This window comes from Xenia sp. Carnegie-2017, unplaced genomic scaffold (assembly GCF_021976095.1).
Source record: "Xenia sp. Carnegie-2017 unplaced genomic scaffold, XeniaSp_v1 HiC_scaffold_24, whole genome shotgun sequence".
Classification (NCBI taxonomy): Eukaryota; Metazoa; Cnidaria; class Anthozoa; order Malacalcyonacea; family Xeniidae; genus Xenia; species Xenia sp. Carnegie-2017.
The window spans coordinates 6,810,467-7,073,320 of NW_025813487.1; the positions used below are offsets into that span (position 1 = coordinate 6,810,467).

The following is a 262,854-nucleotide window of genomic DNA, read 5'->3' on the forward strand; positions in this document are numbered from 1 at the left end:
AAAATGTAAAAGTTCATATCTTTCACTTTTGACAACTGATGACATTTCAATGAACACGTGACCTGGTTGACGATACAAAGTACAACAATAAATCCACAGAGAACTATGGTACATAAATTTGTCATTTCTTTCATAACGTCACTTCCTGAAACAAAGCTTCTCCTTCTTGTATTATGGTTTGAATTAAGAGTAGACGTTGGAATTTTATAGCCAAGCCATAAACATATCAAACTTTGGCAAAGTAACTAGTATGTCTACTGATGTTTGAGTTGATGTTGTTAAAAAAATATTTCCATAAAGTATCGATTCACAAAGTAAAAGTGTTCAAACTTTAAGAATGCTTGATATTGATTTTTCATTAAAAGTTAAAAACTTGTCATTAAACATCCTTCCATATGAGAGATTGTCGTTTGTCTTCCGTCTCTCTATATTGCAAAACTTTCTTTCACTTTTGTTAACTTTTCCTGTTCATACGGTTTGGAGTTTTTCAATGGTTCAAATGTTTATCACAATGATGAACGTAAATCATAAGTCATTTTCTTGTGGAGTTTACGATCTACTTTTTAACAGTCAGTGAGAAAGACAGCCAAATTTTTAGATTTTATTGAAAATATTAGCAAAGGTACCATTGTTTTATTAAATAATTACGTCTTTCAAATTGATTAAGATGAAAATATTCACATAACCGAAGTAACAATTGGGCTGTCTTTGTCTCTCTTAACAACTTAACACATAAATACTTTGTATATTAAAATGCAATAATTAAAAAGAATTAAGAAATTATTTCAGTGCAAGATAGTATTGATTTAATTAGTAAAAACTTGTTTTTGGTGTAAAAGAGTATCGAAAAAGATGCAATATCAAAACCATCCTACACTGAATACATTTGCCTAAAAGTTATATGTTTATATGGTGTAGATATAACCAAAATATAGCCAATGGTACAAAAACTAACAATAGTTTGCATTTTATATGTTTGTGTGATAAGATAAAAGTCAATAAAATTTTCTTGTGCAAGGAAAATTATTTTCTTTGACACGAAATCATTTGTGTTTATGGTTTGTCTTTATTGCCATTGAATTTTCATCTTTAATTAACTTCAGCTTTTATACATGATCTCTCTAAATGTTGACATTATCGTACACTGCGGTGTTTGTACAGAACAATCAAACTTAGACAAATGTCGTTTTATGAAATCATACGTAAACAGACATTAATTGAAATGTCAACAATGATAGGGATCATGCATAAAAACTGAACAAGATTGTCATTATCCAAAATGGTGAGAAATTTTATCATCAAAGATTAAATTTATTCTCGTGGCAAGATGATTTTTAAGCATTGTAGCGGACCTTAAAGGAAAAAGTTAAAGCAAGTTTGCGTTTACGACAGTTTAAATAAGTTGTTATACTAACATCCACAGGGGGGTAAATTAATTTTACCATCTTAAAATATTTCAAATCAATCAAATTTAATATATCACTAATTATATACCTATCATCAACAAACAAAAACTTAGCCCCAAAAAGACACTTAGTATAACTATAAATAATTTGTATGTTTTTAACGTCAAATACTTTAACATACTTACGCATGTTACTTATTAATAATTTATCTGCTGAAGGTGAAAAATCTGCGTAAGTTATACAGGGAGTCATATCACGCTCATACTCTCCAATGACTTTGTCGGCGATTAAATTGGCGATTTCCTCCTTAATTACGTCATTCCAACCATTAACAAGTTTGTCTTCATGCCACATACAGTAAATTATCTGATCCTGAAATTTAACTGTAGCAAACACGTGATACTTAGAGCTACATGCAAATACGAACACATTTCGATAATTTTCAAAATTCAATGATATTTCTAGGGATCATGCATAAAAACTGAACAAGATTTTCTTAAAGATAATAAAGTCCTTATCTAAAATGGTGAGAAATTTTATCATGAAAGATCAAATTTATTCACGTGGCAAGATGATTTTTACGCATTGTACCGGGGTCTTTAAGGAAGAATAAATTAAAGCAAGTTTGCGTTTACGACAGTAATAAAAGGTATCTGGAGGTATAATCACACGCGGGCGAAATAATTTAACAATCTTAGAATATTTCAAATCAATCAAATCACAAAATTGATCACTAATTATATACCTATCATCAACAAAGAAAAACTTTGGCTGAAAAAGAACCTTAGTACAACTATAAATTATTTGTTTGCTTTTAACATCAAATACTTCCACATGCTCACGCTTGTAAGTTATTAATAATTTTTCTGCTGAAGGTGAAAAAGCAGCGGAAGTATTATAACGGAAGTCATTTCCATAGTATTTGGCGATTTCCTCCTTAATTACATCATCCCAACCATTAATAAGTTTGTCTTCATGCCACATACAGTAAATTATCTGATCCTGAAATTTAACTGTAGCAAACACGTGATACTTAGAGCTACATGCAAATACGAACACATTTCGATAATTTTCAAAATTCAATGATATTTCTTTTCGCTTGTTTTCAACATTGCAAAACACAAAAGAATCTGTTTTTCGACAAGCAAATGATACATCACTCACCTCAAAAATTTTTTTTGTACCTTTTAGTTCATCGAAACTATAAACAAGTTTTGTCAAATCATTATTCCAAAGCTCAGGAATATTTTTTGCCGTAAGCAAAATAACTCCATTTTCTACAGCAACTATGTCACTAACAAAACATTCCTTGACATCAAAGTCAAATGTGTTGAGATCGTATATAATTACACTTGATTTTTCTTTATTGCTCAGATACAGAAATTTTCCATTTGAGCAAAATTTCTCGTTATGAAAACTGTAACTGTTAGTTAAACATGCACGCGGTATTATATAAAGATAATGCTTACGTCCGTATTCAAACAAAAGAACATTTTCGTTATTCAAATTTAAAAAATACGTTATTGTTCCCAGAGTAGGAAAGCTAGAGCTGCTCACATCGAAAGGATCAAGAGATAAAAACGAAATTTGAGAATGAGGACCTAAGTAAGGAAGTTTCACTAGTGAAATTTACAATGAAATGCTCACTCCTACGAAAACGATGGCAACAACGCCAAGAATAAGGACCAACACTGAACAAAACTCCATCCTCACTTAATTCTTTAGACGGTAAATGAACGTCGTAAACAAATATTTCATAATTATTCGCTACATCAAATATTTGAACCACTCCTTCTTTCGTAATAACACACAAATATCTTCCAGAATTAGAAAAACACAGTGAGGTCACCACATTATTACATCTAATACTGCGTTTCTTCTTACCTTTCTCAACGTCCCATACTGTCAAAGTATAATGATAACTAGTGACCATTTCGTACTTATCCTTAGAAAAACATTTGTTGGTAAAGAACTTAGAAGTATAATCATCACATTGGAACGGACTGGAGGAAATTTTACCATTAATATCTAGTACCTTATCAAGCTGGGAAGCAAAAATCAAATCCTTGAATGGATGAAAGACAACGGAAAATTTTTTCACTACAACCCAACGGATTATCTCTTCATATTGGTTAAACTGACCAGCAATATTTTTTATCCATAAACATCTGTTTGTTCTCAATGAAAAAAGTTGCACGACGAATCCATAATAACCACAGACGACGTAATCATGATTTCGTGAAACATCAACAGACTTCAAATATTGATTTAAACGTAATAATCGAGCCTTTACAAAACCCGTGTCTCTGAGCTCTAGGTATGGTGAATCTTTGAAACGTGTTTGAAGCACTGTGGTGGCTTGAGACGAAAGATCTTTGACTTCGTCGGCAACGAGTTGCAAAAAATCTACTTCATTGTCAAAAGGCATAGAGTACGTCATTACAGAATAAACTTCATTAAATAACAATCGAATGTCCTCAGAAATAAGAAAGTACACATCATGTGCGTTAAATAACTCAAAATTTTCGAAAGTACGACGACAATCAACCAACAAAAGAGCAACTAAAACTTCCAAGTCAAGAAAATATTTACCAACATTTTCAACGATATAATCATTATTAGAAATATCAAGTAAATGAAGCAACCAATACTTGACTGAATATCTCACTGACGCATGTTTAATGACGTCATAGTTTACACCTTCAGCTTTGAGATTATCCAATGTTTTTAAGCAAAAATCTAAAAGAAGTCGATTACCGTAAAAAATATTTACTGAGTAATCATGCTTATGATTAGAAACCAGCCAATCGTTTAAGGATTTGTGAAAAAACGACACACATTTTTCTTCATTGATAACAAACAGGCATGAGATAATTTTTTCAACCCTATATGAGGTGCGTTTTAAACAAAGTACATCAAAAATCATTTCCCAAGGAACAGGTTCCTTAACAACAACTAAAGCATCCAAAAATGACAGAAATTTTTCGTCATTGATACCAAAAGGCTTTAATTCATTACCCAATCTTTTTAAGCAAGTTTCATAATACTCATTAATATCCTTTGGCCAGGATCCAATCAATAGTTCCTGATTTTTGACTTCGCTGGTAAGAAGCGATGCAAGCAACATATGTCCGTCAGCTTTTTTTGCCAAAATAGAAGAAAGGCTGTTAGTAGAGCCAATTCTTTCTTTAATCAAAAATTTAATATCCTTTAAATTGCGATCATCGCTACAATTAATGAACAGTGGATTTAATTCTTCGAACTTATTCAAAGCGACTTCGTTAGGTCTCGTGGTAATTACAAAGCGAAAACAAGACGGAAGTTTGTGCAAGTGATTAGCAATCAACTTAGCAAGGTCATCTCTTTCTGGATAACCACATTCATCAAGAGCATCCAACACCACTAGAATTCGCTTAGGAAACTCCGAAATTGTAACAAACAACTCAGTAAAAAGAAGGGAAAATAATCCTTCCACATTCATGTTATTCAAAGGCTCACACAGTTGACCCGAAAGTTTTGTCACAAGAAGTTGTTTGTAAGCAGGAAAATTACGACTAACTTGCATCGCTAAAGATTGAAGAAGTACATTGGCTTTATTGTAACGACTGTTGTTGTGTTGAAAGAAATGAACTGCAGTCAAGTAGTGCGAATAACGTTTACATAAAGTAGCTGCAATTACAGATTTACCCATGCCAGCAACAGCAGAAATAATAAATGCACGATTTTGAGAACTGTCGTCTTCGAACCAAGCCAAAAACTCATCAAAAACCCATTCCCGAGTTCCCTCTAGAAATTTTTCATTATGATGTCTAATTTCAATTTCAAAGTTACAACTTACTAGGTGACGTTTCATTTCTTCCTGATGACTTATCATTTCTTCCTGTTTACTTTCAATTACAAACAAACGATTATGTACATCAAATTTGAATTTGTCCCATTCTTTCACAATTCTTTCACGTTCTTCATTACCAAACAACTCATTTTTCAATCTATCTATTTCTTCCTGACTTATTCCTAAACGAACTAATGGTTCGCTTATTTCCACCCAATGATTTTCAAATTCATCAAAGCTTACTGAAGTGTTAGGTAAGTGAGCAAAACGTTCATTACGAAATAACCTGATACGGGTAATATCTGCTTCAGTTGAATGATCATTTGGGTCATTTACTGACGTCCATATTGGATCACGAGGTGGTTTTAAATCGCAAATATTACGCAGGAGTATACAAAGTAAAGTAATGTCAAACTTATTTTCATTTGGTAATATTGAAGGATCTGGATACAGTAGATCCCATTGATGTGAATGGATTAGTCTACTGAGTAGTTGCGCATTTTCGGGATCATTTAAAACATAAAATAAATCAGTACCTGACAGTTGTTTCCTCAATGTTATTCTCAAAGCTTCTCCACCAACATCAACAATCAACCTCATCAACTTAAAACCATTAGTTCTCATCTCTGAGCTCAAGACAGACATAATGTTGCTCCCTGTAGAAAAAAAGTAGGTAAAATTTCCATGGTACAAATTTATTGTAATTATAAAGTAAAACCTGCGGCCAGTTACATCAAGGCAGAATAGTTTTATCCATTAGATGACAAATTGTTTTGAATTTTTACAAAATCTCTTAAAAGGGAATTATATGTGATTTGTACTAAGCAATCATTGAAATATTGCTTCTAAGATTACAAAATTTCTTTCCCCTAAGGAAAATATAAACACCTTTTTCTACAAGGTTGAAAAATTTACTATCCGACGAATGATGCTATCCAGGCTTCGTGCAACCGTCCCCAGATGTACAAGGTACATAAAAAATAGGTACGTGTGTGTACATGTGGGTAGCCTTGACCTGAGTTACAGTACATGGAACAAACAGTAGTCAGTAGTCCAACTGCTTAGTGTTGTATTTTTCATTAAAGTAAAGTCCCAAGGCCATTCACAAAATCAAGTCCAAAGGTCATTTCGTAATAATAACATATGTGAAATAACAAAAAGCATTTTCTTATCAAAATGCCACAAAATGAAATCATTCCTTCCTTTGGCACTTCTTTTTGGTACAAAACGTTCTCTGTGGTCAATATTTAATAAAAATGCTCAGTAATTATCATTATCGTTCTTTTTTACTGCTCTCCTACTCTCAGAGCATGTTATGTGTGCTAGTGTTCACGTTTTAATATTGTGCAAAGGAAGCATGCAGAAAAAAATATAGTTGCCATGTCCTTATTAATCTCATAAATCTTATAAATCTCTTCAGCTGAAGATATCACGACGGACAGACAGACACTGCCTCACTCAGACACGTTTTCAGTTTGTTCCAGCAAAATTTTCTCTGCAATATGAAATTTGTCAATGATTTTAAGTCTTTCTGAGAAAAATTTTTTAGAAATTTTGTTAAATCAACATGCTTTTTTGGCATCTTGAAGTTGCGCATTTTTTGCCCACGCCGAAAATGGCACTAGAAGATATTTTGACGTGATCCAATATAGTCAGCATTCGGGCATATTTAACTTATGTTAAACATATACGTTCTTTCACGATGTTTAATTATAATATTTGAGAAAATTATGTCTTGCAAAGAAAGCGATGAATCAAAATCAGAATTGAATGTTCAGTCAGATAATTCTGACAAAACTTTATTACGGGATAAGTGACAGAAACCTCGGAAAGCAATAAAATTTGAGCGATAATGATTCGGATTTTGACTCCAAAGCATGGATGGACGGAAAGACACAAATTCTAATCTCATCTTTTAAGCCCTGGAAAATTAGCGTTCTTTTTATTCGGCAAACTAATAAACTGACGCTCCAAATCCTTGGGTTTTAACCGAGATGAACAAAATTGAAGCACAATAAGGCTCAAATACAATGAAAGCAATAAAATGGTCAACAAAACATTGTAACAAGAAAATTAATGGAAAATTAGTTGGCATAATTTTATTACAGTTGACTCAAAATTGTGTAAAAGATGTAAGAATCTGTACGCGTATGACCAAAATTATTTTTTATTGGTTAGATTATTATTCTAAAAAAAATAGGCAAACTACATAAAATAGCTAGCAACTGAAGAATAAAAACATATTATATACATAAATCAATATGAGCCCCCACCCAGCAATTAATGATCTTCCTGTACATGAATGAATCCAAGTAAATAGATAAATCTTGTAACAAAAATATATTAAGCAACCACACATTGTCCACAATCATTGATCTGTTATAAAAGTTGAAGAACACTTATAAAATATTGACTTTAGTATGTTATTTCAGTAGCAAATCAACACATATCAACAAAACAAGTTTTATCATATCAAAAGTTCAAAATATGTTGATGTACGTAACTAAGTGATGAAAACCCTCCACAACGATCATTTTAAGATTAAACGATGACAAAAATAACTTTTGAACAAGAACAAATCATGTTAAACACAGTGATTTAATGTTCTGCTTCAATTATATTCATTTCCTTCCCTAAACAATGTTTGAAATCTAACTTGAATATCTTGTTTATGTTTGTTGTATTTTATGGTTTGCCAATAACCATGTTTAAATGCTTATCAAGAATAACAAAGCAAGCTAATTTTAATATCGAATCATACCTACATTAGTCAAAGTCTTTTAAATGAAAAACTGTCTTTGTTCTACTTAGATAGATACGTAAAGTAAAATTAATTCGAGTCACGATCTAAGGATGTAAAATCTTTTCTTACCGTTTTATTAGATGGAAGGAATATTTCTTGATATCATAATCATTTATCACCCGAAAAATATCTTCAACTTACTTTGACGTGAATGAAATTTGACAACATAAAGAATTTTAAATATTTCTCACAGCATGCTGTAGCCTCCTTACTTATGCGCAATGTGTGTTAGGCGCACGATCTCGCGTGACTTCCACGTATGTATGGTCAAAGGTTTTATATTTTCACAAGGTAGACAACTCTCACCACAATATGACCAAACGTTAACTCAAACACTTTCACCAAACCGTTCATTAAAATACCTCATATGTAAATAGTAAAACACGAAAAAAATAGGACGCAATAATAACGAAAGACTTCACTACCATTTTACAATGCATATGAAAAACGAGAATGTTTTTAGGCTTTGTCATAGCAAATGTTTTTCAGTACCTGTGCCGGCCTTTCAATACCTAAGCTAGGTTTTTCGAGACCTATGTTGGACTCGTTTTATCCACCAAATTCTTCGATTGTTAATTTTCTTTGTTGTCAATGGACCACTCTTTCTTTGTCCTTGTTTCTAATGTTCTGGATAAATCTTAAAATCCATCCATAAATTCTTAAGGTTTCCAGAGATCGTATTTGTTCAGCAATTCTTTGAACTTTTATGTAGCAGGTTTGCAGTTTCAAATATTTGTGTTACAGGTTTTGTTTCCGCCAGACTTTCGTCCGTTGCTATAGTTGTCATCTTCTCTAATCAATTGTCTTTCGTTGTCGACCAATTTGGACCCATTCACCACCGATCGTTTCCTTTAGTCACTTTACGACCTCTTCTCGCTAGGTCTGCAGGATTATCTTGTTCAGAATTGTGTCTCCACTGGATGTAGTTCTTTTCCTGTATCTTTCTTACCCGTTTCCTTAGGAATTGCTTTAGATCCTCACATTCACCACTCCGTATCTAATGGAGAGCTACTGTGCTGTCCAGCCATCGAAAAACATTGCCAATCGGGAATCCGTTGAACTGGTGGTAGGTTGGTTCTCATAGGAATTTTCGCAAATATAATTATGATGCCTTTGCTTGTAATAGCGCAGTTGGATTTGCTACAACACTCGAAAGCCTGATGTCCTCCTCAGAGCAATTAAAGCAAGACAATTAGCCATCGATATCTTATATACACTAGATAGTGCATCCCACCCTGTCAGCAGGCAAAAATTCAAGAATGATCGCAGTCGCGGCTTACGTGTGGCGTCCATATTGGTCGTTCCCACGAAGCGTGTTATTTAATACAATTTCTATTGTGAATGTGGAGAAAATTGGCAATACAGCGTGCTATATTTTCACCAGATTTTAATCATTCAGTATTTTTAGTTCTGGCAGTACAAATTAAAATAGCACTTTGATTCCAAATTATTGGCTTCAAAATGCGATTTAACGAAAGAAACAGCACCAATCAACGTTTTTCTTGTAAAATTTCCAGTAACTTGTAACAATTTCAAAGTAGTCGCATCCAAACTGTATTTTCAATGCAAAAATGTACTAAAATTTAGCGTTTATCATAGTATTTCATAAACGAGTGGGAACGACCAATATGGCTACGGTCTTTTCTCAAGGAGAAAACTTTTGGCTTCAATTTTTGTTATGCAGATGCGCTATCTAGCGTATATAAAATATTTATGCGATTAGCGCTGAGAAATTTCTTACGTTCTGCTGACGTAGGAACTTTACCATTGCAATAAAAACATCGTTTTGTTTAACTTCGTGTTGGCGCGTTTGCAATGCACTAAATCGGGGATGTCTTGGCATAATGTTCTTAACGTCATGCTTATCATGAATTTTGATGGGATTTCTCTCCGTCCATTTCCTATGTGCGTCAGTAAGTTGGATAAAATCCCATTGCTTATGATTATCATCCATGCGCACTAAATCACTCCGAACTCCCTCTAATTTATTAAGGCACATACGAGCATACCCGTTTACCTTTTTTTAGTTTTTCGCAGTTTCAAGTGATTGAACGGTAAAGAAAAGTTTATCGTAAAATGCGTGGATCTTACTGCAGTGTGTTCCCAGTAGGTTAGGTAAATCCATGATGTTCTGCACATATAGGCGCTGACTTTTTTCACTGGTATCTTTAAACTTCGATTTTAGGATGTTCTTTGTTTGATGATATCCTTTGACAGAAAAGGCTAAACCTTTTATGCACGATTTAATCTTAAGAGCAGCAGGGATCAAGAGGTAGTCATAGCCAGCAGCAGTGAGTGAAATAAATTAAAGCTGCTTAATTTAAACTGAAAGTACTTTAAGAAAAGCACTATTGGTGTAGAATTTCTAAAGAATATAATTTCACCAATTAATTGTGACTAACACTAGATCCGCCAATGCTTGGGAGACAGTATTTTTTCAAGTGAGAAAACTTTGTCTCCGAAGGGCCATCCGCTTAATCAATATCAACTTCAAATTGATTCCAAAATGGCATCTAATCTGTTGCTCTACTATCAAATTTTGTGACCACATGTGCTTGGGTAACTTTGGTTTGGTGTTCTTCGCTTTCTCCTGATCTTTTCGCAAGGATTCCATTTTTAACTCATATTTCAACCGTGGTTCTTGTTGCAACTTTTCGCGCTTCAATTTTTCTTAGAGTATGTCATGACGTAGTATTGTTGCTCTCTTTTCTTCTAGCAATTCTTGTTCTTTTTGTTCTTCTTCCTCCCAAGCTCCGTTGGTCTGCTTTACACTGATCGTCAATTTTTCACAGTCAAATCCCTCCAACTCGAAGTTGATTTCATTTACCCATTTTTCGATTTTGTCATCCTTATCACCTCTCTCAATTCGAAGCTCTTGAAGTCTGAGTTTCAGTTGATCAAATTCTGAAATTAGTTTGCCAACTGTAGTTTTCTGCAGCTATTAATGGCTCAATCTGAAAACAGCTCGCAAATTCATAGTGATCTTTTTAGTTTAGAGATAACGCTTTATACCTGTATATAAGTTACATCTATATTTCAACCACGTGGAATTATAATCATATTCCTTAGTTCCACGAAAAATAATTCATACGGTTCAATAACTTCTAAAGCTGCTCGTGACTAAACGGATCCAGTGTCAACTGACTTCATCAAAAATTTCTATACTATTGACAACTTCAAAAAGCAAAGTGCTTCTCCAATAGAAACAAAATTGTATTTCACAATGCCATAGAGAATGATCCTCAGGCAAATTTAACTTCAACATTAAGGGCCTTGCCCATCTCCTTTTCTTGAGGCGATTTATATACGTCTCAAAAAGCCTCAGCTAAATTCTGCACTAAAGGCTTCTAAAGAACTTGTTGTTTTTTAATTCCATTGATGTAATTCTAGACTGTAACACCTCCTTTCACCGCCTTTTTTTCTTTACATTGCTTACGTCATTTCTTTGTAACAACTATTTAAGATTACGCATTCTTGTAAAGAATGACTAAGCTTGATAATGACTTTGAACTAAAGTCGAAATATTGCTTTGAATCTTGTCTCTTGCTTCTATTACTCGAATCTTGAGTTTACACGATGGTGTTTTGGAGTGTGTTTTTCCTTTAATGTATTGTATGTTTACACTCATACAAAATGAACAATAAGATATGTTCAAAGAATGTAAAATGTACTGCCATGTTTCATATTTACTAATATAATTCACTCGCATGCTTATTTTATTGACAATGACAAGAGAGAAGAAGCATTTATGTATTTCAACTTTAATGAAATCGATGTTATTGTTTCTTACTTGAAAACGATTAAATTCGATGCAACTGTTAGTTTATTACATAGTTTTCTGACAAATTTTCGGATTTTAGAAACGGATCCTGTGAACACAAAAAAGTGAGTCTGATTCGTCCATCTACAAAATTGTATGAAAATAGAGCTTGTTCCAGTTTCATCAAACAAGATCAAAGAAAACTGATTAGTCAAATTACATAGATTTGAGAAAGACAAGTAAACAAAAATAAAATACGAAAAATATATCGATAAATGTTCTGGATAACACAAATATAAATATCTCAACGAACATAAATATCAACAAATTATCCGACATTCTGAGAAGAAAACCAAATTAAAGTCGGAGCTGAAACAATCAGATACGACAGATCGGATCGTGTGAACGGGCCTATGTGCATAACAAACGCAAGCCATGAATTTTCAGCGCTAAGATTATATTTTAGTGTTAACAGCACAGAACGTTGATTCCAAGAGAACATACTGCACATTCAAGTGTGCATGTACAGAAATGAGCAATCCCCGAGAATTTAACATAAACTTTTTCTACGAGCATTTACTTCTAAAAGTGCAATTCTACTTCATTTTACCCGCTACATTTAACCTGCAACTTGAGACATAGGGTCACTTTTTCAGACAGAAAAACAATGTATAGATAATGTCTTTAGCAGAGAGCTTATATGCTAACTATATTCACATGTAAAATAAACTTTTGCGAAGCAATTTTTGATTGATGTTTTAAAACATTTTGGTTTTACTTTCCTACAATTTGGCACATGGAACAATTTCATGATAATTTTGCTAAACACAACCAAATAAAAAGAAGTAAAATTTTAAGAAGATCCGTGTTTAATCCCCTTATCCGTGCTTTATCCCTACATCCGTCTTTTATCTCAACACGAATTAGACTATATACCACACAGACAGTGCATCCTATTAAGTACAAGTTGCTAGTACCGGTCGCAGGAGGGGATAAAATTGATATTTGTGATCGCTTGCGTTAATATGTGTGAGCTAAGAAAGATTAATACGTGACGTCCGAGTTACAATTTTCTTAACCTTTTAAAGTTAGTAAAGATAAATTCTTTGATTAAGTATACAGTCTTAAATTAATTCGAGAAAGCATTGTCCAAATGAGCTTTAAAGGTTTGGAAAGATGTAAATAAACGTGTCATTAAACTGAGGTCGAATTTATCATAATTATAATACCAAAATGTACCTAAATGTAGCTCAGTAAAACCTTTCACTGCTTTCTATTGTATTAAAAAAAGGAAGTATATAAAATAAAGAAGTAAAGTATGCGATTTTTGTGATCGAGCAACTATGAAGGCTTTATTGTTATTCATTCGTTTCTTTGTTGCAATTCTAAATGTCATCATGGCATGAACAAAGTAAGCACAACGGTTGTATGCATGAAAAAATCATATGAATGAGTCAAATATCTAAACATGAAGCTAGTATATTTATTAGTAAAAGCAAATCACATAACAATGCCCCTATGTCTTATCAGACGAGTGTAAACAGCTAACAAAATTATGTGATAGTCATTGCCTTAACCATGTCAATAAACTTATTGGCAGTGTTGGTATATAACTCATCATGAATATCCCACATGATTCAGATATCATTCCTTTTGTAAATTGTTTTGTTTACCCATTTAATACAATGTTCCTGTAGCTTGGTTAGCAGTTAGATCATTTTAATGTATAATTCTTAATATAAAATGCTTGATTTTAAATTACCTGTGTGTTTTGTAATGGTGAAGGATGAATGTGTATGGGTGAAAGTTGAATGTGTATAAATGCTCATCTTTGCTAAATTAAGTGTCCTGCTACATATATATATAGCACATTATACTGAAAATTACTGAAATAAATTGAATTAGTACATGACTACATACATATCAGTTTAAAAATCATAATCATAATTCATACTTTAATGTTACATCAATCTTTTATCCATGTAACTTTTGTTACATAAACATATTTAAATAGCGAACGAAAATGAAGAGTGAATCAGGATCTCCTTCAACAAATAGTCTAATAAAACATTAATGACATCTCTGTAGAACATTCTAGTAATATTACTAAGTATACATCACTGACTAAAAACAATTGTTACAGAAATAAAAATACATAAATAAACATCTCATGCAGAGTACATAATAACATTGAGATTAGTCAAATTCCAAAGGACTAATGCTAAATCTTGTAAAGTTTCACAAGTTTTAACTCGGGAATAGAGAATCACCTATCTAAGACGGGTTCGAATGCCAATGGTTAAGACACGATTATCGAAACTGTAAAGGGATTTTTTCCCCTCATTAATCAAGAATTGCATACATGTATATTCTTGCACAAGTCAGTTCGTATTATAAAGAACCTTTGTTAATGAATAAACCATTGTAAATTATGAATACGAGGCAAACATCAACTGCACGCAATTATATTTACGTATGATCAATGAAGACACTGTAGATACAACAGTAAAGGTTGCAATGAAAGTAAACCTTTAAGCTGTTAAACAAACATCATCACAAGTATAATTTTAGAAGTTCACAGTATTGCATGAATCAACATTTCACAAAAATAGATTCGGTGGCGTTCTTTCTTTGTGTAAATACATTCTTCCTATGTTTAAAATTTGCTCATTTTACAAATGTTCTTACTTTTAAAATGAATGGTTTGTTCAATACAATTAACAACATTTTGTTAGACACACAGGGATTAGTCAAAAGTGGTGTTGGTATAAAACGGAGGTGATGCATGATTGGACATGCTACCCCCTACATAAATTTTCACAGATTCCCATTTTTTCCATAGACAAGTATGCTATTTCACCTCTCCCATACCTTTGAACAGGTTTTGCTTTCATTTACCATTCAGCTTATTGTCAATAGTTAGAAAGTTGGTATATCATTTTCGATATGATTGCTCATGCATGTTTAGTCATACTTTATCGAGATGTGCTTTAGCTAATTTGTTATGTCGGTAATGTAGTTCTAAAATATCGCTTAATTTTTCTAAAATTACCATCGTTTTTGAAGTAAGACGACCGAGTGAACAAAATTATGCCTGCTTAAGATCTTTACATGTCACATAATCAACAAACGGATGAGAGATTTAATATAAACAACGCGACCACATACATATTACTTAAAAAATGGTGATCATTATTCATACCTTATTGTTACATCAATCTTTCATCCATGTGAGTTTTGTTACATAAACACATTTAAATAGCGAACGAAAATGAAGAGTGAGTCAGAGCCTCCTTTAACAAACAGTGTAATAAAACATTGATGACATCTATGTAGAACATTCTAGTTATATAACTAAGTATACATCACTGACTAAAAACAATAGTTATAGAAATAAAAATACATAAATAAGAACCTCATGCAGAGTACATAATAACATAGAGATTAGTCAAATTTTAAAGGACTAATGCTAAATCTTAGAAAGTTTCACAAGTTTTAACTCAGGAATAGAGAATCACCTATCTAAGATGGGATTTAAATACCAATGATTAAGACACGCTTTTCAAAACTGTGAATGGATTTTTTCCCTTCATTAATCCAAAATTCCATACTTGTATATTCTTGCATAAGTCAGTTCATATTATAAAAAACCTTTGTTATTGAATAAACCATTGTAAACTATGAATACATGGCAAACATCAACTGCACGCAATTTTAATCACTTACGATCAATAAAGACACTGTAGATACAACGCTTGATACGGTTACAATGCTTGATTATTCCCAATGGTTATTGAATTTGTTACTTTTTGAATTCTTAATGAATTTCTCGGCTAACCTTGACAATTCCAATAACTTATTGACAACAAAAAATTTATTTGGTTACAACAGATAGAGTGCCTCTCCTTACTTGACAAGAAATTATTAGATACAAAAAACATGAAGTTCTTTTTCCCCATAATATCTCTAACCTGTATGTACTTTCCTATTAATGACTTTGGCATTATATTGGACGTGACGATATTTGAACCTTAATTAACTTACTTGAGTAAGTCTACATTTTACTACCGACTAATGATAAAAATGTTCTATTTATGCTCTAATTTACTCTGTCTATTTCATAACAGAGGCGAAGCAAACTCGTTGATGAGGAAGTGGGGAGGGTTCAAATTTACGAATGCATGTTTTAATCTATAGAAAACAATGGATTTCAAAAAGAATTTAATTCTGCAGCACTTGCATGTATGAATACGTTCTCCCCCAATTATTGAGATTGCTAAACAATTGCATATGGATGTAATATTTATGATCATTTTAACAAATTCAATGGTTGTAAAAAGACAAATTGTATTTCGACATGCCATAACAAATATTAGTCATCAAAGTTTCGAAGGAACCGACATAAAATCAAGATGACAGTCCTTATTCTGCCTGCTGTCCTCAAAGAGATTGCTGACTTCAAGGTCTATTGATTCAAGTCTATTTAGTTCATCTTCATTTGTTTCCTGGAGTGAATTGGTATCATCAACTTGATTGGATTCCTCTATCAGAAATTATAGAAATTAGTAAAAAGGTTTTTTGTTTGTTTGAAAATGTAGTCGAGAACGGTATGTAGTGAGAGACAGCCAATCTATTGGCTCGTGAAAGTGATAGTGGAATACATCGTAAGCAAGCTTAAAGAAAAATGACAGAATCAAGAACAACCAGATTTGTCAAATGGATCACTTTAGGGCAGGCCTGTGAACTGTGAGTAGGGCTGTACCTAGAAAGTTAATGGAGGGGGGGGGCTTATTCACATATTTAATTGCGCTCAACTGATTTCTTTTGAAAACAATTTACTGAAAGTGCCATTGCAACGAAAATTTTGTAAGTTAAATTATGTTTGCAATGACTAGAACCTTTGAAATTACACTGTACTTTCTAAAACAGTAAATGTATATTCTCGTGATTTTGACGTTTTTGTTATTTCCAATTTATTTAACTTGTGACGTCATACTGCATAATGAGTTCTCACAATGTTTCAAATACTCTTCAGTTTCCTGACAACTTCAGGTTGATACTAGTAGCCACCATTTTTTACTATTAACCCCGTCACAACGAATAGAACTCTGTCGTTGTGAAGTAAAATAAAAGTAAATATACCTAATAATTTTAGTTCTCATTATGCAATGTGACGTCACAAGTTAGATATATCGGACATAGCAAGAACCTCAATATCTTAAGAATTAAAAGCGATGTGCATAAACTGGTTTAGAATGTCCTTTGTCATTTTAAAATATCTCTTCAATAAAGTATTACTCAGATAACAAAATTTTCGTTTCATAGGCGCTTTAAGAAATTAAACAACTCGTTTTCAAAAAATCAGTCAGGTACAATTAAATATATGAATAACACACCCTCCCCCGCCAATCAACGTTTACCAGGTGGCCGTGACTGTGAGATGTATGTGCGGGGTATCAAAAAAATAGTCAGTGACGAAAAACTTTGCTAAATTGATCAGCGCGCAATATTTGCAAAAATTTTAAGTGGAAATAGGCAGTTGGACTTCCAATGGTTCATCTAATAGTTAAGTAAAATTGTTTCAAATAATAACCTTTTTAGAGAGAGGAATGTGTTACAGAGAAGTGCTTTTGAAGTAGCTCACGCACAAAAATGACAAAGCAAAAAGCAATTGAAACACATAGGATTAAAATATGTCACACTTTGTTCAAGCAAATGAAGTTTTAGGGAATTTGGCAAAAGCGTACACGAAAAATTAGCTTCCAAATCACAGATTATTTTGTTTTCGTTTTTGAATACCTTTTTATAGCTCTCTTCAATTATGTATAAATTTCAGTTTCCAAAAAACCTGAATCATTATAAACCGAAAAATTGACAACGATTTAAGTAAAATGTCATCAAAACGAAAAAACACAAATTAATCTACGATTCGGAAGACGAACGTTCGCGTAAGAATCGTCCAAATTTCCTGACACTTTATTTGTTTGAACAACATATGTCTTATTTTAGCCTTATGCGTTCCAATTTCAATCTATTGGTGTCATTTTTGGCGAAAGCTATTTTAAATTAGTTTCTCGGTTACAAATTTTTTACTCTAACAACGATTATGATTTGCGAAAATTTAACTGTAATAACGTAAATAATTGTAATAACTTAAATATAAATACCATTTAAGTGACCTTTACTGAACAGTCCACGTACATTAAGTAGACATGGTCACCTTTTCCAAGATTCAAATTTCATTTTTCATTGTTCAAAACTGTATTAAATGGTCGGGTGCATTAAAAACCCAAAACATATAACAATTAGGCATTTAAAATAAACGACAACTTTTTTATTATAAACATCAACTTACATTAAGTCAACTTCAGTGGACTGGAAAGTCGAAACATAATTATAATAAAAAATTTTGTGATTTATTTTAAATCCACAATTAATCTGGTGCTTGGGAGTTCATATATACATACATATAACAATTTATAAAACCAACACATACAGTGTTATGTGAAGAAGCAAAAAATACCATGTTCCAACAGATATTTTAGATTTCAAGATTAGTAAGATATGTTGTGTGACTGGTAACTTTATAATAAGTCTCAAAGTATTTCAAAGTTTGGAAAAATATAATTGTATTGGGCATTAATTTGATTAAATCCAAACTGAGGTTGTTGCTTTTGTTTAAATATTTTGCTACCATTATATTCAAAGATGTGTTGTCTCATTTAACACATAAACGAATGCAGCATTGATAAAGTAAAATTTAAAATAAAATGAATAAAAAAAACAAATGTGCTGCCTTATAGGTCCTTCTCAACTAAACCTCAATAACAATGACAACATTCTATAGCATAATTCATAAAATGTTCAAAATTACTGTTTCATTTATGACCAAATATAAAATAAAATGCACTCGCCAGATAATTTGTTCAAAATCTATGTTATAAATAATTAAAAAACTTTACTTACCATTGTACGTTTTACAGACATTAATGACGATGTGTTTACGGAATCATGAAGCCTGCGACATTTAAAAATTGTATCGCTCGCGAGCACATTTTGACGATTTCTTTTCTCTTTCATTTCATAAATTTCATACACACATATAATTTTTCATAGCTCATATAACCAAACAACTACATAAACGATGACAAAAACACAAGATTAATAAAGAAAGTTAAATCACGTTTTTGTACGACTACTTCCGCTGGCATGAGCACCAAGACTATTGCGTTGTAAGGGGAGGGAGGTGGAGGTGAAATGTTGCAAATGTTTTGGCCTGATGATATTCTTTATCAGTTGATGGTTGCATGTGAAAAGAGCGAAATTTTTCGATGTGCATTTTTTGCTAATAACTCATACAATACAGATCCTATAACAAAAGAAAAGGTATGGTCATTTTTTAACCTCATGGTTTGCCACAGACCAGAGGTACTAGGGCTTCTTGATTTGAAAATTGGTGCTACATTTGCTGAAATTAATGGAAAAGATTTGTTTAGTTTGTAACACGCTCTCCATTAATTTATCTCTTTTCCTCATTATTCTTATAACTTATTATTTTAATTAATTCAAGACACAATAAGAAAAATCACATGGTGTTCAGTATGGTTATCAAAAAATATAAATGTTACTTCTCCTTCAAGATTGAAGTGTTTTTGTGATATCTTTTAATTTCAATCTAAGGCCCGTTTTAAACGTCGAACTTTACATGCACCGAACGCATCAAAGATAAAAGAAAATGAGATGAGTTTCCTTATTGTCTTTTGTTTTAAATGCGTTCGGTTAATGCAAAGTTCGAATTTTGAACAAGTTTTAAGTAACATCAAACACTTTTAAGTTCTACGTACATTCTCTTGTTGTTTTCTCACAACTTTTATCCCTAATTATAGCTCCAGTCAACATGTCCGATTCTTAAATGAAGATATGATCTTCGCACTTTGCTGGACAATTTAAGCAACTGTCTCATGAACCTGAAAAATTAAGGTGACTCAACGGGATTCGAACCCATGACCTTTGCGGTGCCGGTGCAGTGCACTAAATTGACCTGCTCCCCACTGTGTGATTTCATAGCTCAGTTTGTCAGAGCACTGCACCGGCACCGAAGAGGTCATGGGATCGAATCCCGTTGAGTCATCTTTATTTTTCAGGTTCTTGAGACAATTGCTTAAATTGTCCAGCATAGTGCGAAGATCATATCTTCATTTAATTTCAAACACTGCACTGCATATAACATTCTTTCGTATGACATTCCTTTCTCCAGAAAACATGAGCCTAACTAAATTGACCTGCTCCCCACTGTGTGATTTCAAAGCTCAGTTAGTCAGAGCACTGCATGGCAAATTTAAGAAACATCCAATTTGTTACATTTCATATAAACTCAATGTTATGACTGTATATCAAATACTAACTGCTAACGGCTATCCCATAATGAAATGAAGCAAAATTTGAAAGAAGACGCTTCTCCTTGACACCCAAACATTCCACGATGAGAAAATCAGGTAGAAACCAGTGTATGGTGCTATAGTCAAAATACCGTTTAAGAGTTTGTATTCATTTCATTTACCGGAAGTAATATCAACTGTTTTTGGGTAAAATGACCATGACGAACAACGTGGCATAAGTGCCATTTCCTCAAACCGGTACTAAAGTACTGAAATCCAGACCAACAATACAATTTTAATTAATTATAGACACAATAACAAAAATCACATGGTGTTCATAATGCTTATCAAAAAATATAAGTGTTACTTCTCCTTCAAGATTGAAGTGGTTTTGTGATATCTTTTAATTTCAATCTAAGGCCTGTTTTAAACGTCGAACTTTACATGCACCGAACGCATTAAAAATAAAAGAAAATGAGATGAGTTTCCTTATTATCTTTTGTTTTAAATGCGTTCGGTTTATGTAAAGTTCGACGTTTAAACTAGGCCTAAGTAACATCAAACATATTTAAGTTCTACGTACGTTCTTTTGTTGTTTTCTCACAACTTTTATCCCTAATTATAGCTCCTGTCAACATGTCTGAATCTTATTAATTATAATTACATATTAAATTATTAAGTCATTAGTATTAAAGTATCTGTTTGCTACAACTTTAATGTAACAAAATTGACAAGATTCTACGTGTAAAACATGTAATTGTAGCTGATGATCTCACCTTGTGAACCTTTCTTTACTTACTTATATACATTATACGGGGTGTTCCCAAAAAGGAACAAATACGGGATGTATCAAAAAACAGTATTATAAAATTCAGATTATTCTAAAAATTTAATTCCTGATCACCATGCCCCACTGATGCATTTTTCTGAACTAAATTCTAGGAGACTAACGATGTGCATGAAAGTCGTTTGATTTAGATATGGAATCCTGCAAACCATTCAAATCGGCAAATCAACTTTCGAATTATGTCTATTTATAAATATAGTTGTATTGTTTTATAGGTGCTGTGTATAGTAATTGCGGTTGGTTCATTATTAGTCACATAACTTGAAATAAATGCTCGATTTCCTGCCAGTAAAACAAGTGAAAAGGGGTTGCCCGCTCACTTTACTATCATAACGAATAAAACAGCCACCAAACCGAAAACTAAAAAACTTTTCTCGAGCTTATTAAGCGAAGAAAATTAACTATTAATGAAAAAGAATTAAGAAAACACTCGGAAGTCTACCTAAAATGCTGTGGTCAATCATAGCATTTTGCAACGAAATTTTGCCGGCCAATTTCCCACCACCCCGAAAGACATTGATTTTATTGAAGAGTTGTCGAAAGTTATGGTTTTTTCCCTATATAACAAAACACTTAATGTACTCTCCCTCGGGAAATAGTTAGCCTAATTTCCCGAGAGTCCCAATATAGGTTTGGTGTAGTGGACAAATGTGAAAATTATTTAAGACATTAAATATAGATCAACACACATATATTGTAACAATTTTGTAGAAAACATATTTATACAACGATTATTTCCTACATTAACATACTAATATAATAAAACTACGTCAATATGTGTTAAAAAACAAAGTTCCAAAAAACATTGCGCAAAAAGAAAGTTTCTCTCAAAATAATTTTTTATAAGTGCTAAATAAATGAATCCCAACCAGTCTTTAAAATGGCAACTGCAATTGTTCTGTTTTGATAAAATGTGGGTATTTTCATTCTTTACAAGATGACAGTTACCAACAAATAATGTTGCTGAATGTGAGTGAAAGTTATTATACAACTATTGAATGCTAATTTTAAAAATTTTGATTTCACAGCATTTAATTTTACATGGCAGTTGGCAAATTACTATTATCTATTGGTTTACATGAAATCTAGAAACGTAAAGATGCAGTAATGAAAAGTCTGCATACAGTCAAGCTACTCGTAAACATCGAGACCACGACCTATGTCTGCTTACGGTAGATGTCCGTTTATGAATAAATATATATGTATAAATAAATTTAATGATCTAAAATTGTTCACTACATAAAAATAAACACAGTGGATTTAGAAATATGACATCTTGAAAAGAAAGACGTTGAAATTTTTCCATATTTTTCATTCTCATAACTTGATGTAGTTCTTAGATGTTGAAGTTACTTTTGTTGTGAAATTTGTTGACCATTTATATGAACTAAACTGATCACTTTTATTCTACAACCATCCATAGTTGATGTTTGGTTTGAATTTTCATGACATGTTGCTTTTGAGATCTTAAATCATATCACAAATGTTATAGTATCACTCAAGTAATATATATATTTCAGAGCATGCGCAAAGGCAATCAAGTGTCATAATATTCACAATGACAGTGTGTTTGTATCAAGAAGCAGCTTCAATTATAGATGCAGCAAAAATCCTTTAGCCATCTCCAATAGCCACAATGTAATAAAATCAAATTCTTTTTTATTCACTCTCATGATTACTTATGCGTTATGTTCACATCAAAACGTCCACAAGAGATGATAATTTTCACGCTTCAGTTTTATAAAAAAGGAACAAAGTGAACAGCATGCTTCACCATTTTAAATATGTAAAAGTTCATATCTTCCAATTTTGACAACAGATGACATTTCTATGAACACGTGACCTAGGTGACGTTACAAAGTACAACAATAAATCCACAGAGAACCATGGTACATAAATTTGTCATTTCTTTCATTACGTCACTTCCTGAAATAAAGCTTCTCCTTCTTGTATTATCGTTTGAATTAAGAGTAGACGATGGAATTTTATAGGCAAGCCATAAACATATCAAACTTTGGCAAAGTAACTTGCAGTATGTCCACTGATATTTGAGTTGATGTTGTTAAAAAATAATTCCATAAAGTATCGATTCACAAAGTAAAGTGTTCAAACTTTAACAATGCTTGATATCGATTTTTCATTAAAAGTTAAAACTTGTCATTAAACATCCTTCCATATGCAACATTGTCGTTTGTTTTCTTCTCTCTATATTGCAAAACTTTCTTTGACTTTTGTTAACTTTTCCTGTTTGTACAATAACACATGGTTTGGAGTTTTCAGTCACAATGGTTAAATTGTTTATCACGATGATAAACAACAATCATAAGTCATTTTCTTGTGGAGTTTACGATTTACTTTTTAACAGTCAATGACAAAGACAGCCAAATTTGTAGTTTTTCTTGAAAAAATTAGCAAAGGTACCATTGTTTTATTATAAATTTACGTTTTTCAAATTGATAACGATGAAAATATTCATATAACCGATAACCGAAGTAACAATTGGGCTGTCTTTGTCTCTCTTAACAACTTAACAAATAGATATTTTTTATATCAAAATGCAATGATTAAAAAGTATTAAGAAATTATTTCAGTGCAAGATAGTATTGATTTAATTAGCAACAACTTGTTTTTGGTGTAAAAGATTATCGAAAAACGTGCAATATTAAAACCATCCTACACTGAATACATTTGCATGAAAATTATATGTTTACATGGTGTAGATATAAACAAAATATAACCTATGGTACAATAACTAACAATAGTTTGTATTTTATATGTTTGTGTGATAAGATAAAAGTCAATAAAATTACTTTCGTGTGCAAGAAAAATTATTATCTTAGACACGAAATCATTTGTGTTTATAATTTGTCTTTATTGTCATTGAATTTTCGTCTTTAATCGATTAACTTCAGCTTTTATACATGATCTCTCTCAATGTTGACATTATCGTACACTGCGGTCTTTGTACAGAACAATGAAACTTAGACAAAGGTCGTTTCATGAAATCATACGTAAATAGACATTAATTCAAATGTCAACAATGATAGGGATCATGCATGAAAACTGAACAAGATTTTTTTAAAGATAATACAGTCATTATCCAAAATGGTGAGAAATTTTATCATCAAAGAACAAATTTATCCTCGTGGCAAAATGATTTTTAAGCATTGTACAGGGACCTTAAAGGAAGAAAAAATTAAAGCAAGTTTGCGTTTACGACAGTAATAAAAAGTTCTTGAAAATATACTCACACGCGGGAGAACATAATTTACAATCTTAAAATGTTTCAAATCAATCAAATGTAAGTGATCACAAATTATATACCTTTCATCAACAAAGAAAGACTTTGACCAAAAAATTCCCTCATAATAACTATAAATTATTTCTATGTTTTTAACGTCAAATACTTTCACATACATGCGCATGTAACTTATCAATAATTTATCTGCTGAAGGTGAAAAAGCAGCGTAAGTTATACAGCGAGTAATATCACGGAAGTTATTTCCAATGTCTTTGGCGATTTTCTCCTTAATTACGTCATCCCAACCATTAACAAGTTTGTCTTCATGCCACACACAGTATATTCTCTGACCTTTAAATTCAACTTTAGCAAACACGTGATACATAGAGCTACATGCAAACACGTGCACATTTCGATAATTTTCAAAATTCACTGATATTTCTTTTCGCTTGTTTTCAACATTGAAAAACACAAAAGAATCAGTTTTTTGACAAGCAAATGATACATCATTCACCTCAAAAATTTTGTTTGTACCTTTTAGTTCATCGAAACTATAATCAAGTTTTGTCAAATCATTATTCCAAAGCTCAGGAATATTTTTTGCCGTAAGCAAAATAACTCCATTTTCTACAGCAACCATGTGATTAAAAAAACATTCCTGGACATCAAAGTCAAATGTGTTGAGATTGTATAGACATATCCTTGAATTTTCTTCATTGCTCCGATACAGAAATATTCCATTTGAGCAAAATTTCTCGTTGAGAAAACTGTAACTGTTAATTAAACATGCACGCGGTATTGAATAAAGATAATAGTCATATCCGTATAGAAACAAAAGAACATTGTCGTTATTCAAAATAAAGTAATACGTATCTCCTCCATCAAAGGAAAAGCTAGATCTGTTGTCATCGAAAGGATCGAGAGGATTCAAAAAGTGCAGATCAGGATTCAAGTGAGAAAGTGTCTCACCAGTGGGATTTACAATGAAATGTTTACTCCTAAAAAAAGAATGGCAACAATACCAAGAATGAAGACCAACAGTGAACAACGCACTTAAAAAACCAGACGGTAAATGATCGTCGTAAACGAATGTTTCATAATTATTCGCTACATCAAATATTTGAACCACTTTCTTTCTCAATAACACACAAATATCTTCCAGAATTAGAAAAACACAGTGAGGTCACATTATTACATCTAATACTGCGTTTCTTCTCACCTTTCTCAACGTCCCATACTATCAAAGTATCTTTGTAACTAGTGACCATTGTGTACTTATCCTTAGAAAAACATTTGTTGGTAAAGAACTTAGAAGTAGAATCATCACAATGGAACGGACTGGAGGAAATTTTACCATTAATATCTAGTATCTTATTAAGCTGGGAAGCAAAAATCAAATCTTTGAATGGATGAAAGACAACGCAAAATTCTCTCTCTTTAAATTGCTTAAACTGACCAGCAATATTTTTTATCCATAAACATCTGTTTGTTCTCAATGAAAAAAGTTGCACGACGAATTCATAACCACAGACGACGTAATCATGATTTCGTGAAACATCAACAGACTTCAACCAATATTCATTTAAACGTAATAATCGAGCCTTTACAAAACCCGTGTCTCTGTACTCTAGATATGGTGAGTCTTTGAAAAGTGTTTGAAGCATTGTGGTAGCTTGAGACGACAGATCTTTGACTTCGTTGGCAACGTATTGCAAAAAATTTACTTCATTGTTAACGAACATGGAGTACGTCATTACAGAATAAACTTCATTAAATAACAATCGAATGTCCTCAGAAATACGAAAGTACACACCATGTGCGTTGAATAATTTAAAATTTTCAAAAGTCCGACGACAATCAACCAACACAGAAGCAATTAAAACTTCCAAGTCAACAAGATATTTACCAACATTTTCAACGATACATTCATTATCAGAAATATCAAGTAAATGAAGCAACCAATACTTGACTGAATACCTCACTGACGCATGTTTAATGATGTCATAGTTTACACCTTCAGCTTTGAGGGTATCCAAAGATTTTAAACAAAATTCTAAAACAAGTCGATGACCACAAGAAGTTTTTACTGAGTAAATATGTTTTCGATCATCCAACAACCAATCATTTAAGGATTTGTGAAAAAACGAAACACATCCTTCTTCATTGCTAACAAACAGAAAAGAGATAATCTTTCTAACCCCAAGTGATATGCGATTCGAATTCAAACAAATAACGTCATCGATCATTTTCCAAGGAAGAGGTTCTTTAGCAACAGCCAAAGTGTTTAAAATTGACTGAAATTTTTCGTTACTGACATGAAACGAATCTAATTCCTTACTTAATCTTGTTAAGCAAATTTCGTAATATTCATTGAGATCTTTTGGTATGAAACCTTTCAACAAATCCTGATTTTTGACTTCACTGGTAAGAAGCGATGCAAGCAACATAAGTCCGTCAGCTTTTTCAACCAAAATATTTTTAAAATCAAGAAGGCTGTCAGAAGCGCCAATTCTTTGTTCAATCAAAAATTTAATATCCCCTAAATTGCGATCATCGCTACAATTAATGAGCAGTGGATTTAATTTTTCGAACTTATTTAAAGCAACTTCGTTAGGTCTTGTTGTAACTACAAAGCGAAAACAAGGCGGAAGTTTGTGTAAGTGATTAGCAATCAAATTAGCAAGGTCATCTCTTTCTGGATAACCACATTCATCAAGAGCATCAAGCACAACTAACATTCGCTTGGGAACTTCTGAGATATTATAAAACAACTCAGTAAAAGAAGGAAAATAATCCTTCAACATTCATGTTATTCAAAGGCTCAGAGAGTTGACCTGAAAGTTTTTCACAAGAAGTTGTTTGTAAGCAGGAAAATTACGACTAATTTGCATCGCTAAAGATTGAAGAAGTACATTGGCTTTATTGTAACGACTGTTGTTGTGTTGAAAGAAATGAACTGCAGTCAAATATTGTGGATAACGTTTACATAAAGTAGCTGCAATTACAGACTTACCCATACCAGCAACAGCAGAAATAATAAATGCACGATTTTGAGAACTGTCGTCTTCGAACCAAGCTAAAACTCATCAAAACCCATTCCCGTGTTCCTCTAAAATTTTTCATAATGATGTCTAATTTCACTTTCAAAGTTACAGCTACAAGTTTTTGTCAAAATATCTTCTACTGGACGTGAGTGAATTTGACGTTTTATTTCTTCCTGATTGCTTCTCATTTCTTCCTGATTACTTTCAATCACACACAAACGATTCTCTACCTGTTGTAAATCTTTCTCTATACCCTCCACTGTTCTCTTAATACCTCTCTGATCAGTTTTAATATCAGTTATATCGCTCTTTAATCTATCCCATTCTCTTAAAATTCTTTCACATTCTCCAGTATGAAACTCATTTTTCAATCTATCTATTTCTTTCTGACTTATTCCTAAACGAACTAATGGTTCGCTTATTTCCAGCCAAAAAATTTCAAAGTCATCAAAGCTTACTGAGGTGTTAGGTAAGTGAGCAAAACGATCATTACGAATTAACCTGATACGGGTAATATCTGCTTCAGTTGAATGATCAGTGGGGTCATTTACTGACGTCCATATTGGATCACGAGGTGGTTTTAAACCACAAATATTACGCAGGAGAATACAAAGTAAAGTAATGTCAAACTTATTTTCATTTGGTAATATTGGAGAAGGAGGATACAGTAGATCACATTGATGTTGCTTTATTTGCTTATCTTTTAGCAACAAAAGCTTATTATAATTTTCTGTGTCATTTAAAACATCAAATAAATCAGTACCTGACAGTTGTTTCCTCAATGTTATTCTCAAAGCTTCTCCACCAACATCAACAATTAATCTCATCAACTTAAAACCATTAGTTTTTTTGTCTGAGCTCCAGACAGACGCCATGTTGCTACCTTTAGTAAAAAAGTACGTAAGACTTCCATAGTACAAATTTATTGTAATTATAAAAGAAAACCTGTGGCCGGTTACATGAAGACAGAATAGTTTTTCTATTAGATGGCAAATTGCTTTAAATTTTTACAAAATCAATTAAAAAGGGAATAATATGTGATTTGAACTGAGCAATCGTTGAAATAAAATATTGCTTCTGAGACTACAAAATTTCTTTCATAAAAAGAAAATATAAACACCTTTTTCTACAAGTTTGAAAATTTTACTATCCGACGAATAATGCTATCCAGGCTTCGTGCAACTGTCTCCAGATGTACAAGGTACATAAAAATAGCTACGAGTGTGTACATGTGGGTAGCCTTGAACAGAGTTACAGTACATTGAACAAACAGTAGTCAGTAGTCCAACTGCTTAGTGTTGTATTTTTTATTAAATTAAGTGAAGTCCCAAGGCCATTCGCAAGGTCAAGTCTAAAGGTCATTCCGTAATAATAACATATGAGAAATAACAAAAAATATTTTCGTGTCAAAATGCCACAAAATGAAATCATACTTTCCTTTGCCACTTCTCTTTGGTACAAAACGTTCTCTGTGCTCAATGTTCAATAAAAATGCGCAGTAATTATCAGTATCTTTCCTTTTTATTGCTCAGTGCATGTTATGTGTGCTGGTGTTCACGTGGTAACATCGTGAAAAGGAAGCTTGCAAAAAACAATATAATTGCCATGTCCTTATAAATCTCATAAATTTCAATGACACAACGATAAGTTCTTTGCCATTTTGAACTAAAACGATTGTTTTAAATGAATATTATATCTTATTTGTTTAACAATGGTGTGGTGAAAAAATATATGAAATCGGTTTGTTGTGTTGTACGAATATTTGCTTATTGATAGACTATGTTGCCGATGATTCAGTTCCAATTTAAATTTTTATGTTTATTGTTAAAATGAGGAGGCATTGCACATGGTACATATATCATTGCTCATGTAGTTATTTTCCATAGAGCCATAATATATTTAAATTCTTCGTCATTTTTGACGATCTGTCAAATCTAAATCTTCGTCATTAGTAATTGAAATAAATATAAAGAAAACTATATCCTGTCTGCTTTACATTTTCTTCACTAAAAACAGAACACAGGGTGAGAGATAAACAACGTGATATACAAATAAAATACAGAACAAAATACAAGCACGAATTGCCCAGTGTAGCTATCAAGTTTCAAGCATTGACTATACTAGACAAAATAATGCTATTCGTTATCGTTCACATTTGCGACTATGAACGACGACACAGCCGAGGATATCACTCAGACACTTTTTCAGTATTGCCACCAAAATTTTTTTAGCAATATGAAATATGTCGATAATTTTAAGCCTTTTTGAGGCAAAATTTCATAAATTTGGTCAAATCAACAAGCTTTTATGGAATCTTGAAGTTGTGCATTTTTGGTCCAATGCCGTCGTTCTCTATAATACAATAGAAACTGGCACTAGAAACTAATTTGACGTTATCCAATATAGTCAGCATTCGGCATATTTAGCTTATATTAAACATATACGTTCTTTCACGATGTTTAATTATAATATTCGAGAAAAAATGTCCTCCAAAGAAAGCGATAAATCAAAATCAGAATTGAGAGTTCAAACAGATAATTCTGACAAAAACTTTATTTCGGGATACGTGGCAGAAAACTCGGAAAGCAATGAAACTTGAGCGATAATGATTCGGATTTTGACTCCAAAGCATGGATTGACGGAAAGACACAAATTCTAATCTCATCTTTATTAAGTCCTGGAAAATTGGCGTTTTTTGATTCAGCAAGCTAATAAACTAACGCTCCAAATCCTCTGGTTTTAATCGAGCCGAACTAAGTGTTTAAGCACTGAAAGGCTTAAATACGCGCTTTGCTTTAAAACCCAGATATTTCATCTTCGCTTGGCCTTGCGCCCTTTATCATCATAAGGCATAGTGTGAAGACTCATACGAGAGCAAAGGCTTGACTCATTCGTACAATTGGCTGTAACGCAACTATTTACCTTTTTTCTGATTTTACTAGTGCAAAGGTAATGCTTTTAGGCGCTTATAAACTTAAGTTGTGCCTCAGCCAGCATTGACTTGATAGCAATTGAATACACGACTCGTGTAACACGACTACCTTGGATGACGTCAGGAAAATTAGCTAGTTTCAGGCTCCTCATTATAACGGACATGGTTCACAAGAATATACGATTTTAGTGAACTTAACGCTTTTACAAAAATCAAACGATTTAAACCAAATTCAAAATGTTTCCCTCAACGAGGCTTAAAATCATCGACAGATTTGATATTGCTAAAAAATTTTTTTTGGTGGAAGGGACAGTTTAAGACTCACAAGATAAAATGCCTATTATTTTCACAGTAAAAGAATATAAAAACGTACATAGAAGGACTAAACATTTTATCACTCTGGCTACACCATTGAAAATTTTATTCTTTAAAAATTCATAACCATTATCATTGTTTAGGAGGTATTATGATAAAAAAAATTAGCAGGTGTAATTTATTTGGACTAATACTTCATTCACGACTTAGGACCTAAGGAAGACATAATGTAATTGGGACACAGTTATAGGAACATATAGTATAATTTTATAGAGAACTTACAGTAGATTGCATTGAATATTTTTGTGTCATGCATATCTTATTCCACAAGTGATTACCATAGTGGCAGTCATACACTACATTATTTTGACCAATAGGTGCACTGAGCTGGCAAACTACACCCAGTAATATAATTATATACACAGCAGTAAGTTGCACAGAAAGTGGTCCTACTGTATATTCTCTATACTGTGGTTGGGGTGACAAAAACATTTGGATGTAATGATCCCTAGACAACAATGGTTTTCAAAGGAACTTAACACATGTAGCCTAAATTATGCATACATAATATGATCTCCAAATTAACAATCATCCTACAGTCCTGCCACAGTTTTTCTTGCTAAAAAAGGGAGTGTGTCAAGAAGTCAACAAAAGTGTTGAAAGCAATAACAATGGTCAACAAAACATTGTAATAAGAAAACCAATGAAAAATTGTTGGGCATAATTTTCATGAGAGTTGACCCAAAATTGTGTAAAAGATGTAAAAATCTGTACGTCAATGACCAAAACCATTTTTCATTGGTTAGATTATTATTCTAAAAAAAATATAGGCAAACTACATCAAATAGCTAGCAACTGAAGAATAAAAACATATCATATACATAAATTAATATGAGCTCCCACCCAACAATTATTGATCTTCCTGTACATGAATGAATGTAAGTAAATTGATAAATCTTGTAACAAAAATATATTTAGCGACCACACATTGTCCACAATCATTGATCAGTTATAAAAGATGAAGAACACATATAAAATATTGACTTTAGTATGTTATTTCAGTAGCAAATCAACACATATCAACAAACAAGTTTTATCATATCAAAAGTTCAAAATATGTTGATGTACGTAACTAAGTGATGAAAACCCTCTACAACGATCATTTTAAGATTAAACGATGACAAAAATAACTTTCGAACAAGAACAAATCATGTTAAACACAGTGATTTAATGTTCTGCTTCACTTATATTCATTTCCTGTACAATGTTTGAAATCTAACTTGAATATCTTGTTTATGTTTGTTGTATTTTATGGTTTGACAATAACCATGTTTAAATGCTTATCAAGAATAACAAAGCAAACCAGTTTTAAGGTCGAATCATACCTACATTAGTCAAAGTCTTACGTAAATTTTAAATGAAAAACTGTCTTTGTTCTACTTAGATAGATACGTCAATTAAAATTAATTCGAGTCGCCATCTGAGGATGCAAAATCTTTATCTTACCGTTTTATTAGATGGAAGGAATATTTCTTGATATCATGATCATATATCGCCAGAAAAATACTCCAACTTATGTTGACGTGGGATATTTGATAACATAAAAATTTTAAATATTTCTCACAGCAGGCTGCAGCTTAAATATTACGCGCGTGACTCGTATATTCAAAATCTTTCCGGGCAATTTCAACAATATGACATCAAACAACTTTTCAACAAACCATTCATTAAAATATCTCATATGTAAATAGTAAAACATAAAAAATAATGCAATAAGAACTTATTTTACAAAACATTATAAATGTAAAATTTGTTTCATACAAAGGCAGATATTTTTGCAACTTTAATGTCACTGTCCTATGTCAACCTCCTATTTGTGAGTATATGAGTGGTTTCCAAAATTCATAACATTCTATACATGAGAGAAAACTTCAGAATGTTAACATAACGAAAACAAAAATACAAACGCATTTTTTGGATTGATGAACTTTCTACAACATTTGGTGTTTTCAGCAATTCAATTAAATTTCAAGTTTACAGTTCAAGCAAATTTTTAGATATTCAAATCTTTGAAAAAATTTTAAAATGAATAAATGAGACGTTGTTTTATTTACTGACACCTGTTTACAAACTAACTTTGGAAATTTATTATGTTGATAATTTCAATGCCTATTTCAATTCTAATCTGTGAGCACATAAAATATTGTCAATACATGCTTTTATTTAAATTTTTTTTTTACGATACTTTATCCACTGCTCCATTCAATTTTGTTCTAACGGTATCTAGGTAGATTTCCTGAGAATGGGCTTGGGTAGGGAATAAATTTTTACATCCGTGACAACGCTAAATGATTCGTTTCACAATTTGTCTTAATTTTGGAACCCAGTAACTATTTTACGTACTTTCCTAGAGGAAAAATGATAAAACATAGAATGTTGAACAATTTTTTTTTTAAACACATCACTTTTGAGCAAGTAAATCAGTTCATCTCCTTGGATTTGTCCATAACACTTTACGCCTCGTATGATCCTTACAAAATTTACTTCAAGCCTCTCCTGATACAGCTTCTCCGGATCTTTAAAAAATTTTGCAGTGTACATGTCTAAATTTTGGGCTTGAGTCTGTCACTATCCACATTGATTCTGGCTTTGTTGTTTGATTGGTTTTCTTCCTTTGAAGTTCTTATCAATTTGCTGACCAATTTGACACTGTCCACTTGCATATGAATTTTCATTCATCACTTTCAGTAGAGAAAAATATATTGGTTTCTAACTTTACCATAAGAGCATTGTGTGAACTTGACCCTTAAAATGGGTTGCAGCTTCATTTGCATTCATACCCTTAGCATGGCTCCCATTTACCACCTGCTGCTCTCAGGATCCAAGCAAAACTTGCAGTTATGGTAATTAAATGTCAAACTTTGACAGCAGGGGTCTCTACTTGAAGACCTCCTTTTATTTCTAGAGCTACTTTGCTGTTTCAAAGTTTAAACCGTCCATTTTGCTTATAAAATGATTTGTTGCCATTGTGAAGTTTTAATGCTAGTTTAGCTAGTGTAGATTTAGCAAGACGAGATTTGCATATATCATACCTTTCCACTTCTTATGGACAAACCATACTATTCAGTACATGAACATTAACCAGTAGAACCATGATGAGATATAAAGTGAATACATGAACATTAACCAGTAGAACCGATGAGACACACAGGAATACATAAACACTGAACCAATAGAACCATGATAAGATGACCTGGGAGTACATAAACTTTAACCAAGAGACAAATGGTAAAATTCACAGTGAACAAATCAAAATAAACCAAATAGTGCCATCAGATACAGTGTAACAGTGAGTACACATTCACACAATTTCAGCCAGAAAGTCCCTGAAATGAGAAATGAGAACAGTAGTAAAAACAAATTAAATATTTATGAAATATTAATAGTTAATGATCATAAACTATATATTTTAACAGTGCTATATATGTATAATAATATTTCAACAAAGTAAAGTATCACAACACTATAACTAGTTATATCCTGAGAAGTTCGCATCTCTAAGGACAAAATAGAGAATATCGAGAATACCAACATCCAAGAAAGACAATAATTAACCAATGCTCGCAAGCTAATAACATCAAAATATTTGAGACCTCCACTAATAATTCCGATACGGATGACGACTCATCTCAAGAAGCCGAAGCACAAAGAAACCTTTGTACTATCTTCGATTCTTGGTACAAATAACCTGTTTACATTGAAACTAGTAATCATGCCGAGATTAACACGTTTACTCCTTACATTAAATATTCCCAAGGAAATTATGACGAGTCATTCCCTACGTTTAGAAAGATCCCACGCCACCTATCCGAATAATTTCGTACACGGATTCAACGCTTTTTTCATCTGTATTTGGGTGAAATCACAATACAATAATTATACACCAAAAAATGTGCAGTTTAAAAGAATGTACTGCAACTTTTTTACTCAAAAGTTAAACTTTTAGAATCTATAACAATGTGCAATTCGCACGTTTTTCGAAGAGCCAAAATTGTATTGTTTAATGAAAATAAAATACATCAACGAGAAATATCCATTAGACAATGAAGTGCTACGAAATGTAGGTGGCAATTTTTATTGTATAATCGTTTTATAAAAATTAAACGTATTATTTAAACATTGGTCGTTCACATTTCATTTCCTTGATGAACACTTTCAGCAACAAACAATGGTTTAAACATGTTAAATTATCAAAATTACCTAACAAACTGCTTTGCAGTAACACAGTGTTGGACTTCCATCTCCCACCTATCGTCTTCCAAACACGAGAACACGCCATAGAACACAATCATAAGTCCATAACCACAAGAGACACAAGTACTGTTCATTCTTTACGATGCTTGGTTGATTTCAGGAGTCATAATTACTGGACAGAATGTAGCAAAAACATGAGACGGAAATATGACAATAATATGCAATACACGAAATTGAACACTAATCCAATCTCTAACTAATATCTCGATACAGCCCAGGAATATACCACGCCATATACAAGCGTATATCTAAATTAAACAAAACTTAGCGAAGGTTGAGGTTTGATTTGGATGCTACAAGTCATCAGTCAGGAACGAAGAGTCGCGTAAGAACCCTTAGGCATGCGTATTTAGTCTTCGTAATCTGGTCGGTATGCATCGTAAAACGGGATGTAATTGGTTTGACACTGGTTTAACTGTCTCAAGCAGTGGACTCATAATCGGCTACAAAATATTTGCTGCCAGGAATGTGAGAATCACTTATCCATACGTGCTATTCGCCATTTCCAAATTCCTCCTGAGCTAAGCTCGGAAGCTTATTTTATTTATGTTCATTGCTAACGTAATGTCCACTTAATCGAATGTGAACATGTAACTTGTTCTGACCAAATATTTTAGGCCTGCGTCTCTCAATAGTCCTCAGTCCTTTTGTCATTGTATGTCCCATACATTAGCTTGATGTGATATGTCTGTTGTAATGAAAATGTGACCTCATTCTTACATGTTACATTTTGTAAGTTGCGACGTTGTTCCACTCCAAGAATTCTTTGTGAGCGAATTGCCATTCAAATTCCTCCTGAGCTAGCTTGAAGCTATTTTATTTATGTTCATTGCTAACGTAATGTCCACTCTTAATCGAATGTGAACATGTAACTTGTTCTGACCAAATATTTTTAGGCCTGCGTCCTCTCGGTAGTCCTTTTGTCATTGTATGTCCCATACATTAGCTTGATGTGATATGCGTCTGTTGTAATGAAAAATGTGACCTCATTCTTACATGTTACATTTTTGTAAGTTGCGACGTTGTTCCACTCTCCAAGTTAATTTTTTGTGAGCAAGATAGGGAAAGTATTGTCGTTTCGTTAAACTTTATCTTTTCCTTCTTTGAAGCAAGTGTTTCAAACTGATCATTGTTTTGTAGTAAAGCAGGCCAGACATAACCCCAGTTCCCAAGATAATCAGAGACTAACTTCCCAATGACTCTAGCTTATCTACGAATTGTGATCGACTGCGTGTGCAACACTTCAGAGCAAAGCTTCTTGATCGTAAGAGCTTTGGTGATTTTATCAGTCATTGTTATTAAGTTCAACACAAATCCTACAATGAATATTTTTGTTTGAGGGATAAATGCTGATTTGGCACGGTGAATGATGAATCAAGCTCTGTTAATAACACCATTGTGGTAGTTGAGTTCTCCACGCACTCAGGAGCGTGGAGAAGTGGAGAGTGAAGTATGTTTTTAGGGGCTACAGCGTCAAATTTGCCAACAAATGGGCGTGGCATAGTCTTGGTTTGAGCGTAGTTACTGAAAATATATTGAAATTTAAAAAAATTTACAGTAGATGATCAATTTTGCGACAGAACGATTAAGTATTGGGTTAAGTATGAGTCCGATTCGAGATTACGTTTAAAAAACATTGGTGAGATTTGCCGGTTGTATTCAATTGACATATCCATAATATAAGAAATGATAGTGGTATTTTTTGCCATACAGAAAAAATGGACAGATTTCCCTACTGAAAGTTTTCCACTCTTCTTTGTGAATATTTTATGTGAGCTTGGCACTATATAAGAACCAAAATTTTTACATTTTGCTTTATTTCTTTCCGCTGTCTGATTATTTCCTGTTTCTCGTTGTCCCCAAGTGAAAGTTTTTTTTCCTTGAAAATACGCCCTGATTATAGTTGTTTTAACAGAGAACCTGGAAGAATATGATCTTTTTCCAGCTATATAAGGGCTAGCAAACATCAAATTAAGTTTGCTTGTTTCTTTAGAATCTCGCATTCTATATCGTCTCCAAAAAGCAAATTGCTTGTGTTTTCAGTGTTATTACATGTGTTTGTCTAATAAGCTTTCGAAATTGGCTTTATACTGGTGCGCCGTACGCAAGATATAGCATTATACACATAGTCTAAAGGCGACAGAATCTACACAATTCATGAGAAGAAGTTTGGTTTATGGTTCGTCTATTTTCAGCCTTTATTTTTAATTTTCAGGTTTACAAAAACAACATTTCACAAGATTTGTTGATTATTTGCCAAAGTAAGATCCACTTTCTGTGATGTTTTTTAAGTGATGACTATAAATCACAATTTACAGTGATTGGGGCTATATTTAGAGCAGTTTGCTGGATGTTTTGTACAAAGTGTTCTGGTCCAAGACTTTTCCTTATCCAACGTTAGTTTGCCATTTTGCAAGTTGTCGTTGGTTTGCAGTACTAAGGCTGTTGTCTTGCTTAAAAGATTTTTGATAATTCTAATCTCTAGAAGCAGCTTCTGACAGTAAGATAAGACGTACGTTGTCCAAATTATATGATTGCTTGTTGAGCAGATAATTTATATCGTATACAGTATTTTGTGCATATAAACTTTATCTATCTTTCTTTTAAATTTCAAGTAACCGTCATTTTTAACTTCGATTTCTTCGCTGTCTGAGAAATCGGACCCATCAATATCTTGTTTTTCTGGTGAGAATTCTCTGCAATTTTGGCGGTGTTTATGGGTCCACGTGATCTTTTAAATTTGTCCTTTTAGACTGTTATATTATTTTGTTCAAATTAATCCTAAATTTTTATGAGATGACCAGCCTTTTTGCTCGTGTTCTAGCTTTTTCTAATGCCATTTGGAGCGAGTTCTAAACACTGGAAGTATTTGCTGTGATAGTGAATCTTTATTTGGCTGAAACATGAGTGTCGAATGTCGAGAATGTAGATAGGTCATCCATTTTTTTAGCGAATTTACTCTCTCTAATTTGTTTCGTGAAGTCCAAGTTTTCCTGTATTGCCCTGTAAAAAAGCCCAGTTTCTGCCTATCTTGTCTGATGTGATAAAGTATTTCTCATGTGATGGTTAGGGATGCATTTCACATATTTGCTGAACACAAATTATTATTATATTGTAAAAGCTAATTTCTATTTACGTGAAACAATGAACACTAGAAAAGTGAAAACCAATTCTTGCAAAACAGTGAGGAGGAGAAAACAAAGTTTCGTCTTGTCACTAATAACTCAAAATTGTGATAAATCAGTGTCCTTAATGAAGCAAAAAGTTTTACGCAAAATATATTTGATGAGCAGATCAGCGTGAATTAATAATTAATCTTGACGCGGTCGAGGGATAAGGGAACCCAATTAGTACATTGTAATTGGTTCGTTTTATAATCAAACACACATGCACGAGTTGTATTTTACAAAATTGTTATATAATGTCAATTGCACATTGACATTCTGACATTTCAAAAGAATACCCCGGCTTAAAGAGGACATAAACACTTAGCAAGTAAAACTAAAAACAGACAGGACAAATAAAATTGCGGCATTATAAGTAGGCCTTGACTTTGAGTTTATTTTTACAAACCCATCACCTCTGAAGGTGCACATGGCTAAATCAAAACAAAACAAAACAATAAAATAGTCGTTCACAATTAGGTAGTTTTTGTTGAGATATTCTTTATTTCTATACTTTAAATATGTCGTTATGCTCATATTTTCTTAACCTTAAGTACTTAAACTTTCTTTAGGTGAAACATGAACGTAGATTCACACCAGGAGGTACAAACCATTCATCTCACAACCCACACAAAATTCTCTAATTGCAAATCATCAGACGATGAATCATCTGATAGAGTATTGTCCACTAGCAAATCATCAGATAGAGAATCCTCTTCTGGTAAAACATCTAATGGCGAATCTTCCACTGACCAATCACTAGATGGGGAATTCTCCATTGAGGAATCATCAGATGGGGAATTCTCATATGGTGAATCATCAGATGTCAAATCCTCGGATGGGAGATTATCTGATTGTGAATCATCAGATGGTCAATCATTTGATTGTGAATTATTAGATGGTGAATCATCATATTGTAAATCATCAAATGGCAAAACATCAGATGGGGAAACATCAGATGGCGAATCATCCAATGGCGAATCATCAGATGGTGAATCCTTCATTGAGGAATCATCAGATGGAGAATTCTCATATGGTGAATCATCAGATGGCGAATCCTCAGATGGTGGATCATGTGATTGTGAATCATCAAATGGTGAATCATCATATTGGGAATCATCAAATGGTGAAACATTAGATTGCGAATCATCAGGTGGCGAATCATCAGATGGTGAATTATCAGATGGCGAATCATCAAATGGAGAATTCTCAGATGGCGAATTATCAGATGATGAATCCTCTTCTAGTAAATCATCAGATAGTGAATTCTCAGATGGAAAATTATCAGATAGTAAATCCTCCATCATCGAATCATCTTATTATGAATATTCCTCCAGCGAATCTTACGATGGAGAGTATTCGGGCTGCGAATCATCTGATGTGGCATCCTGTGAAAGCGAATCACCTTATGGTGAATTTTCTAACCAAGAATCATCAAATAGTGTTTTCTCCGCAGCAAATCATCAGCCAATGAAATCTCCATCATCAAATCATGTAACGACGAATCTTACGACAGCGAATCAACTAATGGTGAATTTTCCCGCAGCAAATCATATAATGAGCAGTCCTCCTCCTACAATGAGTCATCTGATGGTGAATCCTCTTACAGCGAATTATCAGATTGTGAATCCTCTGCAAGTGAATCGATTGATTTCTACTCCGACCTCCTATTCAGGAGACTGGGAAGAGGGTGATGATTTGTTGGTGGGCTGTACCGATGCAAAGGAGGGAATACCTAATGAACTGTAAAATAAACTGAAATCAAGGTCCTTATTTGGTCATGCAATGTAAACTTTTCTGGGTTCACTTACTGTAAGAACAAAAGATTTTTACAAAATTAATAATAATTATGTTTTTCATTTTACATGACACACGTGCACGTGCTTTTGAGCACCGTCCAGTAAAAATTGATGGATTATTTAAGTCTTTTATTTCTTCAAGAAATCATTATGCTCTTTTGAATATAGTTGTATGCAAATATTTGTCTATTCTATCCATATAATTTTTCGAAAGGAGTGTTTGCGTGTGACGTCAAAGCACCATGTTGGTGGAGTGCATCATCGTGCCGATGTTCAACAAGCGATAAAATTAACATAAATTCTTTTCATTAGATGTGATTTTCCCCCAACGGGGCGATTGATGAAAACACTCTAATCTGATGATTTATCTTAAGTATTTTTGTATGTTTAGATTTATCTTAACTATTTTTCTATGAATATTGTTTTCCGATTTTCTCAGGAGTAACAGCGAAATAAAAATTGTTAAAAGAAAAAAAATAAATATAAGCTTTTAAAATTTGTCATGACTTTGTATATTCATTTTACGCCACCTTTATGGTATGTTTTTAAAATGAATTTTTTGCTCCGTTTTTGTTAGCTTTGTAAAATATTGGCTTTTTAGAAGAAATTTGTTGTACAAATGACTTTCGTCCTTAGAGTAGAAATTAACTAAATTTTCTTCTAAACTTTTGATAAGCAACTTAGCTAAGACATACGACTGAACAACTACTAGTTTGGCGAAAACTCCGCTGACAGAAAATTATCCGAGTCTTTTCGGCTCAATCATCGGGTTCTGAATCAAATTACTTTACTTGTTCTGAGTAATCGATCAGTTTATGTTTTAGAGATAACAATATTACTGATGATTCAAATAGTGCAACACTGAACCTCGTAAACTCCTATCGTCAATGAAAACTCTTTTTAAGCAGACTGAAAATATCCCAAAAAACAAAGCAGTTGAGAAACATGATGAGAGAGCGGCAGTTCATCATAGCCTGTTCTACTTCGATTGCCTAACCAAGTGACTTGAAAAAATGACGGATTTCTTTTAATTTGGTCTATTTTTGTGATGAATCGGGTTCACTACTATGTAAAGACACAAATAAATACCTACAAACTTATTTTAAAAGTTTCAAACGTTTTTTTAAAAGTATACAAAATAAGCGAATATTCTCACATGCAAAATGCTTGCTCCATACACAGGCTGTGGCTATTTCGCTTGCAAGTGAAGATCACCACTTTTCCCAAAAAATAAGCTGAAGATCAACGAGTCTGTACTTAAAATCTCAAGTCAGTTTTGTGATTTGTCTTACAGAAGCAAAATTTAGATGAAGATTGTAATTTTGAAAGGCTTGAAATGACTTCAATGAAGATGCGCTTGAAAAATTACCGAGCAAAGTAAAGCAGTCTTTCTCTTGGTGTTTTTTATGGATGATTTTCATCCATTAAAGACAGACCTTGATTTAGATCAAGAAACTTTGGGTAACTTCTGCATATGATATACAATGATCAAAAATCTTTTTTTCGTCTTTAGTTCTTAGTCTCACTGTGTGTCGTCTCTTTACTTCAGGAACGATTTACAAAGATGTAAGTAAAACAGAATGCATTTCTAAATCCTCTTTGATGTTTTTATTTTTGAGAGAACGGATGTTTTGAAAAGTCAATTCAAAGAACTTTGTCTTTAGGCTCTAATCACGAGAGGTCAAATCCGTTTATTTTATAACATTAATGTTCATTCACAGGGCATCACGTTTCTTACTTTGTCATCGATGTATTCAATAATGGTATTAGAACAATTACAAGAATATTATCAAAGATACCATAAAATATGTGCATAAAAATTACATAATAAAAAGTTAATGTTCATTTATCAAAATCAGCTAAATTACATGGGTTTCGTTTAGATTAAGTCTTAATACGAAACATTTGTAAGTTATTTAAATCATATAAACGAGGTTATAGCATATATGAAAGCAGAATCTTCCTACTAATTTGAAGGTTGAGTTGCCCAGTATTTACGTAGAGAAAGGTCGTCTGAACTCTGAAGTGAAAGCTTGTAAGGACCACTTATTCCATAAAACTTTCCATAAACGTTTCCGAATATCGATTAATTTTGTGTTTATGCTGCACATTTAGCGATGTTGCTGCTTTTCGATTTTATTGGTAAAGATAAATATACGTTGGCTATAATTTATCAAATTAAAGGGAGATAATAAAATAGCAAAAAAGGTGGGTAAGGACGAAGAAGACTAGCAATACAGCTTTGTATAGACATATTGACCATGATCGAATCTTCTGGTCACAAAAAATATCAAGCACATTTATCTTGGCAACTATTTCGTCCAGAATTTGAGTGAATTTGCAATTGTGTGGACACAGAGGAATTAAGTGTGTGAAATACATAAGCATTACAAATATACTTGCGTGATCAGTAAGAATATTTCACTTCTTCTTTGAAACATCATAATTTGACGAAATAATTCTAAAGTTTTAAAAGATATTTCTCTCCAACTTCTGTCACTAGCACACAATTTATCGCAGAAATAGGAAGCGAATCTCATTCTGCTAGATTGCTGGGGCTAACACATCTTTGTGAGCTGGTACGGTTGTTTTTTGGGCTTACATATCGCACGCAATACTGAATAACGTTCAATAAACCAAAAGACTGGCAAAAGTGCCCACTTCCAAGCAACATAATTAGCTGTTCACATTTGTCAGTGTGAGGTCAAGCATCCTTAAGTGCCTACAATTAAGCTGTCACGTTAAGGTTGGGCAATACGAAGAAAAGACACCCGAAACGTCTGTGTGCAAAAAAGTCCAACATAATACTTTAAATAGAGCCAGAAGTCTTTGATATAATTGAAAGGTTTCTTAAGATGTAAGTTTAAGAGATAAAAGGTTTTTATAGAAATAAAAGGTTCTTTATTGATAACGTTCGTTCTTTAAATTAAGTCATCTTCCGATACAATAACAAGTACTTACACGAGGCTTCAAATACAAGCAGTTAGTTTATAGGATGCTAAATTACAAATAGCTTAAGATATTAAGAATTAAGTTTAGTTGACAAGACAAAAAGCTGGCGAGTCCATTTAGAAAATAAATGAAGAGGCAACATTCTGAAAGAGGCTAAGAGGAACAAAACTAGCTTGGGTGTTAAGAGAAGGTTTAAGCATAGATATGAGAAGGCTTTCCTCAATCACGAGCTCTTAATTGTCATAGGAAGAGAAAGTTGCAAAGTCATTAAAAACCGCAAAGTGGGATGTGTTTCTTCGAGAAAGAATAGCAGATGGTGGTAGACAAAAAAGGATGTCTTACTTCGAAGAAGAAACGTCATTAATTAAAAAACCTTTTAACTCTATTTACTTTCGTAATAGCTCTTTTTTAAAGTTATATGTTGGGCTAGAATATTCATAACTGTAAAATTCACCTTTCGTCTGGCAAATCTCTGGTCACGATTTTAAACATGCGATGTTGATTACTTTTGATGACTACACTGAAATTTCTTTTTAACAGAATACAGTACAAGCACGTCATTTACAAAGCGAAATGAGCCCCGACTCTGAAATCAATTTTAGAAACAGCTTTACACCTTCAAATAGTTCTCCATACTTACATGTGATAAACATTAAAGAATTAATGGAATATTTCAACCTGCAGTTGAAATTAGAGTTGAAATTTCCATACTCGAAATCATGGCCCAAGATTTACGGGCGGAACGCAAATTGTTATTATTAATATAATATAGTCGAAAACATGCAAAACTTTAAAAAAGAGCTATTACGACAATAAATTAGAGATAAACGATTTTTTAATGAAGGCGTTTCGTCTTTAGACATCTTCCAGACTCAAAATTTTTTCAGATACAATGACAATTATCTTCACGCGGGTTCAAATATATGCAGAGGCGTCATCAATAAGAAAAACTTTTGTGTCTAATTTATAATCGTGATGGCTCTATTTTTAAAAGTCTTATGTTAAGCTAACAGCCTATCACATTCACAATGTATAATTCTTTATTTTCAGTAATATTATATATTCATATCGCTGTCATTCGTTATCGTGAAGCATTTGCAGATTTTAGTGTGTTGAGTGCAAAATTAGTAATCAACGTTAAATTGTAAATTAATTAACACTATTTATTTGATAATTTTAAGCGACGAAGTTTTGCTTATTCCGATCATAATTCCAAACTAGATTCCGAGCTTTATTCGCACCTGTATATTTCGTAAATCTCGTGTAGAAATATGGTTTCTTTAGTCAAATATGATATGATGTTCCCCTTATAATCTACATCAAGTCTAACTCTTATCAATTAAGCTTTTCACTTTTGACTTTCTTGACTTGACTTATAAAGAAACTCAAAGGAAACAAGAAAGTAAAAATCACCATTGAAATAATTGCAAAAAGCAAAACTTTGTGTTCTTGTTTGACTCTTCGCAGCTAAAATGTTTATTATGCATCCCGCATAAGCTCCAAATCAGCCATGGTCAATTCAACAGCATTTTGGCATTTTCTAGCATAAATTCCATAAAAAGGCGTTTTCTTATTTTGGCACTTTGAGAAGAAATACTATAAAAACTTTTTAACTTTAAAACATAAGAAACCTCTCCCTCAACTATCTCTTTCTAGAAAGAAATACTTTCATGGAGAAAAAAACATTAGCGTGTGCTTTAATTGTTCTCAACAGAGGCAAAAAGCTGTCTGATTGCGAAAAAATAACTACAAAAAGAAGTTTTTGCTGACTTGAAGGCACAGAGGCAGATGAAAAGACTATAAATAACAACTTTATTCCAAAGCCATCATCAGAGTATATACATACTATATTAATCCTAACACGGTTTTTAATATGCACATGAAAAACATGTGACTTGGACGAGATTTGAACTCGCACCTTCGGGTATTAGTCGCGGACCAGTACCAACATTCACGGGGAGAAAATTCAGTTTAAGAGAAGCAAAGCAAGAAGTAATTCTGAGAAGGTTTGCAGAACAAGCACTTCAATTAACAATTGAATTTCGAAGGCAAAAGTTTTTAATTCGTTGGTTTGATGTGAAACATCGACGATCGCATGCAAACTAAATTGTTGTTGGAAATGTATGTATCTAGCTAGCCAGAAAAAATGTCTGTCAATTTTATCGAACATTTTAGTTCTTTATTTTCTCGTATCGGTCATTCACACTGTTAACAATTGCTACTTGTTCTTGAAATATAGTGTCACCATGCATTTCAAAATCTTAACAATCACTTTGGCATTCTTCATATCCTTGTCATCTGCAGGTACGTTGCAAAAACTCACATAGCTAAATTTCCTTAAGTTTACGCTTTAAAAAATCTTTCTTGAAAAAAGATCTCATAACACACTTAGTTCGATGTTGTTTATTATACGTATCAAAGATAGTATAGGTAAATGTTGACTTGTTTCGTATGAGTAATTTTGATCTTTATGTCTCCTGTAAACATTCCATCTCAAAGGCCACACGCGTAGTTTGTATAGTTGGTCAATATGTTAACATCGTATACGAATTGTATTCAGTTTATTATTGGAACGCTTCTCAGGTTGGATATTTCAGAAGAAATCTTGCTTAAAATAGAAAAAATCCTACTTGACCAGAATGTTAAGTTTTCGCAACAACAAATCACCAGAGTACAATTATTTCCATCTTTTTCAGAAAAATTTGAAAAAAATTGAATAGGAATAAAAATAGAAAAAAAATAGGAATAAAAATAGGAATAAAAATAGGAATAAAAATAGAAAGAGATGAAGTTCGTACTTGTGTCTTTGAGAAAGAAGCTAAAGTGAAGGCCGAATAAGTCTGTGACGTCATAGCCTCCATCATGTAATATTCATAAAGTAACTCGATGATAATAAAAATAACAATATGTCAATGCTGACTTGTGTATATTGATTTAGGGCTCTCTTCTCATTGGCCTTTCCCCACGATGTTGCATCAGACTTAAACTGTGAACCATAACAAACATCTTTGACCAGGCTTAGTGATGGTGTTTCAGGATTTTGCTGACAAGCCCTGTGGAAGTTGCTGGCAGTTATTCTCTCCATTAGCATTTTATGCACATATCATGATTGACTTGCTTCGATTTCGAAGTTACTTCATACAAGCAAGCTTGTTGAGAACATTCAATTAACTTCGGGCTCTCTTTGGACACAAATTGGTTAAACTGGTCTGGAAGGCCAGGTTCTTTGTGCATTAGATTTTTATTTTCTGTATTTTATTTTCCTTTAGATTGTTTTTCTTTAAATTGTGTCAGATCGGTGTTTTACACATCTGATATGTTCATCGGTTTACGTTTAGATGAACTAACTCACACTTGTTCATTGATATGTTCACTGACTTTTTATTACAAGTCTCAAACTATCGTAATTTTGATACAATTCATTAGTGCATTTACCAACAGGGAATGTTATAAAGACCCAGTTTTAATACACCCCCATCTTTACAGTAATATTGGAATGTATACAGGCAGCCGAATGATTTCCATCATGAATATTTACACAAAATTTTTTCATACTGATTGTGACAATGATTGTAAAAACACGTTTAAGTAATAATTATACTAACCTTTATGATTAAAATCTTGATGTTAGTACTTGCTTTACCGACATACAAATAACCTCACACCCATCCAGCAACAAAATACTGGTATGATTCTAAGCTTTTGTAAGCTTTCAGTTGCTCCTGGTATACTCTTGTTGAAAACAACAGGTAGTGTCACAATGTCAGGGAACTCAACATTGGGCCATAACCATCGCGTCAGAAAAATTTGTGATAACATTGTAAGGATCGATACCACAAATTAACTTTAACTTCTCTTCGTATTTAACACGATCTTCAACACTTAAAGTTTCACGATATTTAGGAAGGCATGGCACTCGTTCGTATTGACTTGACGCCATGTGCGTTTTGCATGCCCCCTATCATGGCGCCATAGTTACGGTTGCTAATCAACAAGTTGTAAGTCACGAGTTCATGCAAAGCCTCTATTGCTGTATCGCTTGCTGTGTGCAGTGTACATCGAAAATCATACAGATGTAAACTAGAATACGGCAGCACTTCCTTGTTCTTTTAAGAGAATTATCATTCTGTAGATTTGTCCTCATACTGGCGATTCACAAGAAGAATTTCTGCCATGCGACGACATAGTCGAGGGCCTCGAGGCTGTTGTATACCGTAGCAACTAAAAGCAAGTGGCATGATTGCTAGCATCAGTCGAAGAATTGTCGTGTAGAAAGACATTGTCGCGCAGGAGAAAGAACTTGTAAACGCTTTATAGAGTCAATTAGATTGTTGCTTTCGTTCTGTTCTGAAATGGTCTTAGTGAAAGTATTTATCATGTTTGTAATTTCCATTACTTGCATCAATATGAAACTCAACTGCATACTTCGTTCAAGTGGGAGTGAGTCCAGTAAGAAGATTGATCAATACCGTATATATTATAGACTATTATGGCTTTCACAACGTTTCCTCGAACAAATGAGTGCTTGATACTGAAAGCCCAGAGCAAAGTAAGCAATGTTTTAATGTATTATTTATGTGATGACAGGAGGCCTCATTGTTTATACAATATATGGAAGCTCCATTATTTCAGATTTTTGCAAGCAGTTTCGTAATTGGTAATTTACTGTCGGTTCTTAACATCCTCGGTTTTACATTTTCCTTCTACCACTGAAATGTTAGGCTGTCAGGATGTATTGGATGACACATGCAAAGCAATATTAAAAATTTCAATAGATATGTTATTGATATTTTGTTAGGCTACACCTGCAAAGCATTCCAGCTGATAAGAATAATGAATCATCTTTGGAGCAAAATATTAAAAACTGAAAGGCATCTTTCTTAACACCTTTTTTGTTTTGTAGAAGATAATTGTTTAACCAATTGTTTGTGTCCTCTTGTGCTTCTATTAGCTTTTTATATGCAATACAACCTAACTTAAAGAAAAAAAATACTTCATTGCAGTTACCTAATAAAGTTGTAGAAATGTAAGCTGCATATTACCCCTAGTGAGCCAAATCCATGCCTTGAGATTTTTACCGATATTGTATTAGCATCAGATAATCTTTGGTAAATCCTTTACTTTTAACTTTGCATACTATACAGTTTACAAAGGGAAGCCTGCAACTGTTGAAGAATTTGTTAAAGGAACATTTTGTAAAGATGTTAACAACAATGGAAAAGTGTGCAGACCTGAGGCTAGTTGTTTTGATGTAAATTAGTCAGTTTTGTATTCATAGTTAACATGTTGTTTGGTGAAGTAAAACAAAAACACTGATGCTATACTAACAAATAGTCAAATACTTTGAATTGATCTATGTGCTTAATAATGTAATGACGATGAAATGCACCTTTTGATAAAAAGCAAACAATTTGTTTATTGTTGCTAGGTAGTGTGAATACCGATATGGCGCTTCTAGTCATGTTTATTGTGGAATATGCCAAACCTTTTTGGCTTTTTCGTGGAGCTCAGTCAAGTATATTAAAATTGCTATCACAGATGGATCTAACAGGGTGGCCCAGGAATTCCCAAAGAGCGGCTAAGGTCCTCGACGGGGGCTGACTTAGCTACTAGGCTGATGTGACAATGCGCTTCCATGCAAATCTTAAGTTGCTCAAATAAGTTTTTTATGTGAAGTATTTAATCTTTTTTATTTACCAAAATGATTAACACTTTGCTAAATCTCGGCTACCAGGCTCATGTAATTGGCCCTTAGAGGCTGACCAAGCTTCATTGATTTAGCGCTGGTAAAATTTGGATCTATAGATGGGATTTTCTTTCTGTGTTGTGTTGATGAAACAACAAATCAAGGAAAACTATAGCGACACTTTCCTTTATGTATACCAGTATGATTCTACTAAAACAATTAGATTACTCGCTCTCAAATGCCATGATGCGATAGTTGATTTTGGCTTTGTACTCATCAACTATCATTTTGTAGATGAGAGCTCGTAATCTAAATGTTGAATTACTACAGCAAACTATGGTGGAAAAAGGTTTGTTTTAAAGATGACGCTTTGTCTTCTATTTAAGACATCATCAGCTGATACGTAGTTATTTCCCTGAGATATATTTACTGAGTAAAAAAACTTTTTTGCAAACCTCTACTTTGTGTTTAAAATGGAACGATATTTGGAGTGAAACATTACATTCTGTTCTATATTGTTGATAAATGTAGTCGTCCATCCGTGACATCTAAGTGTTTGTGTCACACAATCAGTCGTGACTCTTTCATTGCAACATCAAAATTCAGAGAATATGCCGCAAAATGGGTCTTAATCATAAGAGCGAGTGATAGATCACGCGTTTGTACCAAAAATTTCATCTAGGAAACAAGATAAAAACGTAAGGTAAGTCATTTTATAATTCAGTTCGCACGCGATAAGAGCTCTATTCACCCTTAGCTATATTGGAAGAAAATGATACTCAAAACCGTCAAAATGTGCACTTCAAGCTATTTGTACTGTCAAGTCAACGATTTTTAAGTACATTTGATTTTCAGGGCAATAAATTCCTGTCGGCTGGTAATTCGTCGAGGTTTTAGCAATTTTCGGAAATCGAAACATGTTTAAATGTTGTTCGTCGAACTGTCAAGTACAAATACACCACAGGTTTCCTTTAACAAAAGACTAGGTAATCTTCAATAGCAACCATTCTGTTAGGATTTTCTAAACAATGTATCTCGCTCGCGCACGTCGGCTGGTGCTTACAGTAACATTGATAAAATATTCTTTGATACACACCGAGAACGAAAATAATTTACCACGAAATTAAAAGTCCGGTTGACCTGATAGATTTCAAGGTGTAATTTAATTATTCTGTAGTCTTAACTAATAATTACAGTATCTTTAAGCAGTGTTTACAAAGACGAAATGAACCATTAATTTAATAAGATATTCGTTACTTTCGTAAGTTTTGCTCCACATTCAAAATTCACAAAAACGACTAACCACATTCAATATTGCCGTACTTCATACAAACAAATTGTCGTAAATTTTAAAGTCGTGCGAGGCCATAACGAAAGAGTAAAATATAACCTTTAATATTTCTGACAAATGGAGTAATTTTGTGTTACTTTCATTTCTTTGTTTGGTCAATAAATGTTTATTCATAGAATGAAGACAATTACACAATGGTCATAAACTTTATGCTTGGTGGGTATGTACATAACAGTATTAAATAAGGTTTGAATATCTGAGTTAAACATTAATAAATATTGGGGGAGTTGGGAGAAGATACCTCTTCAGAAAATCCTCAAATGACTTACAACTGTTAATAGATAATGTGTTGTATGCCAGGTGAATTTTATACAGAGCAACCAATTTAAATGTCCAACTTACAATAAGGGCAAATGGTCAGAAAAGTTAAGTTACACCAATGAATGTATGTATTGTTGGCAAATAAAACTTGAATGATATGCTGAGATAGTCTATGGCACTCTAAAGCAATATTTAAAGATGAACAACTGAGGATCATATACACACTACACTGACTTAATTTGAAAAAAATTGAAATACAAATCAACACCATCAGAATAATTTTCTAGATACAAGTCTCTTGAGCAAAAATGGTGGCAAAGTTCACTTAAGTTGAAATAGTTCTTTTTGAGGAAGCCAATTAACAGTTTAAAACACATACGTACCACATGGCATTTTGAAGCGCTTCATCTTTTATACTTTTTGTGAGAAAAACAGTGAGCAGATTAACATTAACAAAGTAGAGCCATTAAAATTATGATAGCAAATTTCAATCCACTGAACTTTGAAAGCAAGTCTCTAAATAAGAAAAAGTATGGTGGTAAATATATGTCATATAATTTCATGTAATAACCATGAAACACTTGTGCTATTTGGACAATGGCTGAGTTTTTATTAGCCTGTGAAACTGATGTGACCTCAATCAATTATGTCAATCAAAGAGAATTTGCAAAATAATCATCAATACATGTTAACAAGAAAATTAAAACATTTCTTTAAAATTTCTTTGTTTCTATTTCTTATTTTAAAAAATAAAAGATGTTTTTCATGTTAGCACTGGCTTATGCAAGCTTTGGAGACATTTGTGAAACTCGTGAGCAGGTGCAAACTTTGAAGTCAGGCTTGCACTCATTCTCTCTCAGCTTCTCCCAAACATCTCCCTTGTTTACATAAGCCTGTGGAAATACAGTAAATATCTTTTATTTCTTATTACCACAACAACTAAAATGATTACTCCTTGACAAGATATTAAAATCCTTTCCAAGCAGACAATTTCAGAAATATAAGATGAAACATACTTTGATGAACAAAGACATCTTGTAAACTCAAGTTATGAGTTGTATTAAAAAACAAGATGATATTTGACTCTATTTTACAATCATTGATATTCCAGAACAGTCTTGTTTGTAACATAACTCATATCTTGTGTTGGCAAGCTGTCTGTCTTGGGATGCTCAACCTGCCTAACTTTGGGAATAAGAGGCCTGAGCTTCCCTAAAAATATTACTTGAATCTTGATAGTAATCTCAATGTTATTTACTTAAAGAAAACAAAAATACAAACTCATCCCTAAGGATAATGACTAATAACAACTCATCCCTCAGGCTGGCAGCAGTCAAGCTTGAAATTGTAATGTAATGCTTCTATGGTGGCAGAGCAAAACTTTTTAATATTCTATCATTGGAAAGAAAAATATATTACAACAGACTAAATGAGACCATTATTTGTATTTATACAGGGTGTATAAAAAATAACTTTGGAAATTCATGTATGTTATAATTTCAATGCCTATTACAATACTAAGTCTGCAAGCACATAAAATATTGTCAGATACATGCTCATATTATAAATCTTTGTTATTAGCACAAAAGCTCCTTTCTGCTCCTGGGATTTTGTTCATAACGGTATTTGGTGTACTGAAATGTCTACTATCAATAAATATTTTACAAAATAAGAATAAAAGTAATCGGCAACAATTACTCTAAATGAATGCAGTACTATTTTTATTTGCTTTACAGAGGAAAAAATCCTAAAACACAGAGTTTGAAAATTCAGAGACTTCTTTCGGTAAGTAAATTTTTAAAATGAGCACACAAAGGCCTGGTCACATGATGCACATATGAAACTCAAATGGTTGACTCAGTTCACATGATGTGTTCATGTCAGAGTTTTATTCCAGATTGGTGTTGAGTCTGCACTATGCCACATTGATTCTGGCTTTGTGTTTGATTGGTTTTCTTATTTGAAGTCTTATCAATTTGCTGACCAAGTTTAACACTGTTGCACTTGCATATGAATTTTTACATTCATCACTTTCAGTAGAGAAAAATATATTGGCTTTCTAACTTTACCATAAGAGCATTGTGTGAACTTGACCCTTAAAATGGGTGCAGCTTCATTTGCATGTCATACCCTTAGCATGGCTCCCATTTGACTGCTGCACTCAGGATCCAAGCAAAAACAGGCAGTTATGGTAATTAAATGTCAAACTTTGACAGCAGGGGGTCTCTACTTGAAGACAAGCCTTTTTATTTCTTAGAGACTTTGATGTTTCAAAGTTTAAACCCAATTTTGCTTAAAAATGTTTAAAGCTATTCTGAAGTTTTAATGCTAGTTTAGCTAGTGTAGATTTACATGATGTATATGCATATATCATACCTTTCAGTTCTTATGAGAAACATACAGTCAGTACATGAACATTAACCAGTAGAACCATGATGAGATATAAAGTGAATACATGAACATTAACCAGTAGAACCATGATGAGACACACAGGGAATACATAAACACTGAACCAATAGAACCATGATAAGATGACCTGGGAGTACATAAACTTTAACCAAGAGACAAATGGTAAAATTCACAGTGAACAAATCAAAATAAACCAAATAGTGCCATCAGATACAGTGTAACAGTGAGTACACATTCACACAATTTCAGCCAGAAGTCCCTGAAATGAGAAATGAGAACAGTAGTAAAACAAATTAAATATTTATGAAATATTAATAGTTAATGATCATAAACTATATATTTTAACAGTGCTATATATGTATAATAATATTTCAACAAAGTAAAGTATCACAACACTATAACTAGTTATATCCTGAGAAGTTCGCATCTCTAAGCACAAAATAGAGAATATCGAGAATACCAACATCCAAGAAAGACAATAATTAACCAATGCTCGCAAGCTAATAACATCAAAATATTTGAGACCTCCACTAATAATTCCGATACGGATGACGAATTCTTCTCAAAAGCCGAAGCACAAAGAAACCTTTGTACTATCCTCGATTCTTGGTACAAATAACCTGTTTACATTGAAACTAGTAATCATGCCGAGATTAACACGTTTACTCCTTACATTAAATATTCCCAAGGAAATTATGACGAGTCATTCCCTACGTTTAGAAAGATCCCACGCCACCTATCCGAATAATTTCGTACACGGATTCAACGCTTTTTTCATCTGTATTTGGGTGAAATCACAATACAATAATTATACACCAAAAAATGTGCAGTTTAAAAGAATGTACTGCAACTTTTTTACTCAAAAGTTAAACTTTTAGAATCTATAACAATGTGCAATTCGCACGTTTTCGAAGAGCCTAAATTGTATTGTTTAATGTAAAAATAAAATACATCAACGAGAAATATCCATTAGACAATGAAGTGCTACGAAATGTAGGTGGCAATTTTTATTGTATAATCGTTTTATAAACATTAAACGTATTATTTAAACATTGGTCGTTCACATTTCATTTCCTTGATGAACACTTTCAGCAACAAACAATGGTTTAAACATGTTAAATTATCAAAATTACCTAACAAACTGCTTTGCAGTAACACAGTGTTGGACTTCCATCTCCCACCTATCGTCTTCCAAACACGAGAACACGCCATAGAACACAATCATAAGTCCATAACCACAAGAGACACAAGTACTGTTCATTCTTTACGATGCTTGGTTGATTTCAGGAGTCATAATTACTGGACAGAATGTAGCAAAAACATGAGACGGAAATATGACAATAATATGCAATACACGAAATTGAACACTAATCCAATCTCTAACTAATATCTCGATACAGCCCAGGAATATACCACGCCATATACAAGCGTATATCTAAATTAAACAAAACTTAGCGAAGGTTGAGGTTTGATTTGGATGCTACAAGTCATCAGTCAGGAACGAAGAGTCGCGTAAGAACCCTTAGGCATGCGTATTTAGTCTTCGTAATCTGGTCGGTATGCATCGTAAAACGGGATGTAATTGGTTTGACACTGGTTTAACTGTCTCAAGCAGTGGACTCATAATCGGCTACAAAATATTTGCTGCCAGGAATATGAGAATCACTTATCCATACGTGTGCTATTCGCCATTTCCAAATTCCTCCTGAGCTAAGCTCGGAAGCTTATTTTATTTATGTTCATTGCTAACGTAATGTCCACTCTTAATCGAATGTGAACATGTAACTTGTTCTGACCAAATATTTTAGGCCTGAGTATTTCTAGATAGTTGATGTGCATCCTCGGTAGTCCTTTTGTCATTGTATGTCCCATACATTAGCTTGATGTGATATGCGTCTGTTGTAATGAAAATGTGACCTCATTCTTACATGTTACATTTTTGTAAGTTGCGACGTTGCTCCACTCTCCAAGTTAATTCTTTGTGAGCAAGATAGGGAAAGTATTGTCGTTTCGTTAAACTTTATCTTTTCCTTCTTTGAAGCAAGTGTTTCAAACTGATCATTGTTTTTGAAGTAAAGCAGGCCAGACATAACCCCAGTTCTTAAGATAATCGGAGACTAACTTCCCAACGACTCTAGCTAATCTACAAATTGTGATCGACTGCGTGTGCAACACTTCAGAGCAAAGCTTCTTGATCGTAAGAGCTTTCTCTTTGGTGATTTTATCAGTCATTGTTATTAAATTCAACACAAATCCTAGAATAACTATTTCTGTTTGAGGGATAAATGATGATTTCGCACGGTGAATGATGAATCCAAGCTCTGTTAATAACACTGTTGTGGTAGTTGAGTTCTCCACGCACTTAGGAGCGTGAAGAAGTGGAGAGTGAAGTCTGTGTTTTTTTGAGGGGTAGGGGGGTCAGAGCGTCAAATTTGCCACACAAAGTGGGCGTGGCATAATCTTGGTTTGGGCGTAGTTACTGAAAATATATTGAAATTTAGAAATTTGCCAGTAGATGACCAATTTTTGCGACAGAACGATTAAGTATTGGGTTAAGTATAAGTCCGATTCGAGATTACGTTTAAAAACATTGGTAAGATTTGTCGGCTGTATTCAATTGACATACCCATAATATAAGAAATGATAGTGGTATTTTTTGCCATACAGAAAAAATGGACAGATTTCCCTACTGAAAGTTTTCCACACTTCTTTGTGAATATTTTATGTGAGCTTGGCACTATATAAGAACCAAAAATTTTACATTTTGCTTTATTTCTGTCCGCTCTCTGATTATTTCCTGTTTCTCGGTTGTCCTCCAAGTGAAAGTGTTTTTTTTCCTTGAAAATACGCCCTGATTATAGTTGTTTTTAACAGAGAACATGGAAGAATATGATCTTTTCCCAGCTATATAAGGGCTAGCAAACATCGAATTAAGTTTGCTTGTTTCTTTAGAATCTCGCATTTTATATCGTCTCTAAAAAGCAAATTGCTTGTGTTTTCAGTATTATTACATGTGTTTGTCTAATAAGCTTTCAAAAATGGCTTCATCCTGGTGTGCCGTACGCAAGATATAGCATTATACACATAGTCTAAAAGGCGACAGAATCTACACAATTCATAAGAAGAAGTTTGGTTTACGGTTCGTCTATTTTCAGCATTTATTTTTAATTTTCGGTTTGCAAAAACAACATTTCATAAGATTTGTTGATTATTTGCCAAAGTAAGATTAGCTTTTTGATGTTTTTTCAGTGATGACTATATATCAGAATTTACAGTGATTGGGGCTATATTTAGAGCAGTTTGCTGGAAATATACATAGTGTAAGCAAAACAAATACACTATGTAATAGCATGTGCAAAATCTGAGCTCAACCAATCAAATCAATTAATAATTCCAAGAAAATGTGCAAAATCAAATTCCTTTAGTAGGAACGGTAATAAGTTCGGATCATAACAACAACGACGATAATAATTTTGAGAAGAAAAGCCATAAAATGATTTAAATAAAATTGTTATCCCTGCCTTTCACACTTCTTATGTGGAAAACATGTTTTGTACTTGTTGTTCAACAAAAGGCTCTGTTATTATTATAAACTATAATTTATTTATTTAAGCATAGGCATACTCTTAACAAACTTGTGCATTCACTTTCTCTTCTTTTATTTTACTGACATAGGATAACCCTGAAATGAACATTATGATCTTATATGAAGATACAATATTCCTTAAACATTATTTGGATGCACAAATCTTTGTAATAAATTTTACTGTACCCGAGTAATCAATTAGAGATGTTGTTTGAAGGAGTGAAGTCTACATATTATGATAACTGGCCCAGATCAGAGAGTGGTTTGAAAAGCAAAATCGAAAATCAATGTTCTTAATTTATTTTATATAAAAAATATTTACGAACTGAATATAACAGTTTTGCCAGAAAGAAAAATTTGAAACTGAAAAGATGCACAAGACAAAATAACATAAAATCTGTTCATGTATGATTCGAACATTTAAATTGCAAAAGTATGTACAATTTTAAAGTGTCAGTTTATCGTTTGTATTGACGTAATGTCCATCTCAGCTCATATCCTGCTGTCTCCGTAAGCAAAACAAAGAAATTGTTATAATGATGTCATGTCATTTTAGTGATTTCAAGTAAATAACGATATAAGTAATCGCAGCTTACTCTCATGAAATTACATAATTTTTTAATCAAACCTTACATACTCTTTCTTTAAGAATGCTTTTGCTCATTACAAAGTGTACCGACGACATTAATTTTCTTTTTGACTTTATATATTTGTTGCAACAGCCAATCACATTGCAGGAAAGACGGGGATTCCGTATGCTACTGATTTGTGAAACAGTTAACACCATGTATTGCAGCTGACTGATTGTAGGGAGGGGGGGCGGGGTGTGATATTAAAATGTTGAAATTTAAGAACGTTATTTTATAAATCATGTTGAATTTTGTCAAATCATTAGAGTTTGCTAAAGATTTTGTCAATTATATAGTTTGTGAAGAAAAATTCGGCAAGAAAAAAGAAAAACCTCAGCAATACAGCAAAAGTGCAACAATACAGTTAGCTCGGACAGTGGGTTTTCTGAGTCTCAACAGCCCCAGTCGTCCAATTTGGTATCATCTAATAACGACAACGAGTTTTCCCAAATTCACTCATCAAGCAGTTTTTTCCACTCACGAGTCATCGTCCAATTATTGCAGTGCTGACATAAACAATCACAACACAGAGCCATACACTCTACGATCGGTGGACACTCAATACTACGAAATGATTAATTTCACAGACCTTAACCCTAACCCTAACCCTAACCCTAACCCTAACCCTAACCCTAACCCTAACCCTAACCCTAAACCTAACCCTCACCCCAACCACAAACATAACCCTAACCCTCACCCCAACCATAACCCTAACCTAACCTAACCATAACCCTAACCTAACCCTAACCTAACCTAACCTAACCCTAACCCTAACCCTCACCCCAACCATAACCCTAACCCTAACCCTAACCCTAACCCTAACCCTAACCCTAACCCTAACCTTAACCCTGACCCTAATTGGGAAATTAATTGGTCGTCTGATGATGACGTGACACCTCGTGAATTGTGACAATTAATGTAACTATTGTCTTATAAGACATTTAAAATAGACGTGAAAAGAAACGAAGTAGTTTTTGTTGTGGTTTTGGGCCTGTAGTTCGTTAAAGGACGCACGCAACATAAAATTTAGATTGTTATTTTGTGCTTTACATAAAGGTATAGCTCCAAGTAATAGTTCACCAAAGTTTGAGACTCAAACGATAAATATTTTAGAAGATATGGAGGTTTAAAGTTGAAGCTTTACTGATAACGTATTGAAAATGCCCGACGAGCTAACGACGGCTACCGATTGGAAAAAGGTCGTTGTGACGTAATAGTTGACATTAGTTAAACTCGGTCAATTGCGCGCTTCGTTCAAAATATATTGGTAACTTCTTTGCCTGCATTAAGAACACGACAATTTAGCATTGAAAATATGGTTTATTGCGCCGCATTTAATTGTAAAAACGGTTCTTCTAAGAACCACCAAACGCAGCAAAAGGTTTCTTTTTTTCGTTTTCAGAAAACAAGCGAATGCGAGATGTTTGGATTGAAAAAACTTAAAAATTTGAAGCCAACAAAGAGCTCAAAATTGTGCTCGCAACATTTAGAGAATTTGTGCTTAGTGCAAATATTAACGTGAATAACGAACGTGAATAGCGAATGTTGGTATGTAGTTAAGCCAACTCAAACTTGTATTTCATATAAAACGAATTACAATCGTTTTCATGTAAACAAATATAAAAGTAGGTACGCTAAGTGTACTTGTGGGTAGCTCTAAATCAGAGTAAAATGATAAATTTATTAGTGCAATCGCAAACTTCTTTCGGCAAAGTGAAATAGAAATCATCAAGTTTCCAAAAACTACGAGAGGTTACCAGTATTTCATCAGTTGTCTAAGAGCTCATCGTATAATTGCAGCAACTTAAGGAGTCATTTAAATTAACATTTAACTTGGTTAAAAACTGATGAAGATAAGTTTATGAACTGTCTTTACATTATGAACATTGCTCTTTAGACTTTTTAATGAGCTGTCTTTGTAGTGTACGACTTATGAGCTATGGTGTATGAATAGCACTTGAACCGACTTCGTAGTTTAATTGCTTCCAAATAGAGTAACGTCATGATGGCTGTAGACACGTTACTCTTCTCACATAGTAGTCTACTGCGCAACTCCAAACTATAAAAGGGAGCTAACTTTGCCTCTTATCCGATAAAATAAAATTATACTAACAATTCGTAACATTAACACCAAATGCGCTTATATTAGAGAGATTTAGCAAACAGGACGTATCGCCTAAGACGTCGTGAAAATGACGTAAAGCGAGTAAATATTATTATTGCATGTAAAGCACAACAACAAAAGAACTCAATATCAAAATTAAAATCAAAGAACTTTTTCAAATTAATGTTGTCTTTCCATTTGACGTGAGCCGCCATGTTGGTTGATTAAAATGTTAACTTTACAAACAAAAAGTAAACTAGTCACAGAAATTTGACCAAAATACTTAAAATTCAAGATATTTCAAGCACCATTTTATAAATTAATGACTTTTCATGAACATTGAAGTGTTGTACAAACCTTGTTGAGCTAAGAATTAAAACAACTTCATGAATTCAGCCTTGTTTATACACAACAGCTCGCATTTCTCTAAAATTACATACATGAATGTACTAGCGTAATACGAACATGAGATGATTTTTTAAGAAATAATTCATGAACCATTCAACCCTTACCTGAACAAGAAGTCAAGTGTATACAATATTTTGCCATCGCTCGCCCTCAACCATAAACCATGCACATGTTCGTTAAAAATTCGATAAATTACTTTAGTAAAACATATCATCCAGATTTGTTAAACGACGTATTTTAATTCAACCGACATAAGTAAAGTTTTCCCGTAAATTAATCTTTACACAAATACTTATGGGAAGATGTCGTTTGTATTTGAGAAAAAACCCCAGCATAAAGTAAACATGAAGTACTGCCTGAGGCAGTGTTGCCATTCCTATTTTTTACATTTCACTATTTTGAGGAATGGTGAATACGTTTTACTAGTTTGCTTTCCATTTCAGTACGATGTTTGTACGGTTTGTTTAACATTGACCTGACGTGGGTTGCTAAATGTCAACTTCAAAGATAAACTGTTCATTCTTTATAAATAAAAAAATGAATACCAAAAAACAGTGTTGGATTAAACCCATGCAAGACAAGGGTTTCCACAGTTTTGAAACTAATGTCTTTGGGCTAGATAGCACGCGCTAACATGCCCGATTCATTTACACATAATTACATGCGCACTAAAATAATATTTTCATATAAGTGTCCTGTAGAGTACAATAAGATGTCTAAATTTCATTCATGGGGTTTTCTACCTAGTTAAAAAGACTATAATCTTTTCAGAAAGTCGTTTGACAATAATTTCTGTTTTAAGTATTGGAAAATGGGAAAGCTTTATAGAGGGATAAATACTTATGCACATCTCCAGCCCAGATGTGCATAAAGCATTTGCCATGGCGAAACCTTTTCGAAAGATTGCTAATACGATAATGAAGATGACCTTTTTCATGGCAGAAATTCATATGGTAGCATGTTCCAAATACAGCATTATGTCATCAACACATTGATATATATAAGGTCAGTCTGTGGTTTATGTCACGTAAATTTTCATTTCATCAACATTCAGGTATCAAGGCAAAAAAGTGGCCGCAACTGCGGCGTTTATTTTGTTAAGGGTTGCATAATTGTCGTGTAGAGATTGGCTATTGTTAAATATGTAAATAATGTAAACCAAGAAACACCAGTATGTGAAATTGTTAATACAACATCTAATTTTGTTGTATTTTAAGAATAAAAATACGTAAATGAAGATAGAAAACGTTAACAGTTTTTTAAAGAGCTTCTTTAACAGTCTGTCCCCAAATACCTAACTGTTAGTGGTGGGTATTAGGGAATTTTATCTAAAATAGAAAGTTTGTCTTTAGAACCAATGAAAAATGAAGCAAAATTGGGCAAATGGCAATGGCATACCCAGCTCAAAATTTGGGAGGGCTAACCATTTGCAAAAATTTATTCAGGCCCACTCTCATTTTAGCTCCCTCTTCTAATTAGCAAAATACAATAAACCTTGTAGAGGGCTAAATGGTTGAAATACAGTATTTGATAAATAGTTTATTAAGTTCTACAATACCTGATGGCAATATGATAGATGATTCCTAATGTATAGAGCGCAATTTCTATGATTATTTCCAGCAATACTCCATAGCTGCACTTGCAATTTTGGTTTGATACAATAACATGACACACATACTTCTGGCACTAACACACTGGAATTGAACAAAATAAGTCGATGGATAAGTCAACAAGTTAAGTTAATTAAACTAGTTAAGTCAGTGGATAATGTTCCAATCATCCAATCCACTAAAGCCACTATTTTAGACCGTCAGGTATACATTAATTCATCCCACACCATCATTAGCAATACCTCTAAAATCAAGCCCCTTCCTCATGAAACTACGATTTCCCGTGAAGCAAAACTACAATTACTACTACGTAAATTAAAGAAGAAAAACTCTATTAGCGAAAGATTCTTTCAAGAAATGTTTTCCAGTGGTTCGCAACCAGCTTGATTATATGGTCTTTCTAAACTCCATAAACTACTTAACCTTAATGACACACCTCCCATAAGACCCATATAGTATCTTCAATTAACTCATATAACTACAATCTTGATAAAGACCTCAGTTCACTACTCCTACCCCTCATAACTAACTACCATTCTGCTAAAGATTCTTTCGCCTTTGTTGATTATTTTTTATTCTTTAACACAAACTCTCCACATAAATCTAAGTTTTTTTTATTTCTTATGAAGTTGAAAGCCTTTTTACGAGCATACCACTCAACGAAACCAAAGATATTCTATTAGTATAGACTTAATCTTTACTAACAACCCCACATTGAAAATGAACAAAACAGAACTGAAAAAACATTTTGACGTCACTACCGCCCAGACTAATTTCTTATTTGAAGGCAAATACTATAACCAAATTGACGGCGTAAACCTTAGCGCCCATATTAGCTGACATTTTTATTGGTTTTCAAAAACGAAACTGGTTAATTAAATTACTACAACAACAAGCATGGGCGTCGTGTTGGATAAACTTTTTCAAAGAACTGGTTGCTATTGGGATTTTGGACACAAGCAAAAAAATGCAAGTCGAATGTCTTAGGTTTTTACTTATTAATGTAATGAAACAAATTCTTAATGACATTAAAAGTCGTGGAACAGTGATTACGCTCGTAGGTCACGGTACCATACAGCCCACGGTATACCCAACCAGCTGTTCTTTTTGCCCAAGTCTTTCTATGCATCCGATTACAAAAAGATTTATCTTCATCAGGACATTCTAGAGGTTGAGCACCATATTAACCTACCAAATGACGAAGAATCACGCACATATCAAGAATACTTTGGCTATATATTTTTGAATAACTCGGCTATACTAGAACTGGAGGATCCACAGAACTAGAGAGAAAGCCTGGTAGTAATTCAGAGATTAATAAGGAGCTGAGTAGCTATTGAACTTTTTTTGTTGGAACATGAACTAAAATATTACAGAACAAAAACTTTTTGTCTCACGTTGCATACAATGTATGTTGAATCTTTTTTCAAGGAGGAGTAAAAAAAATTAACAACATGATTTCCTATGCAGACGTCACAGTGGATTGGAACTCCCCACAATACTAAGGCTTGGCTTACATTGAAAAAATATTTGATTCATAAACAAATGCTACGATCTTTTGAGAACTATCAATGAGTTTATATTGCTTAATAATTATAGATATTCTTGAGATCAATGATTTTATATTGCTAAATGTTTATAGATGGTTAGTAGAGTCCTGAGAAAGTCAACTTGAATTTAAAGGTGACGACTGCTAAGGAAGTCAAAACGTCAGTAAATATCAATAACTGTAATAACGTTAATGGTTTAAGCCCGGACGTATCGTTATATGTTTCTAGATGTAGATCGTCATGGTTAGTAGAGTCCTGAGAAAGTTAAGTTGACAAAAAAGATGAAGACTGCTAAAGAAGTCCAAACGTCAGTAAACATCAGTAACTGTACTAACGTAAATGGTTTGAGCCCGGGCGTACCGTTACATGTTGTTAGATGTAGATCGTTATGCTTAGTAGAGTCCTGATTCGATTTCGCAGGTTAAAGACGTGTTTGGCAGGTTGTTAGTATAGATGCAAAACAGTAATGGTAAAAGGATGGCTCCTTGGGGGACTCCGTGACTGATGGTTAGCGGGTCAGACAAGGTAGAACCAATGCGAAGGGTTTGGGTGTGGTGTGAAAGATAGCTTTCAAACCACTTAACGGTGGCAGGTGATGCGCCAACGGATGTTAATTTCTTTAATAATCGTTGGTGGTTTATACTATCAAATGCTTTTGAGCGATCTAACAAAATCAGAACAGTAATCTTTTTGTTGTTCATCACCTTTCTTTAAGAGAGGGATAACTTCGGCTGCCTTTTAAGCATCGGGGAATGTGCAGGTCACAAGGGAACAATTTATTATTTCTGTGAGTGGAGACATGTCTTTCTTTTCCTTTAGATGACATTGTACGATTTATAATTTTCCAGAGGGATCGTGGGTTATTCTTATTTTCTTGTACCTCTTGGAAGGTGTAACTTCTCTCTGCTTCAGTAGGAACCCGTTTGACGATGTTTCGTGAGGCTTTATATTTTTCCCAATCCAGCGCGTCACGTGTCTGGAGGAATCGACGATGGAGGCTGTTTCTGCTATCCATGAGTTGTTTAATATCTCTGAAAACGAAAAGACAAGGGCGGTTGCGTGCCCTAATTGTTCTTACGGGTGCATGGGGACCAGGGTTAATTGCAATACGTCGTTGAAGATATTGAGTTGAGCATTCACATCTGTAGTGTCAAATATTGACAATAAGCGGGTGGAGTTTGTTGCCAGATCACCAGAAAACATAGTCGGGCTATAGTTTTTATAACTACGTACTGATATATAGTATGGAGGAGGAATTGGGGCTTTCACTTTGAGTTCGACGAATACAGCCATGTGGTCACTGATTGAAAGATTTATGATGCCGTTTTTAAGCACGAGAGAGGTCGAAGAAACAAGAATAACGTCTGGTGCAGTTTCTGTAGTGGCAGTGATCCTTGTAGGCGATTTAATGAGTTGTCGAAGGTTCATTTCTGATGCAAAGTTATTTAGTGCTTTAAATTCGAGGCGGCTCTTTTTAAAAACATCACAGTTGAGGTCGCCAAGAATAACGATAGGTTTATTGAGGGCGATAGATTGAAGGTAAGTTGGTTTCAGGTCATCCTTGAAGCAGTTTAGTGGGCAATCTTGAGGTCTATACGTCACACATACCACGATCGATTTCAATTTCTTAAGTTGTGCTCTCAGCCATAGCTGGTGAAAATTGCTGTCGGAAATATAGGGGTAATCTTTCAGAACTTTCGTTTTAAGTTCCGTACGGACATAGGCACATACACCTCCTCCACGTTTGTGTAAACGGTCTAGTCTGAAGACTTTGTAGTCGTCTAGTTTTATTTCCCCAGAGGTCACGCTGGTATTTAATCATGTCCCTGATATGGTGACAATGTCATATTTCTCGCTTTTTACTAGTTCCCGAAGTTTGATTAAATGAGCACTATTGCGGAGCAATTGAATATTCAGGTGAAAAATTGTCAGTCTGGGGCATGTTGAAATGCTTCCGTCCAGATTTCTTGAAGTTGAGATTGATTTTGGTTTCCTTTCTGTTTGTTTACATTGTTCCGTTCAAGTGATCGAAGGTTATGCAAATTTGTGGATCTCTGTTGTTTATATAGCATCAGGTTTCGGCTTTGTAATACTGTAGAAATTCTGAAGATTTTGTTACGGTTTGATAGTCCAAAACGTCCTCCTCTGCTGCGTATGATATTTTGGTTTTTGAGAACACTATGAAGATAATCGGAGATCGGATATTTTGACCTCAGGTTTAACAACTCGTTTCTTGAATATCTTATTCTTCCAGTCGCATGGGAATTTCAATCCAAACATGGAATTTCTGTTTTCCTGGGTTTTTTTGGGTTTCAGGGCATGGATTCACCTTGATATCTATATGTGCCGTTAGGTCAACTAAGAAAGTACGTTCTAGGAGGGCTAGGGTAACATAGCCATGTATCGTTGACTTTGAAATCGGAGATGGAAGGTTCGTGCTGGATTCTCCTTTTAAATGCTTGATTGCTGTCTTGAAAGTCGTAGCATAATTTTGAGTAAAATATCTCCTTTGGCGTTGTGTTTGTTGAGGAAGACCAGTTTTGTTGTACCCAAAGGAGTCTTGATAGTAGTTAAAAATCATTATAAATCCACATTAAGTTTATAAAATAGCATTCGAATAAAATTTTGTAGAGCCACTTTGTGTGATAAGCTACCATCATGGCGCATGCATTCCAATTTTAACCAATTTAGGCCAACTGTTCCTTTTTCAGTCCCAGACACACTCGCCTCCACACACCTGTCCTTTGCATCACCTTTCCTAACATACAGACTGTCATGTTGCAATCTAATGGAATAAAAATAAATTACACCAACAGTAACTAAGATGACGCTCGCTGAGCGTTTCCTCGCTTTTCTGTGAGATCTTTGCAGATGCTCGATGCGTTCCTTAAAGAGTGAGTGTCAACCATCATGCATAGCGCACGTAAGCAGCCATTTTCGAAGCACATTAGCTAGATATTTTTCAATGCAGTTTCACCTCTTACTGTTTGTTTTGAATGATGTTACACCTTTAACGCGTTGCTAGGAAACAATATTCCTGTTTGCAACAACGCTTTCCAACAGGTTCACCCACTTTACAACAACCTATATTAATGTAGGTTGTAGGAAAAAGCACGATTCGCACAAATATAAGGTACATTTTTGAAAAATCCCCTTGTCGTTTGTAGAGGCGATAGAAACACCGCGAAATTTTTGTTTACACTCAATAACAAGCTTGGTAACTAGCTGACATGCATTAATCTGCACATTATTATTGTTACAGACTTCTAATTGCATCAAGTGTCGGCGATAAATATGAAAGACGTCAAATGTTCTTTTTATTTTGCTTTCGTTTCTTTATCTTGTTCAAATTCTTTGTTCGCACAAATATTGTTAGAATTTGAAGAATTGCTAAAGAGAAATGCTAATGAAGAGTTTCATAAACGTTTGAGTTAATGTTTACAATCTTAAAATAGTGTTAACTGTGCTATTATATAGAACAATTTGAAACTTTGGAAATCAGTTCTTCTACCAGGTATCTTAAGTAGAAGCAGTTTCGTTCATCTTTCTATTTGGGAACGAGTATTTAGATACGATGGCAGATGCGCATAAAAGTGGCGGTGATAATGATAAAATAGAACATAAAGCTATCTTGTTGTATTTAAAAGACGCTAAAATAAATTTACGTTATCATTCGCTAAAGGCCCTTATCGACAGTATCGACTTCCTTGAACGAGGATTTGTTGAACTTCTTAAATGCAATGACGAAGTGACAAATTCTGAGTCGAGAGAACTTATGAAAACAAATCTCAGTGGCATGGAGCATAAAGTTTGGAGTGCAATGGAAAAGTTAATTAATACATTCGAAAGTTTAAAAACTGGCTCAAAAAGCTTCGACGTTGCAAAGGAACAATTTCAAAAAGCCCGTGAAAAAGCAACTGAAGCCTTCAGCAGCATAGGCTCAAAATTGTGTGACAGAATATTTGCTGTAACAATCATGGTCGTGGCGCAAATTTTGGAAAGCTTTTATTACCCAGAGAAAGCCGACGACTTGTGTTTATTTTACGTGAAAAGGCTGCATGAAATGAATGACGTTCGTGAAATATTCTCTGCTCACATTAATGGAGGCTTTCGATCGAAATTCACAAAATTCAGACGAATTGAGAACATAAAATCAGTGATGTCTCTTAACTGTAAATTGTATCAGTTCATAGTAAAGATCAGAGGCAACCATTATCATACAGACAATTGGCCAACAATTCAACTTCGACAAGGAAAAGTGTTCAATCCAATTTTTCATAAAATTTTTACTACAACTTCTTCTGATAAAGAATTGACTTTTCACAAGAATTCAAAGTTCAGTGTAAACAGAGATGGTGACTTCGTTTTATGTAGCAGTCACAAAGATACGAAGACAAATGCTGAAACGGCTATCGCCAATTCATTTTATAAACAGAGGGAAAAAGCCGTTAAAGTTTCACTGGATGAGCCTGTTTCAGTGAGTGTGAATGAAGAACGTTCAATACACGTTCCAATGAGCGTTCCACCTTCGTTGGATTATTCTTTTTGTTAAAACGGAAAGAGTATACAGAGTATGTTCCGCGTAAACAAAGTACAGACAGTATTGAAAATTTGACAAGACTATAAAACTCTATAATATTCAGTGAGCATATTATAGAAAGTGTATAAACATGTGTCCTTCAGGCTATCACCATGATAAAATGGTGACTTCTGCACTTGGAACACAGGATCTACGGTACATATATATATATATATATTCGCTATTCTGCACGCTATTCTGCTACAAAGTTGAAATCAATATTAGCTTATTGTTACACATTCCTTGTTAACTCTATTCAATCTTTCACAATTGTAAATCAAGTTAAGTTAAAGTCATTCACAGGTATTCCTATTTGCCAGATGTACTAATAATAGATTATTCACCATATAGTAAAGTATAGTTCAGCCGTTCATGGTGTTTTCACTGTTATAAAGCGAATCATTTACTATACTTAAACATTGTACGCTATATAATTATACTGTCCATTTTCTTCATATCGCATGCAAAGAACGGCAGGACCACTTGGATGAGCTTTAAGTTCAAGGTGTCTTTCAGGAATTGAAAATATCAATGTTTTCTGCTTTTTAGTGTCATCATAAGTCCAAAAATCCCCTGATATACCCATAATTAGAAGTTTGTCAATACCAAAGTGAAATGTAAGATCGAAAATATCTATTTCAAGAAGTACAGATGAATTCAGAGAACCTTTCATTGAGTAAACGTATATTGACTTATTTCCAGCCAGTATGATTTTTTCTTTGCTAGTAAGACTCATTGCGTGAACTTCGGATTCTGGAATAAATTCCTTCTTTAATCTTCCGTTGCTGTTGAGAACAAAAACCTTTGATTTAGACTTTCGCAATACCACTAAATGATTGTTTACATTTTTCACACAGCAGTGAAAATCATTCTCTTCATAACAATTCCTAATTTGAACTTCATGTTTCATTACGAAGTCTTTGTCAAAAACTTGTAGAGAAACCAGTTGATAATCACTATTTTTCCGTATTATGTACAGTTTATCTTTTTTATTGAGCGAACAAGCCACGATTTTTTCAATACGTCCAGGAAAAATATGGTCGACTTCTTGACGATCTTTTTTTACAATCTTGGCGCTTTCATCTTTAAGAAATAAAAGCTCCCCATGACTGTTAACTTCCCACAATTCATAAGAAAACCAAGATTGTGGCATTAATTCATTAGGAGAAGGCAATGAATTTTCTCCCCATATATTTTCCGTGAAACTGATTCTGCCAACATATCCTACAAATTGATAAAGAAATCCATCATGCTCAGACGATGTCGGTGGACTAGAGATCTTATGCCACTCCAATATTGGATTGAACATTTTTCCGTTCTCAAGTTTGATGCATGGCCATGTCAAAGCATGATGATGACTTTTTCTAACAAATACAATAAATTGATACAAGACACAGTTGAGAAGCATCACTGACTTTATATTTTCCACTCGTCTGGATTTTGCAAATATTGTTCGCAAGCCATTAGAGACGTGAACAGAAAATATTGCGCAAACGTTTTGCCATTGATGCATTCTTTTTAAAAATGTTAAACATAAATCAACGGGTTTTTCTAGGTCATCAATGCATTCCAAAATTTGCGATACCACAGCAACCTTAACTGATGATACTCTGTCCTCCAGGCTTAAACCTTCGTTGGATAAAGCTTCCGTTGCTTTTTCACGGGATATCTTGAAACGATCTTTTGCGTCAACTAAGTAGTGCGACTCAGTCGGTGATTTTTGTAAAGTTTGAGTTAAATGCTTTATTGCCCACAATTTGTCATCTCCAGAGGACCAAGTAACGGAAGACACGTTATTAACTGTCTTTTCAAGGCATTTTTCGAGCAGTACCATTCCATGCTCCAAAAAGCAGCAACTAGTGTTAAGAGCTGTTTGTGAAAAATATTTGAGATTTCTTCTGATTTCATTTATATCTCTATCGATTATTCTTTTAAACATATCATCAGATACATCACCGTTTTCAAGATTGTCTGATATCTTGTCTCGAACAATATTCATTATGAAGCTGACGAATGAAATTGCTGTGTTTTTGTAAGCCATACTTGTAGATTGACAACTTACAGTAGTAGAATTTTCCATCTTACCTTTTAGTTTATCTTAAGTTTGATTTTTCTATTTATAAAAAAATATATTATATTTTCTTTGCACTTTGAACCGAGCATTGAAATAGACAATATAGTAACGCTTTTTTGCTTCACAGCACGCAAATTTGAAATATGTTTGGTATTCTCACAACTGAAATAAAACGTTTTCGGTTTTAATGGCTATATATATAGAAATCAGATAGAAAGTAATAAACAACGATCGACAATCAATTTGTGTTTTATTGCTTTCGATGTGATCACTTAATACATGAATATAGAAAAAATGTTCACAATTATGCAATAGAATCTTGTGATGTGGAATGTGCCTTTAGCGCAATTCGTTTAAGCGACACAGGGAAACGACACGGGGAAGCAGGTGTTGATAATCATTGTTTTTGGTTGGAATTTTTAAGTACAGACACGTAGTTAATGACGTCATTTTATACTGACGACGAACTTCATCAAATGTTGAGCAAAATCGACACGAGTTCACGACGCACAGTCTCTGAGTGCAGTCGTGAGATGTCAATGTCGGTATCGGGGGAGTCTATCACGTGACATGTAACGTTCGTGGATCTGAACAAAGACGTAATAGTGTTGATGGCTGAATTTGATATTAAAACGGTTCTTACGGATGAATATAGTTGAAATTTTATTGATCCATATTGGGAAAATGTTCTTGTTTACGAGTTTCTGCTCTAAGCAAGCAAGTCTGCTTTTAGGATATTCAGTTTGTGGCCGGGAACGAACGAAAGGTTTGATGTAGCTAATATGTTCACATTTAAAGTTTGTACAGTGCATTTAAAAATATTTTTAATTTATTTAAAAGGTAATGACTAACTTAAAAACGTAAAATTTTGATAAAAAAAAAACATGGCGTGGATTTAACTCTTGTATTTATTTCGGAAGATTTTTATTTCTCTGAAGTCGTGATTTTTCCACATTCAACAATTTTTGCACAAAGATTTAACCATTGTGTCCTTTTAGATCTTGGGTAGTTTAAGGTGGATGGAATCTGTTATCAAAACGTTGGCGGCATAGGAGCATTTTTTTAAAACAAGTTCGTGTCTTACAAATACGGAAAATTGATCCCAAACCTTCAATTCCACCCACTTCCCTTCCATCTTTCTCTTTTTCATGACACTTTCAAACTTAGTTCTACTTAAGTTGCTTTTCTGGCCCATCATAAGTCACTTGCCTCTCCTTTTCATAAATGGCCGTTCAGCACCCCTAACAGACTAATACAAACCCTAACCTTTCATTTTATAGACGCAGGCAATGACTGAAATACGGCGTATTTGTTCAACGTGGAATTATTTATTATCAAAATTTGCAATGTGTGGTATGATGGCCGCCATATTTTTGGCAACAAACCGTATACTAATAAACTATAGTATTTTGAATGATTATAGCTCCTTAATGGTTTAGCCCGTCAAGATCACTCGTGAATGAGATTCGACAGACCGCTGAATTTAAAAAAGTTTGCTGTCTTTTACTGTTGTTTGATTCTTACTTAAAAAGCACTAAGCATTGAATCAAACTCTTTGTAAAGTTTGTGCACTGGACGGTAAAATTCTCCTTATTTGACTAGAAATTATTGGATACAAAAAATATCAAGTTGTTTTTCCCATAATATCTCTAACCTGTATGTACTTTCCTATTAATGACATTGGTATTATATTGGACGTGACGATATTTGAACCTTAATTAACTTACTTGAGTAAGTCTACATTTTACTATGGACTAATGATAAAAATGTTCTATTTATGTTCTAATTTACTCTGTCTATCCCACAACAGGAGCGTAGAAAACTCGTTGATGAGGAAGGGGGGAGGGTACAAATTTATGAATGCATGTCTTAATCTATTGAAAACAATGGATTTCAAAAAGAATTTAATTCTGCAGAACATTCATGTATGAATACGTTCTCCCCCAATTATTGAGTTTGCTAAACAATTGCATTTTGGATGTAATATTTATGATCATTGTAACAATTTCAATGGTTGTAAAAAGACAAATTGTATTTCGACATGCCATAACAAATTACAGTCATCAAAGTTCTAGAGGAGCCGACATAAAATCAAGATGACAATCCATATTCTGACTGCTGTCCTCAAAGAGATTGCTGACCTCAAGGTCTATTAATTCAAGTCCATTTAGTTCATCTTGATTTGTTTCCTGGAATAAATTGGCATCATCAACTTGATTTGATTCCTCTGTCAGAAATTATAGAAATTAGTAAAAAGGTTTTTTATTTGTTTGAAAATGTAGTCGAGAACGGTATGCAGTGAGAGACAGCCAACTCGTGAAAGTCATAGTGGAATACATCGTAAACAAGCTTAAAGAAAAATGACAGAATCAAGCACAACCAGACTTGTCAAATGGATCACTTAGGGCAGGCCCTATGAACTGTGAGTAGGCCTGTTCATAGAAAGTCGATGGGAGGAGGGGAGGGTTATTCACATATTTAGTTGCGCCCAACTGATTTCTTTTTAAAGCAATTTACTGAAAGTGCCAATGCAACGAAAATTTTGTAAGTTAAATTATGTTTGCAATGACTAGAACCTTTGAATTTACAGTGTACTTTCTAAAACTGTAAATGCATATTCTCGTGATTTTGATGTTTTTGTTATTTCTAATTTATTTAATGTCATGGTTAGTAGAGTCTTGAGAAAGTCAAATTGACTTTGGACCATCAATAACTGTAATAACGTAAATGATTTGAACCCGGACGTATCGCTACATGTTTCTAGATGTAGATCGTCATGGTTAGTAGAGTCCTGAGAAAGTCAACTTGACGTTAAAGGTGACTACTACTAAGGAAGTCAAAACATCAGTCAACATCAATAACTGTAATAACGTAAATAGTTTGAACCCGGACGTATCGTTACATGTTTCTAGATGTAGATCGTCATGATTAGTACAGTCCTGAAAAAGTCAACTTGACTTTAAAATTGACGATTGCTAAGGAAATCAAAACCTCAGTCAACATCAATAACTGTAATAACGTAAATCGTTTGAACCCGGACGTATCGTTACATGTTTCTAGATGTAGATCGCCATTATTAGTACAGTCCTGAGAAAGTCAACTTGAATTTAAAGATGACGACTGCTAAAAAAGTCTAAACGTCAGTCAACATCAATAACTGTAATAATGTAAATGGTTTGAACCTGGGCGTATCGTTACATGTTTCTAGATGTAGATCGTCATTGTTAGTAGAGTCTTGAGAAAGTCAACTTAACATTAAAAGTGACTACTGCTAAGGAAGTCAAAACGTCAGTCAACATCAATAACTGTAATAACGTAAATAGTTTGAGCCCAGACGTCTCCTTACATGTTTCTAAATGTAGATCGTCATGGTTAGTAGAGTCCTTAGAAATTCAACTTGATTTTAAGGTGACTACTACTAAGGAAGTCAAAACGTCAGTCAACATCAATAACTGTAATAACGGAAAAAGTTTGAACCCGGACGTATCGTTACATGTTTCTAGATGTAGATCGTCATGGTTAGTAGAGTCCTGAGAAAGTCAACTTGACTTTCAAGGTGACGACTGCTAAGGAAGTCAAAACGTCAGTCAACATCAATAACTGTATTAACGTAAATGGTTTGAACCTGGGCGTATCGTTACATGTTTCTAGATGTAGATCGTCATTGTTAGTAGAATCCTGAGAAAGTCAACTTAACTTTAAAGGTGACTACTGCTAAAGAAGTCAAAACGTCAGTCAACATCAATAACTGTAATAACGTAAATGGTTTGAACCCAGACGTATCGTTACATGTTTCTAGATGTAGATCGTCATGGTTAGTAGAGTCCTGAGAAAGTCAACTTGACTTTAAAGGTGACGACTGCTAAGGAAGTCAAAACGTCAGTCAACATCAATAACTGTAATAACGTAAATGGTTTGAACCTGGACGTATCGTTACATGTTTCTAGATGTAGATCGTCATTGTTAGTAGAGTCCTGAGAAAGTCAACTTGACTTTAAAGGTGACGACTGCTAAGGAAGTCAAAACGTCAGTCAACAACAACAAAAACAGTCCTTCTCATGACTCTACTAACCTGGACGATCTACATCTACAAACATGTGAAAATTTGACATTAGAAGTCAAACTACTTATTTCCACCAAAGGTTTTTGCAAACCTTGTACCTGATCGATTTAGCAACGTTCTCTCAACTGTGTTGTTTTTTCAATTTTCCCTAATCCTTTGGGTAACCATTACCTCCGTAGGATTTCTAGCTCTTCAACAGGACAGCATATTGATGTTTACTGTCTCGATTCAGAGACAAATCGTTCGTTCGTAGGGCCGTACTGCCACTGTAGGATTCCAATGGAATATGAATTTCAAGAATCGCTTGCAACTAAAAAATACGTCAAACATGTCAAATACATCGTAAATAGGAGTGGACAACAATTAATAAGAATTTATAAAATTTCAATATTCCCATTGAGGTGCCAGGTGTGAATCAAATTCTAAATATAAAGATAAGATCTCAACAGATCGTGTTTGAGAAAGCCATCGATATTTGATTTTTTCAGTATTTAGTATTTATTTAAAAAAGCAAGCGACGTTTCGTCTTGACTCAAGACATCTCAGATTAATTACATAGACTTACTACGATGCTCAAAAGTTTCTGTTTATTACTTTTACTTTGCTGTGTGCCCTATTATAGGAAGCAACTATCTAGAACTCCCTTTTTTCTCTTCAGATCTTAAAAACTCTTAAATTGATATTTGGAATAGTTGAGAGGGGGTGGTGGTGAGAATGCACGTCCCCTCAGCTCTTTTCATGGTAAATTTCCCCCCATTACTCACCCCCTCCCCCTTATATCTTGTGCAATCTTTCCTACATTTCCTTAAGATACTCAAAATCAGCTTTACACTGTAAGTACACATCCACACAAACCTCACACCTTAACTACCTAAGTAATTACATCTCATTTGAAGATGTGTTGAGTCCAGACGAAACGACAAACGTCACTTGCTTTGTTTTAATAAATATCAAAGAAATCGAACGCTTATGGTTATCTTTGAAACGACCTGTTGGACTCTAATCTTTAGGTTGATAATTTAATAAAAATTCTTTAATATTTCAAACATGTTACCTTGTTCAGTACATAAAACACTGTCTAATTCTTGTTGATCAACGTTATCAACGTCGTCGTCAGCGCTCATGATTAACTGTATAAAGGAGCATCCCCAGTTGCCAAATATCGCAGAGTGACTAAAAGTCTTTGATCTACACTTATTGGTTCTCGCATTTTCGTCTCTTTCTTTCAAATCATCGGGGCAATATACCCCAACAAGGTCTCAAAAGTGTCAGGTAGCATCCTGAAATATCTGAAAAACATTTCATGATCGTATAATCGCAAGTCTTTAACCAGCAAATTGTACTCTCCTTTCTCATTTCTTTCCTCGTACAGTTTACGCATCCAAAATCTTGGTCGTTTTCGCTTTGTTTTCATGGATCTTACTCTACATGCATGCAGCAAAATCAAATGCCTTCGAAGAAGTAAATAATGCATTAATGTTTGATTCACATCCGCCATTTTCTTAATTTCACATTGCAATTTGCAATCGTCTTTGACGATTTTGTTGACGATTTTATTTCCTACTGCGCATGTGGCGCAGCGAATTTTTAAGACGATCGTCATAAAAATCGTCTAGTGGAGATCCGCCCTAAATAAAAAAAAACGTCAAAATAGATGAATTGGTCAATTTTGACTTCAAATTATCGTTTAATTTCAATAAACATCGACTACAAATCATCAAGAGTTGCAACTACGTAATAAGTACAGTGCTTATAGCCATGCATTAAAGTCAATAACGAGCATAATTTCTGTTCAACGAGAATGATCATGACGAAGAGACTGCGAACTATACAATATCACATTTGCAAATGCGTCATTATGTCGTAATGAAACCCCATCATTCTTTGCGGACGCAGACGTGGTGCATAATAAAAGTGAAAGCCGTTAAGGAGAGTAGCCTTTTGTCATTTCTCAAATAAATATGTCGACTTATGACTCTAAGCAATAAAATAAAATGCAGTCTACTGCTGTCGACACCTTAAGAATAAAATTGAATTTCAACAGATAAATTTTCACAAACTCTTTCGCTTTTTGAAATAGAATTTGCCAATAATCATCTTGCATAGCGCGCTTTAGTTAATTTCACATCAAAACAATTGTAGAATCACATATATCAACTATTGTTACTTAAAAAACGAATATCAAAAATTCATCAAACATTGCAGTGATTAGTACAACGAAACATGTAACAATAAAGTCAAATTTGGGAAGTGTTATGTCCCAACATTTCTAGGAGCGAATGTTTATTAAATGATTTTTATCTTCTGTCGAAGACTCGAAGATATTTCGATCTTGTGATACAATTTATCAAACTTTTAGCAACATATAGATAGCGAATGTTCACGGAAATAATCTTAACAATCCGTGACAAACTGGAATTCGAATTCAGGAGTTCGTTCCCATGTACTTTACTTATGTCACTGAAATTCGAACAACAAATACTTAATACATGATATTTACCTTTTGATGAAAATGCTTTGCACAATTTTATCGAAATTTTCGTAAGGTGTCTTCTCCAATGAATACGATGACTAGAAAATGAAAGTATTGATCTCAGGAAGAATGTCATATGATCTCTGCGTGACTAGAAATACTATATGATTAAATATCATGTGTATAAACTCACGGTATTTAACTTAATTTCTTTCAGTATTTGACGAAAATTGGTCAATTTGATGAAAGAATTTTTGGTTTCACAAGAATTCTTCAACAATATACAGCATAAGACTTCGGTAGAGAAATTTTTTATTTCACAGTAAATGCTACACGCAAGAAAATACTGGAAATTAAAAGTGCTAATTTAATAGTAAATTGGTAAAGAAGTGACGAAAATAAAAGTGTAGATTTTAGAAGAGGTCTGGTAGTGCAGTCACCAAAGATATTAAAGAAAGTTGAAACATTTCCCAGAAAAACTCAGTTCATCTGTACTAAAGATTTGTTTCTCCAAAAATTGAGGGAGTTAAATGTTTCCGACAGGAATGTGCAATTTATTTTTAGGAGTTAAATCTAAAGTTTGCGCGCCCCACCCTGTACCCCTCCTCAGTAAATCTGTCCATGTTTTATAGTGGTTATCTCATTAATGGCAGGAGACATGGTAAAGCTGTAATGGAGAAAGTTCTTTTAAAATACTTTTGTTTTCTTGGATTACAGTAAATCACTCTACAAATATGAAATAAAGAGCAATTTTTCGTTGAAAGAAAACTTACATCGTCGATAGGGAAACAATTCTTATACTAATTCTTCCTAAGTTAAAATGGGAATAATAGTATATATCAATATATGAGTAATTATCTTACTTTTATTGCAAATTCGTAATAGTTAAATTTTAACGTTGCCAACAAATAGCGACACTCTTTTTTAAGCAACGTTTTTAAAGATGAAAGTTCAACGTACACCATGTCATGAAGAAATTTATATTGCATACGACTGAACGTAAGTTGTGATCTAAACATGTTTTTGCTCAATAACCACATACCCAGAACTACATACGTTGTCTGTGAATTTTAGATAGGTGTGCTAAATATACAATGAAAAATATTAGGTACATGAAAACTTTGCAAAGAACGTGAAATTAGCACGATAATTAATATCTCACTGTTGGTCATATATAAGTAGCTAACGGTTTAAGCTTGTACATAGCTACATGGTATCTCTTGCAATTGTTGGCAGTATTGAGCACATGCTCTGTTCTACAGAGAAAAAATCCCAGTCTGCCTTCAAGACATCTATCAACAGGCTTTGTTGATTTTTTAGAACTCATTTCTTTAGAAAATGTCAAACTTTCGCCGCTCGTAAGTTTGTACATTATAAATTTCTTACAAATTTGTTATTTTTACATAACATCTTCAAAATATTCACTGCCTTTGCTATAAGATTCAGCAGTCTTTAGTTCATTGCTTTCATTTCAAAATTTCATTTTAAAGAAATTTCGTCTTAAAGAGTTTCAAGCAAGAGAATCTAATGCTAAAGTACAATTGTTATACATGTGAAAGGCAATGAAAATGTAATTTCTCAAGACATTGATAATGTGACAAATATTGTATTCATTTTATTTACTAGTTAGAGCAATAATTAGAAATTAGGAAAAATAATGTGTAGTTTTGACAAACCATAGAGGAAGATGTGGTACTGGAATTTTTTTTGGCCAGTCTTTCTTAAGTGAATTATCTTATATGAAATTTTTTTTATTACTTTGTGGGTCCCTCGGTTTATAGTAATATAGTTGTTTTATGTAAAGGACTTAGGAACTGAAACACTTTTCTCTACAACTGAACGATCTTGATGCATAACAATTTAAATATGAATGAATTATGTAAGATAGCGACTTGTTTGAAAACATCTGTTTGGAGCATACATTTTTCATACAGTGGTTATTTTTGGCAATCATGTGGTAATGTCCCAAAAATTCAAAATATAAAAACTATTTAAGTGACCTATACTGAACAGTCCACCTATATTAAGTAGACATGGTCACCTTTTCCAAGATTCAATTTTAATTTTTCATTGTTCAAAATTGTATTAAATGGTCGGGTGAATTAAAAACCCACTACATATAACAATTTGCCATTTAAAATAAAGGACAACTTTTTCATTATAAACATCAATTTACATTAAGTCAACTTCAGTAGACTGAAAAGTCGAAATATGTTTATAATAAAAAATTTTGTCGTTTATTTTAAATCCATAATTAATCTGGTGCTTTTGAGATCATACATTCATACATATAACAATTTATAAAACCAACACATACAGTGTTTTGTGAAGAAGCAAAAAATGCCATGTTCCAACAGATATTTCAGAATGCAAGATTAGTAAGAGATGTTGTGTGACTGGTAACTTTATATTAAGTCTCAAAGTATTTCAAAGTTTTGAAAAATATAATTGTATTGGGCATTAATTTGATTAAATCCAAACTGAGGTTGTTGCTTTTGTTTAAATATTTTGCTACCATTATATTCAAAGATGTGTTTTCTCATTAAAAACATAAACGAATGCAGCGTTGATAAACTAAAATTTAAAATAAAATGAATAAAAAAAACCAAATGTGATGCCTTTTAGGTCCTTCTCAACTAAACCCCAATAACAATGACAATATTCTACAGCATAATTCATAAAATGTTCAAAATTACTGTTTCATTTATGCCCAAATTATAAAATAAAATGCACTCGCCAGATAATTTTGTTCAAAATCTATATTATAAATCATTAAAAAACTTTACTTACCACTGTACGTTTTACAGACATTAATGACGATGTGTTTACGGAATCATGAAGCATGCGACGTTTGAAAATTGCATCGCTCGCGCGCACATTCTGACGATTTCTGTTCTCTTTCATTTCATAAATTTCATACACACATATATTTTTTCATAGCTCATACAACCAAACAACCACATAAACGATGACAAAAACACAAGATTAATGAAGAAAAGTTAAATGACGTTTTTATACGACTACTTCCGCTTGCATAGGCACCAAGACTATTGCTTTGTAATAGGAGGAGGGAGGGAGGAGAAATGTTGCAAATGTTTTGGTCTGATGATATTCTTTATCAGTTGATTTTGCATGTGAAAGAGAGAAATTTTTCGATGTGTATTTTCTGCTAATAACTCATACAATACAGATCCTATAACAAAGAAAAGGTATAGTCATTTTTTAACCTCATGGTTTGCCACAGACCACAGGTACTAGGGCTTTTTTATTTGAAAGTTGGTGCTGCAGTTGATAAAATTAATAGAAAAGATTTGTTTAGTTTGCAACACGCTCTCCATTAATTTATCTCATTTCCTCATTCTTCTTATAACTTATCCAAATTTATATCTCTCATTGTTACTGTATCATATTGCTTTTATAAACCCTGTATTTATTTATTTATTCACTCATACTGAAGATGGCATCATGAGATGTCGAAACATGTCTATTTTCAAAAAATTAGTCGTCTATATTAAATGCCAAACAAAGCAACTGACATCATAGTCTGAAAATTCACTATAGCGGTGATTGAAATTGTTGATCGTGTTGCTTTTATCTTGGACATACCATGCAAAATGATTCAGCTTAAAGCACTTCGTGCATTTTTTCCATAAGTCTTGCATTTCCCTCGCTTGTGAGTGTAAGAATAAAATTTACATTCTTTTTGTAGGGATTTATCATAACTGAATGATTCTCTGCCAATGTTCTTTTTTGTTTCTCGTGAATTTTCTCTTCTGTATACTGTCAATATATTCTTTGCCTTTTAATTTCCGTTTGAAGTTCCTTCATATGCCTCTTCGTTTTCTCAGCAACATGTCCAATTGTACAGTTTGATGTAGTGTTCATTCTTGTTCTCTAAGAAGAAGTTCACGAAGACGGTTATCATTAAGTCCACTTATTATAATGTCACAGATGAGATCATCTCGAAGTATTTTAAACTTGCATTCTGCACTACGCTCCTTCATACTAAAGTTTGATTACGACATAGGCATTTGCTATCTGTTATAAATATGACTGCGTTAACTATTTAAGGTATAGTAGTAGTATATGAAATGTTACATATCAACTTCCAGAAACTACATCAGCTGTCCTACTTAGTTTCGGTTGGGTATACTTAGACAACATGCTGGAAAACGTGGAGATCCAATTGATTTTCCACTTGTAAATGTCATAAAAACTTTTTCCATCTTAAAAACCGACATGGAATAATTTTTGCAAATGTATATGTCTATATGTATATATATGTTAGAGCTCACAGCAAAGTAACCAAATAAAATGACAAAGTACAATCAACATGTTCGACTGTTGTGTAATTGACATACATGATAAGCAAAACACAAAACAACAACATTGGTTTACTGTGAAGTACCTTCATTGATAACCTAGTTGGTTACAACTAATATAACACCCAAGAAAAAAATTAATGCGACAGTTGAAAATTAAATGTGGTGAGTAAGATTTGTTGATTTTTATGGCTTGCCAAAAAAACATTTTAGCAACACTATAAAAAAACATAAGTTATTGTACACTCAGACTTTAGAGGAGCCTTTAAAAAACTGCCACAGGCAGACCCGAGAAGCTCACCTTCATTAACGCTCCAAAAACACACGAAAAAGCATAGGGTATTAGATATAAAAACCGAACAGGGCCACCTCCCACAGAATGGATTAAAATTGGGATCATCATCATCAAAGTTCTGCAACGCGATCCACATCACACCAAAGTTTACAGATTTAAAGAATCCCTAGAGGAGCAGAAATGTTTTCACTATTTAACATCAGTTGAAGAACAAACACAGGGAGGAAGGATTGAGCATATTCATACTGCCCTTAGTTAATAAGGAGCGTGCACTCAAAATTTATTGTTTTCTATCTTGTGTATAAAAACAAAATCTTTACACTGTTTTTGTTGGAAACATTTGATAAAGATTCATATTTCGTAAAAAAGGCTCAGTCCTATCTAGAAAAATGCCAAAAATTCGATGTCGATAAAAATAAGATCACTTTCTTCTTTATAGCACGTCTTTTGGTTTAACTGCCGATAGTGATAAATATGAAATAATTTATAGCAGCATTTTAGGTCAGAGATCACTGGAGTCACATAATTCAAACACACACAGAACACGCAATAATTTTTCAACAAAACAATTTCTTTACTACATTCTATATTACAGTGCAAAATTAATAAAAGTCATGCAAGTACTTCTTAATAAAATCACCTAAAGTTATTTCATTATATGTTTTTGCAAAATTTTTCACACACATATCAACTGCATGTTTTTGTCCAACAAAATGAACAATTCATTTCCTTCAAATGGACAGTAATATCACATACACATAGTTCCATATCACAATAAATCATTGACTAGTAATGTAAATAGCCCACTCGTGTTAGTCGTGCTATGCAAATTTTTGAGCATCATCATCATTCATTTCTTTAGAATACGTTAATTTTCAATTTTTAAATTTGCAAAACAAAACTTAATGAGTGAACTGGCTTCACTACATTTATTGAAGACACATATAAAAGCCATTGAAAATTTTGAAAATAACCAATTGAAACATCCTTAAAAAACTTAACTTCCTGAGAAAAACGTTCAAAGTGTCGTATAATTCTCATCGTTGTAGATTGACGTCACATTTACATATTAATGTTGATGTAGTCTAGACATATTATTTATATGAAACAAAGTAGACATGAAACTGTCACTCCAGGTTGAGGCATCGACAAAAATACTGAACGATAGCCCATTGGCTACAAAATCTTTGTAATCATGCGACATTCTTTTATTCTCTCTCACAAATGTTCAGTCACTTTAATTGTTTACAGTTTTTCAAGAACATTTGAAATTCCCTTGAAAACGGTTGTGTGGATGACCATTTTTTCACGTTCAGGTTTTAAAAGTGTTGTCAACAAAGTCAATAACCAATATCACAGTAAAATTACAAAGCCTTTGTCTTCCAGTTCTGCTCGCAGATGAAACTTTATGGTTTGAGAAAAATAGAAAACTATGCCACCAAGTGCTTTAGTAGATAAATTAGTCATTTCTTTAGTTTGAATTTAGACAGTGCAAATTTTCAATATGCTATAAATTAATAAATATCAAATCTCGTTGGACATCCATTTCCAGTATGCTCACTGATCTTTGAGTGAATAATGTTCTCTTAATTGTTTAACACTTTTTAATACAAATACACTTTAATTAAGTTCACGTGCTTCGCTTGTCCAACAATACTAAGTTCTCTTTTGTCGCAGCCCATAAATAATACGATTGATTCACAAAGCACATGTGTTCACAGAGCAAAAATTCTTGATTTAAAATTTCTCAGTAAAAGTCATAGATGTGTCCCCGAACATCCTTTCACATACAGCACTGTAGCTTTTGTTCTTTCTTTATATTTGCAAAACTCTTTAAAGCTTTTGTTAACTTTTCTCGTTCGTACAATAACACATAGTTTGGAGTGTGTTTGAATCAATCAACACTTGTTTAACACAAAATTGAATGTCCATTATGAAGTCGATTTCTATTGTACATTTTACTTCTTCACATGTTTCTTCACATTTAGTGGTGCACGTGGTTTGGTTTTCTATGTAACTGCTTTAACACTTCTCGTTTAAATTTACTCGAGCATTCATACTAGTGAATGTATAGTAGTAAGACAGTGTAAAGTACAGAATGAATAATAGAGTGAATTTAAAATTATTTGGACTGTAATGTCATAGATAAGAGCCTCCTTAACTATAAATTTTAACAATACAAATAACTTGCCAAACAGCATATACATGAGCTTTGCTTTCAAAAATGTTCTACCTTCTTCAAAATAAATCCAGTCAAGATCTTTACGAACCACAATACACTGCACTTCCTATGCTTATTGTTAAAATTTATAATTAATTGACCCTCTCAATTGTGCAAGAATTGAATACGTTCGTGCTGACCTTTGACAAGCTTAACCCAAAAACCTTATAACAGTAATCGAACGAAATACCAATATTTTAATAATTTATACAACATATTCTTCGACATATTCTCCTGCAAACATTTAGAGCAATTCGGGCAAAGAGTTTTTTGAAGAATATATCGAAGTTTATTTTGTTGAACTGCAATGGAGTAAGTCTTTTAATGCCTTTTTTTGTTTGTTAACAATTCTTGACTGAGACTAAAGAGAACAGTTATATCACTTTTTGAAACAAAACACACTGTGTCAAAGATTTTAATCAATTGTTTCGCTGTTTGCCAATTTTCAAACAAAAAAAAATGACAACAACGTTAACAAACGTCTCTTTTGACTAACATCATTATGTCTTCCTCACCTTATTGTCTAAGTATGTCCTCAACTAATTCCCAAGGAAGAAGTTCTTTAGCAACTGCTAATGTATTTAAAAGTGACTGAAATTTTTCTTTACTGATTTGAAATGAATCTAATTCGTCACTTATTCGTTTTATGGAAATTTCGTAATATTCATTGATATCCATTAAAGTAAAACTGTTCAAACGTTAAAAATCTCTGACATCGATTTTTCATTTAATGTTAAAAACGTGTCTTTAAATATCTTTTCGTGTGCAACATTGTCGTTTGTTTTCTTTCTCTCTATATTGCAAAACTTTCTATAACATTTGTTAACTTTTCCTGTTCGTACAGTAACACATGGTTTTATTCTTTTTCTTATGGAGGTTACGATTTAACTTTTAACAATCAGTGACAAAGACAGCCAAATTTTTAATTTTGCTAGAAAACTATACGGCAAAGGTGCCATTGCTTTATTATAAATTTACATTTCTCAAATGCATGAAGACGCAAATATTCATGTAACAAAAGTGACAATTGAGCTGTCTTTGTCTCAGTTAATAACTTAGTAACATCGATGATTTGTAAATCAAAACGCAATAATTAAAATGTATCAAAAAATGCTTTTAGTGGAAGATAGAATTGATTAAATTACTAACAACTTGCTTTAAGTGTAAAATAGTAACAAAAAACGTGCCACGTGAAGTATTAAAACCATTCTGCACCAAATAAATTTGCAAGAAAATTATGATTACATGACGTTTTAACAAAACATAATATTAGGTGCAATAACAAACACTAGTTTGCCTTTTCTATTTTTGTGTGAAAAGATAAAAGTCAATAAAATAATTTCGTTGTACAAGGAAATTTTTTGTCTGACACGAAAGTCCTTTTTGCTGTTGGTTTGCTTCATTATTGTTTTTCAATTGCCATCTTTAATTGATGAAGTTAAGTTTTCCTGCATGATTTCCAAAATTGTTGACATTGATGAAGATGACTACGGCTAAGGTTGTCGAAACGTCAGTCAACAACAAGAAAAATAGTCCATCTCAGGACTCTACTAACCTGGACGATCTACATCTACAAACATATAACAATACTCCCGAGTTCAAACCTTTTACTTTATTGTTGACATTATCGTCGAACTGCAGTCTCTTTACAGAAAAATCAAAGTTAGACAAAGGTCATTTTATAAAACCATAAGCAAACGGACTTAATTGAAATGTCAACAATGTTGGAGATCATGCATAAGAACTGAATGAAATTTTCTTTAAGATAATGTAGTTGACATGTCATGATCAAACATGGGAAGAAATTTTCCCTACAGATTAAGAAGCGAATGGAATGGAGGGCGTCAGGTAGAACAACCTGCCAATACTTAATATGTAGATTTTTAGATTTCAAGGACGTTTCAACAGCTTTCCATACAATACCGTTATGTCTTTCAACCTGACCATTTCCTGCAAGGATGTAGCTTGTTGATTGACTAGTGTCGATCCATTTCCTCTTAGGAATGCATGCAGCTTATGGCTCATGAACGATGTACCACGGTCTGAATGAACAAATGCTGGCATGCCGAACAGGGAGAATAGTGAAGTTAAGAACTTTATTACTGTAGACGTTGATATATCTGAGCATGGAAACACGAATAGGAACCTGGAGTATTCATCATCTATGTTCAGGAAAAACTTGTTTCTGTTATTGCTTGGCAATGGACCCTTGAAATCGATATTGATTCTTTCGAAGGGTTGAGTCGCTTTAATAAGTGGGACTTCCTCTGGCTTGTGATATCGAGGCTTAGATTCAGCGTACATTTAACATTGGTTTGTGACATGCTTTACCTCATCCAATGAATAAGGTAAGTTCTTGCCACGAACAAAGTGGTTAAGCCTGGTAAGGGTGGCAGAGTGCATCGTGGAAGTTATACAGGGAACCTTGAGGTGCAGAAGCACAGGTCGCTCTGAATAGTTCATTAGGGAGTACATTCTCCTTTCTTTGGCGGTATACAACGTCAAAGCTGTAACATGCTAGTTCAAGCCTCCAACGCATGATTTTGTCGTTCTTTATTTTACCTCGGTTGCGTTGATTAAACATGTATGATACAGACTTTTGGGTGGTTCTCAGAATGAAGTGTCGCCCTGTCAGGAAATGTCTCCAATGCCTGATGGCCTCAATGATAGCTTGTGCTTCTTTTTCTATGACAGCATTCTTCAGTTCGCTCCCTTGTAGTGAGCGAGAGAAGAAAGCGACAGGCCTGCCCTCTTGGCTGAGTGTGGCTGCTAGTGCTACATCAGATGCATCAGTTTCGACTTCAAATGGTATAGTTTTATCAATAGCATTAACAAAGGCTCTTTCTAAAGTTTTCTTCAAGTTGTCAAATGTATTGACAGCTTCAGGTGACAGAGGGAATGACTTTGAGCTTGTTAGTAGCTTAATGCGGTTGGAGAACTCTTGGATCCACTGAGAGTAGTAAGAGAACAGACCAAGGCACCTTTGAGTCGTTGTAACAGATGCTCTTCCTCTTTGCTGCAGTAAAAAACTTCTCAAGGTTTGTATCATGTTCTTTTTGGTCTTTACCGCAGATAGTGATGTTATCCAAGTATGGAAATACTGCGTTGAGACTGTTCTGTTCAACAAACTTTACCATCTCACGTTGAAAACAGGCAATCCCATTTGTCAAACCAAATGGGAGAAGTGTAAACTGATAGAGATTGTTGCGTGCTTCGAAGGCTGTGTTTTGCTTATCTTCCACTTTGAGGGAACCTGATGGTACGCACTTTGTAGATCAATTGTGCTGAAGACTCGATACTGTGCAATGTCATTTACCAAGTCATTTATCCTTGGTAGCGGGAAGACGTCTAGTTGTGTGAAGCGATTAATAGTTTGGGAGTAGTCGATAGCAAGTCTCTTTTTGTGATTATCATCCTTGGCCACAACGACTTGTGCTCTCCAAGGGGAGTTGCTTGGTTCTATGATCTCTTCTTTTAGCAGCCTTTCAACCTCTCCATCAATGAACTTTAAATCATCCTTACTGCAGCATCCTTACAATTGACATATGAATGATTCGTTTCATTACAGTAGACACATCGTCTTTGTTTAACTTTGTGTTGGCGCTTCTGTAATGCACTAAAGAGGGGATGTCTCCACATGATGTGGCAATCCACGGGATTTCTCTCCCTCCATTTCCTAAGTGCAAAGGTAAGTTGGATAATATCCCTATGCTTCCAATCATCCTCCATGCACACTAAATTGCACCAAATTCCCTCAAATTTATCAAGGCACATACGAGCATACCAGTTAACTTCTTTTATTTTCCCATTGTCTCAAGTGATTGAACGATAAACAAAAGTTTATCATAAAATGCGTGGATCTTACCGCAGTGTGTTCCCTGAAATTGGAAACGACGTAATGATTTTGGAGGAACAAACCTCAAAAACAGTTTAAAATCAATGATGTTACATGAAGATATTTATATATCTAATAGCATGGTTTAGAGTGCAATTTGGAAAAAACATGCACGAGTGAGTTTTTCAAAGACTATCAAAACTGCACACGTCCGAAGGACGAGCATTAGTTTGCATTATCCGAATTCAATTTCTGCTCCGCACGTCTCTTGGTACTATTTTAAAAAAAATTAAAATTTACATGGAAGTCTTTTCAACTTTTCCCTTTGTTGTAGGTGTAGTAATCTCGGGTCACCATTTCTACAATTCATATAGCAAGGTGTGAAGTACACGTGCCGCAAAATTTCTCCTTCTTTCTTCAACAAGTCGTCGAATGAGGCAGGTCTAGTTGGTAATAGTTGCACTGATTACCAATTAAATCAAATCACAAAAAATTCTAGTTCTATATACAAAACTGTATAGCACAATCAATAATTGGTGAGTCCTATTCATATATGCAAGTTCTAATTTCTAGAGAGACAGATTTTCTGAGGGTTTACAGGGGAGTGCTCCACAAAGAAACATTCAAACTTCCTCAATTTTTAGCAAAAGAAATCAATAGTACAGTTGAACGAGTTTTGCGATAGGTAATGATTCAACTTTGTACACAACCTTCAATGGCTGCATCACCAGACAGCCATAAAATCCAGATCCTTACTTTGTCTTACGTCACTTCCTTACCAGCGCAACCCCCTAAATTTTTTTAAAGATTGAGTATCAGGGTCATGCTTTGCGCGCTCCGTTGGCCATTTAAGGCAACCCCAAAATGGCGGCTGTAATATGCTTGATTTGAGACATAAGTACAGCGTATAAATACGGCACGAATATCGTAGCAGCAGTCAAACCATCAATCATAAATGCTTCCTATAAATAAATATGATGACATAAGTCAATAAACGAAACAAAGCCTGTACTGAATACGCATCGGATTGCTTAAGTGGACGAAAGTTCACGTATGAAAACATAAACATTATTTAGCCCGCAAAGCATGATCCTGATACTCATTCTTTAAACGAACCCAGTAAAAAAATATGAAAATCCATTCATGGTTGTATTGCGCGAATTCACTTTTGAGGTAGGTTTTTGTAAATCGTTACTTGAAAATTTATTATGAATTGGAAAGTTTAAGTGTTCCAGGTAGCTATACTAAAAAAATACACTTCTATGTTTACTAAATTTTGACTTTACCGATTTCCAAATCAAGTTTTTTCGTAAAGTTTGAATTTCTTTTTTATTTGAAGAAAGCGACAGATTTAGTGGTAAATTTACTGAGAGAAAAGCTGAACGGGTCAGGAGGAGCTATAACGATTGACAAAAACGGAAATTTTGTTAAGGCCTTTTCTACTCATCTAATGTCTTGGGCTAGCATCAAAGAAGATCAGTTGAAGGCTGGATTTGAGAAAGATGAAAAAGAAAAAGCGAAATTGCTGTAGAACGAAAGGGTTTGAAGTAACTAAAAAATTACCATTACTATATGTTTTAGGGTCATATTTCTTTAATGTATATATATACGTATCTTCACAATTATGCACATGTTAACTCTACTACAAGTAGGAAACATCACATTTTCCTTCATTGTTTTAAAAACTTTAACTTTTTTACTGAAAAATATAATCTTATCTATTCTTCAAGATTGTAGTATTTCTTAATGTGAGAAAATTGACAAGATTCTACGTTTATACGGTGTAGTTGATGCTGATGATATGATGATGTGAGTTATTCTTCATATTTTATTATACATTATACGTTGTGTTTCTGAAAAAGTGACTCCAAAGTGACATATTAACCTATGGTGATAATTTCGATCACAATGTTAATCCTATTGATGCATTCCTGTGCATGTTTTAATGCTGTCTTAAATTCCTTGGAGCAAAAAACAACTTTTGTGCTTTCAACGAAGATATGTATTATAGCGAAGCAAATATCTGGCAAGAATTTGTGCAAATTATCAAAGTACGCAAGAAGTCTTTATGACGATCTTCTTTTTCATTCGCCATTTGTTTTTAAAAATATGGTTTTTTCCTGAAGCCAAGTTATTATAGGACAACAGGGAAATTACAGCAACGAGGAACATGTACATTGTAAAGTAAAAAAAGAAAAGCGTCTATTGGAGAATGTGCGCAAAACACGAGTGCGTAATTGATATACCACCCTGGGCGCTTTGCGCTGTATAACATCCTTGGTTCCTTACTTACGTCCAGTAGCATACACGCCCATGACACAAGAAAAATTAACTAAGCTTTAAACATAAGGAGGAAATGAGAAAGAGATTGTCGATATTTAGCAAAACTCTCATGGCAATTTTAGACAAAGTAGAAAACCAAACACTTCTGGGAATCATCATTCTTTTGACTCAAACACTAATGAACACTTCTCTATTGTTTATGCTTTCACGTATTGCGTTTATATTATATTTACTTTCGATATACAATCAATTTTTTGCACAACTATAATCAAATAATTTCTTCGGGAAAACGTCTTCCATCGTATAAGTTAATCAACGACTTTTATAGAGCCTCGACTGTAATTGATATACCACCCTGGGCGCTTAACACTGTATAACAGCCTTGGTTCCTTACTTACGTCCAGTAGCATACACGCCCATGACACGAGAAAAATTAACTGAGCTTTAAACATACGGGGGAAATGGGAAAGACGTTGTCGATATTTAGCAAAACTCTCATGGCAAATTTAAGAATCTTCAAATTTGTTACATTTTATATAAACTCAATCTTATATCTGTATATCAAATGCTAACTGCCAACGGCTAACCCATAATGAAATTAATCGAAATTTGAAAGGAAGGCGCTTCTCCTTGACACCCAATCATTCCACGATGAGAAAATCTTATAGAAACTACAGAAATTACATGACGCCAATACTTAATAATGAATTCAAGCATATTTTGACTTAAAAAATGACTTCGGAATATTTTGAAGGTTTGGAAAAAGTCAAAAACCCTGATCCTCTGGCTGGAATAATGGCGACTACTATGCGCGGCACGACATGGGCCAGGACAAAAACAATAAAGGTTCTGACACGAGTGACTCTTCTGTATATTCTTATTCTTTGGTAAAGTGCTATAGTCGAAAACCCGTATAAGAGTTTGTATTCTCTTCATTTACCAGAAGTAATCTCTACTATTTTGGGGCAAAATGACCATGACGAACAACATGGCAAATGTGCCATTTCCTCAAACCTGTACGAAAGTCCTGAAATCAGGACTAACAAAACACTTTCAATTAATTATATACACAATAAAAAAAATCACGTGGTGTTCAGGAGGCTTATCAAAAAATATAAATGTTACTTCTCCTTTAAGATTGAAGTGTTTTTGTGATATCTTTTAATTTCAATCTAAGGCCTGTTTCAAACGTCGCAGTTTACATGCACCGAACGCATTAAAGACAAAAGAAAATGAGATGAGTTTCCTCATTATATTTTGTTTTAAATGCGTTCGGTTCATCTAAAGTTCGACGTTTGAGCTAGGCCTAAGTAACATCAAACACTTTTAAGTTCTACATACGTTCTTTTGTTGTTTTCTCACAACTTTCATCCTTAATTATAGCTCCTGTCAACATGTCCGATTCTTATTAATCATAGTTACATACAAAACTATTAAGTCATTGGTATTAAAGTATCTGTTTCCTAAAACTTTAATGTAAGAAAATTGACTTGAAAAAGATGTAATTGTAGCTGATGATCTCACCTTGTGAACCATTCTTTACGTACATATACACATTACACGGGGAGTTCCCAAAAATAAACAAATACAGGATGTACCAAAAAAGAGTATTCAAAAATTCAACTTTTTCCGAAAGTTTAATTCGTTATAACCATGTCCCACTGATGCATCTTTCTGAACTAAATTATAGGAGACTAATGATGTGCATGAAAGTCGTTTGATTTAGATTTGGAATCCTGCAAACCATTCAAATTGGCAAATCAACTTTCGAATTATGTCTATTTATACAATTAGTTGTATTGTTATGTAGGAGCTGTGTATAGTAATTGTGATTGGTTTATTGGTAGTCACATGACTTGAAATAAATGCACGACGGATTCCTGCAAGGAAAACAAGTGAAAAAATGTTGCCCGCTCATTTTAATATCATAGCGAATAAAACAGCCACCAAACCTAAAACTGAAATAACGTTTCTCGAGCTTATTAAGCGACGAAAACCAACTATTAATAAAAAAGAATTGAGAAAAAACTCGGAAGTCAACCTAAAATGCTGTGGTCAATCATAGCATTTTGCAACGAAATTTTGCAGGCCAACTCCCCCGCCGAAAAAAATTGATTTTATTGAAGAGTTGTCAAAATTTATGATTTTTTTCCCTATATAACAAAACACTTAATGTACTCTCACTCGGGAAATAGTGAGCCTAATTTCCCGAGAGTCCCAACATAGGTTTGGTGTGGTAGAAAAATGTGAAAATTATTTAAGACACTACATATAGATGAACAAACATATATTGTAACAATTTTGTAGAATACAACGATTATTTCTTCACTAACATACAAATATAATAAAATTATATTAATATGCGTTAAAAAACAAAGTTCAACAAAACGCTGCGCAAAAAGAAAGTTTCTCTCTAAATAATTTTTTATAAGTGCTTAACGAATGAATCCCAGGCAGTGTTAAAAAAGGTAACTGCATTTGTTCTGTTTTGATAAAATGTGGTTACTTTTCAACTTCCTTTACAAGATGACAGTTATTAACAAACAATGTTGCTGAATGTGAGTGAAAGTTGTTATACAACTATTGAATGTTAATTTTAAAAATCGGTATTTTTGAATTCAAGATACGACACCTTTTCTAAAGCACCAGTAATCTTCACATGGCAGTTGGCAAATTACTATTAGTCTAAAAAATGGTGTTGAGCAATGTGGGATTCATTTATTTAGCGTTTAAAATTTAAAAATCAAAAGAAAAATCTAGAAACGTAAAGAAAAAGTGCAGTAATGAAAAGTCTGCATACAGTCAAGCTAGTCGTAAACGGACATCCTTGAGACCACGACCTAATGTCTGCTTACGGTAGATGACCGTTTATGAGTTGTTATAAAAGATATCTATTCACTATACGTAGATATGTACACAATAATATAAAATAAATTTAATGATCTAAAATTGTTCACTACATAAAAAAAACACAGTGGATTGAGAAATATGACATCTTAAAAAAGAAAGACGTAGAAATTCTTCACGAATTTTCGTTCTCATAACTTGATGTAGTTCTTACATGTTGAAGTTACTTTTGTTGTGAATGATTTGTTGACCATTTATATCAACTAAGATGATCACTTTTATTCTACATTTATTCATAGTTGACGTTTGCTTTGAATTTTCATAACATGATGCTGTTAAAATCTTAATTCATTTCACAAATGTTATAGTATCATTCAAGTACATATATATTTCCGAGCATGCGCAAAGGCGATCAAGTGCCACAATGACAGTGTGTTTTTATCAATAAGCAGCTTCGATTATCGACGCAAAAAATTCCTTTAGCCATCTCCAATAGCCACAATGTAATAAAATCAAATTCTTTTTATTCACTCTTATGATTACTTATGCGTTATGTTCACATCAAAACGTCCACATGTGATGACAATTTTCATGCTTCAGTTTAGTAAAAAAGTAACAAAGTGAACAGCCAGCTTCAACATTTTAAATATGTAAAAGCTCATATCCTCCAATTTTGACAACAGATGACATTTCAATGAACACGTGACCTGGGTGACGTTACAAAGTACAACAACAAATCCACAGAGAACCATGGTACATAAATTTGTCATTTCTTTCATTACGTCACTTCCTGAAATAAAGCTTCACCTTCTTGTATTATCGTTTGAAATAAGAGTATATCAAATTTTACAGACAAGCCATAAACATATCAAACTTTGGAAAAGTAAGTTGCAGTATATCCACTGATGTTTGAGTTGACGTTGTTGAAAAATAATTCCCATAAATTATCGATTCACAAAGTAAAAGTGTTCAATCTTTAACAATGCTTGCAATATCGATTTTTCATTAAAAGTTAAAAACTTGTCATTAAACATCCTTCCATATGCAACATTTTCGTTTGTTTTCTGTCTCTCTCTATATTGGAAAACGTTCTTTGACTTTTGTTAACTTTTCCTGTTCATACTGTTTGGAGTGTTCAGTCACAATGGTTAAATTCTTTATCACGATGATGAGCGTCAATAATAAGTCATTTTCTTGTAGAGTTTATGATTTACTTTTTAACAGTCAGTGAGAAAGACAGCCAAATTTTTAGTTTTTCTTGTAAAAATTAGCAAATGTACCATTGTTTTATTATAAATTTACGTTTTTCAAATTGATAAAGATTAAAATATTCATATAACCGTAGTAACAATTGGGCTGTCTTTGTCTCTCTTAACAACTTAACACATAGATATTTTGTATATCAAAATGCAATAATAAAAAAGTATTAAGAAAGTATTTCAGATAATATTGATTTAACTAGTAACAACTTGTTTTTGGTGTAAAAGAGTATCAATAAACGTGTAATATTAACACCATCCTACACTGAATACATTTGCATAAACATTATATGTTTACATGGTGTAGATATAAACAAAATATAACCTATGGTACTATAACTAACAATAGTTTGCATTTTATATGTTTGTGTGATAAGATGAAAGTCATAAATTTACTTTCTTGTGCAAGGAACATTATTATCTTAGACACAAAATCATTTGTGTTTACGGTTTGTCTTTATTGTCATTGAATTTTCCTCTTTTGTTGATTAACTTCAGCTTTTATACATGATCTCTCTAAATGTTGACATTATCGTATACTGCGGTCTCTGTACAGAACAATCAAAATTAGACAAAGGTCGTTTCATGAAATCATACGCAAGCAGACATTAATTGAAATGTCAACAATAATAGGGATTACGCATAGAAACTAAACAAGATTTTTTTAAAGATAATATAGTCATTATGGAAAATGGTGAGAAATTTTATCATCAATGATCAAATTTATCCACGTGGCAAGATGATTTTTACGCATTGTACTGGGATCTTTAAGGAAGAAAAAATTAAAGCAAGTTTGCGTTTACGACAGTAATATAAGTTCTTGGAAATAAACTCACAAGGGGAGAAATAATTCTACAATCTTAAAATATTTCAAATCAATCAAATGTTTATATTCATTATATATATACCTATCATCAACAAAGAAAAACTTTGACCCCAAAAATGCTCAAAATTCTCTGTAGAACTATAAATAATTTGTATGTTTTAACGTCAAATACTTTCACATACTTGCGCATGTCACTTATTAATAATTTATCTGCTGAAGGTGAAAAACAGCGTAATTTTATAGCCAGTAGTATCACGCCAGTACTCTCCAATGACTTTGTCGGCGATTAAATTAACGATTTCCTCCTTAATTACGTCATCCCAACCATTAACAAGTTTGTCTTCATGCCACATACAGAAAATTATCCGACCCTTAAATTCAACTTTAGCAAACACGTGATACTTAGAGCTACATGCAAATACGTGCACATTTTGATAATTTTCAAAATTTACTGATATTTCTTTTCGCTTGGTTTCAACATTGAAAAACACAAAAGAATTAGTTTTTTGACAAGCAAATGATACATCACTTACCTCAAAAATTTTGTTTGTACCTTCTAGTTCATCAAAACTATAAACAAGTTTTGTCAATTTATAGTTCCAAAGCTCCGGAATATTTTTTGCCGTAATCAAAATAACTCCATTTTCTACAGCAACCATGTCATTAAAAATACATTCCTTGACAACAAATTCAAATGTGTTGAGATTGTATATAATTAACCTTGAATTTTCTTCATTGCTCCGATAAAGAAATTTTCCATTAGAGCAAAATTTCTCGTTACCTAAACTGTAACTGTTAGTTGAACATGCGCGCGGCATCATACAAAAAAAATGTAAGTCAACTCGAAAAAAAGAATCAGAATAAAGAACATTGCTTTTGTTCAACATAAAACCATGTAATTCTTTATAAAGATCGGAAAACATTGATCTGTCGTAATCGAAAGGATCAAGAGGATACAAAAAATAATTATGATCAAGATCTAAGTCGGGAAGTTTCTCACCAGTGGGATTTACAATGAAATTTTTATTCCCGTAATAACACCAAGAATGACGACCAACAGTCACCAAAACACCAGGCTCATATGAATTACCGGACGGTAAATGATTGTCGTAAACGAATGTTTCATAATTATTCGCTACATTAAATATTTGAACCACTCTTTCTTTTCTAATAACACACAAATACCTTCCAGATTTAGAAAAACACAGTGAGGTTACTTTATTACATCCAATACTGCGTTTCTTCTCACCTTTCTCAACGTCCCATACTGTCAAAGTATCTTTGTAACTAGTGACCATTGTGTACTTATCCTTAGAAAAACATTTGTTAGTAAAGAACTTAGAAGTAGAATCATCACAATGGAATGGACTGGACGAAATTTTACCATTAATATCTAGTATCTTATCAAGCTGGGAAGCAAATATCATATCTTCGGATGGATGAAAGACAACGCAAAATTCTTCCTCTTCATATTTCTTAAACTGACCTGCAATATTTTTTATCCATAAGCATTTGCTTGTTCTCAATGAAAAAAGTTGCACGACGAACCCAAGATAACCACACACGACGTAATCATGATTTCGTGAAACATCAACAGACTTCAAAAAATGAAATAAACGTAATAATCGAGCTTTTACAAAACCCGTGTCTCTGCACTCTAGATATGGTGAATATTTGAAACGTGTTTGAAGCATTGTGGTGGCTTGAGACGACAGATCTTTGACTTCATTGGCAACGTTTTGCAAAAAAATTACTTCACTGTCAAAGAGCATAGAGTACGTCATTACAGAATAAACTTCATTAAATAACAATCGAATGTCCTCAGAAATATGAAAGTACACATCATGTGCGTTGAATAATTTAAAATTTTCAAAAGTACGACGAGAGTCAACCAAAATAGAAGCAACTAAAACTTCCAAGTCAACAAGATATTTACCAACATTTTCAACGATATAATCATTATCAGAAATATCAAGTAAATGAAGCAACCAATACTTGACTGAATACCTCACTGTCACATGTTTAATGACGTCATAGTTTACGCCTTCAGCTTTGAGGTTATCCAAAGATTTTAAACAAAATTCCAAAACAAGTCGATTACCACAAGAAGTTTTTACTGAGTAATCATGTTTTCGATCATCCAACAACCAATCATTTAAGGATTTGTGAAAAACGAAACACATCCTTCTCATTGGTAACAAACAGACAAGAGATAATTTTTCTAACCCTAAGTGAGTCACGATTCGAATTAAAACAAAGAACGTCATCGATCATTTTCCAAGGAAGAGGTTCTTTAGCAACAGCCAAAGCATTTAAAATTGACTGAAACTTTTCGTTACTGATATGAAACGAATCTAATTCCTTACTTAATCTTGTTAAGCAAATTTCGTAATATTCACTGAGATCTTTTGGTATGGAGCCTTTCAACAAATCCTGATTTTGACTTCGCTGCTAAGAAGTGATGCAAGCAACATAAGTCCGTCAGCTTTTTCTGCCAAAATGTTTTAAAATCAGGAAGGCTGTCAGTAGAGCCAATTCTTTCTTCAATCAATAATTTAATATCCTCTAAATTGCGATCATCGCTACAGTTAATGAACAGTGGATTTAATTTTTCGAACTTATTCAAAGCAACTTCGTTAGGTCTGGTTGTAATTACAAAGCGAAAACAAGGCGGAAGTTTGTGTAAGTGATTAGCAATAAATAAGCAAGGTCATCTCTTTCTGGATAACCACATTCATCAAGAGCATCAAGCACAACTAACATTCGCTTGGGAACTTCTGAGATATTATAAAACAACTCAGTAAAAGAAGGAAAATAATCCTTCAACATTCATGTTATTCAAAGGCTCAGAGAGTTGACCTGAAAGTTTTTCACAAGAAGTTGTTTGTAAGCAGGAAACTTACCGCTAATTTGCATCGCTAAAGATTGAAGAAGTACATTGGCTTTATTGTAACGACTGTTGTTGTGTTGAAAGAAATGAACTGCAGTCAAATATTGTGGATAACGTTTACATAAAGTAGCTGCAATTACAGATTTACCCATACCAGCAACAGCAGAAATAATAAATGCACGATTTTGAGAACTGTCGTCTTCGAACCAAGCTAAAACTCATCAAAACCCATTCCGTGTTCCTCTAAAAATTTTTCAAAATGATGTTTAATTTCACTTTCAAAATTACAACTGACAAGGTTATTTGTTAAAATATCTTCTACTGGACGTGAGTGAATATGACGTTTTATTTCTTTCTGATTGCTTTTCATTTCTTCCTGTTTAATTTCAATCACACATAAACGATTCTGTACACTATCTTTAACCTGTTGTAAATCTTTCTCTACACCCTCCACTATTTTCTTAATATCTCTCTGCTCAGTTTTAATGTCAGTTAAATCGCTCTTTAATCTATCCCATTCACTTAAAATTCTTTCACATTCTTCATTACCAAACAACTCATTTTTCAATCTATCTATTTCTTTCTGACTTATTCCTAAACGAACTAATGGTTCGCTTATTTCCACCCAAAAATTTTCAAAGTCATTAGAGCTTACTGAAGTGTTAGGTAAGTGAGCAAAACGATCATTACGAAATAACCTGATACGGGTAATATCTGCTTCAGTTGAATAATCAGTGACATTAGGCATGTTTTCCCATATTGGATCACGAGGTGGTTTTAAACCACAAATATTACGCAGAAGAATACAAAGTAAAGTAATGTCAAACTTATTTTCATTTGGCAATATTGGAGGAGGAGGATACAGTAGATCCCATTGATGTTGCTTTATTTGCTTATCTTTTAGCGACAAAAGCTTATTATAATTTTTCTGTCATTTAAAACATAAAATAAATCAGTACCTGACAGTTGTTTCCTCAATGTTATTCTTAAAGCTTCTCCACCAACATCAACAATTAATCTCATCAACTTAAAACCATTAGTTTTCATGTCTGAGCTCAAGACAGACATAATGTTGCTCCCTGCAGAAAAAAGTAGGTAAGATTTCCATGGTACAAACTCATTGTGATTATAAAGGAAAACCTGGTGCTGGTTACAAGAAGGCAGAATAGTTTTATCCATTAGATGGCAAATCGTTTTGAACTTTTACAAAATCTCTTAAAAGGGAATAATATGTGATTTGAACTGAGCAATCATTGAAATAAAATATTGCTTGAAAGATTACAAATTTCTTTCACCTAAAGAAAATATAACATCTTTTTCTACAAGTTTGAAAATTTTACTATCCGACGAATAATGCTATCCAGGCTTCGTGCAATCGTCCCCAGATGTACAAGGTACATAAAAATAGGTACGAGAGTGTACATGTGGGTAGCCTTGACCAGAGTTAGAGTACATGGAACAAACAGTAGCCAGTAAACCAACTGCTTAGTGTTGTATTTTTCATTAAATTAAGTGAAGTCCCAAGGCCATTCCGTAATAATATAATGTGCAAAATAACAACAAATATTTTCATGTCAAAATGCCACAAAATGAAATCATTCCTTCCTTTGGCACTTCTTTTTGGTACAAAACGTTCTCTGTGCTCAATGTTTAATAAAATCACCAGTAATTATCATTATCTTTCCTTTTATTGCTCTCCTACGCTCAGTGCATGTTATGTGTGCTGGTGTTCGCGTGCTAATATTGTGCAAAAGAAGCTGGCAAAAAAACAATATAATTGCCATGTCGCCATCGTTATAAATCTCATAAATTTTAATGATAGAACGATAAGTTCTTTGCCATTTTGAATTAAAACGATTTTTTAAAATGAATATTATATCTTATTTGTCTAACAATGGTGTGGTGAAAAGATATATCGGTTTGTTGTGTTGTACGAATTTTGCTTATTGATAGGACTATGTTGCCGATGATTCTGTTCAATTTAAATTTTATGTTTATTGTTAAAATGAGGAGGCATTGCACATGGTACATATATCATTGCTGATGTAGTTATTTTCCATAGGGCCATAATATATTTAAATTCTTCGTCATTTTTGACGATCTGTTAAATCCAAATCGTCGTCATTACTAATTGAAGTAAATATAAAGAAAACTATATCCTGTCTGCTTTACATTTTCCTCACCAAAACACAGAACACAGGGTGAGAGATAAACAACGTGATATACGAATAAAATACAGAACAAAATACAAGCACGGACTGCACAGTGTAGCTATCAAGTTCCAAGCATTGACTATACTAGACAAAACAATACTATTCGTTATCGTTCGCATTTGCGACTATGAACATGAATACAGCCGAAGATATCACGACGGACAGACTGACACTGCCTCACTCAAACACTTTTTCAGTACTGCCACCAAAATATTTTTTAGCAATATGAAATCTGTCTATGATTTTAAGCCTTTCTAAGAAAAATTCCAGAAATTTGGTCAAATCAACAAGCTTTTATGGCATCTTGAAGTTGTGCATTTTGGCCCAACGTTTTCTATAAAGAAACTGGCACTAGAAGGTATTTTGACGTCATCCAATATAGTCAGCATTTGGACATATTTAGCTTATATTAAACATATACGTTGCTTCACGCTGTTTAATTATAAATTAAAAAGAAAATTATGTCTAGCGAAGTAAGCGATGAATCAAAATGAGAATTGAGTGTTCAGTCTGTTAATTCAGACAAAAACTTTATTCCGGGATACGTGACAAAAAACTCGGAAAGCAATGAAACTTGAGCGATAATGATTCGAATTTTGACTGAAAAGCATAGATGGTCGGAAAGACACAAATTCTAATCTCATCTTTTTTAAGACCTGAAAAATTAGCGTTCATTTGATTCCGCAAACTACTAAACTGACGCTCCAAATCCTCTGGTTTTATCGAGCCGAACAAAGTGTTGAAGCACTGGAAGGCACAAATACGCGATTTGCTTTAAAACCCAGATATTTCGTCTTCGCTTGGCCTCGGGCCTTTTATCATTATAAGGCATAGTGTGAAGACTCATACGAGAGCAAAGGCTTGACTCATTCGTACAATTGGCTGCAACGCAACAATTTACCTTTTTTCTGCTTTCACTAGTGCAAAGGCAATGCTTTTAGGCGCTTATAGAATTAAGTTGTTCCTCAGCCAGCATTGACTTGATAGCAATTGAATACACGACTCGTGTAACACGAGTACCTTGGATGACGTCAGAAAATTAGCTAGTTTCAGACTCCTCATTATCACGGACATGGCTCACAAGAATATACGATTTTAGTGAATTTAACGCTTTTACAAGAATCAAACGATTTGACCAAATTCAAAACTTTTTCTTTAACGAGGCTTAAAATCATCGACAGATTTAATATTGCTAAAAAATTTTTTCTGGTGGAAGGGACACTTTAAGACTCACAAGGTAAAATGCCTATTATTTTCACAGTAAAAGAATATAAAAACGTACATAGAAGGACTAAACGTTTTATCAGTCTGGCTACACCATTATTTTTTAAAAATTCATAACCATTATCGTTGTCTAGAAGGTATTATGATAAAAAAAATGAGCAGGTGTAATTTATTTGGACTAATGCTTTATTCACGACTTAGGACCTAAGGAAGACATAATGTAATTGGGACACAGTTATAGGAACATATAGTATAATTTTATAGAGAACTTACAGTAGATTGCATTGAATATTTTTGTGTCATGCATATCTTATTCCACAAGTGATTACCATAGTGGCAGTCATACACTACATTATTTTGACCAATAGGTGCACTGAGCTGGCAAACTACACCCAGTAATATAATTATATATACAGCAGTAAGTTGCACAGAAAGTGGTCCTACTGTATATTCTCATTACTGTGGTTGGGGTGACATAAACATTTGGATGTAATGATCCCTAGACAACAATGGTTTTCTAAGGAGCTTAACACATGTAGCCTATATTGTGCATAAATAATATGATCTTCAAATTAACAATCATCCTACAGTCCTGACACAGATTTTCTTGCTAAAAAAGGGAGTGTGTCAAGAAGCCAACAAAAGTGATGAAAGCAATAACAATGGTCAACAAAACATTGTAATAAGAAAACCAATGAAAAATTGGTGGGCATAATTTTTATGAGAGTTGACCCAAAATTGTGTAAAAGATGTAAGAATCTGTACGTCTATGACCAAAACCATTTTTTATTGGTAAGATTATTATTCTAAAAAAATTGGCAAACTACATGAAATAGCTAGCAACTGAAGAATAAAAACATATCATATACATAAATTAATATGAGCCCCACTCAACAATTATTGATCTTCCTGTACATGAATGAATCCAAGTAAATAGATAAATCTTGTAACAAAAATATATTTAGCGACCACACATTGTCCACAATCATTGATCAGTTAAAAAAGATGAAGAACACATATAAAATATTGACTTTAGTATGTTATTTCAGTAGCAAATCAACACATATCAACAAACAATTTTTATCATATCAAAAGTCCAAAATATGTTGATGTACGTAACTAAGTGATGAAAACCCTCTACAACGATCATTTTAAGATTAAACAATGACAAAAATAACTTCCGAACAAGAACAAATCATGTTAAACACGGTGATTTAATGTTCTGCTTCAATTATATTCATTTCCTATACAATGTTTGAAATCTAACTTGAATATCTCGTTTATGTTTGTTGTATTTTATGGTTTGACAATAACCATGTTTAAATGCTTATCAAGAATAACAAAGCAAACTAGTTTTAAGGTCGAATCATACCTACATTAGTCAAAGTCTTAAGTAAATATTAAATGAAAAACTGTCTTTGTTCTACTTAGATAGATACGTAAATTAAAATTAAATCGAGTCGCCATCTAAGGATGCAAAATCTTTATCCTACAGTTTTATTAGATGGAAGAAATATTTCTTGATATCATGATCATATATCGCCAGAAAAATATCTCCAACTTACGTTGACGTGGATGATATTTGACAACATAAAGATTTTAAATATTTCTCATAGCAGGCTCAGCTTCTTATTTATGTGCAAGGTGTGTTACGCGCGCGATGTCGCGTGACTTCCACGTATGTATAGTCAAAGGTCTTATAATTTGGGCAACTCTCAACACAATATGACCAACCGTTAACTCAAACACTTTCACCAAACCGTTCATTAAAATATCTCATACGTAAATAGTAAAACACAAAAAAATAGGACGCAATAAGAACGAATGACTTTACTACATTTTTGCAATGCATATGAAAAACGAGAATGTTTTTAGGGTTTGTCATAGCAAATGTTTTTCAATGTATTGATCAATTTTCAGTCATAAGCAAAACATTATAAATGCAAATTTTATTGTTTCATACAAAGACAGATATTTACGCAAAGTTTCAATTTCACTGTCCTATGTCCAAGATTAACTCACCATTTTGTAGAATATGAGTGTAGTTGGTCCAGAGTTGATAACATTCTAAACTCGAGCCTGAAAAAACTTCAGAATGTTAACATTGTGCAAGCACTAACGAAATACGTTAAAGTAAAATCGCAATTTTTTTGGATTAATAAACTTTCTACAACATTTGTTGTTTGTAGCAATTTCTTTATACTTTTGTAAGCCTTTACAGTTCACAGAAAGTTTGTGCGTGCGCATTTGGATTTTTCTTAGCACTGATAACAAATCTGTAAAAGATAGTGAAACATAAAATGTGCGTTGATGCTAGACACTCCCCAGATTGTTTATACTATTACTGACACCCCACAGGAAACTTTACACTCATTCGTCGACCTTTTCGCGCAATTAACTGTTTGAAAGTTGAGCGAAAATATAGAATGTCCTTAGACTTTATTAATTCCAGATGAAATGCTCTCGTGACTTCACATATATACACTACAATCTAGGCTTTTCCTTCAGTATTTTTTGTTTTACGATACTTTATCGGGCCGGGGTAGTTCACATGCACCAATTACTTGGAAAAGTAAACGCCAATCAGTACGGTCTCTAGGTAGATTTTCTGGGACAGTGTTTGCATAAGGAACGGCTTGAATTGTTTTAAATTCGTTACAACGCTTTATGACTCGTTTCACAATTTTTTTTAATTTTGGAACCCAGTAACTTTCACGTACCTTTGCCTATTGTTAAACTTGCTCCACCATGAAGGATGACATAATGGGAATGATGAAGAATTTTTTTTGTGAACACATCACTTTTGGGCAAGTAAATTTGTTAATCTCCTTGGATTCGTCCATAACACTTGACGCCTCTCATGATCCTTACAAAATTTTCTTCAAGCCTCTTCTGATCTTTACAAAATTTTGCAGTGTACATGTCTAGATTTCGGGCTTGGACTTCTTTTATCCACCATTTTCTCCAATTGTTGATTTCCATTTGTTGTCAATGGACACTCTTCCTTTGTCCTTGTTTTCTACTGTTCTGGATAAATCTTGACATCCATCCACAAGGTTTACCAGAGATCGTATTTGTTCAGCAATTCATCGAATTTGTCATGTAGAAAGGTTGCAGTTTTAACTATTTGTGTTACAGGTTTTGTTTCCGCCAGACTTTCGTCTGTTGCTGTAGTTGTGATGTCCTCTAGCCAATATTCTTTCGTTGTCAACCACTTTGGACCCATTCACCACCGATTGTTTCATTTACTCACTTTACCACCTCCGCTCGCTATGTCTGCAGAATTATGTTGTCCAGCAATATGTCTCCACTGGATGTAGTTCTTTTCCTGTAACTTCCTTACCCGATTCCTTACGAATCTCTTTAGATCCTCACTTCCATCATTCCGTGTCTAATGGAGAGTTACTGCGCTGTCCAGCAATGCAAAAACAATGCCAATTGGGAATCTGTCCAACTCTTCTTGACGTTTTAAAAAAGATTTGTTGCCTTATGTGAAGATATAGATTTTAAGCGTGGTATTGTCATATCCTTAGTAAGACGAGATTTGGTAGCCATCAGGCCCTTGCACGTACCACTCTCTTGATGGACAATGCCTTTCGCTATTGCCCAAACTCCATAATTGCTAGCATCAGCAGAGGTATGCAGCTCGATTTTTTGGATGATTTCCTGGAAACACACGAAACTTCGTGGAAGTTTGATAGATTGTGGAAAATAAATTTCCCAGGATGACCATATATCATTAATTTGTTGTGGTAATTCCTCGTCTCACGATAACTTGCCATCACGGCAGTCCAATGGTGGAGCTTGGCCAACAACGTGACGGAAGACACCAAACTCAGTGGGTCATAAATCTTCGCTGTCTTAGCTAACCCCTCACGCTTCGTGTTGTGAGACAAGTCCGTAGGTATCTGAACTTTGATGAGATCTTTCTTTTTGTCCATGATAGCCCAGGAACTGTTTCTTTGCCTGTCTTCACTCCCAATTGTTGCTTTGCATATGTAGTCTCATCCGTCGAAGATTCTTGCGATTGTACCGATTCCAGTTCAGGTACGTTGAAGTGCTACTTGTGCAAGGTAAACTGCTCGTCGGCGAAGATTAATTTCTTCGTTTGTAGGTACAATGGTTTCTCCCTCGCTGAATAAATCGTCAACGTATAGCTGTCTCTAATCTCTTTTAAAATGTCGGGGTTGTTCTGTTTGTAGTTGTCTAAGTGTTGTTTGATTACTCCTACCAAAAGGAACGGGAAAGGAGACACACCAAACAGAGCTTTTCTGAAACGCAGGGTTATCTTTTTTATATATATTTATACCAATAAATGCGCATCACATCCCGATTTTCTTCTCGTATTCTTACCTGGAAGAATGCCTGCATTAAGTCTCCTGTTAACGCAAATGGGTGAAATCTTCCTCTCACCATCACCTTCCACAGTTGATTCTGCAGAGGTGGACCGGCTTGTAAACATTCATTCATGGATGGTGCTTTATCATTATCACGTGCAGATCCGTCATATACGATCCATAACTTTGTTGTTTCTGCGGACTCATTAAACACTGGTTTACAAGGTAAGTAGAACTCTTTGCCGCGAGCCTCCATTTTTGCTAACTCTACTATTTCTTTTCCCCGCCCCTAACATTAAACGTACGAGGAGTTTTCCTTTGTCGTCATCATCATTCATTCTTAGGCCACTTAGATTCGTGTACTCTGAAATTAAGCTTGCATACTTTGGATTGTCAAGTATTAAAAGTTCTCTTTTTGCTTCTCGTGTTACTTCTGCTTGAATTTGAAATTCCTCTTTTACGTCAGTCATTTTTAGCTGATGAATTCCCACCAATTTTGTGTTTTGCCAAAGGTCATCTCAACAGATCGGATTTCCCTCTTATTAAGTTGTTACTTAAGAATGTCGAGGAACGTTTTGAGGAAGCGTAAGAGCTTCCCACACCCGTATCAATTAGAGCACGACATATATAACGATTCACTTTACCAGCAACAACTTGATGAACTACTGCTTTGGACTCATTAGATTTAGTATTCAGTAATTGATCATTCGTTGAACTGGTGGTAGGTTGGTTTTCACAGGAATTTTTGCAGATAGAATTATGCTGCCTTTGCTTGTAATAGCGCAGTTGGATTTGTTACAACACTCGAAAGCCCGATGTCCCTCCCCAGTGCAAGACAGCAATGAGCACTTATCTCACAACGCTACTGATTATTTAAGCTGCGATGCACGACATGTTCCATTGTTTTATCACAGTATAGGGAATACACAGTAGATCCACTTCGCTGTGCAACTTGCTGCTGTTTATTTAGATTACTGGTTGTCATTTGCCAGCTCAGTGCAACTATTAGTCAAAAAAAGCAGTTGACTGGCTGCTACTATGATAATCACATGCGCAATGAGATTCGCGTGGCACAAAAAATTGAATGGAGTTGCTCTAATGTTTGTTCTATATACTGTGGTTTTATGCTACGACAAAATTAATTACGTTGGTTCTACAGATTATAATTTATACCTGTATATTTGTTCTTTTTGTAGGTAGGCATAAAAAACTTTTAGTTAAGGGCTGTTCAGATGAGCCCGAGTAACCGGGATTTAGCGAGGCGTGAAATAATTTTTAGGAAGTGAAAGGAGTAAAAAGTTTAAGTACAAAACTTACAACCTTTTTTAAGCGTCGTAAGTCATTTCAGTTTCAATTTTCAAATAAGACTAAATTATTTCTTTTGATTTTTAAAGGTTTTGTAAATTTGCAAAGTCAGAGAATAGAGAAATTGCTCAAATAAGGTTTTTATTGTGAAGTACTTAATCTTTTTCATTTGTCAAAATGATTTAACGCTTCGCTGTATCCCGGTTACCTGGCTCATGTGAACAGCCCTTAATCCTGCTGCGTCTTAAGTCGCATTGGGAACAAGCTACGCTGATTTATTCTTATTCATTCAAACTCTGTTACTCAAGTGTTTGCATTTACTTCAAACAGATAGCGCGCTACCAAAGATTCAAATACCTGAACTTTACATACAGTAAAACCATTTAAAACAAAAGATGACGAGGAGTTTTATCTCAAATTCTTTTATTTTCAATGCATTCGGTTGATGTAAATTTCTGCGTTTGAAACTGACCTAACAACCCACTCCTTCATGAGGAAAGCTTGATCAAGTGGAGAGAGGGGGGGAGCACAATAGCACAAGAGTATACACTATTTGAAAGGACGTTGAATTTTACTCAATTCATTGCTTGATAATAGACGAAGTAATGGTATGCGCCCCCCCCCGACTCTCCTGCTCCGCGTTATCTTAGTTACAGACCAATAAATCGCTTGTTCACAGCTTAAAATACATAATTTGTGAAAACGTTTCACTTTCTACTGCTTTAGTACGGACTACGGAGTTGTTCGGAATTTGAATCTGAATTCGCAAAACTAATGCAGGAATAATAGAATTGCAAAGACTTTGGCAACTCACACTTGACTTACATTTGGACTTTTGAAATTTTGCCATAATTTATCAAAAAGTCATGAAACTTTTCAAGAACTCTTAATAAAAATAATTTTGATTCTACAATTTAGTCGTTACTAACATAGTTTCTAGACCGTTTAGTTTTGATTACTTCGTAAAAAGTGGCCACCATTTTTTCATTATAAAACTTGGTCAGTCAAGAAAAAGAATGTTGTGTTACGTACTTTCACCTGGGTCTAAAGAAGTAAGCTTTCCTCATGAGTCAAGACCACAAGACATGATTTTACAAGGTTTAAAAAAAACTTTCGCGCTTTAGCGTGCTGTCAAGTGAGAATTATGAGATACCAAGGCCTGTTTTATACATCGCATTTTACATGCGCCGAATGCATTAGAGGCAAAAGAAAATGAGATAAAATTTCTCATTATCTTTTAAATGTATTTGGCTCATGTAAAATGCGACGTATGAAACAGGCCCAAGTCTCGTCTACAGTTTTTATTTTATGCTTCGAACTTACGGCAATAGTTCACTCACCAATTTAGCAAATTACTTTCGAACGACTTAAAATTATAGCGTTCAAATCAAAATTCAAAAATATTGTTGTTGGCTTCCAAAGTCGAAACACATGGCGCATGCTGTAACCATGACGACGTACGTAAAAAAAAAATATTTTATATTATACAAATACTTTGGTGAAATGCGTCGTCAGATCTTAATGTAACTCACGACAATGACATAAGGCTACTTAGAATGTGAGAAGAAAATAATAGAACAGCAAGTTCTTCGTTTTTGAAAAAAATAAATTTCTAGTGCAAAGTCTAAAGCTACTGGCCCATTGGCAAAGCCAAAGCGAGGAGAAAAAAAGATAAAACCCCTAAGACCGACTCTATATTGACATATTTATTCCACACATTAATCATCCACGCATGTCATTGATGACGTCACGTGTCATTTTACTTTAACATCCCCTCAGGCCCTCACTTACGAAGGTTTACAATGCTCTACGAAGTTGTGATACATGATATTTTCCTTTTCCAAAAGGAATTCTTAGTTCAAGAAATATATGTTCTAGATGATTAGATGAGCAAATGATCAGAGGAGGCAAAATCATGAGAAAACTTTGAAAATTCAGATCTTTAAACGGCTGAAAATGGCCATTTTATAGATAACTTTTTAAAGTCATTATATTACTTGCTCTACGAAACAGCAACATCTTAGAATTTTTTTCAAAACATTTTTTCCAAGAATTAAAAGCCCAAAGGACCAAGGTGTTGATTACATAAGAAAGTTATCAAGGCTAGGAGAAGCAGAATGTGATTAATATATACGATGAATCTCCGATCTACTGTTCTTAGAAACAAAAAGAGAGTCAAAAAATTTCGTTGAATATAACCAATTTACACATTGCCCATTGGCCAATATGTTAAGCATACTTACGAATAAAGTTATTGTACAGTTACAATGCTTGATTATTCCCAATGGTTATTGAATTTCTTACTTTTTGAATATTTTATGAACTTCTCGGCTAACCTTGACAATTCCAATAACTTAGTGACAACATAAAAGTTATTTGGTTACAACAGATAGGGTGCCTCTCCTTATTTGACTAGAAATTATTGGATACAAAAAATATCAAGCTGTTTTTCCCCATATTTTCTCTAACCTGTATGTACTTTCCTATTAATGACATTGGCATTATATTGGACGTGACGATATTTGAACCTTAATTAACTTACTTGAGTAAGTGTACATTTTACTATGGACTAATTATAAAAATGTTCTATCTATGTTCTAATTTACTCTGTCTATTCCATAACAGGAGCGTAGCAAACTCGTTGATGAGGAAGAGGGGAGGGTTCGAATTTATGAATGCATGTCTTAATCTATAGAAAACAATGGATTTCAACTATGAGTAGGGCTGTCCATAGAAAGTTAATGGGAGGAGGGGGGGGGGGTTGAAATGAGTAAAACCTTTGAAATTACAGTGTACTTTCTAAAACAGTAAATGCATATTCTCGTGATTTTGACGTTTTTGTTACTTCTAATTTATCAAACTTGTGACGTCATATTGCATAATGAGTTCTCACAATGTTTCAAATACTCTTCAGTTTCATGACAACTTCAGGTTGATACCAGTAAGCAGCATTTTATACCATTAACACGTCACAATGAAATGAACTCTGTCGTTGTGAAGTAAAGTATCAGTTAATATACTTAATAATTTTAGTTCTCATTATGCAATGTGACGTCACAAGTGAGATATATCGGACATAGCAAGAACCTCAATAACCCAAGAATTAAAAGTGATGTGCATAAACTGGTTTAGAATGTTCATTGTCATTTTAAAATATCTCTTCAATAAAGTATTACTCAGATAGCAAAATTTTCGTTTCATAGGCACTTTAAGAAATTAAACAACTCGCTTTCAAAAAAATCAGTCAGGTACAATTGAATATATGAATAACACACCAATCAACGTTTACCAGTTGGCCGTGACTGTGAGATGTATGTGCGGGGGTGTCAAAAAAATATTCAGTGACGAAAAACTTTGCTAAATATTTGCGAAAATTTTAAGTGGAAATAGGCAGTTGGACTTCCAATGGTTCATCTGATAGTTAAGTAAAATTGTTTCAAATAATAAACTTTTTAGAGAGAGGAATGTGTTACAGAGAATTGCTTTTGAAGTAGCTCACGCACAAAAATGACAAAGCTAAATGCAATTGAAACAATTAGGATTAAAATATGTCACACTTTTTTCAGACAAATGAAGTTTCAGGGAATTTGGCAAAAGCGTACACGAACAATTAGCATCCAAATCACAGATTATTTTGTTTTCGTTTTTGAATACCTTTTTATAGCTCTCTTCAATTATGTAAAAATTTCAGTTTCCACAAAATCTGAATCATTATAAACAGAAAAATTGATGATGATTTATGTAAAATGTCATATAAACGGAAAAACACAAATTAATCTACGATTCGGAAGATGAAGGTTCGCGTAAGAATCGTCTAAATTTCCTGAAACTTTATTTGTTTGAACAACGTATGTCATATTTTAACCATATGCGTTCCAATTGCAATCTATTGGTGTCATTTTTGGCGTACGCTATTTCAAAATAGTTTCTCGGTTACAATTTTTTACTCTAACAATGATTATGATTTACAAAAATTTAACTATAATAACGTAAATGGTTTGAACACGGACGTATCGTTACATGTTTCTAGATGTAGATCGTCATGGTTAGTAGAGTCCTGATAAAGTCAACTTGACTTTAAAGATGACTACTGCTAAGGAAGTCAAACGTCAGTCAACAACAACAAAAACATTCAATCTCATGACTCTACTAACCTGGACGATCTACAGCTACAAACATGTGAAAATTTGACATTAGATAAATCATTGGAAGTCAAACTACTTATTTCCACCAAAGATTTTTGCGAACCTTGTACGCTGATCGATTTAGCAACGTTCTCTCAACTGTGTTGTTTTTTCATATGTCCCCAATCCTTTGGGGTATCCATTACCTCCGTAGGATTTCTAGAACTTCAACATGGCAGCATATTGATATTTACTGTCTCGATTCAGTGACAAATCGTTCGTAGAGCCGTACTGCCACAGTAGGATTCCAATGGAATATGAATTTCAACAATCGGTTGCAACTAAAAAATACGTCAAACATGTCAAATACATCATAAATATGAGTGGACAACAATTAATAAGAATATATAAAAATTCAATGTTGCCAGTGAGTTGCCAGGTGTGAATCGAATTCTAAATATAAAGATAAGATCCCAAAAGATCGGGTTTGAGAAAGCCATCAGCATTTGATTTTTTCAGTATCTATTTAAAAAAGCAAGCGACGTTTCGTCTTGACTCAAGACATCTCAGACTAATTACATAGACTTACAACGATACTCAAAAGTTTCAGTTTATTTTTTTTACTTTGCTGTGTGCCCTTTTGCAGGAAGCAACTATCTATAACTCCCTTTTTTCTCTTCAGATCTTAAAAACTCTTAAATTGGTCTTTCGAATAGTTGGGAGGCAGTGGCGGATCTAGAGTATGTCAAACCAGTCGCGCGACTGATGTTTGAAATTCAAAAATTACCTATTCATATTAATTAAAAATTCATTAATTATTTTTATTTTATCATCGCATTTACTTCGTGATAAAAATCCAGCTTTATTTATTAATGAAAATTAATAACTAATCCAATGAATATCTCGTTGGTAACCAGATCAATTGAATTTTAATTGACCTGGAATTACCGACTGATAAGCGGGGTGGCTCGACTGGTTCCACGGATAAAGGAGTCTAAAAACGCCAAAAACGCTTATTTTATTGGTCAATGGCCAGATAATAATAATAATAATAATAATAATAATAGCTAATATTTATTGAGGATGCCAACATCACTAAAAAGTGGTTTACAGAGGGGTCCTCCAAAAGTAACTAAATCTGATATAACTATTTAAAAATAAAAAGAAAAAGAATACAATTCGAAAATATGAAGATAAAACATACATCATTTGAAAATTAACATGCTAAAAACGAAACTAATTAAAATAGTGCTTTCTTGATACCACACTTAAATTGGCTTAAGGTGGGCACATCTCTTATGGAAAGGGGTAAGGCATTCCAAGCGTCCGCTGCAAAATTTATTGTTATCCAGTGCCCCCATCTTCTGTGTGCGAATGATTTGCGGATATTTCGCTTTGATCGTGTATTATAGTTATGATAGTTACTGTTAAAACAGCAGTGAAAAGTGTGCATAAAAAGGTTATTAACTACCTTAAACATGAAAATAGCACGATGCTCTCTCTCCGCCTTTCTAGAGGTTTCCAATGGAGCCTTGAAAGTGCATCGCTCGGAAGCAGTAGGGGAAGATCTAAAATGATTCGCGCAGCCTTATTGTGAAGGATCTGTAGCTCTGTCATAAGTGTAGTGTTGCCCCGGTCTCCCATATTATATCGCCGTAGTCAAAAAGGGGCAGAACAAAAGAATTAAAGAAAGTTATCCTAGCGCTTAGTGGGAGACACGACTTGATGCGCCGCAAAAGGCCTAGCTTCTTGTTTATCTTATTACGCATGTGTTCAAAATGATCCTCCCAAGTAAGATTCTGATTGATAATTAATCCTAAATAGGGAAACCATTCTGCTTCCTTAAGTTGCTTACCATCGGCTGAAATAACAATGGAATCGATTCTACGTAGTCTCGAGTTACTACCTATTAGCATAAATTGGGATTTCTTGATGTTAAGAGTAAGTTGATTAAGTTTCAACCAATCGCATACTTGTCTGAGAACATAAAATGTATGAAAAGCATTTTCTATAAAGTAAGAATGTCTTCCTATGTATGCAGATAAACCTTGAAATTTGATCAGTGGACAGTCTGGAATGGTCTCGACTGATAATAGGGGGGGCCGGACGTATAAGGGAGTCCAATTGCTATCTTACAATTGGTTCATTTGAATTTTTGTTTTATTGTGATTGGTTTGACGGATTTCGACTGATAGCCAACTGAACTAACATATGAATGTTTTATGCAGTGCGGTGTTTGAAATTAAATGAAGATATGATCTTCGCACTTTGTTGGACATTTAAGAGTGCACCAGGGCCTTTTCAGGCCCTTGAGACGATTGGTTAAAATTGTCCAACAAAAGATCAGATCCTATTCATTAATGAACTAACTCAAGCTCACTGTCTGAATTGAATGTTTGGATCGTTTCATAGTAATTTTATAAGCATGATAGAAACTAAACTACAATCAGATGGAATTTATGGAAATCTTTACAAATTCATATATTGAATGTGTGACCTGTGAATTTTTTCAAGAGGGCGAAAAATTTATGGATGAATTGTAAATGCTTGGCAAAGACGATCTCGCGAGCGACATTTTAGTCATTGATGTTAAAAGGCAAGCCAACATTGTTTTGAGTTTTATCAGCAGAAATTTACATCCAAAATCGTAAGTAAAGGACAAGTGAAGTGTATGCATGAATGTAATATATCAAAGTGAATTTATGCGAGTGTGTGATGCGATTTATGTCAATATGGCGTATGGTAAGCAGATTGATGCTTCTAGAATTGTTGTTGCCAAAGGACTTTAGCTATGGTTCTTTAGTGCTTGGGGAATCGTGACCGTTATATGGCAGCGAAATCCTACATTCCTGCAAATATATTTCAATGGACAAAAAATCTGTAGCCATAAGGCGCCATACTATTATTTACTTTATCATAAACAAATGTTTGGGGCTTTTCAGTTTATGATTATTGATCATTCAATCATTGGACAGTTATACTACATATTATTTACGATTGAGAAAACTAACATTGATTACATGAGAAGCTGTTTACTATAACCTGTGATTTGAGTCTTCTGATCCATGAAGCTTTTTATTTTGACAATTTGACTGGAATGGTATTAAACCTTAGTGTTTCACATACATGAAATGTTGTCCCATGTCACATATTGTTCCCTTTTCTAACTGAACACCTCATGTAGAGATGTAAAGGTATGTTAATCTACGGCTCATACCAGATTGTTTGCCATAAATTCCAAAGGGCTATTGATGTATGAAAAGCATTTTCTATAAAGTAAGAATGTCTTCCTATGTATGCAGATAAACCTTGAAATTTGGCAAAACAGCAAAGTATTTTTCATGATCACTAGGTAATTTTTCTGATCATTATAATTTCTTAACTAAATTATTTCAGATTTACATTTAAACGAGCTTTGATCATATGAAAAGATATTTATCATAACCAGTAAGCATGACACATGAAGCAATTTTAACATTCATGTAATTATATAATTAAAGACATGTTGGTTACATTCTGTTTGTATTAGATAATACAATGCTACTAGTGATTGCTATATAGCACACCTTGCAGAAGATAATAGTCAAGGAAATGCCTAATAAACATTTATGGCATTAAGCTGTCCTTAACAAATTTTCACTCTGATAATCTTGCTTAATCTTGGCAGAAAAAATTTTGATTTTTCTCAAAGGTGAATTGCTAGCACTGATGTGGAGATGGGTAAAGGGTTACAATAAACTTGCATGGTTTGAAGTCTGAGCTTTTCTATATCTATGAACTGTCACTTGTAGTACCAAATTTCTGACTTAACTCATTACATAGAGGTTTGAATGGGGGTCTCTAGGGGGGTCTATGCCTGATAACTTGGTAGAAATTTTTTAACACTATATCTGTTTTTGAATAGCATTATTGTAAAATAAATTTTACGTTCCTAGACATGCTAATGAGCCATATATTTGGCATGATAATGAGCCTAAATATTTGGCAAAACATTTAAGAATGGTTCACTTCATATTTTTTTTGAAAAAAATGTAAGCAAAATCTGTTGTTTTTACGCAAAAACGATGCCCACAAAATACATTTTGTATTGCTCTAAAACGCTGAAAATGGCATTTACAAGGCTCTGAAATTCAAAATTTCTCAGGGGAGAATGCCTCAGACCCCCCCAGGTGCGGAGCGCCTCCGACGTTTTATGACTGATGCTTGAAAAATCCTAGATCCGCCCCTGTTGGGAGGGAGGGGAGAATATGTACGTCCCCCTCAGCTCTTTTCATGGTAAATTTCCCTCCATTACTTATCCCTCCTTATATCTTGTACAATCTTTCTTACATTTCCTTACAATACTCAATATCAGCTTTACACTGTAAGTACACATCCACACAAACCTCACACCTTAACTATCTAAGTAATTACATCTCATTTGAAGATGTCTTGAGTCGAGACAAAACGACAAACGTCACTTGCTTTGTTTTAATAAGTATCAAAGAAATCGAACGCTTATGGTTATCTTAGAAACGATCTGTTGGACTCTAACCTTTAGGTTGATAATAGACCTTTTCAAGGTTATCGCAGCCATATTGCAGGGGGTGCAAAAACATTGGGCCGAGCGCGCGGTCACGCATGGCGTCCATATAAATTACTAATAAATGCGCAAAAATTACCCTTACACATATTGGCCATTTCTTTCAAATATATTTCTCAAACTCGTCTATTTTAATACTCGAATTATTATTTGCGATTTTTCATACATGTGAGTCCAATTTTGTGGTAATCTAAAAGCGGAAAGTTAAAGAAAACATTTGTTTTCTTTGAACAACTTGACCGTCGTTTGAGCGATGTTCTTGAGTTCGCAACAAAGGCACATGTCTACAGCAAAGTCAGCAAGTATCACGAGGAACTATTCTACGGCAAACTCTTATTAGTATTTCCAATTATTTGTAAAGTGACATTGCTATTTTTATTATTATGTATGGCGACTTAAGAGCCAGAAGAAGAAACAACCAAGTATTCAAATACACACTTAAAACTGTGGCCGGTGTGAAACCTTACATCATACTCTCTCGTCAACTGTTCAAATTCCAAAGGGGCAGGGAGTAAAGATGCATCAGATTTTGCTAGATTTCCATCAAAACTTGAATCAGAATCCTCGGTGTCATAGGATTGATGAGGACGCTTTGATATCGTCCTTGTTTCTCCTCTTTTACGTTTAAACGGAGTCCTCGATTGCTAGTACTCTGATAGCGTAATAACCGAAGGATAATCCGTTCCGCAGTTATTTGGGGTTCTTCTTCCCAAGGGAAAATAATTTGAGCAAACGAAAGTACCTTGTGCACCAGGCTTTGGGTTAAAGTCATCGGCTCTGCTGTTTGCAATTTGTTTTCGCCAAATTTCAGCAAGTGCTTGATCTTTGGGCCACTTATGAAAAACTAACTTTTCTACGTGAGACCTCTTAACTTGATAATCAGGACAGCGTTTATCATTATCGCAATATCCAACTGCACAACGCGCAATTTTTACCATTTCGGCTATGACTGCTCACGGCTACTCGGCTAGTTTAGGCTTTAGTTCGTTTGACTTGTCTTATGAGTTCCGCACATTTGCGAACTCAAGAACATCGCTCAAACGACGGTCAAGTTGTTTAAAGAAAACAAATGTTTTCTTTAACTTTCCGCTTTTTGAATACCACAAAATTGGACTCACATGTACGAAAAATCGCAAATAATAATTCGACTATTAAAATGGACGAGTTTGAGAAATATATTTGAAAGAAATGGCCAATATGTATAAGGGTAATTTTTGCGCATTTATTAGTAATTTATATGGACGCCATGCGTGACCGCGCGCTCGGCCCAATGTTTTTGCACCCCCTGCAATATGGCTGCGATAACCTTAAAAAGGTCTATTCAATAAAAAATTCTTTAATAATTCAAACATGTTACCTTGTTCAGTACATAAAACACTGTCTAATTCTTGTTGATCAACGTTATCAATGTCGTCGTCGGCACTCATGATTCACTGTATAAAGAAAAAAACGTCAAACTAGATGAATTGGTCAATTTTGACTTCAAAATATAATTTAATTTCAATAAACATCGACTACAAATCATCTAGAGTTGCAACTACGTAATAAGTACCGTGCTTATAGCCATGCATTAAAGTCAATAACGAGCATAATTTTTGTTCAACGAGAATGATCATGATGAAGTAAGAGATTGCGAACTGTACAATGTCATTGTGAAAATACGTCATTATGTCGTAACAAAACGTCATCATTCTTTGCGGACGCAGACGTGGTGCCTAATACAAGTGAAAGCCGTTGAGGAGAGTAGCCTTTTTTCATTTCTCAAATAAATATGTTGACTGATGACTCTAAGCGATAAAATAAAATGCAATCTACTGCTGTCGATACCATAAGAATAAAATTGAATTTCAACAGATAAATTTTCACAAAATCTTTCGACCTTTGAAATAAAATTTGCCAACAACCATCATGCATAGCGCGCGTTTGTTCATTTCACATGAAAACAATTGTAGAATCACGTATATCAACTATTGTTACTTAAAAAACAAATATCAAAAATTCATCAAACATTGCAGTGACTAGTACAACAAAACATGTAACAATAAATTCAAATTTGAGAAGTGTTATGTCCCAACATTTCTAGGAGCGAATGTTTATTTAATGATTTTTATCTTCTGTCGAAGACTCGAAGATATTTCGATCTTGTGGAAGCTGCTTTAGTTAACCTCTTAATCACAAGCAGTAACTAACGGTGATTTACACTGACTAGTCTTTGGGATCGCATGTAATTTTAGATTATTCCATATGATCCTTGTCCATGAAATAAGTGACAAAATATATACGACAAAATCAATGGCGAGTGTAATAAGTCTTGTATTTAATTCATAAACTTACACAAGTACAGGTTCTTATATACATTACACATGCATATTAAATAAGGAATTACCAACGTCATTACAGTATATAAATATAATTAGGCATGCAATGTCACATCTCTTTTTCTTCGGTTTTTTAAATAATTTCACACTATAAATGTTTTATCAACTTATTTTTATCTAATAAGAATATCTGTTAGGTTTTTTGATTAGACGTCCATACCGAGTTCTTATATTACTGTTGTTAGTACTTTCATTACCATTTTTATAAGATCTATTGTTCTCACTATAAGACTTATCTGTATCTTGACTTCTCGATTCTTCATTAGTCTTTAATAAATGATTTCTATTCCTTCTATAGTAGGTACCATCAGACGTAACCAAATAAGATCTTGGTTCAAGTAACGATTTTTCCACGATTCCTTTCTTTTGGAAGCCTTTTTCTGTTTTTATACGTACCTTATCTCCTTCTTTTAATGGTGGAAGTGTTTTTGCATTTCGATCATAAAACTCTTTTTGTTTCTTGTGATACATTTCCAATTTTTCTTGAACATTAACAGGGTTTAATGGTTGAAATTCAAGTAACTTCTCTGATATTGGTAGTAATGTCCTAGTTCTTCGTCCCATTAGTCGTTGAGATGGACTGCCAACAATTTCATCTCTAGGTGTATTTCTATAATTAAGGAGTCCTAAATAAGGATCGGTGTTATCATATTTTGCTTTCTTTATGATTGCTTTTGCTGTCTGTACAGCACGCTCTGACATGCCGTTACTTTTTTGGATATCCAGGTGAACTTGTTGTATGTTTAAATCCATACTGTAACGAGAATGCACGAAATTCTTTACTCCTGAATTGTGGACCATTATCTGTTATAAGATCTTCGAAAATTCCGTATCTCGCAATTTGAGATTTCATCTTTGTGATAACTGTCTTTGATGTTGTATTTAACAAGTAATCAATTTCAAAGAATCCACTGTAGTAGTCTACCATAAGAAGATAGCTTCTACCATTCAATTCGAACAGGTCTGCTCCAACTTTACTCCACGGTCGATGTGGTACAGTATGTGATTGTAGAGGCTCCTTTTGTTGATGACTCTTATGGGCATTGCAGATTTCACACTTTCTAACTTCTGCTTCTATTTCTAAGCTCATCTTTGGCCAATATAAACACTCTCGAGCCCTACGTTTGCATGATTCAGATCCAAAATGTCCTTGATGTATAGCTTTCAACATATCAGTTCTTAATGACTCAGGAATTATTACTCGATCTCCTTTAAACAGTAGGTCATCTTGTACTGAAAGAGTTTCTTTAAAGTCCCAGTAATTCAAAACATCCAAATCGACTTTACTGCGTAGATCTGGCCATCCATTTTCTACGTACTGTCGTAGCTTTTTCATTGCTTTATCTTTCTTTGTCTCTTCCTTTAATTGGTTCATTTTTTCTTCACTTACTGGCAAGACAACATTTATCTCAAAATCTTCTAAGTGATCATCTGATTCTTCTTGGATATACGCTCGACTTAATTGATCCGCGAGATAAAGTTCTGCTCCTTTCTTAAACGAGACTTTCAAACTGTACTTTTGAAGTTTCAGCAACATTTTCTGGAGTCTCAATGGAGATTGATGAAGGGGCTTCTTGAAAATCTGCTCTAAGGGCTTATGATCTGTTTCAACATTGACATCTCTGCCATAGATGTAATCATGAAATTTTTCACATCCAAATACAATTGCAAGTAACTCTTTTTCAATTTGCGCATATTTCTTTTGACATTCAGTTAAAGCTCTCGATGCATAAGCAACTGGTTTGCCATTTTGAAGACAAACTGCTCCTAAACCTGACATACTTGCATCTACGGACAATGTCACATCTTTTGATACATCGTAGAATTGCAATACAGGATGTTCTCCACAGGATTTCTTGATTCTGTCATATACTATTTGATGTTGATCTAACCAGCACCAATCATTTTCCTTCTTTAACATATCTCTGAGGGGACTTGCCATTTCTGAAAGATAAGGAATAAACTTGGCCAAATATTGAACCATTCCAAGAAATCTTTGAAGATCTTTCTTATCTTTAGGAATTGGCATGTTTACTATTGCTTTAATCTTTTCAGGATCGGATTGAAGACCATCTGACGTTATTTTGTGTCCCATGTAATCTACACTTGTTACTTTAACTTTTGTTTTTTCTTTCTTTAATTTGAGATTGATTTCACGAGCTCTATTCAGCACATTGATAATTCTTTCATCATGCTCTTTCTCTGTTGTTCCCCATACTAAGATATCATCCATTATAATTTCACAACCGTCTATTCTGTCAAACAGCTGGTGCATAGCTTTTTGGAACACTTCAGGTGCTGAGGATATACCAAATGGGAGACGATTGAATTTGTATCTGCCAAAAGGCGTATTGAATGTTGTAAGATAACTGGAATCTTCATCTAGAGGTATCTGCCAAAATCCAGAGGCTGCATCGAATACGGAGAAAATTTTAGCTCCAGGTAGTCTTGATACGACTTCTTCTATTGTTAAGAGAGGGTAACGTTCTCGCTGAATGGCTTCATTAAGATGTCTAGGATCAATATATATTCGTAACTTGTTTGGTTTTTCCACTGTTACCATTGACGAAACCCATTCCGTAGGTTTTCTACAGGATCGATGACACCCATCCGTTGCATTCGTTCTAACTCTTCTTTAATTTTCGTTCTCATAGCTACTGGAACGCGTCGAGGAGGATGAATTGTAGGTTTTTCATTTGGATTGACACTGATATGATGTTTAATGGGTTTGCCATCGAAGAGATCTGCATAATCATTGAGAATATCGTCCCTAGTGAAAATAGGTTTGACATCTATAATTCTTTTCACCATACCCAAACGCTCGCTATGAGGTAAACCAAGAATAGGCTTTACATCGTGTGTCGCTATATAGAAAAGAAGATTGTATCGTTTGTCTTTGTAAGAACACGTCATCACTGCTTGTCCCAAGGTTTGAACTGAATCTCCACTATACGACATTAGCTTTGTATTTGTTTTGGTAACTTGTTGCTCAGCTTCTTTGACTTTGTCGAACAATTTTTTAGAAAGCACATTACATTTTGCGCCTGTATCCACCTTCACGTTCACCAAATGTCTGCCAAATTTGAGTTCAGAATACCACTCGTCATTGCTTTTTTCTACAGCTTCAATATTCATTCGATTGTCGACTTTCGAGCTTGTGCGTTGTTGCGTAGGTTTGATTGCATTAACAGCACCAATAAACAATTCTTCATCACTAACTTCATGAACTGTTCTTTGTGACTTTTGTGTAGACGTTAGACACACCCGAGCAAAGTGGTTTTTCTTATGACATTTGTGGCAAATTTTTCCAAAAGCTGGGCATTGCTTTGGAAGATGTTTTCCTCCACAGTTTCTGCAATTGTTCTTTAATACGAATCTTTGTTCTCGATGTTGATCTTCTTTTGTTTGACTTAAGTTTGTGTAACTTCCTCTTGAGGTTTTCAAATTCTTCCTAGCCTTCAGTTCATCGACATCTTGATAATTAGTAAGATCTTTTACTTGTTGTTCCGACAATTCGTTTGCACTGCATATGTTTAGAGCCTTGTCTAAAGTTAAACTTGTTTCGCGAAGGAGAATCTTTCTTACTGCATCACTATTAATCCCACACACAATACGATCTTTAATAAGTTCGCTCTCGAGGTCACCAAACTCGCACTTTCGAGCAATGTTTTCAAATCTGTAACAAAGGAACTAATCGACTCTGACGGACTTTGCTTCCTTGTATGAAATAAATGTCTTTCGAATGTTAAATTCTTAAGCGGCATACAAATTTCTTCAAATTTCTTCACTAGAATTTCTGGATCGTCTTTGTCTTCCTCTTCGTTGTAGGTAAAAGAATTATATCTTTCAACTGCATCTTCGCCAGCTAGATTTAAGAGGATGCATGACTTTTCTTTCTTTGATTTCCGACTATGTCCTGCAGCAACAATGTATATTTCATAGTTCTGTTTGAAGCGACGCCAATTCTCAGCAACGTTGCCTTCAAACGAGAGTCGTGTTGGCCTGGAAAATCCTTCTGCCATTCGATAAGAACAAACTTTTCCTAATCGCTACCACCATGTAATAAGTCTTGTATTTAATTCATAAACTTACACAAGTACAGGTTCTTATATACATTACACATGCATATTAAATAAGGAATTACCAACGTCATTACAGTATATAAATATAATTAGGCATGCAATGTCACAGCGAGGAGATAAGACTTCTAAAAATAAAACAGTGACTATCAATATCGTCCAATTCAATAGAAATCATAAATGGTAAAGTTATCGATAGTGCATCGTTAGTCGTACTATGAACAATAATGGTCAACTCATATTCATTCAAGACAGAAACAAACAAGATCAATATTTATGATAATCGTCATGGAAAACATGGATGAGTTACTGTGTAAAGAGAAATCTCACGAACTATAAAATGTTAAACTATATATTGTTTATGAAAGCATTGCTTACAATCATTCATACAATTTATCAAACTTTTAGCAACATATAGATAGCGAAAATTCACGGAAATAATCTTAACAATCTGTGACAAACTGGAATTCGAATTCAGGAGTTCGTTCCCATGTACTTTACTTATGTCACTGAAATTCGAACAACAAATACTTAATACATGATATTTACCTTTTGATGAAAATGCTTTGCACAATTTTATCGAAATTTTCGTAAGGCATCTTCTCCAATGAATACGATGACTAGAAAATGAAAGTATTGATCTCAGGAATAATGTCATATGATCTCTGCGTGACTAGAAATACTATATGATTAAATATCATGTGTATAAACTCACGCTAGTTAACCTAATTTCTTTCAATAATTGACGAAAATTAGTCAATTTTATAAAAGAATTTTTGGTTTCACAAGAATTATTCCACAATATACAGCATAAGACTTCGGTAGAGAAATTTTTTATTTCACAGTAAATGCTACACGCAAGAAAATACTGGAAATTAAAAGTGCTAATTTAATAGTCAATTGGTAAAGAAGTGACGACAATAAAAGTGTAGATTTTAGGGGAGGTCTGGTAGTGCAGCCAGCAAAGATATTAAAGAAAGTTGAAACATTGCCCAGAAAAACTCAGTTCAACTGTACTACTGATTTGTTTTGCTAAAAATTGAGGGAGTTAAAATGTTTCCGACAGAGGTGGGCAATTTATTTTGGGGAGTTAAATCTAAAGTTTGTGAGCCCCACCCTGTAACCTGCTAAAGCACAATATTTATACATGTGAAAGACAATAAAAATGTAATTTCTCAAGACAGTGATAATGTGACCAATATTGTATTCATTTGATTTACTAGTTAGAGCAATAATTAGCAATTGGGAATAATGATGTGTAGTTTTGACAAACCATAGAGGAAGATGTGGCACTGGAATTTTTTTGGCCAGGGTTCCTTAAGTGAATTATCTTAAATGAAATTTTTTTATTACTTTGTGGGTGCTTGGTTTATAGTAATATAGTTGTTTTATATCAGGGACTTAGGAACTGAAACACTTTTCCCTACAACTGAACAATCTTGATGTATAACAATTTAAATATGAATGAATTATGTAAGAAAGCGACTTGTTTGAAAACATCTGTTTGGAGCATACATTTTTTCATACAGTGGTTAATTTTGGCAATTATACAATGAAAAATATTAGCTACATGAAAACTTTGCAAAGAATGTGAAATTAGCACGATAATTAATATCTCACTGTTGGTCATAAATAAATAGATAACAGTTTAAGCTTGTACATAGCTACGTAGTATCTCTTGTAATTGTTGACAGTATTGAGCACATGCTCTGTTCTACAGAGAAAAATCCCAGTCTGCTATCAAGACATCTATCAACGGGCTATGTTGATTTTGTAGAACCCATTTCGGTAGAAAATGTCCAACGTTCGCCACTCGTCAGTTTGTACATTATAAATTTCTTACAAATTTGTTATTTTTACATACCATCTTCAGAATATTCACTGTCTTTGCCATAAGATTCAGCAGTCTTTAGTTCATTCGTTTCATTTTAAAATTCTTAAGGAAGAAATTTTGTCTTAAAAGAGTTTCCAGCAAAGAAACATGTGCTAAGCACAATATTTATACATGTGAAAGACAATAAATGTAATTTCAAAGACAGTGATAATCATATTGTATTCATTTGATTTACTAGTTAGAGCAATAATTAGCAATAATAATGTGTAGTTTGACAAACCATAGAGGAAGTGTGGCACTGTTTAAGTCTTCAAAATTATGGAAATGAAATTATTTGTTACTTTGTTGTTGGTTTATTGTAATATAGTTGTTTTATGTCAGGGAGTTAGGAACTGAAACATTTTTCCCTACAACTGAACAATCTTGATGCATAAATATGAATGAATTATGTAAGAAAGTGACTTGTTTGAAAACATCTGTTTGGAGCATACATTTTTTCATACAGTGGTTATTTTTTGCAATTGTGTGGTAATGTACCAAAAATTCAAAATATAAATAATATTTAAGTGACCTTTACTGAACAGTCCACCTATATTAAGTAGACATTGTCACCTTTTCCAAGATTCAAATTTGATTTTTCATTGTTCAAAACTGTATTAAATGGTCGGGTGAATTAAAAACTCAACACATATAAAAATTAGGCATTTAAAATAAAGGACAACTTTTTTATTATAAACATCAACTTACATTAAGTCAACTTCAGTAGACTGGAAAGTCGAAATATGTTTATAATAAAAAATTTTGTTGTTTATTTCAAATCCATAATTAATCTGGTGCTTTTGAGATCATACATACATACATATAACAATTTATAAAACCAACACATACAGTGTTTTGTGAAGAAGCAAAAAATGCCATGTTCCAACAGATATTTCAGAATGCAAGATTAGTAAGAGATGTTGTGCGACTGGTAACTTTATAATAAGTCTCAAAGTATTTCAAAGTTTTCAAAAATATAATTGTATTGGGCATTAATTTGATTAAATCCAAACTGAGGTTGTTGCTTTTGTTTAAATATTTTGCTACCATTATATTCAAAGATGTGTTGTCTCATTTAACACATAAACGAATGCAGCATTGATAAATTAAATTTTAAAATAAAATGAATAAAAAAACAAATGTTTTGCCTTTTAGGTCCTTCTCAAATAAACCTCAATAACAATAACAACGTTCTACAGCATAATTCATAAAATGTTCAAATTTACTGTTTCATTTATGACCAAATATAAAATAAAATGCACTCGCCAGATAATTTTGTTCAAAATCTATATTATAAATCATTAAAAAACTTTACTTACCACTGTACGTTTTACAGACATTAATGACGATGTGTTTACGGAGTCATGAAGCATGCGACGTTTGAAAATTGCATCGCTCGCGTGCAAATTCTCACGATTTTAATTCCCTTGCATTTCATAAATTTCATACACACATATAATTTTTCATAGCTCATACAACCAAACAACCCCATAAACGATGAAAAAAGCGCAAGACTAATGAAGAAAAGTTAAATCACGTTTTGTACGACTACTTCCGCTTGCATGAGCACCAAGACTATTGCTTTGTATAGGGGAGGAGAGGGATGATGTGTTGCAAATGTTTTGGGCTAATGATATTCTTTATCAGTTGATGGTTGCATGTGAAAAGAGCGAAGTTTTTCGATGTGTATTTTCTGCTAATAACTCATACAATACAGATCCTATAACAAAAGAACAGGTATAGTCATTTTTTAGCCTCATGGTTTGCCACAGACCACAGGTACTAGGGCTTCTTTATTTGAAAGTTGGTGCTACAGTTGATGAAATTAATAGAAAAGATTTGTTTAGTTTTGTAACACGCTCTCCATTAATTTATCTCATTTCCTCATTATTCTTATAATGCATGAGTCAATACCACGAGTTACCACACCCCCCGGGATACCCCTAAACATTTGCCCTGGAGACCTTTCTCGGGGGTCGGGAATTTGCTCGTAAAAGAGATGCTCGGGAGTCGGGTATTTACTTCGGCTGTAATACCCCCGAAGATTTGGCACCATTTGAGTACGCGAGTCGCGACTATTGATTTCAATTAAACGCGACATTAAGTACCGATTCCCATCTCTTTGTATCCAGACGGACCATCGTGTAGTTTTTTTCCTTACCCAGTTGCTGATGCAGAGACCTTGCGGAGGGAAGATTGCGAAACATGCACGGGAGTTTGCTATGGGCATTATGTCACCGATGTGTCAGAGCTGCCAAATTTATATGCAGTTGGCAAAGCTATAAGGAGCCCGCCGCCGTCTGAAATACTGGCAGACTTTCACAAGAATTACAGTGGTGGATGGTGTAGAGGATACTGACATAAGCATGCTTGCCAAGAAATGTTTGCTGTCAACCGAGGATGTTAAATTGTGACTTCAGCACTTGACGCAAATTTCTGTGAACAGGAAAAGAGGTGCTGGAAAAGCAAAAGCAACAAGAGAAAAGCGGAGCAAGGGAAAGTAACTCAGGAACGAATTTCTTTTAGTACATTTATTTTTTGTAGGATCTCTCATATATCTTCTTTAATAAAGTATTAAAAAGTGTTCTTAATTTTCGTAATTTAAATTAAATTGGTCCGGGAGCAGGGCATTTGCCGTTCGCAGCTTGCCGGGGGCCGAGTATTTGCCTTCTTGCCTCTCCCCGGCAGCGGGGAAATTGAACTATTAAAACGAAAAAAATCAAATGCCCGGCCGAATTCCCGGGGGAGGGATGGTAACTCTTGGAATTGATTTATGCATAAATGTAGATCGTCCAGGTTGGTATAGTACCGAGAAGGACTGCTTTTGTTGTTGTTGACTGACGTTTCGACAACCTTAGCGATAGTCATCTTCAGAGTCAAAATTCTATTTAAGGCCGAAACAGAAGTCGGCCCTTCCATAGCATCCGGCAACCAAGTATGTAACACAAATTGAGCAGATTTCCCTACAGTCCCTATAGTTAATAATATACAAATCCAAATACAAGCTGAAGATGGTGATAAAGCCGGAAATAAACTACAGTAATCTACTGCCCCAAATTCTTTCCAGATTAATATAATAGCCAGCATTAATCCTATGTCTCCTATTCTATCGATTAACATTGCTTTAATTGCCGCCTTATTAGCTTGTATGCGCGTAAACCAAAAGTTGATTAATAAATAAGAACATAAACCAACACCCTCCCAACCAATGAATAATTGCACATAATTATTACTAGTAATTAAAATTAACATAAAAAAGGTAAATGAAGACCTAGGTAAGTGGGGATCTCTCATATAACTTGTAGAATACACATGAACTAACCCGCTAATTGTTGTAACTACAATTAACATTACAGCTGTTACCATATCAAATTGTAGGCCAAAGCTAGTTATTAGTAAATATGACTCTATGCATCTGCCTAACTCTATATATACTGTAGACCCATTAATCAGGATTTCATAAAATAACACAAAAGAAAGGAGACTACTGACGAGAACCCACACAGAACTTAACAAGCTAGCCACCTTTCTTCCTAAATAGCGACCCCCTAATCTGCTTCTGACTGCGCTTAGTAATGGTATTAATATAACTAGAAGATACATGGGAATAAATCTAAGATAATCAAATGTACTAATTGAAAGAATTAACTAGGACATATTATAATTGTTAACACTAAATATAAATTTGCCCCCATTAATATTGCCTTGCCTAAACTTGTTTCCTCTGGTGTTACATTGCCACATGGAGAATTTAATATATTTGTTATTACTAAAGGCGCAGACAAAGGTTGATTGAACATAATTTTTACTAATCTAATGTAATAAACTCCTGCTATCACAGAACAAACTAAAGCCAATAAAGCACTGAGATAGTAACCTTGACCAACAACTGCTAAAATTACATACCATTTAGTTAGAAACCCAATTAAAGGAGGAATTCCTGCAGTAGACAATAAACCTGTAGCTAATGCTAATGCTAACATTGGGTTTAATCTTGAAACACCACTAAATTCAATAAGCATGTTTCTTTTAGGGGATATAATTAGGACTCCAGACCAAAGTAATACTTGAGTATTATGTAAGCACCTACATATATTAAATTCGCCTGAAGACTTTTTATAGACCCAATAGCTATTCCAAGTAACACAAACCCCATATGGCCTATTATGCTACAAGCTAGTAGTCTTTTTATTCGAGTTTGATTTAAAGCTCCTATAGCTCCAACAATCAAAGAGATTAACCCAGCTATTAATAGCCCAATTTCATTTAAGCCTATTTGTACTATAATAGCTAGTATTCCTAATTTAGGTACAATAAATAATAGCGCAGCTACCCAAGTTGGAGCTCCTTCGTATACATCGGGGGCCCACATATGAAATGGGGCTGCAGACACTTTAAATAACAATGAGATAGTAATAAGACACTTACCAGCTAGTACACCATAAGATTCTAAACTCATACGAATAAATTGAAGTTCAAGTTCTCCTGTGGATACATAATTTAAAGCACAACCAAAACAGAAACAACCCCAAAGATAGTGACCCTAACACAAAGTATTTATGTCCAGCTTCTGCCGATAACAATGAGCTTTTAGTATAACCCACTAAGATAAACATACATGATGTTTGCATCTCTAATGCTAAATTTATAAAAATTAAATTTGTTGACTCTATAAGTAATAAATTACCTAAGATCACTAATAAACTCAATAAAGAGCTTGATCGATGCGATGTTTGATGGTCAAGCATACATAGTATAGCTAATCCACTTATCATCACCAACATTTTAATAGCCTGTGTCCAACATAGTAAATGGGGCTCAGTTAATAACTCAGTAGCCCCCACAACCCCCGCAAGTAGTATAGCTAATCTTAAAGTCGGGGCTTTTAATCCATATGTCAACACTATTAGTATAATGAGCCCTAGTGTTAATTCCATAATATGCCAGGGGCTATGCACCCACATGGCATATGCCTTGTTAATCCCTAAACCTTTTGTTTTCCTTCTTTGCAGCAGCCAGAAGTTGATTACGTCGATGGGGCCAATATAGTCGAGCATCGCTGAGACCATTCCTTTCGTACTAGAACTCAGAAACCGAGCTGTGTCACCACGCTCTAAACTCAAATCATGTACGGTTTTCATGGTCGAACAGACCAACCTAAGGTACCTTCTACAGCACCAAGGCACCGCAATTCAACATCGAGGTCGCAAACATTGTTCTCGATAAGAACTCTCCGACAATATTACGCTGTTATCCCTACGGTAGCTTTTATCCGCTTTCGATATTTATTTTGAACTATCATATCGCGTCATTATCGCCCACATAGGACTATGTCCTTGGCTATGCGCCAGCTAGGGGTGCCCCCCCCTCACTGTCAGGCTAATGAGATTAGCTTTTATACCAATAAGCTCGCCTTCGTTCCTTATTCAAAGGTAGTCGCCCCAACTAAACTGTCTTACCAACAAAATTACTAACTCAAAATTAGGATGCTTGTATCGTTAATTTTAATCAACGTTATTGGTATCCAGTAAAGCTCGATAAAGTCTTTTAGTCTTACAATGATTATGTAGTATCTTCACTACAACTATAATTTCATCGGCTTTCTTCTTGAGACAGTAAGACCCTCGTGGTTCCATTCATACCCGCCAACAATTAATTGGCTATTTATTGTGCTACATTATCACGGTCAGTATTACCGCGGCCATTCAGTTGGGTTTCGCTTTAGACGTTAGTCCTTAGTTTCACGATACAACCATTGGGCAGAATTCACTCTCTCTACTTCAGTAACCTTCAGCAGAGAGCTATGTTTTTTGTAAACAGTCCTGATCTCATTTTGCCGAGCTCCTTAAGAGAAATTATGCCTTGATCTAAGTCCCATAATAACATTTGAAGGTACAAAGTACCATAATATTTTCCTGAACAAGTTCAAGAATTATAATTCATCGGGCGTAATACCCTTAGAAGCTGTATATACATTTAGTTGGGAGTGAATCTTGTACTACTCATGCCTGCATTATCACTTCTGTTTGTCTCACGAAGTATGCACATATCGTGCTTAAAGAACGCTCTACTACCAAGCCAGTTGCATCCTTATGGTCTGACTTCCAGAATTTTAGTTACAGATTTAGCCGCCTTGATTTTTAGAGTTTTCTAACTCATTCAGTAAACTTTTACGTTTTCCTGTACAGATGGCTGTTTCCAAGCCTACTTCCTGTTTGTCCAAGTTGAACCCTCTTTATACACTTAATCTGTATTAGTGACTTTAATTTCTGGTTAGGGCTTACCCCTTTAGACTAGCCTTATCGCTATAGTCTTACTGCACCAGTAATTAAAGTCCCCCGGTTTTGGGGGCGAATCAACTTGGGGCACCTTACTAAGATAAGTTTCGTAGAGAACCAGCTATATCCAAGTTCGACTAGTATTTCACCGCTAACCACAGCTCATCCAACATTTTTGCCACAATCACTGGTTCGGTCAGCAAATAGCTACCTGACCATGGTTAGATCACTTGGTTTCAGGAAATTTGACTTACGAGTTTTTTTCTCTTGCTTTCACTATGCCTTCATTAATACTTAAGCTTGCCAAATTTTGTCTTGCAGGCCCATTATGCAAAAGGTAACTTTTAGAAGCAATTCTGAGTCTTTCCCTCACGGTACTTTCTCTATAGGTGTCTATTGGGGTTTAGTCTAGATGTCCAATCATCTTAATCATCTGTTTGAGACAATTCCTCCGCTATCGCTCACCGCTACGCACGGAATCTCAGTTGATGTATTCCTCATAGGCTAATAAGATGTTTCAAATAACTATTCAATTAACCCTTTTCAGTTAGGATAAACAAGTTCAAAGTCTCTCCCTTGTTATTTCGTGTTTACGTCCTTACTGATAGACCCTAGATTTTACTCAGTTCCATAGTCTAGTACTTATTAAGATAAACCCAATATAATTTCTTATGTCCTCGTGTTTTCTTCCAACCTAAAATAGAAATTTTATTTCTATGTATACTTAAATGACAGCTTGAGCAAACTGGCACTAAGTTTGACCTTCGATTTAATCTTCTACTACCTAATTTCTTAGGTTGAATGTGGTGGATAGCCTCCGCTGCAGCTCCGCATATTTCATATGAATCAATAAAAACTTGAGTATTATATTTAGAAGGGCGGAATACTGCTAAAGAGCTTGCTTCAATTCAAGATTGTGCTTTCCAGTTAATAAGTTTACGATATTTTAAAGCACTATTATAAAATTTTTTGTCATTAATTATGTGGCCCATAACTTCAATGCCATATTGAGAAGGTCCTGGGCCAAGTTTTAATTTACGTTCATAAATTAGGCCCAAATCTTCGTGGTGAATAACAGATAAATGATAGAACCGAACTGGTGAATCTATTAAAGAATAAACTTGGTGTAAATGAGTAGAAAGAGCAAAACTAGTTTGTGCAGTTGTTAATCTTTCAATTGTTGCAGCTAATATCGCTGTTTCTGAACTAACTTCTGTTCCATGACAAATTTCATCACCTAAAACTAAACTGTTCTAACTAGCTAGCTTTAATATAGTTGAAAGATCTCTTATTTCGACCTCAAAAGTACCTTGACCTAATATTACGTTGACTCTAATTACTTTAAGTAAAGTGAATTTACCTGCACCATTTACTGAGAATATTAACATTCCTTTATCTTCTAGACTTATATTATGAGCCACACATTCTTTTTGAGTGTTTAACTGTTCTACTAATGGATGTCGTAAATTAATTGCTTCAATTAGACCATTGGATTGTTGGGATTTTGTTGGTGTCAGAAAAGGTTTAGTATAATTAAACTTAATAGCCGCGATAGCTCCGCTTAATGCAATATCTATTCTAGAAATCATATTTTCTAAAGGCGAAAATAACTCAAAATGTCTAAAATATAATCTTTTAAGTTCTCGTTTATAAGTCTGTTTTTTATAAACAATAATCTGCTCTTCTAATAAATTTAATTCGATTGACACTTTGTGAATGGTGGGGCTAGTAACTATAAGGTAGTTTCTTCTTTTACCCAACACAATAATTGAATTATCAGATATAGAAGCACTAGTCATGTAATGTTCTAACTTAGTTAGATTTTTAGATAAAATAGAGAAAGCATAACCCTCTTTATTAAAATAATCAACTTTAATAGAAATTGTATCTTGAAACACAATGTTTGAAGTCTGCTCGGCCCACTTTGTGAGTTGGGCTCTTAAAGTTTGTTGTTGTGAAAGAAGCTTGGTTAGATTATCAGATGGTTGTAATACTTATTTAAAATCACCTAGAAGATTATCTACCTGGAAAATTAGACCTATTGCTTTGATTAACGATTCTAATTGGGGCTTAACTGAGGGGGTAATTGAATATTATTTATTAATTTGTTTCTTAATTGATTAGCAAATAATTAAGAATGATAAATTTGACTAAGCTTTTTAGGTGGTAATATAATATCACTTGAAGCAGATATTGCCCATTGAAGGTGTAGAGAATATAAATCTTTAATGTGTTTTAAATCGGAACTGTCAAAGATTTTCTCGCTAATTAATTGTTTAAATGTAGCAATATCTTCATAAGGAAAATATCATTCAGAGTAATCTGTAATAGGATTAAGAAGTTTGAATTTTTGTAGTCTTCCCCATTTTAGTAGAACAATAATCAATAATAATAACTCGGCTTGAGAGTATGCTTGTTGCCTACTAGGGGTGTCAGGCTCATGCCAAAGTTCATAGAACTTACCAATTTGAATAAGCTGGATGACTGATAAACCAATATTTGAACAATTCTCCTCTGCTAAGTTAAAATATTGCATAGGTATCTGATTCATTTTAATTTAGGGTTAACCTCTCAACAAATTTAAGGCTCGAACAGCAATTGTACCACGTAAACGATAATAGCTAAACCAATGGCAGATTCTGCAGCTGTAACAGTTAAAATTACAATCGCAAAAATTTGACCAAAAAGCGCATAGAGCACACGAGATTCAAATAGAAGTAAAATAGTAGAAGCCAGTAAAACTAGCTCTACAGACATTAACATAATAATTAAATTACTTCTATTAAGAATAATACCTAATATTCCGATTAATAAGATGATAATTGATAACACTAAATAATTCATGCGCCATTACTAATTAGAAGCTAGTTTTCCCACTCTAAACCTCCTTCTATCCATTCATAGATTAACCCTAAAGTTAAGATAAATAAAAATAACATAACAACCCAATATCCAAATAAAGGTAAACCCATATATATAACAGCCCAAGGAAACAAAAAAGATATCTCTAGATCAAATATTAAGAGCTACCAAGCTACCAATTAAGAAAAATCTAACGGAGAAGGGATTTCCCGGATTATCAAAAAGGTCAAATCCACATTCATAAACTGACACTTTTTCCATGTCGGGTTGTCTATATCCTAATAGATAAGATGCCCCTAAAACTACAATTGATAATGTCCCATTAATGATAAATAGTATTAGTATTCTTTTGAATTCCATGTTCCTCTCCATATTCCTAAGCGGAGACCTGCATTAGCACTAGACCAGACAGCACCTGAAGGTGTATCTGCTGATTTGTAGGAAAAGATCTTGCCTACTACGAGATGATTCCTCTTGGAAATTATATAAAAAAAGGTGAATTTGGCTGTTTACCTAATAATTTAGCCCCTATCATAGCGACTAGTAGCACCAAACTAGCAATAATTACTAATTCATAATTAGCAGTATAAAGATGACTTCCAATTGCCCCAATGTTAGTTCTTGATCCTATAACAGGATTGCTGATATATTTAGGGATATTGGTTAATGAACTATAAATTAGGAATATAAAAGATAATCGGGATCCCGTTGAGTCACCTGAATTTTTCAGGTTCATGAGGCAATTGCTTAAATTGTCCAGCAAAGTGCGAAGATCATAGCTCATTTAATTTCAATTACCGCACTGCATAAAAACATTCATACGACATTCTTTCACACGAGAACATGAGCCCAACAATATTGACCTGCTCACCACTGTGTGACTTCATAGCTCAGTTGGTCAGAGCACTGCACCGGCACCGCAGAGGTCATGGGTTCGAATCCCGTTGAGTCACCTGATTTTTTCAGGTCCTGAGACGATTGCTTAAATTGTCCAGCAAAGTGCGAAGATCATATCTTCATTTAATTTCAATTACCGCACTGCATAAAAACATTCATACGACATTCCTTTCACGAGAAAACATGAGCCCAACAATATTGACCTGCTCACCACTGTGTGACTTCATAGTTCAGTTGGTCAGAGCACTGCACCGGCACCGCAGAGGTCATGGGTTCGAATCCCGTTGAGTCACCTGATTTTTTCAGGTCCTGAGGAGATTTTCAGGTCCTACTCAATTTCGGTGGGATATAATTAAACCACGTGCTGGAAAACGTAGAGATACAATTGATTTTCTACTTGTAAATGTCCCAAAAACTTTTCCTATCTTAAAAACCGACATGGAATAATTTTTGCAAATGTATACGTATTTATGTATATACATGTTAGAGCCCACAGCAAAGTAACAAAAAATAAGGAAAAAATACAATCAACTTGTTCGACTGTAGTGTAGATGACATAGATGATAAGCAAAAACACAGAAAGAACCCTATTGGTTTACTCTAAAGTACCTTCAATGATAACCTAGTTGGTTACAACTAATATAACACCCAAGAAAAAAATTAATGCGACAGTTGAAAATTAAATGTGGGGATTAAGACCTGTTGAGTTTTATGGTTTGCCTAAAAAAATTATGAGCAACACTATAAAAAAACGTAAGTTATTGTACACTCAGACTTTAGAGGAGCCTTTAAAAAACTGCCACAAGCATACTCGAGAAGCTCACCTTCCATAAAGCTCCAAAAACACAAGAAAAGCATAGGACATTAAATATAAAAACAAAACTGGGCCACCTCCCACAGAAGGGATTAAAATTGGGATCATCATCATCAAAGTTCTGCAACGCGATCCACATCACACCAAAGTTTACAGATTTGAAGAATCACTAGAGGAGCAGAAATGTTTTCACTATTTAACATCAGTTGAAGAACAATAACCCACATGCTCTAATGCTAATGAAGTGTTCATGATAACCAAATATACACCGGATTAAACTATCTCAACCAAATCTCACTAATAGGCAGCAATCCATGGCCCCCAAAATCACTTTCCAGAAATGAAAAAAAAAACAAGGATGGCAGAGACCTTCACTACTACAGACTGCAAAAACCGTGAAAATATCTTTACCAGCGCAAACCATTACACCAGCAAAACCAAACCTGCTCAAACTAGTAACCACAAGCACAGACTACTTGATTATAAAAAGGACTACAGCAGAAGTTTTACACAATGAACAAACAACACATAGCTACCTATTATCTGCAACTGTACAATTTTACATCTTTAAAAAAGTTATGGGGGAAGGATTGAGCATATTTATATTGCCCTTAGTTAACAGGAGCGTGCACTCAAATTTTATTGTTTTCTATCTTGTGTATAAAAACAAAATCTTTATACTGCTTTTGTTGGAAACATTTGACAAAGATTTATATTTCGTAAAAAAAGGCTCAGTCCTATCTATAAAAATGCCAAAAATTCGATGTCAATAAAAATAAGATCATTTTCTTCTTTATAGCACGTGTTTTGGTTTAACTGCCGCTAGTGATAACTATGAAATAATTTATAGCAACATTTTAGGTCAGAGATCACTGGAGTCACATAATTCAAACACACACACAACACAACACGCAATAATTTTTCAACAAAACAATTTCTTTACGACTACATTCTATATTACAGTGCAAAATTAATAAAAGTCATGCAAATACTTGTTAATAAAATCAACTAAAATTATTTCATATGTTTTTGCAAAATTTTTGACACACATATCAACTGCCTGTTTTTGTCTTACAAAATGAACAATTCATTTCTTCAAATGGACAGTAATATCAAATATACATACTTCCATACAACAATAAATCATTGACTAATAATGTAACTAGCCCACTCTTGTTATTCCTGCTGTGCAAATTTTTGAGCATCATCATCATTCATTTCTTTAGAATACGTTAATTTTCAATTTTTAAATTTGCACAGTAAAACTTAATAAGTGAACTGGCTACACTACATTAAATGACGACAAATATAAAGAAACATATAAAAACCATAGAAAATTTCGAATAAAAACCAATTGAAAAATCCTTAAAAAATTAACTTCCTGAGAAAAACATTCAAAGTGTCGTATACTTCTCATCGTTGTAGATTGACGTTACTTTCACATATTGATGTTACTGTAGTCTAGACATACTATTTATATGAAACAAAGTAGACATGAAACTGTCACTCTAGGTTGAGGCATCGAAAAAAATGCTGAACGATAGCCCATTGGCTACAAAACCATTGTAATAATGGACATTCTTCTATTCTCTCTCACAAATGTTCAGTCACTTTAATTGTTTACATTTTTCAACATTCGAAATTTCCTTGAGAACGGTTGCGTGGATGAGAACAATTCATTTTTTCATTTTCAGGTTTTAAAAGTGTTGTCAACAAAGTCAATAACCAATATCACAGTAAAATCACAGAGCCTTTGTCTTCCAATTCTGCTCGCAGATGAAACTTCGTGGTTTGAGAAAAATAGAAAATTATGCCACCAAGTGCTTTAGTAGATAAATTAGTCATTCCTTTAGTTTGAATTTAGACAGTGAAAATTTTCAATAAGCTATAAATTAATACATATCAAATCTCGTTAGACATCCATTTCCAGTATGCTCACTGATCTTTGAGTGAATAATGTTCTTTTAATTGTTTAACTCTTTTTAATACAAATACACTTTAATTAAGTTCATGGGCTTTGCTTGTCCAACAATACTAAGTTTTCTTTTGTCGCAGCCAATAAGTGATACGATTGATTCACAAAGCACAGGTGTTCACAAAGCAAAAATTCTTGATTTAAAATTTCTCTGTAAAAGTCATATATGTATCCTCGAACATCCTTTCACATGCAGCACTGTAGCGTTTGTTCTTTCTTTATATTTGCAAAACTCTTTATAGCTTTTGTTAACTTTTCTCGTTTGTAAAACAACACATAGTTTGTTGCGTTTAGAATCAATGGGCACTTGTTTATCAAAAAATTGAATGTCCATTATGAAGTCGATTTCTATTGTACAGTTTACTTTTTCACATGTTTCTTCACATTTAGTGGTGCAGGTGGTTTGGTTTACTATATAATTGCTTTAATATTTCTCGTTAAAATTTACTTGAGCATTCATACTAGTCAACGTTTTGTAGTAAAAGGCAGTGTAATCTACAGAATGAACAAGAGTGAATTTAAATTTACTTAGACAGTAATGTCATGGATAAGAGCCTCTCTAACTATAATTTTTAACAATACAAACTTTCCTAACCGCATATGCATGAGCTTGGCTTTCAAAAAATGCTCTACGTTCTTCAAAATAAATCCAGTCAAGATCTTTCCAAGACACAATACACTGCGCTGCCCATGCTTATTGTTAAATTTATATATAATTGACACTCTCAATTGTGCAAGAATTGAATACGTTCGTGCTGACCTTTGCCAAACTTAGCCCAAAACCTTATAACAGTAATCGAACAAATATCACTATTTTAGTCATTTATACAACATATTCGTCGACATATTCTTTTACAAACATTTAGACCAATTCGGGCTGTGAGTTTGTTGAAGAATATATCGAAGTTTATTGTTTTGAACCTTATATGGAATAAGTCTTTTTATGGTTTTTTTCGTTTGGTAACAATTATTGACTGAGACTAAAGAGAACAGTTATATCACTTAATGATTGAGACAGAATGAAACAAAACACATTGTGTCTCATTATTTGAATCAATTAGTGTTTCGTTGTTTGCCAATTTTCAAACAAAAAAAATGACAACAACGTGAATAAACGTTTCCATTGGCTAACATCTTCATGTCCTCCTCACATTATCTTATAATTTGATCACAGTTATGTAATAAAAATGTTCAATAGTAACAATTGACTGTCATTGTGTTGCTATAGAATAAGAATTCCTTTTACATAATACAGCATATGTTAATTTTAATCAAAAATGAAAACAATCAAAAAAGCATATATAGCTATAAAATTTTGGTTGTGACATGTAGCTAATGAGATGAAATCGCAGTTATTGTAAAAAAATAGCATAATCGTTCCTAATGAAAAAAATGGCATGAAATCGTGATCACCAGAAAAAATGAAATGAAATTGCAGTAACTGAAAAAATGATGTTTGAAAAAAATTACATCCATGCATGCATGGGTTTTCTTGGCCATCATAGAAACATGTTCATGGAATAAGAACAATATTTCATCATCGATGGAAAAAACTGAAAAATATTGCGTTGAATGATCCATATTATTTTCGAGGTAAGTTGATTTTTAATCCATCAGCCAAGACGTTATTATCACGAAAGAAGAAATAAACATGTTTGCTTTTGCGGCAGAAATGTGTATACACGCTGACAAATGAAAAATCGTGACGGCAACACTCTCTCTCATTTCTAGTATCAATCAACCATAAGGTATCGGTACCTTCATGTATTATGTATCTACTATCTAGAAACGCAATGTTACCGTCAACTTTATCCCCTGTAACGATATAAATAATTTGTTTGTCTTTGACGTCATATACGTGTAGAAAATGGTAGTACCGTAACACCATCAACTTATCTGCCAATGGGGAAAATTCAGCGTAATCAACACTTCTTATTTGATGCTGAAAAATGTCTTCCCAACCATCTACAAGATTTTCTCCACACCACAAAGAGTAAGTTTTTTTATTCTCAACATAGACTTGTGCAAACACGTGAAACTTAACGCTACATGCTAATACCGACACATGAGTTTCAAAATTTAGTGCAAATTCTTCTCGCTTGTTTTCGATATTAAAAAACACAACAGAGTCAGCTGTCTGACAAGCAATTAATACATCACTCACACTCAAAATTTTCATGGTTTTTTTCAGTTCATCAAAACTGTACAGCAAATTTGTCAAGTCATTACTCCAAAGCTCTGGAATATCATATTCTCTATGCAAAATTACTGCATTTTTTACGGCTAACATGTCCTTAAGAAGGCATTTCCTTACAAAAGTGTCACCCGTATTCAGATTTTTAATGATCAAATTTGATTTTCCTTGACTTCTTTCTTCAAAGTCATTAAACTGATATAGAAAATTGCCATTCGTGCAAATTTCACTGCCATATTTAACATCAGTTGTTAAGTGTGTGCGCGTTACTAAAAATACATAACGGTAGAATTTTTTGCCAAACACGAGAACATTGTCGTCATTTAACAAACAAAAAAAATGTTTTTCGTATTTGTGGGGGAAAAAATAATTTGGAATGATGTTATCAAAAGGATCAAGAGGATACAAATAATCATACACGCTCTTACCAGAAAAATTAGTAAGTTTTTCACCATTGGGATTTACAATGAATAATTCCTTACCAGACTTACAGCACCAAGAGTTATCACCTATACTGGACATTATATAAAGACCAGCAGGCATGTTATGTGAGAAAACGAATGTCTCATAACCTTTCGATAAATCGTATATACGAAACACCACCCTCTTCTCTTCCCCCTCCTCCTCCTCCTTCTCCTCAGTAAGACCCAGAATACTTTCGGATTTGCTAAAACAGAGCGAAGTTACGTTATTGTGCAATGTGAAAGCTTGCTTCTTCTCACCTTTCTCAACGTCCCATACGGTCAAAATATCTTTGTAACTAGTGACCATTGTGTCCTTATCCTTAGAAAAACATTTGTTGGTAAAGAACTTAGAAGTAGAATCATCACAATGGAACGGACTGGGGCATATTTTCCCTTTAATATTCATTACATTGTCTAGTTGAGAAGCAAAAATTAAATTTTCAAATGGATGAAAGACTACACAACACCTGATGTTTTCTGCTTCCTTTAACTGACTTCTCATGTTTTTTATCCATAAGCACTTGTTTGTCCTCAACGAAAAAAGTTGTACAACGTTTGTGCGATACCCACAAACGACGTAATCATGTTTGCGAGAAACATCTAGCGATTCTAGTTTTCTTTCTAGTCGAAAAAGCCGAGCTTTGACAAAACCTGTCTCGAAGTTCTCGATATATGGGAGATCCTTGAAACGTTTTTTAAGCAAATTGGAAGCCTGCGACGCAAGACCATTAACATTATCGAGAACATTTTGTAAAAATTCCTCTTTGTCATCACAACTACACTGCCATGTAAGAACAACGTAAATGTCATTAAATAATGGTCGAGTTTCCTTAGGAAGATGAAAATATACGTCATGCTCATTAATTAAGAAATAATTTTCCAAAGTAAGATCTGCATCAATCCAAACAGAGGCAAATAAAATTTTTAAGTCTATGAGATACTTACAAACATTTTTAACCAAATCATTGTTATCGGAAATTTTCAGCGCGTGATGCAACCAATACTTGACTGAATACCTCACTGTCACATGCTTAATTACGTCATAGTTTACACCTTCAGCTTTGAGATTATCCAAAGTTTTTAAACAAAATTGTAAAACAAGTCGATGACCACAAAAAGTTTTTACTGAGTAATCATGTTTTCGATCATCCAACAACCAATCTTTTAAGGATTTGTGAAAAAACGAAACACATTCTTCTTCATTGGTAACAAACAGACAAGAGATAATTTTTCTAACCCCAAGTGATTCGCGACTAGAATTCAAACAAAGAACGTCATCGATCATTTCCCAAGGAAGAGGTTCTTTAGCAACAGCCAGAGCATTTAAAATTGACTGAAACTTTTTGTTACTGATATCAAACGAATAGAATAATTCCTCACTTAATCTTATTAAGCAAATTTCGTAATATTCACTGAGATCTTTTGATATGGAACCTTTCAACAAATCCAGATTTTTAACTTCGCTGCTAAGAAGTGATGCAAGCAACATAAGTCCGTCAGCTTTTTCTACCAAAATATCTTTCAAATTAGAAAGGCTGTCGGAAATCAAAAATTTAATATCCTCTAAATTGCGATCATCGCTACAATTAATGAATAGTGGATTTAATTTTTCGAACTTATTCAAAGCAACTTCGTTAGGTCTGGTTGTAATTACAAAGCGAAAACAATGCGGAAGTTTATGCAAGTGATTAGCAATCAAATTAGCAAGGTCATCCCTTTCTGGATAACCACATTCATCAAGAGCATCAAGCACAACTAACATTCGATGGGGAGCTTCTGAGATATTACAAAACAACTCAGTAAAAAGAAGGGAAAATAATCCTTCAACATTCATGTTATTCAAAGGCTGAGAGAGTTTACCTGAAAGTTTTTTCACAAGAAGTTGTTTGTAAGCAGGAAATTTACGACTAACTTGCATCGCTAAAGATTGAAGAAGTACATTGGCTTTGTTGTAACGACTGTTGTTGTGTTGAAAGAAATGAACTGCAGTCAAGTATTGTGGATAACGTTTACATAAAGTAGCTGCAATTACAGACTTACCCATACCAGCAACAGCAGAAATAACAAATGCACGATTTTGCGAAGTATCGTCTTTAAACCAATCTAAAAACTCTTTAAAAACCCATTCCCGTGTTCCAAGCAAATATTTTTCATAATGATGTTCAATTTCGCTTTCAATGTTACAGCTAACAAGGTTTTTTGTCAAAATATCTTCTTCTGGACCTAAGTGAGGGTGATGTCGTATTTCATCTACTTCGTCTTTCATTACTGTGACAAAATCTTTTACCTGTTGTAAATCTTTCTCGACACCCTCCACTGTTCTCTTAATACCTCTCTGATCATTTTTAATATCAGTTAAATCGCTCTTTAATCTATCCCATTCTCTCAAAATTCTTTCACGTTCTTCATTACCAAAGAACTCATTTTTTAATCTATCTATTTCTTCCTGTCTTATTCCTAAACGACCTAATGGTTCGCTTATTTCCAGCCATAAATTTTCAAAGTCATCACAGCTTACTGAAGTGCTAGGTAAGTGAGCAAAACGTTCATTACGAAATAACCTGATACGGGTAATATCTGCTTCAGTTGAATAATCAGTGGGGTCATTTACTGACGTCCATATTGGATCACGAGGTGGTTTTAAACCACAAATATTACGCAGGAGAATACAGAGTAAAGTAATGTCAAACTTATTTTCATTTGGTGATATTAGAGGACCAGGATACAGTTGATCCCATTGATGTTGATGGATTTGTCTATTCTTTAGATTTGAAAGTAGTTGCGCATTCTCGGGATCATTTAAAGCATCATATAAATCAATACCTGACAGTTGTTTCCTCAATGTTGTTCTTAAAGCTTTTCCACCAACATCAACAATTAATCTCATCAACTTAAAACCATTAGTTTTCTTGTCTGAGCTCAAGACAGACATAATGTTGCTCCCTGCAGAAAACAAAAGTAGGTAAGACTTTCATGGTACAAACTCATTGTGATTATAAAGGAAAACCTGCGGCATGTTACATGAAGAGAGAATAGTTTTATCCATCAGATGGCAAATTGTTTTGAACTTTTACAAAATCTCCTAAATGGTAATAATATGTCATTTGAACTAAGGAATCATTGAAATTAAATGTTGCTTCTAACAGTACACACTTTTTTTACCCTAAGGAGAATATAAACACCTTTTCTAAAGGTTAAAAATTTTACTATCGGACGAATAATGCTATCCAGGCTTCGTGCAAAAGTCCTAAGATGTAAAAGGTACATAAAAAATAAGTACGAGTGTGTACATGCGGGTAGCCTTGACCAGAGTTACAGTACATGGAACAAACAGTAGTCAGTAGTCCAACTGCTTAGTGTTGTATTTTACATGAAATTAAGTGAAGTCCCAAGGCCATTCCCAAGGTCAAGTGTAAAGGTCATTCCGTAATAATAACATATAAAAAATAACAAAAAATATTTTCATGTCAAAATGCCACAAAATGAAATCATTCTTTCCTTTGGCACTTCTCTTTGGTACAAAACGTTCTTTGTGCTCATGTATAATAAAAATGCCCAGTAATTATCATTATATTTCTTTTTTATTGCTCTCCTACGCTCAGTGCATGTTATGTGTGCTGGTGTTCACGTGCTAATATCGTGCATAGGAAGCTTGCAAAAAACAATAACTGCCATGTCCTTATAAATCTCATAAATTTCAACGATAGAACGATAAGTTCTTTACCATTTTGAATTAAAACGATTTTTTTAAATGAATATTATATCTTATTTGTCTAACAATGGTGTGGTGAAAAGATATATGAAATCGGTTTGTTGTGTTGCACGAATATTTGCTTATTGATAGGACTTATGTTGCCGATGATTCTGCTTCAATTTAAATTTTTATGTTTATTGTTAAAATGAGGAGGCATTGCACATGGTACATATATCATTGCTGATGTAGTTATTTTTTTATGGCCATAATATATTTAAATTCTTCGTCCTTTTTGACGATCTGTCAAATCTAAATAGTCGTCATTACTAATTAAAATATAAAGAGAACTATATCCTGTCTGCTTTACATTTTTCTCACCAAAAAACAGAACACAGGGTGAGAGATAAACAACGTGATATACGAATAAAATATCGAACAAAATACAAGCACAGACTGCACAGTGTAGCTATCAAGTTTCAAGCATTGACTATACTAGACAAAACAATTCTATTCGTTATCGTTCGCATTTGCGACTATGAATGAAGACAGAGCCGAAGATATCACGACAAACAGACAGACATTGCCTCACTCAGACACTTTTTCATTATTGCCACCAAAATTTTTTTAGCAATATCAAATCTTTCTATGATTTTAAGCCTTTCTGAGAAAAAATTGAGAAATTCGGTCAAATCAACAAGCTTTTATGGCATCTTGAGGTTGTGTATTATTGGCCCAACGCCGTCGTTTTCTATAATACAAAAGGAACTGGCACTAGAAGGTATTTTGACGTCATCCAATATAGTCAGCATTCGGGCATATTTAGCTTATATTAAACATATACGTTCTTTTGCGCTGTTTAATTATAACATTCGAGAAAATTATGTCTTGAGAAAAAAGCGATAAATCAAAATCAGAATTGAGTGTTCAGTCAGATAATTCTGACAAAAATTTTATTCCGGGATACGTGACAGAAATTCTAATCTTATCTTTTTGAAGCCCTGGAAAATTAGCGTTCTTTTGATTCGGAAAACTACTAAGCTGACGCTCCAAATCCTCTGATTCTAATCGAGCCGAACAAAGTGTTGAAGCACTGGAAGGCTCAAACACGCGCTTTGCTCTAAAACACAGATATTCCGTCTTCGCATGGTCTCGGGCCTTTTATTATTATAAGGCATAGTGTGAAGACTCATACGAGAGCAAAGGCTTGACTCATTCGCACAATTGGCTGCAACGCAAATATTTACCTTTTTTCTGCTTTTACTTGTGCAAAGACAATGCTTTTAGGCGCTTATAGACTTAAGTTGTGCCTCAGCCAGCATTGACTTGTTAGCAATTGAATACACGACTCGTGTAACACGTGTACCTTGGATGACGTCAGAAAATTAGCTAGTTTCAGACTCCTCATTATCACGGACATGGTTCACAAGAATATACGATTTTAGTGAATTTAACGGTTTTATAAAAATCAAATGATTTGACCAAATTCAAAATGTTTCCCTCAACGAGGCTTAAAATCATCGACAGATTTGGTATTGCTAAAAAAAATTTTTGTTGGAAGGGACACTTTACGACTAACAATGTAAAATGTCTATTATTTTTAACAGTAAAAGAATATAAAAACGTACATAGAAGGACTAAACATTTTATCAGTCTGGCTATCATTGATCCAGGGGCGGATCTAGAGTATGTCAAATCCGTCATAGAGACATCCGCGAGACTGATGTTTGAAATTCAAAAATTGCCTATTCATATTAATTAAAAATTCATTAATTATTCTTACTTTCTTATCGCATTTACTTCGTGATAAAAATCCAGCTTTATTTATTATTGAAAATTAATGACTAATCCAATGAATATCTCGTTGGTAACCAGATCAGTTGAATTTTAATTGACCTGGAATAACCGACTGATAAGCGGGGTGGCTTGACTGGTTCGACAGATAAAGGAGTCTATGAACGCCAAAACGCTTGTTTTATTGGTCAATGGCCAGATCAGTGGACAGTCTGGAATGGTCTCGACTGATAATAGGGGTGGCCGGACGTATAAGGGAGTCCAATTGCTATCTTACAATTGGTTCATTTGAGTTTTTGTTTTATTGTGATTGGTTTGACGGATTTCGACTGATAGCCAACTGAACTAACATAGTCAAGCTCACTGTCTGAATTGAATGTTTGATCGTTTCATAGTAATTTTTATAAGCATGATAGAAACTAAACTAGAATCAGATGGAATTTATCGAAATCTTTTACAAATTCATATATTGACATGAATGCTGCTGTCCAAACTGTGAATTTTTTCAAGAGGATGAAAAATTTATGGATAAATTGTAAATTCTTGGCAAAGACGATCTCGCGAGCGACATATCAGTCATTGATGTTCAAAAGAAAGCCAACATTCTTTTGAGTTTTATCAGCAGAAATTTACATCCAAAAGCGTAAGTAAAGGACAAGTGAAGTATATGCATGAATGTAATATATCAAAGTCAATTTAAGCGAGTGTGTGATGCGATTTATGTCAATATGGCGTTTGGTAAGCAGATTGATGCTTCTAAAATTGTTGTTGACGAAGGACTTTTAGCTATGATTTCTTTAGTGCTTGGGGAATCGTGGCCGCTATATAGCAGCGAAATCCTACATTCCTGCAAATATATTTCAATGGACAAAAAATCTGTAGCCATAAGGCGCATACTATTATTTACTTTATCATAAACAAATGTTTGGGGCTTTTAAGTTTATGATCATTGATCATTCAATCATTGGACAGTTATACTACATATTGTTTAAGATTTGAGAAAACTAACATTGATTACATGAGAAGCTGTTTACTATAACCTGTGATTTTGAGTCTTCTGATCCATGAAGCTTTTTATTTTGACAATTTGACTGAAATGGTATTAAACCTGAGTATTTCACATACATGAAATGTTGTCCCATGTCACATATTGTCCCCTTTTCTAACTGAACACCTCATGTAGAGATGCAAAGGTGTGTTAATCTATGGCTCATACCAGATTGTTTGCCATAAATTCCAAAAGGGCTATTGATGTATGAAAAGCATTTTCTATAAAGTAAAAATGTCTTTCTATGTACGCAGATAAACCTTGAAATTTGGCAAAACAGCAAAGTATTTTTCATGATCACTAGGTAATTTTTCTGATGATCATTATAATTTCTAAACTAAACTATTTCAGATTTACATTTAAATGAGCTTTGATCTTATGAAAAGATATTTATCATAACCAGTAAGCATGACACATGAACCAATTTTAACATTCATGTAATTATATAATTAAAGATATGTTGGTTACATTCTGTTTGTATTTGCAAATACAATGCTACTAGTGATTGCTATATAGCACACCTTGCATATACTTACAGGAGATAATAGTCTAGTGAAATGCCTAATAAACATTTATGGCATTAAGCTGTCCTTAACTGCAAATTTTCACTCTGATAATTTTTGCTTAATCTTTGGCAGAAAAAAATTTTGAGTTTTTTCTCAAAAGGTGAATTTGCTGGCACTGATGTGGAGATTTGTAAAGGGTTACAATAAACTTGCATAATTTGAAGTCTGAGCTTTTCTACTTTCAGTACCAAATTTCTAACTTAACTCATTACATAGAGGTTTGAATGGGGGTCTCTAGGGGGGTCTATGCCTGACAACTTGGTAGAAATTTTTAAAGACTATATCTGTTTTTGAATAGCATTATTGTAAAATAAATTTCACGTTCCTAGGCATGCTAATGAGCCATATATTTGGCATGATAATGAGCCTGAATATTTGGCAAAACATTCAAGTTTGTTCACTTCATTTTTTTTTGAAAAAAACGTAAGCAAAATGTGTTGCTTTTACGCATAAACGATGCCCACAAAATACATTTTGTATTTCTCTAAAACGCTGAAAATGGCATTTTCAAGGCTCTGAAATTCAAAATTTCTCAGGGGAGAATGCCTCAGACCCCCCCAGGTGCGAAGCGCCTCCGACGTTTTATGACTGATGTTTGAAAAATCCTAGATCCGCCCCTGGTCAAGAAGTCAACAAAAGTGATGAAAGCAATAAAAATTGTCAACAAAACATTGTAATAAGAAAACCAATGAAAAATTAATGGGCATAATTTTTATGAGAGCTGATCCAAAATTGTGTAAAAGTTGTAAGAATCTGTACGCCTATGACGAAAACCATTTTTCATTGGTTAGATTATTATTCTAAAAAAAATAGGCAAACTACATGAAATAGCTAACAACTGAAGAATAAAAACATATCATATACATAAATTAATATGAGCCCCCACCCAACAATTATTGATCTTCCTGTACATGAATGAATCCAAGTAAATAGATAAACCTGGTAACAAAAATATATTTAAAGTAAATGGTTTGAACCCGGGAGTATCGTTACATGTTTGCAAATGTAGATCGTCCAGGTTGGTATAGGCGATAAACTTGTAATCGCAAGCCAACACATACTGACCGACTACTAGACGAATCATCTTGCAACCCAACATCACACAAAGCCACTTCAATCAAAACATTAACAAGAGGTGTACAAATCATATGCGATTCACTAGACGATCTACACAACGAAAACAACTATCTCATAGATTTGGCAAATTACATAGATTTCAAAACGACAAGTTAACCAGAACAAAATACGAAAAATATATCGATAAATGTTCTGGATAACACAAACATAAATATCTAAACGAACATAAATATCAACAAAACTATCCGACCGTCTAAGCAATAACCAAATTAAACTCGGAACGGAAACAATCGGATCGTGTGAACGGGCCTATATGCATAACAATTGCAGTAATGAGTTTTCAGTGTTATGAATATATTTTAGTGTTAACAGCAGAGAACGTTAATACTTAGAGAACATAATGCACATTCAAGTGTGCATATACAGAAATAAAGAATCCCCGAGAATTTAACATAAACTTTTTCTACGAACATCTACTTCTAAAAGTGCAATTCTCTTTCATTTTACCCGCTACATTTAACCTGCAACTTGAGACATAGGGTCACTTTCTCAGGCAGAAAAACAATGTATAGATAATGTCTTTGCCAGCTCCGCATTTGGCAGGTTGCGCACAAACGTTTGGGAGCGTAGAGGGATCACCACTGCAACGAAACTGAAGGTCTACTCTGCCATAGTATTACCAACTCTCCTTTTTGCATGTGAATCCTGGACTGTTTACCAGAGGCATGCGAGACAGCTGAATCACTTCCACACAACCTGTCTCCGTCGGATATTGAGAATCAAGTGGCAAGACAAGGTGCCAGACACAGATGTCCTCTCTCGATCCAACCAGCCATCCATCTACACCTTGCTGATGAGAGCACAGATCCGATGGGCGGGCCACATTGCTCGCATGCCAGATGAGCGTATACCTAAGCAACTGCTATGGTGGAGAGCTCCAACGCAAAAGATCAGTCGGAGGCCAGAAGAAGCGGTTCAGGACACATTAAAGACCTCACTGAAGTCCTTTAACATCAACACCGCAACATGGGACAAACTTGCAGGGAACCGATCAACCTGGCGCGATCTCATCTTTAAGGGCTGTCAAGCATCAGAAGAAAGGCGGACTGTGGATGCCAAACAGAAACGTGAGCTGCGGAAATCAAGAGCAGCCAGTGCTTCAACATCAGATGCATCTCTGGTTTGCCCTTCGTGTTCAAGAACATTCCGTGCCTAGATTGGACTCATTAGCCACCTCAGAACTCACCGTACCCAATCTTCTAGTACTTGAGTTAACTGGTCAAGGTCATCATCGCTTGCGATGGACGAACAACATATGCTAACTATATTCACATGTAAAATAAATTCTTGAGAAGCATTTTTTGATTGATGTTTTAAAACATTTTGGTTTTACTATCCTTCAATTTGGCACATGGAACAATTTAAACAAAAGCACACCATGCAAAACATTTGCATGATAATTTTGCTAAACACAACCACATAAAAAGAAGTAAATTTTAAAGAAGATCCAGATTTAATCCCCTTATCCGTGTTTTATTCCCACATGCGTGTTTTATCCCCACATCTGTGCTTTATTCCAACCGAAATTGGACTATATACCAGACAGACAATTAATCCTATTAAGTACAGGTTGCTAGTACCGGTCGTTTGAAAGGATAAAATTGATATTTGTGATCGCTTGCGTTCAAATGTGTGAGCTAAAAAATATTTAATACGCTGCGTCCGAATTATAATTTGCCTAACCTTTTGAAGTTAGTAAAGATAAACTTTTTTATTAAGTATCTAGTAATAAATTAATATGAGAAAGCATTGTCTAAATGAGCTTTAAAGGTTCGGAAAGATGTAAATAACTGGGTCATTAAACTGAGGTCAAACTTATAAATATAATACTACCAAAATGTATCTAAATGTAGCTCAGTAAAACCTTTCACTGCTTTCTATTGTATTAAAACAAGGAAATATAAAATAATGAAGCAAAGTAGTGGATTTTTGTGATCCAGCAACTACGAAGGCTTTATTGTTATTCATTCGTTCCTTTGTTGCAATTCTAAATGTACAAAGTAAGCACAAAGGTTGTATGCATAAAAAAATCATATGACAGAGTCAAATATCTAAACATTAAGCTAGTATATTTATGGGTAAAATCAAAGTCACATAAAAATGCCCCTACTTCTTATCAGACGTGTGTAAAAAGCTAAAAAATTATGTGATAGTTATTGCCTCAATCCATGTCAGTAAACTTATTGGTAGTGTTGGTATATAATTCATCGTGAATATCCCACATGATTCAGATATCATTCCTTTTGTAAGTTGTTCTGTTTACCCATTTAATACAATGTTCCTTTTGCTTGGTTAGCAGTTAGATCATTTTAATGTATAATTCTTAATATAAAATGTCTGATTTTGAATTGCCTGTGTATTTTGTAATGGTGAAGGATAAATGTGTATGGGTGAAGGATGAAAGTGGGTAAATGCTCGTCTTTGAAAATTAAGTGTATTGCTACATATTTATGTAGCACCTTATACTGAAAATTACTGAAATCAATTGAATTAGTACAAGACCAAATACATATCAGTTTAAAAATGGCGATCATAATTCATACTTTAATGTTACATCAATCTTTCATCCATGTAAGTTTTGGTACATAAACACATTTAAATAGCGAACGAAAATGAAGAGTGAGTAAGGATCTCTTTCAACAAACAGTATAATAACACATTAATGACATCTATATAGAACATTCTAGTTATATAACTAATTACACATCATTGACTGAAAGCATTTGCCATAGAAATAAAAATACATAAATAAGTACCGCATACAGAGTGCATGATAACATCGAGATTAGTCAAATTCCAAAGGATAAATTCTAAATCTTATAAAGTATCACAAGTTTTAACTCAGGAATAGAGAACAACCTATCTAAGACAGGATTTGAATGACAATGATTAAGACCAAATTTTCGAAACAGTGAATGCATTTTTCCCTTCATTAATCAAAAATTCCATACATGTATATTCTTGCACAAATCAGTTCATATTATAAAAAACCTTTGTTATTGAATAAATCATTGTAAATTATGAGTACGTGGCAAACATTAACTGCACAAAATTATAATTACTTATGATCAATAAAAACACTGTAGATACAACAGTAAAGGATGCAATGAAAGTAAACCTTAAAACTGTTAAACAAACATGATCAAAAGTATAATTTTAAAAGCTTACTGTGTTGCACGAATCAACATTTCACAAAAATAGATTCGTTTGCGTTCTTTCTCTGTGTAAATACATTCTTCCTGTGTTCAACATTTGCTTATTTTACAAATGTTCTTATTTTTAAAATGAATGGTTTGCTTAATACAATTAACAACAATTTGTTAGACACACAGCGATTAGTCAAAAGTGGCGTCGGCAAAAAAGGGAGGTGATAAATGAATACAGCTTATTCTCAATAGTTAGAAAGTTGGTATATCAATTTAGGTGAGATTTCTCATGCATGTTTAGTCATACTTTATCGAGATGCTGCTTTAGCTAATTTGTTATGTCGGTAATGTAGCTTTATTTTTAGAAAAATTACCTTCGTTTTAGAAATAAGACAACCGTGTGAACAAAGTATGCTTCCTTTTGTTCCTTACATGTCAGATACTCAACAAACGGATGAGAGATTTAATATAAACAACGCGACCACATACATATCAGTTTAAAAATGGTGATCATAATTCATACCTTATTGTTACATCATCTTTTATCCATGTAAGTTTTGTTACATAAACACATTTAATTAGCGAACGAAAATGAAGAGTGAGTCAGGATCTCCTTCGACACACAGTATAATAAAACATTAATGACATCTATATAGAACATTCTAGTTATATAACTAAGTATACATCACTGACTAAAAACAATTGTTATAGAAATAAAAATACATAAATAAGAACCTCATGCAGATTACATAATAACATTGAGATTAGTCAAATTCCAAACGACTACTGCTAAATTTTATAAAGTTTCACAAGTTTTAACTCAGGAATAAAGAATCACCTATCTAAGACGGGATTTGAATGCCAATGGTTAACTCACGATTTTCAAAACTGTGAAGGGATTTTTTCCCTTCATTAATGAAGAATTCCATACATGTATATTCTTGCATTAGTCAGTTCATATTATAAAAAACCTTTGTTATTGAATAAAGCATTGTAAATTATGAATACGCGGCAAACATCAACTGCACGCAATTATTTTTATGTATGATAAATGAAGAGAGTGCAGATACAACAGTAAGTTGTAATTAAAGTATATATTAAAACTGTTAAACAAACATGATCAAAAGTAAAATTTTAAAAGCTCACTGTGTTACATGAATCCACATTTCATAAAAATAGATTCGGTTGTGTTCTTTCTCTGTGTAAATACATTTTTCCTAAGTTTAACATTTGCTTATTTTACAAATGTTCTAACTTTAAAAATGAATTGTTTTCTCAATACAAATAACAACATTTTGTTAGACACACAGGGATTAGTCAAAAGTGGCGTCGGCAAAAAACGGAGGTGATGCATGCTTGGACATGCTATCCCCCCCTACATAAATTTTCACAGATTCCCATTTTTTCCATGGACAAGTATGCTATTTAACCTCTCCATTACCTTTGAACAAGTTTTGCTTTCCTTTACAATGCAGCTTATTGTCAATAGTTACAAAGTAAATGGTTTGAACCCGGGAGTATCGTTGCATGTTTGTAAATGTCGATCGTCCGGGTTGGTATAGTCATGAGAAGGAATGTTTTTGCTGTTGTTGACTGACATTTCGACAACCTTAGCGGTAGTAATAAAGTAAATGGTTTGAACCCGGGAGTATCATTATATGTTTGTAAATGATGATCGTCCAGGTTAATAAAGTCCAGAGAAGGACTGTTTTTGTTGTTGTTGACTGACGTTTCAACAATCTTAGCGGTAGTCATCTTCAGAGTCAAATTCTAAGTTTATTGACTCTGAAGATGACTACCAGTTGAAACGTCATCAACAACAACAAATCAAGTAAACCTGGACGATCATCATTTACCTAAACAATAGTCATCTTCAGAGTCAAATGAGGAATAAACGTCAGGTTAGCCGTATTTATTATCTGGTTCTTACGTCACTGTATTGTGTGTACAGGAAATGTGTATTGTCGTTGTGAATTAGTGTGAAGTGAAATATTTTTATTTTTAGTTGTGATGTGTGATTTAGTTGAGATGTTTTTATTTGTAATGTGTGGTTGTCAATTGTCCACATAAAATCTACCAAAGATGTCAAAGAAAACTGAACTCTTCCTTCTCTCGACTGTTTGGTAAAACATGGCAATCAAAAACTACGAACAACAGTTTATCGCAAGCACACACATACTGACTGACTATTAGACCAATCATCTTACAACCCTACATCATACAAAGCTACCACAATCAGAACATTAAGAAGACGTGCACAAATCATATGTGATTCACCGGACGCTCTACACAACGAAAACAACTATCTCAAACGTGTTTTTGACAAAAACAACTATAACTCTGACGTTATCAAACGCAACACTTACAAACCCAACGAACCCAACGAAACGAACAACTCAGTGACAACAGCAATGATACCTGACATCAAAGGTACGTCTGAGACTATCTTGCCTATCTTACGACCATACAGAATACGTGTCGCACATAAACCAATCACAACGTTACGGCAAGTACTAACGAACACAAAGGACAAAGAGCAACACAACGAACGTCAAGGTACAGTTTACAAAATAAACTGCTCAGACTGCCACGCCTCCTATATCGGCGAAAATGGCAGGAACTTAAACATAAGACTTACTGAACACAAACGAGGTACTAAGAAACAGGACAAAACTAATCACATTGCCGAACATCACCGAATCACAAAGCACAACATTGACTGGGACTCGGCAAAATGCATTACTTACAGTACTGACTATAGACAACGGCTTACATTAGAAAGTTAGTATACCAACTTGAAACAAACCCCCCTGAACAGATCACAGCAATTACCGGCACCATACAAACGACTTATTCACAATACATACAAACGATCAACTAAAAATATTACACTTCACACTAATTCACAATGACAATACACATTTCCTGTACACACAATACAATGAGGTGGGAACCAGATAACAAATACGGCTAACCTGACGTTTACTCCTCATTTGACTCTGAAGATGACTACCGCTAAGGTTGTCGAAACGTCAGTCAACAACAACAAAAACAGTCCTTCTCAGGACTATACCAGCCTGGACGATCTACATTTACAAACATGTAACGATACTCCCGGGTTCAAACCATTTAATTTATAAAAAAAACTTTGTTATTGAATAAACCATTGTAAATTATAAATACATGGTAAACATCAACTGCACGCACTTATAATTACTTATGACCAATAAAGACACTGTAGATACAACAGTAAAGAATGCAATAAAAGTAAGTCTTAAAACTGTTAAGCAAACATAATCAAAAGTATATTTTTAGAAGCTCACTGTGTTACATGAATCAACATTTCATAAAAATAGATTCGGTTGCGTTCTTTCTCTGTGTAAATACATTCTTCCTAAGTTTAACATTTGCTTATTTTATAAATGTTCTAACTTTAAAAATGAATGGTCTTCTCAATACAATTAACAAGATTTTGTTAGACACACAGGGATTAGTCAAAAGTGGCGTCGGCAAAAAAGGGTGGTGATGCATGATTGGACATGCTATCCCCCCTACATAAATTTTCACAGATTCCCATTTTTTTCATAGACAATATACTATTTCACCTCTCCCATACTTTTGAACAGGTTTTGCTTTCCTTTACCATGCAGCTTATTGTCAATAGTTATAAAGTTGGAATATCAATTTAGATATGATTTCTCATGCATGTTTAGTCATACTTTATTGAGATGCTGCTTTAGCTAATTTGTCATGTCGGTAATGTAGTTCTAAAATATCGCTTAATTTTTCTAAAATTACCTTCGTTTTAAAAGTGTGAACTAAATTATACTTGCTTTAGTTCTTCACATGTCACATACTCAACAAACGGATGAGAGATTTAATATAAACAACGCGACCACATACATATTAGTTAAAAAATGGTGATCATAATTCATGCCTTATTGCAACATTAATTTTTTATCCATGTGAGTTTTGTTACATAAACACATTAAATAAACGAGTGAAAATGAAAAAAATGAGTCAGGATCTACTTCAAACATGAAAAATTAATGACATCTATAATAATAATAACCCTGGAATTATCTTCCTAATAATTTATTTAATTTTTGTGACAGCCCTAACGTTCGTGAGTTTAAATCAAAATTGAAGAAACACATGAATATTTATTGAATCGTCAGTTAATAATTGATATTTAGCTGTTTCTTATTTGACATTTTTTTATTTATTTATTATTTACTATTTATTTTTTTTTATTTATTATTTTTTTATTAACTAGTTCTGTAAGATTTTTTACATATATAGGAGACCCTTGATATAGGGCTAACATCTGGGTTTCCTTTTTCTTAATAATGATGTATTTACATGTTGTTCTGAAATAAAGTATTGTATGTATATATGTTACAGTATAGACACATAATAAGAATATACAGAAGAGTCACTTGGGTCGGAGCCTATGATGTTTTTTCCTCTCGCATGTCGTGGTATACGGAATTTACAGTTGGTCCACTTCCTGTGCAGCTGGCTGCTGTATATTTAATTAGATTACTGGCTGCCGTTAGCCATTTCATCATTCCTATTCGTAAGATAAAGCAATTGACTGCTGCCACTATGGTAATCACATGCGTAATAAGATATGTGTGGCACGAAAAACTTTAATAAAGTGGCTCAACTGTATGTTCTATAGTGTGTCTATATAGAACATTCTAGTTATATAACTAAGTATACATCATTGACTAAAAACAATTGTTATAGAAATAAAAATACATAAATAGGAACCTCATGCAGAGTACATAATAACATTGAGATTAGTCAAATTCCAAAGGACAAATGCTAAATCTTATAAAATTTCACTAGTTTTAACTCAGGAGTTGAAGATCACCTGTCTACGACAGGATTTGAATGTCAATGCTTAGGACACGATTTTCAAAAATGCGAGTGTTTTTTCCTTTCATTAATCAAAATTCCATATACAAATAGATTATTGCATAAGTCATTTCATATTATAAAAACCTTTGTTATTTAATAAACCATTGTAAATTATGAATAATTTTTAAGCTCCAACTACACGGAATCATAATTACTTATGATAAAAAACACTGCAGACACAAGAGTAAAGAATGTAATGATAATAAGATAATGCTTATCTCAGATGTGTAGCAACAATGAGAAACACATTGTAGTTGAGTCTCAGTAGGCAATTTAAAAGATTAGTGGTACCAGTAAGGGAAAAAACACCCACAGAGCGCATTTACGATTTCAAAAAGTGAATGCTTAAAGTGAGTTAAATCGCAGTATAGGAATATCATTGCACCACTTCGCTGTGCAAATGGCTGCTGTATATTTAATTAGTGGCTGTTCACATGAGCCCAGTAGCCGGGATTCAGCGTAGCGTTAAAACATTTTGGCAAATGGAAGATTAAATACTTCACAACAAAAATCTTATTTGAGACATTTCTCTGTAATATGACTTTGAAAATTCACAAAAACTTTAAAATGAAGACAAATAATTTCGCTTGATTTGAGAATTACGACTAAAATGACTTATGACACTTATGACACAAATGTTGTAAATTTTGCACTTAAATCTTTAACTCTTTTCAATGACTTAAAATCATTTTACGCCTCGCAGAATCCCTGTTACCGTGTTTATGTGAACAAGCTCTTAGTTTACTGGCTGCCGTTTGCCATATCGTCAATCCTATTGGTCACACAATGCAATTTACTGGCTGCCAATATGGTAATCACATGCGTAATAAGATATGCGTGGCACGAAAAAATTCAATGGAGTGGCTCAACTGTATGTTCTCTATACTGTGGTTAAATGTTCTTTTTCATCACATGTGATTTTTTCTTTAAAAATATGAAAATGCAATCTCTGCCAAGAAAATTGGTTTGTTTATGCAAACTTTACATTTGACGAGAGATGGTGCATAGTAATTTTCTCAGTAAATATTGATGTTATTCAAAGTTTTTCCTCCCGCTAAAGTGAACCTTCTAAACATGTCAAGAACCTCAGAAAATTTATTTCTTTTTGTTTTTCAAAGTTAGAACTATGTTGACATTGCCATTTTAGTGGGGTGTCGATTTTAGGATTTTCATCCCGGATTGAAGAATTGGCACATGTACCATGGTGTTTGTCGTGGTAACAATCTCGCAAATGAATTCTACAGTGTTTCTTAATGGAACACCAATTGGCTCTATGTACAATATTCAGAATGGAAACTTTAGAGCTTGTGGTCAATTGGCTACTTCTTCCATTACTCAAAGAAGTCCCCCACTATGCATTTTGGACGAAAGTGCTAACAACTTGATGCTAATCCTAATATCCTAATCTAATCCTAATCTCGACAGCAGCCTGGAAAGTCAGAACTTAGTAAGATGAAGTGATCTTTGCAGTTCTTCTTAGTCAGTCCTTCATCTATAGTATTTAATAGCAGTGATATATCATTGCAGTAGCCAGGATTTTCTGTCAAGGGGGAGGAGATAAAAGGGAAGGGGAGCCACAACCGTCGTTGTAATTAATGTAAATAAAACAATATATTTTAGAATTTTGCCAAGGGGCCTGGCTCTCTGTCTAGCTATGTCACCATTGATTGATACAAATGATTTCCTTTGTATTGGAAAAGTGATAATTCCCATGGGACAATTTTTTGAAGAAAATTTTGTTATTGGCCTGATCGTCTCAGAAAATGGAATATTTTATGCAGCCATGCCCATAAGCTTGAATAAAGCAGTATAATTTATGAAATTTCTCAAGCAGATGTGACAGTATGGCATATGCAGGAGCAAGCACCTTTAATACTGCAATTTGCATAGAGCTGTACAACAAGTATGGGCCTATGACATAGGCTAGCCGAGATTGGTGATTATTTTTTTAAAACTCTACTTTGTATATTAACATTTTGTAGGGAAAATGCTTAACAGCTTCCCTTTTCTCTATTTGTTTGCATTTCTGCATTTTTTATTTAGTAAACGCCATGGCGAACAATTCAACCTGTTAGTGGCCATTGCTTGCGCGAGATTACGAAACGAAACTTAATTGAAAAAGCATCTGGCCCCAAGAGAGTCACAACACGATGCTACACACATTTTGTGTGTCCGCCGAAAAGTTTGTCAATCTCGGGTTCTTTAACGCAGACCGCATGTAGTAGTTATACAATGATGCATTTCAATACATATGACCTTAGAGGGTTAAGTACGAGTTTCGGTTAATAGAAAATATACAACACTAACAAGGACTTGTTATGACTCACATCACCGCAGTTATTCTCAAGAAATCCCATGTCTGAAAATAGTGACATTTAAAACGGTACGAATCATAACCTGTTAGAATAGACGAACTTAGTAGCTATCATAAGAGCAACAAAAATCACTTTGGCAATACCGACAGTATATTTTTAAACGCTTTGTTAGTCATTTTATCAGACATCAGAAACCAAACAATTAAAAAAATTTGTTCTTTGTACAAATGTATCTACTTATATATGGCAAAATTCGTGTATATCAGACGTACCTGTGTCGAGAGGAGTGAAGAACTTGTTCAAATCAGAAATTTGTCAATATACCGCAAAAAGTCTTGAGAAAAGTGATGATATCTGTTTCAATGTGATTACTTTCAGAATTTGTGAAGCTCCTTATCATAGCAGACGTAGAGTCGCAGTCAAACAACGCAGGTTGCTAAGATAGAAGGAATGTTTATGAAATTGAACGAATCTTATTCGTTGGCAAATAATTAGTTATGCTACTAACAACTGTTGCTACCAAGAAAAATATTTAATTAAAAACCGTGGATTTCAGTAAATGGACAGCTGTTTTTACATTTGTAGTTCACCCTTTTGATCTAAACTCTCCGAAATTATGTCTTCTCAATTGTATTTAGCATTTCCTTGACATATAGAACTAGCATATCTTATGAAACTTAAATAATCAGCAAGTGAAGAATGTCAAGTCACGATAAAACTTTTACATACATAAACTATTCGCAATGACAGGAGCACTACATGCGGTCGTTTCCACAATAACTAACTAATGCAAGCCTGAAAATTCAACTAGGAATCTTATATTCTATAATGATAAATTACGTCAAAATGGTTTCCATCTTAGTTTTCAGTCTGTTCTCCTCGAAACACTTCTTATTCATTTCACTTTAATATAGTAGTGGAAGAAGTAAATTAAGTTCATATTCTTTTCTTCCCCGAATGACAACTGACAAATTTGCATTATATAAAATAAAAGCAATTAAACGACTGCGTTGATTGGTTGATAGCGGAGCATCATCAATTAAATCAATCAAAGAGTATTTGCTAATCAATCATGAATACATTTTAGAGGAAATATTAAAACCTTTGCTTTGAATTTCTCTTTATTACATTATTGTTATTCTATAAAAGAAATATAAAGATGTTTTGCCCTGATCTGCTTTCGATTACTCCCAAAGGTCTCCTTGGTTTTAATATTTCCACAATAAACATCTTTTATTTCTTAATTGAACATCTGCAAATCTTGCAAAGTACACCGAGCGGAAACATTTTTTTTCCTCCTTAGAAACGTACGTCAATTTGAAACCTCCACAGCAATAAACGTGCCTATGGCACTTAATAAGTTGCCACAAAATGAAAATTTTGATAATTGAATTGTGTTTTTATTGAATAGTGAACACAAAAGGTCTGTCCATAAGCTAAGAGAGGACGAAAAAGTTAGTGTGGTTAAAACCTGTGCCTTTTCTATCGAATACAAACACTAAATATGTTGGTCCTAGCTACTGCAACTCTTAAGACATAAATGACTTGAATATGGAGCCTAAGAGTTTGGACAACTATGTATATGATAAAATTGTCGAAGGAGACATATAAAACTAATTGGAACCAAAAAGTTAAAAATAAGCATAATCCGTAAAAGGGCATCTTGTAACCTCAAATAGTGTAACCTAGTGTAACTCATAATGTTACCACAAAGCTATAAAACAGACAATTACGCTGCAATGTTTCGGTTTTATTTAAAAATCAACATCAGAAAGAATGACATATTTGAAAGTTGCCGGCTAATTGCACACATATATTCAAAGTTTGTATACATATACGAGAAAATTTAGGGGCTGTTTACATGATCCCGGGTAGTCGGGATTCAGCAAAGCGTTAAAAATGATTTTGGCAAGTGGAAAAGATTCAATACTTATCATCAGATGAATGTTCTTCAGCACTTTCACAATATTCCGATTTCATAACTATACGCATAACATTTAAAATCGAACAACAAATTTGGCCTTATTTGAGAATCACAACAGGCAAAGTCGTAACTAGAACGTTAATTGGGGGGTGGGGGTGGGGGTGGATGGATGTATATTCATATGTTCAGTTGTGCCCTAGGTTAGCACTATTTTCCACCCAGCAAACCGCCCTTTGTTTTGAAATATAATATTTTACACAATATAATATTTTACACAATCTAATATTTTACACAATATAATATTTTATATAATATTTTACACAATCGTCGAAAAACGACATATTTTCCAGCCTGGATTATAAGTTTATAACTTAAGGTGGTTGCATGAAAATTTATACTGCAACATTTATCTGTAAATATTTTCATATGTTGATATTAAAAACTGTATTATAAAAATATAAAATTACTCGCCATCTCAAAACGACCTAGCACCAGTGCATGCATGGTTTCCTTTTAGCTTTTGGTTCTTTTTCATTAGCCGCCATCTTTAATTTATTTCCGATTGTGTGAAGTAAAGGGCGGTTTGTTGGGTGGAAAATAGTGCTAACCTGTGCCCTACTGATTTCTTTTGAAATTCAATTCACCTTCCCTCTGACAGTTGAAATGCCAAGGCTCTTTTATTGGAGCTACTTTGTTAAGTCTATTTATTTACCTTTCAAAAGACATGTTGTATGAATCTTTCAGTAGTGAAATGAAGGAGTATTTCTTTACAAATAAAGTTCATAAAAATCACAATTTTCTGCCAGTGGGAATTCCATTTTTTTTCTTTCAAATTTACTCCCATAAGGCTTTTAAATGCTAATCATCACTGCAGACCTAATCCAAATTTAACTTCTTGTATCGTATGCTTTACAAACGCAGTGGCTCCAATTAAGAATGGCAGAAGCCACATTTCTTGTGAAAACGTTTTTTGAAACCGGTAGCTTACAAAAAACACGCAATCAGTTCAAACAAAGATTTCCAGAACGACAAACTTTGGCCCTCAGTGTCATCTGGTACACTGGTACAGCGTGCGTAAATTTGAGCAGAATGGAACAAGCCTAGTCGTAATAAAATTATGTAAATTTTATTCGTAAACGAGTTCTTAAATGCTAAATTGCATTATCTTTCGTCTTGACGTCTCACTTCAACTTCATTAGCGGAAAAATCTTATTTTAAGCTAAAAGTTTGAACAGAAGACTGCGTGGTTGATTTTGATAGAATCGTCAGTTAAGGTGTATAAACAGAAACCTAATAGGTTATTCTTTATCACCATGTAAAAATTATTAGCTTCACTCAAGTATACTGTATTGCTTGCTTCCATGATTGTTGCTTGCTGTGCAAAGAATCAAATAAGCTAATGGTTAGCCATCACCTCTACTACCTGGTTAACACAGAACTTTAGGAACTCAATTCTTTCGACATTGAAGTTATGTTTCATCATATTAACTAGCTCCATTTAACACTTTCTAAAACTGCCAAACTCATAAGACTATGTACCATTGTTTACACTGTTCTGGTTAACACAGAACTTTGGAACATTTATTCAAAATAAATAAGTCTTAAACATGTTATTGCATTTTGTGCTATAGATTATTCAAAGACACAATGCCAGCGAAAGACTTTTACAAACTTTAAATATATACTTTGCAGTGAACAATTTTTCATCGATAACATTTCATTTGAGACAGACAAACTTTTGAGTTATTTCTATGGAAGACCAACGAACATTTTCCTAGATAAGGCGTGGAAGCCACTAGTATTTATTTCTAAGAAAACATTAAATTAATACAAATCGGTTAAAATTAGTCTTTCTGAAATGTTATCTCATTTTGAGGAATTTTAAAAAAATCTTCAGCTGCATGCATTAGTTCTTTCAACAAACCAATAAAAACATGTACATTTTTAAAACTTATATTTTTGATTAATTGTAAAAAAAATATTAATTTCATACACACATAAAAAGACTCAAGGTTTTGCAAATGCATGTCCCTTGCCCAATGCGAGCAACATTCTCTTGAATTCTTCTAGATTTACCATATGACCGACAGGAAAGGTTCTGTTCCTTCAGGATCCATTATTTTAAGCAAGTCTTGGACAATGGCTCTTGGAAGGTTCAGTCCTTCTATTTGCAGACAATGCCATACCGCTCTGTAACCCATGGAATTCTCTGGACCACTAATTCTCTTATTCTTGTCTGCACCCTCTGAAATGTATTATCGAAGTTGGGAGAATCTTTTACATGTCGACAATGAAGACCATAATCTTTCAAGCGTCTGACAAGTGTATTGTAACTCATGTTACAACTGTGGTGCTTCGATAAAAAGCCAAGGATTTCATTGTACTCATACCCACAACTAAAATAGTATTTTATAGTCGCTTCCTGATTGAATTCTTCTCTAAGTTCTTCAGTAGACGACTTACTGTTTTCAGATTGCGAATCTTAAAATATATACGACTGTTCAAGCAATATTCGAATTTCCTCTCCTATATAAATGCGGCCCAAAAACATTTTCATTTACTTGAAACTCGTGAGATGTTAACCAAGCTTTTTTTAAATTAGGACAAAAAATTTGAGAAATAAAGATTAGCATTAATTTCAAGGTACATTCAAATGTGCTTTGCATGTTTATATCAGAATTGTTTTGGCAAAAATTATGAAAAAACCCATGAAAGAGGAATGACCACCTTTAAGAGCGTAGCTATAAGCGGTACTGTAGCATCTGTGTTGTGTCAGCTGTACTCTGTGTATTCAATGTATTGATCAATTTTCAGTCATAAGCAAAACATTATAAATGTAATTTTTAATGTTTCATACGAAGGCAGATATGAGCGCAACTTTTAATTTCACTCTATAAACACATTGTACTTGTGTCTCAGTAGGCAAATTCAAAAGACTAGTGGTACAAGTAATGGAAAAAACACACACGGAGATCATTTACGATTTCAAAAAATGAAAACTTCGAGTCAGTTAAATCACAGTATAGGAATATACAGTAGGGCCACTTCGCCGTGCAACTGGCTGCTGTATCTTTAATTAGTGGTTGTTCACATGAGTCTGGTAGCCGGGATTCAGCGAAGCTTTAAAACATTTGGGCAAATGGAAAAGATTAAATACTTCACAACAAAAATCTTATTTGAACAATTTCTATGTAATAACACTTTGGAAAATCACAAAACCTTTAAAATGAAGACAAATAATTTAGCTTGAATTAAAAATTACGACTAAAATGAATTATGACGCTTAAGAAAAGGTTGTTAATTTTGCACTTAAAGCTTTAATTCTTTTTAATTCTTTTTAATTTTTTACGCCTCGCAGAATCCCTGTTACCGTGTTTATGTGAACAAGCTCTTAGTTTACTGACTGCCGTTTGCCATATTGTCAATCCTATTGGTCACACAATGCAATTTACTGGCTGCCAATATGGTAATCACATGCGTAATAAGATATGCGTGACACGAAAAATTTAATGGAGTGGGTCTACTGTATGTTCTCTAAACTGTGGTTAAATGTTCTTTTTCATTTTACCATAAGTTAACTTCTATGAGGTTCTGTTAAATACACCAAAAGTGTCGTACTTTATTAATACTTTCTCGAGCTGAGTCCTCTCTATAATACATAATTGATTGATGACATTGAATCTAACATATCAATTCCCATCTCGCAGTCGTAGAATTTGAAATCTCGTGTGACTCCGTAGTGACGTGCCTGATGACGTTATAGAATCCTTAAAGTAAACGAGACTTACTTGTAAGTTAATGTTTGATTGGAATTCTACTAGTCATCAGTTAGGAACGAAGGAGTCACATGCTCTGCACTACCCATCCCTCCCGTAACTCCTTCGACTCCTTAATTTCTGCTACTGCTCTCGTTGAAAAACTGATCAGCGTGCTTTTCATGTGACTCCTTCGTTCCTGTCTGATGACTAGCAGACTTCCAATCAAACATCAACATACAAGTAAGTCTCGTTTACTTTAAGGATTCATCGTGAATATCCCACATGATTCAGATATCATTCCTTTTGAAAAATGGTTTAGTTTACTTATCCTGTTGCTTGGTTAGCAGTTAGATCATTTTAATGTATAATTCTCAACATAAAATGTTTGATTTTGAACTACCTGTGTATTTTGTAATGGTGAAGGATGAATGTGTATGGGTGAAGGAGGAATGTGTATAAATGCTCATCTTTGCAAATAAAGTGTCCTGCTACATATATATGTAGCACATTATACTTAAAATTACTGAAATAAATTGAATAAGTACATGACTATGTGATGTGCATAAACTGGTTTAGAATGTCCATTGTCATTTTAAAATATCTCTTCAATAAAAGTATTAGTCAGATAACAAAATTTTCGTTTCATAGGCACTTTAAAAAATTAAAAAACTCGCTTTCAAAAAAATCTGTCAGGCACAATTAAATATATGAATAACACACCTCCCCCCACCAATCCCCGCACAAAAATGACAAAGCTAAATGCAATTGAAAGACATAGGATTAAAATGTGTCAGATTTTGTTCAAGAAAATGAAGTTTTAGGGAATTCGGCAAAAGCGTACACGAACATTTAGCTTCTAAATCATGGATTATTTTGTTTTCATTTTTCAATACCTTTTTATAGCTCTCTTCAATTATGTATAAATTTCAGTTTCCAAAAAACCTGAATCATTATAAACAGAAAAATTGATGATGATTTATGTAAAATGTCATATAAACGGAAAAACACAAATTAATCACGATTCGGAAAATGAACGTTCGCGTAAGAATCGTCCAAATTTCCTGAAACTTTATTTGTTTGAACAACATATGTCATATTTTAACCTTATGTGTTCCAATTGCAACCTACTGGTGTCATTTTTGGCGCAAGCTACTTTAAATTAGTTTCTTGGATACAAATTTTTTATTCTAACAACGATTATGATTTACGAAAATTTAACTGTAATAACGTAAATGGTTTGAACCCAGGCGTATCGTTACATATTTTTAGATGTAGATCGTCATTGTTAGTAGAGTCCTGAGAAAGTCAACTTGACTTTAAAGATGAATACTGCTAAGGAAGTCTAAACGTCAGTCAACAACAACAAAAACAGTCCTTCTCATGATTCTACTAACCTGGACGATCTACATCTACAAACATGTGAAAATTTGACATTAGATAAATCATTGGAAGTCAAACTACTTATTTCCACCAAAGGTTTTTGCGTACCTTGTACGTTGGTCGATTTAGCAACGTTCTCTCAACTGTGTTGTTTTTTCAATTTTCTCCAATCCTATGGGGTAACCATTACCTCCGTACGATTTCTAGCACTTCAACAGGGCAGCATATTGATATTTACCGATTCAGAGACAAATATTGATATCTCGATTCAGAGAAAAATCGTTCGTTCGTAGGGCCGTACTGCCACTGTAGGATTCCAATGGAATATGAATTTCAACAATCGGTTGCAACTAAAAAATACGTCAAACATGTCAAATACATCGTAAATATGAGTGGACAACAATTAATAAGAATTTATAAAATTTCAATGTTGCCAGTGAGGTGCCAGGTGTGAATCGAATTCTAAATATAAAGATAAGATCCCAAAAGATCGTGTTTGAGAAAGCCATCGGGCATTTGATTTTTTAAGTATTTCTTTAAAAAAGCAAGCGACGTTTCGTCTTGACTCAAGACTTCTTAGTCTAATTACATAGACTTAAGCCTAGGCCACACTATCGTCTATAATCACGAAAACGAAAACAAAACAAAAATTCGTGCATGAAATACATGCCAGACACGACGTAAAATTGCAAGCATGTTTACAAAGATCGGCTAAAACGAAAACGGCATTATTGCTTAATGTGTCTTTGTAGTAGCCGTTGCAGTAACGAAACAAGCAAAAAAAGAAAAGATGTCTTCCTCTGGCAAGAAGCTACTCCTTCTGAAGTTGAAAGCAAGCATTTAGCAAGACAATCAAAGGACGATACTAGATTCACCCAATTAATAAACGACGTTATCGACTTGGATTATTTAACAATTTGATTAACGAGTTACGAGAACCGAAAAAAGAAAACAGACTCATAAAATACATGCGAATGACGACAAATTGTTTTTTCTCGCATAGGATTTATTAAAACTCATGCCACCCCGCCACCTTTGTGTAGTTAAGTTTTAGATTATTAGCCAGTGGCTAGACTTTGCTTGGAGCCGGTCTAGAATGGAGCCGTAAGGTGCCTCCTTCTCCCCACTAGCCTTGGGTGTGCACCTTAGGCAAGTGCTAGTATACCCTTTGCCTCCCTTGCCAGGGTCACGGCTGGGCGGATGAGCTACTAGAGTGCTAACACTGGCGGTTCTGATAGTCAAATCGGCTTCAGTTTCGGCAAAATGCAACGAGCTTCTCTGTGGTCACCGGCGAGGGCGGAAGGGCTCCACGACGAGCTCAACGGCCATTATGTCCTCGTGCCTCCGAGGTAGGTTTTTGAGCCAGAGGCTAGGACAAGGACAGTCTGATGTAAAACCTACGACCCGTGGATCTCGCTGTCACCGTCCCAGCTCGCTAGGCCATGACAGATGAACCCGGGTGTAAAGGGTGGGGCCAGTACTGCGCACACTGCACTTCACTTTAAAATTTATCTGCGCAGGCTCGAAGATACGTTCACGTATGCGACGCCTTCAACTCTACCAAGCCCTGTAGCGATGGGAGAGGGGCGAAACCGGCAGGTGAAAGATGTCACTGGAAGCCGCAGTCTCAATCCTGCATGCAGGCGGTTCGGGATAATGGTCGTCTGACGTTGACCCGAGATGGCAACATCACTCGGCAGCACCCCGAACGACCAAGCAGCCCTTTTTAGGGACAGCACTGCTTGCTCCACAAGGAGAGGGGCCTAGAAAAGGTGGCCTAACCAAAGCTCATCTCTCATCCCCCAGTTGGCTTGCCGTGGTCAACGGGCATCTTTACTAGTGGTCGTCGAACAACAACAAAGAAAGGAAGGTATGCACCCACCGGTATGGGTGCAAAAGCACTGAAACTGGCATGTTGGAACATCAGAACCATGCTTGACAAAGCTGACAGCAACAGACTTGAACGTCGCTCTGCTTTGATTGCACATGAACTGTCCAGGCTAGATGTCGACATTACTGCCCTCAGCGAAGTTCGCTTCCCCGAAGAAGGCAGCCTTCAGGAGCATGGCGCCGGATATACCCTCTTCTGGTCAGGAAAACCTGCAACAGAAAGGCGTCTCGCAGGCGTCGGCTTCATGGTTACAACCTCCATCGCTTCCAAGTTGGAAAACCTGCCAACTGGTCATTCTGACCGCATCATGTCCATGCGCCTCTCTCTGAAGAACAAAAAGTATGCCACGCTCTTCAGCGTGTATGCCCCAACTCTTCAAGCTGTGCCTGCAGAAAAACACAAGTTCTACTCAGAGCTTCGCAGAGTTCTTCGAAACACCTCCGTAGACGATAAGGTGATAATCCTTGGCGACTTCAACGCCAGAGTGGGACAAGACGTTGTTGCCTGGAAAGGAGTGCTTGGTAGACATGGCGTTGGTAACTGCGACGACAACGGGCGCTTGCTGCTGGAGTTTTGCATGGAGCAGCAACTTGTCGTCACCAACACCATCTTCCAACAAAAGAGCAGTCTGAAAACAACCTGGATGCATCCTCGGTCCAAACACTGGCACCTTATCGACTACGTTCTAGTGCGCCAACGAGACTTCCAAGACGTCTTACACACCAGAGTGATGCCCAGCGCAGAATGTCACACTGACCATCGCCTCGTGCGCTGCAAACTCAGACTTCACTTCAAACCTAAACCAAGAAAGGGAGGGCCCCCAAAGAAAATGTTCAAGCTCAGTAGGCTACAATGAGCTGTAGTGAGAGTTGACTTCCAGACGTGCTTGCAGTTCAAGCTTGAAAACGAAGGCTGCTCAGTAGATCCTTCACCTGAATCACTTTGGCTTCATTTGAAAAGAGCCATACTGCAGACATCAGAAGAAGTCCTGGGGTTCACCACTAAAAAGAACAAAAACTGGTTTGACGAACACAACAAGGAGATCACGGAATTGCTGGCTTAGAAGAGATCAGCCCACCAGGCTCACCCGTCCCGTCCCGTGAGGAAAGCTGCCTTCCGTTACACTTGCAGCAACCTCCAGCGCAAGCTTCGAGAGATTAAGAACGAGTGGTGGATCAACCTCGCAGAATGAACTCAGCAATGCGCAGACGCTGGTGACTACAGAGGTTTCTACGAATCCCTTAAGGCAGTGTACGGCCCTACGCACAACGCCCAGCGTCCTTTGCGCAGTGCGGACGGCGAGGCGCTCCTCATGGACAGGGCGTCTATCCCGAGTCGCTGGTGTGAGCACTTCCACGCCCTTTTCAGCGCTGATCGAGTCATTCAGGACTCAGCAACCCTCCGCATCCCTCAGCTCCCAGTTATAGTGGAATTGGACGAACCACACTCTATGAAAGAACTCACAAAAGCCATAGACAAGATTAAAAGTGGCAAGGCAGAAGGAGTTGATGGCATCCCACCAGAGATCTGGAAAGATGGAGGCCCAGTGTTACACAGAAAGCTCCACGAATTCCTCGTCTGTTGTTGGGAACAAGGAAAGCTTCCAAGAGACCTCCGTGATGCAGTCATCGTTACCTTGTACAAAAACAAGGGGGAAAAGTCAGTCTGCTCCAACTACCGGGGATCACTCTGCTTTCGATCGCAGGAAAAATCCTTGCTCGTGTGCTCCTGAATAGGCTAATACCTACCATCGCAGAAGACCACCTCCCAGAAAACCAGTGTGGCTTCAGAGCAAACAGGGTACTACAGATATGGTCTTCGTCCTCAGGCAACTCCAAGAGAAGTGCTGGGAACAGAACAAAGGACTCTATGTAACGTTTGTGGACTTGACGAAGGCCTTGGACACAGTGAGCAGGAAGGGACTTTGGCTCATTATGGAGCGCCTTGGCTGCCCCCCAAAGTTCCTCATTATGATCATCGAGCTGCCTTAAGACCAGAGCGGCCAAGTCAGGTTGAACAGCACCCTCTCAGAACCCTTCCCCATCGTCAACGGCGTGAAACAGGGTTGTGTCTTGGCTCCGACTATGTTCAGCATCTTCTTCAGCATGATGCTTAGGCAAGCCACAGAAGACCTTGACGATGACGATGCTGTCTACATTCGCTATCGCCTTGATGGCAGCCTGTTCAACCTCAGGAGGCTGCAATCCCATACAAAGACCCATGAGCAGATGATCCGAGACCTCCTATTTGCCGACGACGCTGCCCTTGTTGCCCATACCGAAAGAGCAATAATGGTCAACTCATATTCATTCAAGACAAGTATTGATGTCAGAAAGAATGTCATATGATCTCTGCGTGACTAGAAATACTATATGATTAAATATCGTGTGTATAAACTCACGCTAGTTTACCTTGTTTCTTTTAATAATTGACGAAAATTAGTCAATTTGATAAAAGAATTTTTGGTTTCACAAGAATTATTCCACAATATACAGCAGCATAAGACTTCAGTAGAGAAATTTTTTATTTCAGAGTAAAAGCTAGAAGCAAGAAAATACTGGAATATAAAAGTGCTAATTTAATAGTCAATTTGTAAAGAAGTGACGACAATAAAAGTGTAGATTTTAGGGGAGGTCTGGTAATGCAGCCACCAAAGATATTAAAGAAAGTTGAAACATTACCCAGAAAAACTCAGTTCAACTGTACTACTAATTTTTTTTGCTAAAAATTGAGAGAGTTAAAATGTTTCCGACAGGGGTGTGCAATTTATCTTTGGAAGTTAAATCTAAAGTTTGCGTACCACACCCTGTACCCCTCCTCAGTAAATCTGTCCTTGTTTTATAGTGGTTATCTCATTAATGGCAGGAGACATGATAAAGCTGTAATGGAGAAAGTTCTTTTAAAATACTTTTTTTTTCTTGGATTACAGTAAATCACTCTACAAATATTGAATAAAGAACCATTTTTCGTTGAAAGAAAACTTACATCGTCGATAAGGAATTCTTATACTAATTCTTCCTAAGTTAAAATGGGAATAATAGTATATATCAATATATGAGTGATTATTTTACTTTTATTGCAAATTCGTTATAGTTAAATTTTAACGTTGCCAACAAATAGCGACACTCTTTTTTAAGCAACATTTTTCAAAGATAAAGGTTCAACATGCACCATGTCATGAAAGAATTTATATTGCATACGTGTGAACTTAAGTTGTGATCTAAACATGTTTTTGCTTAATAACCACATACCCAGAACTACATACGTTTTCTGTGAATTTTAGATAGGTGTGCTAAATATACAATGAAAAATATTAGCTACATGAAAACTTTGCAAAGAACGTGAAATTAGCACGATAATTAATATCTCACTGTTGGTCATATGTAAGTAACTAACGGTTTAAGCTTGTACATAGCTACATAGTATCTCTTGTAACTGTTGGCAGTATTGAGCACATGCTCTGCTCTACAGAGAAGAAATCCCAGTCTGCTTTCAAGACATCTATCAATGGGTTATGTTGATTTTGTAGAACTCATTTCTTTAGAAAAAGTCAAAAGTTCGCCACTCGTCAGTTTGTACATTATAAATTTCTTACAAATTTGTTATTTTTACATACCATCTTCAGAATATTCACTGTCTTTGCCATAAGATTCAGCAGTCTTTAGTTCATTCGTTTCATTTTAAAATTCTTGAGTAAAAAATTTTGTCTTAAAGAGTTTCCAGAAAGAGAAACATGTGCTAAAAAACAATATTTATACATGTGAAAGACAATAAAAATGTAATTTCTCAAGACAGTGATTATGTGACAAATATTGTATTCATTTGATTTACTAGTTAGAGCAATAAATAGCAAATTGGGAATAATAATTTGTACTTTTGGCATACCATAAAGGAAGATGTGGCACTGGATTTATTTTTGGCAGTCTTTCTTATATGAATTATCTTAAATGAAATTTTTTTTATTACTTTGTGGGTGCTTGGTTTATTGTAATATAGTTGTTTTATATCAGGGACTTAGGAACTGAAACATTTTTCCCTACAACTGAACGATCTTGATGCATAACAATTTAAATATGAATGAATTATGTAAGAAAGTGACTTGTTTGAAAACATCTGTTTAGAGCATACATACAGTGGTTATTTTTGGTAATTGTGTGGTAATGTCCCAAAAATTCAAAACATAAATACTATTTAAGTGTCCTTTACTGAACAGTCCACCTACATTAAGTAGACATGGTCAACTTTTCCAAGTTTCAAATTTGATTTTTCATTGTTCAAAAATGTACTAAATGGTCGGTTGAATTAAAAACCCAACACATATAACAATTAGGCATTTAAAATAAAGGACAACTTTTTTATTATAAGTATCAACTTATATTAAGTCAACTTCAGTAGACTGGAAAGTCCAAACAAGTTTATAATAACAAATTTTGTCGTTTATTTTAAATCCATAATTAATTTGTTGCTTTTGAGATCATACATACATACACATAACAATTTATAAAACCAACACATACAGTGTTTTGTGAAGAAGCAAAAAATGCCATGTTTCAACAGATATTTCAGAATGCAAGATTAGTAAGAGATGTTGTGTGACTGGTAACTTTATAATAAGTCTCAAAGTATTTCACAGTTTTGAAAAATATAATTGTATTGGACATTAATTTGATTAAATCCAAACTGAGGTTGTTGCTTTTGTTTAAATATTTTGCTACCATTATATTCACAGATGTGTTGTCTCATTTAACACATAAACGAATGCAGCAATGATAAATTAAAATTTAAAATAAAATGAATAAAAAACAAATGTGTTGCCTTTTAGGTCCTTCTCAACTAAACCCCAATAACAATGACAACATTCTACAGCATAATTCATAAAATGTTCAAAATTACTGTTTCATTTATGACCAAATATAAAATAAAATGCACTCGCCAGACAATTTTGTTCAAAATCTATATTATAAATCATTAAAAAACTTTACTTACCACTGTACGTTTTACAGACATTAATGACGATGTGTTTACGGAATCATGAAGCATGCGATGTTTGAAAATTGCATCGCTCGTGAGCACATTCTGACGATTTCTTTTCTCTTTCATTTCATAAATTTCATACACACATATAATTTTTCATAACTCATACAACCAAACAACCCCATAAACGATGACAAAAACACAAGATTAAGGAAAAAATGTTAAATCACGTATTGAAACGACTACTTCCGCTGGCATGAGCACCAAGACTCTTGCTTTGTAAGGGGGGAGGGGAGGGGAGGGGGGATGATATGTTGCAAATGTTTTTGGCTTAAGCTGATATCGACCAATCACAGGTATATTTACCAGAGCCCTCATATTTACATCTACGATTGGTATCAACGAAATCACCCAATCAAAGAGCGGCGGGAAATTTTCGCGTTCAAACAATACCTACAGCCACCTACGCGTTTCAACAAAGAGAATTATCCGAGTCTAGGAAAGAAAATCAAAAAGTTCGGATTCTTCGGAAGGTAAAATCGGAATTCAACAGAATTACACAAAATGCGCACTTCTATGAAAGTACGTTCTATTTCACACCAATAAATTTGCAATTAACGCTACATGATTATAAACAGAATGTTGGTAAATAAGCTGATTTGTTATTTTCAAAACATTGTTACTATCGCATTTTCTTCGAAGAAAACGCATTTTGGTGATTTATTACACTAACATTCTAACGAAGGTACATTTATACGTCGCTACGTTAATAGTACAACCGCACGCCAGCAATCTCCGTACTCTAGTTCGCGAAATGTACACTATGGTACGTATTAGAATATTCTTTATCAGTTGATGGTTGCATGTGAAAAGAGCGAAGTTTTTCGATGTTTATTTTCTGCTAATAACTCATGCAATACAGTTCCTATAACAAAAGAAAAGGTATAGTCATTTTTTAACCTCATGGTTTGCCACAGACCAGAGGTACTAGGGCTTCTTGATTTGAAAGTTGGTGCTACAGTTGATGAAATTAATAGAATAGATTTCTACATTCTCATGTTCAAGGTGGTGTGGATGGTAAATATTGTTTCATAGATACTATCAAATGATTTAGAAGCATGGTAGATATGCTTGGCAACTCAAGCTTGATTGAAATGCTGATATGCAATGAAATGCTCTCTAAGGTAACATTTTAAGGCAAACATCATGTTCCCAAATGCTTTCCTGCAGATGGTGGCTACCACAAATTTTAAAAGAGAAACCACACCAAAAGAAAAATTTTCAAACCAAAGTTATCTCATGCAAAAATTGTGGTCAAGTGCACGAAGGTTGAATTTAAGCATTTTGAGTAACTTAATATTGCACTTTATAATTTTTGAGCGATATGCAATGAGCACTAACCAAGTAAAGCCATGATTACAATTGTCAGTGAGTTTTAATCGGTTTTAGTCCACTCAACTTCGACTTAAGTCCTGAAATGAGAAATAATTTGAACAAATGATCACAAGCTAACAGTTATGTTTTCATCTGAATTTGCATAAAATTACAAACAGCAATTGCTTTAATGCACCAAAGAATAGACAACTTCAAGATTCTGCACCACAATAATATTTTTTAATCTTGTTTAGAACATTTTTTCATTAACTACAAATCCTAGTCGCAGCATAATAACTTGAGATATGAAATGATCATTAATGTTGACTAACCTCTCTGAAAATGTTTGAAAACACCTAAAAATATGAATAAAGTAGATTTATTTACAAGTGAAACATGTAATTTAAGGAGCGGCTAAGCCAGACGAGGGGGGGGGGGCTGTCAGGGAGCCCTCCAAAATAATGAGTTCATCTATGCTTACTTTCCCCTATTAATTTCAGACTTACATAGACCATGCTACATGTTTAGAAAATACATTTCAGTTTGACATCTCTAAGGAAAAATTTTCATATTCTTTACAGGGGTGGTGCTAAAAACTTTTTTGGGGGAGGAGTGCTGGGGAAGTGATGTAAGACAATGTAAGGGTCTATAATTTATGGTGGTCTAGTAGTGTAGCCATCAAAGGTTGTGCAGAAAGTAGAAATTTTGAGGGTTTTTTATTGACAATAGGAAGACGAGAATTGACTTGAGGAAGACGAGTTGCCTCTTTTTGAGTCCACTCAACCCCAGTCCCACTCATCATATGTGAACCCAGATGATAATGACTTGACCAACATCACTGGCGATGAGTTTACTGAGATCTATTCGGAGTCACCAATCACTCCATCTACCGACGAGATTTACGAAACAAATATGGCATTGCCCGTACAGGAGACTGGCGATGAACATGGTTTTGTTTTCGTCCACATTTTTGACATTGAAAATAGTAGATTAGGGAATGAAAAGACGCCATGTGAAGTGTGATGTTTCCCAACAGTTTTTGAAATTCATTTTTTGGAGGCAGGAGGGGCTCAAAGCGTCGAAATTTTTCGACAATTTTTGGGGGGTTTTAATCTGAATATTAGAATCGATGGAGGCAGTCATAGCTTTCTGGCAACTAACAGCACATATAAAGAAAATATATTAAAAATAATCAGGTTTATGCATGAATTGCCAAATGGAATTATTCACTCTTCACTGCTCCACCATTATTTTTATGAATTTCAGAACATTCAGTTGTTTTCAAATTTCCGACAAAATCAGCGATTTTACAAAAAATGGGGAAGCAGCTGCCCTCGCCACCACTGAGATTTGTACCCCAGGGGACATAAATTTTAGTAGTGTGTACGTCACTTTTTTGTAAAATATTATTAATACAATCATGAGCTTTTATTGTGTAAATATTAATGACGACACAGCTTCGTCGTGTTTGTATGACATGTATTTGTGTCTGAATGTAACAGAATGAATTAATTACGATTTGTTTCAAAATAATATGAATATAATATTAAATAGATAAAAGGTAGTATTATGTGTTCAAATATTTGATGATCTTTTACTTTATAAGAAGTCACAGAATAAATTATAAAGTCAACTTCCCCTGGAAAAAATGACAGTTTTACCTTTTTTTCAACAAAAGATTCACCCAGCAAGACACGAAAAACTATAGACTTCCATTGTTTTATAGGCTTTCATTGGGGCAGATGCAGGCTTGAGACACAATCTCACGCTGGACACGATCCCCCGGGAAAAATTAAAAATTGACAAAAGAAAGGTCGTAAACGCTATTTTCTGCGTTTTCACGATCAGATTACATGGTTTTGTGATTGCTTGATTGCACGTTTTTGTCAAATCATTTTGCGTTTTTGCATCACCAGTGATAAAGGACCTTCACTATATATCATAGGTAGTTCTCTGCATGAAAACACAATCACAACACGAAACTCACAACATTGAAACGTTCTTATTCATTGACAATGACGTATTAATTCTTAGAAAATTCGTAGACAATTTATAGAGCGAAATTTCATTTATGATAGATATAAAGATGATCTCGCAATAAGAAATAGGACATGTTCACAAGTTAATCAAGTAAAATTATGCAAATTTCATTAGCTTCCCATAGCAACACATTCACGTGAAATAATATTCCAAAATCTTAGACTTTTTCTCTTATATTTTGAAGCTTTACACTATAGATATCGCTTCTACATAATGTGTTTGATACAGATGTTAGTCGTGCGGTCAAGAAAAATTGCAATCAAGCTACCGCGATAAGGATGACCATAAGCACTATACACGAACACAAATAGAAGTACACGATTAAAAGCAAAAGTGCACGATTACAAGAGAAACTACACGAACACAAATAGTTTACATCATAATTGCTAGGGACTTAATACTCCGAGCTTACATTCACAAGATCGAAGAAGCAATACAATACGAATTTAGTAGGAATTATTAAAACAAAACTACAAGCACTTTTATACGTTATAATACTGTTAACGAAGTGATGACAAAATACTACATGGTTGTTGCAAAAAAAAACCCAGACTGAAAGCTATCTAAAGCAGATATTTATAGTTTCCACATACTACAAATAATGAATCAATCAGTTGGTGAAATAATTGTTTCAACAGTATATACACAAACAACAAATATAATATTGGAATATTTAGGCTGCGTTGACATGATACCGGATTCGCTGATCACGACATCTTCATTTGCTTTAAAGGGGTAACTGCTCGGAGTAAAAGCTTACTAAGCTGATAGATTTAGTCCATTTGATTGTGTTTCTGACGTTGAACAATTTCACTGCCTTTTGATATAAAGAATATTCAACCTGCTACGATAGCAATCCGGTATAGTGTAAACGGGGCCTTAGATGTGTAGATATGACTTTAACGTGCTCACTAGACAATATCGAACGTCCATGAACGTTTCTCGCGAAGAATGGATGAAGAATCTTCCACTACTTCATTTAGCACTGATAGGTGCTTGGAACTTCAAGTAAAGGACCACAAGTATGCACAACAGGCCGACGGGCTGAACCATTTAAGTCAGTGAATGTGATCTTCCACTTCATTTTTTGGCAGAAGGAAACTGGCTCCAATAGCGAACTGAAGAAATGCAATGACGTTACTTCCAAGAGACTTAATGAATTAGGTTAAGTGGTGTATCTGGTGATTGTTGTCATTTTGTGCATCAAGTATTTGAATGGCTTTCTTCGGTGTAGCCTTTTTTATCGTAAAACAAGTAAATGTTTGAGATATTCTGAAATTATGCACCTTCGAGCTTCAACGATTGCAGTATCGCATTCCAGCAGCTGCAATTGCTTGGAAGTATTGTATCGGATTCCAGAGTTAGGAAATTACTTGGTCATATAACTAAAAAGCATTTTCAAATCTTGAAAAAGTTTGACATGAATAATATTAAATATATAATTTTATTTTAACTATGTTGATTAAATCTACTCCAATCAGTAGCTATATACTTGTAGGCTAAAAACATGTACGCATTGCGTACCTATTTTCTGAAAATGTAAGCCATGTATTTAATAAACGCAGTGTTTTGGGAGATATACCCAAAGGCCATGAAATGAAGAAGAAACGTGAATATTCGTGATAGCTACAATAAATAGTGTTCTGACAAAAAGCTTTGCTTGGCCCCAAATGTGGACACTGTTTTTTTCCAAAACAAAACGATATGGAAGGGAAAACCGGCGGATCCGGTAAAAAACCCTCCAATAAAAGAAAAGATCAAAATTTAGAAAAATTTCTTTTAATTTTTGTAGTTTTAAGATGTCTCGTATTTTTGTTATTTTCAATGATCCCGATGATCTACTTTAACATGCAGCGTAATCAGATCGTACAGCGTTAAATTTTCAGAAAGACAAAAAAGTGCGCTGACTACCATATTGGCACAGCAAATATTTTGTGTTCCAACAAAAGAAACGAAAACTTTTGTAGAGAACAAAAAATGAAAAAGCGCAGAGTCTTAACACAAATTTTAATAAATAGAAGAAAAATGAAAACTATTAGTAGCTATACATAAATCATATGAAAAAATATTCAGTGCGTACGACCTGACTTTAATAACAATGAAAAATGAAATGACCAAAGTGACGTCATGACTTGCATAAAAATCATTTTTGATGTATACTAGAATTTGTTCTATTAAAAATTATTACTTTGCTTCATTAAGACCTTCATTTATAGCTGGCTTTCACTCGTGTGTTTAGTCAGAAATTTAACAATTGTGAAAATTTAGTTTTACGGAGTTTTTTAACTGTTGAATTTGAAAATGCGTTATATTGCTAAACATTATGCATAATAAAAGTCGCAAGTGTAAATCTTTCAATAAGGACGCTTGTCTCTTGGTGCTTCTGTCTGACTTGGTCGTCATTCATTGCACATTTAGTAGGCCCACAGACATAGCTACTGTATAAAAAACACGTTATAAATGTCAGCATAATGAATGAACAAAAAAAGAATTTAAACTGAAAAGAGCAAAATTTTTAATACCTGATTTCGAAGCGTTGTCCTGGTCAGTCTGATCCAGGCGACTTAGAAGGTCTCTTCCTTTTTTCACCGCGCAGTTCTTGCGTGTATATCGTTGAAATATGTTGCAATGTTTTTATCTTAGAAATTCGATGAACCCTGCTTGCAGCATTGCAATTTTCCTTATAAACGTTAAATAAAATTAGGAAAAAGTAGCAAGTGAAAGCCAGCTATTTTCTTACAGCAAGTGACATCTTTTATTGATAATCTTTTTAATTTGGGAGTTTTTCATGATTATGGTTCAAATTATAAAAATAGATCATCAGGATCCTTTTTAACGATCTCATGCAGTTTCTTATCGAAGTTAATTTTAACACTTATCTACTCAACTTACAAACCACAAGACATGGATTGTGTTTTTCCACTCGCTTGTTTTCCATCTTCGTAGAATATAGACCATTTTTATAGTCGAATCACTCCAATGTTAATGTTCATACGTACATATGCCGTTATACGATGTCCATTCAAAACGTTTGTACCATTCCATACACGAAGTTACCAACATCATTAACCAATAAAGTAGCTACCGAGATCATGAATCGCTATTTCCATAGATTACAATTGGTAACTTCAAGCAAAGGAAAAGGGATCACTTCAATACACCTTTTATATCATCACTCAAAGAATGCTTAGTGCAGAGTTCATCTTCTGTGAATATCAGCTGACCACCTTTAAGTGGGCTCATATAACAATGGGGCCCATCATCATTATATGAACAAACAACTGACATCAACAAAGAATCCAAACTACAAATGAACATTCTTGGCCATGAATCACCATGACACATGAGTAATGACACTCTAGTAAGAGTAATTGCAGTGAATGACACAGGTGGTAAAGGGATATTCACAACTCCATCCATGTGGGATCTACAATATAAGAAAATATGAATAAGATATATAGAGGATGAGCAAGTTACAATATGTTTTCCGTTTGATTATCCAAATGGTAAAACATTTACCTACATTGCACAAATAGCTTTAGTCAGTTGAGTTTGAAAATTGAACGATGCAACAAGAACTTTCAAACGATCAAAGACTTAACATCGTGGTAGAAGCATTTTACAGTGAAAGTTTTCATATTACAAAGCCAACAAATAAGACTAGTTGTTATTCCAAGTAACTCATACTTCCCTAGACAGTAAAATAGAGAGAATTTACCTTGTTTTCTAACATTAAAGTGACTAAACCGTTGTTAACACTTCATTAATATAAGTCATAAAAAAGATTTTTTATAGTGATTGTCTCCTTAGGAGCATGTCATCCATTTAAAAAGACAATAAGTAATCCTTCAGTGAAGGCTTCAGTGCTTTTAAATGAAAATAATTGATCAGAATTTTCAGATTTTTTTGCGCTTATATGTCGTTACGCAAAGTAACGGGATATGATGTTGTAGGTTGGGATTCAAGAGACGATAGTTAATGTAGAAACTAGACATTAATTTTGTCCATCTTGTAGTCATATCTTGCTAGGTTAAGGTTAGGAGAGGGTTTAAATGCGCTCTGTTTGCCCTGAGTTTTCTCGAGTACTACAAATATTGTAAGAAATTCGAGCAAAAGACAATTATGGATCTCGTTCATTGCAATTTTTCACCACAATCTGAAAAAACTGCACCTCTAGCGCTCAACCACATAGTGCATTGGAGACAGACGACAAATTTAGTGCATTTATCATTGCATCTATTCAATAACGACTAACGTGACATTGAAGAAACAAACCAAAAGTAAATAGCATCAATAAAAAAACATTGAGATTTTCAAAAGAACAATATAGAGATAAATGAAGAAGCAAATAATCATTTATCGTCAGTGTAGTCACTTACATTTAGTTTCCAGCCGTGGGATTTATTTTTATACATGATACCGAAGCAAGTACGTGGGTAAAACATTTCAAAAGGGTTTGAAGGCAACACCTTTATTTTGCTTTGCACAATCATAAATCTTTTTACTTGTCGTCTATGTGCATAGTCTTGTTCCATCTCATGTGAACAACATCTGCTTTCCACGACGCATCGTGATTTACTTGAGGCAACACTTAAAGTGAATAGTATTTTTATGCATGGTGTTAAGCATGTCATTATATGTATTTGTTCCACATGATTGTTTAACATTCATTGTTCGTACTTGAACAAATTACCGAATATCTATCAAATCTAATTTTTTAAAACAAAACGTATTGTTGCCAAACAAAAGAACTATATGTTTGTAAATGATGATCGTCTAGGTTAATAAAGTCCTGAGAAGGACTGTTTTTGTTGTTGTTGACTGACGTTTCGACAACCTTAGCGGTAGTCATCTTCAGAGTCAAATGAGGAGTAAACGTCAGGTTAGCCGTATTTGTTGTCTGGTTCTTACGTCATTGTATTGTGTGTACAGGAAATGTGCAGGAAATGTGTATTGTCATTGTGGATTAGTGTGAAGTGAAATATTTTATTTTTAGTTGTGATGTGTGATTTAGGTGTGACGTTTTTAGTTGTAGTGTGTGGGTGTCAATTGTGTATTGTCATTGTGAATTAGTTTGAAGTGTAATGTTTTTAGTTGATCGTTTGTTTGTATTGTGAATAAGTCGTTTGTAAGGTGCTGGTAATTGCTGTGATCTGTTCAGGGGGGTTTGTTCCAAGTTGGTTTACCAACTTTCTAATGTAAGCCGTTGTCTATAGTCAGTACTGTATGTAATGCATTTTGCCGAGTCCCAGTCAATGTTGTGCTTTGTGATTCGGTGATGTTCGGCAATGTGATTAGTTTTGTCTTGTTTCTTAGTAGCTCGTTTGTGCTCAGTAAGTCTTATGTTTAAGTTCCTGCCAGTTTCCCCGTTATAGGAAACTGACGTTTACTCCTCATTTGACTCTGAAGATGACTACCGCTAAGGTTGTCGAAACGTCAGTCAACAACAACAAAAACAGTCCTTCTCAGGATTTTATTAACCTGGACGATCATCATTTACAAACATATAACGATACTCCCGGGTTCAAACCATTTACTTCAAAAGAACTATGTTCTCCCTTCATTAATATACGTAAAATGCAAAAGATAATTGACCATTTTTCTGTGATATTACACAAATCCTTAATTAATTAAGTTATTCAGCCAATTAAATAACACAAATATCATCGTTTTCGGCATTAAGATGTTGGTGACGTCAACCAAAACACCCTTAAACCCTCTCCTAACCTTAACATAGCAAGATGAGATTGTAAGATTTCATAAATATTTGTACAAAATTAAAGTATAGTTTCCAAATTTAATATCGTCTCATGAATCTAAACCTACAACATCATGCATCGTTACTTTGGATAACGACATTAAAACGTAAAAAAATCTGAAAATTCAAATGACTTTTTTTTAAACGCATTGAAGTTGATTTGAACGCAAGTCTTTTTGATAGATGACATGCTCCTAAGGAGCCATTCACAATAAAAAATTTTAGTCACGACGTTAATTAAAGAAATGCTAACAACGGAAAATTAGTCACTTAAAGGGCTGTTTATATGAGCCTGGCTAACCGGAATTCAGTGAGGCGTTAAATGATTTCGACGCTATGAAAGGGGGAGGGAGGGGGGGGGGCATCTCGAGAAGATTTTTCTTATGATAAGTATAGAATCGTTTTAGAAGTGTATTAATAGAATTTTTGTCATTACTTTGTGTTGATGCTTGGTTTAGTGTAATAGTTGTTTTATGTTTGAAAAACATGTCCCAACAACTGTAGGATCAAGTTGCAAAAAATTTTATTAAGAAAAAAACTATGTAAGAAAAAAAACATGACTGAAAACATGTTTTTTGGGGAGGACATTTTGCTGCGTTGCGGTTATTGATTGATGATTGGGGGGGAGGCACTAATATTTATATACCGTATACATGTTTTACTATGTTAGTTATTTAATTTCTTTTGAAATCCATAGTGATTAAGGATTATACAGTATGAATAATGACAATAAACTAATAAAAAAAAGGTTGACTTTTTTGTGCATCTTGATTCCTACAGCAGGTAGCAAAGAGTTGAAAACCCACAACAGACATGTTCATATATTTAAAATAATGTTCCATTTTATAACTTAATTAAGGCAAAAAATCTGCAATGTATAAATTAAGTGTTTCATAATTGTGGAAAAGTGTGAATTGGTAGAATATTGTTGTAAAAATAAGGCAGGTTATAATTTCACCTATCAAAACAGAAGATAGTCAAATTGTCAAAGTTGTGATGCAGTTGATGTGAAATAAAAAACACCCCTTAATCAATGACACCAAAAAATGCACTGTTTATAGGCAAACCTTGCTTCTATAGTTTCCTCAAGGATGCGACAACTTTGGGTAATTATATTTGTCGAATGGAGATTCTCATGTTGATTCACCCCACCACTAGCTTCATCTTTAATACAAGTTTCAACTATAGCCACAAATGAATTTTCAAACAAAGGTAAGGTCTAGCTTCTTGGAGAAGTTGGTTGAAGCTATCTGAAGAAATGTAGAGAGATTAGGAAGATATAAAACAAAGTAACAAATTCCTGTAATACTCCAAGCTTGGTAAAACAAAACTCTGTAATTCAAATGTATCATTTACGTATATTAAGATGCAAGTTAGGCATAGTAAAGGGTTCAAATTGGTATTTGAGGGAAGGAAGCCCTTTGCTTAAATTTCTCTCACAAAAATCAAGGCAATCTATAGTTGATAACATTGATAGAAAGCCATCTAGATTGAAACATTCACTAATTTAGCTTCAAAACAAACTTAAACTTTTATGACATTTTGATTACCCTACTATGCTATTAAAAGATAAAAAGTGCACTATGATTCAATGTATTGACTTGAAATATATAATTTGCTTAATGCACATGATAAGGTAAAATTGTAACAGTGTTTTGTGAAGACGCAAATAATGCCATGTTCCTTGGTAATTCAGAATGCAAGATTAGTTATAATTATAAGTCAATATATATATAATTATATAGTAATTATATTAGTCAATATATAATTATAAGTCAATATCTTGGGAATAGTAAAAGTATCTTAAGTCTTAAAGTATGACTTGAAAACATCATAGTATTAAACCAAACAGAGGTTGATGCTATTGTTACTGTTACATTCTTAGGTCATTGGTGTGTAGTCTAATTTAACACATAAAACCCGTTTCCATATAATCGTCTCGATCGTCTGTCGTCTGAAAGCGTGTAGGGACGATATTGCAAGCAGTCGTTTTAATCGTCTAGATAGAACAGAGTTCCATCTTGACAATTGTAATCGCTTTGATGGCCTTGTTCGTTTCGATAGTCTTGAATATGTTTCCATAAAAACGCTCTAATCGCCCTTACACGCTTTCAGACGATTGACGATCGAGAAAATTATATGGAAACCGGGCTTGAACGAATGCGGCAATGACATTTAAAAATATAAAATAAAATGAAGAAAAAAAATGTGCTGCCTTTCGGACATTTCACTATACATCATAATTCATAAAAAATAGAAAATTTCGGTTTAGTTCAAAATCCACGATACTAAATCATCAATAAATTTAACTCACCTCTGTATATTTCATACTGTGTTGTAAACATTTATCGCAATGTCTTTACGGTTCTCGGTTTGTTTGAAATTGCATCTTTAGTGGTCACTTACTTACATTTTTTATTCTATTTTTGCTCGCACACATCTATTTCCAAACACTCATAAACAAACGGGCAAATCGTTTGTACAATGATTGTACGCGCGGAATAAGTCTGTCGGGGGGACTCGGGAGAAAGTTAAACGTAAATAGCGCAAACAATACTTTTTTTACTTCAACCAATCATTCGCACCATTGGTTCCCGCACTTGCGTAAAAAGTTTGAGGTTTAAATTTAAATTCATCCCGCTGCACGAATATCAATTCGATTTCATGCGCCACTAAAGAGAAGCTTTATATAAGGAAAAAGGTAAGTTTTAACTTATATATAGATCGGGTTTATTTAATTAGAATAACAACAAGATGGATAGGTCTAATTGAAAGTACTTTGTATTTTACAGAGATAAATTTGACGTTATTGCCACATGATAATAAACGAAATGTAACTATTTAAGCTGATTTGTTATTTTCAAATCATTGTTACATAAATAAATCGTCATGCCAAACGCATTTTGAAGGTTTAACATACTAACGATGATACCATTGTACGTATGTCACTAAGTAGTACAACTGCACGTCGGCGAAGGCCGACCGAACTCTAGTGGACAAAATATACAGTATAGCAGGCACGTTTATATGAACGGGCTAGCTACAGGGTGTATCAAAGACGACATTTAGAAACTAACCTATCGTGAAATTTCAAGACCTGATGACGATGCTAAACTCTGTGATACATTTCAGCACATGTTTTGTTGTTAGAACTTGTGTCAAATTCCCAGGATCAGAAAAGCTTTTGCGCAAGTATATGCACGTAGCTAACAATACTTTATGCAGTAGTGTGCCGAGCCTAGTCGTAGCAATTGAGAATATCACAATATGTCAATTTCTAAAGATCTTTGATACACCCTGTACATTATACACCCTGTACACAATACACCTCGTACACAATACACCCTGTACACAATACACCCTGTACACAATACACCCTGTACACAACACACCCTGTACACAATACACCTTGTGCACAATACACCCTGTACACAATACACCCTATCCCTGCACACTTTACACCACATGCACTAAACACTCTTCAAGATTCATCACTAAACATTGCTCCGAGGTATTAAAAAATTTAAACATTGAAACCATTTTAAATCAACTCAAGTTTCGACTATAAATGCATGGTTCAGCAGTAATTGTACCCCAAGGAGGCAGCTAGTGCACATATTAAATCCAACAATACAATTCCTTTTAATTGTGTTTACGCCTCCTTGTGGACAATGGAAATTCTAAAGGTCAGATGATATCTATGGATTGAAGTTTTTTAACACACCCTGTATGCTTTATATACACAATTTGTATAACAATGTACCCTACTGTGCAATGGGGGCTCAAGACTGGGGAGTAGAACAGATGGTTACACATTGTTGCTGTTTTACACTAGAGTCACCAGAGTGCTCAAACTTGTAGAAATATTCCTTCGACTTTTATGTTCTTGAGGACAATATTCATAAGACATCCCTACAACATAAGACAAGGTATAAACAGATTTTTAAACTTGTGGATTGCCAGAGGGGTGAGGGCATCTTTAAAAGAATGTGGTTATGTGGATGCCAAAGATGATTATAAAAACAGGAAAGGCATACTGTATATAATCTCAATGTTTAAAGTTGTGTGGAACACAAATATTGAAAATCAAATGGTCTGTCTGTACTGTATGCATGTTATTCAGAACTAGCTTCATTGAAATACTGAGTGATGCAATGAAATGCTCTTCAAAGTAATGTTTAATGGTGAACATTTCGTCTCCAAACGCTTTCATGCTAATCTTCTATACCCTAATATGCTTACTTTGACAAAAATTGCAAATGAGAAACCACACAATCAGCACGATGATGCAAATATAGATTATTTTAGAAAAAACAATGGAAAATTCACTTGGTAAATTAAAGCTTAATTAAGGTTTTTAAGGAAGCTTATTGAGCTTTAAATGAAATACATACCATACGCTACTTTGAACATGATCGTATATGACAGTGAGTTTCTACTCAACTTTAAAATTAAGTTCCTGAAATGAGGAAAAAATTATTTTCAGTAAAGAATCACAAGCTAATTACTTCAACTAAAATGAATACTCCTCCTTAAACAAAACATTAAGATGCATTATTAGGGGTGTTGAAAGCATACAATAAGTGGAAAACATGACACAACTGCCAAATTGGTGAAGACGATTTTAAAGATGTGCCCCCCCATTTTAGTCCTTCCAGTGCCGCTGTGCAATAATATAGGTTGCATCTGAATTTGTGCAAACTGGAAATTGATAGTTATTTGAATGCACCAGAAGAATGGCTAGCTTCAAAATATTGCACTACATTCTTTCTGCACATGATAATATAGCCATAGAGCAACTATTTTTTTTTAAATTCTCATGATTTTTTAAACTGCATCATCTTGTCTACAATAATTCCTCATTGGCATCTTGGTTGCAAAATATTAATTTGTAGAATAACAAGATGTTCATTCACAGTGACTTATCCAATGTGACAATGTATGTTTAATACATTATGAGCATCGATCTGTGTAGATTGCTTCCCCCTGTTCCATATGTTGTAATCATTTAAAGCAGGTGGGGCTGTCAAAGCTCACCAGACTGGATCTAGTAATAAAAATTACCAACTCTGATCACACTGAACTAACCTCTCCTAAAACACTTGCAAGATACAAATAAAGAGACTTGATTCTAATTATGCATTTTAAAAATTCACTCTATATTCAAGGTTAGTTGTCGAAGGACTGCACCTCAAATTTCACTAAAGACATTAAAAATTTCAGGACAACACTTTCCCAGGGCCACTGCTACAACATAGTTAGGGAAGGGTGTTATTCATCAATGCAACAGATATGAGTTGGACGCATTGAGTTCTCTGTGACCTTGAGGTCTTATACAACTCAATGGTTGGGTGCAACAGAATATATGAATTTCATAGCCCCCCTCCCCCCCTCCAGCTAAGAACCTGTCTAATTATTTAATACTTGTTTAACAAATATTTCACCTTAGCAGCTATTCTTTTCTTTGTCCTAGTGCTTTCCATGCACATTGACCAGAGAGTTTTAGAATGTTTATTCCCGTGTATCAAGTTTACCAACCTCCTTTCTGGCTGCAATTCAAACAGTCATTTCCAAATTGCAATTCGCTCAAATTTGGATTCAATACTTCTCCAGTCTGCCTCCACATACAATCAAACTTCATGATTCACTACGGCAAGAGTTCAATCATCCTATCAGTCCAAATGGGACGGCCATTCTGTTAGAAATGCGTCGAGATTTCGACTGTCATTTGCCGCCATACGGCTACTCCACATGCACCAGTTCGTGTTGCAGGGGAAATGACGTAATTGTAGAGATAAATAATGATTTTATTTTAATTTTTTTGCTTCATCGGATTGGATTCATGATTGGATTTCGATTCCGACACTGTATGAGTCCAGTATCGTGTGAATACTAATAGTATAGAATGTACATAAGCTTGCAAAGGAAATTTGGTACGAAAATAGAATTAATTTAAGTTTGTGATACAAATGCCGGAATTTTTTTCTAGATAACAACGTGTGCCATTGAAGTAAATGTGACTTAATCAATACTTTTTACCTTATGTTCTTGTAAAAAAAACCCAGAATATTTCTCGATAATAAAAACTTTAAACTCAGCAAGTCATCTTTCTAAATTGGAAAGGATGTGCTATAACTTATTGTAAGAAAACTAACCAAAAAATTTAACTTTTCTTAAATTCGGACATACCCAAGAGACATGGACATGGGCATTGTGCCATTGTGCCATGGTACGTGGGCCCTAACTAGTATATGAAAATGGACCATTTATACACATATCTATCAAATACCAATGTTACTGAAATTTAAAGAATTATTTGATTCTCGTACTTTTGCAGGTGTGACAACGAAAACAGTCAAGAAGTTTAAAGCATTTCAAAAGGTGCGCAATAAAACTCCCCGGATGTTTAAAGGCAACAAAGGTTCCAAGAATGTATAAATACTTCAGATCAGCGTCAAAGTCATTGAAAATGAAACAATTTCTTTTTTTGCCGCTGGGGTTGGTTGCAAGAAGAATGGATAGCGTTATCCACTGGATAGCAAGTTTTTCTGAACGCTCATAAAATCTCTCATAAGAGAAAAATATACGATTTGAACTGTGCAATCACTGAAATAAAATATTCTTTCGAAGATTACAAAATTTCTTTGTCGTAAGAAAAATATAAACGCCTTTTTTACAAGTTTGAAAATTTTTGCTATCCAATAGATAACGCTATCCAGGCTTCGTGCAACCGGTCCTAAGACTGTAACCTGGATAATCAAGACTACATATAACACGTAACGATACTCACGTGTTTAAATCATTCACTATATCAATAAAGCACCAATATATTGCCATTCGTGATTTAATCAATAGTTTGTACTTTATTCGAGACATCCTTTATATTACAAAACTTAACAGTACTTTTGAAACTTTCTGTATGTAGAAGTAGAATAGTTGGTTACAATAATGGATCTAATTCAGCCGATGAGTTCCACCTTATTTTGCCTATTCAAGAGACATCTGATGGTGAGTATACTGCCATGCCAAATCATGGACCAACGACTTATCAAAACATATCTAAACATGAATCCTCGTGTAGTAATTATAGAATTGCGAATCAAATGACTTTTCTTTTGACTTAGGGAGAAGTTATCTTAATGATGATCTAGATGATGACGAAATGTATTTCCCAGTGCATAAGGAGGAGTCCGTTGAAGATGATTTTCTTAGTCAGTTAGAAAACAGCAAAATAAATAGATCTTTAGATAAATAGTACTGCCCAGCAAACAATACGTAATATTTAATGAAATAGATTTAGTTGACTTATATGTAATTTTAATTTCTTAATGGGTGTATCAATGATGTTCATTAAAAAAATACAATTCTTGCCAGTGCTAAAGGAAATTTGCCGGAAAGAATGAACATCTACGTATTGCTGCGTGCGTATAATAAAAGTTTGTATCAACGCATATGCATTTATGATTAAGAAGTGAGAAAGGAGTTTATTTTGAGTAGCTACTCATATTCAGACATCATTGTGAGAGAATAAGAAAGGAACTATTCCGTAGTCAGTCTGTTAAAACATATATAACTCGGGCAAAATGAGATATATTGCTGAGCATTGCAGAAATAATTCACCTACTGCTCGTAAAAATTTTCACGTAAATGTGGAAGCTTATTCTATTGGAATATTTTAGCAAAAATCTTGCAATTGTAGAAGAAATCAGTCTGCTATTAATTAGAGAGAACACAATTAGCGTGAGAGAGCGTTTAGAATACGGGCGTTGGTCTCAAATTCTAAATAAAATTTACTAAAGCGCATTGTACGTATCTGCCGTCTGGTTTAATAGACTTCACTAGCACACCAAAACCGCTTTCTCTTTGAAAGTGGTGAAAATAAATCATAATCTTTGTGAAATTGATACACGCTACATCACCTGTTCAATTTCCATTCTCTCACCAAACTGCTTAGTAAAGTATAAAATCGTGCAAAATTGGAGCAAAGAGAACTGTGATAAATCCACTGAAATATCATAGAAGGAAGGCTACCTGTAATAGACAACAGCTAGGGCTTTCTTTGCAAAACTTTATTTGCCGAAAAGTTGTGTATGCTTAATGTTAAATTTCATTTGAAAAGTTTTGTTTGCCAAATAAAAAAGGACGTTTGTTTTGTTTTGGGAGATTTGTAAATCATACAAGTTATCTTTTCCTTCGCTTCTATCGGCCGTGCGTTTATATTGCGTTTAAAGAGTGGGCTCTACTGCCATCAAAATATCGAAAGACGTGTAGACTTCCATCTATTTTAGTTCAATAACACACTGATAACACACGATAACACACTGAACTGCTTGAAGACAGTGAACTGTATATGTAATTGACAGAAATGTTTTATTTGCTGTTACATGTAAAAGCTTGCCTGCGGGTCAATAAGAGCATGATATTTAATAAATATATATTGTCTTTATCATTTGAAAAACTAAGCCATGTATCATGCATCAATGAAAACTTTACAGCATTTGCCAGTTAGAAGAATCGCAGATGCACATCTTTCAAATCTTACCATAGGTTATTAGTATAGTCGTTTAATCGGCTTGTTTGCAAGATTTCAGCGAGTCCAATCTTTTTCCTTGCAAGTCAAGAATTTTTATGTGATGTGAAGCCGCCATGTTGGTTTGTTAATTCAAATTTCCGGCAAAAAAAGATTACATTTTTAAATTCACTGATGAAAAGGAAATTAGTCGCAAAAATTTGAAAAAAATTGAAATCCAAGATCTTTGAAGAACATCTTAATTAATACAAGGACTTTCAAGAATATTCAAGTTTCTGTGTATTGTGTACGAACTCTGTTGAACATATCAACATAGTCAACAACTTCAAGGGATTCAGCCATGTTCACCCATAACAAATCCAGATCAAAGCATGCATTTCTCTTAAGATATTTTAAAATGTGCTAATAAATATGTCACAAGAGCTAAATGAAAGTATATATTTCATGATAAATGTAAGTATTTATTATATTTTAGGAAATAGTTTATGAATCATCCAAACCTGAACGTGAAGCCAAAGTTACAGGGAAATTTGCCAACTTTCGCCATCAACCAACACTTGCTTGTTAAAATTTCAATGACTTCAAATAATAAATATTGTCGAGGTTTGTTAAGCGACGCATTTTTAATATAACTGATATACGTAAAACTTTCCCACAAAATAGTCGTATGAACAGATGCTTGATAGGAATAAAAATAGAAAGAGATGTAGTCAGGGGCGAAATTTAAGGGGGGTATGGGGGGACTAACCCCCCAAAAATGTTAACGTTGCAGGGCAACGATTGAATTTGCAGGGCTAATTACAAAACTAAACACTAGGATACGTGCGAACAGTTATCCACATAATTTGAAAATATAGTTCAGTTTTAATTTAAGCTGGATTTGCACTTCATGGGTAAGAACGGAAAACAGTAAACGGTAAACGGTACGCATCAAGGAAACTTTCCGTTTATTAATTTCCTCTTGTTTTGGCGGACATTTTAAAAGCAGATATGCATCATCATCGAAGTGTTCGTAAGTAAAATTATTGAAGTTTTTATATCTTAAGCACAGAATAGATACATACAGAAGCGCCACTCAGCGAAAAATCTGTCCCCTACTTGTACCCAGTTCTTAAGTGCGCATCTTTTGCGTCCGCCATTACTCCAGCCAGATAAACTGGCCAGAATGTATATAGATTAATATTATGAAGAGTTGTTTTTCGAAAATTTGACGAATTTAAATTCACTTATGGACAAAACTTTTAATGCCATCGGATAGGATACCAAGCATATGAGGTGAGAAACAGTTTTGTTGTAAAATACGTTCTTCAAATATAATTTTACGGGTTTTATAGTTTCTTGCCTTGAATTGTATGCGAGATCCATGTTTAGAACATCTCTTATATTGAACGGCAGTTGCCCTAAGATTTTATAATTTAGGACAAAAGTAATAAATATATTTAGTGTGATTCCATTTCTATATTTTCTAGTAAAGAGTTTCCTATTAGAATGGTCAACGGATTTGATAGAAGCGATAAAACGACCTACTGTGCGTAAAGAACGTTCTTCAGATGAAGACGTTATTGGTATAAAATTTGGACTAAACTAATTTATATTTGATTCTTGAATCGGGGCTTTTTATTTGCAATGTAGCTTGTCTGCATAATTATAATTGAAAGTTTTTATTTGTAATTGTATATTGAGTTCCTGTGGCTATCATGTCTGTCAAATTTGTATTAACTTACAAATAAAGATGTTTTTTGTTGTCTTATTTTTAATAAACAATATATGAAATTACAATTTTTAGAATGAAGTTATTGATAAATTGTTACAATTAAATTTAAAACTTTACCATTATGTCAAACATATTGTCAAGCTCCTACAGCTTACCTCTTTGGTTAAACTTCACTTGTGAGTTGTGACCAACAATTGTATGTGAAAAATGATTAGAATTATGTTTGATTCACCGCATTGATCAACCAGCAGAGAGAAATTATTGCAACAAAGGGCTCGAAAATTTAATTTTTGCTAAAATCCATAAACTTCATTCAGTAAATTAAAATTTTTTGTAAGTAATCATGTCACAAACAGAACTTATTCTGACAAAAACCAGTTATAGTTACTCTTAATGCCATTATTTAAATCGTAATACTTTACACAGTAAAATGTTTACCAAAAGGTGAAACACAGATACACCAGAAAACTTTTTTAAAACATTTGACAGGGGGAAACTGTGCCAAGCCAACACCAATCCAATTCACAAAAGCATTCAGGAAGCTTTTTTATGTTCACTTCTCACATCATCAATAAGCATCCATGTCAAATATATAAATAATCTCCTGATTGAATTTAAAAAGGCAGAAATAACAAAGTTAAGTCATGTGGACCATATGGCAGTATATGTTTTACAAATTGCTATTCAAGCACTTTATTGGTGGAGGCCAACATGCTGCTGCTTATGTTCCAACTTGCTCAAAAGTCATTCAAGTTTCACAAGTCATAACTGTGATGAATACAAAATATTTTGGCATCAGATGACTTTCATAGTGGCCATGCAGCATCTCTTCTGATAGTTTAAAACACCTGGGTAGACAATTTTGGTGATTCGAATGTTCTGCCAAACGTTATTTGCAATATATAAACTTAACTGGAGGATAATTTGATTTGTCACTTGTTTCAGCCACAACCGAGATTCCAAATGTTAGAACAAATGTCTTCAAGATTCTCTGCAGAATTCTTATATGATAAAATTAAAACTGACGACAAACCATATACCGAGTACGCATCTCGTCAGATACATATATACTTTGTAAATATTCCGAATAAACACTCATTTATCAAAACGGACGTCGAATTAATGATAAATTGTTGAGAGCTTGATGTGTTAACTGTATCCACACAAAAAAATATTAAAAAAATGGCCAATCTATAGAAATATTTGGGTTTATTTGCCAAAACCCATCCGTAGAACTATATATTATATTGCGATCTGGCTGATTTTATCTGGCTGGAAACATGGCCGCCGTGTAAAGTTGCCCGGATGCTGCGGACACGAACATCAAAGGTTCCGACATCGAGTGGCGCTTCTGTATGTACAATGATCTAGTACCCATTCTACTAGATACCTGACTCAGCCAAATTTGTATAGTAATGAGTGAGGCAAATTTCTACGCGACCGCCATTTGCAAAGGTGGCAAAAGCACAATGGCGGCATATAAAAACATTAAGTCTGTGCTGAGAGAAATCGACTTTGAGAGCGTTTTTATGATGCTGTTCTACTGAAGTTGCATTAAAAATGGTGAGTAATTTCTTTAATATTGTTAAAATGTGTAAAATTTTTAAATACTTGAGATAGAGCGGTCTTAACGTGTATTTTGCGACCATAAACTAAAGGCTGAGAGTTACATAAGTATGAACTACTAATCGTGAGTATTTATTAATTTACATCTTCTTTGCTGTTCTCTATGCTTTTTATCGTAAACCAAAAACATATTTACAGAAAAAAAGCGACAAATCGCATAACAGCTATCCAGAACTTTGATTTGAACACAACGTTTACGGTTTATATGAATTATTTTACCTGAACAACATAATTTTAGATCTATTAACAATATGACTGCATCGTTGTAAAAATGCGCTTATTTTCACTATTTACAATAAAGCACTATTAATTATTTTTTTAGGATTTACATTTCCTTGGTTGTGGTGTGGATGTTCATCGAAGTCGACTAGATTCCTTGAAATAAAACAAGCTTCGTAGATTGCTGGCGAACACCAATTTTGTTTTTGTGGAGGATATCTTTATTATATTGCTTACCATAGGTCGAAAGTCGTAAATTGATGTAGTTTTCAATGATCTGTTTGATAAGCTGTGATGAATGTAGATCTTCAGTTATTGCTTCGTGATCAACATCATGCTCGTTGAGTTCAGGAAACAAGCTCTTTTCTGCAAGCTCTTGGTTAATAAGATGAACCATTATAGTCTTCAAGTTTCTCCTGCTGGAAATTTTTTGTTTTTTTGAACGAGTTTCATGAATGAGGACTTGAAAAGCTCTTTCAGATGCAAATATTATTTTGGTCACACCATTAGAAGGAGAACAAGACCACCACGATTCTTCAAACTGATTAAAGATAAAGATGTAGTAGTTTGGAAGTGTGAATAATTATGATCATGAACTGATGATGATTTTTTGACTTAAGCAAAGAGCTCTTGCACATTCAGTACAGGTGATTCTATTGATTATCTTTTTTACAACAAACCCAGCAATATATCCAAGTATTGCTTCTTTGTATGACAGTGAACATGATTCTAATCCAGAAACTAAACTACTGACATATTGAGTGTCCTTTGGTGTCATCTCTTCTACTTCAAAGGCTGGAGCATTTCTTTTATTCCATTTTAATGAAAAAATAGAACCAGCAGATTCATTTTCGAAAGTCAAACAGTTTGCATGCTTGGAACCAATGATGGAATTTCTTAAAGAATTTTTCGTAGACTGGACTTAAATTGTACAATATCTGGATTATTGTTGAAGCCATTCTTACCACGTATGCATGCAAACAGCAGCTAAAGGTGGTCTTGGGACATTTTGTATGTCAGAATGGTATTTGAAAGGATCGTGTTCCCTTGTAAGGAACATGACTTTCCTCGAGCAAATCTATTTTAGCTTTTTTAGCGCTTGGTGATGATGTTTCTGTCTCTCTTCTAGCAGGAGGCTTTCTTTTTGACTTTTTAGATAGTAGTCTCTCCGGAAAAGCGAACACTGAAGGTATCGCGTCTAACTTTAACTTGCGTTTATAGGCATTTTCAGTGTTATAATCATCGTGCAAAAAATGATCGCTGCAAAGAAAGCTGTTTGCGTTTGGGGTAAAGTTTTTTCGTTTCATAGCAATGACCCATCTTTTACAGAGGTCCTTATTTTCAATGGGAAATTTGTGAAAAGCTATGTTACTCTCTTTCAAAAAGCAATTTGTACATCCATACGCGGCGCAAGATTTGACCATCGAAAAATCGAAAATTACGCGCTTTGCAGCTAAAATGTGCTTCTTGAACGTTGTTTTAGAGTTGAGGATGTTATACCTGTTTTTGTTTTTAAGATTGATTGCTTTCAACGTTTTTCAACCATATATTTGAGTCAGTTTGACATGTAAACTATACTACCGTATATTGCGTGTTATGTTTTTTGCCACCTTTCAAGATGGCGCCCGCGAATAAAATTTGCCTCACCGTGACAACGGCAGTTAGATATCTAGAGGATTAGGTATAAGTCATTGTGTATGTATCATTGAGTTCTATAATAACTGGAGCGGCTATCTTTACTGGGGCGAGGACGCCAAAAAAATGGCGGCCAAAGGACGTATTTCCGCTGAAATGATCGCTTTGCAGAAAAATAATATTCTCGACCTCCCCCTGGTGTCTATAGTAAATTATAAAGAATTTTTCAAAAACAAACACGATATCACAGAATATGGATATCGTTAGTTCTATATTCTGTGACGATTCCTTTTTGGCATTTCTTTTATAATGTCAACACTTCAATCGTTCATTTGTTGATGTCTTAGTTTCCACAAAAAGGAACATATCGCTTCTCACAGGTGAGGTAGTTGTTTGTTTTGTTAGTCCGTCAACGATTGAAAAGCAATTATACATGCACTTGAAAAGCCATAAAATACATATTAAAGATCGTATTTTTTAAGCTGACTTGAACGCCAAATATACTGATGTTTTCCTGTTTTTGTTTATAAAATTCTGTATACTTTTCTGTCATTTGTTAATGGATGAAATCGTAAATTTACCCACTTATTCGCAAAATAGTTTCCCTAAAGCAAAAAAGACCCTGCACACATTTTGCTCTGTGAGTAAGTATCAAAAAGAAATAATCAGCCCCAACGGTACCCATGATTTGGAGCAGAGCTTGTTTTATGTTCTATTTGCTGACAACATGCAGGGAAGATCAAGGAGTAAAGATGACTGGAAGATGTTATTGACCAGGCAGAGTCTTAAAAAATGATGATGCTGTAAAGATAATTGATTTATTGTCTGCCCTATCCAGAGTTATTTAATTTGATCGTGGTCAAATTCTATGGATGGAGACAATGGATTCACTAAGGATGCCTTGAATGCTTTGAAGTTAAAGTTCATGATCCAAAGAAAGATGGCAAGAAGGTTGTGTGTGTTTTGATGCTTAATGAAATGTCAATTACAAACATGTAAAATGGAAGGCCATAAAGTTTGTGTCTATGTAAACATTTGTACTGAGATTGATGATGACTCGATGTAGATGTGAAGCTTCAAACTGTATAAGCCATTGGGTTTTATGTAACTTAATGTTTAAATCATGTCATATCTTTATCAAAATATTTTAGTTGAGTGTTGTTTGAATGTTACTAATATCTAATGCACTATACTGAAGCATTAAAGATTCAGTGATGAAACCTTTAAAGTTACTGTACTGTATATTTCTTATATATTTCTTATATTTCTTTAAGAAAAATTTGAGCTTATTTACCTATTAGAATACAGAATGGAGATTTATCATATACATTATTGCTGCTTTTTAAAGAAAAATTTTCACTTTTCAAAGCTTTTCTACAAACTTTTTGCTTCTTATTTCTTATCATGAAATTGATGATATAGAGGTAATATAATACAATAATATTCTAATTTCTAAAAGGCTTTTAAGCTTCTAGCATAAAAGTACACTATAGTTATGTAATTCATTTGGTTTTATTGCCTTGCTATGACATATCTACTTGCACTTCATCATTCTTGTATGAACAAAACACCAGATGTGGATACTCAGAGAACAAAATGCACTTCCATCTGCTTATGAAATTTATTATTGAGGTGAAAACTGTGTTAATCATTCAAATTATAGTGCACTTTTACTGCAAATATAGGAAAAACAAAACAAAGTGAAAAAGAAAGGTAGAGGTATTAAAACTACAAATGAATTATAAACACCATTGGAAGCATAAGTGTTTTGATGATTATTTGCATTTTGCCCGATTCATATATCAATACAACAAAATCAAAATGTGCTACAACTTTACAAATATTTGATGCAGTTGCACTTCAGAACATCACAAAAAGATTACTTATAGTAATTTCTATACAATATTGTTTGTTTTCATTTACCAAACCTATGCAGACTTGAGTCTTTTTGAAATTTCATATGAAACTCAATTACAGAAAATCCGTAAATATCCAGAGATTTAATATGTACTTTTTTAAAGAAACAAGTAAAAATCCTACAATTGTGGCGAAAAAAGCCATTGCCCATTGCATGAAAAGAAGCGAAATAGCAATGATAACAAATAAGCTAACTTCTCTCTCGTGAACCGTGGCGATGAACTATGATATACTTATTTTGTATAGACTAAAGAGTTTAATCGATCAAACAAGTTTGACGCTGGTAAGAAAACGACGCACATCTGCATTCATACATGTGTAGCCGACATATCGGTCTTTCGTCGATAGTTATAAATGCATCCTCGTAGGAGCAGATAACTGACAACCACAGTTCATTCGCTGTTATGAATTTAAGGTTTTTACCTTCATTTTCATCAAAAAATTGCTTGCCGAATCCCAAATACACACATACATTTTCCTCACTCTTTCTTCAGGAGGGAGTGGGAAATTGTGAAATTTTCGGAAAAGCGGTCAATTTCGGTAAATCTCAGCGGCAAAGGACGAAATCCGCCATTTTTTTGGCCTTATCAGATATCTAAGGCCGCGCTTGAGATAGCCGCTCTAGTTATTATAGAACTCAATGGTATGTATATATTCTGTGTCTTAAGTGGAAACACCATACTATATTTTTACATCAGTAAACACAAACACTAAGATAAATTTTGTTGATTTAAATTGATTGAAGCTTTTTAGTAGTTAATGTTTGTATAGTTTATTTTAGGAAAAAGAAAAGTCAAGGATGAATGGTAAGTAATAGCAATTATTTAAACAAAAAAACCGAAACTAACAAATGTGTAAATGTGATTGGTATTTATTGTAATCGGTATTAAAGCCACCCAAACGAATTGGCGAGCATTCCGAAATAACAACAGAAACATCATTTAAAGATTTCTACCGAAAGGAAATGTACTTGGTTCTAGACTCACTTATTACCGAGTATACCGATAACATTAAAGATTGCATCGACAAAATAAAACCTCTTGGAGAGAGCTTACAGCTGCCGCTAGAAAGGCCGATGGCTGAAACAGTTAATGAAATGTGTAGTCTTTTTCCACCGGCGTTAAAAGATTTTGATGCAGAAATACTGCTGTCTGAGTTGGAAATTTTCAATATTATTGTGTCATCACAACTTAAATCAGAACGTAAATCCCTTCAAGACGTTGCGTTATTTGCTTTCAAACACAAAAACGTCTTTCCAACGGTGTGCAAGGCGTATCAACTATTGCTGACCGCTCCAGTGTCCGTGGCAAAAGATGAAAGGTGTTTCAGCAAGCTTAAGTTTGTCAAAAACTGCCTGAGATCCACAATGAAAGATACGCGATTAAATGACTTAATCGTTCTTGCATGTGAAAAAGATCTTACGGACAATGTTGACTTAAATATTATTTTAAAAAATTGAGCAACTGCAAAGATGCGAAACTGCCATTAAAGATTTAATAGTACGCTAAAGTGCGTTCTGCCACAAGAATACAACATGTATTACAAATATATATAGTGTAAGTACTGTTCCATATGATCTGCAGGGCATCTTATGTCCTTCCAGGGCAATTTCATCCCGAGCCCCTCCCCCCCATTAAAAAGGTGCTAGTTTCGCCCCTGGATGTAGTTCGTACTTATGTCTTTGAGAAAGAAGCTTAAGGGGCTGATTACATGGACCGAGTTGTCCCGGTTAGCCGAGGTGAGACAATTTTACCGATACCGCGGCCTCTTTTATAGTTACTATTAAAAACAGCATTGTGATTACATGGGAAACGAGTCAACTCGCTTTGCTGGGATATCGGTCGTTGAAAGCCGGGACAACTCGGTTATCCAGGATGAAAATTGTCTCGTTCGCTCATGTAATCACTTTTTCCCGAGTTGCCCCGGGTAAGCGAGTTGAAAGCTATTGTGTGAAGCATGCGCACTTAGTTTAAATTAGCAAAATGGCGGAAAGCTCAATAAACGATAATGCAAAGAAAAGTAAAAAATCTAAAAGATCTGCCACGATCGACATAGATAATCGCTTTCAGTGGACTTTAGAAATGGTTAAGGATTTACTGGAAGGGTTGCTCGAGTACAAATCTCAAATGGAGTATAGAAACTCAGATTTCAATGCGGACAAAGTTAAACAATATGAATCAGTTAGAATTATTTTGGCCAACAAATATCGTGACGGTTCATTGTTTGGGCCGACAGAGATTCCTGCATATACTGAAGAAGACAATGAGGAGGATTATACAAGGTCGTGTGAAAAATTCAAAGCCCAAATTCGACGAGGATATACTCGAGTTCAAGAAAAAATAAAACATCTGCGACAGAAATTTAGTAATGCTGTTACCTCAGGTACAAGATCAGGCTCAGGAAAAATGGTTATGGAGTTTTATGATGTTATGGTCAAAATATGGGGAGGATCACCTGCAACAGAACCATTGCAATTTGGTGTGCAATCAGCAGAAAAAGAAGATGAGGAAGGCTGGGAAATTAATGACTTTAATACAACTTTGTCTGATGAAATTGAAGAATCTTCTCGCATATCTGATAGTTCTCATCATGAGTCCATAGCAGAATGCGAGAATACTTTTAGTGAGAAAGAAAAGCATGAAGCAATGAGAGGCAAGCGGAAAATGAATGTGGTACCCACATTGATTGATAACAAACGTAGGCACATGGAACGTCAGTTATCAGCTTCCCAACGCGACAAAATCTTGATGCAAGAATCAAAAGATGAACAAGAATTTTGTAAAGAGATATCAAATTCCCTGAAAGAATCCAATTTATTATTTGCAGAGTCTTTGAAGGCAATTAGTGCTTCAATGACTGCTATTGCTTCTTCAATTCAAAAATCACGTGAATCGTCACAGCACATCAGGCCACCATACCCATCAGATCGAATGCAGTCCACAAATCTTATGCCGCAGTTTCACCAAGGTATTAATACCTCTAATTACATATTTCCACCTGATATGTCTGGCCAGTCTTTCTATATTCCCCGTGTAGAAAGCAATGGAGTACCCTTGCAACCACATCAACATCAATATTGACTTTTAACATTTTATTGGTTAAAAACATCATACTTGTTTTATTTTTTATGTTGAATTCTTACTGAGTAATTCTTTATGTTACATTGTTTTTGTTAGAGTGGAACAAATGTTCTTTGTTTATAAAATAAACATGTATTTGAAGAAAAAAACTGTTGCTTTGAGAATATTAAAAAGACTAGTAAAGCAAATGTGCATTAACATATTGTTTTAGTTTGTCTCTGACTAGTTCTCCTTCCCTGGTGGTACTTGAGTACACTGGATCTGGGCTGTTTTTGTGGGCTATTTCTTCATCTCTGTTCCTAGCTATTTGATTTTGGACAATCTCCTCATCCATGTCTCTATTATGCATCTCACAAAAATTATGGAGAACAAAACAAGCTAAAATAACTTTTGGTACTGCATCCAGTTTAAGGTTCATTTTTCTTGTCAAAATTGACCATCTAGCCTTTAGGCGGCCAAATGCACATTCTACTGGGTTTCTTGCGGCTCTTAGCATGTTGTTAAAAACTACCTCATCAAATGCTTAAGCATGATTGGTATTCTTTAATGCAGTTGGGTGTTAAAGGATATGCTGGGTCACCTATGAGGTAGTTAGGTATCTTGTCATGACCAGGTAAAACATGAGTGAAGGTTTGTGGTAATCTTCCCAATTTTAGTTCATTATTTATGAATGAGTTTGAAAATACTTTTGCATCATGGACGCTGCCAGGCCACCTGCAGTCAACATCCATGAATAAGCCATTTGAATCACAAACAGCTTGAACATTAATGGAGAAAAACTGTTTATAATTGAAGTAATCTTGAGAATCAACCAACGGTCTTTGAATGGGAATGTGTGTACCATCAATGCAGCCAAATGCCTGAGTCATGCCAAACCTTGTTTCAAACTCAGCAACTTTTTTCCTCATTTCCACTACCGTTTGTGGAAGGTGCAGATATATTGGACAAAGATGTATACAAATTGCATTGCAAACAGCTAAAACGATTTTAGAAACTGTACATTGATGAACACCAAAGGCATTCGCCGTCATCCAAATAGAACCAGTGTCTTTTAGGTAATATAAAGTGATAGCGAGTTTTTTTTCACGAGAGAGTGACCTATAATTTGGAGTGTTTATTCCTTCAGAAATGTAAGGTCGCAACTCCTCGCACAATTGAAAAAATCGCTCTTTCGACATTCTAAAGTTTCGCTTCCACTCATTATCTGGGGTAACTCCATCAAACATATTCTTCCACAAAAAGTCAGTTCTTCCTTTTTTGGTCCATATAGCTCGCTTTTTCCGACTAAGTTTTCTAGCTCTTATGTATCGTGCTTTTTTCTCAGCTACTGATTTTTTTGTGGCATAGTAACTATAAAAAACTCTGTGAACGTATTGCTTGTATGTTGCCCATAAGTAAATGAAACAATAAAATTGAAAAAGTAGACAGGAAACAAGAATGGAGTGGATGCGAAAAATTCATTGTTTACAAAATGTTCGCCATATTTTCCCGCAAAAAATTCGAAGTCTCTCCCGGAGCCAGGAGCCCGAGTACCCTAGAGAACTAACCCTGCCGGGACAACTCGGTCCCAGTGAACTCGACATTTGAATAACTGGAATGATAACCGAAGCCAAAAATTGAAGCCAAAAAAATATTTGTCGTCATCATTCGTCATCACAGTCTCTCGCGTGTTCATTTTAATTTTTTTAAATCATTTGTCCCTTGGTAATGGTAGAGTTCGGATCTTGATCAGAGCGTAAAAATAACGAAATTTTTGGAATGAAAAGGTTCACGGAAAGTGAATCAAAGTGATAAATCGAGAAGCAGGGTGAGGTGAACTTAGTCGATCTGCTTTTACGCTGCGGTTTTCCTTTAAAACATATCAAAGTCTTTAAGGATATTCAATTACTGATATCGAGATGACAACCATTTAGTATTTCAAGCACTATCAAAATCGATGAAAGATACAATCGCTCTGTAAAAAGTAAAATGCGAGTTATAGACTCAACATTTTTTATGAACCTTGATATTCAAGTTTCTTTTTTCTTCGGAAAAACAGATCTTTAAATCCATTGAAACGACAAAAAAGACAAACACTGTCTGACACCGTTTGAAAATTTACCTTCCGACGAAAGAAAAATTCATGCTTGAATATTTTCTCGTCATATTTTCTTATTGTATTGCCTTTTAGCATAAAGTGTAATTTTCAGTTGGCTTTTCCTCGTTACAAGTTGTAAGTTACAACGAACTCACTGTAGTAAAGTTTTAGCTGTAAAAAATAACCTTTTGCGAAGAGTTGGCCTCATGTGTTGTTTGTCGTGATGTTGTTTATATGTTTATGCTTTTGCAATTTGTATTCAAATTTATATTGGCCGTGTATGTTTGGCACTCAGGGGAATGAAACTGACGTACAAACCGCGTGAATATTCGACTTTGAAGGACTGGAACTGACGTACAAACCGCGCAAGAGACTAGGACTTTGGCTTCAACTTTTTATCTATAAAATGTATTGTCGTTATCATTCCATATATATATATATATGGAGTTCACTGCTCGGTCCATGTAATCGCTTGAAAAAAGCTAACCCGGATACCCGAGACAACTCACCTTGCCGGGACAACTCGGTCCATGTAATCGGCCCCTAAGTGAAGGCTGAATAAGTCTGTGACGTCATAGCCTCCATCATGTAATATTCATAAAGTAACTCGATGATAATGACAGTTTCAGACAATTGCTGTATCGCTTGCTGTGTGCAGTGTACATCGAAAATAATACAGATGTAATTTAGAATACGGCAGCACTTCCTGGTCCTTTTACGAGAATTATCATTCTGTACATTTGTCCTCATACTGGCGATTCACAAGCAGAATTTCTGCCATGCGACGACATTGTCGAGGGCCTCGAGGCTGTTGTTTACCGTTGCAACTAAAAGCAAGTGGCTTTATTGCTAGCAAGTGGCATCAGTCGAAGAATTGTTGTGTAGGAAGACATTGTTGCTCAGGAAAAAGAACTTGTAAACGCTTTAGAGAGTCAATTAGATTGTTGCTTTCGTTCTGTTCTGAAATGGTCTTAGTGAAAGTATTTATCCATATTTGTAATAATATCCATTACTTGCATCAATATGAAACTCAACTGCATACTTCGTTCAAGTGGGAGTGAGTCCAGTAAGAAGATGGATGAATACCGTATATATTATAGACTATTATGGCTTTCACAAAGTTTCTTTGAACAAATGAGTTCTTGATACTGAAAGCCCAGAGCAAAGTAAGCAATGTTATTATGTATTATTTATGTGTGATGACAGGAGGCCTCATTGTTTATATAATATAGGGAAGCTCCATTATTTCTGATTATTGATAGTAGTTTCGTATTTGGTAATTTACTGTAGGCTCTTAACATCCTCGGTTTTACATTTTCTTTCTACCACTGAAATGTTAGGCAGTCAGGATGTATTGGATGACACATGCAAAGCATTATCAAATATTTCAATAGATATGTTATTGATATTTTGTTAGGCTACACCTGCAAAGCATTCCAGCTGATAAGAATAATGAATCATCTTTGGAGAAAAATATTAAAAACTGAAAGGTATCTTTCTGAACGCCTTTTTTGTGTTGTAGAAGATACTTGTTTAACCAATTGTTTGTGTCCTCTTGTGCTTCTTTTAGCTTTTTATATGCAATACAACCTAACTTAAAGAAAAAAAAACTTCATTGCAGCTACCTCATAAAGTTGTATAAATGTAAACTGCATATTACCCCTAGTGAGCCAAATCCATGCCTTGAGATTTTTACCAATATTATATTAGCATCAGATAATCTTCATGTAGCAGTCCAATAAAAATAACATCCAATAGCTTTCCTCCATTTAGTGACAGCATGTAATTCCTTCCTGTACAAGGTAATTAAATAAACTTTACATTTCCCAATTATGTCATAAATCAAAGAAAGTTGGAATGGCTGTTTTTTTATATGCCATTGTATATTCAAATAAATGTTTCTCTTGTATACTTAGTGATAGTTGCATGGCTATCAGAAATAAATGTTGTTATCATACCAATGGTACAAAACCAAACAATTGCTTCATAGTGGCCAAGGTCTCCCATTTCTGTACTGTTCTGCTTAACATCTAAAGTTTGCATAAACATACAATTAAAAACATAAAGGTTAATCTTTGATTTTTATCATCTACTTCTCATGTGAATCACAACAAATGAAATAATGACTAATACTGTCATCCCTACTATCACAAACTCCTACAATACTTTTATTGTTTCTATTGTCTAGAATTTTTGTTGACAAGACTTGCAATACAGGGAAAAGAAAATTATGTTTATGATTATAAGTTGATTTGCTGTATCCTAGAGACTCATGCGTTGATAAACCTGAAAAACCACTGATGTGCCCAGAAAAATGATGGTAAAGCTCAAAAGAAGATTAATGGATATAACTAAGATAAGGTTATCTTTTCCGAATGTGATGTTCATCACAGTTGTAGCAAAATCATTTGTTATCATGGTTACTGAATGGCTTGTTTTCACCTTAAGAACTGGCGCAAAATATAAATGATGTTGCTGAAAAAGAAGGAGTTGCTATAGAACGATAATTTTCTTTGCTTTATATTTCGCACTTGTGTCTTGGCCTGTTGTCAAGAGAATGCAAGTTTGGGTGAAAATACTAAAATGTACGTCTTATCTAGTGAAAATATATAATGGGACCTACTCTTCAACGCTTACAATGTCTTTATCAGCATTTTTGTTGTATTCTTTGCTTGGACATTCAGGATGTACATCATAACTTTATATCTGCTTAAACTGTGGTGTATGTTGCATTTTTTTTCATGGTTTGTGCTGAAGTCAATGCAAGTTTGGATAAATTACCAAAGCCAAGTATTTCAGTGAAACATATGTGACCTACTCCTCAATTATCTTCATCAGCATTTTTGTTGTATTTTGTGCTTGGACTGTCTGTCTGATTCCAGTGCTGATGCTACATCCTTTATGTAACTGTTGTATTTACTTGCATATCTTCAGTATCTTTCATAAACTCTTCCACCACATCATCTACAGAACAATAATCAATAATTGTAATCTTTGACTTATAAATTAATAAGTAACAATAATGCATTGCGGTGCCTGACGCAAGCTGACGCATAACCATTTAAATGAAACTAGCTCCTAAAACAATCACTAGTAAAATGCTCCGATTATATCGTTTGACGACATTTCACATTTTCCGGAGTTAAAATTGATTTGTTTGTAGAGGATTGACTAACCTCCCCATTGTAGAAACAATCTAGCTTCATATGTTTCTTGTGTTGTTTGCTTTCCATCCTTGTTGTTCGTATGCGATTTGAAAACATGTTCAGCATTGACTACAGTTTTTCATTAATTTTTCAACTACCATTTAATCTTGTTTTGTGCTTGTTGAGGTCGACCTCATAGAGTTTTTACTTTCTGCATAAAGTGAAGCATGCTCACTTCAATAATTTTGTACTTTTCAACCTGTTTTTTAGCAAGATTGCAAATAAATGTATCTTGTAAATAAATATTTTTTAATTTCCTGATGTATTCTTTCCATTAAAGATATTTATATTTTCATTTTTTCTCTTTGTGTGACATTTCACAAATGTATAAGGCTCAGTTTAAGTAAGTATATTTTCTGTATTTTGACTTTTTTTATTTGAAGGATGCTAAGTTTTATTTAACAGTTTTGATTTAAAGGTTTTCAATCAGAAAAGAGACTAGAGCGACCAATACAGTTTCATCTTACTATATGATTATTATACGTTTGAAAATGCTATTTTTTGTTTGAGTAAATAAGCCAATTTTTGTAAAGATACATCATGTGCTTGTGGTATGGAAGTCCAGTTCTTTTCAGAACAGCTCATAATTACAACGTAGAAAAATCGTTGAAAATCGCGCGGTCCTTTTCCAACGTCCATCTATAGATACAGAATAAATACGTAATTACAATCCTTATTCTGTACTATAGATGTAAAGGTTGGTCATATTTTTGCTGGAATTTTTATTTTACAGCACATTTTAAAAATTGAACATTATTTAAACAAATATGTGCTATAGTAGATCGTAGAAAACTATGCTTTGGGGTTGAAATTTACGATTGAAAAAACGGCCATTTTTCTTTGCAAAATTTGTAAAAGGCTTGAGGTGATACCTTCCATTCCCCCCCGTAATAGAACTCCAGTGATATTCATTTTAACGTTTAGTCAAAGTTAAGGTAAAGAAAAGTTTAAAAAACCAATCGTAAAACCACTTTTCAAAGTTTTTATAAAGGTAAGCCTACGTCGAGTTTCGTATGTATCTAGTCCAAAAAATATTTTATTGTATCTTCTCTAAGACGCTAATTGTTTCGGGAAGGTATAAAATGATCTATAGCCATGTGCTTTTAAAAGAGCAGCTTTTTGTTACATATGTGTTAAGTGTATTCAATGCAATCTTATAGACAACTATGCTTGAAGATAGCTGTTTATTATACTGGCTTTGTTATGTGATCGTTTAAAGGAAGCAACTATTTTTATTGCAATTTGAAGTTTGATTCATTGCACTTTCCCCTTCATTTTTTCCATGATTTCTAACATATAAAAAGTGGTCTTTGGAAGGACTAGTCCTCTCACAATTACCTCCCTGGTGACGCCACTAATTGTGTCTACTAAATTATTGCCAACCTTTGGTGTTTTAAGAATTTTTGTTGATTTTGAGGTCTGTGCATGCACATTTATGCATTTTATCAGATGATGGTTGCATGAGAAAAAATACTAAATGCAGACAGTATTGGCTTTCCAGTCTTATTTTTAAAAATAAATTGCAAACAAAAGGCAACACACCATCTGAACAATTTTCAGGTGGAGAAATAGGTGGCATAAACAAAAACAACGGCAATGTGCACCTTTAGCTAAAAGCACACTAGGTTTTGAAGACAGGAAACCAAGCTTAAAATGAAACACATACGATATACTTTTGTACTTTTTGTGCTATAAATACCGTGCACATCAAAGAAGTCCAGACAGAGTAATAGATGACTAAAAGTACAAATGCTTTGAATTTTTGCAAAAAATGCTTGAAATGAGAAGTAAATTGCTTTGTAGTAAAAACATATAATATAAATCTTTACAAATTATTATTTTTTATAGACATCAAAATGAATGTCTTGAAAGTCCTGGAGTACTTCATCAAGTTCTTTGTTCTACATTTATTCCATTACATTCGTAATTGCTTAATGATGGTAGCACTTACATCATCAATTCTATGCTGGAATTTACGTATTTTGGTAAATTAAGTTCATAGCATTTAAATGTTTGATGTGTTTTTACTGAATTTCTATAGTTGATAAACGAATTTCAGCGTTTATGCAAAATTGATCAAATCGTTAGAATTTAATATGGTTTTACGATTATTGTTTCACGCGTAATATTTCAAGGAAATTATACTTCATGTTTTGAAAGTGCAGCATTTGCTGGCAATATTCAAATTTGTGTGAAAATATTTAAGCAGCAATAAAATCACTGGTTATTTGGTTTGGGCAGCAAATTCAAAAGGCAAATATATAAACAGTACATATTATTGAAATCCAAAAATTTGTCTTTTCAACATTGGTTTAAAAAACTACTTTATAAAGGGAATCGAAAACATTTTACTTGTTTCTATAAAGTTATAAAAACACTTGTGAAAGTTTAGGAAACTCAAAATTACTTGGAAACACTTGCACTTTGTTTGTGTGCTTGCCACGCAAGTTCCCGTTTCTCCCAAATTTTCAATCGTCTTTGTATAACCTTACAGAAAAACAGAAAATTTTATATAATTCTAAAAGGATTTCATTAAAATAAAAATCGGTCATTCATAACATATGCAAGATTATACGAGTTAAATTACAGTGAGTGTGTGACAAATTGGCTTAAAAATATCTGTTTAATCATAGCATGAAAGTTAGGAATGTAGTATATGCAAGAATACAAAACACTGATTACATTTTGCTTTCTTCGTTTGATGAAACATGTTGACTTAAAGATATGCTACTCCTTCCATCCCAATATAAATGTTCTCGTCCATCACCACTAATAGTAGCGAAAGAATCATATAGAAAGGCATTAAAACACTTTCTTTCCCTTGCAGCAGAAAAAAGTTAAGAAATTCATTAATCAGTGAATTTTCCACTTAATTGCAAAGTCATCTTTGGACAGAAAAATAAAACTTTTTCATTTTTCCTTGTTTTATTCGTCTTTCGTATTTATAAAATTTCATAGACTTTTTGAAATTTGCTTTTTACTAAACATAACACTACACAATTATATTGAATTATTTACCACTTTAATGTTGCTATCTAGCTAGCTACATACACTTTTTTTCATTTTACATTAAAATCATCTACTGGCTGCTTTGAGGTTCGAATTGATTGCTTTCCCCAGATGTATATACAAAATATATGCAGTTTTGCTGTTTGCAAATAAACAAAAATCACCCATTTTATGTAAAAGTAAAATATAGAGACACGAAATATTACCCATCACATTCAGTGCATGTCAGACTCAAAAATTGTAGGTCAGACCATTGAAGATGGCAAAGTAACTATTCATTGTTATATTTAAATAATTTCTAAAAATTTGTTAGAGATTATAATTATCTTATCATAAGGTGCTAGATTTTCATTTTAAAGACGCTTTAACTTCTTAGGAAGAAAGATAAAGGAGCCATTGAAAGAATACCAGTATTTTCCATGAACAACTTATGGGATTCTCGTCTCAACTTTGACATAAATATTTTTATTAATATATCATTTTTAGAAATGAAAACAGTTAAAATAGTAACAGTTACAAAAATATTGCAACTCAACAGATTGCATTATAATTGAGAAATCTTTTATTTTTAACATCATAATAAACATTCTTTATGTAGAATATAATTACGAGTAATAGCCCTCAAGTGGGAAATGGTTTCTTACAAGAAGATGAAGGTGAGCATCTTAATGAACAGCAACTCTTTTAGCTCACACAGAATACTCAAATCCCAAATCGTCTAATTGTAAATCCACTGACAACAAATCGTTTTATTGTGAAATCCCGGTGATGAGTCCTTAGAAGATGAGTTATCTATTGGTGGATACTCTGATGATGGGTACAGTGAGTACTCTTATGCACAATTATTGAATTGGGACTTTTTGCAATCATGGAATTCCGAAAGCAATGACTTTTTTTACTTAGGCAGTGCTGATGATCCAGAAGAAATTAATGCTTCGGCTAACGCTAATGCAGATTTTGGTGAGGCAACAGCCGCACTGTGAATTAATTTACTTTAAAGTTTGAGGTTTTACTATTTTAGTGAACAGAGTAAAAACTTATGCCATGCTTCAATCTTTTATCTATTTATATAATCAATTTTTAGTTCTATATTATTGGCACACAAAAAATGAGAAAAGTAATTTACTAGCTTATTTCCTGTTATTTTAATTGCTCGTAATGTAATAAAAGCAGCTATCAAATGATCAAAACGTATAGGAGGGGATTATCATTCACTTTATATACGCTTAGTGCAAGCTTTTAAATAGCTGGACAGTTCTAGAACTTACGGTGGCCAACAAGGGAAACGTAAATTTTATTTCATTACGCAAAGTTAAATTTATCACACCAAATTGAAATTCATCTCACCAAATTGAAATTCATCATACCAGATTCAAATTCACACTCATCATCATGACCGCGCATGCCCTTAGCGGCTTTGTTTAAGAACACTCATTAGTACGGTGGCCCACAAGGGACATGCAACTTACATAAGGCAGATGACGCCAAATTAAGTCGGTTGCTGCAAGTTAAGTCTGTTGCTGCAAAATAAGTTGGTTGCTACAAGTTAAGTCTGGTGCTGCAAGTTAAGTCTGTTGCTGCAAATTAAGTCGGTTCATGCAAAATAAATGTACTTTAGCAAATATATCATGAAGTATTACCATAACTATGTTAAAGTTGAATCATTGAATAAGTAAAGAACATCAACATCCAAAAGCGTTTTAATATTATTTGTTATACTTGTTAATGTACTGCCACATTTGTGGAGGCGTGAATCCCGAAGAGGCAAAATTTTGCTGCCATTGCGGAAAGGAGCAACAAAAGGTGAAGAAAAGTGGTAACAGTGATGGGATTTCAATTTCCAGTAACAGTGTCAGAGGACTCAGTGCACACCTTACTACGTCTACCCCGCCACAAGGCTTAAACAAAGCTAATTCGGGCGAGAAAATGGTATTGACATTTAGGAATACAAAAAGCGAAAGTGCGAGAGTAGTCTTCGTTTTTATCAAAATCAAAGAAGAGTGTGGATGAGAAACATGTCATACAAATAGGTTTAATGAAATATGATGGAAAGACAAAGAAACTCAAGCCAGCTCGTGGCCGTTTAGCGCTTGAAATCTCAGCCAGTGCTTCATCATCAATAATTTTTAATGCAGCAATTGAAAAGTATAGTGCTTTTGAGCGGTCATTTGTCAAAGATTGTGAGTATGCACTCCTTTACCCTGATGGTTCTGAAGTTGTTAATATTCCTGGAACTTCGGATCCATTTGTCTTGAGTCAGTACAAAAAGGCTTCAGGAAAATCCTACTCAAGGATAACAATGTTCATGGCGACAAGAAAGATGTTCTTTTTGATTCTTTGCCTAAAGCAGAAGACTTTACATCAGACACTGACTCTGACGATTCTTTTTTGAATGAAGGGGCTTGTAGGTATGGAAACAGTAGCACTTCATGTTTCATCAATACATCATTTGACAACAATAAAGAAACTTGTTTTATCAAAGGATTCTTTTAATCATTCTACCAATACATCTGCAATAATGAATAATCCTACATTTGATGAATCATCCAGACAAGGCTTAACTTTTCCTGCACAAATAGACAATGGATTGGCATCTACTCCTTTATTTGATGACTTTTCTAAACCTGACATAAACTTGCATGCGGAAGCAGATGATGGATTGGCATCAGCAGCTACTAGTTCAGCTATACAGTGTCCAATATGCTTCTTGCCATTTTCAGTGAAAGATATTGCTGAACATGCTGACATATGTAATAGCTGGTTACTTGATGACACTTCTCATAAGAAAGACACAGTACTTAGCAATATTGAGAGCTCTGTAAAAGATGTTTTTGAGCTATCATTATTATCAGAAAACAAGCACACAAAAGTCCAGAGGAGATAAAATCTGTGTTGAAAGAGTCTATAAAACTTATGAATAATAATATTTTGAAGCAAGACAGAGTCAGAATAAATGTTCGAAGAAAGTTTCTATGGATCGACTTTAAACAAGCACGTCTTACAAAGATCAAACCTGATGACAACTTAAAGGTTGTGTTTATTGGCGAATGTGCCATTGATGATGGAGGACCAAAAAGAGAGTTCTTCACAGGTAAACTTTATGTTTTTCATATTTAACCTCCACAATCACTGTAAAAACAGTGGTGTTTAAAATTATTTATGTTCATTAATGTTGCTTTTGTAGAATTGTTAGAAGCAGGAAAAAGGAAGTTAATGTCTCGTGGATTTCCCAATGATTCCACAATGGCACTGATGGCTAATGACTTCCGACTACTTGGTGAGGCTATGGTTATGTCTGTCATACAGGGTGGTCCAGCTCCAAATTTCTTAAATGAAAGTATATTCCAATATATTGCAAAGCAAGATTTATCTGCAGAAAATTGTCAAAATGAGGCATTTAAATCAGCAGCTATTAAGGTATGAAGTATTTTAGAAGATGACCTAACCTTATTGATCTTTTTCATTCTTATGTTTATTTTTATTGCATAAAGTTTAGTTTTATGTTCTGTATTAGAGAAAGTGAAATTGCTCTTTTTTGTATTTTAGTTATCATCCTGTATAACAGATGATGTACTTCATGAAACCATATTGGCAGATGAGATATTAGATGTTTTGCAGAATGTTGGATACACCGGTGTGCCTCAAAAAGAAAGCATCAAATCATCCAAAGACATAGTGCAGTATGTGTAATTTTTTTATTCTGCTAATATTTTTTTATCTAAAATTGCTTTTAAAATTACTTCATCTTAGTATTAATGTATCAATATACTTTCAATTGGCATCGTGTAAAAAATCAAAGTAACCTTCATTCTCACACACCCCTGGGAGTGGCTGCTGGCAAACACTCCTGCTACATAATCATAGCATGATAGTCATAACTACATCAGGACTTAAAAATGACGAATTTTTTTGCGAAATTGTTTACTCTCCACTCTTGCATAAATGGATTGCTAGCTTAGTGTGTGCTGCTCACTTAGAGGAAAATAACCCCTTTTTGTTTGCCTCTGCTCAAATGCATTAATTGCTTTTGATTTGTTCTTTTTCACTAGATCTATTTGTATAAAAGATCAAATCTCTAACAGCATAGCCCAGCTGCAACAACTTCAAGAAGGCTTGCCTAACTGTAATCTTTTTGACGCGATAAGAAAACAGCCACATGTATGGAAGGCAGTGTTTGTGCCGAGTGATATTTTCAAGTTTACTGCTGATGAGTTTCTTGACCATCTGCAACCTCAATATAGTAGCTCTCAAGCTTTGAAGATGAAGGAAGTAGATACCTTTAAATTCTTCAATGATGTAATACAAAAGTTTGAAGATGGTAAGGATACTAATATAAGCACATTAATTCTATACAATAAGGCTTACATAAACAGTGCAGGAACACAATATGTATAGTGCACATATAAATTGTATTCTAGAGTAAAAATAAGATATTCTACAGCATGTTTCATCCGTGCAGAAGTTGCTAAGCTTAAAGGATAACAAAATAAGTTTAATGGTGATGTTATAGATCCATTTCGATGTTTTGAAGACAAAAATTTACCAAATTCGGAGTGCATCGATCTACGCTTTCATTACCAAAACTCTGCAACACAACAATCAGCTCATTAACAAATAAAGTTGCACTGTTATATGTGCGGTGCAATTTTATTTCAACATCTACAGCGTGTGTTATAAGCTATGTTTTTGCCGCTGAGGTAATAATGTTAATGCATTTCAGGTTTGCAAAATTTAACTATGACAGATTTCATGCAATGGTGCAGTGGCTCCAAGGAAATACCGCCGTTAGGTTTTCATCCATGGTTGCAAAGATTGCTGCAAATGTAGACCATCTACGTCAACATGTGACTTGCTGGTGAAGTTACCTGTTCATATAGCTTCGGAATGTGAAATGGAAGAATTAATGGTTTCTGCCATTGGGGATTCGTGTGATTTTGGACTTATCTGAAAAGCAGTTCTGACAATTGAAATTAATACTTTAATCGACTTGATCATTGCGAAATCGTTTTGTTGATGTTATGGTTATTCGCTTGCACTTTAGTGTGTTATGAGAAGCGTACGTACACGTAAACAACATTTACAGCAAAAGTCAAACGTCGTGCCTGGTTTGTCCATGACGTGAAACTCGTGTTTTTTTGTCGATTTTCCCGTTAACATTTAATCCTTATCATTAGCAGCTTCTACTAAGCATTGAAATAGTGCTAATGCTTCAATTGCATTATTTGGAAGACGTAGTCCTTTTATTTCCATTACATGTTCGAAATACTCTTTGTAGTCATTTAGTCCTTCTTTCATCTCACATTCTTCCTCCATTTCGTTAATTTTGTCTGTTGGCATTTGGACAATGTAGTCAGCTCCACCAGTTAATTCGGGTAAAAAGTAAAGAAGATTTGGCACGCCAGGTATAGTATCATATCGCGAACGTCGGATATAGTGAGTGTTCCAGCGGTCAATTATATCATTGAGTTCATTTTGTAGCACAGATTGGAAACAAAACCAGAGGCACTCCATGTGAATTAAGTTTCCAAGAAGAACAACCCCATCGTTAACTAGACCTTTAAAAAAATTAATCCACCAGTTGCTTCGACTACGACGAAAATACGACCACCAATTTTCTATCCTCTGGTTTGCGTGAGAAGAACCATAGCGATGAGCATTCTCTCCTACCAAGTAATCTGTCCCATTATCTCTAAAATAACATTGCATTGAAGCTGCCAATCCATTCTCTGTGCCGCAGTCACTCCATAATAGAAGTGGACATCCGAGGTTTTCTTTTACACTTTTAAGAAAAAGATTTGCAGGCACTTTTGGGTCGTTGTTGGATTTTACCACTTCAAGCCAAATTATCCGTCGGCTGTAACCATCTATAGCCCCATGAATAGGGAATCCATAGGGCTTTAATTTGTCATAGCCTGTAACAATTAGCAATGGTGTGATTAATATGAAATAAAACATTATGTTATGTTTTATAACCAATCAAAACAGGCAAACCAAATAAATCAACGTAGCCATCTTTTGTACTTTAGTAAATTTCAATTTTTCCTACCGTCCATGTTCCAGCAAAAGTTTGGACCGTATGATCGATATACTCGTCGTTGGAGACAGTGAGTTTTCCTTTGCTGGACACCTTGTGCATCTATTTCCTTCATTATTAATGCCACTTTTTTACGTGAAACGTGTACGTGGAATCGACGACGCAGGGTATGCCAGATTGTTCGATATCCTGACAAGCTTCCATCATCATTTATTAGCTGACGAATAGTTTCTTTTAGCCTATCGTCATCAATACAATCATCATTTTTTCGTTTTTTGAAACCATATTCTCTGAGTCTTCTTTTTAAAGTTCTACAACACATTTTTACGGCATGATGGTTGTCTAGAAGTAAGACTATTTCGTTGTATTTATATCCTGAATAAAAATAATTTTCTATTAAAGTCCGTAAAGCGTTTTCGTTATCTTCAGCAGCCATTTTTATTATTTATTCAGCAGCATACGACAATGGCAAATCGCAGCCGCAGATTAATTTGCAGCAACAGAATTAACTTGCAGCAACAGACTTAACTTGCAGCAATAGACTTAACTTGCAGCAACCGACTTAATTTGCAGCAACAGACTTAACTTGCAGCAATAGACTTAACTTGCAGCAACCGACTTAATTTGCAGCAACAGACTTAACTTGCAGCAACCGATTTAATTTGCAGCAACAGACTTAACTTGCAGCAACCGACTTAATTTGCAGCAACCGTCTTAATTTGCAGCAACAGACTTAACTTGCAGCAACCGACTTAATTTGGCGTCATCTGCCTTATGTAAGTTGCATGTCCCTTGTGGGCCACCGTACATTAGTTCATGTCGCGATGCAATTTTTGATCCGAAAAACGACAACGATATAAAGTTATCGACAACGATAATTTTAAGGTCAAACAATGACAAAATAACTTTCGAGCAAGAAGAAATAAGCATGTTTAAGTCCTTATCGTTGACGAAAGTTAAAGCAATTTTCGTACTAGTTTTAGATTCCAACTGTATCAACATTAGTTAATGTCTTTGTGAAGTTTAGATGAAAAACCATCGTTGTTTTACTTAGATAGGTACGTAAATTAAAAGTAATTCCAGTCGCCATCTAAGGATGTAAAATCTTTATCTTACCGTTTTATTAGATAAAAAGAATATTTCTTGAAATCATGATCATATATCGCCAGAAAAATATTTTGAGCTTTTAATGTATACGTGGATGATAACATAAAGAATTTTAAATATTTCTCACAGCAGGCTGCAGCTTCCTTATTGCAGCGTGTCAGCTTCTTCAAATATAGGTATATATATAGGCAATCATCCAACACAACACAAAATAAGCTGCATTCGAACACTTTTCAACAGGATAAACACTCATTGTAATACGGAAGAAGCCAAAAAAACAGAACGCAACTACTTATACTCCACATTTATTAAAAAGAATTACCCTAGAAACTTCATAAACAAAACTATATACAAAATACAAAACAAAACACAAACCGACAAAAGCAACAAAAAACCGGACGAAACAGTAAAAAAATCGTCACGTTACCATGCATAAACGGAACATCAGAAATGACTGCCAGACTTCTTCGACCATTTAATATTAACGTCGCCCACAAACCTACACAAAAACTCAAATCATGTTTCACCAAACATAAAGACAAAACAACAATTCATGATACAACTGACGCGATCTACATGATACCATGTAAAGACTGTTCAAAGCAATACATAGGACAAACATCTAAGAAAACTGAAACAAGACTCACAGAACACAAAAACGCCATAAAACGACGAGATCCAAACTCACTACCGGCAGAACATACCCACGGAAACAACCACACATTCGACTGGACAGAAACTAAAGTACTCGGACGCGCACAGACTAAACACGCACGCGAATTTAAAGAAGCTTGGTACAGTAAAGAAAACGACACAATAAACAGACATATCGACATAGCCATCATATACTCACAACTAAAGAAAAAGGACATAAAAACTACAAACAACACCAAACTAAAACACTACACTCTAATATTATTAACACCAATCATATTCACAAATGCAATACACCAAAACCCATGGCAACGCATTTCACCCCGTCCAATCACATTAATCCACGCACTCATCCAATTAGACGCTCTAAACGTCTACAAGCTAAAAGCACGTGTAAATAAATATCCTCATTCTGATGAAGGCTCGAAGCAACGGGTCGAAAGCTCAATAAAAATCACTTAAAATCCGGAGAAACTTTTATCTTTTATAGGTATATATATATATACCTATACCGTACGTCCTGTGTCCCAAGTGCAGGAGTCACCATTTTAATATGGTGATAGCCGGGAGGGCACATTGTATATACACTTTTTGAGCACTGTACTTACGGAGATTCAAATAAACAAAACTTCCTATATATATATATATATATATATATATATATACATGTCAGTTAAGAATCGCGAATACTAATTAAGGCAAAAGTCATAAGTATTTTCTAAGCTGTAGAATTGCATTACGACTTTGAGCCAGGATAATAAGAAACATATTTGTAATCCTCAGAACAACATCTTTAAGACGATACTAAACACAACTATATTGCAGCGTGTTAACTTCTTCAAAAATGTACAAAGAGCATTATAGAAAGTTAAGTATAAGTTTGAAAATTTTTAATCCAGGCATTTCATATATTGAGTCGAAAGCTTAATAAAAATCACTTAAAATCCGGAGAAACTTTTATCTTTTATATAAAGTTAAGTATCTACGATGTTCTTACTATGCAGTGTGACATCACAAGTTGTGTAAAGCAGACATTTCATAAGCTATAACAATTGGATATTACTTTTAGTTTTTCAGGTTTGCAGGTGTACAATTTTACATATTTTTATTACGCTTCGTTTCGTAATACACCATGTATGAACATCATCAAAAAACTTTTCGATCTCAATTTTATTAAAAAGGCTTATATTTTTTATTTCAAAATATCTGAAATGGCAAAATATCATATACAATAAGTATCATAAAGAGATAGTTTTACCTGCTTCTAACAAACTGGAAATTTTGTGAACGTTGTTAACAATCCTATACACAGCGTATGTATGCTCTGTCAAAATTAGTTTACCTGTAACTCTTCAATCTATAATGTACAAGAAGGTTCTCAGCTCTGATTGGTTAAGAGCAGTGCAAATTATCATACCAGTAAAAAAATAGGAAACACAGTGCAAATACATTTTAAAGGCGGAAAGTTAAATTATTCTAAGCAAAGCGAATGTCTGGCGTAACTTTTTAAATAGATTTTCTTATGCGAAGCTTTTGTGCACTTCGGTACTCTTTAAAAAATTCACTCGTGCATGTTTTTCCCAAATTGCACTCTAAACCATGCTATTACCTATGCGAAACGAGCTGCCTTAATTGTAAACACTGCTGCCATCGAACTAAAATAGTCAACACGCCATTAAGTTATTAAATTCATGAAAATTGAATAAGAACACATATAACATTCGAAAAATTCTAAACGCATTTTCATATGAATACCTAGAACTCTCATCAAGAAAATAAGGGTTGCTCAATAAAACTAGCATTTATTAGTCATTTTTATGTCAGTTAGAACATTATGCGGAATTATCCACGTTACTTGTTCTCAATTCAGGAAGTTGCGTGACGTGCAACTAAATACACCTGCCAAAGTTAAATAGTCATGGCAATATTCAAATTTGTGTGATGACATGAATTGAAACAGCAATAATATCACTGGTTATTTGGTTTGGGCAGCAAATTCAACATGCAATTGTATAAACAATACATGTTATTGAAATAAAAAAATTTGTCTTTTTAACATTGTTTTTAAAAACTATTTAATAAAAGGAATAGAAAACATTTTTCTTGTTTCTATAAAGTTATAAAAACACTTGTGAAAGTTTGGGAGAAACTCAAAATTACTTGGAAACACTTGCACTTTGTGTGTGTGCTTGCCACGCAATTTCCCCTTTCCCCCAAATTTTCAATCGTCTTTGTATAACCCTACAGAAAAACAGAAAATTTTATATAATTCTAAAAGGATTTCATTAAAATAAAAATCGGTCATTCATAACATATGCAAGATTATACGAGTTAAATTACAGTGAGTGTGTGACAAATTGGCTTAAAAATATCTGTTTAATCATAGCATGGAAGTTAGGAAAGTAGTATATGCAGCAAGAATATAAAACACTGATTACATTTTGCTTTCTTCGTCTGATGAAACATGCCGACTTAAAAGATATGCTACTCCCTCCATCTCAATATAAATGTTCTTGTCCGTCACCACTAATAGTAGCAGAAGAATCATATAGAAAGGCATTAAAACACTCAAATTCCTTTACCTTACTGCAGAAAAAAGTCAAGAAATTCATTAATCAGTGAATTTTCCACTTCATTGCAAAGTCATCTTTGGACAGAAAAATAAAACTTTTTCATTCTGCCTTGATGGATTCATCTTTCGTATTTTTAAGATTTCATAGACTTTTTAAAATTTGCATTTTATTAAACATAACACTACACAATTATTTCGAATTATTTACCACTTTAATGTTGCTATCTAGCTAGCTACATACACTTTTTTTCTTTTTACATTAAAATCATCTACTGGCTGTTTTGAGGTTCGAATTGATTACTTTCCCCAGATGTATATACAAAATATATACAGTTTTGTTGTTTGCAAATAAACAAAAATCACCCATTTTATGTAAACGTAAAACATAGAGACACGAAATATTACCCATCACATTCAGTGCATGTCAGACTCAAAAATTTTAGGTCAGACCATTGAAGATGGCAAAGTAACTATTCATTGTTATATTTAAATAATTTCTAAAAAATTGTTAAAGATTATAATTATTTTATCATAAGGTGCTCGATTTTCATTTTAAAGACGCTTTAACTTCTTAGGAAAAAAGATAAAGGAGCCATTGAAAGAATACCAGTATTTTCCATGAACAACTTATAGCATTCTCGTCTTAACTTTGACATAAATATTTTTATTAATATATCAATTTTAGAAATGAAGACAGTTAAAATAGTAACAGTTACAAAAATATTGCAACTCAACAGATTGCATTATAATTGAGAAATCTTTTATTTTTATCATCACAATAAACATTCTTTATGTAGAATATAATTGCGAGTAATAGCCCTCAAGTGGGAGATGGTTTCTTACAAGAAGATGAAGGTAAGCATCTCAATGACCAGCAACTCTTTTAGCTCATACAGAATACTCAAATCCCAAATCGTCTACTTGTAAATCCACTGACAACAAATGGTTTTATTGTGAAGATTCAGGTGATGAGTCCTTAGAAGATGAGTTATCTATTGGTGGATACTCTAATGATGGGTACAGTGAGTACTCTTATGCACAATTATTGAATTGGGACTTTTTTGCAATCATGGAATTTCGAAAGCAATGACTTTTTTTACTTAGGCAGTGCTGATGATCCAGAAGAAAGTTATGCTTCGGCTAACGCTAATGCAGATTTTGGTGAGGCAACAGCCGCACTGTGAATTAATTTACTTTAAAGTTTGAGGTTTTACTATTTTAGTGAACCGTCACGTGAACAGAGTAAAAACTTATGCCATGCTTCAATCTTTTATCTATCGACATAATCAATTTTTATTTCTATATTATTGGCACACAAAAAAAGAGAAAAGTAATTTACTAGCTTATTTCCTGTTATTTTAATTGCTCGTAATATAATAAAAGCAGTTATCAAATTGTGACAACGTATAGAAGGGGATTATCATTCATTTTATATACGCTTAGTGAAAGCTTTTAAATAGCTGTACAGTTCTAAAACTTACGGTGGCCAACAAGGGAAACGTCAACTTTAAATTATTTCGCTATAGTTAAATTTCTCACACCAAATTGAATATCATCGCACCAAATTAAAATTCATCGCACCAAATTGAGTATCATCACACCAAATTCAAATTCACACCATTGAGTTCTATAATAATTAGAGCGGCTAACTTTACTGGGACGAGGTCGCCAAAAAAATGGTGGCTAACGGACGCATTTCCGCTGAAATGATCGCTTTGCAGAAAAATATTGTTTTCGACCTCCCCTGGTGTCTATAGTAAATTATAAAGAATTTTTCAAAAACAAACACAATATCACAGAATACGGATACTGTTAGTTCCTTATTCTGTGACGATATATTTTTTGGCATTTCTTTTATAATGCCAACACTTCAATCGTTCAATTGTTGGATGTCATAGTTTCCACAAAAAGGAACATATCGCTTCTCACAGGTGAGATAGTTGCTTGTTTTTTTAGTCCGTCAACGATTGAAAAGCAATTACACATGCACTTGAAAATGATCGTACTTTTTAAGACTGACTTGAACGCCAAATATACTGACGTTTTCCTGGTTTTTTTTATAAGATTCTGCATACTTTTTTGTCATTTGTTAAATCATGAAATTGTAAGTTTACCCATTTATTTGCAAAATAGTTTCCCTAAAGCAAAAAAGACCCTGCACACATTTTGCTCTGTGAGTAACTATCAGAAAGAAATGGTCAGCGCCAACAGTACCCATGATTTGGAGCAGAGCTTGTTATGTTTTATTTGCTGACAACATGCAGGGAAGACCAAGGAGTAAAGATGACTGGAAGATGTTATTGACCAGGCAGAGTCTTAAAAAAATGATAATGCTGTAAAGATAATTGATTTATTGTCTGCCCTATCCAGAGTTATTTAATTTGATTATTGTCAAATTCTGTGGATGGAGACAATGGATTCACTAAGGATGCTTTGAATACTTTGAAGTTAAAGTTCATGAACCAAAGAAAGATAGCAAGGTTGTGTGTGTTTTGATGCTTAATGAATTGTCAATTCACAAACATGTAAAATGGGAAGGCCACAAAGTTTGTGTCTATATAACTATTTGTACTGAGATGTTGATGAGTCGATGCAGATGTGAAGCTTCAAACTGTATAAGCCATTGGGTTTTATATAACTTAATATTTAAATCATGTCATATCTTTATCAAAATACTTTAGTTGAGTGTTGTTTAAATGTTACTAATATCTAATGTGAAGTCAGGTCAGGGTCTCTCTGCTACTGGTACCATGTAATCCAGTACTACCTGTCTCATGTGGGCAGATGGAGCTCACTAGCCATGGTCGGCAATTCATCTTCGGTAGTAAGCCCTGAGAAAAATCAGCTTCGGAGAGGAGATGAGCGACGCCAAAACTTTTCTAAGCCCATGGAATTGTCATGATAGGGACAAATAGACCTATCGACATGCCGGATCGGTCGAGGCCCGGATCACCAACGACAGCACTTTCTGCTGCAGTGCCGCAGGGTTAGGGGAGTGAGAAGTATGCTACTGGGGCAATACCAACTCCAGCACTAAGACTTCCACGGGACAACACCATCATTGGGACCTGGAATGTACGGACTTTGTATGCATGTGGAAAGATAAAAGAACTCACACATGAACTTTTTAGATACAAGTGGGACATCCTAGGAATAGCAAAAGTGAGATGGACAGGCTTTGGAGAAACCATCACGGATGAGGGACACAAGTTATGGTATAGTGGGGATAACAACAAGCATAGACATGGAGTTGGCTTCATTGTCAACAAGGATAGAGTGAAATCAGTGATTAGCTGCACACCAGTAAACAGCAGAATTATTTCGATTTGTATTGCAGCACAGCCAAACAACCACTCCATCATCGAAGTCAACGCCCCGACCTCTGACTATGACGACGAGACAGTAGAAGAGTTCTATGAAGAACTGGACAGGACCATCAAGTCCATTTCTAAAAAAGACCTGCTGATTGTCATGGGAGACTGGAATGCTAAAGTAGGCGAAGATGCATATGACCAATGGCCTGGTACAGTTGGACGCTTTGGATTGGGAGAGACCAATGATCTTGGACTAAGACTGCTAGAATTTTCCACGAGTTAAAAGATGACCCTAGCCAGCACACTGTTTCCACATAAAACATCCAGAATGGCAGCATGGCACTCACCTGACAACAAGACCCACAAACAGATCGATTTAATTCTCTTCTCCTGCAGATTCAAATCCAGCATTAACAAAGCCAAGACCAGAACCTTCCCTGGAGCAGACATTGGTAGTGATGACATGGTGCTACTGACTCTAAGAGTTAGACTAAAGAAGTACTACAAGCCTGACAGCGCCCGTATAAGATTCGACCTAGAAAATTACAGGATCCAACAATTGTCGCCAAGTTTAAGGCAACATTGGGAGGGAAATTTGCTGTGCTCAATCTGTTGGAAGATGACATCAACAACCTCACAGACAATGTGGAAGAAGTGCTACAAGAAACAGCAACAGAGGTACTTGGGAAGAGAAGGAAAAAGAAGAATCCTTGAGTCACAAATGACATCCTGGACCTATGTGACAACAGAAGAGAGCTCAAGAGGAAGAAGACCACAGATACATCCGCCGCTCAGAAGTATGCCAAAGTTAACAAAGACAGTAGAAACAAAATGAAGAAGGCTAAAGAGAATTGGATTGCTGAACAGTGTAACATCCTAGAAAGAGGCATGAGAAATGGTAACAGCAAGACTGCATATGACACCCTCAAGATGCTAACAGGGAAACAACAAGCAAGATCCTCGGTGATCAACTGGTCCCTTCTTACCGACGGAAACAAAAACGGCTGCCTTCTTACCGACGGAACAGCAGTCTTAAGAAGGTGGACAGAATACTGTCAGGAACTGTACAACTACAATTTGAGACCAGATACCAGCTTCCTAACCTAAACACCCAACACAAACAGGGAGAATGGAGATGCACCAATTCTTCAGCAAGAAGTCGAGGCAGCACTACATGCATTGAAAGGAGGCAAGTCACTAGGAGCAGACAATGTACCTGCAGAACATTTGAAGCATGGAGGCCCAGAACTTGTAAAGGCTCTAACCACCATCTGCCAAAGGATCTGGGAAAAGAAGCAATGGCCAAAAGAGTGGACTCTTTGATCATACCCCTACCCAAAAAAGGCAATCTCAAACAGTGCCAGAATTACAAAACAATCAGCTTGATCAGCCACCCAAGTAAAGTCATGCTTCGGGTTATACTAAATAGACTGAAGAAACAGTTTAAAGAAATACTTGCAGAAGAACAAGCAGTATTCAGACCTAATAGAAGCACAGTCGAGCAGATATTCAACATCAGAATTCTCATAGAGAAGCAGATGCAACACCAGCATGAACTGTTTCACAACTTCATCGATTTTAAGAAGGCTTTTGATCGTGTGTGGCATGATGGCTTGTGGAAAGTCCTAAAAATTACAACATCGACAACAGGCTTATTGATGTAATAAAGGCTCTTTATGATGGATCAACTAGTCCAGTTCATCTGAATAACAAGACTGGAGAATCATTCAGGACAACAGTTGGGGTTCGTCAATGATGCCTGCTCTCTCCGGTTCTGTTCAACATCTTCCTAGAAAACATCATGACAAAGACTCTATCTGAATTCCATCCATCAATAAGCATCAATAGTAGACTACTTAGCAATCTTCGATTCACTGATGATATCGACCTTATAGGAGGTAGCATAGAAGAGCTTCAAGACCTCACCACTAAACTTGAAGAAGCAGCAAAAGCCTTTGGAATGGAAATCAGTGCAGAAAAAAGTAAGGCTCTTGTCAACAGCATCAGCAAGCAAGGACCAACCAACATCACATTGAATGGATAAGCTTTAGAGGAGGTAGACAGTTTCAAATACCTTGGGTCCATCATCACTAAAGATGGCAGTTCAACAAAAGAGATCAAAACAAGACTTGGCACAGCAATGACTAGACTCGACACCACCTGGAAGAGCACAAACATCAGCCTCCCTGTTAAGATCAAGTTGTGCAAATCACTGGTGATTTCCATCCTCTTATATGGATGTGAAAGCTGGACGTTGAATGCAGAAACTGAAAGGCGGATCTAGGCATTTGAGAACAAGTGCTACAGAAAACTACTAGGCATCTATTACTCAGAGCACAAGACCAACCAGTATGTCAGGCAACAAATTGATGATGCTGCAGGCAAACAAAAACAGCTCCTAGCCATTGTAAAGCAACGGAAACTTGCATGGTTTGGCCATGTTAATCGCCACATTTCCCTGGCTAAGACCATTCTACAGGGAGCCGTAGAAGGAGGGCGTAGAAAAGGCCGTCAACGGAAAACGTGGTTCGACAATGTTAAAGAGTGGAATGGACACACACTAAGCAAATTGCTGAGAATGACAGAAGACCGAAGACAATGGAGATCCCTGACTGCAGTCTCCTTTATGACACACCTACGACATGAAAATGTCACGGGACTGACATGACATGACAATATCTAATGCACTATACTGAAGCATTAAAGATTCAGTGATGAAACCTTTAGAGTTACTGTACTATATATTTCTTCATTATCACTGAATCAATGTACTTATTATTTTCGATCTTAAAGGAATGACAACACAAGGTTCGTAAAATCCTACACAGAATTTGCAAAAATTCACAAAAAGTTCACAAATTTTTCAAGTTCATGAAAAGTTCATGAAGAGAGCAAAAAGTTCACAAATCTATGAACTTTGTTCACGATTTGGCAACATTGTCCAGCTTCGTCATTTATTTGCAATATGTGTAACGCGCGAGATCTTGCGTGACTTCCACGTATGTGGGTCAAAGGTTTTATATTTTGAGAAGATAGACAACTCTCAACACACAATGACCGAGCAATGACTCAAACACTTTCAACAAACCATTAATTAAAATATCTCATACGTCAATAGTAAAACACGAAAAAATAGGACGCAATAATAACGAATGACTTTACTACATTTCTACAATGCATATGAAAAACGAGAATTTTATTAGGGCTTTCAAACTCTGGGTTTTCGATACCTATGTCATGTGTCAGTTCCGCTATGAATATTATTACTGTAATTTTATAATGAGAATGTGAAAATTTTTATTGCCAATTGTTTCTCTTGTCAATTTCTTGGAGAAGATGGCAAAATTCATTATATTTCATGGAAATTGTGAAGAAAACCCATGAAAGGGGGATGGCCACCTTTAAGAGCATAGCTATAAATGGTATTGTAGCATCTGTGTTGTGTCAGCTGTAGTCTGTGTATTAAATGTATTGATCAATTTTCAGTCATCTGCAAAACATTATATATGCAATTGCAATGTTTCATACGAAGGCAGGTTATTGCGCAACTTCAGGCCTTTCCTGATCTTTAAAAAAATTTGCAGTGTACATGTCCAGATTTCGGGCTTGGACTCATTTTATCCACCAATTTTTCCAATTAATGATTTTCTTTGTTGTCAATGGACCAACTCTTCCTTTGTCCTTATTTTCTACTGTTCTGGATAAATCTTGAGATCCATCCACAAATTCTCAAGGTTTTCCAGAGATCGTATTTGTTCAGCAATTCGTCGAACTTGTCATGTAGCAGGGTCGCAGTTTTAAAGTTCGAGCAACTTTCAATTTTACTGTCCTATGTCCATGACCAACTCTCCAACGCGAGGTATTTAAATGTAGTTAATCCAGAATTGATAACATTCTAAGCTTCAAGCTTACAAAACTTTAGAATGTTAACATGGTGCCAGCACTAGCGAAAAGCGTTATAGTTAAAGTGGAAATTTTTCTGGATAGATGAATGTTCTACAAAATTTGGTGCTTGTAGCAATTTCATTTTACTATTGTAAGCCTTTACAGTTCGCAGGAAATTAGTGCGAGTGCATTTAGATATTTCTTAGCACTGATAACAAATCTCTAAAAAATTATGAAACATAAAATGAGCGTTGATGCTAGACACACCGGGAATGTTTACACTACGACTGACACCCCACTTGAAACTTTACACTACGACTGAAATGTACTGACTGACTTATACGAAAATTTGCAACACACCAAAATACTGTAAAGTTTCCATGGAACATTTGTACTAAAAAGTAAAAGTTATTAAAATGATAACTCTAGCAGCAGGAGAGTAAATCTATTAGACAACCAATGAAGAAAGAATAGCAGACAAAGCCTCTTTTCAATCTTGTTGTAACAATGAAGGTAGGTTAGACTGAACACTAAGTAAAAAATGCCATTAATATAATACAGCATGTCGAACATGTATTTCCGCAATTGTGTGCAGAATTTTATCTTTTCATTTGTATATACTACACAACAATGACTGTATGTACAAAATACAACATTAATCACTGACTTAATTGATTTACTTGTTACGATAAAATAACTTTAGCAATAATTTCAATCCTGAAGACTTCAAGATCAACGTTAATTTTTCTCGCGTCTCCATGTTTCTATAAAAACATATGTATCATGACTATGGATATTAAATTTATAGAAAATCCTTTTCTGGCTCCATTCCTAACATTCTTTTCCTGTAATAAAACGCATATATTTATGTGCATGGATAAAAACTAGCGATTATAAATATAATCACCTATATATATGTTATTGCACGATAAAGTCTTTTTTCTTGATGCTCCACGGGCTGTATTTAGAGTAACTGCATGCATTCACGGGATGTATTTAGATACAGCCATGTGACCCCCATGTTTCCTGCTGGCTGTATCTGAATACAATCCGGTATTGATAGGCTGTACCTGGAAACAGTCCGTTATTAGAAGCTAAGTTGATGGTCAACAAACTCACAAGTTTTGTTATGTTTTATTTAATCACTGCTTCACATCGACTAAAGGCTCAAAATTACTGCCTATCTCTATTGAATGTAGTTTGTAATATACCCTTTATTCACCTGATTTTATCCTACTAATGACTAACTATATAATTACGTAATTCAAATTGTCACAGTTCTCTACACTCTCCTCCTATTCTTTCTCCGTTGTAAACGAATATAGATACAAATCATTTACTAGAAAACTACCTTTATATCAAACAATATAAAATTATTAATATTAAGAAATGTTAATGTCCTAATGTTTAAAAGAATTTCTTCCCTTTCTTAATCTACCTGCTCTTCTTCTTCTACTTGGTCTTGTATCCGACATTCTGAAACAGCTGCGGCATTTCTGCTTCGTTTGAATTCACGGGCATCTACCTTCAGATCAGTCTGGGGTAGTTTCATGTTACCTGCTTACGTCACAAGATAACTCTATAGGATACAGTAATTGGAGGGGTTGTTCAATTATACTCTTTGCAACTCTCAGCTTTGCTCCTCGTACAACACCATCGTTTTCTGTTACCAATCGCTCCACAATTCCAACTTACCATTTGCGTCGATTCTTCTCCTCGCCCTTTATAATCGCAACGTTACCAATGATCAAGTTTCCCTTTTTCCCGTTATGCTTCATGTTATATCTCTCACGCAGTGCTCTCAAATATTCTGTCTGTTACCGGTTCCATAACACTTCCTCGCAGCGCTGTATATACTTTGCTCTGCGTCGAAGGTTGCTATTCTCGATTCGATGGACTTGCTGCTCTGGAATAATGTTTGGTTATCCAAAGTGTATGGAATTTGGAGTAAGCAAAGGGAGTTTATTGTCCTCTTTGATGCATCCAAGTTTTTTAACGTGATTTCCACATCCAAAATTACTTCCTCTAGTTCTTCCCATGTCCGATGGCCGTTGTTGATCGATTTGTAAAAGACCTGCTTGATCAGACAAATCAACTTTTTGTACTGAGTTTCCCACCATGGAGCTCAGCTAAGGCTGTATTGACTTAGGATGCCTAACTTAGCTAAATAGTCGTTGAAGCTCTTGTCGGGAAAAATTTCTTCTGATATCCTTGCTCCAGCTACAAGCGTCTTGCCATTGTCGGAGTAAACTTTGCTTTGCAGCCCTTTTCGCACAATTAACCGGTTGAAGTTCGAGAGAAAATTTTGAGTGTCCATAGACTTTGTTAATTCCAGATGTAATGCTCTCGTGACTCATCATACATATACTACAATCCAAGCCTTCCTTCAACGTTTTTCCTTTTACGGTACTTTATCAGGCTGGCGTAGTCCACATGCACCAATTATTTGGAACGGTAAACGCCACTCAGTACGGACTCTAGTTAGTACGGCTTGAAATCTTTTACATCCTTGAAAACAATTTATGACTTGTTTCACAACTTTTCTCGGAACCCAGTAATTTTCACGTAACTTCGTTTTTGTTAAACTTGCTCTCCTATGAAGGGTGACATAATGGCAATGCTGTGTCTATTGTTGATTTCCTTTGTTGTCAATGGACCACTCTTCATTTGTCTTTGTTTTCTACTGTTATGAATAAATCTTGACATCCATCCACAAGGTTTTCAAGAGATCGTATTCGTTCAGCAATTCGTCGAACTCTTCATGTAGAAGGGTTCCAGTTTTAAATATTTGTTTTAAAGGTTTTGTTTCGGCCATACTTTCTTTTGTTGCTGTAGTTGTGATGTCCTTTGGCCAAGAGTCTTTCGTTGTCAACCACTTTTGACCCTTCCACCACAGATCGTTTCCTTCTTTAACTTTACCTTCTCTACTTGCCAGATCTGCAGGATTATCTTGTTCAGGAATGTGTCTCCACTGGATGTTGTTCTTTTCCTGTATCTTCTTTACCGGATTCCCAGCGAATTGCTTTAAATTCTCACTTCAACAATTTTGTATCCAATGGAGAGCTACTGTGCTGTCCAGCCATCCAGAAACATTGCTGATTGGTAATCCGACAGCGCTTCCTTTACGTTATGAACAAGGTTTCTTGCCATCTGTGCAGATACAAGAAAAAGTAACTGATCTTTCAGCATAACGGAAAGGGGAGTTTTTTGGCAAATAAAATTTTTAATAAACAGAAACATTGAATTTCTTGTATTGCAATTAAACTCAATCTCATCTCTGCATGTAAATGCAAACTGCTAACTCATAATAAAATGAAGCAAAATTTCCAGCCAAGACGCTTCTCCTTGACACCCAAATATTTAAGGATGAGAAAATAAGAAATTAGTGTATGGTGGTATAGTCAAGCACCTGTATGTATGGAGTTCATTTACCGAAAGTAATCTCAACTGTTTTTGGGTGGAATAAACATGACAAACAACATGGCACATGCACCAATTCCTCAATCCGGTATGAAACTCCTAAAATCAAGTCTAAAAATACAATTACACATTAAAAAGAAATCACATGGTGTTCAGGCTGCTTACTACAAAATATAAAGGTAACTTTTCTTTCAAGATTGAAGTATTTTTGTGATATCTTTTAATTTCAATTTAAGTATAACATCAAACACTTTAAGTTGTACCAACGTTCTTTTGTTGTTTTGTCACTAGCTTTCATCCCTAATTATAGCTCCAGTCAACATGTCCTATTCTCGTCAATCATAATTACATATTAAACTATTAATCATTAGGGTGAAAGTATCTGTTTACTACATTTATAATGCTAGAAAATTGATAAGATTCTACGTGTAAAATCTGTAATTGTATTTGATGATTTCACCATATAAACCATTCTTTACCTACATATACATTATACTGGTTGACTACGAAAAAGGTACAAATACTGGATGTATTGAAAGAGACTTTTATAAAAGTAAACCTATTGTATATACATCACCATATCACACTAAAGTATTTTCCGAACTAATTTGCATGAGACTAATGACGTGCATGAAAGTCGTTTGATTTGTATTTGGAATTCGTCAAACCATTCAAATCAGTAAATAAACTTTCAAATTATGTCTATTTATAAACAATTAAAGGTAAATGCTATTTAGTTAATCAATCGGCATTTTTGGACGCACAACATGCTGCATTTTACTTAAATATTGTTCATTAAGCTTACTCTTTGGAATTTGTGTCTGAAGTTTACTTTACGACAGATACATATTCCTAAATCTTTATACATTCAAGTTTACATGTAAATTATTAAGAACAAAATGCAAGGGTGCTTTGCAATTAGTACATATAATTTTAACTCTTTTCCATGCAATTAACTATAGAAGTAAAGTATTTAGGTGAAGACAAATATTAATCGTCATCTTTTAAGTAAGGATGAGTATATCTACACAATTAAAGAGGCAGCCAAAGCTGGTTATTATATATAGAAGGTACATGTAGCTATGAGATATAGTGTGAAAGATCAACACAAACCCTCCTAATATTTTTGCCAGTTCTCAGCATCAATAAGTTGCATTGTTATATAGGTGCTGTGTATGTTAAGTGTGATTGGTTCATTCGTAGTGACATGACTTGAATTAAATGCAAGGTGTCCTGCTGGGGAAACAAGTGAAAAATTGTTGTTCGCTCATTTTAACATCCTAACCAATAAAACAGCCACGGATCCGAAAACTAAAAAAACGATTCTGTGGTCACATTTAGCATTTTTCAAAGACAGAATAAACAAAATGGACATTTTCAAAGTGTTTGAAGTTTCTATTCTTCTTTATTTCATTTTATACTTCATAACAAAAGTTGCGTAGACCTACTAAGCCATTTTGTTTTTCGTGTATAAATAGCTCCAAAATGAACCAGTAATGCGAGGATACTAAATGTAGGTGAGTACTAAGTGTCAAAAAGTTTCCAATAAAGTAAATGGTTTGAACCCGGGAGTATCGTTATATGTTTGTAAATGACTTATTAACCTGGACGATCATCATTTACAAACATATAACGATACTCCCGGGTTCAAACCATTTACTTTATTACGATCATTTGGACGACAGAGCGAACAGCTTGCTAACGACTACATACGTTTTGCAAGCAACGTCAGACGCATACGCCAACAACTCTGGTTCAAACACCGCTGCAAGGATTTTGGTCTCGTTCCGGCAGGACTTAGAATTAAGTCTCCGTTGAACACACAAGAGGCTATTCAGATTGTCAAATCCACCAGCAGACGACTGATACGAGCACGGATTAACGACTGTCACAGACGAATCAACTATTACATCAAACAACAAGAACAAAGACTGAACAAACTGAAGGAACTCATACCAACGACAGTAAGTGATACTTTACTTTCTACCATACAAACTATTGCAGAGAAACGAGCAAACAAGACAGAGACACAACACCAAATCAAACAACAACAAAAACTTGAACGTTTAAAACAAACTAAAACACGTGCAAGACATAAACATGACGATAACTGGGAGAGGAGTATTTCTTCCCGCCCATTAGACGAAACTGAAACGCGACTACTATCTTACGGACTAAAACATTCCATAACACCTAGACAAATCCCGACTGAGACGATAGTATCAAGTGTCGAGGCTGTCCTAGCGTATCAAAGAGACTTGTCAGAGACAACAAAAGACGAGATCAGAAGCAGGATAGCCTCCACTTTACAATCGTCCTCTATACGTGACAACAACTTGACAAAAGACGAACAACAAGCACTCAAACGACTAAAACACGACAACAACATCGTCATTTTACCAGCAGACAAAGGACGCGTGACTGTGGTCATGGACAGGAATGATTACTTTAACAAAATGGACGCACTTGTTAACGACAGACAAACGTACGAACAACTCAAACGAGACCCAACACCATCACTAGTACGCAAACTTAACAGCAAGATCTTCTCTATGAGAAAATCTAACATTATATCTGAACGTATTTACTATCGACTCAGATGTTCAGTACCACGACCACCCAGACTATACGGACTACCAAAACTTCACAAACCACAAATACCCATGCGACCAATTGTATCATTCTGTGGTTCGCCTACTTACGAACTTTCAAAGTACTTGACAAACATACTGCAACCACTTACAAACAAATCAAAACACAAGCTACAATCCACTGAAACTTTCATTAAAAAACTGTGCACTATACAAATACCAGACAACTATATACTAGTGTCTTTTGATGTGAAATCACTGTTCACCAGTATTCCACTTAATCTGGCACTTACTTGTACAAAAACCCTCATTACAAACACCACGTACGTACTGCCATTACCGACAGAAGACATTATGGAGTTACTAGAGCTCTGCCTCACATCGACTTACTTCCAATACAAAGGAACACACTACAAACAATTACATGGGACAGCAATGGGCTCGCCCGTTTCTGTTGTAGTTGCTGAAATTGTAATGCAATCTATAGAGGAACGGGCACTCATGACTTACAAACATGCACTACCTTTTTGGTTTCGCTACGTAGATGATACAATCACAGCACTACATGCAGACGAGATTGATGACTTCCATACTCTCATCAACAAACAGAACAGCCACATACAATTTACCAAAGATGTCGAAGAAAACGGAACTCTTCCTTTTCTCGACTGTTTGGTAAAACATGACAATCAAAAACTAGGAACAACAGTTTATCGCAAGCCAACACATACTGTCCGACTACTAGACCAATCATCTTACAACCCTACATCACACAAAGCCACCACAATCAGAACATTAACAAGACGTGCACAAATCATATGTGATTCACCGGACGCTCTACAAACGAAAACAACTATCTCAAACGTGTTTTTGACAAAAACAACTATAACTCTGACTTTATCAAACGCAACACTTACAAACCCAACGAACCCAACGAAACGAACAACTCAGTGACAACAGCAACGATACCTTACATCAAAGGTACGTCTGAGACTATCTCGCGTATCTTACGACCATACAACATACGTGTCGCAAATAAACCAATCACAACATTACAACAAGTACTAACGAACATAAAGGACAAAGAACAACCCAACGAACGACAAGGTGCAGTTTACAAAATAAACTGCTCCGACTGCCACGCCTCCTATATCGGGGAAACTGGCAGGAACTTAAACATAAGACTTACTGAGCACAAACGAGCTACTAAGAAACAAGACAAAACTAATCACATTGCCGAACATCACCGAATCACAAAGCACAACATTGACTGGGACTCGGCAAAATGCATCACTTACAGTACTGACTATAGACAACGGCTTACATTAGAAAGTTGGTATACCAACTTGGAACAAACCCCCCTGAACAGATCACAGCAATTACCGGCACCTTACAAACGACTTATTCACAATACAAACAAACGATCAACTAAAAACATTACACTTCAAACTAATTCACAATGACAATACACAATTGACACCCACACACTACAACTAAAAACGTCACACCTAAATCACACATCACAACTAAAAATAAAATATTTCACTTCACACTAATCCACAATGACAATACACATTTCCTGCACATTTCCTGTACACACAATACAATGACGTAAGAACCAGACAACAAATACGGCTAACCTGACGTTTACTCCTCATTTGACTCTGAAGATGACTACCGCTAAGGTTGTCGAAACGTCAGTCAACAACATCAAAAACAGTCCTTCTCAGGACTTTATTAACCTGGATGATCATCATTTACAAACATATAAAAAGTTTCCAAATTTTTTATTTTTATTTATGAGTCAGGTAACATTTTTTTCACTTTTACAATTTTTAAAACTTTTTAAAAAATACAGTAACGCATTTTTATTTATAAATATGAATCATTTTCTTTGATCTGTGATTTCAATGTTTAATTGTGTTTGATACCGTTTTACATAATGAGTAATTTTCATGTGATGGTACAAATCGTCCTGCAAATAACTTTTTACATGGTTTTCACTGTCAAAAACATCAAAATTGTCGTAAACAATATTCGCAATTGTTCGTAGCATGTCTGATTATTTACCAAACCAAATTTTATAAGAAAGTGTGATAAATACTTTTATGATCTTATTCCATCATTCGAACGATTAATGTGAAACGTATTAATAGGACACTCTTCACAAGGGATTGCTGTTAAATGAGATAAGGTTTCGTCAATTGCTTGAGAAGAGATTCTTTTGATCCCCGAAGAAATTGTTTTGATCACCGAAGAGATTTATAAAGTAAATGGTTTGAACCCGGGAGTATCGTTATATGTTTGTAAATGATGATCGTCCAGGTTAATAAAGTCCTGAGAAGGACTGTTTTTGTTGTTGTTGACTGACGTTTCGACAACCTTAGCGGTAGTCATCTTCAGAGTCAACAACAACAAAAACAGTCCTTCTCAGGACTTTATTAACCTGGACGATAATCATTTACAAACCTAGAAGATATTTATTTGGCCTGCGAAAAGGTTCTTTTGCCCCGCAAAACATGAAAGAAATTGGAAAGTAAATACCAAACACGGAAAGCACACTGTAAAACTGATTGGTTAAAGTAACCATTAAAATTGGTTACCTCAGATGCGTTTAACCGCTTTAACGAATATTTTTATAGTTACTGTTACCAATCATATGGTTACTTTAACCAATCATTTTTGCAGTGCACAATCTTGAAACACTAATGGTTACAGTAGTGAGTCTTTGCAATGGCCAAACCCAAAGACGATGGCGTTACTAAGAGCAATCGTAAACTAATCACTGATTTGATAAGTTTAAAAGACAGCGTCTCTGAATGGTTAAAAGTTACGCACAGTACGGTAGAGTAGAGTATTGGGGAGTAGAATACGGTACGCTTGCGATAACAATATATCTGCTTGGCCAACACAAAAGTCATTTAAGACACAATATAAATTAAAACACATATATTATAAAAATTCTGTAGAAAACATATTTATACAACTTCAATAAAATACAAATATAATAAAACTATGTTAAATGCTTAAAAAATAAGAGCTCAACAAAATACCGCGCAAAAAGAAAGTTCTCCCTTAGATAATTTATTATAAGTGCTAAAGGAATGAATCCCAACGAATCTTTAAGATGCCAACTGCTATTGTTGTTTCGATAAAATGAGGGTATTTTTGAAATTGCTTTACAAGATGATAGTTATCAACAAATAATGTTGCAGATTAGTGAGTTGTTACACAACTATTCAATGCTAATTTTAAAAATTGGTGTTTTTTAATTCAAGATACGATAACTTTTTTTATAGCACGAGTGATCTCATTCTTCACATGGCAGTTAGCAAATTACTCTTAGTCCAAAAATTGGTGTTGAATTATCTAGGATTCATTTATTTAGACTTTAACATTTAAAAAGAAAAAAAAAGAAAGTCTAGAAACGAAAAAACAGAGTGTAGAAATGAAAACTCTGATGTACTGTCTAACCTCTTGTAAACGGATATACTTAAGACCACGACCTAAATTCTGCTTACTGTAGATGTACGTTTATGAGTTGTTATGAAAGATATCTATTCACTATACGTAGGTATGTACACAGCAATATCAAGTATTTACAATTGCTTAAAATATAGAAAATAAAACGCCGTGGATTTATAATTGTGACATCTTGAAAAAGAAAAATGTTATAATTTTTCCATACTTCTCATTCTCGTAACTAGATGTAGTTCTTACTTGTTGTAGTCGATTTGGCTGTAAATGATTTGTTCACCAATCATGTGAGCTAAAATGATCACTTTTATTCTACAACCATCCATAGTTGAGAAGTTGAGATTGTACAACAATAAATCCACAGAGAACCATGGTACATAAATTTGTCATATCTTTCATTAAGTCACTTTCTGAAATAAAGGGGCTCCTTTTGGTACCATCGTTTTAATTAAGAGTAGACGGCTGAATTTTATAGCGAAGCCATAAACATATCAAACTTTGGCAAAGTAACTTAGTATATCCACTGATCTTCGACTAATGTTGTCAAAAAACAATTCCCATAAAATATCGATTTACAATGTAAAAGTGTTTAAAGCTTAACATCCTTGACATCGATTTTTTATTTAATTTAAAAACGTGTCATTAAAAACCATTCCAAATGTAACAATTTTGTTAGTTTTCTATCTCTCAGTAATTGCAATACTTTCTTTAACTTTTGTTAACTTTTCCTATTCGAACAGTAACACATTGCTTGCACTGCTTAATTACAATGGTTAAATCGCTTATCACGATGTTAAACGTAAATTATGAAGTCATTTTCCTAAGGAGTTTACGATTTACTTTTTAACAATCAGTAACAAAGACACCCAAATTTTTAGTTTTTCTTGAAAAATTTAGCTAGTCTAACATTGTAATATTATAAGTTTACTTTTTCAAATTGATGTAGACGAAAATATTCATATAGCAGCAGTAACAACTGGGCTGTCCTTGCCTCTCATATCAACTTAATATATATATAACTTGTAATTGAAAATGCAATAATTAAAAAGTATTAAAAAATTTATTTCAGTGCAAGATAGTATTGATTAGGTCGTTTAATGAAATCATACGCAAACATACATTAATTGAAATGTCAACAATGTTGGAGATCATGCATAAAAACTGAATGAAATTTTCTTTAAGATAATGTAGTTGACATGTCATGATCAAACATACGGAGAAATTTTATCATCAAAGATCAAACTTATTCTCGTGGCAAGATGATTTTTTCGCATTTTATTGGGACCTTTAAGGAAGAAAAAATTATAAAAAGTTTGCGTTTATGACTGAAATAAAAAGTTCTTGCAAATACACCCACAAGCGGGAAAAACGATAATTCCACATTCTTAAAACGTTTCAAATAAATAAAAACAAAGTATTTACCAACTATAAATCTTTAATCAACAAAGAAAAACTTACCCTTAGCCTGAGGTACAAGACACAAAATTTGTATGTTTTTAACGTCAAATACTTTCACAAACCGTGCAAGGTTACATATTAATAATTTATCTGCTGTAGGTGAAAAATCTACGTATATAACACCGTAAGTATAATAACGTATGTCTTTTATGAAGGTTTCTTCCAGAAATATGTCATCCCAATCATAAACTAGTTTGTATTCATGCCACATACAGTAAAATTTTTGATCATTTTATTCAACTTTAGAAAACACATGATACTTAGAGCTACATGCAAATACGTGCAGATTTTAATAATTTCAAAATTCACTGATATTTCTTTTTGCTTGTTTTCAACATTGACAAACACAAAAGAATCAGTTTTATGACAAGCAAATGATACATCACTCACCTCAATATATTGTTTTGTACCTTTTAGTTCATCGAAACTATAAACAAGTTTTGTCAAATCATTATTCCATAGCTCAGGAATTTTTTTGCCGTAAGCAAAACAACTCCATTTCCTACAGCAACCATGTCACTAACAAAACATTCCTTGACAACAAAGTCAAATGTGTTGACAATGTATATAATTACCCTTGAATTTTCTTTATTGCTCCGACACAACAGTTTTCCATTTGAGCAAAATTTCTTGCTACTAAAACTGTAAATGTTGGTTTAAGATGCACAAGCTATTAAATAAAGATGTAAGTCATATCCGTATTTAAACAAAAGAACACTGTCGCTGTTCAAAATAAAATAAAACATTTTTGCACTCTTAAAGGGAAAGCTTGATCTGTTGTCTTCAAAAGGATCAAGAGGATACAAAAAATGATGGGGATAAAAATCTAAGTGTTGAGTTCGTGTTACTCGCCATATCTCAATTTCGTATTATATTTTTCTCTTTCAGTAACAACCACGAGTGAACTTAATGATCGAACTGATTTTTATTATTTTACAAGGCAGTATTTATACTATTTATCACAAACAACAAATAATATTATTGGCAGGAGTAGTTCCTCTGTTTAAGCTATATATGGTATATAAGGAAATTTAACTAAACTACGCACATTCTATTTCCTTAACCTGTTTTTTTTTGGTTTATGAGCTTGACTCAACACTAAGTCAGGAAGTTTCTTACCAGTTTGATATACAATATTGTCAGGTTCATTCCCGAAGAAAAGATACAAACAACACCAAGAATGAAGACCAACAGTGAACAAAAAAATCATCGTCATAAGCGAATGTTTCACAATTATTTGCTACTTTATATATTCAAAACACTCTTTCTTTCTTAATGACGAACAAATATCTTTCAGAATTAAAAAAACACAGTGAGCTCACATTATTGCAACTAACGTTGCGCTTCTCTCACCTTTCTCAACGTCCCATACTGTCAAAGTGTCTTTGTAACTAGTGACCATTGTGTACTTATCCTTAGAAAAGCATTTGTTGGTAAAGAATTTAGAAGTAAAATCATCACAATGGAACGGACTGGAGGAAATTTTACCATTAATGTCTAATATCTTATCAACAGCAGAAATAATAAATGCACGATTTTGAGAAATATTGTCTTCAAATCAAGCTAAAAACTCTTTAAAAACCAATTCCCGTGTTCCTAAAAAAAATTTTTTAGAGTGATGTCTAATTTCACTTTCAAAGTCACAACTTGCAAGGTTTTTTGTCAAAATATCTTCTTCTGGACCTAAGTGAGTGTGATGTCGTATTTCATGTACTTCGTCTTTAATTACTGTGAAACTATCTTTTAGCTGTTGTAAATCTTTCTCTACACCCTCCAACGTTTTCTCAATACCTCTTTGATCAGTTTCAATATCAGCTAAATCATTCTTTAATCTATCACATGCTCTCAAAATTCTTTCACATTCTTCATTACCAAAGGACTCACTCTTTAAATTATTTATTTCCTCCTGACTTTTTCCATCCAAAAATTTTCAAATTTATCAAAGCTTACTGAAGTGTTAGGTAAGTGAGCAAAACGATCATTACGAAATAACCTGGTACGGGTAATATCTGCTTCAGTTGAATAATCAGTGACATTAGGTATGTTTTCTCATATTGGATCCCGAGGTGGTTTTAAGCCACAAATATTACGCTGGAGAACACATAGTAAATTAATGTCAAACTTATTTTTATTTGGTAATATTGGAGGATAAGGGTACAGTAGATCCTATTGATGTTTCATTTGTGTGATCATCTCTTTGAAACAAAAGCTTATCATATATTTCAGGATCATTTAATGCAAGAATCAAATCAGTACCTGATAGTTGTTTCCTTATTGTTATTCTTAAACCTTCTCCACCAATATCAACAATCAATATCAACAATTTAAAATCATTAAAACATTAATATTCTTGTCTGAGCTCCAGACAGACCTCCTGTCGCTACCTTCAGTAAAAAAGTAGGTAAGATTTCCACGGTACAAATTTATTGTGATTACAATGGAAAACCTGGGGCTGGTTGCACAAAGGACGAATAGCGTTATCCATTGGATAGCATAATGTTTTAAAGTTTTACAAAATCATTTAAATGGAAAAATATGTTATTTGAACTGAGCAATCATTGAAATAAAATATTGCTTCTAAGATTACAGATCTTTTTTTTCCTATAGAAAATATCACCACTTTTTTTACAAGCAGTGGCGTAACCAGGAAAAATAGTAACTAACGCCCACCTATGCCACCACCCACCAGGTGTGTCCGGGGCATGCTCCCCCAGAATATTTTGAAATTTAGAGGTATGGAAACAGCATTTCCCGCTATTTGGAGGGCGAATTATTTGTTGTACAATACGTTATAAAACCCCTTTTTATTAGCTGCATTCTTAATGAGGTAATTGTAAAAACTGCAACTAGTTAAAAAGGTACTAAAGGTGGCTCAGAGAAACGTTACGCAGAAGACAATTGTCGCCTAAAACATATTAAATAAAACTCATCACTGCCCCTGAATAAACAGAAGAAATTTGGATTAGCACAATAAATAATATAGTATACGACACTTCCTAAAATGCTTATAGAGAGATTATTCTTAACATTCCACTTGTTAGTTTACACTTGTTTAGATTGGGGCAGGTAGACAGAGATGGCTTCATTCTTTAAAGTTATGCTTAATTTTCTCATTGAAGTAGCATGCATTATAAGAACAAATATCAAAACGCATACAATACCCATCATTTATAAAGAAAGACCAGCCTCCTGGGTTTTTCTACAAATTTTTCAACCACCTCATTATGCAACACCTCTGGTTCTTCTTTTTGTTCAATGGTATTTTTGTAAATAGATATTCTACACAAAGAGCTAAGCCGACCTTGAACCAATCTATTCCTCAAACAGCTTTTGACCCTTTTCAAGCAAGAAAATGACCTCTCTACTGAAGCACTTGCCACTGCCAAGACACCATTCAATTCAATTTTAACAAACTTACCACTTATCACTTGACGATGTATTTAAGCATCTCATTACTGCACTTATTGTGAAAGTCCTTGTCATTGTAAATGAAGGAAAGTTGACTCTCCAAAGTTGGGATGTCAAAAAGAGGACTATACTTATCCTTGAGAAGATTGATCTTCTCCCGTGGAACTATGCCCTTCCATGTAGTATATACTTTAGTATTTACAAGATCTAAGAACTCCAACTGATTAAAATCTTGAAATCGTTCACTTAACATGCCTTTAATCGAATCAATAATCTCAAAATAAAGCTGTTTGTAATTGTATCTACCATCTGCTCCCGTTCCTGTTGGGCCAACTTTTTCTAGTGAAGTTTGATAAAACTCAGTGAAAGCTTGATCTGTGCGAAGTGATACAATAAACTTCTTGAAATAGTCAATCTTGCTTATGCCATAGTTAAAATGGGTTTCTCTAATTTGAAGAATGGAATACAAAATTTTGGACTGTTCTATAATCCTGTAAAATACACACACTAGAAAACAAAAGAGAAAGCTATCAAGATAATGCAGTAAGCCACTTATTTTACTTAATGACTCATCATCCCATCTAGCTGGTTTTTTAGGTACCTCCTCAAAATATCTAAAAGTTTTTCATAGTTTTTGTGCAATACATTGATTAATCGAGAGCGATGATACCATGTTGTTTCACCAGTGGCAGGAAACTCAAGGTTGTTTGATGTGAGAAAAGTTTTCACTTTTGAGGCATTGCTTGTAAATGTGCTGAGTCTACCTATATTAATGAAAAAGATTTTAACACGAGAAATTGATGAGGCCGACTGGCATAGGACCAGGTTCAACCTATGAGCTGCACAATGAACAAAATGAGCAAAAGGATACTCTTGTCAAACCAATGCTTGAACAACATTGATATGGCCAGAAATGATAGAAGCACCCCTATATGTTTGCAAAACCAGTTGTTCTTTTATAACAGAATACTCACCAAGTTTTCTTAGGCAACTTGTGATATTGCTGTAGCATTTCTGTTCATACTTACATCGACAAATCCTAATTGCCTCTCAATAATTTTACTTGCTTTGTCAAACCGAGCAATAGCACTTAGCTGCTCTTTGGTGAACACATCAGATGCTTCATCAACCTAAATACTCATAAATGTGCAATCATTTATTTCTTTTATGATTTCATCTTCAATAATTGAAACAAGACAGCTGATAAGATCATTTTACATTACGGGGGAGACTCCAGTAAATCTTCTGTTGCCAACTATATCAGATTGTGCTATTCTACTGTGCAGTCGACGCTTAAATACAGAATCAAACTTAGCAAAACATTCGAGCAATTCTCTATAATTATCTTTGTTCGAGCTACCTTCGGACTCCTCGTTACCTCTAAATGGCAACTCTTGCTTTGACAAATACAGCACTGCCTCAGTAACAGTTTTTAAAATTTCTCTATTTGCTATTTGTCTTACCTCCTCATTGTGACACTGAATCTCATTTCTTCTTGCAAGGGACATAAGACAATCAATTCGTTTACTAGATCCATAAGTTTTCTATGTCTTAAAAGCAGTTAAACGCAATTTAGATTTTTCATGCTTCTTAGCATCAGACATAATCCTCCACACATCCATGTAGCCATTCTTCATTTTTTCCCTTTTGAAAATTTCATGATTTAGGAAACCAAAAGATAATCTATTTAAATAACGTCTAAACTGGCTAAAGTACAGAAGCTTTGATCTGTACTCACCTAATTTTGACGAACGCATTTGCTATCTGTTATAAATATGCCTGCGTTAACTATTTAAGGTATAGTAGTAGTATATGAAATGTTATATACAAACTTCCAGAAACTACAACAGCTGTCCTACTTAGTTTCGGTAAGGTATACTTAGACCACGTGCTGGAAAACGTAGAGATCCAATTGATTTTCCATTTGTGAATGTCCTAAAAACTTTTCTTTCTTAAAAACCGACATGGAATAATTTTTGCAAATATATATGTATATATGTATATATATGTTAGAGCCCACAGCAAAGTAACCAAATAAAGTGATCAAATACAATCAACTTGTTCGACTGTAGATGACATAGATGATTAGCAAAAACACAAAAAAAACCAATATTGGTTTACCCTAAAGTACCTTGAATGATAACCTACATTAGTGTAAGTGTGTGGAGTAAGATCTGTTGCTTTTTATGGCTTGCCTAAAAAAATTATGAGCAACACTATAAAAATATTTAAGTTATTCTACACTAAATTTTAGATCAGGCTTAAAAAGCTGCCACAAGCGCACACGACAAAAACACGTGAAAAAGCATAGGATATTAGATATAAAAACTAAAAAGGGCCACCTCCAACAGAATATATTAAAAAATTGGGATCATCATCATCAAAGTTCTGCAACGCGATCCACATCGCACCAAAGTTTACAGATTTAAAGAATCACTAAAGGAGCAGAAAGGTTTTCACTATTTAACATCAGTTGTAGAACAATAACTCGTATGCACTAATGCTAATAAACTGTTCATGATGACCAAATATACACCGGATTAAACTATCTCAACCAAATATCACAAATAAGCAGCAATCCATGGCCCCCAAAACCACTTTCCAGAAACGACAAAAGAACAAGGGTCGCAGAGACCTTCACCGCTAAAGACTAATAAAACCATGAAGATATCTTTCCATCGCAAACCATTGCACCAGCAGAACCTAATCTGCTCGAGCTAGTAACCCCACGCACAGACTACTAGATTACTAAAAGAAAGGACTACAGTAGAAGCTTTACACAATGAAAGAATAACCTATTATCTGCAACTGTACAATTTTACATCTTTAAAAAAAGTTAGGAGGGAAGGATAGAGCATATTCTTATTTCCCTTAGTTAATATGGAGCGTGCACTCAAATTTTATTGCCTTTATCTGGTGTATAAAAGCAAAATTTTCATACTATTTTTGTTGGAAACATTTGATAAAGATTCATATTTCGTAAAAAAGGCTCAGTCCTATCTAGAAAAATGCCAAAAATTCAATGTCGATAAAAATAAGATCATTTTCTCTCTATAGCATGTCTTTTTGATTAACTGCAGATAGTGATAAATATGAAATAATATATAGCAATATTTTAGGTCAGGAATCACTGGAGTCACATTATTCAAACACACACACAACACGCAATAATTTTTCAACAAAACAATTTTTTTACGACTACATTCTATATTACAGTGCAAAATTAATAAAAGTCATGCAAATACTTGTTAATAAAATCGACTAAAATTATTCCATTATCTTTTTGCCAAATTTTCACACACATATCAACTGCCTGTTATTGTCCTACAAAATGAACAATTCATTTCCTTCAAATGGACAGTAATATCACATATACATAGTTCCATACAACAATAAATCATTGACTAATAATGTAACTAGCCCACTCGTGTTAGTTCTGCTATGCAAATTTTTGAGCATCATCATCATTCGTTGCTTTAGAATACGGTCACATTAATTTTCAATTTTTAAATTTGCACTGTAAAACTTAATGAGTGAACTGGTTACGCTACATTTATTGACGACGTATACAAAGAAAACATAGAAAGTTTAGAAAATAACTATTGAAAAATCCTTAAAAGACTTAATTTCTTGAGAAAAACGTTGAAAGTATCATATACTTCTCATCGTTGTAGATTGACGTTACTTTCACATATTGATGTTACTGTAGACTAGACATATTATTTATATAAAACAAAGCAGACATAAAACTGTCACTCCAGGTTGAGGCATCGACAAAAATGCTAACGATAGCCCATTTTGTACAAAAACTTTGTAATCATGCGACATTCTTCTTTTCTCTCTCACAAATGTTCAGTCACTTTAAGTGTTTACAGTTTGTGAACAACATTTGAAAGTCTCTTGAAAATGGTTGTGTGTATGAACATTTTTCACTTTCAGGTTTTGAAAGTGGTGTCAACAAAGTCAATAACCAATATCACAGTAAAATCACAGAGCTTTTGTCCTCCAGTTCTGCTCGAAGATGAAACTTCATAGTTTAAGAAAAATAGAAAACTGTGCCACAAAGTGCTTTAGTAGATAAATTAGTCATTCTTTTGGTTTAAAGTAAGACAGTGAAAATTTTCATTATGCTTTAATTTAATACATATCAAATCTCGTTGGACATCCATTTCCAGTATGCTCGCTGATCTTTGAGTGGATAAAGCTCTTTTGATTGTTGAAGAATTTTTATTACAAATACAGTTTAATTAAGTTCTTAGGCTTCGCTTGCCCAACAATACAAAGCCCCTCTTTTGTCGAAGTCTATAAATAATACGATTTATTCACAAAGCACAAGTGTTTACAGAGCAAAAATTCTTGATTTAAAATTTCTCAGTAAAAGTCATAGATGTATCCTCGAACTTCCTTTCACATGCAGTACTGTAGCTTTGGTTCTTTCTTTGTATTTGCAAAACTCTTTATAGCTTTTTTAACTTTTCTCGTTCGTACAATAACACATAGTTTGGATAGTTTAGAATCAATGGGACTTGTTTATCACAAAATTGAATGTCCATTATGAAGTTGAATTCTATTGTACAGTTTACTGCTTCACATGTTTCTTCACATTTATTGGTTCACGTGGTTTGGTTTTCTATATATTTGCTTTAATAATTCTCGTTTAAATTTACTTCAGCATTCATACTATTCAAAGTTTTGTAGTAAAAGACAGTGTAAAGTACAGAATGAAGAGTAGAGTGAATTTAAAATTATTTGGACTGTAATTTCTCTGATTAGAGCCTCTCTAACTATAAGTTTTAACAATACAAACTTGCCTAACCGCATATACATGAGCTTGGCTTTCAAAAATGTTCTACCTTCTTCAAAATAAATCCAGTCAAGATCTTTACGAACCACAATACACTGCGCTGCCCATGCTTATTGTTTAAATTTATAATTAATTGACCCTCTCAATTGTGCAAGAATTGAATACGTTCGTACTGATCTTTGCCAATTTTAACCCAAAATCCTATAACAATAATTGAACGAAATACCACTATTTTAATCATTTATAACATTATTTTCTTCGACATATTCTTCTACAAACATTTAGACCGATTCGGGCTGAGAGTTTGTTGAAGAATATGTCGAAGTTTATTGTGTTGGACTTTATATGGAACAAGTCCTTTTATGGGTTTTTTTTATTTGGTAACAATTATTGACTGAGACTAAAGAAAAAAGTTACCTCACTTATTGATTGTGACTGAATGAAACAAAAGACACTATGTCTTAAGATTTCAAACAATTAGTGTTTCGTTGTTTGCCAATTTCAAACAAAAAAATTGACAACAACGTTAATAAACGTTTCCATTGGCTAACATCTTCGTGTCCTCTTCACCTTATCATAGAATTTGATCACAGTTATGTAATAAAAATGTAATACAGTAACAATTGATTGTCATTATGTTACTATAAAAGAAGAATTCCTTTTACATAATACAGCATATGTTAACTTTAATCAAAAATGAAAAGAATCCAAAAAGCTAATGTAGCTATAAAATTTTGGTTGTGACATATGGCTAAAGACGTGAAATCGTTCCTAATAAAAAAAAATTAGACATAATAAATAGTGATCACCTGAAAAAATGAAATGAAATTACAGTCACTGAAAATATGTCGTTTGAAAAAAATGACATGCATGCATGCATGGGTTTTCTTGGCCATCATAGAAACATGGTCATGAAATAAGAACAATATGTCCTCATCGATCAAACAAACTGAAAAATATTGCGTTGAATGATCCATATTATTTTTGAGGTAATATGATTTTTAATCCTTCAGCCAAAACGTTATTATCTTCAAAGAAGGTATAAACATGTTTGCTTTTGCGGCAGAAACAAGCATACACGTTGTATATTGCATGAAAGTGCGTGAAGGAAACAATCTCTTTTATATTTTAAATCAACCAACAATAACTCAGGAGAACGTACACGTATTATGTATCTACTATCCACAAACTCAATGCTACCTTCAACTTCATCTCCTGTAACATTATAAATAATTTGTTTGTTTTTGACGTCGTATACGTGTAGAAAATCGTAGTACAGTAACACCATTAACTTATCTGCCAATGGGGAAAATTCAGCATGATCAACATCTCTTATTTGATTCTGACAAATGTCTTCCCAACCATCTACAAGATTTTCTCTACACCACAAAGAGTAAGTTTTTTTATTCCTAAAATAGACTTGCGCAAACACGTGAAACTTAACGCTACATGCTAATACCGACACATGCTTACGTCTTTCAAACTTTAGTGCAAATTCCTCTCGCTTGTTTTCGATATTAAAAAACACAACAGAGTCACCTGTCTGACATGCAATCAATACATCACTCACACTCAAAATTCTCTTGGTTTCTTTCAGTTCATCAAAACTGCACAGCAAATTTGTCAAGTCATTATTCCAAAGCTCTGGAATATCATATTCTCTATGCAAAATTACTGCGTTTTTTACTGCTAACATGTCCTTAAGAAGAAATTTCCTTACAAAAGTGTCACCCGTATTCAGATTTTTAATCATCAAATTTGATTTTCCTTTACTTCTTTCTTCAACGTCATTAAACCAGTATAGAAAATTGCCATTGGTGCAAATTTTACTGCCATATTTAACATCATTAGTAAAGTATTTTCGCGTTACTAAAAATACGTGATAATCGACTTCCTTGCCACCTAACACGAGCACATTGTCGTCATTTAACAAATAAAAAAAATTTTCTTCGTAATTTTCGGGGAAAAAAGAAATTGGAATGATGTCATCAAAAGGATCAAGAGGATACAAATAATCATGCACGCTCTTACCAGCAAAATTAGTAAGTTCTTCACCACTGGGATTTACAATGAATAATTCCTCACCAGACTTAGAGCACCAAGAGTTATTACCTATTGAATTAAGATATGGTCTTCGCACTTTGTTGGACAATTTAAGCAATCGTCTCAGGACCTGAAAAAATCAGGTGACTCAACGGGATTCGAACCCATGACCTCTGCGGTGCCGGTGCAGTGCTCTGACCTACTGAGCTATGAAGTCACACAGTAGTGAGCAGGTCAAAATTGTTGGGCTCATGTTTTCTCGTGAAAGGAATGTCGAATGAATGTTTTTATGAAGATCATATCTTAATTCAATTTCAAATACCGCACTTCATAAAAACATTCAGTTATTACCTATACTGGACATGATACGAAGACCAGTAGGCAAATTATGCGAGAAAACGAATGTCTCATAACCTTTCGATAAATCGTATATATGAAACAACACCCCCTTCTCCTCCTCCTCATCCTTCTCCTTCTCCTCACTAACACCCAAAAATCTTTCGGATTTACTAAAACAGAGCGAAGTTATGTAATTGCGCAAAGTAAAATTTTGCTTGTTTTCTTCCTTTTTGACGTCCCATACTGTCAAAGTATCTAAATAACTAGTGACCATTGTGTACTTATCCTTGGAAAAACATTGGTTCTCAAAGAACTTAGAAGTAAAATCATCACAATGGAACGGACTGGGGCATACTTTCCCTTTAATATCTATCGCCTTGTCTAGTTGAGAAGCAAAAATTAAATCTTTAAATGGATGAAAGACAACACAACAGCCGACGTTTGCCGCTTCCTTTATCTGACTTCTCATGTTTTTTATCCACATGCACCTGTTTGTGCTCAACGAAAAAAGTTGTACAAAGTCTGTGCGATACCCACAAACAACGTAATCAAGTTTCCTAGAAACATCGAACGATTTTTGCTCTTAGTCGAAAAAGCCGAGCTTTGACAAAACCTGTATCGATTTTCTCGTAATATGGGTGATCATAAAAACGTGTTTTAAACAAATCGGAAGCCTGCGACGCAAGACCATTAACTTTAGTTTTAACCTTTTGCAAAAATTCCTTTTTCTCATCACGAATACAAGGCCATGTTAGAACAACGTAAATGTCATTAAATAATGATCGAGTTTCCTCAGGAAGATCAAAATACACGTCATGCTCATTAATCAAGAAAAAATTTGCCAAAGTATGAGCTGCATCAATCCAAACAGAGGCAAGTAAGATTTCTAAGTCAATGAGATATTTACCAACATTTTGAACCAAATCATTGTTATTGGAAATTTCCAGCGCGTGATGCAACCAATACTTGACTGAATACCTCAATGTCAATTGCTTAATTACGTCATAGTTTACACCTCCAGCTTTGAGGTCATCCAAAGTTTTTAAACAAAATTCTAAAACAAGTCGATGACCACAAAAAGTTTCTACTGAATAATAATGTTTTCGATCATCCAACAACCAATCAGTTAAGGATTTGTGAAAAATGGAAGCAAATCCTTCCTCATTGGTAACAAACAGACAAGAGATAATCTCTCTAACCTGAAGTGATATGTAACTTGAATTCAAACAAAGAACGTCTTCAATCATTTCCCAAGGAAGAGGTTCTTTAGCAACAGCCAAAGTATTTAAAATTTACTGAAACTTTTCCTTACTGATATCAAACGAATCTAATTCCTTACTTAATCTTGTTAAGGAAATTTTGTAATATTCACCAAGATCTTTTGGTGTGGAAACTTTTGACGAATCCTGGTTTTTGACTTCTCTGCTAAGAAGTGATGCAAGCAACATAAGTCCGTTAGCTTTTTCTGCTAAACTGTTTTTAACATTAGAAAGGCTGTCAGTAGAGCCAATTCTTTCTTCAATCAAAAATTTAATATCCTCTAAATTGCGTTTATCGCTGCAGTTAATGAACAGTGGATTTAATTTTTCGAACTGGTTCAAAGCAACTTCGTTTGGTCTCGTGGTAATTACAAAGCGAAAACAATGCGGAAGTTTGTGTAAGTGATTAGCAATCAAATTAGCAAGGTCATCTCTTTCTGGACAACCACATTCATCAAGGGCATCTAGCACAACTAACGTTTGCTTAGGAAGTTCTGAGATATTATTAAACAACTCGACGAAAAGAATGGAAAATAATCCTTCAACATTCATGTTATTCAAAGGCTCACACAGTTTACCTGAAAGTTTTTTCACAAGAAGTTGTTTGTAAGCAGGAAACTTACGACTAACTTGCATCGCTAAAGATTGAAGAAGTACATTGGCTTTATTGTAACGAAGGTTTTTTTGCTGATAGAAATGAACTGCGGTCAAATATTGTGGATAGCGTTTACATAACGTAGCTGCAATTACAGACTTACCCATACTAGCAACAGCAGAAATAATATATGCACGTTTTTGAGAAGTGTCGTCTTTGAACCAAGCTAAAAACTCATCAAAAACCCATTCCCGTGTTCCCTCTAAAAATTTTTCATAATGATGTCCAATTTCACTTTCAAAGTTACAACTTACAAGGTTTTTTGTCAAAATATCTTCTACTGGACGTGAGTGAATTTGACGTTTTATTTCTTCCTGATTGCTTCTCAATTCTTCCAGATTGCTTCTCATTTCTTGCTGATTGCTTCTCATTTCTTCCAGATTGCTTCTCATTTCTTCCTGATTGCTTCTCATTTCTTCCTGATTTCTTCTCATTTCTTCCTGATTACTTTCATTCACACACAAACGATTCTCTACCTGTTGTAAATCTTTCTCTACACCGTCCACTGTTCTCTTAATACCTCTCTGATCAGTTTTAATATCAGTTAAATCGCTCTTCAATCTATCCCATTCTCTCAAAATTCTTTCACATTCTTCATTACCAAACAGCTCATTTTTCAATCTATCTATTTCTTTCTGCCTTATTCCTGAACGAACTAATGGTTCGCTTATTTCCACCCAAAAGTTTTCAAAGTCATCAAAGCTTACTGAAGTGCTAGGTAAGTGAGCAAAACGATCATTACGAAATAACCTGATACGGGTAATATATGCTTCAGTTGAATGATTAGAGGGGTCAATTACTGACGTCCATATTGGATCACGAGGTGGTTTTAAACCACAAATATTACGCAGGAGAATACAAAGTAAAGTAATGTCAAACTTATTTTCATTTGGTAATATTGGAGGAGGAGGATACAGTAGATCCCATTGATGTCGGCTTATCTTTTTTTGCTTATTTTTTAGCAACAAAAGCTTATTATAATTTTCTGTTTTATTTAAAACATTAAATAAATCAGTACCTGACAGTTGTTTCCTCAATGTTATTCTTAAAGCTTCTCCACCAACATCAACAATTAATCTCATCAACTTAAAACCATTAGTTTTCATGTCTGAGCTCAAGACAGACATAATGTTGCTCCCTGCAAAAAGAAAGTAGGTAAGACTTCCATGGTACAAATTCATTGTGATTATAAAGGAAAACTTGGGCTGGTTACAAGAAGGCAGAATAGTTTTATCCATTAGATGGCAAATTGTTTTGAACTTTTACAAAATCTCTTAGAAGGGAATAATATGTGATTTTCACTGAACAATCATTGAAATAAAATGTTGCTTCTAAGATTACAAAATTTCTTTCCCCAAGGGAAAATATAAACACCTTTATCTACAAGTTTGAAAATTTTACTATCCGACGAACAATGCTATCCAGGCTTCGTTCAACATTCCCCAGGTGTACAAGGTACATAAAAAATAGGTACGTGTTTGTACATGTGGGTAGCCTTGACCAGAGTTACAGAACATGGAACAAACAGTAGTCAGTAGTCCAACTGCTTAGTGTTGTATTTTTCATTGAATTAAGTGAAGTCCCAAGGCCATTCCCAAGGTCAAGTTCCAAGGCCATTCCGTAATAATAACATATGAAAAATAACAAAAAATATTTCCATGTCAAAATGCCAAAAAATAAAATCATTCCTTCCTTTGGCACTTCTCTTTGGTACAAAACGTTCTCTGTGCTCAATGTTTAATAAAAATACCCAGTAATTATCATTATCTTTCCTTTTTATTGCTCTCCTACGCTCAGTGCATGTTATGTGTGCTGGTGTTCACGTGCTAACATCGCGTGAAAAGAAAGCTTGGAAAAAACAATATAATTGCCATGTCCTTATAAATCTCATAAATTTTAATGACACAACGATAAGTTCTTTGCTATTTTGAATTAAAACGATTGTTTTAAATGAACATTATATCTTATTTGTCTAACAATGGTGTGGTAAAAAAATATATGAAATCGGTTTGTTGTGTTGTATGAATATTAGCTTATTGATAGACTATGTTGCCGATGATTCCGTTCCAATTTAAATTTTTATGTTTATTGTTAAAATGAGGAGGCATTGCACATGGTACATATATCATTGCTCATGCAGTTATTTTCCATAGGGCCATAATATATTTAAATTCTTCGTCATTTTTGACGATGTGTCAAATCTAAATCGTCGTCATTAATAATTGAAATAAATATAAAGAAAACTATATCCTGTCTGCTTTACATTTTCCTCGCCAATAAACAGAACACAGGGTGAGAGATAAACAACGTGATATACGAATAAAATAAAGAAGACAATACAAGCACGGACTGCACAGTGTATCTATCAAGTTCTAAGCATTGACTATACTAGGCAAAATAATACTATTCGTTATTGTTCGCATTTGCGACTATGAACGAGGACACAGCGGAAGATATCACGACGGACAGTCCGACACTTCCTCACTCCGACACTTTTTCAATATTGCCAGCAAAATTTTCTTTAGCAACATGTAATCAGTCTATGATTTTAAGCCTTTCTGAGAATAAAATTTCAGAAATTTGGTGAAATCAACAAGCTTTTATGGCATCTTGATGTTGTGCATTTTTGGCCCAACGCCGTCGTTTTCTATAATACAAAAGAAACTGGCACTAGAAGGTATTTTGACGTCATCCAATAGAGTCAGCATTCGGGCATATTTAGCTTATATTAAACATATACGTTCTTTCACGATGTTTAATTATAATATTCGAGTAAATTATGTCTTGCGAAGAAAGCGATAAATTAAAATCAGAATTGAGTGTTCAGTCATATAATTCTGACAAAAACTTTATTCCGGGATACGTGACAAAAAACTCGGAAAGCAATGAAACTTGAGCGATAATGATTTGGATTTTAACTCCAAAGTATGGATGGTCGGAAAAACACAAATTATAATCTTTTTTAAGCCCTGGAAAATTAGCGTTCTTTTGATTCGACAAACTAGTAAACTGACTCTCCAAATCCTATGGTTTTAATCGAGCCGAACAATGTGTTGAAGCACTGGAAGGCTCAAATACGCGCTTTGCTTTAAAACCCAGATATTCCGTCTTCGCTTCGCCTCGGGCCTTTTATCATTATAAGGTGTAGTGTGAAGACTCATACGAGAATAGAGGCTTGACTCATTCGTACAATTGGCTGCAACGCAACTATTTACCTTTTTTCTGCTTTACTAGTGCAAAGGCAATGCTTTTGGGCGCTTATAGACTTAAGCTGTGCCTCAGCCAGCACTGACTTGATAGCAATAGACCATATTTCCTTATTAATTTTTAATGAAAATGCGCGCTGTTGCATTCTGGTCTTAGTAGTCACGCTAATACGGTAAAAATCAACATGGCCACTGCGGATAGTGTGTGTGTAGCTGTTCTTTGTCGTCTTTCAGAGATAACTCAAACGAATAAAAATCCTAGTTATTTTCAGAACTCTTGCACGGGTATTCAGGAGTTTGTTACATCTGAAGCTTATGGCAAGGAAATCCCAGAAACGTCGAGGAAGGCGAAGATAGTTGGTGTAAATTCTAATACCGTTGCAAGTCCAGATGAAGAACTCGCTACATTTGGTCGCTTAGATTGGACAAAGTCTTTGGCTAATGGGGAGGTTGTATTTGTTGTAAAGGCGCGTGTTGGTGCATCTATGAAAAGTGTGAGCTACTCTGTATTTCTTCATTTAAATCAGAGAACTGCTGCAGTGGAGTATAGTATTTGTAACTGTAAAGCAGGACAAGGTAGGCTACATCCAAGCCATGGCCATTTCGGGCTAATAACCAGGCCACGATGGCTTAAGTGTGTATTTTCTTCCAGTAAAGATTTAGCTTTGTATTTTTCAAGAGCAATCTTCTCATTATCTATATCACACTTTAGTGGTTGAGGTATATTTTTGAAAAATTTTATACTTTTGGTGATTGTTTAAGCAACGATGAAGGGTGTATAGTTTTTCTTCGATTTATAACTTTTCCAAAAATAGAAGCAGTTAGTCTTTTGCACCTTTCATCATACCAGGAAGAACTTTTACTTTGTTCCATTGTATTCATGCATATTTCTTTGGCTTTGATAACTGTGACAAAAACTGTTTTCAACATTACATCCAATTATTTTTTAGAATAGCCCAAAGGAGGACTATAATCTGTAGCCACATTCTTAAAAACCTTGTTTATAATACACGAAGATGGATCTTAAGGCAAAGACTCCACCAGCTTTCTCCTCTTTATCATTCGATTGCAAGATGTCTCAAAAGTATTACAGGGCTGATATTCATTTGATTTAAATGCTTCGCATAACAATGATGCCCTATTAACTTTTTGAAAGGCATCTGCCATTATTTTAATGTCTTCTTTGGTAAGTTCTTGTGCATATGGTGGGTCGAGCAGTAGTTCTCTCTAACACCTCTTACAGAATGTTGTTTATTGGTTTTATTTACATCAGCCTTTTCAAAAAGCAAGTGTTCAAATTTTACAGCTTCCTCAAGAGTTTTAGAATTGCCAGATGGTACATTCCATTTTTGAGGTAGCTGAGTACACGTAAGTTCGGCAGGAACAGCAGAAAGCTTAAGATTCACAAAGTCTAACACTGTGTAAAGTAACGCTGCGACATGTTTGCAGCATCCACCTTGTCCTGCTTTACAGTTACAAATACTATACTCCACTTCAGCAGTTCTCTGATTTAAATGAACAATTACAGATTAGCTCACACTTTTCATAGATGCACCAACACGCGCCTTTACAACAAATACAACCTCCCCATTTGAAGTAGGAACATTAGCTTTTACCATTGTATTCTTTACATATCCTTCTCGCTAGAGACCGTAACCTTTCTTCATATTTCTAAAAGCGTTAGGCGCATAATTATCGGATTTTCCTCTTCTACTTTTAACTAGCATATGCTCAAGCTTCTCGTGCGTAAATAATGGAAGATTAGCCAAAGACTCTGTCCAATCTAAGCGACCAAATGTCGAGAGTTCTTCACCTGGGCTTGCAACGGTATTAGAATTTACACCAACTATCTTTGCCTTCGTCAACGTTTCTGGGATTTCCTTGCCATTAGCTTCAGATGTAACAAACTCCTGAATACCCTTGAAGAGTTCTGAAAAGAACTAGGGTTTTCATTCGTTTGAGTTATCTCTGAAAAAAAGACAAAGAACAGCTACACACTCACTATCCGCATTGGCCATGTTGATGTTTACCGTAGTAGCGTGACTACTAAAGGCCGATCTCCACTTCGACCGTAACGTAGCGTAACGTAGCAAAACGCGACGTAGCGTATCGTATGCATATACGTGTTACATTCTAAACTTTGGCAGTTTTAACGAACCGTACAGAAACGAAGCATGGCGCGAATTTTGATTATAATCATAACATGGCGGTTGTCAGTAAAAACACACTTCTTCTTTTCTTGTTAAAAAGAAGGATGACTAAAGGAAATAAAAATAAAAAGTCAGTATGGGTACGAAAAATATTTCAAGAACGCAAAACTAAAGGAGAATTCTATTTTTTAGTCCAAGATTTGCGTTTATTTGATGAAGAATTTTTTTTCAAATATTTTCGTATGACTCCTGTTCAATATGAAGAACTTTTGACTATGATTGCTCCAGAGATGCAGAAGTCTTGCATAACTCGGGAATGTATAGGGCCTAGTGAGCGACTTTGTGTAACACTCAGGTATCTAACTGCAGGAGATTCTCAAACAACCATAGGATGAACTTTCGAATGAGCCCAACCACTGTTGGACGAATCATCTTTTCAACATGTGAAGCACTGTGGAAAGTACTGTCATTGGTATTCATGAAATGTCCAAGCAATGAGGCAGAGTGGAAGTACATAGCACAGGGGTTTGAAATTAAATGGAATTTTCCACACTGCATTGGTGCGCTTGATGGAAAACACGTCGTAATGCAGGCACCAGCTAACTCTGGATCGATGTTCTTTAATTACAAGAAAACCCATTCTATTGTTTTAATGGCTATTTGCAATGCAAACTACCAGTTCACATTGGTTGATATTGGTGACTCAGGACGGAATAGTGACGGTGGTGTAGTTTCTTACAGTACAATGGGTGAATCAATTAAGAAAAACAGTTTAGGCATCCCTAGGCCTGAGGCATTCCCTTCCACTCAAAGATGCTATCCATTTGTCTAAGTGGCATATGAGGCGTTTCAGTTACAGCAAAATATCATGAAACCGTACCCTAGAGAAGCTCTGGGAATATCTGAGCGGGTATTCAATTATCGGTTGTCTCGAGCGAGGAGGGTAATTGAAAATGCGTTTGGAATTGTAGCAGCACGATTTCGGGTATTTCGTCGACCAATTTACGCCAGAGTTGAAATGGTTATTCAAGTTACAAAAGCAGTAATCGCACTGCACAATTATCTTATGGCTGGAAGGTCTTTTTCACACAGCACGAAATACTGTCCAGCTGGTTTCGTGGACAACGACACAGAAACCGGAAGAGAGCTTGGAGAATGGAGAAAAGTGACACAATCAGACAAGGGCTTAAGAGATATCAGTAACGCTGGGTCAAACAACTACTCTCGTGATGCAAAGCTTGTCAGAGAAAATTTTAAAAACTACTTCATGTCCCCAACAGGACAAGTACGCTGGCAGTGGAACGCAGTACATGCTACAGTAGATTGTTTTCAAAACGACGATTAACTAAATCAAAGAATCATTTATTAGTTTTGTCACTGTTTTTATAACATAACGTGGTAGTTAACGCATGCAAACGTAAAGTTATTTGTAGCAATAAATTTCTTGAAAAAGTTTAAGGAAAAAACATTCTGTTACATTTCGTCATCATCTTCAAACTCAGCAAGAACTTGCAATACTTTTATCTTAGCCAATTTGTTTTTCTTTCCAGTTAAATTCCTAAAGGTAGTAACCAAACTGGAACAGAAAAGAATGTCCTGGTCTTCTGGGTTAGTTGTCTTTTTTGAATCACCATTTTTAGCATATGCTATATCATTGGCAAGGCTTAAGGCCAAAAGATCGTCAATCTGATCTGATCGCCTTTTCCGAGTCTTTTGAAGAGGTTTTGACTCTGAAATTTCTAGTTTTGCATGGGAATTGTCCACAGTGATTAGTGAAAATGATGTAAATGGTCTATCCTCATCGGTGGAGAGCACATCAGAATTCTCGGCAATTTCAATAGGGATGTTGGTTTCAGTTTTTCGTCCAGTCATCACATCACGCAAAAAGGACAACTCAACAAAATATTCACAAGTTAGCAATTTCTTACTTGCCCCACTCCCTGATCGTGTCGCCAACTCTCGCTTTTTAATGCATCTTCTATAATTATCCTTCAGCCTGTCAAACTCTTTACAAACTACATTCTCTAGATTTAGAAAAATAAAAACCTGTATATCAAACTTTGTTCAGTGCATTTGTTATAAGATGTTATGCCCTTCATAAACATAGTTGTTTAGTAGCCAATTGCAGAGCCATAGCTAAAACAATAAATGGGGGGGGAGGTGAGTTTATTCCTTGTATTCAGTAGCGTCAGACTGATTTCTCTTGAATATGATTTGGCTTTCTAAAGAAATCAGTCAAGCTCAAATAAATATAGGAAAAAACAAACCTCCCCTCTCCCAATTTAGTTCTCTAGCTATGGCCCATGCCAATTGACTTAATTTTAACCCCAATAAGAAGGAATGCACCAGTATTTTTTATAGTCTAACACAAGACAAGACCTTCTTAGGATGGGAATGGTTTGCACCATGTACAAAATGTAAGAAGAGTATCATAAGAAAATTGCAATATAAGGATGCTTACAGGTACAACGCAGGAAAAAATAGTGAGCTACACTAAATTTAATATTTAATGTTGCAAAATGGACATATTTATTCTTATCCATGAATATCAACTTCCATATAAAGCTCATTTAATACTATCATTTCTTAATTAACTGGCATTTTGATGATCAGTGTCATGTCACTGTGATAATTGCATGGGTGAGTATCACATTTGAATAACATAATGTTTTAATAAATAGAAGGTGTAATATGTACTGCTTGCTTGTTTTTACTCATAACGGCTCTGTTGTATAAGTTTTGTAAACTGAAGTATTGAATAAAATAAAGCAAAACCCACATAACTAGATATTTCTAACCAAACACATTTAAATAGACATAAATTTATACCCAACAAGTGGCAGTTAATAGTAATACAATTTTCACACTCAATAGTAAATGTAGGACACACTTCAATTGCAAAAGCTGGACCACGAACTGTAGTGATTACATAAATGTCTACTGTATTTTATTACAGAGTTTTACCTGTTTTATAAATTTAAGGATTTTGTGCTTATGAAAACCAGGTATCTTGATCTTTTAGGTTCCAAAATTTTAAGCAATGTATATTGATAAAATAACATACCAGGTACACACAAAGCAGCAGAAATTCGTCGCAATGCTTCCATTTTCCTTGGTTTGTCTTTATGCAACATTGACGAAACGTTCCAGATGCAAGGGTATTTTCGCACTTCTTCGATTAAGTTAATCAAAAATGGAGGTTCTTGTACATTTATAGCGCGAGCAGTAGATTCGCTGTTACTTCTATTGAAAGATTCCGCCAAAGATGCCTCTGAGTTTTCTTTTTCTCTGGAAAATTCGTTTATATTGTCTTGCCATTCCTCAAACGACTCCATTTTGAAAAAAAAACAAGCCAACTTCAATAGAAAACCTGTTATTTCATTGGTTCAAATCAAACGTACTAAGAATTCGTTTCAAAAATGTTGACATTCGGCGAACTCTGGTTTTGATACGCGTATTAAAGCTTTGGACCATTAAGTTCTATAATAACTGCAGCGGCTAACTTTACTGGGGCGAGGTCGCCATAAAAATGGCGGCCAACGGACGTATTTCAGCTGAAATGATCGCTTTGCAGAAAAATAATATTCTCGACCTCCCCCTGGTGTCTATAGTAAATTAAAAAGAATTTTTCAAAAACAAACACGATATCACAGAATATGGATATAGTTAGTACCATATTCTGTGACGATTCTTTTTTGGCATTTCTTTTATAATGCCAACACTTCAATCGTTCAATTGTTGGATGTCGTAGTTTCCACAAAAAGGAACATATCGCTTCTCACAGCTGAGGTAGTCGTTTGTTTTGTTAGTCCGTCAACGATTGAAAAGCAATTATACATGCAATTGAAAAGCCATAAAGTACATATTAAAGATCGTATTTTTTAAGATCGACTTGAACGCCAAATATACTGATGTTTTCCTGTTTTTGTCTATAAAATTCTGCATACTTTTCTGTCATTTGTTAATGCATGAAATCGTAAATTTACCTATCTATTTGCAAAATAGTTTCCCTAAAGCAAAAAAGACCCTGCACACATTTTGCTCTGTGAAAGTATCAAAAAGAAATGATCAGCCCCAACAGTACCCATGATTTGGAGCAGAGCTTGTTATGTTCTATTTGCTGACAACATGCAGGGAAGATCAAGGAGTAAAGATGACTGGAAGATGTTATTGACCAGGCAGAGTCTTAAAAAAAATGATAATGCTGTAAAGATAATTGATTTATTGTCTGCCTTATCCAGAGTTATTTAATTTGATCATGGTCAAATTCTATGGATGGAGACCAGGGGCGGATCTAGGATTTTTCAAACATCAGTCATAAAACGTCGGAGGCACTCCGCGCTGGGGGGGGTCTGAGGCACTCCGCGCTGGGGGGGGTCTGAGGCATTCTCCCCTGAGAAATTTTGAATTTCAGAACCTCTAAAATGCCATTTTCAGCGTTTTAGAGCAATACAAGATGCATTTTGTGGGCATCGTTTTTCGGTAAAAACAACACATTTTGCTTACGTTTTTTTCAAAAAAAAATGAAGTGAACAATACTTGAATGTTTTGCCAAATATTTAGGCTCATTATCATGCCAAATATATGGCTCTTTAGCATGTCTAGGAACGTAAAATTTATTTTACAATAATGCTATTCAAAAACAGATATAGTCTTTAAAAATTTCTACCAAGTTGTCAGGCATAGACCCCCCTAGAGACCCCCATTCAAACCTCTATGTAATAAGTTAAGTTAGAAATTTGGTACTACAAGTGACAAGTTCATAAATATAGAAAAGCTCAGACTTCAAACCATGCAACCCATGTTTATTGTAACCCTTTACCCATCTCCACATCAGAGCCAGCAAATTCACTTTTTGAGAAAAAACTCAAAATTTTTTTCTGTCAAAGATTAAGAAAATTATCAAAGTGAAAAATTGCAGTTAAGGACAGCTTAATGCCATGAATGTTTCTTAGGCATTTCACTACACTATTATCTGCTGTAAGTATATGCAAGGTGTGCTATATAGCAATCACAAGTAGCATTGTATTATCAAATACAAACAGAATGTAACCAACATGTCTTTAATTATATAATTACATGAATGTTAAAATTGGTTCATGTGTCTTGCTTACTGGTTATAAATATCTTTTCATATGATCAAAGCTTGTTTCAATGTAAATCTTAAATTATTTAGTTTAGAAATTATAATGATCATTAGAGAAATTGCCTACTGATCATGAAAAAATACTTTGCTGTTTTGCCAAATTTCAAGGTTTATCTGCATTCATTGGAAGAGATTTTTACTTTATAGAAAATGCTTTTCATACATCAATAGCCCTTTGGAATTTATGGCAAACAATCTGGTATGAGCCGTAGATTAACACACCTTTACATCTCTACATGAGGTGTTCAGTTAGAAAAGGGGACAATATGTGACATGGGACAACATTTCATGTATGTGAAATACTCAGGTTTAATACCATTCCAGTCAAATTGTCAAAATAAAAAGCTTCATGGATCATAAGACTCAAAATCACAGGTTATAGTAAACAGCTTCTCATGTAATCAATGTTAGTTTTCTCAAATCTTAAACAATATGTAGTATAACTGTCCAATGATTGAATGATCAATGATCATAAACTGAAAAGCCCCAAACATTTGTTTATGATAAAGTAAATAATAGTATGGCACCTTATGGCTACAGATTTTTTGTCCATTGAAATATATTTGTAGAAATGTAGGATTTCGCTGCCATATAACGGCCACGATTCCCCAAGCATTAAAGAAATCATAGCTAAAAGTCCTTCGGCAACAACAATTTTAGAAGCATCAATCTGCTTACCATACGCCATATTAACATAAATCGCATCACACACTCGCATAAATTGACTTTGATATATTGCATTCATGCATACACTTCACTTGTCCTTTACTTACGATTTTCGATGTAAATTTCTGCTGATAAAACTCAAAACAATGTTGGCTTGCTTTTGAACATCAATGACTGAAATGTCGCTCGCGAGATCGTCTTGCCCAAAAGCAGCAATGTCATATGAATTTGTGAAAGATTTCCATAAATTCCATCTGATTGTAGTTTAGTTTCTATCATGCTTATAAAAATTACTATGAAACGATCAAACATTCAATTCAGACAGTGAGCTTGACTATGTTAGTTCAGTTGGCTATCAGTCGAATTCGGTCAAACCAATCACAGTAAGACAAAAATTCAAATGAGCCAATTGTAAGATAGCAATTGGACTCCCTTATAGGTCCGGCCACCCTTATTATCGGTCGAGATTATTCCAGACTGTCCACTGATCTGGCCATTGACCAATAAAATAGCGTTTCTGGCGTTCATAGACTCCTTTATAAGTCGAACCAGTCAAGCCACCCCGCTTATCAGTCGGTTATTCCAGGTCAATTAAAATTCAACTGATCTGGTTACCAACGAGATATTCGTTGCATTAGTCATTAGTTTTCAATAATAAATAAAGCTGGATTTTTATCACGAAGTAAATGCGATAATGAAGTAAGAATAATTAATGAATTTTTAATTAATATGAATAGGTAATTTTTGAATTTCAAACATCAGTCGCGCGACGGATTTGACATACTCTAGATCCGCCCCTGATGGAGACAATGGATTCACTAATGATGCCCCTAATGCTTTGAAGTTAAAGTTCATGAACCAAAAAAAGATGGCAAGAAGGTTGTGTGTGTTTTGATGCTTAATTAAATGTCAATTCACAACATATAAAATGTAAAAGCCATAAAGTTTGTGTCTATGTAAACATTTGTACTGAGATTGATGATGACTCGATGCAGATGTGAAGCATCAAACTGTATAAGCCATTGGGTTTTATATAACTTAATGTTTAAATCATGTCATATCTTTATCAAAATATTCTAGTTGAGTGTTGTTTAAATGTTACTAATATCTAATGCACTATACTGAAGCATTAAAGATTCAGTGATGAAACCTTTAAAATTACTGTACTGTATATTTCTTATCTATTTCTTATATTTCTTTAAGAAACAGTTTGAGCTTATTTACCTATTAGAGTACAGAATGGAGATTTATCATATGCATCATTGCTGCTTTTTTAAATAAATGTTTTTCACTTTTCAAAGCTTTTCTACAAAAAATTTGCTTCTTATTTCTTTTCATGAGATTGATGATATAGAGATAATATAATCCAATAACTTTATAATTTCTAGAAAGCTTTTAAGCCTTGCCTTTTATTGCCTTGCAATGACATATCCATATGCATTTCATCATTCATGTATGAAGAAAACACCAAATGTGGATACTCAGAAAACAAAATGCACTACTAACTGCTTATGAAATTTATTATTGAAGTGAAAACTGTGTTAATCATTCAAATTGTGCATTATATTGAAAATATAGGAAAAACAAAACAAAGTGAAAAAGAAGGGTAGAAGTATTAAAACTAAAAATAAATTATAAACACCATTGGAAGCATAAGTGTTTTGATGATTATTTGCATTTGCCCAATTTATTTATCAATACAACAAAATCAAAATGTGCTACAACTTTACAAGTATTTGATGCAGTTGCACTTCAGAACATCACAAAAAGGTTACTTAAAGTAATTTCTATACAATATTACCAAACCTATGCAGACTTGAGTCTTTTTGAAATTTAATATGAAACTCAATTACAGAAAATCCGTAAATATCCAGAGATTTAATATTTACTTTTTTAAAGAAACATATAAAAATCCTACAATTGTGGCGAAAAAAGCCATTGCCTTTCCACGAAAAGAAGCAAAATAGCAATGATAACAAATAAGCTAAATTCTCTCCCGTAAACCACTGTGGAGATGAGCTATGATATACTTTTTTGTGTAGACTAAAGAGTTTAATCGATCAAACAAGTTTGACGCTGGTAAGAAAACGACGCATATCTGCATTCATAGATGTGTAGCCGACATATAGCTCTTTCGTCGATAGTTATAAATACATCCTCGTAGGAGCCGATCACTGGAAAGCTAGGTTGACTCGCTGTTACGAATTGTAGGTTTTTATCGTGATTTTCATCAAAAAAATTGCTTGCCGAATCCCAAATACACACATACATTTTCTTCACTCTTTCCTCAGGAGGGAGTGGGAAATTATGAAATTTTCGGAAAAGCTGTCGATTTCGGTAAATCTCAGGGGAAGCGGACGAAATCCGCCATTTTTTTGGCGTCATCAGATATCTAAGGCCGCGCTTGAGATAGCCGCTCCAGTTATTATAGAACTCAATGCTTTAGACACGTTCGATATCAATCGTCCTAAGTGATAGTCACACGGCGCATGCTCGTCGTCACGTTTTACTTCGTTACGCTACGATAAGGTCGAAGTGGAGATCGGCCTTTAGGCTACTCGTTAAGTGTCGGATCTAATGTCAACTGACTTAATTTCATAATTCTGTACATTTCACTTGACAACTTCAAAAAGCAAAGTTCTGGCCCAATAGAAACAACATTGTATTTCACAACGCCATAGTTAATGATCCTCAAGGAACTTTAATCTTTAACTTCCACATTTACGATGAATGATTTAACTTGCTTCACGTTTGAATCCATATCTTGTGTTGTTAGCGCTTCATTTCAGAGTCAATCGTGTCTAGAAATGTTTAAAATTTGCACCTCCAAAAAATTCAAAACTGGCCACTGTCTCAGACATCCATAACAAGCAAAGACACAGCTCAAATAAAACACAAGTGTATGGAAGCAAAGCTATCATGGAAACAGCACGTAAATATATGAATTTTAAATAAAGTAGAAAACCAAACATCTCTGGGATTCATCACTCTTTTGACTCAAACACTAATGTACACTTCTCTATTGTTCATGCTTCCACGTATTGTGTTTATATTATAATTACAATCGATATACAATCTATTTTTTGCACATCTGTAATCAAATGATTCTTTCGGGAAAACATTTTCCATCGTATAATATGTTAATTAACGACTTTTTCAGAGCCTCGGCTGTAATCGATATACCACACTGCGCGTTTCGCGCTGTATAACAGCCTTGGTTCCTTACTTACGTCCAGTAGCATACACGCCCATGACACGAGAAATACTAACTGAGCTTTAAACATACGGGGCAAATGGGAAAGAGGTTGTCGATATTTGGAAAAAATCTCATGGCAAATTTAAGAAACATCTAATTTGTTACATTTCATATAAACTCAATCTTATGTCTGTATACCAAATGCTAACTACTAACGGCTAACCCATAATGAAATGAAGCAAAATTTGAAAGGAAGACGCTTCTCCTTTACACCCAAACATTTAACGATGAGAAAATCAGATAGAAACTAGTGTATGGTGCTATAGTAGAAAACCCGTTTAAGGGTTTGTGTTCACTTCATTTATTGGAAGTAATCTGACCATGACGAACAACATGGCGTATGTGCCGTTTCCTCAAACCGTTACGAATGTCCTGAAATCATGACTAACAATAAGATTATAATTAATTCTAGACACAACAATAAAAAACACATGGTGTTCATAATGTTTATCAAAAAATATAAATGTTACTTCTTCTTCAAGATTGAAATGGTTTTGTGATATCTTTTAATTTCAATCTAAGACCCGTTTTAAACGTCGAACTTTACATGCACCGAACGCATTAAAGATAAAAGAAAATGAGATGAGTTTCCTTATTATCTTTGCTTTAAATGCGTTCGGTTCATCTAAAGTTTGACGTTTGAACTAGGCCTAAAAAACATCAAACACTTTTAACTTCTACGTACATTCTTTTGTCGTTTTCTCACAACTTTTATCCCTAATTATAGC

At 34.2% G+C, this 262,854-nt stretch overlaps 8 protein-coding genes, 8 long non-coding RNA genes and 1 pseudogene across 32 annotated transcripts; 7 read left to right on the forward strand and 10 right to left on the reverse strand.

Annotated features, from left to right (window-relative positions):
* Positions 1–1,873: 1,873 nt before the first annotated feature.
* Positions 1,874–32,147, reverse strand: LOC124451457. Of its 4 annotated transcripts, XM_047002079.1 has the most exons (3): positions 15,004–15,359; positions 11,832–11,945; positions 1,874–5,894 (listed from the first exon to the last, which is right to left on the reverse strand). In XM_047002079.1, the coding sequence occupies exon 3, from the start codon at positions 5,881–5,883 to the stop codon at positions 2,974–2,976; it is 2,910 nt and encodes a 969-aa protein (XP_046858035.1). In that variant the 5' UTR covers positions 5,884–5,894; positions 11,832–11,945; positions 15,004–15,359; the 3' UTR covers positions 1,874–2,973. The 4 variants fall into 4 exon arrangements, with proteins under 4 accessions (XP_046858035.1, XP_046858034.1, XP_046858032.1 ...); XM_047002078.1 differs by lacking the exons at positions 11,832–11,945; positions 15,004–15,359 and adding an exon at positions 32,065–32,147; XM_047002076.1 differs by lacking the exon at positions 11,832–11,945.
* Positions 32,148–38,615: 6,468 nt separating this feature from the next.
* LOC124452039 (dentin sialophosphoprotein-like) lies at positions 38,616–39,785 on the forward strand. The gene has a single exon (XM_047002632.1). It carries the CDS (start codon positions 38,616–38,618, stop codon positions 39,783–39,785), a length of 1,170 nt encoding a protein of 389 aa, XP_046858588.1.
* Positions 39,786–46,795: 7,010 nt separating this feature from the next.
* On the forward strand, positions 46,796–47,661 carry LOC124451471. The gene is made up of 2 exons (XR_006950479.1): positions 46,796–47,336; positions 47,586–47,661. It is a non-coding gene; the product is annotated as an uncharacterized LOC124451471 (long non-coding RNA).
* Positions 47,662–64,389: 16,728 nt separating this feature from the next.
* Positions 64,390–67,350, forward strand: LOC124451465. The gene is made up of 2 exons (XM_047002092.1): positions 64,390–64,812; positions 65,859–67,350. The coding sequence occupies exon 2, from the start codon at positions 65,956–65,958 to the stop codon at positions 66,931–66,933; it is 978 nt and encodes a 325-aa protein (XP_046858048.1). The 5' UTR covers positions 64,390–64,812; positions 65,859–65,955; the 3' UTR covers positions 66,934–67,350.
* A 3,289-nt stretch (positions 67,351–70,639) lies between these two features.
* LOC124451455 lies at positions 70,640–170,798 on the reverse strand. Of its 12 annotated transcripts, none has more exons than XR_006950469.1 (5): positions 78,361–78,554; positions 75,598–75,668; positions 74,152–74,725; positions 73,317–73,407; positions 70,640–71,383 (listed from the first exon to the last, which is right to left on the reverse strand). XR_006950469.1 is itself a non-coding variant. In XM_047002068.1 (5 exons), the coding sequence occupies exon 5, from the start codon at positions 140,877–140,879 to the stop codon at positions 136,872–136,874; it is 4,008 nt and encodes a 1,335-aa protein (XP_046858024.1). In that variant the 5' UTR covers positions 140,880–140,890; positions 156,843–157,006; positions 163,741–163,982; positions 169,140–169,211; positions 170,510–170,798; the 3' UTR covers positions 134,233–136,871. The 12 variants fall into 12 exon arrangements, 10 of the variants coding, with proteins under 10 accessions (XP_046858024.1, XP_046858025.1, XP_046858023.1 ...); XR_006950468.1 differs by having other exon boundaries at positions 70,640–71,261; positions 73,269–73,407; XM_047002068.1 differs by lacking the exons at positions 70,640–71,383; positions 73,317–73,407; positions 74,152–74,725; positions 75,598–75,668; positions 78,361–78,554 and adding exons at positions 134,233–140,890; positions 156,843–157,006; positions 163,741–163,982; positions 169,140–169,211; positions 170,510–170,798.
* Positions 92,640–95,641, reverse strand: LOC124452040. Its single transcript, XM_047002633.1, has 2 exons — positions 93,992–95,641; positions 92,640–93,180 (listed from the first exon to the last, which is right to left on the reverse strand). The coding sequence occupies exons 1-2, from the start codon at positions 95,639–95,641 to the stop codon at positions 93,127–93,129; spliced, it is 1,704 nt and encodes a 567-aa protein (XP_046858589.1). The 3' UTR covers positions 92,640–93,126.
* On the reverse strand, positions 117,218–120,533 carry LOC124452041 (uncharacterized protein K02A2.6-like). The gene is made up of 3 exons (XM_047002635.1): positions 120,300–120,533; positions 119,141–120,165; positions 117,218–119,099 (listed from the first exon to the last, which is right to left on the reverse strand). Exons 1-3 carry the CDS (start codon positions 120,531–120,533, stop codon positions 117,218–117,220), a joined length of 3,141 nt encoding a protein of 1,046 aa, XP_046858591.1.
* LOC124451472 lies at positions 124,103–172,228 on the reverse strand. 2 transcript variants are annotated; one of them, XR_006950481.1, is made up of 3 exons: positions 172,204–172,228; positions 171,899–171,969; positions 124,103–124,183 (listed from the first exon to the last, which is right to left on the reverse strand). It is a non-coding gene; the product is annotated as an uncharacterized LOC124451472 (long non-coding RNA). The 2 variants fall into 2 exon arrangements; XR_006950480.1 differs by lacking the exon at positions 172,204–172,228 and adding an exon at positions 172,049–172,113.
* Positions 172,229–180,325: 8,097 nt separating this feature from the next.
* On the reverse strand, positions 180,326–182,130 carry LOC124451313. Its single transcript, XR_006950401.1, has 2 exons — positions 181,984–182,130; positions 180,326–180,919 (listed from the first exon to the last, which is right to left on the reverse strand). It is a non-coding gene; the product is annotated as an uncharacterized LOC124451313 (long non-coding RNA).
* A 1,241-nt stretch (positions 182,131–183,371) lies between these two features.
* On the reverse strand, positions 183,372–185,484 carry LOC124451314. Its single transcript, XR_006950402.1, has 3 exons — positions 185,114–185,484; positions 184,064–184,128; positions 183,372–183,581 (listed from the first exon to the last, which is right to left on the reverse strand). It is a non-coding gene; the product is annotated as an uncharacterized LOC124451314 (long non-coding RNA).
* Positions 185,485–189,264: 3,780 nt separating this feature from the next.
* LOC124451312 lies at positions 189,265–189,963 on the forward strand. The gene is made up of 2 exons (XR_006950400.1): positions 189,265–189,474; positions 189,669–189,963. It is a non-coding gene; the product is annotated as an uncharacterized LOC124451312 (long non-coding RNA).
* Positions 189,964–191,363: 1,400 nt separating this feature from the next.
* Positions 191,364–192,359, forward strand: LOC124450908. The gene is made up of 2 exons (XR_006950260.1): positions 191,364–191,476; positions 191,862–192,359. It is a non-coding gene; the product is annotated as an uncharacterized LOC124450908 (long non-coding RNA).
* Positions 192,360–198,905: 6,546 nt separating this feature from the next.
* Positions 198,906–199,616, reverse strand: LOC124452042 (protein ALP1-like). The gene has a single exon (XM_047002636.1). The coding sequence runs from the start codon at positions 199,614–199,616 to the stop codon at positions 198,906–198,908; it is 711 nt and encodes a 236-aa protein (XP_046858592.1).
* A 1,458-nt stretch (positions 199,617–201,074) lies between these two features.
* Positions 201,075–203,103, forward strand: LOC124451439. 2 transcript variants are annotated; one of them, XR_006950460.1, is made up of 3 exons: positions 201,075–201,633; positions 201,885–201,957; positions 202,656–203,103. It is a non-coding gene; the product is annotated as an uncharacterized LOC124451439 (long non-coding RNA). The 2 variants fall into 2 exon arrangements; XR_006950461.1 differs by having other exon boundaries at positions 202,734–203,103.
* LOC124451440 lies at positions 201,657–203,438 on the reverse strand. Its single transcript, XR_006950462.1, has 4 exons — positions 203,286–203,438; positions 202,426–202,497; positions 202,128–202,260; positions 201,657–202,061 (listed from the first exon to the last, which is right to left on the reverse strand). It is a non-coding gene; the product is annotated as an uncharacterized LOC124451440 (long non-coding RNA).
* A 6,107-nt stretch (positions 203,439–209,545) lies between these two features.
* On the forward strand, positions 209,546–211,630 carry LOC124452043. Its single transcript, XM_047002637.1, has 5 exons — positions 209,546–209,773; positions 209,867–210,099; positions 210,229–210,362; positions 210,732–210,951; positions 211,472–211,630. The coding sequence occupies exons 1-5, from the start codon at positions 209,596–209,598 to the stop codon at positions 211,628–211,630; spliced, it is 924 nt and encodes a 307-aa protein (XP_046858593.1). The 5' UTR covers positions 209,546–209,595.
* Positions 211,631–251,931: 40,301 nt separating this feature from the next.
* Positions 251,932–252,542, reverse strand: LOC124452044 (annotated as a pseudogene).
* Positions 252,543–262,854: the final 10,312 nt, after the last annotated feature.

Excerpts from the sequence above, each read along its gene's own strand:
- LOC124451465 (XM_047002092.1), top strand. The coding sequence starts at position 65,956 with ATGGCAGATGCGCATAAAAGTGGCGGTGATAATGATAAAATAGAACAT.
- LOC124451455 (XM_047002067.1), bottom strand. The coding sequence starts at position 146,145 with ATGTTGGGTTGCAAGATGATTCGTCTAGTAGTCG. Across the intron at positions 140,891-146,111 it reads GATGATTCGTCTAGTAGTCG|GGAGCAACATTATGTCTGTC; the intron begins GTCAGTATGTGT and ends TGTTTTCTGCAG.
- LOC124452043 (XM_047002637.1), top strand. The coding sequence starts at position 209,596 with ATGAATAATAATATTTTGAAGCAAGACAGAGTCAGAATAAATGTTCGA. Across the intron at positions 210,100-210,228 it reads TTAAATCAGCAGCTATTAAG|TTATCATCCTGTATAACAGA; the intron begins GTATGAAGTATT and ends TTTGTATTTTAG. Across the intron at positions 210,363-210,731 it reads TCATCCAAAGACATAGTGCA|ATCTATTTGTATAAAAGATC; the intron begins GTATGTGTAATT and ends CTTTTTCACTAG.
- LOC124452039 (XM_047002632.1), top strand. The coding sequence starts at position 38,616 with ATGAACGTAGATTCACACCAGGAGGTACAAACCATTCATCTCACAACC.
- LOC124452041 (XM_047002635.1), bottom strand. The coding sequence starts at position 120,533 with ATGGCAGAAGGATTTTCCAGGCCAACACGACTCTCGTTTGAAGGCAAC. Across the intron at positions 120,166-120,299 it reads AAGACGATCCAGAAATTCTA|TGCGAGTTTGGTGACCTCGA; the intron begins GTGAAGAAATTT and ends ATTGCTCGAAAG. Across the intron at positions 119,100-119,140 it reads AGAACGAAAATTAAAGAAGA|AAAACCTACGGAATGGGTTT; the intron begins GTTAGAACGAAT and ends TCGATCCTGTAG.
- LOC124452040 (XM_047002633.1), bottom strand. The coding sequence starts at position 95,641 with ATGTGTTTCGTTTTTCACAAATCCTTAAATGATTGGTTGTTGGATGAT. Across the intron at positions 93,181-93,991 it reads GTACAAACAAAATTTTTGAG|AGACCGCAGTATACGATAAT; the intron begins GTAAGTGATGTA and ends TGTTCTGTACAG.
- LOC124451457 (XM_047002078.1), bottom strand. The coding sequence starts at position 5,883 with ATGTCTGTCTTGAGCTCAGAGATGAGAACTAATGGTTTTAAGTTGATG.
- LOC124452042 (XM_047002636.1), bottom strand. The coding sequence starts at position 199,616 with ATGTTTGATGGAGTTACCCCAGATAATGAGTGGAAGCGAAACTTTAGA.